The 225,619-nt window shown below is 41.3% G+C and overlaps 1 protein-coding gene and 2 long non-coding RNA genes across 5 annotated transcripts; all 3 read left to right on the top strand.

Annotated features, from left to right (window-relative positions):
- Positions 1-354: 354 nt before the first annotated feature.
- On the top strand, positions 355-156,221 carry BMPER (BMP binding endothelial regulator). Of its 2 annotated transcripts, XM_075057031.1 has the most exons (15): positions 355-696; positions 1,582-1,667; positions 25,071-25,170; positions 36,606-36,688; positions 38,232-38,322; positions 39,137-39,219; positions 77,218-77,317; positions 80,662-80,771; positions 81,397-81,537; positions 83,801-83,905; positions 89,395-89,440; positions 98,404-98,733; positions 104,591-104,927; positions 142,294-142,424; positions 148,639-156,221. In XM_075057031.1, the coding sequence occupies exons 1-15, from the start codon at positions 585-587 to the stop codon at positions 148,818-148,820; spliced, it is 2,037 nt and encodes a 678-aa protein (XP_074913132.1). In that variant the 5' UTR covers positions 355-584; the 3' UTR covers positions 148,821-156,221. The 2 variants fall into 2 exon arrangements, with proteins under 2 accessions (XP_074913132.1, XP_074913141.1); XM_075057040.1 differs by lacking the exon at positions 89,395-89,440 and having other exon boundaries at positions 98,532-98,733.
- Positions 156,222-164,460: 8,239 nt separating this feature from the next.
- On the top strand, positions 164,461-176,127 carry LOC142044478 (uncharacterized). Of its 2 annotated transcripts, XR_012654344.1 has the most exons (5): positions 164,461-164,583; positions 167,487-167,568; positions 170,223-171,042; positions 171,681-171,869; positions 173,991-176,127. It is a non-coding gene; the product is annotated as an uncharacterized LOC142044478 (long non-coding RNA). The 2 variants fall into 2 exon arrangements; XR_012654341.1 differs by having other exon boundaries at positions 170,223-171,869.
- Positions 176,128-188,480: 12,353 nt separating this feature from the next.
- On the top strand, positions 188,481-195,767 carry LOC142044482 (uncharacterized). Its single transcript, XR_012654345.1, has 3 exons — positions 188,481-189,041; positions 189,513-189,556; positions 194,612-195,767. It is a non-coding gene; the product is annotated as an uncharacterized LOC142044482 (long non-coding RNA).
- The last annotated feature ends 29,852 nt before the right edge of the window (positions 195,768-225,619 follow it).

Genomic DNA, 225,619 nt, shown 5'->3' with positions numbered 1-225,619 from the left:
TTTTCTTCTTTCCTCCTCTTCTCCTCGACCCTCTCCCTTGCTCCCCGCCCCCCGCCGAGCGGCCGCGGGCGCAGCCCCCCGACGCCGCGGCCGGCCCGGGCGGTGCTCGGCAGGGCCGGGGGAGGGAGTGGTCGGGCATCTCCCCGCAGGGAGACGGGGTCTGGGGCTGGCAGCCTGTCTGTGCGTGTGTGCGCCGGGGGGGTGGGGGGGAGGGAGGCATGGAGCCATGGGGGCCGGGGGGTGCCGGAGGAGGGACTATGGGGAGAGGAAGGAAGGTATAAGAAGGGATGCAGGCAGGGGAGGGGGTGATGGAAGAGGGGGTGCGGGGCCGAGGGGCAGGCGCTGACAGCTGCTTTCCCTGCACCCGCAGTCCCCTCCTCCGGTGCCGCCGTGGGGTGGGACTCCCCGGCGGGCCACTGTCTCCCGTCCTGCTCCCCTTCCACCCCTACTACCCCGTCGCCGCTGCTGCCCGGCGCCGGGGGTCCGTGCTGAGGTGGGCGTACGGGGGGCGGCCGGGCTCCGCCACTCGACGGCGCGTCCCGTCCGCTGCCCCGCAGCCGGCGGGCAGCGGCAGCCCCGGGACGATGCCCCAGCTCGGCGGGGGCTGGCCGGGGACGCCGCGCTTCGTCCCGGCCGCCGCCGTCCTGCTGGGAGCCCTCTGCCTCCCCGGGGCGCTGGCCTCCTCCCTGCTCACAGGTACGGGGGCGCGGGGCGGGGGGAAGGGGCCGCTGGCGCGCGGGCTGTGCGGTGCCCACCTGCCGCCGGGACCCGCCGTCGAGCGCGGGGGCTGCCCGGCGTTTCGGGGAAGGGCGGAGGGCTGGAGGTGTAACTGCGTGGTTTGGGGCAGGTGATCACAGGAACTACGGTGTCATCCCCCGCCCCCCCCCCCTTTTTTTAATTTTCTTTTTTTTCCCCCTTTTTTCCCCCACTTCCCCTTGAGGGTTATATTTTCCTGCTCTCTGGGGCATGGAGGGAAACGCTGAATCAACTTCTAGTGCAAGTGAGGAGCTATTAGGTTTCAAGAAGTGATTCCAACATGACACAATGCCGGCTAAGCAGCGCTAGGGCCATAAAGGGATTTCTAATTTGATTCCGTTTGACAGTCAGCCTGCTAATTTTGACTCATTTGCCACTTGGCTGTCATGCATTGAAAGGATGCTTGGTTTAGGGCTCACGCTGTACTCCCCATCCAAGTCCCTGGAGTGTAACAGACAGCTTTCTACTGATTTCAGTGAGCTCTGGATCCATCGTTATAGAAGTATCCTGCTTTGCGTGGAGTACTCATTATTCTCCACACATCATCCGGGAAGAGAAAAAGCGTCCTTCTTTGCTATAACTGTGGCACAAAGAAAGTCTAGGTTTGTGCGGCAACAAAAGGCCAGTCATTTCACAGTTGCCTTTGGAATCTTACAGAAACTCTGAACATCCCTGCTTGCTTAAAACGGGCAAATTAAGGCAAGTTTTAAATCGAAGGCTAGGAACGGGGCAGGGGTTAAACGTGAGTGGGACAAGGACGGTTTCCAAAACCAGCTGGGGGAATTTACATATGTCAGTATTTTAATTTTTTTATTTCTATTTCAGGATCCGTTGCAAAATGTGAAAATGAAGGGGAAATTCTGCAGATACCATTTATCACAGACAACCCTTGTATAATGTGTGTTTGCCTGGTAAGTTTGGATTTCAGATAGTAAGAATATTCAGGCCTGTACTAAAAGTAACTGCACAGAGAGGGGAATATTTCACATAATCAAATCTTGGGTGCCTCTGTCGCCTTTATGTAACACAAGGTTATCTCAGAGCTGAGCTAATGGAAAGTAATCCAATCCATGATCTGGCAATCATTTCTTTGACTTTAAAACTCTCAGGCACAAAGTTGTAGTTGACTTTAATGTGACATTGTGAAACCGCATTTACCATGTGAATTTGGAGGCAGAACTGTTTTCGCAAAGTCAGGGGTACACACAAAAGTCTTTGTGCATAGCTCAGCAGAGAGTGCGAAAGGTAAGGTTTGGAAATGCTGCTGCTTCGAGCTCCCGTGTGCTTAGTTTCACACGCCAGTGGCTGAGGAGCTGCACAAGGGTGCAAGGTGAAGGCTGCAATGTGACTATACGTGGTGTGGTAAGATGATAGCGAAAACACAAGTGATGCTTTCATTGGAGTGCTTTGTTCCAAGGATGACACTGCCTGCTGTGCTGGGAATTCAGTGGTTAATAACGTCACTAGCTGATACGCATTTTGGGGAGAAATGTTCCTTTTGCTTGTAACTCTGCTTCAGAGTTAAGCGTTTTTGGGAGCAATTCAGCTGGACAAGCCAAGGCTTAGGAGATATTGAAAAACAGTTGTTCTAAATAAAACTTCCTACAGTATATTTAAAAGAAAGCCATAAACCTTAATTTGCTGTTGAATGCAAAGAAAAGTATAGACCAGAAAGCACTGTGTTTTACATTTTGGAAGTTATAGAGTAGCTGAAGGTACAGAATGCGTTCTACTTCAGGACTGAAATATCCGGACACCCTCTCCCCCCCTTCTATTATTGCTATTAATATTATTAGCATTAGCCAGCATTATTATAAGTCTATAAAAGACTTGACGAATTGTTTCAGACTGCCTTTTAGAAGGCAATTTTGGCAACTGTAGGACCCTGATCTTGAGCCCCCTGAGATTGATGTATATCGCTGCACTGAGTTCAAAAGATTTTAAGTGAGGCTCAGTGATAACTTCTTAGCTAGTAGTGATAAAGAGTAAGTTAAGTTATTGATTCTTCTGAGTAGAGGGGATGGGAAAAGGAGGAGTGTGGGATGTGGTGAGTGAAGAAATCAAAGGGAAAAACAAAAAAAGAGACGAAGCTGTGTTTTATCATGGATCACCTTCCCAAATATGTCTGCCACCACTCTTGCTAATGGAAGCTGGTGTTAACCAGTGAGGAAGCAATTTATCTGTGAAAGAGCAGAAGTTCAGTCTTGGGCATCAGGGCAATAATGCATCAGGGTAAAATACTTGTATTTATAGATCTCTCTAGACCTTGGCTTTATTAAATCAATGAGCACCCTTTTAGCGTATGAACATGAAGAACTGCAGAAAACATTGGATGTAAGAACTCTAAATCTCTGCGGTTTGTAGGGCTTACTTTAGTGAAATGGCAGCTGAGGGCATTTGGCTCCCTGCTATGCAAGGAGGACACTACGTTTTATTAAGAATACAGATGTCTAGCGAGTTAGTGAAGTTACCTGCACTGGATACACTCTGTTTTATTTCTGTCAAAGCATAGATGTGATCTCTGTTTCTTGAGTTGGAAGCTGGCAGACCTGGTTGAGGAGAAGGAAACCAGTCTGGAGATACTGACTTTAGTGCTGTGCAGCATCCAAAGCAATGACTTATTGGACAGCCTGTTGCTGAAATCTATGTTCAGGCCTGCCACAAGGGAAAAGATCAATTTTAAGAGGTCTGGGGAGAGCAGAAACAGAAGAAATGATGTGGTGATTTGTGACCAGGAGGGAAGAGAGAACCAGGTTTCCTTACATCCAACTAGAAATATTGATTGTTTAATAGTGATTCAGTGAGGAACTTTCTCTGGAAGACTGATCATACTCTTCAAGGGCAAACCTGATGGATGTTCATATTGTAAGAAGTAAGCAACTAAAAAGAGAGCTTAATCAGCTGTTCCAGGAAGGAAGCAATTGCTGTCCAGGAGAGGACAGAAAATTCAACAGAAGGCACTTGTGTTAAAAACACCAGTAAAGCGAGTAACTGAAATACTGGATTGGATTATGGCAGGTCTCCCCTAGCAGTGACACATGTCCATGACTGCAAGCTGCCGTAAATAACCGCACAAGTTACAGAAATCTGAATGGCTCTGGGAAGAAGAGGAATGTCTAAATAACGCCCTTCCAGGAGTTCTCCCATCTCACAAATGAGAGGAGACAGAACTGAAATGCAGGAACCGAATCATCGAGTGTTTGACAGAACTGACTCTGCAGGTTGTGTCCTGCGGAGCAGGGGGATGCATCCCAGGAAGGGGGAAAGAGGGAGGCAGCATAAGCAAAGTGGTGTCCAGCTTTCTCTTAACAGGCTCAATCAGTTGGGAGGGCAAAGTGACAGGTAGTACCAGAAGAGCAAATGTGGTAAAAACTGGAAATTCATAGGTTATGAGTAAATTGAAATAATGCGACAAAGACTGCAAAGAGCAATTACAAATGCAATTCCTTATACACCGCTGAAAAGTCTTGGTAGGAAGACCAAAACCAACAGTTGTCTTTCCTCATTGATTAGCGGAGACAGGGCAGAGTGATTTTCATGACAGGAACATGAGCAGGAACAAGGCAGATAGAGCAGACACAGGCTTCTGGGGGCACTGCTTCAATAAAGCTTCTAGCTCTTGTTTTAGAGTTACTGGTAACACAAACCCCTGAATCTTGAATACAAAAGGGACACTGGTGGGGATCTCCTAGAGACAGCCAAGTCTGGCTACCAAACAAGATGAGTTCATTCTGGAGCATCTGCTGTAACATGTGGAAAGAGAAGTTGTGGTGTTACGGGAATTCAGACTGGGCGACATGTGCTGGAGATTTCGTATATGGTACATAGTGAGTCACTCACTTCTAAAGTGTAGGTAATGCTTTTCTAATAAAAAGGCACTGCACCCACCATGGGATAACTCTATTTTAGACTTCCCTACTTGTTGAAATGAAATCTGGTGGAGTGCACAGAACAGCACTGTTGCTTGCCCTTAATATAAGGGAACAGGTAAGACTAAGAGTGTTTATGTGTGTGTGTAAATGTACACATGTACAAATGTACAAATGTAGCTCTGTATGCAAGAACTACCAGCCAAACAAGCCACTATGGCTAAAATCTAAAGTTCCCTGATTTGTAATTTATACGTCTCTACTTTATGGTCTTAATAATACCCATATAAATGGTCATTTTTAACATCTGTAAGACAATAGTTTTAATGGGAGCTTTTACAATTACACTTCAGCAATGGTATATTGCTGTCCAACTAATCATCTCTAAGCACTCAGTAAACACGGATGAATATGATCTCCAAAGAACTGGTCATTATTATGGCTGACTGCAAGAAGTGGCTTTTTTTTTTTTTTTTTTTTTTTTTAGAGAGAAAAACATGAAAGTCAAAGAAAGACTGTGGTTTATCCACAAGGAATTTCTTGTAGGGCTGTGATGAAAGCCCAGGTCACCTAACTCCTGGTCTAATGGTTTGACTACAAAGCCATCCCTTCTCACTTCATGCACTTCCACTTTACAAGTGGATGTGGGTGTTATAGTCACAGTATGAACACACTCATTTTCTTTTTTGTCTTTGTGACAATGGGCAGGCTGCACATATGCCAGGTTTTTGGTGTGTCTGCTCTCCTGAGCTTGTTCTGAGGCATGGATGGGCAAAGGCAAATTAAAGCTGACTTCATGATCCAGAGGTTTTGAGAACTATGATTTATGACTTGCTGTTGCTATCTGCAAGATGCTGTTAGAGCTAATGTGCTTTGGTCTTCTGCTCCCTTCCACTTCAAATGTCTGTGGTTCCGTATCTCTGAGGAGATACGCTATCTCTGGAAAACTATCATGCCACCTGGCTTTCCATAGGGTTTGAGATACTGGAATAACGCAAAGCAGGCTGAAGGCAATTGAAAGTACCTGCTTTCTTGTGCATTCACCTTACATGCTGTTAAACACAGAAACTGGAGAAAGCACTGGCATCCTTAGTACTTAGAGCCAATGGGTAAAACAGATATAGAGAAGTTGCACTGGAAAATTGTTTTTATTGAAGCTAGGTCACGTAAAAAGTGCAGAATGGCCTACTTGTGAAGTGCCATGGCTGAGCATCCCATTGCAACCATGTTTATGGCTAAAGACTTTTCTGATGAAAGGATGCAAAATGCTCTAAGCTGACGCAAGCTCTGTATCAGGGGAAGGTGAACAACTGCAAGGAAATGCTGGATGTGATGGGCAGTAACAAGGACTAAGTCAACCAACTCTGTGAAGAAAAAATATTGTTGTCAAAAAAGGGGAAACTATTATTTCAGATAATGATGTGGCCCATGGCAGTACAAAAAACCCCATATGTTAGAGAACATATGACTGTGAAATTATTTTCTCCTTAGTGGTCAATAGTAAGAAAATCTCATGTCCTGCTGGCTTCTGAAAATCAAAGTATTGAAATGATGGGTTATCAAGTCAACTGAAAAAGGTTTGCCTTTTAAAGAACTTGTCTGAATTGGCAATTATGGTTATAGGTAAAAATATATAATCTTGATGGTATTCATAATGGAATTATATCAATTCAGTCTGAGAAATTGATTCTTTTATTCCAGTTATTAAATGCTTTAAGACTGCAAGCGGTTATAACTACAGTACCTAATGCAAAAATGCTTTTCTAAAAATATTCTCCCACATCTGTGGAAAAAATGAGTCTATTTCAATTCATGGGAGCATTTCACACGCCTTGCGCAGTTTGAGGAACACAAACATGTCATGTATGACAGCTTCAGATCTTTATATTTCACATGTGAAAGTTTTGGGCTGAGGGTAGTGGAGGCATGAGTAAATTTCTGTTAGTAGAAACAAAACTTCATCAATATGAAAAATTACCAAGTTTGGGACTTTTTGTATATTGAGGATTTGAAAATGTTAGGGGGAAATGCTATTAACAGAATATTGGGGGAACTTTTGATTAGATTTCTTTTACATGGGTGTCAGCATATAAAATAAGCATTATATTTAAGTTCAAGTCTGGTACAAGTATGGTAAATGATCAAGTAAAGCAGAGTTTTCATTGGTAGAGCTTTTTGGCTGGAAGGTATCTAAAACTCAAAATAGAAGTAGGCTCACACCTGATATTATGGCATTTGCTTTCAAGAAATATATACTTCAACATATGCGTGGAAAAGACATAAAAATGCTACAGTCCGTTGGAAATAGGTGAAATGAGAACCTGTGTATAATTATAGGACGAGAATGTAAAAACACCACAGAATTAACTTAGCCTGAATTAAACTTCCGAGTGCTGAGTTTTTTGAAGGTGAGATGAGCTCAGCAGTGACAATGATGACAGGTGGTGGTGCCTGTGGTGGTGAGGAGAGCCATGTCATTTCATGCTCGTTTATCATCATCTGTGTGGACCCCAAACACCTTGCCAGAAGCAAGCAGAGATCCAAGAATAACCTATCCATTGGCCAGTGGTGTATGTAGTTTTAAAATGAATGTACCAAAAATGCCAGCTGAAGGGGACAGGTGAGAAGCCAGGAACTGCAAGGAAACAGATAAGTATACCTCAGCTAACAGTGGCCTTCACATTGCAACAGCTTTTTTTTTATTATTTTTTCAAGAGAATGAAAGGTTTTATTTTCAGTGTGGTTTTTTTGTGGGGAGAAAAGGTCTTTTATTATTTTTTTTATTTTTCCAAAATACTTTAGAACAAAGTGACTTGTGTCAAGAAACAGCTGATAAAAGCCAGCAGTGATCTTGACAAACCACATCTAAACCAGTGCCATTTCCCCCACCTTTTTTCCTCCCCCCTTCCCTCATGCCTGCGCCTCAAACTTGCCAACTGCACCTGAGGAGTGGTAATCATATGTCTCAACCTTTTATCACCTAAATCCAGAACAGAAGGAAGTAAATGTGAGCCAGAAAGTGTAACCAAGTGTTGGAAACCTGAGAAAAGTTTGGAGACAGGAGCTCAGGAAACTAGAAATCAGAGCTTTGCTTGGCATAAGTTTTATTCAGCATGAAACATCATTCTGTAGGTTAAATTTCTGCTTTTAAATCCAAATGTGCAATGTAGAATTTGACCTTTGCTCATAAAATTACGTTGAATTTGTCATTATAAGACCTAGTGTTCTACCTAGCTTGAACCGACAGAGTAGTGAAACTAAGTGAAAGCAAACCAAAAAATTGGTGAAATAACCTCAACCCATAGTCCTCCCTGCACCCCCCCCCCCCAATCTCCTCATTGCAGACTAAAGCAAGACAGCTACTAGATTTGCTGGGGTTCTTTACCTGTAGCACAGCTGATTTCTGTGGCATAATACACAAACTGAAAGTGCATAGCTAGCCTGAGAGCAAGTGTTTGACACATGTTCTGTGAAGATGGGAGTGTTTTAGTACATCAGGATTCAATTGTTGTTGCGTCAAGGTATAATGTGGCCCAGATGATTTTCAGTGGAGTAGTGCATATTAAAAAAAATAAAATCAAATCATCAAACAATTCTTTCATACCTATTTTATTTAATTTAATTTCAATAGTTTACATACATCAACTACAGAATCTACCAAGACTGCATCTTCTTTCAATTTAAATATTCTTGGTCTTTATTACTATATAATATAATCAGCTTTCTCTTCACCCACAAAAATAGCAAACAAAGAGACAGAAAAGCCTATGGGACAGTAGGGTACTGGTAGTTTTCATCCCCATATTACTGCAAAAGAGAATGTTGTTTTGATCGGTGTATGAAGGGTTCCTGGAACACGAACATGCTCCAACATGATGAAAGCTTTATTAGTTTTTATCTAATTTAAAAAAGATACAGATGTATATGCCGTCTCTTAAATGAAAAAAAACCCAACACCCCACACCCCTAAAACAAACCCCCAAACCAAAAACCAGTCATAACTCCATGTCTGGTGCAGCTGGGTGTCCCATATGTGCTTTGTCATGGAGAGCAAAGAACAATAGGTGTGTCTATGAAGATGGTTTTGCAAGTGAGAAGTGAATTGAATGAAGAGCCCAGAGCTGGTTAATTACCTGTTGTGGAGGTGATTGCTTTGGTAGGCTCTCCTGAAGGATGATTCAGGTAGGCTCAGTTGTACTTGTTGTTAATTCATGCAACATCCATAAGACAAGACTTTGGCCTGTCTGAGAATGAAACACAAACTACCTATGGTAGAAGTTGGTTACTCTAGCTTCATTCTCTAAGTTTTTAACAGCGGTGTTGAGGCAATGTTCAAGTCAGTTTAGTCCCATAAACAGATATGGCCACCCTGGTGAAGTAGTACCACGTGCAACATCTCATCTAATTTTCTCCTGTGAGGAATGACCATGATTGTATAGCTGGGTGTTGTGTCTGTGCCATCTGTGGACCTTTTGAAGTCCACTTTCTGCACTTTGCTTCACATCCCAGAGCTGCCTCAGAGTGTGGCACACCCCTACGCAGGTATCTTTGCCTTCAGTTTGCTATGCTTCATCATGACAGTTAGTTTGGAGACATGGTGCACAGGCATAATGGCAGCTTATGGTGAAGCCTTTCTGGAAATCTGCAGGTTTGAAGAAGCTATTTCATGTTCTCAGACCACATGGGATAGTGAAGAGTTCACTACTTGCACATTTCTAACATAGAATTAGCTGTATGGAGCAAACATACATATGCACATAATGCTGAACTGATTATAGGTCTTGGCAAAACCCTCCTGGAAGAGAGCTGGTGATATGTCACTGTAACAGTGATGAAGATCCAATCCATCAGGTATGGAAATGAGATTCTCTTTGGCATAATTAAAGGATCGGAGAACTCAAATACAAAAGAACATATTTAAAATGTATAAATAATATGTGGAAAAATATGAGGGGCACAAAAATGCCATAAACTAAATGGAAAAATGTAATATAAGTTTCAAATGTTTTTGGAATGTGTCTACAATAAGTGCAAAATGGATCAGTCTAAGTTAAGGCAGTTTTCTATTGCCAATAAGAAAAACATTTTTAAAGAGCTGGTCCAATATCAAAATGGCATTTTAAAAGCATACGGTTACCTGTATATAGTTTTTATTAGCTTTCAAGTTTCTTCCATTGAGTTGTTAATGGTCTTTTTAAGAATTATGGTCCTGTAAGTGAATGGCTCACAGTGTCAGTACTTCTGCTGTTCTGCTTTGTGCTGCTGTATAAAAATAGATATTTTTTCCCCACCAAATATCTGGTTTTATTTCCCCATCATGTTTTAATAGAAATTTTTGAGGGAAGAAAAATATTAAGCAACAATCAAAAAATCAAATGAAAATGCAACCTTTTTACATTGAGCTTATGGTCAAATAAAAGGCCATTGTGAAGAAAAAACACTATTGTATAAAAGCTTTTACCTGTAATACTACTATTAAAGTGACTATCATACCGGTACTTGCTCATATTGTACCTAATAACTGCTGTAATTACTTCCTCTGAGGTCTCTTGGCCTCTTCATCTTATGCAATTAAGCTGCAGCTAAAAAATTCCTAGTCCGACCATTTGTCCGACTGAGCTCTGTGCAGGGTTTTGCATCCAGCTGAATCAAGTGCTGTGCATGGTCTGGGTCCAAGTACAGCATGGACCCCATCGCTTGTCATCCCCAGGCGCTGACCTTGTGTGCCGAGATCTGGATTTCATATACTTTTTGTCTGTCTCTCCCATTTCTTTATTAGACTTTTTTCCTGCTTTTTTTCCCATTTTCCTTGTGTCTGGAATCCACTTGCTCTAGATAGTGGTCCGAAATGGGCTGTTAAACTAGGACCGTGTCCACCACCTCACTGAAAAAATAACATGTCTTCATGCATCGTCTGTGATCTGCATCCTCTTTACTTGTTTCCTCATCCATTCTACACATCAACCTCCTGGCTGTAGTTTTCATTTTCTGTATTGTAGATTTTTCAGAGAGGCAAGCATTGTATGTTTGTGCTGTAAAGTGCTACAGCAAAAGGCAGTACTATGAAATAGCAGTAGAGTTGGAGATCTATTTGTTCGTGTGAGCACAAAAGATGGAAATGTGGTAAAATGCCATTTAGAAAAATGATGCAAAAGATCTGATGTTTTCCCTGACAAATTGAAGTCCTGTTTTTTCTGAGTCTCTGTTTTAAGTAAACCTTTTTGCAAAGCTTCAATGTTAAAGATTGAATCAAGTCTTCTTTAACTCTGCCTTAGAGCTATGCTTGCATGGTTACACTGCATTTGCTCCTGAGCAGGCCTAGTTCACATAGGGCATCTGCAGTCGGTCGCATGGTAGCAATGCTGCCTTATGTATGCGTAAACCCCAACCTGCCGTGTTGAAGCTTCCTGTAAATCTGATATTTAGGGCAAATTCCTCAACCACATAGACACTTGCATTTCAGTTTTAAATTTCTCCATGCCGAGCACTGTGTTGGTTTCAATGTCCGGAGCTGCGCCAGACTTGAGAAGTTGAAGACTGCCATTTCTACTACTTCATACCAAAAAACAGGTAGTGCTCAGCCCTGGGCTGCTAAGGTGCTCAGCCAGTAACCCTAGGCTCCCCTGTTGGCTGCAGGGCCAGCTGTTGCTTTCTCCAGATGGCCATGGTACGGCTCACCTCCTCTTTCATGGCTAAAGATCTCACTTGAGGCATGGAAGCAGAAGCTCTGCACTCCTCCTTACCCGGGGGGATGCAAGCCAATGTGTTGTAGAGCCCTGGCCAGGAAAATCAGATTTCTGACAGCTCATAGGCTAAAAGTTGTGTGTTTTGGGTTTTGTTTTCTTGTTTCGTTTTTTTTTTAGCTGCTCCTGACATCTTTATATTCAATTATATTAAGTGGCTTCAATGGGAATTGGATCTTCCCTAAGGTTTGGAACCATCGAAATGTATTCTGATGGCCAGCTAGAGTCATACATTTGCATCTGTTTTTCTGGTTTGTCTTATGATTTATTAGTGGCTGAAGAATAACAGACCTTTATTGTCCTGAGGTTGTCTCCTCCTTTTTTCTGTCTGGGTGGTGATGTGCAGTTGAGGCATGGTTTGGGAGAGATGGGGAAGAGCTGATAAACAACTGCTCTAAGGCTACGTAGTGGTTACAATCTGATTGTGCCAGTTAGTGAAACACCTCCAGGTTGTGCTGCTTGGAAATCGTTGGGGTGGGAAGGAGCCAGGCAGGGTGGCTGGGCTTGAGATAAGGCTATTAGCTGAAGGATTGCCTGTGGGACCTAAAATACTGATAAGAGCAGCAGGCTCTCCTATGACAGGGAGACTATTGATTATTTGCTTGTAACAGAGAATATTTTTTTTCTGTACGTGGCAGTGCACAGCTGATCATATTTAGCACTTAACACACATGCACACCCCTCCCCCCCCCCAGCCCCAAATACTCAGTTCTGGGGTGAGGTGGAGCATTTAACTAGGTTAGGTGGATTGGTGATTCAATCTGGCAAATGCTTTTGATTAAAATACATGAAAGAAATTATGCTGGCAGACAGAATGCAAAGCATACAAGCTTTTTAGCCTGTAAACCAAGGGTTGGTGGATGGGTTGTTTGTAAATGCAGTGGATAAAAAATTCTGGACAATTAAAATCATTTCCATTAAAATGTTGATGGTGCAGTAGTGCTAGAAACCTGTTTAACAGATGCATGCTTGAGGCATAGTTTGTCTATGATCTAAATGCATTAAGTATTTCTGGAGAAACTTGCTGATGTGGACATTTAACATGCAAAATAGTGCACTGACACTGAACCAGAGCTTGTGCAACATGAAAATGTGGGGGAAACAGAAGCAGCATGCAATTTGTATAGCTTCTGGAAAAATGTATATGTCTGATTTAACTTGGCAAGGTTTCCAATCCTCAAGCAAAACTATTTGACCCCCAAATCAATCTGAAGCAGAAATTTAAAAAATATCTAGAACTCTAGGCCATGATAGTAAGAAATTTGAGTGATTTTATGTACTTCTTGTTACATGAAGGGTACATATTTGGTGACTGGAACTGTATATAATCATTTTAGTATAAAATTAGTATCTTTGATGTCATCAGGTTTCTCTGCATAATTAAACCAGTGCGCATATGGAAACATACAAAGGTGGGAGCCAAAAAGGGAAAAAGGAAGCAAATCACCTACAACAAAAGGGAGGTTTGCTGGAAGGCAGCCATCTGGAGAGATGAGTAGGCAGCTCCAGCCTGTTCACTGGGCATTAGCTCTTACATATAAGACAGCACAAAAACTACTGGTGAGACAGAGCTTTAGTTGAGAGGATGTGGATGTGATGTGACTCCAGAAAAACTATATATGACTGTGGAACCAGAGGTCTGAAAGGATTTTAAGCATCTTCTAGAGACTTAATATTACTGCTGTGTGTTTGTGGATAACTTGTGACTGTGGCCATAAGGTACTGTTACCATCAAAGGATTTAGGTTAACCCACTGAATAGTGCTTATGTTGGGCTGTCGGCCCAAGTAGCCCATGCTAACTATCTCATCTCCTCCATGGAGAGGACAACACAGAACAGGGATTTCTTACAGCTGACATGCTGAGCAGAGAGCCGAGAGGAGTTGCTGAGTACGAGGCCTTACCCTAAACCCCTCTCTCTGTTTTGGGGCTGAGTACCTCATGCTGTGCCATTCAGGGTTCACTGCTCTGACCTGGGTGACAGGAGCATCTCCTCTTACGTCATATAGCTTAGTATGGAGGCTGTGGGAGAAAAGCAGTTTACTGTCAAGTATATCAAGAGTCATTGATGCAGAGATTAATGATCTCATCTTGGTCAGGAAATCTCCCGCTCTCCTCTAGGCTAAAGAAGTGTGTTTCAATTGCCCATGTCAAACACAGCAGTGTGGACTGGCTGGATGGAACATTGTTCCTCTTCCAGCCCAGATCGGACTGTGACTTGGCAATGAGGGCATTCTCTAATTGCAGAGGAAGGTACAGTTAATAAAAAAATAAAGTTTCCAAGACCTCAAGTGGATACTTTTTAGTTTTCTTCAGTTCAACCCTAGGTTCTTATTTTTACATGGCACTTGAGTCTCTCATCATAAAGAGCCCTTCTTATGCTAAAGGTGTGAAACCTTTGGATTTCAGACCATCTTTCTCCCTCCCCCGTGTTTTCCCCCCTCGGCTGCCTGTGTAGTAGCATTGCTGCCTGATTTCTTGCTCTTCAAAGAGAACAGTGCTGTCCCACACAATGAAATCATCTCTGGCTGCCTCGTGAGTGCTGTGGACTTCGAGCCAGGCATAATCCCTTTTCTGACATTTGAGTCTCATTAATTGGGTTAACAAGATGCTATCTGCACTCGATACTTACGTAAATATAACCTGCTTGCAAAGGTCTCAATGGCACCTGATATATCACACTGCCTTTACATCTATCAAAAGGTACCACTGCAGGAGTCACTTCCAAAAGCAGGTTGTGTTCTCAGTCCCATGGGTCCCTTTATAAGCCGTAAGAAATGCTGGTGGTCAAGGCCAACCATTCAGATGTCTTTAAAGTGTCCCACTGGTGACCGAAAATCACTTTGTCAAGATGACAAATGGCTTGTGCATACCCTGTTCACCTTAAAGCTTCACTCTAATGTCAGCTCCATTTACTTGTCAGAAACAGGTATTTTTTTTACTTCCAGCAGTGCAAATAGGGCAGGGGAAAAGAAGGAGGGAAGGGAACATAGGCGGAGGAAAAATCTGCTTGTATGGCTTCTATCCAATGTATTATTATAGTTGAGATTTGCAAGCTTTGGACATAACAGAATCTGTTTGTTTTTACATGTGCAAAACAGAAAGAAGGGAATTTGCTTTTCAGAAGTGAGAACTGTCCCTGCAGGGCTATGATTATGCAAAAATATGTTTTAACCACTGGATTTTTCAAGCAGAAAGTGGTTGTGCAATGTTATTTTCTTATTTTGGACAGCAAACTTCTTTCCAGAGCAACATTCAAAAATAACAGTTTAATTAACTGTGGGTCTACCCAGTACATAGGGCATTGTACATGTGTCTGCGCTGAAGAGCTCAGCTCAAACCTCTGAACTCATGTGGGTGGTTTCATTGACTGCAGTGGTATTGTCATGTGGCTAAGTGATCACTGCTATGAATGAGGGCTGCTACATCTCACCCAAAAGCAGTGAGAGCCAGGCCACAAAATATGGTCAAAGTCAGCTCAAGGACTGTGAAAGTGACTTTGACAGCTTTGGCTTTTAGTTTTCTCTCAATGACTTCCACATCGCTTTTGCTTAGTTCACAAGTCAAAATACGCTTTTTCTCCTAGTAGCTACAGTGTTGGCTGAAGTTTTGAAAGTCACAATCTAACTTAATTTGCCGGTTGATCGCAACAAAGGAAAGCTTATTCCACCTTCCCTTCCTTCTTTGCATTTGATGGAAGCTTTGCATCCATCAGAAGTTTGAGCAGATATGAAGTATAAACACATAGAAATGAGATGTGTCAAATAAAACATCATTGTGGCATAGTTTTTTCTGACTAAATTCTCCCGTGACCTTGAGCCTTCTCTTGCTGGCACCAGCTGGATGAAGCCTGCTTGACGATGACTGCTGCCACAAGCTGTCCATCAGCTAGGATTCTTGGCTGCCCCTCCAAGATTTTACTAGCATGGAGCAGTTGCAGCAAAAAGAAGTGAGCCCCTGTGAGTTGAAGGTGGCATTAAAAGACCTCGAAAGTTCTTGCCCCCTTCAAGGAGTCCTGCGTGAAATGCTCTTGGTCCTTGCCTCTTCCTAATCTTCTCTATAGAAACTGACAAGCTGGGGGCTGCCCCTTCCCTCTGCAGACCGCCATGAATAACCTCCTCTTTTTTTACTAATACCACTGTGTAGCATAGGCAAGATCATGTAAGAAAACACACGTGGGGTCAGTGCTCAGTTTTCTTGCAAGTTCATTAAAACAGCAGTGTCTGGAGGCCTCTTGCCTAAATAATTTTATAATAGAAAACAAACTCTTGTTGCTCTCTTTTGGGCTACTATTTTTATTTGGTTGTTGTTCCTCAAGTGTTTTGGTCCTATCTCAAAACTTGCTCCAATTAAATGAAGAGGGGATTTTTTTTGGTGCTTTCCAGTTTAAAAGCTGTGCTACTACTGCAAAAGTTCTAGGACACCTCTGGATTATGAAAACTAGGATTGACAGGGATTTTTCTGATGAAATAACATTAAAAAAAACAGTGTGTAGATTAAAAATTTGGAAGAAAATAGAAAACCCTCCCCCTTCCCTCCCCTAGCTGAGCTCTCCTGTTGCTGCTTCTGGCATGCATCACATCTTTGAGGATACAGTATCATGAGAAAACTGTCACTTGGTGATGTATTAGGGTAATATATCATGAGAGCATCGTTTCTTTAGAGGATATGGGCATTAAAAGACATGATTCTGGCCAGACAGAGCAGCAGGGGACCTTGCTTTTTTTTCTTCCCTTTTCTTTAATCTAGCCCTGTTTTTGTGTTGTACAGAAGTGAGTTTCTTCATGGGATATGACTTGTTGCAGAGTAAGTTAGGAGGCCCATTGGGCTTTTTAAACTCTTTAAGAAGTACATGGCCTCAAGGGCTGCTTTGTTCAAAGTTTTTAGAACAGGCTCAAGCCCAAAAGTCGAGCATTTGTCACTGCCTAAATCTCTAGTGTAAGGGTTGATTAAGCAGACTTCAGACAGAAAAGGCAATAAAGATGCAATGACAGGTAACTATTGTTTGGATAATATATTTGTAGATTTAGCCTATCAAAATGTGATGAAATTATATTTATAAAGAAACAGTCAATGCACCTCTTTTAAGTAAATGTCAAATGAAGTTTTAATTCACATCAGTAGAAGAAAAATTGCTATTGGTCAGTATTCAGTCTGTAATAGAAGATATAGTTATCTCATCCAAAAATAAGGTTTCTGAACTATGGACTCTGGTTTTGATGTACTCTTTTTTATTGTTTTCATGGTTTTGTTTTTCTCTCATTGGCAATGTCTGCCGGGAAGTAAGCTGAACACAGTCTATAGGACCGGAATGGCAGTAGTTAAGAAACAAAAATAGAGTATTTTTAGGACACTTTTTTTGATGGGACTGAGTTAATTTTTGCGATGGGACAGAATGTGACACCGTGGCTTGATCTAAAACTTGTTGTATTCAAATGATTAATAATTTATTTTAAACCTTTGGCACAATCTGCTTTACCCTCTATGAAATCATCTTCATAATTCATCAGTGCCATCTTCAATGGTTTTTTGGGCTAGAATTTACTTACAGAGTTTTCAGACTAATTTGGCTTGGGGATGATATGAGCAAACTTCTACTTCTCCAGGCCATCCTATGGCACTTAAGGGGAGTCAGCAGAGCAGCATGCTCCAAGAGCTAATACACCTGGGACAGTGATGCTGTCTTCATCTGCTGACTTCAGCTGTGTGCGGGTGGCCTCTGGATCAAACTAAGGCAGTGGAAGATTTTAGGGCTCTTAGCTGCTCATCTGTTCTCTGGGAGAATGAACTTTGCTGCATCAGCTTCAGTCAGGGTAAACCAGGCTAGGCTGGATCACGCTTTTAAGGTCACTCAATTAGCTCAAAATGAGTTGGGCAGTGATCATCTGAAAAGTTTTGCTGGCTGATCTGAGTGACTGGGAACATCCAGCAAGGGGTAGATCGTAAGCTCATAGGGTTGGGTCAGTGAGCTGTAACCTTTTCCAGCAGCACAGATACAGGTTTGCACCCTGAGCTTCAAATTGACAGGTATTGCCTGTCACTACTGTTTTCTTAGGTATTGGCATCAGATTTAGGTGACTGATAGTTAATACTAATTCTTTATTGACACGTAGAAAAAACATTAATTGTTTGTTTAAAAACATATTTAAAATTCACAGAAAAAGCTGCAAATTTTAAATGCACACGTCTTGTGAAATGCAAAGGTGTGGTCTCCCACAAGAAGCCCAGTGCAAACCCCTTCTCTGAAACCTGGCTCCTAGATTACTAACGGTAGTTTTTTGGACTACAGTACAAACTGGTGGGAACCTGTGAAGACTGTGTCTCTTATTGCTAGAAGACCATCACGCTATTCTGTTGACAGGTAAAGAGTTTTGCCTTTAACAGCTGAAGAACTGTAATCCCAAGTAGCACTTGGAGGTTGAGATGGAGGCAGGGAGACTGAGAGCTAAGCGGTCTGGATCCTGCTCTGGCTTTCCCGCTGACTTAATCTGCAATTATGGTCATTTTGTCTGGCTGTGTCTACTTTGTCGATAAGCTCACTGGTGCAGGCATGTACTCCTTGCATGTGCTTACACGACATCTGATGTAATGGGACCCTGATCTCAGCTGCAGCTTTAGCAGTTGCATTAATGCAAACAAATACAAGAGGAAGAGAGCACTTTCTTTTCACCATATAATAGTGCAGTGGGCTGCTGTCAGGGAGTGTCGGGATTGCAGTGGGCCACCGAGGTCACTTTCCTCATGCTGGTGAACGTCATTAAGCACAGTGGAAAAAAAATAAATCAGTTCAGTCTATAATGGGTTGTGAGTGATGTGTCCTGAATGACTTGCACATACTCACGTCTTCCTTACAGCAGTGGGGAATACCCAATTGCTGTGAAATTCAGTGTCATCTTTCAGCAGCGTTGTTGTTTTAATCATCTTTCCTAGGAAGTGGGGAGAGCTTGAATCATGAAGGGGGTGGTTGATGCTGGCTGAGCACCACTGCAGGGAGACCTGCAGCCGCCTCCCTGCTTGCCCTCAGAATGGCCAGAGAAGCTAAAGAGATTACAAGGATGAGAAGATAAATTGGAGGCTACTGAGTGCTCTGCTCAAAAAAAGGAAAGAGAGACTCTGTGGACTGAACTGGCATATTTTGTTCCTCACGAAATACCATCATTTGCATCTAATGCAATTCATGCTGAACTCGCAGTCACGTTGTGCCATGGGCAAGGACCTAATGCTGAAAGTACCGAAGCATATGTTTCACTCCAGTGAGCTGTCCCATTGAAATTGAAGACACTCTTAAAATAATAGGACTTTTCTCTCTGTGGGGTGAAGCATATGCCTTGGTGTTTGTAGGTGTATGTGGGTAAACAGAGAGAACTGTATCATTTTGCAGAGAACAGACATTGTTTCACAGGGAAATATTTTTTCCACGAAATCGTTTTTGTTATTGTACCCACAAAATTTATTTTTGCAAAGGGAAAAAAACCCAACAGATAATTGGAGGGGAACAAGGGAAATGAGACCTTTCTCTCATCTCCCTTGACAGTGGTTCAAAATGCCTGCAAACATCTCTCCTTGGGGAGTGGTGTATCCTCCCTGAAGCCAAATTGTGCAGCTCTTGCTCAGGCAGAGGAATGTTCATGGAAGACAGCAGTCCCACAGTATTAGCAAGGATTGCTTGCTTGTATCAACTCCGCCAGTTAAAGGGAAGTTTGTAAATCGGACCTGAGACAGCAAGTTCCAGGCAGGAGTGCCAAAGAAGCAAGGGTACTATTTTCAGAAAGCGCCTCAGGATTTGTCTAGACCATGAGTTATGCACGTGTCTGAGCCTGTTCTCAAGTACAAGTTGGCCCAACATCGGGGTTGTCTGCACGTAACCCTAGGTGCAGGCACATGCTTGGGAGCCAGTTGCTCCCAAGCTTTGCTGAGGGACAGAGCCTTTGGCCAGTGCTGGCCCAAACCTTTGCTCCTGTGGCCTGCGTGGTCTGAGTGAGGCTCCGTGCACTTGAGTGCACTTGTTTCATTAATTTTAAATGGCTTTTTCTTCTCCTAAGGTCATATCTACATATTTGAAAGCTGCATCCCAAATTCCCCAGGGGTAACTTTTGCCATTGTTTGAAAATTGTTGTTGTTTTGGTGGATGATCCCACAAGCTTCTCCTGGCAGAAACTTAAGGACACTCTGAACTACTTGGTGAGGAGTCCTATCAGAGTTACTAGTGGGACTGTGATGAAGAATGGTAAAAAATGAATGTTTTCAGGATTAGCCATTAATGGTAGTTCATATTTCTACCTAATCTGTCTCTGTTGCCTTTTTTTTTTTCTCTCCACAGCCTTTTTTGGTTAAAGGAAAGTTTAAGCTACATTTTTCCTATTCGATATAAATAGTTAATAACCTCAGGATATCAGAAATGCAATGCGAGCCTCCTAAAAGCATTTTCAATACATAAAAAGGCAAAAAAAAAAAAAAAAGAAAAAAACAACAGACTCTCACCATGGAAATCTAGCCCCCTGAGAACCCGCATCTGCAAGGACTTCAGCAGCCAGCTGTGACAGCACAACAGTGGGCTCAGGGTACCACTGATGGAGGCACGCCTTGGTACAGCCCTGAAGAAATGAAGTGGACTCAGAGGTTTTTTGTCCTCTTCCAAGCTAAATCTAGGTTGAAAAGAGCCATCCTCCTGGTGGCTGCTGTGAGCCGGCAGGAGCCCAGTGGGGAACCCTGTAGAAAGTTGGCTGCGGCTTCCAAGCTGTGGTTTGGCACACATCCTCTCCAAGACCTCTGCCAAATATTCAGATTTCTTTTTAGTGTTTTTTTTTTTTCTTTTTCTTTTCATGTTGGCATTTTATTTAACTGTACCACATGAGTTTAAGGCCATTAGTTTGATATACTTTGTCACCAGAATGGGCTATTTTGTGTGGAGTTCTTTGATGGAAGGTAAAAATACGAGGTGTATGTAGAAGGTGAACAAATTGTGTTGAGAGGGGGTTGTAATAAAGGTAACATGAAGCAGTAACACTGGTATTAGGTCTGGTTAGTGTATCTCTCCTGTATGGGAATTTGACATCACCTTTGCATGCCAAGTTAAAGAGACCTTTGGGTTCCACTGGCAAAGCATGGGAGAGGGGAGAAACGTGGGCACCCAACAAAACTTTCTGATCTTTCCCCAAAAGCATTAAAACATGCATTCTGCAGGAGTCGGGCTTGGTGAGCACAGGAGAGGAGTCTGGGATGATCCTCCAGCACTTCTCTAAATTTTCCTTTCCGAGGGAGTCTGGGATTCCAGTGTGAACCCTTTGCCGAGCTGAGCGCTGACTGGGGAGTTGCGTCAGCTCTGGCAGCATTGTTCTGGATCAGCCTGACCTCTTTTAAAAAAATATGTATTTTTCCAACACTAACAAAAACCTTAGCTGAAGTCCTCTCCCTTTCTGTGTGTGTGCCTGAGCACTAAATTAGGAAAAAAAAAAAAAATTCCAGATGTGAATCTATAAACCGTCTGTTTAAAATAACTATTGTTCAGGACTATAATTAAAAGTTATTTATTATGAATCTTGGGATCCTATTATGGATTTGACTGACTCCCAGGTTTCTGATTTAGCAAACGGTTTATGTATTTATGAGCCATGTGTCTCTTCCATACTTCTCGGTGCCAGAGTGCATGTCCTTTAAACAAAAGGAAAAAAATCCCCTACTCTCCCATAACTGTTGGCTTCTGAATGTTGCCGTCTAAGAAGTTTTCTCTTAATAACAGCAAAAATCAAAGTATCTGAGAGCTTTCAACAACTCCAGAGACACTCTTGACAACACAGATGGAGGTTTGGTTATACAGCTCTCTTGCATGCAGCTACTTAGCGACTTTTTAAATGTATAGCTGGGACAAGTAATGAAATGTTATGATTACTGGGGGTAGAAGGGGACATATTTGGAAGGAAAGGATTTGTTGCTGAAGTCCATTTGCTCTCATCCTCCGCTTTGTCCTTGTGAAATGGAAGGGAAGGAGGCAGCAGAATTGAAAGAAGCGGATGAACAGTAGACATTAAGAGCAGTGTTTTGGGCGACAGGGTGAAGTAAAAAAAAAAGCTCCCAATGACAATTGCTCTTTATCTTTGTACTTTTACACCCAGTGGGCCTAGGAGATCTGCACTGGATAATGCCTGACTGCAGTAGACTAAACAATGATTTACCAGCCCTGTTTTATCTGCCGCTGTCCTATGATTGATCAGCATGGTACATTAACCCTTTCCTCCACATCTGCTGGCCTAGTTTTCCACAAGATGCAGCACTGAGATAAAACAACAGGATTTTTGGAAGAATGTTGGGATTAAATCCAGTCCTAGAAGCAGCAAGAGGCACTTGGATGCACTTCCCCAGAGCTATGCTCATCTCTTTGTAGTACAAGAGGGATTTTGCTGTGAAGACTACGCCAGGGCAGTGTGTTGCAATTGTGGCTCTACCATAAGTTTGTTCAGCAAAAAGCCCCTAAAGGACTGGTGGGGGCTGCAGCCCTGAGCGATGCTGTACCTCGCACCCTGGAAGAGCGGCCCAGCCCCGATGGCAGGGAGTTAGGCACCTCGGGGTGGCATCTGAAACAGCCACTTTCTGAGCCATCTGGGGCTTGCCTGTAGTACCAGCTAGAGAGGAGGAACATGAGCTTTGCAAATCCCACCCCACTTAAGTGCTTAGCTGTCCTTCTCGTGCTGGCAAAGATTGGCTCTATTTACCTGGGATACACAGACCTGTCCCTGCAGGCAGGAGAATGCAGCTTGTCCTCCAAGGGACAGAGCTGTTCTTGCTCTTTTCTTTAAAAAAAAAAAAAAAGGCAGGGGGATGGTGGTGAATGTGGCACCTCCTGCCCACCTTTTAGCCCCATGCTGTAACAACTCATCTTTGAGATGGTGATCCAGGGTCAGTGCCCTCCACGTCCAGAGGCAATTCAAAGATTCATCTCCTGCTTTCCCCACAAGCATCTTCACTGTCAGGACTGGTGGCTTTTGGGAGCACAAGGAACAAGCCCCTCTTCTGCTCAAGCTGGGACACTGAGCAGCAAGTAGTTCAAGGTCTACTGGGTTAGAAAAAGGAAACATGAATCTGTAGCCTACTGCTTACGACACCCTCCAAGGGGGAAGGACCTTTCAGTTCCCCTCGCTGCACTGTGGGCAGCTAATGTTCTTTACGTGGAACATCTGCTTAACGTAAAACAGCCCTTGGCACCAGGACATGAACTCCAAAATCTTCCCTCCCAGAAAACCTCCTGCTGATAAAATGTACACCCTGGCTCAGTTTTGCTTTCTCTTTCCAGTTACTTCCATCCTCGCCTGTAATGCAGGTCCTGAGTTTGGGGTTGACCCACTAGCATTGCTGGTGATAAGGGAAGAAGAGCAAGATCCAAATTTGGCAGCCCCCCCGGGTTGGCTCAATGGTACCAAACTCATCACCGGCAGGGAAGATTTCTGATTTAAGTGGTGTGGGGCAAACAGGAGGCTTTTACTTGTGAACAGTAACTAGCAAGTATCTCCTGTTTGAAATATGTGTGTTGGGGTCATCCTTAGGAACATTTTGCATTGCCAACAAGAAACAACCACGTCAGGATGTACCTGAGGGCAGAGGGAGGCAGCCGGTGCTCAGGGGAGAGGGCGAGAAGCTGCCTGGGGAAGCTGGGCTGCATGAGACATTTTTCCCCAGGAGTCCCCTGGGAATCAGGGAACAAAAAAACATACAGAGCTGTGTTTTACTTCTCATCCGTCTTGCTACCATCCGTGATAATAATCTCTTCCTTTGAAGAGGGAGTCCGATGGGTAGGTGCCTGCCAGACCCCCTGATGTGTGACAGCATGCAGGAGAAATATTCCATTTGTAGCCCCCTGATGTGGGTCCAGCCCAGCTCGGTTGTCCCAGAAGGGCACCATGCATCTCGTAGAGGTCCACGATGCATGCTACAGCTGGGTAAATGATGATCTCCAAAGGAACGTACTCTAAACTGGATCTTGCCCTTCCTTCAAACCCACTTTCCTACAGATAAAGGTAATGGGGCCACTAGGCTTATTAAATCTTCCCTTGAGCAAACTCTCATTAAAGAGAATCAGATCTTAGCAGAACCCTTTAAAATACAGACTGTTTGTAGCTGATTTGATAATCTTGATTCTGCTGCCTTTCAACAGGCTTTATGGAGGCAAAGTCAGGGAGCACTATGTTCACGTAAAGGGAACCAAGATTTCACCCTGCGTTCTAAAAAGAAGCTGTTGAGCCAGCGGCACTGCTGTGCCATGGCTGCTTTGTGCCAGTCCAGAGCTACAGACCTGCCATAAGTTCAGTTTAACTTGCCAGTTAAATTGCATTTATGGCTGCTTTGCACTGCTGGAGTGATGCAAAGCAGCCAGCACGTAGCAGTGACTAGTGGTGGGTGACATGGCTTTTTACAGTAGTTGTTTGTGTCACTGCAGCTGGGTTTTAGGGCCTGATTCTCATTTGCTGATTTCACACTGGCTTGGTGAGAGTGAGTCCTCATTTACACTGATAAGATTGAAGTGCCTTTATAGTTCCCATCAGATCAGGCAGTGACTTTGAAGAAAATAAACCTCTGATTATAGACAAAGAGCTGGAGTGTAATAAAAGTTGTGTGTTATCCTTCACAGGCACCTTGAATAACACCACAAGGAGCAAAAGGGAAAGACTGGCAAGCACAGCTTCTTTTCCTTAAGTTTTATGATTTACATTTTTCTAGCCCTTTGATTTTTTGGTCTCTAATTAAGTCATAAGATTGGGTGAGGTGGGTCCTTGCATCTACGAGATGGCCACCTGTGTCACTTAATGAACTGAGCTACTAATTATAGGTGGAGATGACTTCAGAGGGCTACTTTCAGTCAGGAATTTCAAGTAGCAAAATTTTACTGAAAGAAACGCCCAAAGTATTTGTTTTCTGCCCTTTTTTAAAGGCAGGGATAACCAGAAGGTTGACACCACAGGGGCAAGGCAGGCTATAAATAGAATATTTCTCCTGTCTGCTGTCACACATCCTCTATTGACATTCCTTAATGTGATCAATGTGCTCTTTGGCCTTGGCCATTGCTGGCTTTTTGCCATAGAAAGATGACACTATAATGTACAGTGATTCCACCTGCTTGTGGTGTTTCATTGATTCTCAACATCTTGAGGAGAAAGATGAATTACAGTAGTCTCTTTTCCAGTATAGTACATAGTAAACTCTTTTGAAGGACCTCTAGGTAGCTAGGTAATACCGCTAGCTAAAAATTACTTTCAGCAGTGGCAGAGAGTTTTGTTTTCTCTGAGGTCACCACCTCTTCCTCAGCCGTCTGTCCTTTTGTCACCATGAGAAATGATTCCTGAGCTGTGCGGTTCATGGGGCAGCACCTCAAGACCCCGAGGATATTTTAACAAGCGTGTCGTGTAACTACTTGTTCATTTAAGTGGATTTCTTCAGTGGGGCACATTTTCTGTACTATGGTGGGTAGCAGTCATGAATTGCCACCTAAGTGGAGTTTAAACACCATTTACTTGGACTCCTGGATAATTCAGAGACTGTTTTCTACTGTGTTCCTTCAAGGGGAAAAAGATGTTTTGAATCACAAAGACCTCTCCTGAAGCGAAAAAGCAGATTGCTAGCCTCACATTTTATTTTCTGAATTGCAAGAAATGGTAGTCATGGATTTGGCTTGCTTGCAATAGCTTTTGTCTAATATTTTTTTTTCTTTTTTCCAGAATAAGGAAGTGACCTGCAAAAGGGAGAAGTGTCCGATGCTCTCCAAGGACTGTGCTCTCGTCATTAAACAGAGAGGAGCTTGCTGTGAGCGTTGCAAAGGTGCGGTTCCCTTCCTGTTGTTTCCCTCTTTTTAAAATGTTATCAGTTCACATTTATGTTGCCAGAGATAAGACAAAGTTGGGAGCTTCTCAGGTGGGACTTGGCTGTCACCAGAGGCTAGAAAAGGGTAGTAACCATAATTGAAATAAATACATTTACAAAGCTGGTGAAGATGCAAAAATTCACATACTCATCTTGTAATTATTAGTTCTTGTGCAGTGACAGTCCTTTAGAAATACACATTTATTGTACTTCATTGGTATGTTGTCAGTCTTTTGAGAGGTATCTCCTGTTATAACTTTATCAGAAATATTTTGGGTCACCATCAATCGGCTAGTAGTCACCAGTCAATAGGAATTCCTTAAACTTTTTATGTGGTTGGACAGAATACGAATAATGCTTCTGAGTAATAAAGAGCAGAGTAATTATCCATGACTACTTCTACTTCTTCTCACAGTAGAAACAAACCAATCAAATTCTATTCATTTTACTAAATATTTCCTGATTTAAATAACAATATTGTGGATGTTTTTATTAATGCCAAAATGGGCAACAATCTGAACATTATACATTTATTTATTGACCAACACAGCTTCCAAGGTCTTTAGAATGAGATAATTATCAAATATAAAAAAATTAATAAATGAATTGTATAAGCATGCATGGCATATTACTACCATGCTTATCCACATGAAAAATGTGTAAGTAGATGAGGTTGAAAACTAGTCTTTTTTTTTGTATCAATGCAGTAAGTAATATGCTTTAAACCACTAATTTTGCTGAGGGACTGCTGATGCAATCGATGAGGTGGAGAATGTCAGATTCAGACAGCTTTACTTTTCTTTATTTTTCGCTGTTGTTTAATTCCCCAGTGGTAATAGAGTGGTTTTGAGAGGGAGATAGGATAGGATAAATTGTTGGGAAATGTAAATATTATTGCTGTCCCAGAGGAAATACAAATGCAGGAAAAAGGATTATGCTTGAATTCAGATGGAGGAGACATATGATGGATATGTGTTTTTCCTAGATGGTTGCAGAGGTGTGTTAGCTGCTGTGCTCATGATTTGCTTCTGCGCTGCAACTTTGGAATAGGTTTGGCAAGCCCCAATTCAAAGATTTATCTAGAAGTCTGACACTTAAAAGAAAAGGAAATGAACTGGAAAAAAAAATTAAAGCATTACTAAACCAGTAAGAATTTGTAGTTACAGATTTTACATAAATTAAATGTAATTTATTTCTTTTGTCAAATTGTGTTTAGTGTCAGCTTTATAGCAAAAGATTCCTAAGTGTTGGTTTGATTAGGCTGGAGGTTGATTTTTCATTTCCTTAATGGGATGTGTCATTGGTCAATGGTTTGAAAATTTTATATACATATATATGCATATACGCATGCATGCATACAAAATGATTCTACACTAAAAGAAAATTAATGTTTCAAAGTTGAGGATACAGATATTATTTTAATATGTTATTTTAATTCAGACTCCTTGTAAGTTTTTCAGTTTATCCTGAACTGGGGTGAGCACCTACAGAACATTATTAATAGGATTGAGCCTGGCATCTGCAAATTGGTATGCCTGACATCTCTAATGGGAAAATTAATAGAAATGGTTCAAAAATAGAATTAGGAGGCACATGGATATTTGCAATATAAGGGGGAAGAGTTACGTCTTACAAAGATGTTAGAGTCCTTTGAATATATCAATAAGTATATGGACAGAGAGATCCAACTAATAGGCATCCAACAAGATCCCTCACCAAAAGCTACTGAAGAAACTAAGCAGCCCTGAGTTTGTAGAGAAACTCTTCTCATCAACAAATAACTAACAGGTGGTGACAATGAATGGTTATTTTTGTAATGGAAAAAGGTTACCAGCAGATCCTTGCAAATATCTTAGACTTGTCAACATGCTCAGAAATGATCTAGAAAAGGGGTGAACAGGGATAGAAAGTTTGCTGATGATAAACTGATCTCTTTAGCATAGTAAAGGAGGAAGGCTGCCTGCAAGCAGTTGCAGGAGGTTCTTAGGACACCGAACAACTGATGACAAAATGGCAAAGGAAGTTAACGTGGATGGGAGTAAAAGGGTGCACAAGGGACAAAACAGTCCTAACTTTACAAATATAATACTGGGCTCTGCGTTGACAATTACGGATTAACAACTGTTTCTCGGTGTTACAAAAGATACCTCTGTGGCAGGATCAGCTCAAACCCCAGTAGGTCTCCAAAGGGAAAACTGGATGTTGGGTTTATTAGGAGAGGAGCAGGGTACAACCCAAAATGTCCAGTTATCCCTCTGTGTGAGTCTGTGGTGTGCTCACTGTGGGAATACCAGGTAGGCTGCTTAATCTTGCTCCTCTGGAGGCTAAAGTATAGCTGTGGAGTTTGCCCTGTGTTTTTTACTTTCCTCTGGGTGTCTGTTATTGGCTGCTATCAGAGATAGGATACTTGGCTGGAAGGATGTTTGATCTGATCTAAGATGGCATTTTCTATGCGCTTAAGATGCAAGAAGAGCTTTAAATTTCAGAATTTTTTTTAAAAAAAGGCTCTTGAGGGCTTAATTTTCAAAGTAAATGTGAAATTTCTGAGTAAGTTTTTCTGCTCTTTCTGAAAGGTAAATCAAAATATACACCCATATAACTATAGCAGTCCCGACACCACACATTGTCACCAGGTTGTTCTAGTGCCATGGGAAGAGAGGCTGGTGGAGCCATCTCTGACCCTGGGGAGGCTGCTTGTTCTCCTGCTGCTGTGAATGCTGCTGAAGCTCCTGCTCTGTTCTATTCAAAATCTGAAGTGAGTGTCCCATGTGCAGTATTTGGGGAATCAAGGGTGCGAACACCAGCCTGGCCGCGTAGCACTTCAGCTGCTCCCTTTGGTGTCCCAGCAGCTCCCCAGCACTCCCTGCGTGGAGTTCAGCTGCAGCCAGGACTTGGCCCTGCAGTGCTTGTTCTCAGTTACTATTTTGTCAAGCTGCCAGAGTGCCCATAGGGAATGCAAGCAGGAAAAGGAAAACAGGGATTTTTAAATATTTTTTTTTTACTGGTTGCATTTCATCTAAACATGAACAAAATGTTACAAAGAAAAGACATCAGAACCTGGTGGCTTTTTTCTTGGCTTCATTCCCAAAGCCTAGAAAAAGCTTAATCAGGCCTTACGGGCTCTTGCCAGCTCTCTTGATAGCTTCACATCCTCCCATTATCTTGTGAAGAAATGAATGAATGAATGGATGAATGGCTGCTGTCATTTGAGTCATCAGGCGGATAACATCAAGACCAGAGGGTATGTTTCCAGAACTGGCTTGTGTATGAAGGAAAGTACCACTCATGAGTCATTTGTGACATTGCTGCCAGGATATTTTATTCTATTATGAGGAGTGCACAAGGACTGGGTATGTAGGCTCAGTATCCCTGACAGCAAAGAAATAGTCTGAAATGAAGAAATACTATATGCCTGCAACAGTGCATCCAGCTGAACTCCCATGTTTAGAGCTTTGCATATAGGAGAAATGGAATTGTTGGTAGAGAATTTTTCCTGCAAATGGTTGTGTGCTGAGCATAACTCCCTTGCTTCCATTTGGGTATTTGTATGCTACGTAGATAATTTCTAGCACTTTTAAAATTTTTCTTAATAAATAAAAAAGTAAGAAACAGCAGCAACAGCTTTTGCCATCAGAAAATTTACTGTGGTGGAAACAATACGTTATCCCTCACATATTAAAAGATTTGGCTTTACTTAAGATTTTAATACTCCAGACTAGCAATGTGTTTTAACACTATTCTTGACTTTAGGCCCTTAGGACCTTGGATAGTAAAGTCGGTGGGGCAAGGCTGTCTCTTGCTGTGTGTTTGTGCAAAGTCTAGAACAGAGAAATGTGGGCCCATAATTATGGCCCCCTGCTGCAAGGAGAATGCAAACAAGTAAGTATAATACTGAAAATTTTCAGTGAGATTATTCTTCTGGCAGATACTTACTGTAGTTTATAAAACATACTATATTCCTTTAGCATACTATTCACTTTGAAAATATTAAAAAATTAAGCCCTCTTATTACTTTAGTATAGGATAAATAGGCCACTTTTCATCTCTCATTTTATTTAATACTTTTAATGAAAACATATGAGATGACTGAGATTATAGAAATAGATTTGGCAGCATTTTCTTATTTAGTTGGATGGAGACCTGTCACTTGGATATAGAGCTCTCTACACCTCTAATAATAAGTTATTTGCTCTCTGAAGAGGTGGTATTACTGGCTCAGGGCTGCATAAAGTTTGCATTTCTAAAATTGTGCACCACAGTCTACTCTCTTATCCTAAGAATCTGAATTTTCTATGGATGTGCAAAGACAAAATTAGTGGGTATTTGTTACAACAGATAAGATTTGTTCTGAAGTTTCTTTCACTTTTGTTCTGAAGTTTCTTTCACTTGCCATGTGCAATTTTGCTTTTTCTGCCCTTGTTAACTTTTGAGAGTTACTGTGGAGTTTTTTGTTGTGTGTTTGGTTTTTTTTTAATTAATTAATGATCTTAGAGGTTCATGTGCTATGCTCCACTGATCTGGAGTCTACCAGAGAATAGAATCACAGCCCAGGCAACAGCAGTGCTAGTTCCTCTGAATATTGACTATCCAAAGCTATCGTAGTTAATTGCGCATTTCTTGGAAAGGATATAAAATATTATGGTTGAGGATTGCAGCCAATTTCAACTATTAGGGCTGGCTTGGAAAGGAAGTTAGAGGGAGGTTATGAGTTTATCAGTGTTTGGCTACTCTACTAACGCCCTGCAGGAGCCATACATACACATGGAACTTTGTTCGCGTGTGGACACCCCTAGTATGAGATACCCGATACCAGTTTGGTGCCCTGCTGTAAGACAGATCGGGGGGCCTTTGTGTGGGGCCCTGATGGGGCACTGTGACTTGCAGCCCATCCTCACATGCTCTAAGGCAAGCTTTCAGACACAAGGGTGCAACCTAATACATGGATGGAGGAGGATGGGTTGGGAAGATAATTATGTATCTTCCTACTAAAACCTCTTTCACCTTCATCTGCATTATCTAGTCCTGGCATCTATCAGAGACTGGTTATGGAAAGAGATGGTTTGGGGACATAATCAAGTTTAACTTTTCTCTTGGCCTTTCAGTCTCTTCATAATGTGCTCCAGCTCTGAACCAGGAGGCCTGTTTCTTGAGGCTGGAGGTACAGGTTTGTCTCAACATTCATTCAGTTTCTAGCTTTGTATTTCAAGTAAAGGCAGGGATTTTGAAGCAGTAACATATCCGCTAAGGACAGTGTCATCCAGCATCATCATGGTGCCAGCTTTGATTACTTCTGGTTATGCCTAAGAAAAGGTCTTTGTCTCTCCATCCTTCCTTTGAGTTAAATCTCTTACAAAGGTCTTAGCACATACATTTCATCCTTTGAATATCTGGTGTATACTGTCGTGTACAGTAGCACCTCAAATTTCAGATTTTCTTATTACCTTGGTTAATATAATTTTCCATTTATGTAAGAAGCTTTTAATGAACTGTCTTGTCATGTTGTCATAAATACTTTTGCCATGTCAAACATTCAGTTACCCAGACTTTTACAATCACAGAGAAGTTGTTCAAGACACTTGTATTAGAAAATAGCACGAGACTTCCGTGGTGATACGTGGATGCCTTTGTACCTTGTGTGTGGACATTGTGTCCGTGCAGCAAAGTAAAAGGAAACTGAAGACCGGGATAGAGGCTTCCCACAACATGATAAACATCTTAGGACACTTAATACTGGAATAAGAATTTCTTTTACTGTTTAACTTTCAAGCTGTAAGCTGTACTGATCATGAATGATTTTGCTGGTGTGAAGAAAATGGGTATACATGGCAAGTAATTGTGTCACCAAGCAACATCATTCATGACACTGCTCCTAACCACGAGACGTCACAGTTCTCCAGCTGCCAGGCTTGGCAAGCACATCAAGTATGAGCTCAAGATTCAATGGTAGCTCTAACTGTATGGCATTTTGGATCACGAGGTTCTTATGGACCCTGCAGAGAGACTTTTTCCCCCCTATATATATATTTGTGAAACACAAGGCATTTGGGAAGGTGAAATTCCATTCCAGTAAGGCGCAGGGGGCAAAAAACAGCACTGGGAGGAGTTGATGTCTTTGTTTCTGCTGCTGTTTGCTCAGTGACTATAAGATGCTTTGCATCATATGCCTGTGAACTTGCAGTCCCAGCACAGCTCACCCCCATGGCCACTTCACTCTGCTGTGTTGTATGCCCTTTAGACGGCCCCTGCGCCTTGCATCCCTTGGGTATTGTAATTGCAATGGCTCAGCTGCAAATAGGTTTGATTGTACTCAGTTACAGAGGAGAGAGTTGGATTTTCACTGTTTAGAATTAGACTTAACAAGCATGGGAGATTTTGCATACATTTTCATGCTTCTGTGTTGACAAATGAAGACCAGGGTTACCCAATAGGAAGTTTAATTTTCCAGTAGCTGTCAATGGCTTTGCAATCATTAAGACATATGAAAATATATTTATAATAGGTGTATGTGTGATTCACAGTTCTTTTATTTTGGCCAACAGATTTCATGCCAGGGAAATACTGCAGCATGTGCAAGTTATTGTTTGGGTTTTTTTTTTTTTGAAGGTGGGGGTGGGGGTTTTTTTGGCTAGAACTGGTATTTAGTGTTAGCATGCCTGGATACCCCCCTGAGGATTAATTTATCAAACACTAAATAAAACATGTCTTCTGACTGTTTTCTTTTTCCTAATGTTTATTTTCAATGCCAATAGAGAGGTTACTTTTTTAAAATAGAAAATGAAGGGAAAGCAAAAAAAAAGACTTAATAGGAGAAGAAAGATGCTGAAGAAATGAGGGATGGGGAGCCAGTCTGTTGTGCACCAATCTATCACTTTCTCTTGGGAGAATAAGGAAATGACTTGTCTATAAAATTCTCATTATCCTAAAAATAAGCAAAAATCTCTTCTGGAATCTTATTAGGCAATGTCAATTTGAGTAATAAAGGCTTCTTTTTAATGAACTCCTGAGGACACTGGTTGAGCTTTAGCACTACTAAACTGTCTCTTACAGTCAATTTCCCTGTCTTCATGATACTGTTCTGTGCTGGGATGTCTGGGGAAGAAAAAAAGGAATGTTACTGGATTTGGAAAGACAACTGGCTTCCTGATTGTCAACTTGTCCACATGCCAATAACAAAATCTGCTATAATTTGCCTCTTTTGTTATTCCAGTCCAATTCCATGTGAGGATGCTTGTTTTGGAATTAAATTGCTCTCTTTCAAATTAAATCAGCCAAAAGTTGGTTTATTATGTTTGAAACTAAGGTGCTCAAGTAAGGCATGCACAACATTGAAAAAAAGTAGCTAAATTAGTAAATTAGAAGTGATTTAACTATTTTATCATAATTTTTTATGCAGAATGACTGAAGTCTAGAGGACCATTTTGCCTTGATGAGGTGACTAGAAGGTAATTAGCAGTTTCCACTGCATATACAACAATTGACCAACTTCAAAGTATTTAGTGGTTTGGTTTGATTCAGATAAGCAACTTTCAGTTTCCATATTTATCCAGGACTTATCTGAACTATTTGGGTTGAAGTAGGTAGTAGGAACAAAACCTACAACTAACTGAAAGTTAATATTTTACATTAATAAAACACCAGCTATTCTTAAAGGAAGAAGCAGGAAGAACTAAAAAATTAGGACGCACTCCTTGACTGATATGAATCACCTTAGCTCCATTACAATTGGAATAGACCACTGATAGTTAACTTTTGTATGTGGAATCCTAAAGCTTTTCCTTATGGGGTATATGTCACGGGATCAAATTTACCTATTAATGTTGAATATGTTACTTTTCATGTACTCAGAACATTCTCAGGTTTTTCAGGTTCCCCTCTTGAAAGCTTCCTCCGTAGCCTTTTCTTTTTAAGTTTTGTTTTAAGTATGTATTCAGGCAGAATTAAGTGGCTGGCATTTAAAGTGATTGTGCTAAGTTCTGATCTTTCTTGATTTATTCTTTTCTCCTGCTCTCCCTTTCAAATAGTGGATGGAGACAGTAAGTTAATGTAATAATATTTCCAAAGGGAATTAAAATGGCTTTTAGGAACTTGAAGTATGTTCCGCTGTACTCTATTGTAGAAGTTGACATCAGGGACTTTGCTGATGCCTTTGGACATGAGATACTCAACAACTGCTACTTTCCAAGCCAAATATGGTGGACCTTTGACTATGGGCAAGCTAGAACGGCTTGACTGAGTTGGCACATGGAGCAAGGCAGGTTTCACTAAGTTGAATATGGGTTAGGCTCATAAACTCCCATGCTACGAGCAGGTGGGCTAGGAAAGTCCGGGTGTGTGTTTGCAGGTGTCAGCTGAAAGATTTGTACATTAAAAGTGAGGTTCAGAAAAACTAGCTGGTATGTCGGCTTTGTTTCTTTTTTCTTTTGAAGAATGAGTGGTGGGTGCAGCTCTGGGGTGTCCAATGGCCAGAGTGTCAGGGCACGCCTCCAGGCAGAGATAGGTTAAAATTTCACCTGGAGATTATAAAGCACTTCCTTTCTTGCCCTCTTCAGTTTGCCTGACATTCAGCCTTCCCCCAGCTCTCACCAAGTCTGCTTGTGTTACTGGCTAACTCTGCCTTCCTTTGTGCACTTTTCTTCAACTGAGCATCTGCTGAAATCCAGCTCCCACCGTGCCTCACGTTGGTGCTTGCATGGTGCTTCTCGGTCTCCCTTATGCAATCTGCTGGCCTGTGCCAAAGCTCAAGAGCAGTCTTCCTGCCTCCAGTGCTTCAGCGGACTTTTCCATCCTGGTCTCCATTTCTAAATTTCCTTTTTGCTGCCTGCAGGCTCTCTCTGACATGGTTACTTCTGGTGTGCCATCCCCCAGTGCTGACAGCACCACGTATCAGCGATGGGCATGGCTTGCAGGCAGGTGGAGTTTGGCTCCCCCCTTCTTTCCTCAGGGACAATGGCTGGTGCTGCAGGGCAGAGGATTTTGTAGTGTAGCTTGGATATGCACTTCAAGCGAGAGCAGTGGTGCATGGATGCACCACCTTCATGCTTTCTCGATCAGACTAATCCTTGAACTGAAAATTTCAGTTTAAGATGCACATCTGTACGTGCAGATTACCCCAGGGTCATTAGCTTTCTTACAGAGGAAACATTTTAAATTAAAAAACATAGCTGGTGAGCAAATATGCAAGGTATTTTGCAGTTGCTAGTTTCCAGCCTGGCCCTTGATTATGCATAGTGCTGAAGATACCAGACCCATCTGGTAAAACACGCACACAGATATTTAACAGCACAGCTCAGTCCATCTTGACTGTCCAGCACATGTGTAAACTCTTTCTTGGACTGGGACCAGTATGCCAGTATGGCCTGAGCTTCTGCAACTTCAGGATGCTAAAACACATTGAGCAGGCTCTGTTATTCATCAGTGTTTGCAGTGAGCAGTAAGTGAGACTGTGCTACAAGATTAGCTCTGTGTTTTTCAGAATGGGACTTCAAAATGCATAAGAGGAATATGGGGCTTCATGATCCTCTCAACATGTTGGTCTGCATGTGTGAGAGCTCACACAGAACTGTATCTAAGACGCTGAGAATCTGAGCTTTCCATTATTATTCAAAATTGCTTCACAGGGGCTTTGCTACATAAAAAAATGTAAGATTCAGATGTATACTTTGTACCTTTCAATATTTGTCAAAGATTAAATTATCACAGCCAGCTCTTAGACTACTGATCAAGTCTTTCAAAAACATACCTGAAAAACATACCCAGCTAGGTAAGTGAAATAGCCATAGCATCTGCAAATTTCTCCTGTGTTGCTCTGTATTTAGCCTCGAAAAAATCTCTGAATACTGCAAATTCTGAAATACAAGTCTTTTGTTGTTTAAGATCTGAACTGGAGGCAGTTAACACATTTGTAAATGATCTTTATATATCAGGTTTCCTTTAACTTTTGGGTTGAATTCAAAATGATTTTGTGGGGATTTTAAGTTCCTCAGCAGTTCAGAACTGTCACCCTCAAGTTTTCTTATACAGTGGGCTCAAAAATTTGCTGGTGTAGGGCTGATAACTTGCCTTTATTTTTAGAAGGCCATAAAATGTAGCCCAAAGCAGTTCAGGATAGTGCACCCTACACAGCAGAGAATGACTTAGAGTAGCTGCTGAGCTAGGGTGTGGAAAGAGAATGGTGCCGTGGGCATTGTTTGACTGATTGTAATTTTGTGCTTGGTGACTCTATGTATATGTCTGTGTTTTGGAGTCTCTGGCAAGACTCCTGTTGGTTTCATGGGCTCTTTGATCAAGCTCATTTTGAATAAAATAGACTAGGAAAAAACCCTTAGAGCAGTAAATGGAAAATGGGCATTTTTTCCTGCAGAACATGGGGTATGTGTTGCTTCTAAAGTTTTTTTTCAGAAACACTTTAGCTCTCGAAAGAATTAATTTTTTTAATTGAAACAATTTGGTATTAATAGATTAACTCTTTTAAAACAAATATTTTATTTCCACTTAGTATGTCTTTTCTAGTTTTGTTTTTCTGGTGAGTTATTTTATTCTTTTCTTTGTGTTCCTTTTTGGTTTTACCTTTTGCAAAATACCAGAAAACAGTGAAAGAGTGGGAAGGGAAACTAGTAGGAACATGTAATAAAAAATGTGAAAATTAATGTTTGGGGTTTTTTTCCAAATGGCTCAATGAAACTTCATTTTGCACAAAAAATGCGTGCTGATCCTGTGCATGGTCAAACCAACCTATTTTCTGTTAACAAAGTTGTCATATAACACACAAAGACATATGAAGCCAAACCCTGTGGGACTTCAAAATGTCCCCAACTCAGAGATTCCCCACCCCTACAGAAGAGCTTGATGGCTTTTAGTTTATGTGGATGTTGATCCCTTCTGTCATGAAAGTGGAAAGATATAAAGGAGGAGCAGCTCTGCCGATGTCAGTTCATCCATGCTGAGCTGTGCTGGCTGAAGAGCTTTCCCGGGGGTTTTGGTTAATGGATGAGGATAGCATGGCCAGGCTGAATAATGAGTATTTCCAGCTCTTCTCTTACCCTCTCTCCTCTCTTTCCCCTTTCCAGTGCATGAGTGGCTGAGCAGCTCCTGAATGGACTGCAGAATAAGCACTGACATCCATTTTTAGGTAAATTGTCACAGACTTTGGTTTGTCTTGAATGGTTGTAGTTTGGCCAGTCCCGCATGAGCAGCAGATGTCCAGGGCAGTGGTGCTGCCAGCCCTCCCAGGACACGATCCTTCTTGTCAGTCCCAGCTCTCAGCTCTACCTCTTCTGTTAACCCAAGAGAGAGGATGGGTCACATTTAGGACGCTGCTCTGTGGTCCTCAGCAGCAGCCTCCCACGAGATCATTGCGTTCAGCTGAACTGACCTGTTTCTGTCTCTTCCTCTAGATTGCAGTTTTGGAGGAAATACGTACAACAGCTCTATGAAGTGGCACCTCGCTAGCAATCCCTGTGTTACATACCAGTGCCAGGTAAGGATGTCATCAGCATTGTACTACTTGAGTTGTGGGCTTTTCCCATGAAATTCTGAGCCTTTTTTTATCCAATCCAAATCACCTGAATTATTCTATACCCAAAGTACAATACGGACTTTGCATTTAACGTAGTTTAAACCCACTCAGATGTGGCCAGCGATAACCAAGCATCCAGAAGGATAGGTTTTATATGACTTGAGTACCATGATACCCAAACATTGCTGAAGGAGAGGTATGCAGCCATGCCATTTCCCGCTGTCTTGACCTTAAAATAAATCCTCTTTATTTCAGCATGCTAAGCCTTTTGTGAGATACAAATTATTATTTTAGTAATTGGACACTTTTGTGTGTATGTGTCCATGGGTTTTACCTGGGATGTTCTTTAAGAGAAAGCCACAACCAAATTTTCTTTTCCTGGGCTCTTGCACTGTTAACACAGTGGTATTTTTGGTAGCTTGCCTATCTGCATCCACAACATTTGCAAGATTGTCCATTTTCAGGCACAAACCAAGTAATTACGTAGGGAATTTTAGTTTCTGTCTGTGAACAGGTCTGCCATTTTTGCTGACAATTTGATCTGGTTTTAATAATAACACTCAGGCAGCTATTAAGAATTGCAACTGTTGGAAAGAGGAGAGATGAATGAGTATGAAGAGCTTCTACAAGCAGGAGAAGAGAGTTTCAAGACTTTTCTCTTTTTCTGTGATACTTCTGCTCTATGAAACCCGCCCACATTTTTAAAGACAAGTACACTGAGAAGAATGAAGCTGCAGCAGCAGTATTCTGTATCCTTGCACTTAATGAAAAGATATTCATGATCTGAATTTAGATACTCTTATCACTACTGGCTACATGAAATGAGCAATTCTTTATTGCCTGTTTCATTGTCTAAATGCAAAACTGGTAGATCCTGTTTACCCTAGATCCAGCCATTTAAAAACCAGGTTTCCCTTGCTTCCAACTGCAAAGCCGCAAGCGACAAAAAAAGTAGCAGCCTTTTGTGCAGAGATCCTCACACCCAGATTTGTTCAGGAGGGCTCTTGACTTCTCCAACAAGAAGCACAGGAAATGTTAATTTACTAATACTTATCAGGCAAAGTATCAAAGATAAGCGTCTCCCCTCTACAGAACAAGATGCTTTTATCTGCTTTCTAAGTCTTTTTTCCTCCAAGGGGAAAGGGATGATGAGATTGCCTTGTGTCTGGCCTGTTTTCACCAGAGCTGCATGGCAGATTCCTGAGGCTAAGGATTCCTGATAAAGCAGGATTTCTTTTCCTAAGAAGGTGCTTGGTTTCTTACCTGATGCATTTTAAGGCAAATCCTGTGTCTGGAGTCAGGGAGACTCAAGTAGATCTTTTGACTGTGGATTAACCTGAATCCTGATACCAGGCAGCAGGTGCAGAAAGAAAAGAGGTTTTGAAATCCAGTGCTCTGCAGCATGTGCGGGGCTTTAATTGTACCACTAGTAATTGTGGGTTTTTGCTTGTTAAAGCAACCACAATGCTAAGAATGAACATGTCTGATCTGCTTCTTTTTTCAGGAAGGAGTGATAGTAGAGTCAGAGGTACAGTGTGTTGTTCACTGCAAAAACCCTTCCAAACTCATGGGAATGTGTTGTCCTGTGTGTCCAGGTGAGATTTCATGGGAAGATGCTGTTCGACACGTGCAACTGTATTTCTAATGATAACCATCGTTACCTGGGAGGTTGCCTCTAACTTCTGCGTTATACTTGACAAGTTACTAAAATGTGGGCCAGTGGCTGGCAATGCACTAAATGACACAAGAAGAACATGCTTAATATTTTTCAGTAGAGGACATGCAGACTGGGGGATGCATAGGCAATAGCCTGTGGCAATATCTACAGATGTATTTATGTCATTTTTCAGAGGGTCTGTCAGCTGGGTTTGCCTGGCTGATGATTGGGATTTTGTTAGGAGGGGAAGTATAAAAGTAACCCTAAAAAAGGAGACTCACTTTTTGAAGGGGAGTGGGAATGGGTTGCCTTTGTGAAGCACAGTGACAAATTGACAAGGTTTTATAGGCTGATTAGATTTTAACAGAGGTCTTGTAGGTAAGCACTGCTCCAGTTGTGATATATTATATTCTAATTAGTTATAATTTCTGTCAACATCTAAGATAAACTCAGGGAGTAAGAATGAGTAGTAAAAAGCAAACAGCCTAGAAAAATGTTTCAAAGCCACTTTTAACGGAAGACCTGACTTAGCCTCGACTTCATTGGTACCAATTTATCTGTTGTAGAAGGATGCTTTCTTTCCCCCAAAAGATATCTGGGGGTTCTCAAGGCCTTTGTAAAGGCTTCTGAAATGATTTCTATCAGAGAGGATGGTACGATTTACTCTTCATGTTGTCCTGTGATGGGGGTGTGTTATAGAGAAAAGGCAGCGTGCTATCCTGAGCTAAACTTATTCAAATGATGTTTTCCAGGTTGTATATTTGAAGGGAGACTTTACAATGAAGGAGAAGAATTTAGGCCTAAAGGAAATAAATGTACCAAGTGCTCTTGTATTGTAAGTATTTGCCTTTTGGCATTGTATCTCCCTGTATGAACTTCAAAAGGCACATTATTATTGCCATAACAAAGCAAAAAATATAAGGAATTCAACACTATTATGCATTCTTCTCTTGGAATTCAGGTTTCTATTGAAGATTTTACTGCACTAATACATTGTATCACTCATATTCCGAGTTCATCATCTCTTTGGGGACCTTACACTATATGCAGATTGAGCTGGATATTTGGGAGAGAGTAAATGTGTCAAATTGGTGATGCTTTTTTTGTGATGGGATCATGCAGGAGGAGACAGAAAGCTTTTTGGGTTTCATCTATTGATCAATATTTATTAGAAGTTTCCTTAAACTGATCTTTTGCAAGGATTCCTTTCAGCTGTATGCGACATGGGCCTTTGCTCTGAATTACTGAGTGAAAGGATGCGGGTAGCCTCCTTAGGCTGTCCCAGGTGGATTTTGGCTTGACGCTTAATGAAAAAGTCATATTCTGGATTTTATCCTTGACTAGCAAGAATATAGAGAGGAAGTAATAATTGCATCCTTTGGGTAATGAGCACAGGCTTCTCTTTCACCTCCATTGAGTTAAAAGATAATGTTGTATGAGTTGGGGCGGATAACTTTGACTTCATTGGTGTGATCTGTGAGACCAGGAAAATGCAAAGTTCAAATCACTGCTTTTGTTGCAATTGATGGGCTGGTTAGCAGCAGAAAGTGCAAGGCCACAGAACTTTACATTACAGTAGAATGCCATGAGTTTTGTCAGTACCAGACACAGCTCTCCTGCATCATGAAAATAAAATAAAAAATGGAGGAGAGAAGGATAGAATTCAAAAATTATTATGTATTTATACACAGATACACACACATTTAATGAAGCTGCTGCAGAGAAATTGGATTGTTTTGTGGGAAAAAAGTCCTGGTAATCTGCAAAATTAATTTACACTAAATCATTACTGCCTCTGTGGAGAATTAAGCTGCTCAGGTAATTTTGTTTGGTTTGTTTTGGTTTTTTTTAAAGTTTTAATCCTGTAATAATGAAAATATGCCATCACACATGTCACAGTGACATATGCCCTGGGCTCCTGTTCTGCTGAACGCCTCCTGTCCCAGGCTGAGGAACATTGCTTTCTCTGTACTCAGTGGGTCCCCGTCTCACTTCAGCTTCAGCTGTAAAGCAGTAGCTTTACACTCAGGCTTTCCTTAGTCATGTTACTCAGGGAAAAGCAGGTCCGAATGGTTGAGAAATCTGTGGAGACATGCTTGAGTCTTTTCTGGCTGTGCTTTGCTCTTTTGTAAGTACTGTACAGATATTGCCTATTGCCCAGTTGTTGGTGTGCCAATATCTCCTTGATCAACTTCCCTTTGTTCCCTAAATAACAAAAGCAACTGTGCTGGGAAGAGCATGGGTGGTGGGAGTTATTTAGGGAGAGCAATATAAAGAAATATAAGAATATAGGGTCAGACCTGAGGGTCTTTCCTTGACAGTTATCAGTTTCAGCTATGTTAGAGAAGGAAACACATCAGCTACTGATAGTAAGACATTTAAAGCCTCAAGCAAGAGGCTTAATGATCCCTTCTGAGAAAGACGGTATGACAGTTTTGGATGTTAATGACATCTGTATAAAATCTCCAGCTCTAATTCTGAATCTTACTGACAGCAAAAGAAATGCTATCTATGTGTAAGCTCCATCTGACCTCCCTTCCTCTCTGCAATGCCTTTTTTTACCGTCTTGCCTGTTTCCTTCAGAACTTGGGCCCATGCTAATTCCTATGTAATTTCAATTTGAAGCAAATAATGGGGGCATCCTCAGGGCTGTGATAGGGGTTTGCTACCTTCTTTACATCCATTCTCTTTTGGGAATGGGTCCCCAGTGAATCTCATATCTAAGCAGTTGGTGGATGTCTTATTTAAACATACCTATCTAGTCATGCGATGTGATTGGAACAGGCTTGTGTGTGATGTGCTGTAACTTGTGCAGGCTTTAACAGATGAAAGGTAGCTCCTCAGCCCAAATAAGATTTCTTCTGGGATTTCAGATTGTAACTATTCAATGAGTCTTTTGTGGAAATGGGGCAGAGGAAGTGGTACAAATTGTTCCCAAGGTATTTGGGAGGGGGTGATGTAAGGATTCAAGCCACTCTTACTTGAGGGTGAATTCTGCCTTTTACTTGGGAGCAAGCTTTTCTAACAGTGGATTATTCTGGACTCCATAGGCCATCAGTGTCCCAGGGATGGTACTGCAGGCAGCGTTGAACAGAAAGAAAGTAAAGAGGGATGGCTGTGGTTTGTTTTCCTGGAGAGATATAAGGTTGTCCTGCACTCACTAAATGTATTAAAATGAGGAATTACTTAAAAAAAAGGAATTTTGCTGTTGCGAAATGATGCACTCAAAAGTCATTGTACATCAGCAGGCCTGGACTGTGGGGCTCAGTCTTTGGAAAGCTCTTTGGTAGTTCAAATTTGTGGTATTTTCAGCTCAAAGTGGTGCCTACTAAATACTACTGAGCTCCTAAAGAATGCAAAATGGTTATTAAGATGGTTTGTTGTTATTGTTTTTAACATGCATTGCTTGTGCAAATGAGGACAAAATGGGATCTTAGGAGTTGGGGATCCCTGTCTTGGTAGAGCAGGCTGGCTGACTGGCAGGGCTTCCCTTGCGCTCCCCAGCCCCAAAGGGTCTACGTATGGGTGATTCACTTGGTCCTTAGCCGCCGTGTGCTCCACTCATTACTATGGTTTCTCTTTAACACCACTTGTGGTTCTAGTTATTGTCTGCTGAAAACCAGACCAAACCCACCAAACGCATTTCATGAAGGTCACCAAAACAACCCATTAGGAAATAACTTTTGGGTTGCTACTGAGCCAGGGTGTGCTCACGGCGGTGAGATGGAGATGAAAGGCCCTGTATTCCGTTACTGCTCTCCTAAGCGAGCCGCTCCTTGGGGTAACTATTTCTTGCTGAAAATGAAAATATATCACCTCTCACTCAATACATATTGCCTGTCAGGAGCAAGCAAGCTGGCTTTTAATGACTCAGTTTCTCTGGGGATAGGCATTTGTGTAAAAAAAGTGGACAGGATAATAGGGATCTCCTCCCGCCCCGGCTGAAACCCAGCTGTCTCACAATAATTCATCTGTCTGGCCTGTTCCTGCTTTTCGTGATAGGCCAGCAGCCTGTTCTAGAGAAACCTTGGATATTTTCCCTACCATAAGCACCTACTTAAATGAAGGACTGGCTGCTTTAATCGAGTGTTATTTCTCAGATACTACTTTTATGAGGTCAAGAGTGTGTTTCTGCTTGCACAGTGAGAGCACTTGGCTTACATGTTTCCTTTCCTACAGCCTGCATTAAAATAGTCAGACTGTGATTATCTTAAATGTTTTCATTTTCTCTTTTGATGTAGCACATTTAGGGGAAAAAAAAATAGTGGAGGGGGAAGGAGAGAGAGACAGGGAGGGAGGAGAAGACATTTGGCAGGAAAGTGACCTTGCGTGAGAGCAGTAACCATGGAGAAGCTCATCTTTAAATGGTAGTATCCAAACTCATAACTAGCCTCTTTTGGCTCACACTGCTGTTACCCAGACCATGGGCACTGTGCGTTTCAGCATCTGAGGCATGCGGTGGTACGAGGTACCACCATGCTGAGAGCGTGCAGCACTATGGAGGTGCTGCAGCCTGGGACCCATCTTCCTCCACACCCCGATGGGGAGAAGGGGAGTGGATCCACTCAGGAAATGGTTGGAGGCTGGATTACGGCATTGCTGGGATGGCCAAGGGCTGGGATTGGGAAGGGTTGCACCATCTGTCTGTCCTGCAGGGAGGCATGTCACTGCGCTGACCACCGGCAGGGTGGGCACGCATGTTTGGTCCCCCAGTGGCATCATTTCACAAAAGCAATGTTGGCTTCTTAGCTGCTCTTCCAAAATGATTCAAAGCAAGTGAAACCCTAATGGCTGGAAGCAGAGCATGGGGATTTGGGGCCCTTGGAGAGCTGAATTTAAAAGCAGCCTCTGCTCAATGTCCTTTGCATCATTGGGGGCTTTTACACTGCTGCTCAGGCATGCTCACAGGGACTCAAGACGCACACAGCTCCTGGTCTGCAGGTGTACTTGTGGATCTGTGCAGGAAATGTCTTGTCACTCATGTTCCTGAGTGCTAGGGTGCAAAACCTGCATAATGAAAGTTTTGCACAAAGAAAAGGAAATCGCACCAAGAAAATCTGTTTCTAAATCAATGTGTAACAGGTGTTGCAACTGTGATAAGTAATGAGAAACTACATATGTTAGTGTTTTGGACACTATTTAGAAGTAATGTGTTTGGTCTGAACTACTTATCTGGGCTCCTCTTCAGTTAATGGAGAGAGAGGTGGGATGGATTACTCTCTACAGATGCCTATCTTCCTCCACTAACTACAGGGGGAAGCCTACCTGGCTCCCTGGCCTCTGAGATGGCTGAAGATAGCTCAGATGGATCCCGCCCTTGCGGTCAGCTGGGTGATAAAGCACCCTGATACTGCTTTAAAGGCTTGGCTTTAACAGATACTGGGAGCTGCTGAAATACATTCCCACTGCAGTGGACTGTGGGGGAGGTACTCCAGTCTACCAGGAAACTCAGGAGAACTCACAATTAAATGTATCCTTGGTGAATGCTGGTAGCAGAAGCTATGTCCAACTTCAAATTTTGATCCTCAGGGCAGTGCCAAATGCTGATCTTCCCAAATTTCCATGTACTCCAGCTGCTTTGATTCAGCTCCAAACTCCAGCAGACACTCTCTTCCCCCACTTTGGGGGCTAAGAAATGGAAAGAAAGAGTTGTAGTCATGGGTGGAAAAGCGAAGAGTTGGTCTTTTGGTAGGAGGAGCGTTCACTTTCTCAAAGCTAGTGACATAAGCAGAAGTGGTTGGCTTACGGGTGGATGCAAAAGGAGAGCAGTAAGCATTCAGAAATGGGATATGGAGGGGTGCTCACTGTGTCTCTCTGGGAACCCCCCATAAGTTTGCAGATTTTTTGTGAGGCTAGAAAGTTTGGTTTTCTGACTAGCCTAATAAAAGACTAGCCTAATAAAAACATAATCTTCCAGCTAGGTGAAGAAGTATGGCTGTGCAGGTAGGTGTGGAAGAGCAAGAACTTGGTATGTGATGAACCCAAGAAAAGTAATGCGGCATAGAGACATAGACAGTGTCCTGTTATTTATTCTTTCTTTATCAGGTTTTCTTCAGACTTCAGAAAGCATACCCACTTCCCTATGGATTGTATACTACATGAGCCATGTCTGAAATATTAAATTCCTTTGATTTTGGAAATATCAAAATTAAAAAAATAATAGTTTGGACATTTAAGAAAAATATTGGTTAGAAAACAATGTGAGGTTTTTTCTTTTCTCTCATTGACATGTAGCCATTTTTAATCTTTCTTTTAATTTCTCTCAAAAAAATTCTCAAAAAATGTGTCTTTGAGAAAAAAGTTAAAAATCATTTTAATAAAAGTCATGGAGTAAAGTTAAAAATAAAATTAATCACAGTTTTTTCTGAAATACAGTAGTATCTGGAATAGCAATGCAAATGGGCATAATTCAGCATAATTATTCCCTGTAAATGATTCGTATTCATAATCACTTCAAATCTCAGATTTTAGAAAGAGTCTTTCTGTAGCAAGGTCTCATTTCCTCCCCCTGTGGATATTTGAATTTTGTCCTGCACCTCTCCTACCTGCAGAACTTCCTAGCTCACCTAGTCTGAGTGTGTTCCCAGCTCAGGCTGCAGAAACCTTTCATCATACTTTTAATTTCGGTCAGGATCAAAGGGGTCTTCCTGTGCAGCGAGAGACTGTGCCCAGTTTAGGCACATTTCTAGGGGAGCAGAGGTATTGAGCAGCTCCGTGAAGGTCTAGGTGACTCTTGAAGGATTGTGAGCCTGGAACATGCAGCATCTTTCTCATATCCCTTCCTTCCTCAGAGTTCTTTGCTTGCCCCTCCTGCCCTTCAGGATTCAGTTCAAATTTACCTTCCATGCTTCAGCATGGTCCATGCTCCTCAGGCTGTGCAGTCAGAGGGGTCTACCTGTATCTGTTCTTCTACATTCTTCTCCATCATTTTACATAGGTAGCACTACCCAGATGTTATTTCTGAGATGGCATCTAAGGCCACCAGTCAAAGATGAGTGCCCATTGTGCTTTATATCATAAGGACGTGCATTCCTGTCCCCAAGAGAAGAGAGTGTGGAAGAAGAATGTGAAGAAAGATGAAAGGGTGATTTGGCCGATTTCTCTGGGGAATTTTTCCTGCTGAAAAAGAAGGGTGGAAATGCTGAGGAGTTGGAGGAAGTAGTTCTGCCTTTATAAGGCTCTTGTTTAGACAAAGACCATCTTTCCAGTTTGATTATCTGAGATGGTACCGCAATAATTAATGAATTAAGAGATACTAGAAGCCATAAAAGACTTAAAAATTTGTGGGTACCTGAAGGGCCTAAGTAGATGCTGATTAACAACCCCTCCGCATCTGTGCATTGCATGAACAACCTTTTGCAGTACAGAGAAAAAGTGTCCAGGACTTCTTATCATGTAAAGGAAATGAATGCACAGAGGAGGATGGATTTTTGCACTCCTAAAGTATATAAAGAAAAAAATAATGCAGGTTGACCACTTTTAAATGGTGATAATAAAGGCTTATACCTCAAGTGTAGGTTGCTGTAGTTCTTGAGACCAAAGGAACAGAGCATATACTGTCAGGTGTCTGTCCCCTTTCTTGTTAAACTTTTCCTAATTAACAGGCTGAGATTGATTGTTCTTATTGACAAAGAAGAATTAAGTACACAGAGCTTTAACAATAAAGAAGACCTGTTAACAGGCAGTCTCTGATAAGGGGACTTTTTTATTGGCATTGGGCTGCAATGAAGCCTGCAAACATCTCTGCTGTAACCCACTCCATGCAAAGGTAAAGAACGATCTTGGAGGGAAAACAGAGCAGTAAGACGGCAGAAAACAAAGAACCTGGTTAAAGTAAGCAAACAAACAAACAAAGAACCTGCTGGCCAGCAGGGGATGAAAGGGTTGCATGTGGTTTCAGAAGAGCCTGGTGAAGACAAAGGTTTTATGTGAGATGGCTGTAGCACTTCTTGTAAGCGGCTTCAAATAGGAATGCGTGTGGCATCTCGTGGGAATGCTTGTGTGCAGAATTGATTTGGGTCTAAAAGATTCCCACAAGTTGTGGTAGGAAGCAGTAAAAGCAATAGCTTGTTAATTAACAGGGCCTTTGTTTGCCAAACATTTTATGAAGAGTCCAAGACCCTTCTGGCTGGTGTTACAATGAAGGAAAGGCTGAGAAGAGTAGGAGTGGTTGGCTTTCATGTTTGTCACCCTTTCAGTTTAAATAAACTTGGATGTGACAGGTTTGTGGGTTGTTACAGGATAACAATAGTTAATGATTTTAAACTTGCACACAGCCCTCTGTGTCCCGAGACAAGGTGTCTTAATATGCACAATACTGCTAAATGAATTTACACAAGAGATCTTAACTAACTGCGTAACAACTACTTGTTTTCCTTTGTCCGATTTTCAAAAGCAAAGCAAAGAAAAAAATTAAAGATCAGAGGCAATACATTGCTACATGTAGGGCTTCAGGTTTTAGTTTTTTCCCCTCTCTCAAGTCCGACCTCTGCATCACTGTGGGTACCATATTTTTTTTACTGAATCATGCGGTAGCCATTGACTTTGTTCATATTTGAGGTCTTTTGTAGAAGATGTGAAGTGAAAATTGGGATCATTAAGTTTGAATTGCTGTTGAGATCTAGTGTGATTGCCAAATTCCGTCTTGACTTGCTATTAGTTTGCCTAAATTCTCCTTCCTCTTTCCACTGCCTCCTACAGCATTACTTTTGTTTTCTGCCCTGGAAGCATTTTGTTTTGATAAAGGAGCAAGTTTCCAAACCTACCTGATAAACTATTCTCCAGCTGGGATATGTGATAAATTAACATTTCTTACAAAAAGCCAGTCATATAGAAAGACTCCTTGGATTCCATCAGCTTTTTTAATGTTCATGAACATATTTATTACTTTTGTTGCCTTATTTAATCATAAGACACAGACACACTGGGTAGTCAAGGGGAGGAAAATGATACCCAGAGAATTATTTTCAGGATTGTGACAAGCTGTAACTTTTTTATACAACTCATCCTCTCAGGCTGAGAGTAGGATAGGCAGAATTAATTTATTGGCTGTCAAAATATATATGGGAAAGAGAAAGGGAAAAAAAAGTGCTTTGAGACGTGCCAGTGGTTTACTTGTTCTGCCTTTAACCTGTCAGAAATAAAATTTGACTAGGAGCCAAACTATCATAACATCTTTGGCACTCTGCTGTGGGTACATCCATCTGAAGGAAAGATGCAGAAATCCTTGCAGGAGGTGCAGAGTTAGAGTCAGCAGTGGGATGTAAGCTCCCAGCTTCCACTGTAGGTGCTTGAATACAAAAGGTGAGACCTTAAAAATGCTTTCTAACTCTAGTAATAGAAATTGCCTGGATGTCTTAACTTTCTTCCACGAAGTTGCACTCCAATGGTACCTAAACTTCGTCCCAAACATAACTAGAACACTATTAAACTTGACAATCCCAAGCTTCATTGAAAACCGAAGAAGTTTTCAGCTCTCTGCCAGAAGCTTCATAATGAAGCATTGAGATTTTCCACAGAAAGCAGCTGTGTGGGGTTTTTTTTGTTGTTGTTTGGTTTCTGGTTTTTTTGTTTGTTTGTTGGTTGGGTTTTTTTGTTTGGTTTTTTTTGTGGTTTTTTTTTTTTTTTTTTTTTAAACTGGAGTTTAGCAGTATTACTCAATATTTTGTGCTAAAATCATTGAAATGGAAATTTCTTTATGTCCCCTGGTTGGGTGTCAGAGCCAATGCAATTGAAAGTGCAAAGTCCAGATATCCAGCAGGCTCAGATCTGATGTTTGAGGCATCTAAGCCCAAAATTATTTGAGTAGCTTGCATGCTTTGTGTGGTTTCTTCTCCCTTTTTTCTTTTCTTTCTCCAGAACACAGCAGCAGGAGTAGGAGAGTAGGACAGAAGCTAATATGCCCTTGCCAATACTATCTTTCTTCACAGGAAAAAGCAGAGTTGGCCTCAGCTCTGAGAGCATAACAATGAGGAGAGTCTTGTTCCTTCTACCATCCTCTGCCTTGCACCCAAATATTCAACATGCTGAACAAAAATTTGAAAATGAGACAATGTATGTGAAAATAATTAATTTCAAGAAGTCTAAGGATTTTGTGCTTTTCAGCACTCAGTCTCTTTTTTGCCCCCTCTCCTAGTTGCAGCATAACAACTTTCCTTCTGGATGCAGCTGAATAGCAATTCTTCCTAGCAATCTCAGTTGCTGATGCACTTTTTATTCTTTCAGCAGCCTGCTGAACTCCACTGCTTTCTGTCTTTTGAGGTCAGTTTTTTAATTCTCCAAGGTTACTGCAATTACCCTACCCCCCATCTAGTTTTTTTAGTGCTGCACTTAAGCAAGTGTGGGTATGTACATGTCTGGGACCATGCAGGGAGAGAAAATCCTATGTTTATTATATCTTCTACTATGCACTGCTCTTTGTAGTTGACATGCACATGTAAAATCTCTTATCAGTAGTACTTGCACAGCATTTGCTACTACAACTTTGTCTTTTTTGACTGTGAACCTGATTCTAACACAGTGAACGTTTTATAAAGTAGCTAAATGGGAATAGGACCCATAAAAGTTTACACCTGGTGGAAACCAAGCCAGGGAGGCATTTTCTTTCCCCATGGTGTTGTTACATTCCTCGTGGTCAGCAGTAATAGGTCTGCCTCCTGAAGTATGGGCTGTGGGGTTTTACTCCGTGTTCAAATGGGCATCACTTGAAGCTTTAGCATTTATGGTATTTGGAAGACACATTCTTGCTTCCTGAGTATTCAGTGCAGCAGAGGTAACAGCAAGCAATTATATAGAATGAGGAGTAAGTTACAGGCTAATTTGAGGGCCGAGGGGCCTGGAGGAGAAGAAACATGCTTGTACATCAACAGAAAGATCATCAACCTGTGTAGCATGTTTGCTGCTGTTCCCCTCAGACTGTTTTTGTAGTATTTCTCTGAGTCAGGTAAGAAGCTAATAAGGACACTATTAATATATCTAATGACCAAAAGTACTTTTTGCAGTTTTCATACTGAGTGCCTGTATTTCTATTTCTAAGTATCTTATCGGGCTGCCTCTCATTGCTGTCAGTCTCCGGGAAATCCTTTATCTCAGGCTTTCTTCAAGCTTACAGAAAGAGAAGGTGGCAAAGTTCCCAAAGTAGACTTGGATTTTTCTTGCTTGTTCCCTGGTAACTGCTCTTCAGACTTCAGTGAGTAGCCTGGTATACTGTGATTATAATACATTTTTGATTCCTGTCTGATTTTTCATGTAGGGCAATGGGTTTCGAACAGAGAGGATGTTCCCTTCTCAGGATGTGGCAAGGTTTAGTGGAGGGTAGCCAAGTCATGCTTAGGGAATAATTTTTTCCTTCATGATGTAGTGGTTGCAAAACAATGTGTAAAGCGCACAGTGCTCCAAGGGGAGCAAGCAGGGCTCAAACTCACTGGGACCCTGGAGTTAACTACAGCAAGGGAAGGTGCCAACTTGCCAACGAAAACCCAGGAGTATGCAGATGTTACAGAGATAAAAATCTGCAATTTCCAGCTCTCCACAAATTCCTTCATCTCTCATTCATTTTGAACTCTATCTTTTTCTAAATACTTATGTTTATTAAAGTGGGGAAGCCTGCATAAGTTATGTCCTGGAAGTGGGCAGATGAAAGCAAAGGCAAAAAAAGAATTCATAATTTCTGGTGTACAGGATTTATACAGTATTTGTGCTCCTGCAAACAAAGTAAACCAGTCATACTGGGAGTACGAGCTTTAAGTCTGTATCACAAAAATAATTTCTAAAATCTCATTTGAAATTCATATCAACTTTTATCAGATGGAAGACTTTCTCTTAGGGATGACGCTTGCCCACGGAAGGAAAAATAAAATAAAATGTAGCATACCGCACATGCCCAGTCAGAAAAGCCTGAAATATTCATATCTAGAATGCCCAAAAGCATATTTGTGGTTCAACTACAGAATAAATAACAATTTAATATTATTAATTAAAAATGATTTAAGCACACACAATCTCTGGGTAGTGTATAATATCGAATATATCAAACTCTGATTCCCCATTTCCCCAGTGCTGAACAGTAATTTGGATAAAATTTAGTTTTCTATAATAGCCTGCAAAATTACTGGTTTAATAAATCAGAAGCAATACTTTGAAAATGGGTAGGAGTGTGACAATTTGTCTTCAACAGCCAGAACACCAGCATGAGGACATCAGCCCTATGTAATATTATCAAGATGTTTCTCTCCAGTCTATTGAGAGAAATAATTTTTTTTTTTTTTTTGAGGACTCAGTGTTTCAACATTTCAATGCAGAAAGGAAAGCACTGGAAAGAAGCAGGTTGGAAATTTTCAAACATGGTAGATGATGATTGTTCTTTTAGTTTTGGCTTTCGGTTCCAAAAATCCTAACAGCCTCAAATGAGACAGTACTGAATACCACACCTCATACTCCAGTGAGAAACTCTTAACAGCACTGGCTTTGAAACCCTGGCCCTAAGGAAGAAGTTTGTTGTAGCCCTTTTAAATCTGATTTCATTTAGACTTGATATCTCCTCCTTTTATCTGAATTAAACAATGCTGAACTTAAAAGGTTACAAATATTAAAATGAATGTGGTTTTCTATGATAAAATTGAGATAACTGTGTTCATAAAAATGGAATCCAGGAGCTGGGTTGCGTAGTATAAAAATGAGAAACTAGTTATGTCCACTGCATAATTTTATCACCTGTCGCTAGAGCACTGTCAAAACAGCAGACTGCTCTCTTTGGAGATTGCTATGCGCTATCTCTAAATTTTGAAAAACAAAGCTGTTTTTCATATAATCCCATACAACCCATGATTTCCTGGTTTAATTAGGTTCATTTCAGTGGTGTTGACTCAGGGATAGCTTGAGTCCTGTGTTTGTAACTTACTGTTTTGATACTCAAGAGCAAATACTGGCAAACTTTACCATAACACCTTGCATAATGGCTTGGAGGCTGAATGGAAAATTTAGTCTAAAGGGATTGTTTTGCTGTATTGCAAAAAAGTAATATGATGGGGGGGATGACAGACGGCTTTTTTTTTTTTTTTTAATTTAAACTGGAACATCCCCGGTGAAATGGAAGATGGCGAGTGTGCGTGGGTACCCCTGCACGCGTGCGCACGAGCGTCGCGCATGCGTAGGAGGCTGCGTGTGCAAGTGGCCGTATTTGTGCGCGAGCGCTTCTGCCCGTGCGCGTGCTCGCTTGTGTCTGTGTGTGTGCGCGTCTGCGCATGCGTGTGCGTGTGTCCACGTCCCGGTGCCCTCGCCTGCCCGGCTCTGTATTCATGTCCCCCCATGTCCACCCAACCCCCCGTGTCCCCTGCGCGCCCCCACCCCGCCGCGGGGCGGCGCTGCTGGGCGCGGCCCCGCCGGGCGCGCGGCAGCTCCGCGCTGTTGCCCAGCGCCACCTGGCGGCTGCGGGGGGAGGAGCACTCCCGCGGCGAGGTGGGGGTGAAGGCGCCCTGCCGCGTTGCCGCGGCCCTTTTTAAGTGGTCACCTTAAAAACAGTGTGGAAATACGTTTGTAGTTCCGGTTTTTTGTTTTTTTTTTTAAATACCGGGAGCCATAAAGCGAGAAGGCAGTCAGACAGCTAAAACTTCTTAAGTGAAGAACGAATTGTTAAAATGGCTGACCTTCTTAACGTCGGGATCTGGGGGCTTACCTCAGCCTTGCCTTGCAGGGCTCAGTCCTAGTCAGGCCTTACGAGGAGAACTGTTGCATCACGGCATGCAAAAGGTCCATCACCAAAAAGCAGGTAGGCAGGCGGCGGGGGAAACGGCTGCCAAATTATCCCCGGGGCCTGTGGAGCCACTGGCAGGGCAACACTGGGCTCTGTGGGGAGCAGAGAGGTTTACCCTTGCCGGCCATCAAGCCTGGCCAAAGGCAGTTTGCTTGCCTGTTTCCAGCAGCATGTGGGGCTGCAGAAAGTGAAATTTAATTCAGAGTGATAAAAAAGAAGTTAAGTAAGTTACCCCATGTGGTGATAACTTACCAGTAGAAAGGTGCTGTGAAGTGCTACAAGCAGCCTGACAGGCTGTCCCCAAGTTCAGAAACTCCTAAGCAGAGAAATGGCCAACTATGACTAACTGGACAATTAATCTTAATAACAGACATTTAATAAGAGCCACATTTGGAGATTCCAGCAGCTCCATCTCTGCATGCAGTGAAGACCTAGTTTAAATACAGTTCCCTAGAATCTGAAAGTACTTGACCTTTTTTTTGTGTTTGAGCTGACTTCCTAGCTGGTGGCATTACCATGTATGTGTTTGTATGAATTTGCTTGAGTGAGGCCTTTTACTCCTGCTCCTGTTCTCTGCTTCCACCTCTTCCCATAATAATTTCTCTGGTAATGAAGTTTGGGTCAGCAGGGTAAAATGGTTGGATTTGATTTCTGGTGACAGTGCAGTTTTTGAAATAAACTTTTGCATATATAGATTGATAAAAATTTGCAATACTGGAATGACAAGCGTTAATATAAGGCTTTTGGGTTTCTGCCTAATTAAAATGATAAGAGAATACAAAGGAAGGAAATCTAAACAGTTACAGTCTGCTGAGGAGTTAAAAAAGGCGGCATTGAGTCGGAGTCTGGTCAGCTGCAAGTGCTAAGTTCGAGTTGTTATTTATTATCAGAATGAAGATAAATGAAATCACCAGTCATTAGTGCACAATGTGTAAAGAGCTCTGAAATATCTTTGCACACACGGCAGACTCCCAAGCGGCCACTGCAGCTAGCACTGCTTAGTGCAGCCTCTGTTAACTTGCAGCAGTTAACAGGATGCAGTGGCTTTGCTGCAGGGTTATCCACACTCAACTTGCCTTCTCTTCAGCTAATTTGATGTGGAAGGCATACCCACGCAGTGAAGCAAGCTGACAACAGCATGGGATGAGTGCTTTACTTAGGAGGTGGTGGCTGGTCAGTAGCCACAGTCCTGCGTGGGTTAGCTAGTCAGTGTTCATATTGCCACAGCATGTAGGGGACAACTCTGAACTTGCTAACACCCTTTTGCAAGGCTGTGAAGGATGTAAGGGACTGGGGATGTTTGTAACCACCCCAGTAAACAGAAAATAGGTTCTCGGGTGATGGGGCTTCCTCTTTTAGACCTAAGGGGCAGCAGGGCCGGTAGGTATCTACACCCCATGTTCTTCTAGGCTAGCTAGCAGGAGGATCCACCCCATGAAGTAAATAACTAGGAGGGCCTGTGTGAAGTACTATTATAATTTAGAAGGAGAAGTAGTCTATGCCCTAGTAATTCCCATTCACATTTTATTTCTCTCATCTCTGAAGGGAAGGGCCTGGGGATGGTGTAGTAGACATGTAGAATAAAATGTAGACATTTTATTCCATTTTCCCTTTTCTTTCTCTCCTTTTCCCTCTAGCAGAGAATGACTTTCCCTCTAGCAGAGAATGACTTGCTAATCCTGGGAAGAAGCTACCTGCCTGAGTTTCTGTTGGGGCAACCCTGGCTTCTGTGTGCTTGACTTCTCATAGGGAGACAAGAAGATTGTTTTCTTTGAGTCTTCACTGATTCATTCACAACTGACTATTTACAAAGAAATATCTTGGGCTACTTAATCAGTGTCTTTGTGTTCACTGAGACTCTTACAGACGCCTTTCCATTGTGCATGTTGCTACATTAACCTGTTCCAGTGCTTTGTATATCTGAATCCTCTGTTTGCTTGTTCAGACATAAGGATCCGCAGACTGAGGCAGAAGAAAGGTTCATCTGGCCAAGTGGCTTGTTTCCAGCAGTTGCTATAAGGAGATGTTAATTTAATATTCCTCCTAATACAATATATAAAGTTTTACCACAATTTCTTCAGATCACTGTAAGAGATGCTGAGGCCAGGAATGTGCTAATTAAAAACCATAGAAGAAATATCAACTATAAAACCTTGGGTAGGCCAGATTGACTTAATCCCTGCAGCATTATGCAGAGCCTCATGAGGCAGTTACAAGAAGTCAGAGGGTCGAAGGTGTTTTGGATGTAGTTAGAAGTGTCACAGGTTTTGCTCTAGGCCTTCCTGCTCCTCTGAGAGGGCACAGTGGAAGGCGGAGAGATGGAAGCCAGTGCTGTCTCAGGCAGCAGAAGCTACAGAGTCTGTCTTCAGGATGCAGAGGGAGACTGGCTTAATTTAGGAGAAGCGGAAGGTGCCTGAGATGTTCAGGCAGCTGAGGGGGATTGTTTGGTATTTAGTAAAAGCTTAATCATGTATTAGGGTTGTTTTTTTGTATCTTTACTTCACTACTGCTAGTCTGTGCTTTTAAGTAAACCTACTCTCTTAACCTTTGTTTTCTCTTGCTAATCAGGCTGGTTCTGAGTGACGTGGCACACATTTACTGTACAGCAGGGGATCCTTTAACTGGGATAATGGGATGCTCTCAGTAAGTGCCACCTCTCCAATGACCTACTGCAGGGTAGCCGGAGCATGGCAGTGTTTGCCTCCACAGTACCTTCTTGGGTCACTTACAGAGATGATGTTCCCAAAACTAGGAGAGCAAGAAATGTCTCCCAGTGACTAGCAATAACTGAGAAAACTCTGGCATGTGGCAGGCTTTGAAAAGCACTTATGGTTTTAAGGAGAGAATGTGACATACAGATGTTGGGCTAGCATTAAATAGCTACAAATGAAAACTGGACAAACATGACAAGTTCTGGGAGTTTGCATCCTGTGAGCAGAGCATTGCCTCACATTGCAGGAAATGTCCTAGCAGATACACCAGTTGCAAGAGGAACAGGATTAAAAATTATATCTGAATTTTCTTGAGTTTAACTGTGGATGGTGGAACACATTATTTGTGGCTGTTAAAAATGAAATAAATGTTTTTGTGTTACTTTAGTGATAGCCCTAATGAAGAAGAATTTTAGGAAGTAGGGAAAGGTCCATATGACTTCAACGACAGCTATATCCCTGGACTGGTAACACCTTCTCTGAAGAAAATAGGCATGTGGCCAGCCAAGCTTAAGTATGAGCTCACCTTCCACTGGGACTGCCTGTCCTGCTTTCTTGAAAAGCATCTGCACGCAGGGCTTATTTGCAGTGCTCTTTCCTTTGCTGTGGCTTGTCCTGTTGGAGACAGAAGAGGAAGCTTGATCTGGCTTCACACCTTATCCTTTCTCCCCACTTGAAGGCAGGCAAAGAGCCAGCAGGAGAGCAGCGAAATACATTTCATGCTGGAACACTTCATCTCTACGGATTTTCCCAGGGATCGTGGCTTTTCTCTTTTCTTGCACGGTATTTTCATGATACTGAACGTTGTCCATTAATCTGATATCCTTGAGAACTGTCAAAAATAGAACACTCATGTGAGTTGCAGGATTTATTTACCTTCCCCTAAAACTCGGAAAATTCTCAAAACACAGGAAATGTATTAGAAGAACAAATCATTATACTGAGGAATTTGGTAAAAGAATGGTTACTTTTTTCCCTGCTGCTTCTCCTGCAATGCAGACCCTCAGGAGCAATAGCAGAGCTGTATTTAGCCAAGCATGGAAGAAAACAGAGCACAGATGTGTTTATCTTTCTCTGTTGGTAGAAAGCACATCATTTCTGTGTAGTTTGCAACAGTGGAAAGGAAACCGAGAGATGCCCTGAGCTATGCCATACTGAGCTGGAGGGGAGGCAGAACAGGCAGGAGGTGAACAAGCAGAAGTGCATTTGCTTGAGAAGCTGATCAGGATTTGATAGAAATAGTAGTGAAGCAGCCAGAAAGAGAAGTGGCTTCATGTGTTCTCAGGCAGGAATTCCCCCTCCAGACACAGTTCTTTGAAAACTCGTTGGCTAATTAGAGCAAGACAGTCTCTCGTTGATGTCATGAGAATACGAGAGTCTAAAGACATCACCAGTAGGAATGTGCGAGTTGGAGTAAAATACGAATTGATTGCACCTTGGAGTGAAATAAACTACTGTGAGAGACAGGCAGTGTTAGCAGTGATTTCATGCTGGGTGAAGCCAGCAGTGCCTGGGAGGCATGAGAACAGGATATTTCCAGACCAGAAAGATTCCTGATAAACACTGGGTGGTAAGTGTTTCCCTCCTGCCTGACACTGCTCTTGCTGTAGCAACACTGTAACGTGGTTTGCATTTTTGGGTGGGATTGGCATGAGACTTAAGATCTGCTCTGGGGCTCTGAATTTCCTAAATCTGGAATTCTCTGTGTCTTAACAAACGCCTTTCGACTGTGGTAGCATTTCCTTCTGCATGATGCATGGGTCAGTGCAGATGGGGTGTACGTGACACTGTTAGCCAGGTCTAAGAGGCTTGCCAAATCCTTAACGGTGCTTCAGAGTGGGCCCCAGACAGTACATAAACAGTGGCTTTGCCTGCATATGGGAGAACTGCTTGACAACTTACTTAATTACTAGGTGGAAAAAAGTTTAAACATTAGGAACCGACCCATGTGTCATGTACTTTAGGAAAGAAAGTAGTCTGAGGGAATCGCATCATTATTATTCAACATATATGTAGTACTGGTCTCGCTAAGAAGTAATAGACAATATTCTCGGTGCTGTTTCGTCTCAGTTTTATGTGGCTCGTTTACATGAAAACATGTAAAAAAGTTAGGTGTGCTTGATGCTGCAATATACTCAAGTTAGCTTTGATATTCAAAGCAATCTAGCTGCGGCAACACAGACCATTGCATGGGCTAATTTACACTGTAGACAGACTTAACCACGGACAAGGTACTTTCTTAGTGAGGGAGCAGATATTTGTATTGTCTGCAGATGAGCCTGTGGGAGAGAGCATTTTCCTTTGTGAAAGGAGACCTGGGCAACAGACAGATGTTCACTTTGCTGGCAGCTGTGCTTGTTAAGATGTTACCATCCCCAGATGTTCAATACTCCCATCTTGCATACATTCCTGTCTCCTGAGCTCTGCCAGTGGAAGGAAGCCAGGAAGCACTTGCTAAATGGGCTTCAGGCAAAGTCAGCTGCATAAGCTTGAGCAGCTGGTACAGGTGGCTTGAGATAACCTGACTGCCTTTGCCTGAAGCTCATGCAACCCTTCTTGGGAAATGTCTGAGTGTGGGATAGCCTCCGGTTGGCAATGCTAAGATCTGGAAGGCAACCATCAGCTGGTGGTCTTAGAGTCACAACTGCCGCCCTTATTCATGCTTATCCATTCCCCTGTGTTGGTCAGGAATGAGGTAGATGTTTTAAGCCATCTTTAAGGTCCTTATGGTTTTGAATTGCTGGAGGCCTTGTTCTGGTAACGAATCTCACTCAGGGCTTCTCTAACTTATTTCCTGTTTCTTACGCCCCTCTGTAAGATTAAAATTAGGTTCTTGTTTGTTCCCTACTTCCAGCACTCAAAGCACACCTGGCCTGGAAACCCTAAGCTGGCCCAGCACTGAGTGTGGAGGGCCTTGTTGTAGTGGTGGGCTCTTTGAAGGGGCTGGGTTTGCTTGCAGTGTTTGATGTTGTGAATTCTCCACCTGAGTGATGCATGATCCAAACTTGCCTACACTCAGCCTCCCCTTGAGTGGAGTAGGTACCTGCCTCCTGGAAAAGACTGGGCAGAAGGTTACCAGATTGTGGCTCATCACTGTAGGCATTTGGAGGTTTCCAGCAGAAATCTCCTGTGTACAGGGATTTTTTTTCTAATTAAACCTACAGATTTCACCCACCTTTGTGAAGCTGTCTAGCCATCTTGTCTAATTTAGCTCCTGGGGATCAAGCAGCTGAGTGAAAGAACACAGAGGTCCGGTGCGGCATCACGGTGGGAGAACTGGGCTGGGGCTGGCTCACAAAGCTGCACATGGCTCAGTTCTCAGCCATCTCTTGCTGAGGAAAGCTCCAGTGAACCCACTGGCGAGAGCCCCGTGGTGATACCGCTGCCAGACATGATACTGCTGCAGGTCGTTCGGGCTCACTGATGGATGAACAGCTTCATAGTGTGTGATGCAACTGCGGGGGGGCAGGGGGGGAGGCAAGCCAAGCAAGGAGGTTGGTTCTGTGACATGACATTAAAATGGCAATCTGCAGAAGAAAAATATTTCTGTGAAAAACATTTCTGTGAAAAACACTGGTCCCCAAAGATGATGATGAGGAGAGAAAATACTCAGATACTGAGTGAGGGAAAAGGAGAGAATCACAGCATTGTAGTTGGTGTTGAAGTCATGTCATCTTGATGAATCTCAGCTTTTAAGTGTCCACGCAGTGCTAGCACAGCCCTGTGTTCCTGCTTGGATGGTTGTTCTTTACCAGCAGACGTGACCTGTGTGAGCTTTCTGTGAGCCGTGTTCTCAGGACTGTGTACAGGAGGCAAAATTTCTCCTTCCAGGTTTGCAGTGGTGAGGGGTGTTTATGGCCTTTGGATTTCCAAGAGGGATCAGAGAAACAGAAAGGTTGATTAGAAATTCTCTTCTCAACTAACAGAAAAGCAGCAAGGATGAATCAGAGAGGAATTTTTGCCAGTGCTGGAGATTCCTAACAATGAAGTACCACACAGGCTGTTCCGCAACAGATTCCCAACAGCGTGTCTCAATTCAACTCTTAATTTTTAAATTTCAAGTCCAAATAAACATTATTTAGAGAAGAGTTTACTCAGGGTTTTCCATCCTTTCCATTCCATTTATTTCACTTCCATCTGATTATATGCTCCATATAAAAGAAGTATTTTTTAAAGTCTTGGTGGATTAGAAACATGGAGAAGTGGAAGCTGCAGATTTCTTTTTGAGCATTACGGGTGGGAGCAAGAAAAGGGAGGAACTGCTGCTTTTCCTTTGAAATTTCACAAGCAAAGTGTTGCTTTAAAAATACGTTAACCGTTGATTTTATGGTGCTCTTGGTTCTTCTGATTTTTGATGGAGAGAAGCTTTAGTAATTCTCTTCATCATATACTGCAGGCAAATTTTTTTTCTTTATTTTGCTGCATTTAAAAATAGCTACAAATACTGGATTTCTATTTCATTATACGTCACTCTAATACCACTCTGAAACCCTGCTTGTAATTAAAAGTTTCACTTAGGGAGGGGTGTGTGTGTGTGTGCTTTTTCTTCCTCTCTTTTAATGAATTTGCAAATGGGACAAATGCATGGTGCAATCTCCAAAGAATTTACACCAAAATAAAAGAATGCCTCTTTATGAGTGTCTGACATCTGTACAGGTTTTTTTCTCCCTCCCTCTCTTTCACTCTTTAAGAGTGAATAATTACTTCAGAAAAAGAATCCATTAAAATCACTTCTGTCAAATTCAGCTTTGGTATAAGGCACTGCCATTTCACTGTGTTCTAACTGCCTTTACTAGAGTGGCATTACCTTATGTTGTGTGTGCATTTGGCTGTAAAACCTTACCTGACTACTCTGGAAAGCTCCTGGACCTTTCTTGAGAAATCCTTGCATTAGGAAATATCCTGTCCATAGTCTTACTTACACAGGGTCCATTGTATCTGCAGAAGAGTTCCAGTGCTTTTGAAAATCTAACTTAAATTTTTCTGAGCTTTGCAGTAAAGCTGGAAAAAAGGAAGAAAAAAGAAACATAATTCAGACCTGTCTTGACTTAATGAGATTATTATGGAATAGACCGATTCCTTTAGGATTTGCCAGAAAAAAAAGGAAAAAAAAAGCTACAGGAAAAAAAAAGAAACCCCAAATATAGAGTCTATCAATTTAGTAGTGTGTATAAAAGTTACACAAGGAGTCCAGAGTTTGCCTCAGATGCAGTAGTTGCCTCATACTCTAGAGTGACAACGTGACTGATCATACTTCCTTGCTTCCTCTTAGAAAGAGGGGGAGAAAAAGAAAGAGCAGTAATATATCTTCTGTTGCTAATGCTGATATGTGATCTAAAGGGATTTGAGCCAACTTGGAGAGCTCTTTGAAACCAGCAGTAAAATTAATTAAGAAAGTTTGAGAGGGCTATGGATGGAAGGGATAATACAGAGAAGATTTCATTTAGCTTTGAAGAGGAGCCCTTCCTAAGCAAGTGTTTCACATTTGGGAGGAGGGCTGGAGGAGGATGAAATTGCAAAATAATCCCTTTTTCTTTACATTTACTTTGTTTGCTCCAGATCGTTTAAAACAGAAGTGAGTTGAAGGGGAAGGTCTCACACACACACACACACAAATCATAGTGTTGTTATCTAGAGAGTGATGCATTTTCTTCAGTGTCTTCACTTAAAAGACAATTCTCACTTGCTTCTGGTACATGCACTTTCTTACAAGACATGGGAAGAGTACGCAGTATTTTGAGGGGTGCTTCCAGTAGGAATTTCTATTCAGCCTTATTTTGCTGCTTCTGTTTCATTTATGTCTAAGAAATAAACTGTGTCAGGCCTGGGCCAACTCAGTAGCCCTATGCTGCCTCTCCTAGGACACCTCTCTTGCTAATGCCACCTGGAGAACACCTGGCACACAGAATTTGGTGGCCATCTTCAACCACTGAAAATGTTTGCTAAACGTTCCTTCCTTGAAAAAAAGAGTGGACTTCTAAGTAGATTTGATTTGTTTTTCCCTTTGCGTAAGTCCTAATTAGTTCTGGGGAAGACAGTTTGCACTTGCAGATTACCATCTGGACAACCTTATTGCATGATTTTTACAGAGGTCTTGGGAAAAATGGAAGTCTCGAAGTCAAAAATAACCTTTTTGTCTCATCTTCTCAAAATACAATGTTTTGCAAATCCTAAACAGGACTTAAAAGTGTACAGGATTTGGCAGAGTTGTGCTCATACTTGCTAAAAATTAAAACCCACCTTTTTTCTGTAAGCTGAAAATGCATGAGGGAAAAAACATTTTCTCCTAAAGAAATCATAAAATTATTTTGAAAATAAAGTCCCTGTAGAGTCTTTGAACTACAAAGAAAATGGAGTTGCCAATCAGACTCCCCTGGTGTTATTGAAAAAATACCAGCTTAATGTCAGTCAAAAGAACTTTGTTTTTAAATTAAATGCTTGATCGATCCTAAAAATTAAGCGTTCAGGAATATTAAGCATAGCCAATAACAGAAGTGCTTATCACCCACAGAAAAGAGAAAAATAGAAAGCCCTTAGCAATGGCTACTCTAATATCAATATAACTTGGACGCAGAATTGCAGAGACCTCATGCAGGCTCACTTGGCAACACTTACCTTCTTTGGTCCTCTGTTTCTATCATCCATTGCTATTTTTAGCCCCATCTGTAAAAATATGTTTTTGCCAAGGAGCAAAGGCAGGATAAATTGCAGAAAGCGTGTAAGCAAACAAAGAAATTGCAAAGCTTACAGGACAGTCACAGTTGCAGTTTTGTTAAGCTGCTTCCCATTCATTCCTTGTCTTTGTGTTACCTATTTAGATCATACAGCTGCCCAGGCAAGAACTTGGTCTTTTGGCTTTTTTGTTTATGCTTAAAGCCCGCAGCACATTGTTTGTACCTATGTAAATACATTACTTACTCTTACAGGATGAGATCTGTACTGCCCCACTCCAAGGAAAACTGGGAAAATTTTGTTAAGTCATTCAGTGATAGTGCTTCATACAAGCACCTCTAATGGATGTGAGCAGCTTCAAGTTCTTAGCTCATGGTCTGCCTTTTCTGGGATGTATTACCTAGGTACAGGTACAGCCATGCTAAGAGGTTGCTGTGGCCTGCAGGCAAGCCAGGAGTGATGTCTTATCTCTGGCCAGCTCAAAACACTGAATAAGGAGATTTGTAAGCACTTTTCTGTGCAGCCATGCTGGAGAGATCTTACTGTAACTAAAACATCTAGGGTAACAACCTGAGCATAGTCTGAAGTGAAGATAACCGTCTGTGGAGAACAGCTACTATTTGGGGTAGGACAGCTTTTGGTTATTCAACACGAGCATTTTTGTGCTGTTGAGTAGCGCACTTTGCTGCTCGCTCTTGTGCCAGGAAGGTATGGATCTCCAGTGGTAAATCCTTTATCATGTCTACCAGTGCTATGGAAAAGTCTTGGATAGTCACTGGGTCTGAGGTGGCACAGGCTAGTGACATGTACGCAAATTTTGCCCAGAGGGACTTCTTTAGTTGGTGTGGTCCATTCTTACAGCTCTAATTTGCTCTTGCTGGTCACTGATTGGAAGATGGTTTGTCTTGACTTGCTGATGGGTAGCAGCCACCTTCTAATTACCATTTGTTCATATGTCTGTTCATGGTTTGATTGTACATAATTATCCTTGAGTGATGTTTTCTTTTGGCACGCATTTCTCTTGGAGGCAATGTGAGTACTGCAGAGGTCCTCTGTGATGTAGTGCACAGATGTAGGAGGTGTTCTTTGCGTGTATGTAGTGAGTAAGATATAGGGCTTCATCTGCTGTATCTTCTAACAGTACTATGTACATGATGAAAAGAACAACAACTACTATACTAAATACATGAAAATGTGTTACAGCATGCTAGCTGTGTGAGCCAGGAGGCTGGACTCGTCTTGAATTTGGTAGAAAATTTTGCTTTATGTTTTTTTTTAATCTCTCTCTCTCCAGTAACCCCAGGAACTACATACAGCACTTTTGTATGGCATCTTGCAACTTCAGCAAATACCAATTCACAAAAATAGAACAGTCAGGTGGAAAATTCCTGTCAGGGAAGTACAAGCCTTCCTCATCCCATGAGGAGTGGGGCGTGGAAACCGGCCATCTCTATGTCTGATCAGACCTAACACATGTAGCACCAGTGACATGCTAATAAAACTGTCAAGCCCTCAGGACCAGTAATTTACACCCATGTTTGTAGATTCTCTCTATGAAAGAAGAAACTCTCCTTGTGGATGAAAAATGATGTGTGAATCTGTAAGGCTAGACTGAAAAGAAGCAGATGCTGACATTTCTAGAGTTAATATTTTTGCCTTAAAAACACATCTGTCATCAGCCTCCACTTACAAGAATGGAGGAGCACTTATCTAAATAAACATGGCAGCTGTTTTATATGATGGGTCGGTTTTTTAAATAGTAAAAAATATTGTGTAATTTTGAAAAGTATAGCTGCCATAAGTGTTAACTTACAATAATAGGTTGGAGTGTGTAGCTGTTCTCTGCTTTATAATAATTTAAAATGACACTTTCTCACATTATCAGAGAACCTCCCTGCAAGGCCAGCATGAGTAGAGGGAAGGTCAATAACTGGAAGTGCATGCAGCTGAGAACACTGCAAATGCTGAAAACTTGCTGAGGAGAGAGTTCTGGATTGTAATCTCAGGAGCATGTTAAAAAAAAATGAAGAGTAGGGAAAAAAAGACAAGAAATTTTGCAGAATTATCAAAGTTCTCTGCCTTTGGGATGAGGGTTACAATATAAATAATTCACATTTTTTCAAATGTCTTTGCTCTGCTAATTATCTTCTTCCCAGTAGTTCAACAAATCCTATGCACAAAAATGTATGATTCTGTTTCCTACGGGAATCTTTAATGAGTCATTTTACACTGATTTTAAGACCATTTTACATCATTAGACAGGTACAAAGGAGACTTAACAGGGCCAAGGAGAGACCTCCACTTGCAACCAAAACCAAATTTTATTTGCTGGCTTATTATTTCTCTTAGGGACTACTAATGGCTTTTGATGATGAGGCAGTAAGCCAAATATAAGAATGCATTGTAATTTGCATTTCCAGTTGCGTGTGGTGTGACCCCCATTCTTAGTCAATATGATGTTATTTTCTGAAATGTAAAATGCAGAATGATCTTCCTGTGTGAGAAGTCCCAGAATGTGAAAAATTCCTCCTTTGGCGTATGTGCCCTCTTCATTAGGCCCTAGAAACATAATCCTTCTTTCTAGACAACCTAATAGTTTGTCATGGGTTTGTGTGGCGTGGTTTTTTTTTTTGTAGTGGGGGAGGGGGCCACAGGAGTGGCTCCTGTGAGAAGCTGCTAGAAGCTTCCACGGCTCCAAGTTGGACCTGCCACTGGCCAAGGCTGAGCCCATCAGGGTCGGTGGTAGTGCCTCTGGGAGAACAGATTTAAGAAGGGGAACTGGCAGTGAGTAGTGGGATGGGAATGTGAGAGGAACACCGATGCAGATACCGAGGTCAGTGAAGAAGGAGGGGGAGGACAGAGGAGGTGGATGCCCTTGCAGCCCATGGTGAGACGGCGGGCTGTGCCCCCCCAGCCCATGGAGGGGAGCAGGGGAGCAGAGGCCCCCGAAGATGGCCATGACTCCATGGGACAGCCCAGGTTGGAGCAGTTTGTGACTGAAGATCGGCCCGCAGAAAGGACCCACGTTGGAGACGTTCGTGGAGGACTGTTTCCCGTGGGAGGGACCCCACGGTGGAGCAGGGGACGGGTGAGGAGTCCTCCCCCTGAGGAGGAAGGAGCGGCAGAGACAAGGTGTGTCGAGCTGACCCCAACCCCCGTCCCCTGTTCCCCTGCGCCGCCGTGGGGAGGAGGTGGAGAGAACCAGGAGTGGGGTTGAGGTGGGAAGGAGGGAGGGCTGGGGGAAGGTGTTCTAAGGTTGGGGTTCACTTCCTAATATCCTTGTTTTGTTTTGACTTGTAGTAAGTTAAATTGATTTTGTTTTCTTCACCAAGTTGAGCCTGTCTTTTGCCTGTGACCATAAGTGGTGAGTGATCCCTCCCAGTCCTTATCTGGACCCACAAGCCTTCCTTTATATTTTCTCCTCATCCCACCATGGCTGGGAGTGGGTGGAGGAGTGAGCGAGTGGCTGCATGGTGCTTTGTTACCGGCTGGGCTGAAACCATGACATGGTTTCATATGGATCTTTTCATTTTTGACTGCCCGGTGGTGTTGCTTTATCAAGAGGACAATGGAGTGCCTTTGCCTCAGGGTGCGCCTCTATTCTGAAATGCTTTGGTTAGCAGGATGTTACTGGAAAAGTAGATACGAGTATTTCCAACTCCTCTGGCAGTCTTTTTGAATGAAGTTGGCCATATGCTGTGGCCTGAATGTGGCCTATGTATATGGCCTTGTTTTAGGGTGGTTTCGAGGATTCCTGAGAAGGCAAACACACACACACTGACTATAAGGGGAAAAAGCAAGCATTTATTAACTACAGATGTGCGTTGTGCTACGGGTATCTTGTAAAGCAAGTTAACATACCGACCCGAGGACTGTAAGGAAGATGGACCATCCGTACATTCTTGTGCCATCTTGTGCTGTGAGCTCAGCCTAGCAATCGGTAGGTGCCAGCTTTACGTGGGCCTTGCCGTACACCAGCCCAATGCTCTTTGGAAAAATCCCGGTATTTATACATTTGCAGAGGAACAGGTTTCGGCACACGTGGCCAGTGGGTGCCAAAACACACCTCGATTGTAACACAGGGAGCCTATGACGCATGTGCTCGCTGGCCAGCGTGCTGCACGAGCCATAGCCACCCTGTCTATTGGTTCATGGGCTTTGTACATGCGTCGTATTGTCATCATCCAGCAGTCATGCGCCAATCATGCACACAGCTGTGCTGTGCAACAGCCTGCTGCCCGTCCTCCCCCAGTATTGCTCAGCTCTCTTATCTCCGTGGTCAGCATTCCAAGCAACAGGCAACAAACCATCCATTTTCTGTGCTGACTGCATTTTCCTCGGCTATCTACCTCTCCCCCAGTGCTCATCCATGGACCAAAATCCTATCTTTTAACCCATCCGTATACAGGTCTCGCAAAGAATTCAGATATAAGACTATCCAGTTTGTGAATGTCACATGAGCTTAGCTTGGAGATAAGTACCAAGCTGGTTGGCTTGCTGTAAAGGTGCTGATCCAGAGCAAGAACAAAAGCAGGCCTTGAGGCAAGTGCCAGAAGAGCTGTCCTGGCCAAAATATAGCCAGCTGTGGTGTGCTATAGGTGCATAAATGTTTAAACCCACATTTCTGTAGGTTCTACATCATGCCGAAGCTGTCCCTGAGGAACCTATGATCTTTATAGATCTGGGCATCAGCCTTTTACAGATGCATTCCTGCCAAAGAGAAGCCGGTAATTAGCAACAGGATCCCACCCATAAATTAACAGCAATAGCTAGATATTAACTTTATTGGGAAAAAAAATGGAAGAAAAGACAGGGGAGACCTGAGTGTATGTAATGTTCCATGCAGGGGTGTGAAGGAGGAATGGACTTCTTAGGTTTCATTCACCTTCTCCCCATGCATGTGTAGATGGTTTGCAAGCTAGGAAGGAGGGAAAAAAAATGAGATTCCCCTAACAGTCTTGCTAGCCAGGAGTGGGAAATGTCAGAATTTGCTGCTGATGCTTCTGTAAGTCATTACCGCTGGAGGAAGAAGGAAGTGGTAGAGGAACCATGACTTGTAAATGATTCCTAATCAAAGTTCTTCCCAAGGCTATTCCCGGAGAGCTGCAGATTCCTCAGCACCCCTTGCTCAGGCTTGTGTCTAAGACTAAAATGTGTTACTTTGCCTTGATCACAAGCTGGAGTGTGCCCTACCCTGGAGTAAAGCCAAGCCATATCTCCGGGGAGGGACAGCTCAAGGTAGTACAAAGTGGTGGAATTGTGCACTGTGGTATTTGGCATGTTACTATAGATGAGTACCGTTGGCCTACAGTGAGTCTAATCCTACACCACTTCAGGTAGACTGAAGCTACCCCTGTGGCTGTTTCACTGTAGGAACAGTTTCATAACCTACTGGTTTCATAAAGGTAGCCTAGTTTCCCTAAAACTTTATTTCCAAGAAATCCTCTGAATGAGCTGCAGTTTAGTGCTTTCTTTTGCTGAAGTCCGCATAGGACTTTAAAGTGTATTTTTAACTCTCTTTGCTAACTGCTTAGGACAAACAGGATCTCCTGTTAACGAAAATCTTTGATGGATGCATTAAGGAAGCAGAGTGTATGTAATCCTATATTTCCTGAGGTTACCTCAGCAGTATACATGGAGCATAACATTTAAGGAGGGTATGTGCACGTATAAAGGTCTTGTAAAAAGCTAGAAGTAGTGTCCTTACTACTACAACGACAGTATGATTTATTTTACTGTGGTTGTTCTACAGGTATCAGTGTGCTTTATCATCAAACCTTCAGGCAAGGGCATCCATAAATTGTAGAAACAGCTGCTGAAGGACTGTCTCAACCTCTCCAATATATCATTGCCCTGAATCACTGAAGGAGATTTGTTCTCTTTGCTTGTGAATGGAACAGTGACTTGGTGTGGGCTATTCTGGCAGGTTTTGACCTAGTAACAACTTTTCCAGATTCAGGTGTGTAGGCACCTTCTTTTAAATTGTGTGCTTTTTCCCTCTTCCAAGAACAACCCTAGTTGCTTGTATTCATGACCTTGTTTACACATTTGCACCTCCAAGAAATGAAGCTTCAAACCATGCGATGAAATGAAGTTCATATTGTCTACAAAAAAGTACCCGCACCACTGAAAATAAAGCCGCCCTTTTGTATCTAAATGCCAGATATCAGAATCTGGGCATTTGGAGATTTAATTCACTTGAGTCTTGCAATTTAGTCCTGCAGATAACTTAAGGCAAATTATTTAAAACTAATGCTCTAAGGCAAAGCTGTACGGATACATCTGTAGAGTTTCTTGTCGTGACCAAGTATTTTAAAGAATGATGATGAAGTGAGAGTCAGAATTGTCACCTTTCTCAGGACCACAATGGTACTAGTATTCTGTGTGCGCAAGAAACATGCTGGGGACATGGGAGGGATTTAATAACTCTGTATCTCTGCAAATGGACTGTTCAGAAGGAAAAACTGTTCTCAGAAGGGAGGTCAGTATTGCACTGTAATGTGGGAATTGGAAGTGGGGGTGAAGGTAGTTGCTGATAGCTGCCAAAGTGTGGGGTTTTGAGGAGTACCGTTTACTGTAGAACATAGCAAGAAAAGCTTGTAAGGTAGTATCACAAAGCTTATGCTACAGAAAAAGGAAAAAAAAAAAGGAAAACCTTTGTGCAAGTTCATCTTATGAAAAGCAAGTGCTATTTATATAAATAGATTGTGGCAGGGACTATCATTTTGCAAGCATTGGGTTAGGACTTTGAAACGTTAAGCAAATGCACTGGTGGTGTATACGCAACTGTACACCCACTGGACTGTGCTTCATGTGTTCTTGATGCCAATGAAAACAAAGCAGCCTCCAACTGATTCAGGGGAAAAGTCATGGCTGCAAGAAGACAGGACCTGCTTTACAGAGCTACTGCTCTGCTTCTAATAACTGAAGTTAGGAAAGTCCCTTGGATTTAACCCTAACTTTCTTATTATCTGGGATGGGACATGAATAAGCTGAAGAAGCTTGTTAGTGGTTCTTAATAGTTTTTCTGGCCACAGACACTTTCCAGCATAACATGTTTTATTGCTATTTTTCATAGAAACAGTTCTTTTTAGAAGAGAAATAAATAATCATGTGGCTCATGGCAAAGCTTCCATAGTCACTGGAGACCTCTTCTGTAACAGCTAAATTAATCACAAATAGCTGAACTCTCCTGCAGTGGCATGACAGAATTGTTTCCTTGCCAATGTCTTTGCTTCCCTTCTGCTGTCCCCATGAAGCTTCAGCTCTTTACCCCCAAGGTGGTGGAGAACCCTGCCCTTTTCTGTCCTCCTGGCCCATTCCTGCTTATGTGGTTGTCTTAGCTCATTTTTCACCATTGCAACTTCTGGGACTTTTGTTCAAAATGCTGTCATCCAAAGCAGACTGAAAATCAATATAAAGACTCCCACTGATTTGTATGACCTCTGATGCAGTCCTTGCCTACATCCTGCCTTAAAATCTGCCTGTTCCACCAGGTGTATGTCTTCTAACCTCCAGCATTATAGAAAGGCATTGTGCTATAGTGAGTGCTGTACGGTGCTAGATCCCTATCCCTGTTTTTCCTAACAGCATTCAGAGAGATGGCTTGGCACTGTTTAAGTGTGCCCTGTTCTGCAACTGGCAGGGAGATTAGAGGGGGAAGCATAGCCTACAGAAGGATGTCTGGTTTATAGGAAACACCAAGACGTGTGGAGGGTACACGCAGTGGTACCTGTGGTTGCAGAATTTTTGTTAAGTAACTCTCTACTAATAAAGAGCTAGTTTAAATTTCAGAAATCTGAAGCCTTTTGATACTACTACCCAGCATGGACTATATAAGGTGCAGTGGCAGCAATCAGTTTAATGAGACCTGCAGCTAGGAAGAGAGTTTGATTAGTAAGAGTGTGAAATGGCGGCAAGTGATGGCAGTGATGTGAAAGGATTCAGACTAGAGGAAAAGCTGAATCTGAGATGCTGGCCAATGATCTCCATGCTGAAAGCAAGAACTAACCTGCTATGTAGCATTGAGCATTGTTGGTAAAGTTGAGAAAGTGAAGATAATGTTTTAGATACTCTCTTGATGAGAAAAAAATTCTGAGAAGTAAGTGATGCTCTGTTGCTGGGAGTAGTGCCTGGGATAAGTAAACAGCCCACAAAGGTGTTTGAGGTGCAGTGTGAATCCAGACATCTCTGAGCTGTAGAGAGAATCTGTTGATTTTTTTAACTATCAACTAGCAGAAGAAGGAATAGGCACTTACATTACAAAGTTGAAAGCTCTGCCTTCTGCATATGACTTCAGAGACATTAAAGAGTACCTAATGAAAGACAGTAATTTGTGGGATACATTATTTCAGCTTGCAGGAGAGATTCGTTGAGACAAACAGTCTACCCCTGGAAAAAGCCCGAGTTATTGAACTGTCCAGGAGAAGGATCAATAACAGCTCCCAAAGCAGAGCAAGTATGTGGGCTCCAGCTGAAAGCATCCAGCACTCAGCGTAGTTGCAGGCCAGTCTGGAACACAGGTATCATGAATCCATGTAGGTACTGGGGGAAAAAAAAAAAAAACCACGGGAAAGACAGGAAGAAAAATGCCTCATCTCATGGGAATGGTGCAATAGGTATGGGACACACACCTGTCTTATGTCCCATTGCCCCTGCTAACCTAGGTATAGAGATACTGTTCCAGAAGCAGCAGCAGTAACAAAGCTCTGTTTCTAAGATGTGTGGCCCTTGCTCCTTTATGTGCCCTAACTGTGATAATCTGAGCTTTCCTCCAGCACCTCCAGGACACAAGCACCAAGCAAAAGGCAGGAGGTCTGGGAGATGCTGTCTGGATGGCCAGCTGCTGCCTAACACTGTGGGATGCTTTCTGGTATCCCTTCTGGGAAAGAAACTGCAGGCTTTCTACTCTCTGCAGCAGTCTGGTTTTGGCAAAACATGTAGGAACTTAATGGCCTTGAGATCTTAATGTCATTTTGATTTTTGCTATTTTATCTCTATACACCTTTTTAGAGGTGTCCCTTGATCATTTGTAGCTAGAGCTGATTAAGGATTCATAAGCTACAGGTGTGCCTGGTTTGTGCCTGCATAAGCCTTCTTTCCTTAGGAAATCAGCCTGAAAGGGGAAAAGTACACACTGCTATTAAACCTTTCAAGGCTTCCAAGTGAAGAGGGGCTATTTACAACATCATTTTGAACAGAGCCAAGAGCTCAGTGCGTAAGCCCCGGAGGGGAGAGAACTGCTGGCTGTATAGCTGCTAGACTCTGCAGCTAGGCTGTTGGGTCAGTGAGTGATTTGATTTCAGCCAGATTGTGAAGCCAGATGCAATATAATCCCAGCAACACTTCTGCACAGCACTATTAGACTGGAGAAATATGACCAAGTGCTGGTTGCGCTGAGTCCCCCAGCTGAGAGCAGAGTGCCACATGACCTTCCCCGAGGAGCCCTTCTGCAGTTCCAGCAACTGTGAAATTTTAGGAGCAGTGTCTCTGCCTGTACATACTTAAAGAAAGCTACTGTGCAACCCAAGATTTCATTTTCCAGAATGTTCCTTTTCACCCAAGGCAATAAATACCCTGGTCCTCCACCTCCTCCCACAGGAGAGTTGGTGCAAATCATGTTTCAAAACTTGAAAGAACCAGGACCAGCAGCTCCCCAGCAGCCTGATTTCAAATTGGAGAGCTATACCCTAGAACAGCGTACTTCACTCTGTAGGAGGATGCTGTGATATTTCCGCAAATAAACACAGCACGCCACTTCCCTCTGAAAAACAGAAAATTTCTTTCCTTCATCTAAGCAATCCCAGGAAACGTGGCTCTCGAGAAGTGGAATAGATGGCAAGACTGGGTTGGCTTGGCACTTAACACAAGTCACTTTGTACACATGGTATTTGGTTGATGGAAAGCATGACAGTATTTAAAGGCTTCATCCTACCCTAAATTACTAACTAATGGATAATTTAGTTAATTCCTCAGCAGCTGGATACAACCACATACAGATTAACTTCCAAAAGAGGGAGGCTTTTTGGTTCCCGGTTTTGGGTCAAGATGTTCTAACTCTGTGACACTTTGCAACTGCACTTATAATTTGCTAAGAGCTGGGGGACAGGAATTTACATTAAGTGGAGACAACTAATTGAACTTTCTTGTTAATACATATTGTTGATGACACAAACACTGCACCTAACTACTTGTATCATAAGGGTGCACATGGAGGGAGAGGTGGTAGAGTCAAACTCTTACCTGCTAGAAATTTATGGAGTTCTTTAGGCTTCTGTTGACTGTGTAAAGGAATGCTTTTACATCAGACTGAGCGAAAACAGTGGGAAAGGATAGTTTAAGAATTGTGCCTTTACTTTGCCCTAGAGTTTGCTCTAGAAATTTATTTGTAAGAGTCTTTCAGGTTACCATTTCTAATCTGTATAGATTTTAGGTAATTTTTAAGGCATTTAACACAATAATTTATATCCACACTTACCTGCATGATCTGGTATTAAAACGAAGGTGACCTCTTTAGAGCCTTTGCTGCACATACAGTTCTTAAGGACACCACTTTAAACTGTCACTAGGACCACTTTCTATAGCCTTCCTATAGCAGTGATATCTCAGCAAATAGGGTTTGAGATCTAGATCCAGAGTTTAAAAATCTAGCACACACAAGGCAGTGTAAATACCTGCTGTTTTGAACTGAAGTTCAAGACCCGCCTATTCTGAATTTTATCCAATACTTTCTAAAGAGGCATTTTTAAAATCCTAGTCTAGACAATAGATCAGGCTGCAGGGATGTGGGAAGCTGTGGCTTGTCTGTCTGTCTGTTTGCTGAACTGATTGATGTGCTGTTTGCTTTTATGCTGAGAACTGTTTTGCTACTTTGTGCATTTCCTACAAACCTTCTCCCTCCCATGACCCTTCCAGGCAACTCTCACTGTGCATGACACGGCTGTTTCAGGGACCCTGAAATACTGTGTAAGGATGAAGTTACTCCCAGAGGCTGTCTGCCATATACTGCACCAGCATTCTTATAAGAACCAGAGTGTCTTTCATCTGATTTGGGAGAGAACACCTATTTTACTTCCAGATTAAAACCACACTCTAAATACGGTATCTTCTCACTTCTGTGCCTGAAGTCTACTTAGATGACACATCAGGGACTGTACATCTGATTGTAAACTCAAGGTATGGGTTTACGAGCATGTGATTCCAGGGGCGTTTTGAAGATGTTTGCATAGTACATGTTGCTGACCTGTTTTATGTATTTAGTACACATTTGGGAGGTAGTGGAAGTCTTTACTATCACACAGTAGTTAATACGTCAGACAGAGCTCGTGGTGACCAACGAGTGTATGCAAGCCAATATGCTATCCAATTCACATAGGAAGCCTTATACACATCAGCAAATGTCATGTAGTGAAAAGGAGTCCTGGTATGCCCTAATCTTTTTTTTCCAGAATGGTAATACTCATCATTATCTGAATCTCAAATGATATGTCTATCTCTTTATCAGCAGATTTCTATTCATTGCCTTTATGCCATTGCTGTCACAAAAATGATAATGTCTCAATATGTTCACAGTGGCTGTAGTCACCTGCACTGTGCTAGAGCGGTTGAAGACAAACAGTCATACAGTTGTGTGTTTGTTTGGCTTCTCTTGCCACTGGCATGGGGCAGACTTGCCCAGTAGTGACCCTGTTGAACTTTCAAAGGTATTTTTCATGCTGCTGGCATAAAATCTTTATTCATAGCTGGAGACAACCTTGAACATCTGTCTTGGTTCTTACAGCAACCCCTGCTGAGGCTACAGTGTGTGTCTGACCTTGCTCTAAATGTCTGGAATATGTATCCTGGAGTTGAGTGAAATGTAATTTTGATATTTCCTTATAATTTTTTTTTCCCTGTAAGGATAGCCTCACTGGTAGCAAATGAAACCTTTCACACTTCTTCTAGAATGAAATTTAAAAATAAATGCCTACAATCCACTATGGGCTGAATCCTAATGCCAGCACTTAAGACAAAATATTCTGCAAAAATCAGTGGAAATTTTACTTCTGTTGGAGTATTAGCAGAGTCTTTCAAGCACAACGTGAACATAGGGCAAAACTAGGGAGGAATCTTTTTTAGATGATTCATAGCTTCACTAAAGCACAGAGATAAAGCCTAAAAGTGAAATAAAAAATGAGATGCCCGTAAGAAACATGGTTCTTGATAATACTGAAGTTAACCTTTAACATTAAATAACATGTATATAAAATATTATTAAGTTTAGACATGCTGGTTATCAGTAGCAAACAAATTGGGAGTATGGAAACCTCTGTCCTCCTGAGATTTCATGAGTGCTTTCAAAATCTGCTTATGTCAAGGGCAGCTCTGCTGGTGGTGGTCACTGTTCTCACCCTCAAGGTAGATGAAGCCCAAGGCTCTTGGAGATTAATTGCAGCAGGCTCTCAACCTTTGGGGAGGTTTTGGACAGACAGTTTTTTCTGCAGACATTTTTCTCTCCATCTGTCCTAGCACACAGGCAGCACACATGCAGTGCACCAGGCATGTGGGTAGCCTGCCCAGAAACTGCACTCTATCTTTCATCCAGTGTCTCCAGCAAAGTCGGCTGCAGCCTGGATGGGTACATCTCTCAAGTCTGCCAAGTTTCTTGTGTCCTTATTGAACAGTGAAGTATCATAGTCGAGGTAGGAGCTTAGCAGAAATGGATGGATGGGTAGCTAGACTAGCTCCATGCTTTCGTTTTAGGAAAGCCTCATTGTCTGTCTTTCTCAAAGATGCACCTGTTGTGGGAGAGTTAGAAAGTGCTATTTCATCTTCCCCTCTCTTCTGTCTTTTGAGAAAGCTGCTGAGACCAGACGGTACCTCAGTCCATACCTCCCTCTGAGCCGATGGCAGGGAGCCTCTTGCTTTGTTTTGCAGATACGAGGTGGCAGCAGGAGTTATAGTGGTTTTGTCTGTCTCTGAGGTGGAAAGTGACTCTTTTCATTGTAGACTGTAGTTTTCTTACAAAATCTGTTACCTCCAGAGGACTGTGGACTGCAGCAGCATCTCCTGATTAAGGCTTCACATAACTATTGCTCAAGGATTTATTTGCCTAGCTCTTGAATAGCATTTCTCACAGGAAGCAGATGTCGCTTGCACTTTATTGGTCTGTGCTGGCTTCCAGTTCAGGTTTGGTTTTACTGGAAGGTTTTGCTTCAGACCTGGAATATTCTGGCTGCCTGGGAGATGTTATGCTTAACAGGGAAATGTGAGCTAAAAGCTTTAGATGTAACTGGGAGGTGGAGGAGGCAAGGTGTTTACTGTGCAGTTCCCATCCAGGCTTAGGCCATCTAGGGCCAATCTTTTTGCTCTCTGGAGTTATTTTTCCCCTTGATTTTTTTGTTGAACTTTTGTTGTACTGTTCTTTCTACGTGGCTCTATTCCATGCAATTTAAAGCAATGGCAGTACTAGCTAATACTGCTTTGAAAGTTGGTATTCTGAGTGCTTCATGAGTTTTGAATTGTGATGACTGAGGCTTTTAAGAAAATAGAAATATTGTGTAGGTTTTGTCATTTCCTTATAGTGCCCAATGAGCTTTCTCTAAGCTCTGTAGGGCAAGTAGAATTATTCTTACTTTAAATGGTACAGGTTGATTTGTTTCAGACTGTTTTTGAACTTGCACCCTAGCATGATATTCAAGCCTGGAAGAGCCTATCTGGGACAGCAGCATTTAGAAAATAGTGTGGTGTTAAAAAGCAGCATTACAGCTGGAAACAGGAGTAGCAGTGGGGTAAAGAGAGAGATGCAACTGGACTTCGTTTTGTGCAGAGGGGCCAGCACAAAAGATAAAAAAGGAGTTATAAACAAAAGGCTGAAATGAAGAAATATTTCATATTATCCATAGCATTTTGTATTTAAAAAAAAATCTATACAACAGGCTGCAAAGGCAATGTCTCAATAATGTGCTAAGCCTGAGCTTTGATTCAATCTTGCAGAGAAGCAAGACTCAAGAGCAGTTCTGCAGGGGCATAGGATATGTGAGTATTAAATACAGAAGCAAGGTTGTAAGGAAGGACCTGTGCTCACCATGTGTTGTAGCATTGCTTTATCTTCCATGGATGTATCCCTGATCCTGTCACCAGGCTGGCTGAGGTCTCCATGCCCTACTTTCCCATCTGCTGAATTGCCACCAAAGTTTGAACTTTGTCTTCTCTTAGCCTTTTTCCCTGGGCTGAATGATGGCACTGCTTCAGAGAGCCCTTCTTTGGTATTTTCTTTTTCATTCTGCACCTGTGTCTCTTCTCACAGAGCTATTCCCTGAACATCATAAGGAACATCAGTGAAGAATTCATTTCGTTTTGTCAAGTTTCTGGTCTGACCCTTAATTTAAAGCAGTCATTTCAGCCTACAATAAACTCTGTGTTCCTGCATGCTGCAGTGAAAGAATTACGAGCAGTCCTTTGCCATGTGCATTCAGGATGCTTTGGTAGCCCCATGGGACACGTAGACTTCAGTGCCTGAAAACTTATTATAGAACGGGAGTACAGTCAGAATGTTATTTTCTGTATAATAGTGTGTATGTGGGTCTGCCTGGATGTAAAAGCTTTTACATGATTCACTGAGGCCATTAGAAGTGGAATGGCATACCATCATTTCAGGCACAGAGCTTTTCAAAATGAACAGCTTTTTCCATCTTTCCCCAGGGGGGCCTGAGAGGCATCCAGCATGTAGGTGGAAGGAGACTCTTCATAAGTCTTCCATCACAGCATCCAGGAACACAAAGCTTATTGTTGGGATGAGCCTGCAGCTCTGAGTGATAAATAAGGCAGGGCAGTTTGATGAAAAGGGCTGACTTCTCTTGCTAAGACAAAGGTGGACTGATTTTTAAAGTTTAACAACCTGGACCTCTCATGAGCGTACGGAGCACATGTTGGTAGAGGGTCCGGTATTCTATAAGCATGGTGAAGTAATCAGGCAACAGCAGAATGAGAACAAAGATCTCTTTTGACTGACTTAATCTTAGACATATATTCTGTGCTTTTGTCTTTGCTGTGCTTTTTGCCTCTCTCTGATACTCATTGATACACCAGGATATATCCGGTCCAGGTTGGGGGGAGGGGAGGCGTGCGTGCTACATTCATTCTCAAAATTTCATATACCCTCTTGGTTTTCAGTCCTCTGAAGAAAACATAGTTGGACTCAGAGACTAACAAGAATGTGCTTTCTTAAGTGATTTTGGCTTATTTGGTTTCTGAGGTCATGGACATAGTGGAGGAACACCTGCTCTCATCTTGCTTCAGCCCTTAATCCCTGTCCCAGACAAGCCTAGAAGGGCATGGCACAGGAGGTGAAGAATAATATAAAAAATTGCACAATAACTTTTTTGAACATCCAGAAAGGTTCATGGGTAATGATTTTATTCTCCCTGGTTTTCTCATATCCACACCAAGAAATAAGATAGAAAGACAGTTTCTTCAACTATTACATTCATTGCTTGAGAGAATGAAAAAATACAAATATTCCGAGGTCTCTGCAAGCAATATAGAAAGTGTTGGACAGCTGTACATGTTCCTTGTATGCCATATGCAAGCAGAAATTTCTGTTGGCAAATACTGCTTTGGCTAAGGCTTTTCAAGACTTGTTACCAGTCTGTGTGGGTGTGTGCATGTCTACTTGACATTTTGCTTTATTTTTTTTCTAACTGATCCTATTTTCCTTCAGGATGGCAGGACACAGTGCATCCAAGAAGTCTGCCCCATTCTCTCATGTCCCCAGCACCTCAGTCGTGTTCCTGCTGGACAGTGTTGCCCCAAATGCTTAGGTGAGTGGTTTTTTTCCTTGGAATTTTGTAATTAATATGATACATTTCTGCATAGCATCTTTTATACCAGTATTTCACGATACTGGTAAAATCTAGGAGGTGGAAGAGACAGTATTGCTCAGTGGAGTTTATAATCTACAGGTTTAAACAAGTACTCAGGGTCAGTGTGTAGTGTTGTCATGGGTGGTACTAAGCAAGCAGCCGCAGAAGAGCATTTAAGCATAGACCAGTTGGCTTGCTTAGAGAGACAAATATAGAGATGTTTCCCACCTTCATTACACATGTTTTACAAAGGAGGTTAAGACAGGAGGAAATGGTTCGTTGGACTTTGCCACAAGAAAAAGACCTCACCCTCTCATATTTTTATTCAAGTGTGCATTTGCATTTTTGGTTTTGAGGAAATGCAGGTCAGAGGAAACTTCTGGACTGAAATTGCATTCTTAGAAGCTGTTGTCAGAGAGGCCAGGGACCCAGGAGTCTGCCTCATGGTTGCCTTCTTAAGGTGGAATCACAGTTTCAGCCAGCAATATTTTCAATTACGTCTTTCCAACACATTTTAAAGGAGTAAGTCAGAGGCCTCTAAAAAGGGCTAGTTCTTCCAAGTTGTGCCAAGGAAGGCAGTGACTTTTGAGAGTCCATATTTTGCTCTTACCATGTCCACAAATCCCACAGGTTAACATTCCTCAGCACATGTCCCTCTATCTCTTAAACAAGGAGCACTTACATCCTACCAAGTAAATTAGCTTTAATTTGGTCTATGAGTTTATAACTAGTTTTGGAAAATTTTCTGAGCTGATAACTCCTGGTTCTGTAACGGCAACTTTTTGTCATTTCAACTGTATCTTTAACTGCTATCCAAAGTCTGTTTCCAAGGCTAGGTTAGGGGTACAGAGAGGTGAGGCCTTGGAGGCAGCAAGCCATAGGAAGTTCCAGCTTCTCATAATACTTAACATTTTTGACTGCTTGAAACAAACTATGATTTATTTATTTATTTATTTGCTAATTGAGAAGTGCTACAGATAAATATCTGCCTGGAACATTTAACTGCAGCACCACAGAGTAATACAGTAGAGGAGTGAAATGGAGAGGAGAACAGTCCAAATGCTGAGCTTCTGTCTTGGCTTAGGACATTTTTCCTTTGCTTCTGTAAACTCCCCTAGTCTTCTCCACCCTATGCTTTTCCCAACTGAACCTTCCCCTCCTTCATCTAGGCATTCAAAATGAAGCTTTAATTTTTGACTGCTTCATAGGGATTTTTCTACAGATTCTTTTTTCCCTCTTAGAAATGTCTATAAATGAGTTCACTAATAATAATAATTTTTCATTTTGTCTGGTCTTTGCTCTAAAGCATGTCATATACCTGAATAAATACCATCTATTCACAGGGAAGTGTTGAAAGTTTTGGAGCAAGGTAGATCCAAGGGATGTGTAGCACACTGCATGGCAGTTGGGAAAGAGAAACGTTTTCAGGGATGCTGAGGCATGGTTTTTCAAGTATCGTGTGGAGGACCTCCCTGCAATTGAATTCCTGATACTCAGCGTATATAGCTTAGAAGAATGCTATGGACTCTACTGGGACTTGAATTATTAGTTTAACTGGTGGTTATGAGCCAGAACAGCCAACCATTAAGCCAGTATCTTCACCACCACATCTTTTAAAGTGGTAGTTCCTTTGTCAGTGGTTTTTTACCAACTATTTGAACTAGGTTGGCCACCCGGAATTGCACTGGGTGGTTTGCAAGGCATGGAAAAAGGGTGTGAGAGAGAACTGGACTTTTGTTCACTTGTTGACATAAGTTATGCGATTGAAGTCCTGGCCCCACATAGAGCAGTAGAAGTATTGTTACAGGCAGGGCTGTAATAGGCCTTTGTGCTTAAGTTGTGCATGGATGCAGAGCAGTTCCTTTCAGGGCTACTGAGCATCCTCAAATGATTTCATATGTCAGTCCTGCAAGAGACATTAAGCCTTTTCAGAAAGACACACACTCAGTAAATGGAAGGCTGGTTATGCAAGCACAGATTAGTCCAAGGCAGCTAATTTGCAAGACAGAGATGTTTAAATTGTGTCTAAGTGAGCAATAGCAATTATTTCTTAACTTTCATTTAATAGTTATTTTAACATTAGATTTGTAAAACCTCAAGGCTAATCCAATGAATTTTTCTGTGTGCTTATCCTTTTTTTCACTTATATCTCGGAGGAAAATGGAACTTTTTTCTTTTAAGTTGCTGTACATTTATCAAGAATTATTGAAAAGGAAAGGAATTACAGTGTGCCAAGACCTGGTGGTTCGAGAGCTAAAGTATTGGCCTAGTACTTAGTGCATTCTTGTATGTAGTTATAGTGGCCATTCCCTACCTCGGAATTGATGCCTGTTTAACATCAGACCTCTGAAATGATAAGCTGGGAGTATGGCAGCCACTCATAAAAGAACTTATTAGTTGGCTGCCACCAAAAGTAAACAGGGGAAGATACTCAAAACCAGGAAGGTAAGTATAGTGTTTTTGTAAAGAGCTCATATTTATATATCATAATCGTCACTTGTTTAAAATGACCTACTAGGAAAGAAGCTGAAGAATAAGAGAAGCTTGCAGAACTGCAAGTTACAAGTTGTGGTTGCAACTTGGATCTGAAAGTTCTTGCAGGGTTGTAGGACTTCCAGAAAGATTTAATATTGATGCTGCCTTCCCTGTATAGTGCTCTAAAACTTGCCTTGCTCTCATGACACCCAAATATTTTATGGGTTATGGAAACTAAATATCTTGTGTTGCCCTCATTCTGCTCATGAACAATGTAAATACCTGTATTTCTTGCAACCTTGTCTAAATATGGTACACCAAGCTATCTTAATGAGACTGGACAACACCTACGGTTTTTTTGCATCACTGTCACTGAGTTGATTTAGTTTGGCTGCTGTGAACCCCTGAGGTAGATATGCTAAAACCAGTTAAGGCTGCTTTATTTGATATGTTATTGCATTAAGTTAAAGACTGTTTGAACTAGTTTAAGTGTATCTACCCGAACAGTTTGCAGTGCTTACTTTTTATTCCTTTAGCTGCACTGTGCACTTTATGATGAGAAGGAGAAGAAAGATTTTTCCAATATAAACATGACATGAATCATATTTATATTCCCTCCCATGGTCGAATTTGTACAGATGAATGTGTGCTAGAAGAACAGTGAACTGTTAAAAGTACATATTTTTTTCACACCAAAATGGAAACACATAGCAAATGACACATTGCACATGAATTTGGTCTGGTGACAATAAGCCCTACTATTTTTGTTGACAATATGGCATCTTTTCAACTACATTCTGTTTCTATTACTGTTTATTTATATTCAGGGCAGAGGAAAGTGTTTGACCTCCCATTTGGAAGCTGCCTCTTTCACAGCAATGTGTATGATAATGGGTCCTCATTTATTTATGACAACTGCACAATGTGTACATGCAAGGTAAGTCCACAGTGCTTTGGTATGGTGTGCTGCTTGTTGTCTGGCTTAGCAGTAATTTGTAGGGCTGAAAGCCCTGATACTGTTCTTCCTTGGCATCTTATGTGGTCCCCAAGAATCTGATCTGAAGAGCACTTGCAGTTGTGATAGGAAAGTTTAGAAAGTTACTGCCTCAGCTGAGACATGACGTCTGACTCCGTGTGATGCAAAATGAAGTTACTCAGATGATGTGATCCCCTTTAAGTTTGCATTACAGTGGAAGAGGAGTTTCTACATGATGAATTACCACATCTCTGCTGAAGGGCAGGGATTTTTTTTTAGTTCCTCTAACATGACTGTGACCACTTGCACTTTTGCACCTAGGCAAAAAAAATGAAAGTGTCATGAAATCAGTAAGATTTTGTAGGCCAACAGAAGTACAAGCTGGGCTTTAGCTTCACAGACCATGAAAGATTCCCTTAATCCAGTAAATAATTTTTATTTTCTCTGAGCTGACCTATTCAAAGCAGTTGGGCTGTAGCTTGGGTGGATGCAATGACTGAGCAAGCAGAAATGTTATAGTAAGGACAAACAGGAGCACAAACATCTTGGTGATGATTTCATGATTTCCTTTTGTCCTTTTACCTAGGATTCAACAGTGATATGTAAGAAGAGGTGTTTACTTCCTGGTGCATGCAATAAAAACAAAGACCACTGCTGCAAGGAGTGTGTCTCATATATCTCTCCTGAGGAAGTAAAAGTGTGCAAGTTTGGCAATAAGATCTTCCAGGTAAGGTTTCAGGTGTGGCTCAAGAATAGATGCCATTGTAACAGCTGAAACAGCATGAGTTTACTGTAAATTAGTATTGTGGCTTGTTTTTTAGCAGAATCCTCACTATCCTGGTTAATGATGGAACAACTCAGAGGCAAAGCTTTGCAAAATTTGCCATTGCTATTTTCTGTTTTGAGTTTGTGTCAATTCTGCTGATACACAGCAGTTAAAGATAAGTTCCCCCTTGATGTGACATGTTGTTTCCCTCTCCGTACGCAGAGATTCAAGCTGATGTTTCATGACAAGTAATGCATTTTTAGTAAGAGATCATAATGCTCTGCTTTCCCAGACAAACACTGATATTCATGGAGAAGATATTCTGAGTGGTATGTAGGCTTTATCTGCTGAGCTAAAGAGTCTCTTCCATAGCTGAGCCAACAGGAGCTTTGCAAAGTTCGTCTTGGCTGAAAGTTACTCATCTTGATTTACTACATTTCATGTCCCTGCTAAGGACAGCACCCCTGACATTTTATATTGGGATAGCCATGTAATAGCTGTTACCTACTGCACTTTCACCCAATGTTTTCAAATCACAAGGGATTCCCTGCAGAACACTTCTGCTATTGCTGAGACCCTGTTTGTTTTTCCAAGTGGTGTGGCTTTTTTCACACTGTGTCAGAAAAAGATTCTGTCACCTCATGGGCCATCTGTGAAGTAAGAGACCCTTGAATCAGATCAAATGTTAAATCCTTTGTGAATACTTGGTTTGCTCAGCCAGAACTACTTCCCATTTATTCCATCTTTTGTGTACATAGCTGAAGTGTTTATTCTGGAAATTACATGTGAACCTACTGTACGCTGAGACTATATTCCATCTGATTGGCACTTTCACACTGGTGCTATTGTGCTTCAGGAACAAATGCCTGCTTCTTAGGCACCCAACTAAAATATTCTGCTTCTTGTGAAGATTTTATTATATTACTAAGTATTATATGGAGTAAGAAAAAATAATGAGACAGTACACCCATTTCTGGCCTCATGTGCAAAAAGGTAAATCCAGTGTCGCTCTGTTGAAGTTAATGGTCTAACACAGGTAGAATGGGCCCAGCAAATGTGGTTTTGCACTCCTGTGCAAAAACAGCTGCGAGACAAAAAATCAGGGTAGCTGCCTGCAGTCAGCTGTGATATATTCTGGTACCTTAGCAGATGTTTGGAGAACATGTGCTTTACCAGGAACACCAGGCAATCGTAACATGGACTGGAAACAAAAGATAGGGGAGAGATAGCTTTTGGGTAAGCATGCTGCACTGAATAAGTTAGGCTCCTTGGCGTTCGAGATTTAGTGTGTTTTTCTCTCTGGTCAGAACATCATGTTGAGGTGGGCACATAATTGTTCACAGCTGTCTGTTTGGACTGCCTGTTCCTGTCAGGTCTATCCTCACCCTTCCTTCACAGCAGCCCTGTAAACAGAAAACACGCACATTTTGGCTCTAAGCAGGCGAGCTCAAGACTGTAAGTGGTTGAGACAGAATGTTTTAGGAACCACACTTGGCAAATGCATCACTATGTAAAAAGGAGCCAGGGCAGTTCCACAAGCAATCTTTCCCAAGTAAGTGGGGACAAGACCATGAGGCATATTATGCTCTGCACCTAATACTTTAAGAGCCATACATAGACTGTCTTACCTACTCTGCATTTGAGAAGTGCAGCATTGTATCTCTTCTAAACATTTTCAGATGTTTAGCAGATCAAGTATCTGTGAAAGTGCTGTAAGTAATCTGAATTAGAATACATTATTCAACCATTCCTGCCCTAAGTCAAAATGATGCTGCATCTGGGAATAAATTCACTATATGCTGACATCTTAATCAAATACTTTCACGTGCAACAACTTAAAGACGTCACTCAACCCAATGAATCATGTTTTTCTAATTATGTGAGCTTAAATGAAAATTTGTGGTAGGTGTGTGATCACATCTCAGACACATACTGGAGAGAAAACAATTCAGATAATCAGGACACTGATGAAAAATGCAAATGTGATTTGGTTAGCCTTGATAAAATGAATTTCTGACCTAGAGGGCCAAAGGGAAGAAAACCCTGCTGAATTTGATCTTTGTCTTTAATCCTACTGGCCATGGACAGACACCTCAAAATAATTTAGACTAAACAATGACACAATGCCAACAGGGAAAGTCATGCTTTCTTGTGCAATGATACATTGCTGAAATAGCTTCCTGTTGCCACCCCAGCTGATACTATATCATATTCCCTCTTGCAGGAAGGAGAGATGTGGTCCTCTGTGAACTGCACCATCTGTGCTTGTGTGAAAGGCAAGACAGAGTGTCGCAAGAAACAATGCATTCCAGTCAGCAGCTGTCCTCATGTGAGTTTTTTAAAAGCACAGAGCTTTCTTCTCTTTTTTTCTCCACCATTGTCTTTTTCAGTGTTTCTTGGAAGCGTGTGCATGGCAGTGGGACGTGCAGATTGGAAAGAAGGGATCCTCTGGCATATTAATTTAGGCTGGTGTTCCCCAAGTGTGCTACTGCTACCCTGAATATGGGCTTCCCACCTCTGTCCTTGCTCTGAAGACTCTGTGCTCTGTTTCTCCTCCTCCCTTTAACTTTCTCTGTCCCAAGTATCTGCACTGGAACATCTCTTTCACATATATTTAACAGCTTTATAGAGTGGTGAGATGACTATGTTAGTATTTCAAGAGCATGCTTATTGTTAAGGCAAGCCACAGGAGGAGGTTGTTCTACTTGCATTTCTCAGTGCATATGACGCTTAATACTTGGTTGAAAATGTAAATTAGACAAAGCAAAGCAAATTATTTAAATCAAGCCATGCCTCTTTCTCTAAGGTTGCAGCCTGAGTACTTTTTATTTGAAAGTCTGAAGTGAACCCGAAGAGTAGTGTAACTGTAACTTTACTTAATTGCCTCAAAAATTAGCATTACTTGAAACCTCAAGCTAAAGTCAGCTTTTGTTTCTTGGATTTCTATCACTGACAAATTATTTTGTTTTAATGGCCCAGGCTTTCAGAAGAGGGAGCTCTAAATAGCACCTCATGTAGGGGCAGATCTTCGAACAGAACTGCAGAAGAGAGAGCCAAATCGTTAGCATTACACCTTCTCAGTGTTTCCTTCTCCATCCTGGAAGCCAGTGGGGAAAATATGAGTCACAGACACCTAGGTATAAAATTTTAAATGACAAACTCTAGTTTGTAAAATTTTATATGTGTAAACTTTTGACAGCCAAAAGCAGCAGTAGAATAGAAAGCCTGTACCTTGGTGCTCCCTGTTCTGCTGTGACAGTGGGCTGCAAGAGTGATGCCTTCATCCTCAGAAGAGGGGACATCCTTTTCCTGTCACTCTGGCACTCACTGCAGAGGGAAGTTCTCCTGTTAACGGGCCTCTCATGAGATGTTGCATACATCTTAGGAAGTGTGAACAAACGGAGCTGCTCTTCTGGGAATGTGATGTGGCTCATGGCAATCAGGTTTGCTCCCTTCAGGCCATTCACAGGATAAGCAGGAGGTGAGAGCTTGGACTCAACAGGTCTCTTCAAATTCTTTGTTGGCCAAGAACCTGTCACACGCTGCATCTCATTTATATTTTCCCTATGCTGATGCTTTTCAAATGTTTAAGATGCTTCTGAGATCAAATAACTAATATGGCTTAATATAAATCTTAAGTGAAATACACCACTTCAGCAGTACCCATATATAAATTTGAGCATTGAGATGATCAGTTGAAGTGGCTTCTAAAATGAAAATAGCAGTGGGTAGAAATTCACCATCTGCAGTCCTGCGGCAGCATAACTGACTGACTGATGAACTTGTTCGGTGCTGCTACACAATCTGCTCCAAGGTTAACGTGAAGTCCTAAACTGCCTTAGACCTCTGTGTTGAGTCCTCGGACAAGGGCCAGTTCCTTAGGGCTGAAAAGACCAGCTTTGTTACCCTGCAGCACCATTCCCTCCAGTATCTAACCAGTCAGCCTGCTCCCCACCTTAAAATGGAGTCTACAGCAAGCTGCATTCAAACTCACCCTCCTCCACAGGTACATGTTACATTTCTGCTCTTCTAAGCGAAATTGGAGGGACAAGTAGTAGAAAGAATGTAAACTCTAGAGTGAGATTTATTTTGCTATTCCAAGTGGGTACCAAGTAATTTTAAAGCAAATAATGTATGCTAATGGATTTAAGTCTTCTACTTTTTATCTGTGCTCCACTCTCTTTGATGAGATATTCTGTCACGAATCTATAAACATTAATTAAAAACACCACATTATTAAAGATAAAGATATATCAGTGATTCTGATACTGGAAGTCTGGATATCATTCATAGAGTTATGCTGCTGTCTCTGCAGACTGTAGGGGTGTGAACTCCATTTCTTTTCTCTTTTCACAATATTTCTGGCCGTAAGCAGTCTCTACTGACTACTGAAGACTGCCGTGGAATAAAATGCTGTTTAGTGTCCCTTAGGGTGTCAGGCCACATAAAGTTATCTCATTAAAACTGTGTTATTATACACACAACTGAGTGTGAAAGGATTGAAGATTCACAAGGAACTTACAATATTATTCCTTGACTTAAATGATTTACCATGCAGTCTTAATACTCTTTGCATGATGCTGTGGGGTTTTTTGGTGATGGAATATTATTTAATTTATCAACATAGATTTCAGCCAATTATTTCTTGAAAGGATGGGTTTCAATGTGATAATTCTGCAGAATTTCCAATACCGTGCAACCATTTGTATTATTCAATGTATTGGTGGCAGACTGACATATTTTTGAAGACTGTTTCTGCCATTTCTTGCATTTTCTTAATAAGGCTAGGCACGTTTTTCTGTTTCTTTTATTCTTTTCTTTTTGGAGCATTTAATCCTGTATCAGTAATTACAGGAAGTGTCTTTCTTAGCTTCTTTTCATCTGCAGTGGAGGCAATACATCCTGCAAATTCAATCCTTCCTGTCACATTTATAGTAAAATCAGTCCTCCTTGGGCTTCTAGTGATCCTTGTGGCTTGTGGTTTCTGTTTCTTACCTTCTGACCGCTGACTCCACATAGATATTCCCTCTCTCAGTTACCTGGAGTGTCAGCCTGCAAGGTGCGGTACACACTTGCCCCCATCCAGCAAGCTATTAAACATGTGTCCAGTACTGCTGAAGTTAGTAGGCCCTCCATGTGTGCTTAAATTTAAACACATGCTTAAATACTTTATAGAAAGGGAGTAATCGCCACACTTGGCAAGACTGAGTTTCAGAGATCCTTTAGACCTTTTCTCACCTAATTTGTTATTCACTTGCCCTAGCCCTTCTCCAGCCTCTTTCTTGCCTTGTGCCATCTCCTTTCCAATTACCCATCCTTATCATTTTCTGCCTCACCTCCTCTCCTTACGCCTTTGCATTCCTCACTAACAGTGTAAGCCTGTGGTAATGGTCAGTGGTCATGGACATGTCTCTGTACTGGTGAAGGAGAGCCTGGTGAATTTTACAGCATGCAGCCTTTTCTGAGCTCCAAGGCTGTGCAAAAGTTAATAGAATTAAATTCACGGCATGTGAAGACATTTGCAGAGTTCGATTCTGTGGGTAAATTTTGAACCCGTGAACTTCAAGTGAGTTGAAAATTTATTCAGAACACGTTCTCCCATCTCTAGCACAGACTGCTTTTAATGTTATACACATCTGTTATTATTACAAACAAAAAGTTGCTGGTTTTACTCTAGTGCCAAATGAGGCACAAAAACCCAACAGCTGTTGCTATTGCACAACCAAACAAACCCCTTCCCCCCCACAATTAGTCTTGCCTTAAAAAAATAGAAAATAAAAACCTCAGACATAAAATTGAAAACCTCATAAAAAGGAAGAAAAATCCCAGAAAATAAATAGACTCAAATGTGGTCTGCTTATAAATATTCATAGGGAAAGATGGGATCATATCACTTAGCCCACTCCTAAGGGAACCCTCAATGCTAACGAACTCTTGCAGCACATGTTAGCAATAATGGGTTTCCTTATTCTACAAGACAAAAACAGGATCTTGGGCCAACATGGTGGCTCAAGTAACCAGCCTCAGCAGGCTGCCTTGGAGATTCCAATTTCACTTGAATTCTTGCCACTTCCAGCTCGGCTGATGATTTCAACTCTTTTATTGAAATGGAGAGGTAAGGCTGTGCAGTGTGTGGCATTCAGCTGCACGTCTTCCGTTCGTACAAAGAAGTGTTGCCAAGCTCCCTATTTCTGCACAGTTTTAACGGTTCCTCCTTTAAGGGATTTCATCCTAGCAGGTGCTTGGTAGGTCTCCCTGTTGCAGCCTGGTCCTCAGCTATTCTCTTTGCTCTGGGGCCTGGTCACACAGACATCTAAGCATTGCCCACACTGCCAGTGAAACTCTGATCCAACCATTTTCTCAGGTCCAGATGTGCCTCAAGTTTGTTCACATGCAGTTGCACATTCAAAGACAAGCTTACACTGAACTTTTATGCCCTGTGGATGATAAGCCCATGCGCACTCATCACTGAGCTCATTCATGCCATCTGGGTACATCAACCACAAGCAGGACAGAGTGTGCTCCACTCCAGTCTGCCAACATAATTGGGAGTTCATTTCTGCTCATGCACCTTGTCAAATCTTGGCAGCGCTGTAGGCAGAAAGCAAGGCAGACAGCAATAGGGCTTGCTGCCTGTGCCCACTTCCCCACTCTCTCCATAAACCTGCTACCTATTTCTTGTCTGTTTTCACAAGCTTTTCTGCACTGTTGAGTGGGCAGAACGGCACAGCTCCATTTGCTCGCTCTTGCTGGCCACCCATTGCTCACTTGCTTGGTGGGGAACAGGAGCAGTTGTCCCACAAAGGACTTTCTCTGTGTTCAACCATTGTTGGAGCAAAGGGTCAGTGCTGGGGAGTAGCACAGCCCCATATGCCTCTTCATTCCCTGTATGGGAATGCGGGTGAGCTCCAATATCACCATAAGTTCTGTTATAACCCATGCCAGTTTTTGCTTGGAAAACACATCATTCAGTCTGAAATTTTCCAGGCTTATCCTGTAGCTTGACGGTTAGCTTTAGAGAATTTAAGTAAAATCAGATAGAACATCTTTTAATTCGATGAAGACTGAAAAGGAACATGAGTATATGTACACGGAGTCATGCTTCTAGCCAGCCTTGTATAAGACACAACCATAAATAAAATTGACCTGGGCAGAGTGGTAAATAAAGACTCAAACCTTTTGTCCACATTACTATGACTAGACCAAATTGTTTGCTTTTAGAAGTTGCACATCCTTGGATGCATGCCCATTTACTTCACTGGGGAGATTGGTCCATGGTTGGTAATATGATTTGGTGAGATATACCACAAGACTTAGCCATGAAAGAAATCTAGATCTTTATCAATGCCTCCTTCCTTCCTTCATTTTTGTAGGAAAAATGGATGATTTGGGGAGACTGTGGGGGTGGGTGTGGAGCAGATTGCCTCTCTATGGTGGGTGACTAAAAGGGTGTGCATAGGAAATGTATTGTGTATATTTTGGGAGGTGGGGGAAAAGGTAGCGATCTTGTTAAACCAATGACTAGTCTGCTTTAGATATCTGTGAATACATGAGTCCAAGATTCTCTCACACTCTCTATAAAGAGAAGAGTGGTGACAGAGAAAGAACCCTTTTAGTATTTCATTTCTTATAAGACTGCCAGGAAGCTCTTTGAATAGTTCTGTCTGTTTTTAGCACCTGATATTTGAAGCTGTAAGCAGGGCATTGAGTTCAAACACAACTTGAACTATTTTCAAAGGCTTATCCAGCCTTACAACATAACACAGTCATTGCTCCAAAAACTCTTCCATTAAATCAGCCTGTCTTTCTCCCAATTAGGGTAAAATCCTGAACAGAAAAGGATGCTGTCCTATTTGCACTGAAAGTAAGTTCTGTCTTCACATTACTTAAATTCTTTTTTATTCTTTCAGAGAAAATAAATATAGAAGAATATTTGCTTTTCTGCTTTCTTTTTAGAGGTGGCTAAAGGACAGGTGATTATTGCTGGCCACAGATTTTGCCTCCTATCAAAATGCCTGGGTATTTTATTTTTATTTTATTTTAATTTTGCCAAATGACACAATTTTTGTCAAATCTGAAGTGCTGCTTTTTGAAGGGTATAGTTGGCCTGTGAAATTCGTAGGTAATAAAATAAGCAAATGAATAGAACTGTAACTTTTAGGACTGGGTACCTTTTATACCTGTAAATAAGAGCCTGGCTATGTGTATATATAATCCAACACCTTTGCAGATGATTTGTGAGAGTTAAAAAAAGGTGTGTAGAAATCTGAGACACAGCCTGGGGCAGCAGTGGAAAATACAGTAGAAAGCTATCCTTCTGTCTGTATGATGTTTAGCTCAACCATCACCTTTTTATCCCTTTACTCTTCACTTCAGGAATGATCATCTTATGATATCACTTGTGTTCTCTCCTAGCCAGAAAGCACTTACACAAATACTTATCTTTAAGCTATTTAAGTCAACAGGGAGACCTGTCTTCACTGAAGTTAACAGGATACAGTTACGTATTTCCTTCAGGACATGTTTAAGTATTTTACCAGATAGGGACAGACTGCTAAAATGGGGTTTTATGATTTATAGGAAGGCTTCTGAAAGAAGGAACAGGTTTTTAAGGAGAGTGTTTCCTATTCTTTTGTCTAAAATCAAATTGGTTTTGCTGATCAACTCAATTCTGGGTGCTCTTGGTTTGCACAAATTCCATATGCTAAATACCTGTTTTTCCACTCTGCAGCTCAATTATTTTGAAACATGTAACTTGTGATAAAATAAATCTAGCTCGCAAGTCTTCAGTATCAAAATGAAATTAAAAACAAGTGGTAATCTCAGAAACACTTGAAATAATACTGAACAGAGGGAGAAATGAAAGAGGATTCAACTGAGCAGCAGTTGATTTTATGTTAGCTCAGTTTCAAGGGAGAAATCTGCATAGACCTCTGCTTGATCATGACGTCATTAGTGTCATGAATTTATCAATCTCTATCTTGCCTCTGTTCTTATGTTTCAGTCTCATTTAACCTTTCTCATGTGTTCTTTTGTAACATGAAAGGGGGAGGAAAATAACGGGGCCAGACATTCCCTCAAAGCACTAGAGACCTTTTACTGTAAGGGGTTAAAAAGAAGACAGTACAGTGACTCCTTCAGAAATGCTGCCAGAGAATGATGATAATTGTCTCATGGGAGAAAGGGGGCAAAAAATAGATTTCTTCAAAGTAAAAATAACTCATCTAGGAACTTTTAGGTTACCTAAAAAGTCAGAACTTCTTGGTGATATAAGAAGGGAATGGTCATGACTGTAAGACATGTAAAATTAAGAGCAGATGATTGTTGCTTGTCCTCCTGCCATGCAGATCTGTAAAGACCCTGGCTCCATCTTCCCAGTAACCTCCTGCCAGATACTGGCAGACTGCTCTTAGGTCTCCACAAAGCCTTCAGGATAAATGACCTTATTCCCTTAGCCTCTTCTTATGGGTCCTGTCTGCATTGCACTGGGTGTATGTGAGGCTGGGAGGCTTGTTGCACTGTCCTGCAGTAGCATGGTCCTCTTGCACATGAAACAGAGGCGTCCTTTTTTTGGAGAGGTGTCTTACTGTGGACCCATTTAGTATTTGGAGGAGAGCTGATGCTGAGCTGATTCTAAGCTTTTACGATTAAAAGGCCATTCCCAGCTTTTATCAGGTAATGTAATCAAAGAGCTTAAATACCCACTGTTGTACAGCAGTGGTGGCTACCACTAGCTGTTTTAACATTAGCATTTTAACAGTTGCCATTTGGAAGGAACTAATTCCACCTTTGCGCCAGAAGTGCTGTAAATCTCATCATGACATAAGATAGGCAAAAGGCATAAGGATTTCAGTGATGATCACTATCTCAGATAGTAATTAGAAACTTTGCTAATTCAGCCAATTTCTGATGAGATAAGATGTACATGCACAGCCCTTTCCCTCACCCACCCACTCATGTTGATCCTCTCTCCACATATTAACACACCAGACATTTCTGGCAGTCCAGCAGATATTAATTTTCCAAAGTAAAAACAACTTAGGAGGTACAAGAACATACTGTACACAGGAGAGCTTTGAGTACAGTTTAAATGCAGCCAACTTCTATGAAGTGAGTCAAAACCAGTCACGTTGTTAAAGGATAAACTTTAAACTGGAAAAAAAAAAATCAAAGGATTATTTTCAAAGCATTTTGTTGCAGAGAGAAAGAGTACTTCATCTCCTAAAGGACTGGAGAGTCTCTTTTGTCTGCTGTTGCTGAAGTTAACTATGGTTAGTTTTGGCATGTTGCTGTTTAAGCTCCATGGCTGGCGTTCAGTTATCACTAATTAAACACAGTGGTCATACCAGTGGAAAATTCAACAGTTTAGTTTATGCTGCTGTAAAAATGTAATGAAATGTACTCTTTTGGGCTTGATTTAGAAAAATCACCACTGACGTCAATTCCATAAATTAGTAATCCTATGTTAGACCAAGGTCATTTTCTTATTAAAAAAAGAAAACACTAAACCTGAGTTCAAATAACATTAACAGACTGCTCTCAACTCCAGACAAAGATAGGAATTTGCAGTGGAGGTTGAATCTCTGTTCTTGACAAAGAAGAATTGATAGGCCTTGCTGAAATTACAGCATGCAGTATGAAAGCTTCCTACTGCAACCATGTAGATGTATTTTAATCATGATCAATAATCCTAACACAGTCTTACCCAAGTCATTGTGAGGCTTTATGGATGAAGTTTTTTCAAAGTGGACTGCAGTCATCTAGGTCTAGCAATACACATGATTAATTTTGCAGTAAAAGCCCTTTTTGGGGCAGAAAATTTCATTCATCACAAATCATTCTGCAGCTTTTTTAATTGACAAAATGACCAATGAAGCTAAACCAAACTCAGGGGCATTTGGACCCAGACTTAGGGGTAAAAGGTTGGTACCTTCATCTGGTCCTACATACTTTTTATAAGTTTTTATAGACATACTGAAAAAAGTGCTGATTCTTCAAAGCATAAAAAAAAAAAAAGAGAGAAAAAAGGTGGGGTTATGCATTGTAGGTACCTGTGAGAGCAGGGATTGGGACTAAAGGATGACATAGGCCCCTGCTGGTCCTGCTTCTTGTGTTATTTCCTTGCCATGGAGAAATACATCAACAAAAAGACTGCAATTGTTTATTCATACTGGAATGCTGTTCATGATTTACCTCCTCAGCTGTCTCAGCCATGATGGTCTACTGTATAAATATGTATTTGGACAAATTAGAATAGCTATTTTATTTATGAAATAGACCATAAAGACTCCTGTGGAGTTTTTGACACCACACCTTGTAATGTGTATTATATCAAGCTGCACTATGCAGCAGTTATGAGGAAAGTACTCTATGGCTATGCATATTTACAGAAAAGCTAATGAAATTCTATTATGCTTGTTCTGTATCTAGTTTTCAGAAGTTAATGATGTGTTCTGTTTGATTTAGGGCTTAATTCAGCATATGGGCTAATTGCCTTCAAAGTTTCATTTTATTTTTAAAAAGCTGAGATCTTTTTGAATTACAGATGTGCAACCAGAACACCCTTAACTGGTAAACTTGTATTTTGTCCTCCCTCTCCTTACTTCGAAAGTGTCCAAACCAATTTTAGTTATAATTTAAAGTATATTTTTCTTGGCCACTCTTAACTAGCTCAAAGCCCAGAAGAGTGTGACCAGACATCTGGACATCTTGGACTTCAATTGACTGCTCTGATCTCCTGAAAAAAATACAACAAGCTATTCCATGAGCACCAGAGCTAACAGAGCCTGGTTTCCTATGGTTTTGTGTCCCATTTCCTTTATATCCCAACAAGTAATAAACCCAGCTAGAGACAATATATCCTGTGGCTGCTCTGGAGCTACAAGTGTGCTAATTGCCCAGCCAATACGCTCGTGCTCTCTGGCTGGTCAGGATGTGTGTGCTGACTCACTGGCCTCCACCAAGCAGTATATGTATCTTGACTTTCTAGAAAGGCTAAATACTGTCTGGGGGAGTGGGAGCATTGGGTGGAAGGCAGAAAGGTACTTTTTGGCAACCACTTATTTCAATAAGTGGTTGTTGCCTTTACTCAGCATACTACTTACTAGAAGTGAGTTGTCTTTCAGACTTTTATCCCTCTGTATAGGCCCAAACAGGTTGTGATTTCATAAACTTTTTTTTTTCCTTATGAGAGTGTGTTAAAACTTGGGGAATGCTAAAATGTTTTTTACCTTGCTGTTGCTTTTTCAGCTTCCTCTTTTTGTACTGATAAATGTGTTTTCAAAACCCATGCTCCTTGCCCACAGTTACCTTCCCTGTTACCTTTTCTAATGAAAGTCACTATTTCGTTTGAATTGGGCGCATGATTTGTAAATACAAGGAAAGCGTGCCAAGAGTTCTATAGTATTCACTTTAGCCCCTAAATACTATTATTACTAGTTTGCAAGTAAGCTGTAGAGTCTTAGGTGGGAGCGGAGCGAACTGCATGAATCACACATGTAGTTTAAGATTGTCAAATGTAAACGCATGAAGTCCATTTTTAGTTGCTTAAAAAACAAATGTGAAGACTGCTGAGCTCCCAGAAGCTTTTATGAAAGCCAGAAGTTTTGAATACTGATTTGGGAGCCTAAATGCAGGATTTCCAAAAGAGGCTTAGAAGTGTTTGCAGCCAGCTCCCAGTAACGTTTAATCAGAGTTGAGTGCCTAAAGCGCTTTGAAAATCACAGCCTCCTGAACATAGGTCTGGGGCCCTCCTTTGAAAAATCTGTGTTTTTCAGGGACAGAGAGGGAATGGGTATATTTGACTTCATGTGCATGTGTAGGTGAGCAAAAGAAGACATCAAAGATCATGAATGACAGGTTCAAAACAAGCAAGAGGCAGTGGTTCGTCATGCACTTTGCCCAAGGATGTTGTGGATGCTAAAAACATTTTTGGGCTCAGGAGGAGACAGGAAAAATTCACAGAAAGGAAGTCTATCAGATAAAGAGAAACCATGTCTAGCTCAGAAAGTCCCTAAGCTGAAAATAGTGGGAGGCTGATGGAGCGTTAGGGGGAAGTATAGCATATACTTGCCCTTTTCTAACTCTACCCTAGACAACTGATAGAGACAAGAAGTGTCCACAATAAGCTGGGAACAACTTACTGTAGGAAAAAAAGGGAAGGATCTTCACCCATGACCCTATGCCTTGTTAGCACAAGGTAGCAAAATTCATACTTCAGCATTGGAGAATGTAGCTTTGGTGATGCGGCAATGCTTCTCTATCTGTTATGTCCCAACAGAAGAGCAAGTCACACATGATCCAAACTAGAGAACCAGTGCTTCCAATAGATTTCAAAAACAGCCAGAGAGACTGGTTTGTTTCAGAAGGGGGAAAAAAAAGCAGCAAACCATAAAGCATGATGTGATTGAAACTCTCCCAAAAGGAAATAAACAACAGCCCAAAACCTAAAAATGGCAGGAACTCTTGCCTGTCTTTTGCAGTCTTGTTACACCCGGTATTTAAGGTTTGTTTCTAGGCCAACCAGTTCTTCTTACTGGCAGTGCCTGAGTTATTGCACACACTCTTGCAGGGTGTGGAATTTTTTTTTTTAACGCACAATTTTAGCAAACCTTTCAAGAATGTTTTACACAGTGATATCAGAGAATCAATTATTTAGGCTGTTTTTAGGTAGATTTTTCCCTCCCCCATTTCCTTGGTTATTAAAGAAAACAGCAAAATTTGGACCAGACATTCAGCTATCCAGTCCAAAATACATTCTTTTTTATTTTAACTGCACTGCATCAAGTTGACATATGACGTGACACGATGTAACATAACATAAAACAACAGTACTCTGCATAACACATTAGAAATTAAAAGTAAATATTTCCTTTGGATCCCATTGGTACTACCAATTTTACTTGTACATCTCTAAATTATGTTTGTTCCTCTCATGTCTTGCCTCTTAGCCACTTGCTTAGGTGAAGAATCAGCCTCCCTCTCCCAATATGTTAGTTAATAACATGTATAACATGTCCACGTTCTTGGCCTCTAGAAACACAGACAAAAACCAGTTCTCTCCTCTGAAATCTTCACTGATGTTTGGGCTGATTTCTTTGTTGATAGTTTCTTTGTTTTCATAATAGTTGTCATTATGTTTAAAGAAAAATTACAGCCTGAAAAAATTAAATGGAATCTGAGCAGGTAATAAAATGTATCTTAATATTCATCATGCAGATAATTAGATGAGTATATAAGGAAATCAGAAGCATGTTAGTAGGATTTAGTAACGGTAAAGTCAGATGGTGTCCATATAAAATCTATGGATATTTTTCTCATTGGTAAAAATGATACTGGTGATTAAAAACTGTATGGTTCCTGCGAATCAATTAATCTTTTTATGGACTTATTGATATCCTTATTGCTATCAGTGAGGAAAATGAGACTCACAGAAGTGCACGTTTTTAAAAGCACTCTCTTATCTAAGTGTCTTGGTTTTCAGGCTCTGCTTAAAGTCTGTCAGGCTTGATTTCCAGAGGTGTTGATCAAATGTGGTTCATTTTGACTTCTAATGGCAGTGTCAATATGATCTCCTTGAGAAATCAGAACTTTTGGTGCCTAGTTACCAGACATGGTAAAGAGGCATAATAATGAATCCAAGACTAGTTATTGGCTTAGCTAAAGAAGCATGCATGTGTCAAGTTAGGGATGAAGTACAAACCTCCCATGTACCAGCTCTGTGATGGCACTGCACCACGTGGTGCGGGAGACTGAGGTTAGACTTTAGGAAGATCTCACTTGCAGTAAGGGCAGTGGAGCACTGCAACAGGTTGCTGGAGGCAGCTGTGGAGTTGCTGTTACTACTGCTTTTTAAGAGCAGGTTAGAAAAACGTCTGTCAGGAATAACATAGGTACAGGTGATTCTGCATTACAGCTGGAGAAGGAAAAGGTAATGTCTCCTGGGGTCCCCTTCAGCCCCATTTTCTGTGTCTCCATGTAGGTATCCTTGGACACTATTTAACTACAGCTAGGAAAACACCAGAAACATTATAGCTACTTTAGCACAGCACTCTGCCTAGGCTGAAAAACCCTGCTGAGAAAGGTGTGTTGCATAGTCAGAGCTGCATTGCACTCCACTAAAGGAATTCCCTGCCCCTTCTCCATAACACCCATGTATCCTTCTTTTTTGTAGGTTTGAATTTGCCTTTTTTTAGCTACCTTTTCAGGTGAGTCATTGTTAGTTGGATAGGGTTTTTGTCAGTGAATAACTTGTATTCCTTATTATTGTCCCCTCCTTTGTAGAGTTTTGGGGTTGTTTTTTTTTTTTGATTGATGCTGTTCATAGCTCTCTGATTACTGAGTCAAATTTTGTTACTGCATCAAGCCCTCCCCCTAAAACAGGCATCATCTTTCAAAAGCAGCCTCAGCCCATGGGTATCCAGCTGGCAGTAGCAGTGTGTGTTTCTCTGCCTTGAGACTTCTTCCAGGAACAGCAGCAATGAGATGTGGTTAGGACCTATTGTTTTGCCAGGAGGCTGCAATGCAAATAAATTTGCTGCTCTCCTTGATTGCGAGGCAATTCAATCAATTGCTGGGTAACTGCAGGGTAACTCAGCATCATTGATATGAGTGTGGAAACGTTCTGCCTTTGAGCTGCATCTTCTCTGACCAGTGTATGGCTGCAAACATCAATAAGAAATCTCCCTCCGTTTGTAATGATGCAAATGATTGGTAGAGGTACCATGCCATTAGATAGTCATTGCGTCATGTTTCTCACATAGTACTAACTTTTAGTTGGTAGCATGACAACAATAACTACTACAAGTCAGTTGTGTATAAACAACAAATATGATAGCTTGTAATACTGAATAAAGATGCTGGTTCTACAGATAATTTGGAAAAAAAACCCCATAAATATACATAGTTTCTAAATGTACAATATTTATAAGTGTGCCTATGTAAAATACAGACAGAACCAGGTCCTGCTAAAGTGGTCTGATGGCTTTTAATTTCAGGGGATCACCCCTGCCTAACTGGGGACATTAAAATTAGCCTCAAAAATACACATATGATGTTTTGAATTCTGCTTCTGTTAGTGGATTAGGCTTTGCTCCCACAACACAACTTAAGGGTGGGAGCTCATCCCCAGGGAACTTGACTGTCTGAGAGGAATGCCTGTAGTCTTAGATACTTGTTTGCACTCCCAGAGCTGGCAGCAGAGAAACAGTCTCCTCCAGAGAGTAATTCCCCATGTATTAAAAGAGATGTCTAAAACTGGTGAGATGAAACACTTTCTAGTCATGTCTGTTTCTCTCTGTCAGTGAGAGGGAGACTAAATGAATTCATAAGACTAGACATTTCATGTTTGGAAAGTTGAAGCTGGGTAGGAAGGCTCCCGTCGCATCTCCAGAGACATGTGGGCTCTGCAAGCCCCGGGTTCTCCCTGCTCTGATATCATGAGTTGGGCTTGTATTTTCTGGAAATGAAATAATTTGAAAAATTTCACAGGCATTGTAATAACCTAAACTGTTCAGGTGGAACATTATGTTTAAGGGACAAACATATAGGTTGGAAGATGTGTCTTTGGTTCCTAGCTACAGGTTAGCCTTCCTATGCTGCCCCAAGGATCAGTTGGCTTTTGATTCCCACCCACTTTGGGAAAGACTTCCACTAAAGCCATGAAGCTTCAGCTTTTCAAAAGTATATATTCCTAGTGGGTATCAGCCAAATCTGCCCTGTAGGGTGGATAGATTAGGTGAGAGCAGTGTACTCTGTGTTCTTATCAACTGCTTTTTTCAAACTTTGATTGATCCTGATATGGCGCTTTTGTTTCTCACTCACCTGCAGAGCCTGGAGTTTGCACTGTATTTGGAGATCCTCACTACAACACTTTTGATGGACGGACATTTAACTTTCAGGGAACATGTCAGTACGTTTTGACGAAAGACTGCTCCTCCTCTGCCTCGCCCTTTCAGGTGCTGGTAAAAAATGATGCCCGTCGGACCCGTTCTTTCTCCTGGACAAAGTCAGTGGACATTGTGTTGGGCAGAAGCACTATCAGCCTCCAGCAGCACCTCACAGTGAAGTGGAATGGGACCCGCATCTCACTACCTTGCGAGACACCGCAATTTCAGATCGATTTGGATGGTTATTTGCTGAAAGTGACAACCAAAGCAGGTGGGGCGCGGGCGTGTTTGTGTGTGTGAGTGATCTCCCTGAAGAACTTCTCGAGTACAACATGAACAGCAGTCAGTAAAAAAGCATGAAAGCAGTAATAAATGTAGTTATAACTCTTTAGAGATCTGAGAAACCCAAAGTGCTTTCAAAAATCCCTGCAGCCTACAAGCAGTCAGAGATCTCAGCTATGAGTTTGAAGTCTTTGCAGAACGTTTGCTAAGCTATGTTTCATTCTGCAGCTGACAATTAACTGCCTGCATAGATGAATGTGCCATGACTTTCACTTCCAGTAACTTAAGAGTGGCTTATGCAGGGTCATCATTTTGATGCTTACAGATAAGAACAGAGAGATCAGTTTTTAAACATAACATTCAGGTTTTTTCCCAGTTGCAGCAACATACTGTACAGTCTAAGTCATCAATTATATAAAATCATAGTTACTAGTGGCTGGAATGAGTTTAAGTTGTCAAATTATGGAAACATTTCACTGGGGCTACCCAGCAAAATAGAGATCCTGGTTTGAAAACCAAGGCCTAATTTGCTGTTCAGTGCCATCTTGTTGGGCTTGCTTTGTGCCCAAGTAAGAGTTTGTCTCCGAAGAACAGAGAGTCCAGAGCACCAGAAGCAAAAGGAAATCAAAAACTTCAGAGAATCTGGTACCTTATTTGTAGAAAGAGGGAAGGGAGATAGCAGACTCTCAGGTCTTTGGAGTCCTAGAAAATACATTAATTGTCAAAAAGCTAAACCAGAGGACTTATATTTGTTTTGATAAACTGTTCTGAAACATAGTATCCTTGCATAGATAAATACTGAGGGGAAGTTTAAAACTTTCTCATTAGCATGTGTTAGGTACTACTGTAGTCCTGAGAGATTTCACTTACACAGTGAAGTACTGTTTCAGTGAGAATACTATTTACTGTTAATTCAATTAAATGCCATGTGAAAGCAGTGAAACCAATCTTTCTTATGGAGTGATATGGTCACAGGCATGATGCATAGTCATACTCATTATCTAGCATCATTTTTTTTCAAGGGCGACACTAGCACCCACTGTTGAGCTGAGAATTTAGACACCTGTTCATATAGCCCCTGGAAATGTAAGTCTGCATAATGTGGATCCCAGCTCCGGGCTCATTCCTCAAAGTGGCAATGCAGATTTTTGTGGCTGTCTGTAAAATGCACACAAGTTGACCATTATTCACAACTTCTAATTAAAAGCATCTTGAGAGTTTCTCTTTGCAGCCAGCTGAATGCTATGAATTCTGGCGATGTGGATTTCATTAGCCAACCACAGGCCAAGGAAAGGTTTTCAACTGAAGATGAATGACAGCTAATCCTGCTGCTATTCCATTTGTCCCTGGTGCAAGCCTAATAAATGACTACACACATCTTTGTCCATGTGTTGGCAGAGGGAGTGCAAACATGGCATATGACAACATACCAAACAGTGTGTAATCACTGCAAATTATAGCCTAAATAATTCCTCCCCGTAATGTAGCAGGATCAGGTTTCTCTCACTGAACGCAGCACGATGGGCCAAGTCCTCCTTTCCTAGGCACATAAGGCCTGGAAAGCAGCAGAACGGCATGGCTCCATTTTGCTGGGAGAGGACAAACAGCAGACAGGCTGGAGAGAAAAGGAATGTGTTGAGTAGAACTGGTTGAAAGACAAACCTTTTGTTCCACAGGAAATTCCAAGTTCTGGGGGAAAAATCAGAGAATTTTCTCTGTTTCAGAATGAAATATAGATTTTTTTAAAAATATATGCTTTCCCAGTGTAGGATGAAAACAGAAGGGGAGGGAGGAAGTAATGAAAAATGCTGCACTAGAAGCAAAATTCAAAGTAAAATTGGACTGGGAAATGCAGGGTCTGCTGCTTACAGCTTAGCCAGCATTCCCACGGCTTTTGGTTTTCCTTTTGCAGAGCTGGGAGCTGAGCCCTGGATAAAACAGGGGAGCCCAAAGCTTCGGGAAGCCTTGTGCTCCCTGGTTTCTGGGCAATCTGCATGGCAGGGCTGTCCTGGAGTTGCATACCCTGAGAGTCCAGGCTTCCAGGCAGCCCACCAGGCAAGCTGGCAGGAAACCAGCTTGGAGCCTTGCCTGTGCTGTGTTGGAAGTTCATTGAATCTGATATGTCTCCCTGAAGCATTTCAGTTCTGATGAATTGGCATTTTTCAGTGAAAACCTGTTTTGTTGCTAAATTCCTCACCAGCTGTACCCCTGAATGCCATGCAGCAGCAATTCTGGCACCCTGCACTTTCAGGTACTTCATCATGGGTGTGGTTGGGATGGTGTTGAGTCCTTGTCTAAAATTTGTGTGTTAAAAAGACAAGAGAGCAGAAGGTCACAGGGCTGGTGTTACTTACCTGTCCTTCTAGTGCAGGAGCATTTTTTGTTGTTGTTTCTGTGCTGATCTTTGGCACAAAGCTGCTTTGCTGAGGTTTTCTGTACCACTTTGGCACTAAATCTTTAGGGAAGAGTGGTCTGCCAGTTCTTGAGGATGCCTTTACCATGAAAAATCACACAGAACAATTGATGGGAGTTCCCAGTGTGGGGAACTCAGTATGTGATATGCATAAATCCAGAAGGAATTTTTTAAAATGCAGCAGAGCACATAGTGTGCCAGGTTAAGAAATCAAGTAATCAGTTGGATAAGCATTCTTCAAAGAAAGGGGAAGATTGGAAAACCCTAAAAAGTAACTCAGAATATTCGTTTTCTGCACATCCACAGATGGGACAGATGCTGCACCCTTTGGCTTCACATCTCTTGGATTCTGATTCTTGTCCAAGTGAATGGGAAACTCATCCATTGGCGGGGGGGGGGGGGGAGGAAAAGGGGGTATAGGCACCAAGAAACTCTTCCAAACAATTTCTGTCTGTGAAGGAGACCATTTCAAACATTGGTCAGTAGCATAATCCCGTCTGTCACAGCTCTCATTGGTTTACAGAAACCAACTGAATTTTCTGCTTGTGAAGAAACAAAAAGGCACACACTGCACAGTGTGATCAGGCTCTGACAAAATTATCATGCATGTAGGAGTAAGTACCCTTCCTCATTACCCCAAAAGGGAGTAAGCTCCGTTTTGGACAGAAACCTTTAGGCTGTTCATCAAAGCTAGAAATTACCCTTCCACCTGAGCAATTACAGCAGAATATAGTGTAATTAAACAATACCCAGCTAGAGGAAAGTACATCCTTTTGTGGTAGTTAAACTGTGAGTCTCTTGAATCAAATCCAGTAATCAAAGCAGGACTCTCTGCATTTAAAAATGTGCATTTTTATATGCTGAGATGAAAACTCATAATTTTATGTTGTTCTTACCTGCATACCTAGAGTTCACAGAGCAACACGTAGCAAGTAGATTAACTTCACTCTCACAAAGTACACACAAATATTCAGGATAATTTTAGAGTTAACCTTTTGTAATGAATGTGACTGGTTTCACTGAAAGTCAGTAAGTCTTGGCTTGAGACAAAAAGCTGTAAAAGGAAAATTAAGATAGAATAATTAGCCAGTCTGTTGTGACTCTGCTTTAAGTCAGCAGCTTCTGAGGGAGCTCGTTTGGGGAAGAAGTTGAACACTGCCTTAAAAAATGGAATTATTGTCTGAAGAGAACTGTCTGAGAATTTGGATCTTGATGCTTCAAGCTTTGAGAAAGTTTATATGATTCTCAAGTCTGAAGAAATCTTAGTTTATAAATTAATGGCAACGTTTTTCTAAATGCCAGCACGGCAGTATTAATCTGGTGTCTGCAAATCAAGCTGTGTTTTGTTTTGTTCAGCGTTGTCAGAAGCAGAGACAGCTGGAATTTGAATTTGTCCAGCAATGATAATGTATGAAGCAGCTTAAAAGGCAGCTTTCCCCCCTTGCCACTGTGCTGGCCTCGTTAACAATTGTAGTCTTGCACAATTTCTCAGTTGGCTGGGTGTAAAGTGCCTTTGGAGGAGGACATAGTGGCTCTGTCCCCGCTGGGTTTTTTAGATAATTTGAAACTGCTTTCAGGCATAGCCAGCTCAGGACATATTTGTGCTATCATTGCTAACCTGTAGTGATAAGAAAACATGATGCAATAGACTGTAGTGACCAGTGATGCAGAATTGTCAGTACAACCTTGCTGGGTAAATTGTTCCCCAAACTCTTGGTGACATGGTGTAAACCACATTAGCACCAGGACAGTACGTACAGATGACAAAACACCCTTTCTATAGCCATAATTGCTGTTTGAGCCTCATCCTGTTTCTCTGCAGTGCGGATAGGAGTTGTCATAGGAGACAATGGGATGTGTTGCTAAAGGAAGGGTTCCAGCTTTGAACTGAGTCACTGGTATGTTAATTACTTACATGAGGATAGGGCAGGATTTGGATCACATAGTGACAAGCACTGATTTACAAGAGGAAAGGGTGGTGCTAAGCCAGCCCACATAGCAAATGCAGAAAGCTGGAGCAAAGTCCTGGTCCTGCACCGCAGAGTGATGCTGTTTGGTATTCTTGGCCAGGTAGGGAGAAGAGAGTAAAATCTGAATTATCCTGTTTAAAAGCAGGTTCCTGTGTTTATCCTTAACTAACTGCTGCACACAGGTACTTTATGGGAATAAACTAACATCAGCAAAATTATTTGTGATCTTCAGATGCAGGGTTACTGCAGAGATGTGAAGTAGTAGCACTCATCAGAAGTGGATGGTTAGAAGTTAAGCAGCAGTGATTCTTGGTGTTATTTTTATGCCATATGATACCAAAATTCCTTTCTCTTATGAAATACATTTTTACTCCTCGAAGGATGGAATTAATTTAATTTGCAATCACCCAGGTAAAGACTAGAAGTTTAGTCTCCACCTGATCTCTGGGCCCTCTAGAGTATCACTGGAAACAGAAAGGCATTCAGAAAGTTGTTTATTCCCTCTGCATTAGACACCCGTTCTGTGACCGAGAGCTGCCTATTTCTCTCCATCAAAGAGAGGGCACAGACAGCTGACTTAAGCTAGACACCTAGTTTTTAGATGGGTACAGAGATAAAATGGACTTCATCCACAGAAAGCAATTTTGATTTTGATGTACCAGAAGTGCAAAACCTTACTGTAGAACAGATTGTAGCAGAGCACTTACATCCCAGCCACTAGATGAAGGTTAGGTGTTTACCATCAATTCCTCAGTGTTGCTGCCATATGAAGACAACTTCAAAAGGTTGGTAATTAACACCTTTTGAATGATCAGTTTGAATCCAGTTCAGAATGCCTTCCTACAACAGTTTTACCCATCTGACATATATTTGAGGTCATCTTTTTAACTCTCTTTACCTGCACAAAATAAGGTACTTATATTGGAACTGTTATATTCACCCAAATGAGTTATCAGTATCAGCTTTGCAGGCAAGAAAAGGATGTTTTTCCATACGGTGGTCACTGGTGGAGTCTCATGGGGCATGAACACCTTTGTATGCCCTTGACCTGTTCAATGGGTGACAATGGCTGAAATTCTGGGCCACCTGCAGAACCAGCTAGAAATTTGCCCCAGCAAATTCAATTTGCAGAATTTTGCAAGTGCCCTCTTTCGATGTTGAGAGTAGTTCTGCCTTGGCTCCAGATTTCTTAGGATAACCCCATTCATTAGCAAGGAGGAACAAAAATAAACAGAGACAGGCATGAGTGTATTGTAATTGACTGTGATTTAGGAAACACTATGCTTGTCAGAGGCACTTAATGGGAGGTATATAGAAATCTAACAACATTATCAGAATGAAGCCAATGGCTTTGTTTAGGTTCCCATGAACACTGTTTCACAAACATAAGGCACAGTTTGTTATCCTCGATTTCTTCTTCTCTTTTTTTTTGTGTGTGAGTTTTTGTCTCTTCTCTTTATTAGGCTTGGAAATCTCATGGGATGGAGACAGTTTTGTGGAAGTCATGGCTGCGCCACATCTGAAAAGCAAACTTTGTGGTCTGTGTGGCAATTACAATGGGCACAAGCGAGATGACCTGATTGGGGGGGACGGGAATTTTAAGTTTGATGTGGACGACTTTGCCGAATCCTGGCGCGTGGAGTCCAACGAGTTCTGCAGCCGCCCACAGAGAAAACCTGTGCCTGAGCTCTGTCATGGGACGGTCAGGGTGAAACTCCGAGCTCACCGGGAATGCCAGAAACTCAAAGCATGGGAGTTTCGGAGCTGTCATTCAAGGGTGGATTATACCACATTTTACCGGTAAGCATGGCTTGCTGTGGAGGGAGAGAGTAAGTTACTGTGCGAGGGGAAAAACCACACAGCCCAATTTCAGTAACATTTGAGCACATGCTTTGAGCTTCTTTTGCTAATAATTAATATACAGAGTTACATTATGATGAGCTTTTCTGAGTCAGGATCAGAAGAAGATGGACCTGAGCTAATAAAGACCTGAGCAGCCAACAGTGAGAAAGGCAGGCAGGCAGGCTTGTGATCACCTAGAGAAAAAGTACTTTTGGAGACTGAGGAGAGAGGGGGAAGAGCCTTCAAAACATTTTGGTAGGATCTTTCTGATTTCAAAGTCAGCTGTAAAGTTGAGGCTGACTAATTGCTATTGCTTGTGGTCCAGAGAAGTGTGTCTTCCCAGAAGCATTTTGAAAATTACTTTATTAAAGCAGGGATATTAAATATTACTAGTGCCTCTTGGATGGTGTAGTTTGTGGGTTGAGAGTTTGAAAGGAGGGAGTTAAGAAAAAGTTCAGTGCATGCCCATCCTGCCCTGGGAGCAAAGGAAGACAGACGAGGATTAGAAGCCTTGTCTGAGTGAATTATTTAAGATTTTTTATCTTTAAAATGCTTCCAGTCTAAACCACAGAGACATCATTTCTGTTCTTTAATTGGCATGAGTTTATTTGCCCCTCACTCAGTAAATAAAATTGGCTTTTCTTTTGATTGCCTGACATAAAAGATAAAAGCAAGCCGAGTCACAGTTGTATGATGGCGGATGGAGCTGCCTGATCTCTGTGCTCCCAGCTTTCCCCACTTGCACACATCTGCTGAACTATTGGGCTTATTAGGAAAAGGTTTCTAAAATGACTCCATTTCCCTTATGAATTGCCCTTCCTTTTCTTTTATGAGACAGAAAGACTTTTATCTACCCCAGCAGAATACGTCTGGGACTGGGAAATGCTAGAAGACACGCAGCTTGGCTTGTAGTCTGTGTGCTTCTGCATTTAGTTTGCTATAGTGTATCCCTGTGCTAGGAGCCTGGCAAAGAGTGAAGATCATGTTGTGTGCAGGTTATAATACTTGGTCTTTTCCAATGGCTGGAGGCACAGCAGAGAGCACTAGGGATGCTAACACACACACATAGGGTCTGTTGAATGCATTTTAGCAACATTCCCATCTCACTTCCATGGTCCTTTAAAGGTAAGTGATGACAATGCAAATGGAAAACAGGCACAGAGAGTTTTGTTTCATTTTGCAGTGGATTTTTAGTCCCTTTTTTAAAGTAGCTCGTGATTAATTTAGTGCAATATACTTCCTGACACCACAGCGGAAAATGATTTATATTTTGGCTACAGCAGCCAGAAAAAAAAGCTCTATGTGCTTGCACACAAGAATTACCGTAGAGCATTTCTGTTCCTTTAAAATGATGTCTTCTGTTTGTCCTGGAAAGACAATGAAACCAAGCAAGTGTTTTACTTGATTAGGTCCTTTTGTAGAAAAGTTTATTTTTCACTAAGGAAACTTTATTTTGAAATGACTGTTATATTGTGTCAGAAGTAGCTGTTCGTTTGCTTCCATTTAGATGTTGCTAGCTGTTAGAATGCTCAGCTACAGGAATCAAAGATAAAATATAAATTAAAATTAAATAATGGCGTTTAGTAGAGGCTACGTCTTGTTAGAAACTGACAATGTTGTAACAAGCAATTTATTCAATGACCATGGCCATTTTTCATACTAGGAAATTCCCGCAAGGAGGTAATGATTATGGGACATACATTCAAGAAAGTTCTGGGAACCCTTCTAACATAAATCTTTGTACATATAAATACATGTGTGTGTGTGTGTACATAAGTATAAATACGAGTACTTAAGAGATTTGTATTTTTCTTTTTTTTTTTCAAAGAACCCATTGCTGGTGGTGTACTTCTGTGGAAAATTCAAATTACTATTAAAAGAAATTTAAATTAACATTTACAGCTTTTTACTGAGGTCTTTTAGAAAAGAATATTTAGTCAATGTTTTCTAATTTCAGGCTAGGTTTAACTAAAATTTTTCCAATTCTGCTTTTCTAACTATGAACAAGTTTCTAGCATTAAGAGAAGTGAAGAGGCAGAATGGTAGAGTCAGGTTCTTTAATTTTTCTATTAATTTCCTCTTTGAATTGACTAGCTTCTCAGTTTTTACCCTCCAACATTATGTATTATGGAATTTTTCCATTTGAAATACTCCATTCTCAAGAGTTAAGCTTTCTTGGTCATTCTTGCCTGTATTATCAACATTGCCTCATTTTCATTATGCTGCTCTGGTAGTGACCTGCTGTTAATAAGAATTCTCAGAAATAGAAATAAACTCAGCAGGAACATTACGAATTAGGGTGTGTTTTCTCCAAATACCAAAAAAGGCAGCAAACAATGCATTAGAAACCTTTGTCTGACATTGTGTTACTGAGATTTCTGTGAAGACGTCTCAAATTAATTTTAAGTCTCATTCTTTTTACAGCTGTAGTTTCTCCTTTTGTTAGCCATCCAAAAAACATATACATACAGCAAGATTGTCATGATTGTTAGGTGAAAAGGATATGGTTAATGTTTTAAAGAGCAGAGATCTAGCTGCGTGGTTGTGGGGTGCAGAACAGCTAACTCCTGAGCTTCACATTGATAGATCTGTGACACCTTGGGAGAAATGGTTGTGCACCTTGCCCTTAACCCTTTTTTTGATGTTGTGACTTTGGTGACTTGTGTTTCTCTGCAAAGCGTATGGTAGAAGAAAGCACAATATAAGCGAACAAGAAAGCATTTTGAAATAGTCCAGACTGCAAACTAACAATTTTAGCATCTAATTTTACACCAGCCTTATAATTCTTTGTTTTGTAACTAGACACATTTTATGGGCTTTTAATTGTGGTTTGTTTTGTTTAGTTTTGGGTTGGTATTTTTTGTTTGTCTTTAATGCATTGCTAGTTGTTCAGTACTCATGAGTAATACTCTAAAAATAAACCTTAGGATTGAACTTTAGGGAGGCAAGTTCATTACGCAGGGAAACAATTTTGAATTTCCATGAGATTTTGGTGAAGTCTGGGTGAAGAAGAGATTTATCAGTGACAGTCATCACCATTGACACTTGTCTATTTTGATATTTTAATATGGCCAAGCATCCTGGATTAGTCCTTGCCAAAAAAAGAAAAAGTTATCAAGGTTATTCAGTAGCAGGTTTTTAGAGGGGATACTTTGACCATGTATGAAATAAACCTTGCACTCAGACTCCTGAAGCTGCTCTTGAATATAAGCAGCACTAAAGATAGGTGATACCATCTGAATTTCTCCTGCTGCTATTACCAGAAAAAGCTCTATCACATTATCAAGAAATATTATGGTACTATTTAAGCTCCTGGATGAGGATTTGGGGAGCTTAGGGGACTTGAGGGAAGAAAAGGACTTTCTGTGCTCACCAAGCCCTACCTCATGGCTGATCTCGTATATCTTTGAGCTGTGCTGGAGCAGGGGCCTGGAGGCAACTCCAGCCCTGGTGAGGCCAGGGAGCAACGTGGCATGGGGGGCAGGTCCCCAGTGTGCCCCCATGCCTGCTTTGTTTGGCCATGGCTGACGCCTCCTAGGAGCCTCCTTGGGAGGCACAGGAGCAGGCAGCCCCAAACAGGGGTGTGGGGACTGCAGTGAGAGAGGCATAGCAGCGCTGCTCCATACAGGGACAAGTTGGGCTACAGGAGACACCATAAAGGAAGGCACAGGACTAATACTCCTAGTAACACCTGCCCTCATTAGCATCTCTGGCTTTCTAGTAGGTTTTTTTTTGATAGTTTGGTATCACCAACTGTATTGGGTCTGGCTGAGATGGAGTTAATACTCCCCACAGCAGCCCTCATAGCACTGTGCCCTGCATCAGTAGCTAGAAAGGTGTTGATAGCACACCAGTGTTTTGGCTACTGCTGAGCAGTGCTGGCACAGCATCAAGGCTGTCTCCCCAACATTTTTGCCCTCCCCTCAATGGCAGGCTGGGGCAGGGCAAGATCTTGGGAGGGGACACAATCAGGACAGCTGACCTAAACTAACCAAACAGATATTCCATACCATATGACATCAGCTCAGATATAAAAGCTAAGTAAAGGGAGACAGAGGGGGGGCATTTTGTCTTCCGGAGCAACCACTACGCGTACTGAAGCCCTGCTTCCCGAGAAGTGACTAGACATCGCCTGCTGATGGGAAGTAGAGAATAACATCATTTGGTTTTTTTTCTTTGCTTTCGCACGCGCAACCTTTGCTATCACTGTATTAAACTGTCCTTATCTTGACCCACGAGCCTTTTGTTATATTTTCTTCCCCCCCAGCTGAGGAGGGGGAGTGATAGAGCGGCTTTGGTGGGCACCTGGCATCCAACCAGGGTCAACCCACCACACCAACAGATTTGGAACATGTCATCAATGTGATATCAGTATATCACCCATCTCTAATACACCTACACAGCAGCTGAGTTCATAAATGACTAGTTAGACATTGCTCAAGACACTTACTACTGCCATAACTTTGGAAAAATATTCAATGCCTTGTTTTTGCCATGCAGTAGATTTCCCCATTTGAGATTGGGAAGTTTGTGCTCGTAACTCTTGAGACAAATATTTTTATTGTTATTACTCTTTCTATTATTATAATTATAATTATTATTATTATAATATATTTTTGTTATTGTTGCTATTATTATTATTATTACTACGACATTTTTAACAGACAACAGCATACCAAATGATTAGTTACTCTTTTTCTCTTTTGTAATTGTCCTAAGAGGTATGTTTTTCTCTCGAACACTCAAATTTAATTATATTTAGTATTTCATGGCAAGCAGTAATTAATGTAGTAATAGCCTCATCTGTTAATCAAATATGATCAGAAATTGCAAATCTATTGCAATTCTTGTCTCAAATGTTCCTTGTGACTGTGCTGACATTCCTCCATCTTAGCTCCCAGTTAATCAGTTAATGAGTTTCTGTTTCAGTTAACCAATTAACTTTATGCAGTTAACTGCTGCCGCCTTGCAGTTTTTCCACTTAACTAGAGAAAATATTATTGTTTAGAGTAAGAGCATAAATCACAATGTTGTGTAGTCCATCAGCTCCCTGTTAAGTTTGACAGATAGGCCATGAATACTGCAGAGACCATGTGAGCTGTAGCATTGCTAAGTTAATTAAGAGCTCTATATAAAAGATGGGGACCAAGGGCTTGTGACTTTGAAGCAGAAGGTTTGAAGGTTTTTTTCCCTGTTAACAATGATGTCCTACAGCTGTAAAATTCATCTAGTTATGTCCCTATGTTCACTCAGCAGGATGGTGCAAAAGAAATAGGGTAGGAAGGCTCTACAGAGGGATCTGGACAGGCTGGATGGACGGGCTGAGGCCAATTGCATGAGGTTCAACAAGGCCAAGTGCCGCGTCCTGCACTTCTGTCACGGCGACCCCATGCAGCGCTACAGGCTTGGGGGGAAGAGTGGCTGGAAAGCTGCCCGGCAGAGAAAGACCTGGGGGTGCTGGTTGACAGCCGGCTGAATATGAGCCAGCAGTGTGCCCAGGTGGCCAAGAAGGCCAACGGCATCCTGGCCTGTATCAGAAATAGTGTGGCCAGCAGGAGCAGGGAGGTGACTGTTCCCCTGTACTCGGCACTGGTGAGGCCGCACCTCGAGTCCTGTGTTCAGTTTTGGGCCCCTCACTACAGGAAAGACATTGAGGTGCTGGAGCGTGTCCAGAGAAGGGCAACCAAGTTGGTGAGGGACCTGGAGCACAAGTCTTATGAGGAGCGGCTGAGGGAACTGGGGCTGTTTAACCTGGAGAAAAGGAGGCTGAGGGGAGACCTTATCGCTCTCTACAACTACCTGAAGGGGGGTTGTAGTGAGGTGGGTGCTGGTCTCTTCTGTCAGGTGGCTGGAGATAGGACGAGAGGACATGGCCTCAAGTTGCGGCAAGGGAGGTTTAGGTTGGATATTAGGAAAAATTTCTTTACTGAAGGGGTTGTCAGGCATTGGAACAGGCTGCCCAGGGAAGTGGTTGAATCACCATGACTGGAGGTGTTTAAAAAGCGCATAGACAAGGCACTTCAGGACACAGTTTAGTTGGCATGGTTGACAGTTGGACTCGATGATCTTGAAAGTCTTTTCCAACCTAAATGATTCTATGGTTCTATGGAATGTAGGCTGAAGACTGACTTCAGAAAAGCCCCTTTCAAGAGTTAAAAGGGTGGGTGGAACTGGGATCTCTGAAGCCCTCTGTTTGCCGCCAAGGGTGCGTATTGCAAAATTCTCACTGCAAGGTTTTCTGGTCCTGGCTGTGCATGTGGGTGCGGCAGTTGTCTGCGCTGCTCCAGCTGAGGCTTAGCTGCTCCAGGGCTTGTCTGTGGTGTAGCCGAAGGGTGGCTGTAGCTCTGACTGCTCACCAGGGTGACTCCAGCTGTCCCAGCTCCTGCTCCTACACCAACCTCCACATCTGTCTTTCCACCCACCCCAGGGCAGAGTTTGTCTGTCCCCCAGACAGTGCCAGTGGTGTTGGCTGGAGAAAAGGACTGATGGCATAAAGCCATGGCTGGTCCCCTTGCAGACCTGGCACAGAGCAGGGGCCATTGCTCCCACTTGCCCTTATGCTAAGGTAGGGATGTTCCTGTGCCTGTCAGACTGCCAGTCTGAAGCTGGCCCTGAGTCTGGGTACTAGCAGCAGTGTAACCACAACAGAGAGGTGCTCAGGTTGAAACAATTTACTCAGCTTCTTGGGCAAATTGTCACTGAGCAGCTGTACAACCCAGGGAGCTTCTGGTTAGAAAGGAATTAAAAAATATTTGAAATAATAATTGTATTTTTTTAAGCAAATTTGCACTGGGACTTGAATTTCCTATGAGCTAGATGCTCCACTTTCCAGTCTGCTCTGTTCAGCAGCTTTGAGTCTTCCATCCATTTGAAGTTACCACTGGAGCTTTAGTTGCTTGCATTGTTATGTGCTGCTTAATTCAGGCTTTCTGTCCAGAAATACTCTGTTTTATATCATTCTACTTATACAAGGTGATTCTTTGCAGATTTGCATTGGAGAAATGTGCCTAAATGCATAAGCACTGGGGGAGCTGGTGTTCCCAACACTTACAAGAGCACTGGTGCTTGGGAACACATTCTCCACACATATCTGGCCAGGCTGCCTGCTGCCTATACTTTATGCCCCTATACAAATTGACATGATTCCCCAAACCACTTCTAAATGTCAGCCTGTGCATCTTGTGTAAGGCTGTGATGAACTCACTGACATAACAGGTAAGAGGCACCGTGACTTATGCTGCTAGTGACTGACAGTGCTAACAAATGAGAGAAAATGGACTTTGTAGTCTCTGATGCACTTTGGGATTTCTAGCAGCAAGCATCAAACTTTGCTACCTATATGCTGATGGTAAGGAGTACTGCAAAAATGCCACATGTATATAAGTCTATAGATCACCACTGTTTTAAGCCTTTTCCCTGAAGTGTTTTTCATCTGATGTAGCCAAGAGTGAGTGCAAGCTGCCAGAAGAATACTGCTTAGATTTAAGGATTAGAAGTTTGGATTTGGACAAATAGATTGAGTAGTCAGAAAAGGTAAATCTGAACCCATGCTGAGCTCAATTTTCTGCAGAACATGATTCCTCGTCATCTTTCCCCACACCCCTGCCCCTGGTGGGGTATTTTTCATGTAACCAAGCCCCATACACTTGTGTCTGTTTAGAAAAGTACCTCAGGAATTTGGGGCTAGAAAACATTCTTCTCTTTGTATCAGTGGTTATTACAGCTGTAAAACATTGAAGCAGTGCCAGAGGATTCACAGATGTCTCCTTTCCTGTTGAGGTATTGGGAATGGGGGGATAAGGGTGGGGAGGGCTCCAGAATCTGACAAGACAATGGTGTTGGACAGACACCATTCACCTGGGACTGTCCGTGGCTTGCTTCTAGCCGAGAAGCGCATGCCTCCCCAATGACCCACTTTGTGCTTCCCTATATGGAAAGTTAATGATTTTTTTTTAACAAGGAAAGATTTTTTGGTAGGAAAACCAGATGAAGCAACATACTACTCTGTGATTAAAACCCAGGGAAGTTTCCTTTCCTTCAAAGGATGGCATGTCTGGAATGTGTTTGTTTTGCTTACCTAATCACAAGCCTACCTGACGCTGTCCTTATACACTGAATGAAATGTTATTTCCTAGTGGTTGCAAGTGCAATATGAGGCTTCTTTTGTCTTTTCTAGGAAAGAACTTAGTTTGTGATTATCATGCGTGCAGGTATATAGAGACTTATTACAAAAACCTGCTTCTGCCTAGTGAAACTTAATTTCTTTCTGGTTTATTACCTGGCTCAATGAAATTCAAGTCAGGTGTTTCATAACCAAATACTGTCTTCCTCATTGCCCAGTGCCTGACAGATGTGAGACTCTGCATATGAAAATGTAAGGTCAGTTTGACTGAGACAAAAATGATCCTGAAGGATGGTAGGAACTATGGGGAAGGGAGGAGAGGGGAAACATCTAACAGAAAAGCAGGGTACCATAAATGCCTTTCGCATTTATCAATATGGACTGCATTCTTAGAACTTGTTGTTCCTGGACTACCTTTAACAGAGGTTTGGTAGGGTGGTTTGGTTTGTTTTTCTACAGTGCCTTGGAGTCACGGGATAAAATCCTGATTAACTGAAGTCGATGGGAATTTTGCTATATTTGGGTGACAGTTTTTCATCATTGTGACTGTTCCTGTCCCATGCAGGTTTATTATGCTAATCTCTCACATCAGTTAGTAATCCTTGCTTAGCCTTCCCACTATTTGCTGTACCACAGACAATTTAAGAAAGCTTCAGCTGGTTCAGAGACAGTGGTTCCATTCTTTACTGGGGTAGACAAAATGAAACGCATTCAGATTGGTGCTCCCAGATCCTGTCTGCTTGCCACGTTTTTTCCTAGGGGAAATCTAAGGAGTGGCTTTCCAAGGCAGAAGACCTAATTTGGCCACAGAAAACTGAGAGATCCTTTCTGTGTTTTGCTACCTTGAGTTCACTCATGGTTCTTTCTTCTTGGCTGCAAAAAATTTGTAGAAAAAACTTGCAATGCTATGTCTGCTGTCCCTCACATTTTTCAAAGCTTATCTGATAGGCTTTTAAACATGCCCTAGGCATAACTTCTTTCATATAGAGTCCCCCATCTCAAATATCCTTATTAAAGCTGCAGTCTTAAAATGCCACTATTTCACAGTAAGCATGAGTGTGCCCTAGGACTTTTATGGCAAAATACAATCACATCACTGTTGCATACACTAATATGTATTTTTGGAAAGGGCCCTTTCACATTCTGGAAAACACCCCTAATGTTTCAGTAATATAATACAATGCAGGATTGTTAAAAAGGAGAGCAGGTGTGAGGAGGAACTGGTAGAAAAGCAGAGTGATATCCTCCCTTGTGGAAATGTTTTAAAAGATGCCACCCGCTATTTGGTGCAGCTTGACCTATTGCCAAAGCAAAAATATTTGCAACACTGAAGTATTCTTTTTAGCTGTGAAAACAAATCCCATTTTTTGGAGAGATGCTATTCAGAAAAGTTGTCAGCATCATCAGAGGAAACCACCCTATGTCTCTGTCAGGTACTGCAGAATTTTAACTACAGCTGCTACAAAATCCAAGACCTCTGTTCAATCTCTTTTTAAGTAACCTCTAAGACATGTTCACAGCAGGGCTTTCTTTGCTAGTTTGTTTTAATTTAATTTTAGCTTCTTATGTTTTAAACTTTATTGCAGTATTGATTTTAAATAAAATCCAGAGATACTTAGCTGATGGTAATATGTCTATTTCTGTGAATAAATAATGCAAGAAACCAACCCATTGGATCTCACATTCTGCCTTAGGCAGAGGCTATTAAGTGTTGCAAGGAAGAGGAAACCCACCCATACTGTAGCTGGCCAACTGTGCCATGTCATACATGGTGGAGAAATCGCTTTCAGGCCTCTGAGATGATCAGTTTACATCTCATAGCATGAAATTTTAATTACCTTTCCTTTAACATGCATAACTGCAAAGCTACTATATTTCAGCTCCTTTTTAAAGCCACCTGCAGTATATCCTGCCTAATTAGACACACAGCAAAGATGAACGAGGGTGTTTATAAGCAGGCAAATGAGACGAATTTGTGGGAAACGTTTTAAAAATAAGCTTAACCTAATCCTCCTGTTATTCTTATGAGTTCATTTATGCTTCTGGCAGGATAACCAGACAAAGCAGGACATGAGCTGTGACCAGCACAAAAAACTTTTCTGTAGAAAGTTTGCCTTAGGAAGGTTTTGACAGCTCCAAGCAGCTTATTGAGCTTGCTCACGCTGTCATTCGGAGAGCTGACTTGCTGAATGTGAGGGGTCCTTTCTAGAAGCTTTATATAGGTTAGATTTAACTGAAAGCTTTCTTGTGGGTGTTTTTAATAGCTGAAGGTTTGTCCTCCAGTTTTGCTGTTGTTTCCTAAATCTCACAGGGCATCCAAAAATTCTGGGGTGTTCCCAGTCTTTGAGACCTCTGGGGACCTTTGCATTCCATCAGCTTTTTAGTAGCTCTCTGTGGTATAAGGTAGCAATCTGGTGTAAAGGCAAATCTACTCGTCTCCTGTCTATCCCTGCAAGAGCTTGCTGTATCGATAGGCATGTGAAGGTCCTGTACTCCACACTTGCTCTCTCAAGTGTGCAAAGTGCTAGCGTGTAAAGCAATTAACTTCTGTTAATTACTCAAGCCTCATTTTTCCTTTAGTCTTCACAACATGTGAAGGAATCAGCACCTCACATTACTGGTGATTTACACAGCCTCACAAATAAGTGCAGCATAAGCTGTTTTGGGAGGCCTCTACTGCTGCTGTTCAACCTGCAAAAGGTTTGCTCCTTGGGCAGTGGAGCACCAAGAGCAAGAGCAGATCGAGCACCAGGCACCACCAGCATGATGAGAGGCAGGAGCAGCCCTCATTTAACTGCAAGCACACAGGTCCTACACAGCTGTATGTGGCAGGGCCAGTGCTGTTGAGGGCTTGGGGCATGACAGCAAAAGCTCATGACCCCTCATGGCAAATCTTGGCACTGAGGATTATTGTACCCTAGGGCATCACAACACTACAGCAAAGAGCAGACTTGTGGGAAGTAAGAATAGGTGGAGGTACTTGTGCTTATACAGGAATATATATTTATCTATCTCAAATATTTACCATCACAATACCTAACCTTGAGTAAGATACGTGGCACAGGCTGGATGCATGGGTATGTGTGTCAGGTTCACCCACCCTTTAAACAGTTGAGATGCCACTTAGAAACACACCTGAGTGGCTCTGCTCTCATAATTAACTCTGTCTCTGGTGGACTCGTCAGAGCAGGTGTAGACTTATGATAACATGGTGATATCTCAAAACTGGAGATTGCCAGTGCCATCTTGGAGCAGGGGTAGAATTAAAATGCCACTGGATCCAAAATGCACCATAAACAGTCCCTTCCTCACCCAAAGGGAGTGGTAGGGTTATATTTCACCTAGATGGAGGGTTCTGCGTATGTGAAGCAGGTGCTGTGATTTCACCTCTTCATCATGATATGCAGAAGGTGAGGCCATTTAAGTCTCTCCCTGACTCCCTCACTTAAGCCAGTTGAAATTAAAATTGGTGGGGAATGTGCTGGGAATACTGAAGGGAGTTGGAGCCATATGTTTTCTTGCATTCCTGGGTACTCCTATAACTAATATTCTGTTTATATAATATTCCTGAAACATAAAAGCTAAAATAAATCCAGCATGTGAAAATTAATAAGTCATTTCTCTTATGATCAGTCCAGAGGAAGTTGTTGTAAGTGTTAAGGTATTCAGACAGCTGATTTTTGTACATCAGCTCTCAAGTGAGGTATGTAGTTTACAGAGAGTGCTTAAGGTTATGTAGTCTATGAGTACATGAAGTAAGAGGCTGTTGAGGATGATGGATACCATGGCAGCAAAGAAAAAGTTTACAAAGTTCACTTCCTAAGTGCTCCTTCTTAGCACTTTACATTTTCAAATTGCAGTGTAAACATTTAATTCTCACTGCACCCTGGTTTAAATTTGTTGAAATGAAGAAAGGGTTCTTTGCTGTTCAGGAAGCCAAGAGCAGATTTGAGATTAAAATGTGAAAGTGCCTGGTTCCTGGCCTCAAGCTCAAGTCCTTCTGATGGGATTTAAGAGGTTTCACATGCACAAGAAGTGTATTGTCTTAGTCTTATCAAAGCACAAATTATTCTCAAACTTTCAGAAGAAAGTATTGCTAGTCTTTTTAAGAAGGTACTAAATGTTCTTTGCTCCTGTAAGGCCCAGTTAGATGACAACCTCATTAATACTCCATCCAGCAATGTGTCATTGGCAAGTAAGAACCTTAAAACAAGTCAAAACCTAGTAATAGATTGAGGTATGGATTTTAAAAGACTTGCTTTTGGAGCAGGAGGAGTCAATATGCAAGAAAAAACCCATACTCTGTTTTCAGATATCAAGGATTTGGCTGAGATTTGAAAGCCCATTTTTGTTGTTTTGCTCATCTATCTATGTGGTTCTTCTCTGTTGTACTGATTTGTCAGCGCATCATTCATGAAAAAAGTTCCCATACTCTCTGGACAGATATTTTTCATCATGGCAAGGTGATGACATAGATCATAGATGTCCTAGAGGTCCTCAAATGGTGACATAAACTTTCAATGATTTCAAGATTTTCTGTGGGTACAGAAAACTTTTTCAAAAAAGGCTTATAAACTACATGGCATGAGGAATAGACTTGGCCTTGTTTCCAAAGGCAAAGATGATTTGTTGACAATATAGAGAAGGATCACCAAGATACACCTGAAGGGGTTGAAGGTTGTTTTGTAATCAGAGAACCACACAGATCCCACAAACGAGTGGCTATTTTATCTGCCACTGAGGTTGTTAACATGCCCTCAGACTCTATACATTAATTAGGCTGTGTTTTGTCACCATCTGAAATACGTAGTTCCCACTATTTGCATCGCGATTCCTCACTTTACAGAAGACCCAGATCTTCACTGCAATCATTAGCAGCAAAGATCTGATTTCAAAAATACCCATGAGCACAAAATCGAAATACAGTACACAGATATTTCAGCCCATTAGTAAGGGATATTTGGTTCATCTTCCAGCTCTCCTTTAACTCACCTGTGCTGATCTCCAGATAGTGTGTCTCTCTGGTTAGCTTGATCTCTAGACAGTCATTTCAAACTGGTGTCCATCCATTCCCTTCAGATGAAGAACACAGTTAGCAGGCACCTGTGAAAAGCGTACTCGGCACAGCCAGGTGAGATCACACAAAACACGGTGACAGAGAGGCAATGAGGGAACAAACTTCTCTGGCAGGGTATTCTCTCATGAGCCTGTGCTTTCTCCCAACATGTCTAGACTGCTGCCTGACTTGACATAATCTATTCCATAGCCATAGCCTGTGTTAACAGAGTAGCCAGGCAATATCCCTGTCCAGGATTCCCATCTGGTTTTTGAGGCAAGAAATTCGCACTGCGTGGTTCTGTTTATCAGCCACGTGCAAACTGTGTGCTGTCTCGTAGCCCCCAGAATTTCCTTCACCTGTCTCTTTTACTTCTCTTTGTCTCTCCGTGCTGTTCATATTTCTTTCCAAATGATAAAGTACTTGGCCAGGAACGCTATTTAATTATGGAATACCACAGGGATTTTTGTCAACATTCCCCATCTATGGAAGTTACAGTTTTATATGGGCAAAGGAAATTTAACTGTGGCACTGGAAATAATAACTCTTGTGACATAAAAAGATGCTATTTGTTATCTGTACCGTCCTTGCAGCAGATGCAGGCACTGGGTTCAAATTCCAAGGTTGCATGACCTTGTACATTCTTAGAGACTTGTTGGTGGAGTATGTTTGAGTTCCATAATCGTGATGGGCCTGATCGACAGTGGTCTATGCAGAATGTTTAAAAGCTTTTCCGTATGACTAGGAAGTCAGGACTTGACACATTTCCTCGGTGTTTATAATTAAAACCCAGAAGAAGATATTAAATAGTTACTGGTTTCTATGTTGTGGTCAATATTGAGATTTATTGACTTGAGAACCAATATTGACTGAGGGGAAACTAAGCTTGATTTTTCCCCTAAGGCCTACCAAGTCTGGATGTTGACTGAAAACAGAAGGTTGCATGGTATAGACATCCAATAGCAACCTTTTCCATGGATAGGAACTTGTTTCTTTGACTTTCAGAATGACACTGAAGTTTGTTATGTTTGTTACAATGCTTTGCAGAAATTCGCATTGCAGTGTTGCTTTAAAGAGCCTTTTAATTGTGGATATGCCCCTTTGACATACAGTTGTTGGGGTTATTAGAGTGCATGAAAATGCTGGATTGGTAGCCTAAGGGAGGGAGCATTGTGTGTTGAGTGAGTACAACATGAACAGCAGCAACAGGAGCTTCTTGCAGTGTCCTACCATTATGTTTCCATCTCAGGCTGTGACAGCATCACTTGCTGAAGTCCACAGTTGGTATCATCCCTGTATCTATCCAGTCCTTGACTGTCTTAGAATTACTGCAAACAATCTGGTGACTTTTGCGACATAGACTGCTGCTTCCTGGGAAGCAAGAAAATGCAGCTGAACTCATTCCAACTCACCACGACTCTTGCTTTTGTGTTCGAAGTTTTATCATCTAAAAACATCAGATGCCTGAAAGAGGAGAGTTTGAGCCAGGAAAGTCAGAGATCGGAGCCTGAGCTCATAAACCAACATATTATGTGACTATCACTCCTACACATACAGCATATGTATTTTTGCCTGCTTCTGACTGTTGCCTGAATTATATACATTGCTGAAGATCAGAACACTGCTATTTTTTTAACAGTCTCTATGAAATTAATCTCTTGCAGATGCTGGCTCGAGGCTGGCAGCATCCTTCATTTTCAAGCTTAAGGTACTAATAAAATTCTTAAGTCTGCTTTCCGTTCAGATGTGAGAAAGCCTTCTACTTTGACATGAACCAACTCTTTGATTCATTTTTTGTCAGGGGCAAGAGTGGGGCTAGTTCAGCTGTCAGGGCTCTAGACAGAATTGTATTTCACAAAGTAGCCCAATAACCCACTCAACAGTTAGACCCAGAGAAGTAGTTTACCCAGGAGTTTTGTATGCCTCCTTGGCAGCTTGGAGCCTGTCAAATGACACAGTCAGACTGAATTCAGGCTTCTTGGTGGCTCAGCAAAAGGATTGTATTGTGAGCTGAGTGTGGAATGACCAAGAGAGGATTACTATGCTTATATGCAATAGGAACAGAAACAATTTTTGTAATATTGGGTGTCAGCTGCAAGAAAACTAGCTTTATCTTAAGATCAATGGTATTTCTGAAAGCTGGCAAAAAGACACATGATTTAGTTTTCAAGGCTTGTATTGGTTTTGTCCTCCTCTCTTGTAGTGTCCACTGCCTGCTTTGAATGGCAACGTTCTGCAAGCACAGTGATGCCTTACTTGTGCTTTTGGCTCAGGAAAATGCATTATGTCCTAGTAGCTGGTGTTTTCAGAAAACAGTAATAACTTCTTACAGAGTCTACCAGCAGACAGTTGCCTCAATGTTAAAAATTTTTAGTGTTCCCTTATATATCTTGAAAACATGAATGCAGTCTTCTGTGCAGTAATCCAAATGGAAGTGTGAAAGAATACCTTTTTTTTTTTTTTTTTTACCCTTTGTTTTCCCCTTTTGCAGTTTAGGTGTGACAGTGATGGAGGAACACGTTTACAGGTCTGTGGGGCTGCTGGAAAAAAGATCCCTCCCAGGGCTGTTCACAAAGTGAATCATTAGCCTGACTGTAACAATAAATATCGCCAGAGAACATGCAAGGATTTATCCAAAGGTCACATTCACCCAGAAGGTTTCTCCACTGCAAGAAGCTCGCAGCTGTGTTAAGATTAAAGAGTGTCAGAGAACCATAATGTGTGTGATTTTTTCACTCCGGGTAAAATATGAGCTGTTTGTTTAACAGCCCCAGCTGAGGGATGCTAGTGTCAGACTGCCTTGGGGCTGTCATATATATTTCCAGTGGTTTTTTAGCGTTCAGGAATAATCTCCTCTTTGATGCATTTATCTGACACATCCTAAGCTCCTGCAATGCCTGGGAGGAGATCTTCCTCCTGCTACTCTGAGAACTTTGATAGTCACTCAGAAAAGGGAAGCATAATGGGAACAGCTCAGACAAATGGCTGAGGTCAAAGTCGTGTCCCAAAAATGGAAGTAACCCAAACGAATCACTTGCCTTCTCACTTGAATGTGCTTCACATGCGGTGGGCCAGGCTGCCATGTGATAAACATTTTATCTGCAGCAACACAAAGCTGCTTGGGTGAATAGTCACTGATGGGCTTCAGTGAAAACCCTTGTGTCAGTTTTTATGCATGCGTGTAAGGACGCAGTCATGTAGTTCAGTGTGTGGCAACATCTCTACGGCTAATCTTGTTAACCTGCTTCTCCTTTCATTGATAATATTTTTAAGTCAGGAATAGTGTCATGAGTTTAATACTGATTTAATCAGAGAAGCAAGAGTTTTGTTTTTAGTGGCATAGGGTGCACTGTAGCCTATGGTTGCACGATGTCTCTCTTGGTCTGTTTCTAGCAGATACCATGGGTTTTCTCCTCCCCTACCAATAGTGGGCCTGGCTCTTTGAGCTCAGGCAGGGTGCCCTGTGCTTTCAGGACCATGCGCTGACGTTCTCAGCGGTGGCAGTCCCCAGTAGATGCTGTGGAAAAATGCTGTGGTGGCAGAGAGGGACCTGGAGTGTTGCTGTACTGAATGTTCCTCGGGATGCAATTGTGGTTATCGTTGCATCTGTGGACAGTAAACAAATTAATCGTCTGACATTTGTGTTGCAGAAAACACCAGAGAAAAGCCATGAGGAAGTTTAATATAATTTTAATTGCCCTTTGTCATTTCCTACCCACGAGTTATTTAATTCTTTATCAGAGGACTCCACACTGGAGGTGTACATGTGCTGGGCATGAGGGAGCAATCTGCTGGTGTCTCCTCCTGGGTTTCCATTTTGAGTTGATTTTTCTGAAAACACTCAATGGCATGTTTTTGCTCTGTATTTTAGAGAAGCTTCAAGTGATCACTCGTGAGAAGTGGACCCTACTGCAGACTACACAGCAGATTATAGGCAAATATTTTGACAGCCCAGCAAGAACTCTTTAGCAGCCAGTTTGCAGATTAATGTATTTAGAACCAGTGGGATTAGTAGCGACCTTCAGACTGACAGCTCTCTCAGCAGTGTAGCCATGCTGGTTGTTTGGATCATCTCTGAACCTGCTTTCTGTCTCTGTCCACATGGTTTTTATGTTGGCTTGATCTGGAGAGTCACAGAAATGATTGTGGGTTGTTAGAAGAGACGGGTTCCCATGTGTGATAGCCTTCATATATGGAAAGCTGCCATAAAACAGAACATTAGGAGAGAGGAAAACACCTGGCTGAACTGGTGTCATGTTTCTATTTTACATCCGAAAAACTTGTCTAAAGCCAAACTGCACAAGATAAAATACCTTAAATCTGTTGTCTTAACTTGTGCAGAGCTCCTGGAGGACCTTAGTCAAAGCAGAGCACGCAGCTTTTGGCAGAAAACCCAGAGGTTCTTGTTGTTGGGGTTTTTTTCCCTGTTTAATACAAAGGTGATCCAGTCCTAATGAAGGAGAGCGGTACCCACTTTAATGTAATATTTCTCTGTGTTATTATGACACTAAATAGAAAACCTGCAAGCAGTGTGGTGATACACTCAGCTGTAGCCCAGCTAGACATAAGAGAAGACCAGGGTCCCATTGCAAGGAAGTAATACCTTTTCTTCAGGTAGCCAAGGGCTTTCATTTTGAATCTCCAAAGTTTTTTTGTAAGCATAAATTTTTTTTGACACCTTCAGGAGGTGGCTGGCATTTTGGAGCTGGGTGAATGGGATGTGTGAGGTCTGGTCCCAGCTCTGCCCTGTGTCACATATGAACCCACCCAGGGATACCTCAGTCAAAGTCTTAATATGTGAGTATGCAAGATAAAGCCTCCAAATTCAGAGAGAACCTTTTAAATGGTTGTCAGGTGCTACTGTAGAGTCTATCCAACTCCACTGACCTTATGGTGCAGGTGGGTTATCAGCTGTGCAGAATGTGGGCAGCCATTTAAACCACTTCCATGCCCATCAGTCCAGAGTTTTGCAGATGCAGACATTGTACCAAAGGCTGAAAACATGTGCCTGAACCACCCAGGCAAAAAGTACTTTAAAATTTATTTTGCATCTTTTTTACACATCCATCCTTCTTCTCTATCTCTCTCTGGTGCTCTAGCTCTGTTGATGCATGCTTGCAAAAGAAAAACCATAACAAAATCTCTCTTTAGAAAGAGATTTTGAAGCAGTGACCTTCTTCTGAACTTTACATCATGGTTTCCGTCGGCTGTCATGCTTGGAGTAGTTTGAAATTTCCTGGCAGCTTATCCATTGGCTCAGCGCTGGGGTTTTCACTTTGTCTTTGTTGCCCAATTAGTGGGCAGAAAGCAGAAATGTGCTTGTGGAGGGGCTTGCTCTGCTGTGTTTAGGTCTCCAATGAACCCAACAGCTTTGCTAACATCAATATTCTCTGTTGAGCTTATGGCAGCGTTGCTGGATAGTGTGTTTTATGGAAGACAAGTTGAAGAGGCAGTCTGTAGAGGTTAGATTTGGTGCCTTTTTCAGTTTGATGACTGGAGTGGTGAGGTTAGCACCAGATTGCAGAGTCCCTATGAGCTGGGGAGAGAGTCCAGTGCTGAGGGCAGCAGCTGGGTGCTTGATCTGCAACTCACAAGTGAAAGGTATCTGCCACTTAGCTGATCTCTGGTGTCTGCATTTTCTGATTTGCATCAGAATCAGATGGTTGGAAACAGCAATAAAAGTAGATTTAGAATGAAAAGGTTCAGTTCTCCCATGTGGTCCTTTAGAGTGCCATGGGTTTTCCTACATAGGTTTCTGGGAAAATGGCTGCTTCAGAGGCCAGAGGTGTTAGCTTCATGTCATAGGAATTTGCACTCCAACCAGAATATGAAGCGGTTGGAAGTTCCCTGGAGATAAGACCATGAGTGTGACTGACAGTGCAAATGAGATATCTAAATGGAGAAATTTATCTTGACTGTTGCTATGTAAATGGATGTCTTTACAGGGACTGTCCCTTTGTGGTGCAGTACATGCAGAGAGCTAGGACCACGTATTGCTGGTTGTTACTGGCTCCAGGGGATGCTCTCAGTCCAAGCTGTGGCATGGCAATTTCTATAGCTCTCCTCCACTTTACATCAGCTCAGGGTCAGACCTTAATGGCCCAGTTTTCATCTGTCTCACTGCAGGTGAGATGATTTTCTTGAGGCCACCCCAGGAAATTGTACGTGCAGGTTCACGTGTCTATTCAGGATTAATACAGAAGTGTGTTTTAAGCCTGCCATAGAGTGCTGTGCAACTGCTTGCAATGAATCATAGGGCCTGTGACTTCTGCTGCATAAAACAATAGAGCTATTTTGTTTGGTAATACAGTAATATTAACAATAATTATAAATAATTATAACAGTAAAGAAGCATTGCTCCTAGCCTAGTTTTTCTTTTCAGCCTTTAACCTGACATTTCCCCATTTGTTTCATGAATGGAAAAACGTCTCTGGGTCACTTTATTGCACAGAAAACAGGAAAAAGAAAATACATGCTGGGATTGTCATCATGACTGATGGAGTCTACTCAGTTTAACAGATTTTTCACAAAGTTGCTGGAAAACTGCTGCTGTTTTATTTTGGATTATAATATGGGACAGCACTTGTTTCTTCTGTTGTCAAAACAAATTCTCCATTTTGAATGTCACCCCTCATGACCCCATTTTTGACCTGGATAGCTCAGGCCTGATTAATCTAAAATGATGCAGCCAAGACCTTGTGCCAGGAGAGTGTATGTCTAGAAAATATAGTAAATACTAGACAAGTAATATGATAATAGCGATGAGGCGGGGGCATCTTCCACCTCTGCAGATATTCCCCACTGCATTTGTAAGTCAGATGCAGCAGACTGTGTGCTACACTTGCCCTTGCAGAGGGTTCGGATTTGGAAAGGCCAGATAGATAGCACATGTCTGTGGCGCTCCAGGCAGCATCAGAGGAAGCCCTAGGAAGCATGTGTATCCCAGAAACATGATTTATATATCACTCTGTGGTCACAGGGTGTGATCTCTACATTTTGTTCATCCTCAGGAACGCACTGGAAGTAAAAATAAAAAATGAGAAAGAGGCTCTGCGTACCATGCAGAGATGGTCTAATAAGTAGGCTTGATAGTGATGAAGCACCTTGTGAGGCAGGGTGATGGGGAGGATGGCAGATGGGGTCAGAGCCAGCTCTGCCATTCTACCCCTGCTGAAGACATGACTTGGGTGTTATGTGGGACAAATCACTTCCCAAATTATCGCCATTCCTTTGCCTCCCCATAACTGGGTCCCTAAGGGGAAGGTAGAGGTTCCTTGGTTGGATCTGCCTATTGCTTTGATTTTGCAAAGAACAAACTTAAGACTTGTCATCATTTCTCTCTTCCATCCCCGCAGATGTGAGATCTGACCATCAATGCAAATAATTTAACAACTGCCTCTGGTTTGAGTCGAGCCTGGGGCTGAAAGCTGTTTGCATTCAGTGAGCAGTACACAAGTTGTATTAAATGAGATAGTGACTTCCCTCTGTTATCAGACATTTACATAAATAATTAACAGCAAAGCAGTATCCTCAGCAGAAGCTATGTAAAGATGCTGGAGTCTTTCCCCACCTGTACAGCAGGATCATTGTCAATACTCTGTGGAAATACATTGCTTCACTTCATTTCTAGTTAAATAGGAGACTTTAATGCCAGGGCTCTCACCCTGCCAGTGTTTTGTAAATACAAAATCTAGGATTTTTCACAAGTTAAAAAGCACACAAGCTGCACAAGCTTAGCAGGAAACATACGGGGGAAATGGCATTTCAAGCTACTTTGACTTTAAGAATATTTATTGTATTAGCACATTAATGTAGTTATACTTTGCAGCAGTAAATATTTTTTACAGTGCATTGACTTGTGCTATACATTCACTTTCAAGGCTCCAAATTGCCCATGTACTTGTGTGTGAAATGAAGTATGAAAACAGACCATGGGAAAATGAAATGCTTCTGAGGCTTACCTGCTGATCTCAGGCATTCAGGGCTGCTTGCTATCGTTGCAGCTTCTGATTGGCCTAAAAACCATCAAGTGGTAAGTTGGCTGTTACCCTCGTGGAGTTCATGGTGCAAAACAGCAACATGTTTGTGGGTGACCAGCTCCCTCCCTGCCTTGCAGTTTGCAATCTTTGGAGCACATTCAGCAATGTATTTCTGATTTCTTCAACTTTTGAAAATTCTATCTGAATGTAATGAAAAGGGAGAAGAGCACTTTCTGAGGTGGGAAGGGGCAGCTGAGGCAAAAAGGGGGCAGGGGGACTCCTTTATCTGGCATCACCACAAAAGCAGTCGAGTCGTGGCCTGAGGATAGTTAACTATGAGACCACCATGGCTCCCTGTTGAGCCTCCCAAACCGACCAACCAGCTGCCTAATTGGAAGATGCTTCAACCCCCGCTCCTTGGTGCTGCTGGGCCAAGCTGCTCCACAGCTGGGCTGCAAGGGACTGAGTCCAGGCACGTGTTCAGGCAGGCTCATGGGCTCCTGTGTCCCCAGAGCAGAGGTTCCACCTTGCTGTCCTTCACAGTTCTTGTTCCTCTTGCTACCATATTTCTAAAATGGTGGGGTTCAAAGCAGAGTTGGGAAAAGGCATGGTTTTCATTCATGTGATTTCTGAAGATGGATGCAAGCTTTGTGAAGGACCAGATGTAGGATGGTTAGGGGGAACAATCTCATAAATTGTCACTGGTGAGACTATGATCATATGTAATATCATTCCACTGCTGAAAACAAATATAATATATTAGTGCAGAGACAGATTTGGGGCTAGGAAAGTTGGGTAGAAATCCTTGCCTGGGGCTCTCTGTGAATCTCTGCTTTCTCTAGCAAGACTGGACTGATTTATGGTTGTGTCTGGAAACTAGAAGTGGCCCAACATGGATCCAGATCCAGAGGCAAATGTCCTTAAAATTGAGTGTTCCATTGTGCATATGGGGTGGGGGGGCTGGGGGGGGGGTGGTGGTGAATGGAAAAATGAGTTTAGTTTGTTACTAAATTGGAACAGATGTCGGATCTGGAATTGGAGATTTTGGTTCTTCTCCTTGTCTTGTGGAAACAATGCAATGCTATCATTTCAACTGGAGAGTTGGAGCTGGTGTGTGGCTTAGGTCTCAGCTTTGTTACCCTCCAAGCTCTGAGGTTTATCGGAACTGAAACACAAAATACAATTCAAATGTTATGATCTCAGAAAACCAAAATGGAAATAGATTTTGGTAATAAATGTTGATACTCCTATGGACAGAAACCTTTCAAAGTCCCTTACACTTTACTGCTGTTGTTCTAAATGGGTCAGACTGTGTGGGCAGCTCAAGGTCACATATCAAAAAGTAGATGAACTGCTTATCCTACATGTGATAGAATTGAAAATGACATTATTTTTTTTAAGACTTAATCTTCCTATCCACTATTTTGAAATATGGCTAAGGAAAATCCTATATGAAACAAACAGACAAAACCAGCATAGGAGAGAAAAACTAATGAACGTACATACTGAAAGGGAACATTTTATTCTCCTCAAGTAATTCATGCCATTTTATGGTTTATTTGAAATGAAGTAGTCAGTCCTGGCGGGATAGTAAGCAACTTGGCACATGTGTTCGGTTGCATCCATGGAGAAAAGAAACAGCTCTTTCTGGAGAAAAGTCAGTATGTGAGTATGAGAGAACGTTTTCAGAGCTGGTCGTGTAGGATGAGACGTCAAAAGCAGCTGGTGCTGGCCAACCATACCTGGCATTACAGACAAACAGAATTTTACCCTGGGCTTCAAGAAGGATGGAGTTATACCAACACCAAGTGTTTCTGGAAAATCTTAACCATGAAAGAGCCTTCTTTTCTCAAGCCAGGCTGTGTCCTCCTGTAACCAGCTTTTCAGGAGAAGAGAGGAGTTGGCCTAAGGTTAACCACCACATGCCCAGCTGAGACCAGCTCAGGGATGGTGAATGTAGAAATGCTTAAAATGAACTCCTTAGCCAAAGCTAGAGTTATTTGCTTAATATCCAAACACCCTTAACAATTTCTTAGAAATACAATTAGCCATTTCCAAGTCCTAGCTACTCTTTTTATTTAACCATAACATCAAAAAGCCTTACTCACAGGTGAAGATCCTAGGGTGCTATTATCAAGCACAGATCAGAAACTCATTGCTGCCCTCAGAAAGTTTCAGTTTTAAAAATGTATGTTTATCTAGCTTTGAAGAGATCAGGACAGTCTGTCCCATACAGTATTATATATTGTTCTGCCAGTACTAAACTTCATTTGACAAAGAACCAGCCTGCTTCGCTGCTACAGCTTCCCCATCAAACTGCTTCCTCCAGTAACATTTCAATGGGATTGAAAAGTGAGTGTATTAAGAAGCAGAGAGAGGAAATCATAATGGGGTGTCTGCAGTATTTCCTATCTTCAAGTGTCATGTTCTCCAGCCTTTCTCCTTGCTCTTGAGAAACATACAGACAGATCTTACTAACACAGTACAGTCAGATCAGAATGCTGCTTACATGGAGTACCCCGTGGGGTTGAAAGTGCACACAGCAAGAAGTTTGTTTTAGGACTTACTAGATGGCATGCTGACTTGGAAGGCAGTGCTGTAGTATAATCATCAGGATGCCTTATAAAAACAGATCTGAAGGACTACAAAGGAAAGCTATTTGCAATGCACAGCAATACATTTTATTGAGCATACACAACCAAGAAGGGTATTTTTTCTGTACTTCTGAGCATGTCTGTAGACACCCCTACAAGTATATACCTGAGGAAGTTCTCCCTTCCCAATGTGAAATAAAGACCAAAGAGTAACAGCATGTGGGCATAAAAATTAATGTGGCAGTTTGCAGAAAAAGTAAAGGGGGGGGTAATACTCTGTATTTCTGAGTTTCATTTCTAAACATTTAATTCTGACCACCTCAAGTCTTCCTGCACTTTAACTTAACTACACCATTTTTGTCATTTCCCATCATGAAAATTGTACATTTCTGTGAGATGATAAACAGGTGTTACTTTTCATTCTGGCAGCAATGGCATTTTGATGCAGGATGAAATAATCCTACTATTAAATAAGAAGCTCACAGTGGTGTTGTGAAGCTTAATTTGTTTGGAAAATGGTTTGCAGTATTCAGATGAAAGGCACTCTGGATATTCAAAGTATTATTACTGCACAGCTGGTGGTCTACACACTGCAGATGTTTCTTCCATGCTGTTGCACGGTTACTTAAGTGGCTTCTTAGTGCAGATGTTCACGAGTGAGCATGCACAACCTCCTCTGCCTATGTTTTTTGACACGGATTTTATTGCTGCTTGACTTTTGATCTTGAAAAGAATATTCCTCTACCGGTGAGGCTGGTTTTTTTTTTCTCTTTTTTTTTTAAGGCTAGTAGGTGCTATGTGAGTGTGTGAGTATGTCCCTGTTGGTTCAGCCCCCATTGCAAATGACAGCATCTGCAGATATTTACTGTGGGCCTTTCTCTTTAGCCTCTATTTCCTTCTGTGGCTTTTACTCATTCCCACAGTGTTTGACTCTGGGGACTCTGCCTCTTCTGTTAATACTCCATCACCATCACTCTCTTCATGCAGATGTGACGATTCCCTTTGTACTCTTTACCCAGATGGGATCAAGAACTTCATTGCCTCTTGATTCTTTCTTTCCATGGCTGCTGCTACTGTTACATAAACGGATCTCTAAGAACTGCTGGGCTTGCCATTCACAATAATATAATCTCTCTGAGAAGATTTCAAGATAAGACAAAACTCTAATTTCTGCATTTATGGTGCTATTCTTTCCTTGTAAGTGGAGAGAGGTAAGGTCTGATTGCAGCTGAAATTCATGTGGGGTGTGCTGAACATGTGCAAATCTCCATGGAGGTACTATATGATTTCATCAACCTATTTGGTGAGGGAACTAATGTTAAAATTTAAGTTCCTCTTGTTTTGCTGTAATTCCAGCAAATGGCAAGATATCCAGTGCAATACAAGACTTTTGTCTAACCTGAAGTCCAATGCATAGCCTACTGCATTATTGACCTAGGAGCAGAAAAGGAGCAAATCTGTATATACACACGCACACACACACAGAAGGAGGAAAGTACAGCAGAATGGTACCTGTTCTGGTTAACATAGATCTTATTTACAAGATTCACATGGAAGACAGGGAGAAGATTTAGTCCAATATACTGGAGTGTTTCTTCTGAAGTGTTTTGAAGAATAGATCTCTCTTGACAGCTTATTCAAGACCCACTGTCTTTCAACTCAGAGGAATCAGCCCTGGCTACATACCTCTGGGAGATACTGTGAGAAAGCAGAGGCTTAAAGCTGACTGCATCCAGACAAATAACTTCAGAAAGAAAGGATATATCACATCACTTTCTGTAGCACTTTCTGCAGAATTCATCATGAATCAAAGCAGAAGGCTCAGTCTTTACCCAAGAAAGTTAGATCTGAATGTGAGACACCTTGAGAAGACTACAAGGCTACATTGTGAGGTGAATTGCATCTTAAAGACTTGGTCATTTCCCCTGATTTTTAAGTGTGTAACAATTAGTCAGTGCTCATGAAATCTTCTAAATGACATCCCTGGAGACCATAGCTACTTTTAATATGCAGAACTGATACAGCTCATGCAGATATATACAAGTTTCTTTATACTCCTGTGATCCTACTGAAGTGTCTCATCCTTTCTCTGGGTTCATCTTGGTAGGCGTAGCTTTCATTCTGCCTCCCTAATGTCTCCGAACTGTAATAATTGCTACAGGTATGTGTAACGGGATTTACTCTAACTTACTTCCCACCATTGCCTGCTCCAAGGGGACAAACTTATGGTACTACCACTTGTCCAGATCCCCATCTTTTTTTCTCCTGCACTGCTGGTACTGCGGTCATTCCTCTTCTTTCAGTGCAGCTATTTCTAATATTCATGTGGCCTGCATCACTGAAATGGCAGAGGGAGCAGGAAGGGAAGGGAATAAGGAAGGAGGGAGGGAAGGAAGAGCTTCTAATATTCTTTCATTAGTCCATTCATCTCCCCTGATTAATGACCAATACCTCCTCCCCTCTTCTGATGTATTCCTTTGCTCATTCTAGTTAGGTATCTCAGCTGAAATGTAGTCATTATATGGGTAACATTTGGATGCATATCATCTCATTCATTATGATGTGATCATTTGTGATTTACTATTGTTTGGTAACAGAAGTTTCTTTTGCACTTGATAAAAATTGCACTAAATCACTGGCCCCAGAATAGTGGCTGAAAATCAATCAAGAGGGGCTTTTACTCCTGCCACTTTGGCTTGAGATTGAAATGTTTCATCAGTAGCTCTGCTAGGAGTAAGCTTGGCTTCCTTACGAATGTAATAAAACGCAGACCATCCTAAGGGGATGTGGGAGTTGCATTCCAAAACTTGCACTGCAGGCGACCAAAGTTTAATGGAAAACTTTGAAAAGATTCTATTAAAAACTAATTTTCCTTCTATATATCATATGCTCGATTTTATGCTTTCTCTTCTCCCTCCTTTTTTTCCTTACTGGCACAAAAACAGGATTGTTGTTTTGACAGAGCTAATCCACTCATGCTTTCATACAGGCCCTTGGGCTCCCCACCTGTGGAAAGATCCATGGGAGCAGAAAAACTACTGAGTGGGTGCCACATGCTCACCTCAAAGGGAAGAAATCAGTGGCCTCCCAGAGGTACGGAGTGTAAACATTGTGGTTCCCGAGGACCCATGGAGAACATGAACTATGAATCCTGCATAACCTCCAGCAACAGCTTTTCCTTCTGTATTGCCTTCTGGGATTTCTCTCTCCTGTCATCTGGGCTTCTTCAGGAGACGTGCTGTATGGGCTGCTTCGCTGCAGCTGTGCCGCCTGCTCTTCCTGAAGACTGAAAGGCACACTCTGCGCTGACAATTTCTACCCGCAAACTTCGCTGGTGAGAAAGGTTTAAAGTAGCTTGCAACCACTGCCAAGTTTGACAGCAAGCTTCATAACAAACTGGTACAGCTCTGAGATCTCTCCACTGCTTCTGTAGGGACGCCGAGGAAGATTTTATGGAGTGAAAAGTGATGGAGAGAGAATGAATGGCTTTATGGCTCCATCAGGCAGTGCACTCAAGGTGGCCAACATGGGGCACTGATCTGCTCCATAGAGTCTCTGCCTAGCCAACAAAAAGATGCAAAGTCAAATTCAGATGTTTAGGATTTTGTCTACAAGATGACACCCAGAATTTATCTTAGCATCTTTGCCACTGGGCATCACCCACAGATGAGGAGGACAATAACCCATGATCATGATCGTTCTGTGATAAGTAGGGTTTGCTCATGCTTGTGGCCAGCATTTCTCTTTAGACACTGCTGATTCACATCAGCTGTCTTTGTATCTAGCTGAGTAAATGACTGTGCCCAAAACAACATGCTGAAAGGTAAGTTTGTCATGAAGAACAAACCTTGGCTCCATCTGCTCATATCATCTCAACAGACCTCACCCAGAATTAGGTCATTCTGACTTTACAACATCCATGTGGGTTCCAGTGGCTCCCAGGCCAGGCTGATATGTCGTGGAGTCACTATGTCTAGTACAGAAAATTTTAATTCATGGCATTTTAATTCAGGAACCTTGAATTTAATGTTTAGTTGTGTTCTGAAAGAGTCTGGATCCTTCAAAGCCTTGAAGTACAGAACTGCAGAAAAAGGCTGATGACAGTTCTGAGTCTTGGCTCCTGTGTTGCCAGTAGGAAAATCCTCATCCATTTTACTGGAGCCAGTGTTTCACCCACTGTATTTTCAGGCTCTGTACAGTGTTTTGCAATTGAGGTCTTGCACTCAGGAAAGTTAAAGAGCCATGGTAGTACACAGAGCATCTTTTATCCGAAGCTTTCTGCATATGAAGTAGCAGGCTAAGTCAAACTGACCACAGACCAGAAACCAGGTCTCTGCCTCCTGGCTGAGTCCTGTATTACTATCAAACTGTTACACTCACCCTCTCCCCCTTGTCTATTGAATTGTGAATGGGACCACAGCAGCACTGCCGCTGTTTTAAGACAGCCCTCCTCAGTGGGCAGGAGGACCTCACTGTCAGGGTGCCAATCAGGCTTATGCCCACCAGTGCCCACATGGTCTTGAGAACATGCAGAGCAAAAAACCAGAATTGCCTGAGGAAATGTAAAGGAAGGAACTAAGTATCAAGCATGAAAAGGCCAGCCTCATGGGGTTCAGGGCAACAAAGCCAAGACTGCAGTTTTGCATTCGGGTGTTTGAATCCTGCCTAAATCATGCTTTACGTGCCTATGTCTGTATGGGTCTGGGCCAGGACCACACAGGAAGCCATAAAAGAAGGAACAGAGTGGTTTTTTGAATTTTTCAATTCAGGTAAGCTGGCTCTTACACTACTTCTTGCAAGTCCTAGTTTTAGCAGTTATCTTTGATGAAGAGCAAACAGGGAGACCTCTGAGATGAAATGCACTGTGAGCATGTGACAGGCTGGAAGGTGGCATGCTCAGTGAGCCTGACTTTGCTGAAATGAGATTTTGGCTTTTGGTTTGTAAAGGGAGCAAGATAAGCAAGAAAGCTGTTTTCTAAGTAGCGGTCTCCTATCTGCTCTTTCCTTGCTCTCTTTTTTCCATATTCCATCTGGAGCCAGCAACTTTTAAAATGCTCTGCAGCCACCTAGAGGAAAAATATGCTTGATTGGAGTTATTTTTATATGGGTTAAGCCAAGGATTGGGCTCTGCAGATTTTAAGAATGTGAGTTTCTAAACTAGCCAGCCTGTTTATTATTATATCACAAGACCTCCTTGGAAATATATACAGTGAATCATCATCAAAAGCTGAAGATAACTTCAGCTTATGTTTACACTTCAGAAATATTTCCTGCTTCATGTTTTCATTGTGCTTGTTATTGGATATGACATATTTTTATGACATAGCATAGCAGGGCCACAATATATTTTGTCAGTAGACAGAAGGAGATGATCTGTTTTTATTTTAGAAGATTTAAATCTTGTATTATTTTATAGGTCTATCTCATGACTATGGCAATATGCTATTGGTATATCTACATGGTTTATGTTTCTGTAGGGCCATGACTTCAAAACTTCTCAATAATTTTTGAAGTTCTATCTAGGATATTTATAAGCTCCTGAAAAACCTCTCGCTTTTCTTAGATGAGGACTATCACACAGAATACACTAATGGGCTCTCAGTCTACTAGAGTGGAAGTTGATGCAGTTATATTCGATTCATTTAGTCTATGCCATGTTAATTTGCACTGTATGAAACATAATAACAAACTTTATTGATTGAAAGTACCTCTTGAAGGGTAAAAGTTAGATATTAAAACATGTCTGTCTTTTTGAAATTGAATTGAAATGACAGGTTTTTCCTCTCTCTAAATAAGATATGACAATTCAGTCTCCACTTGTGCCTGAAGAAGTGGAGACTGGGTGGACTCTTCTTTAAAAATCAAGTCTAGACATGGAGAAAAAGATAAAATTTTATGTCAATTACATAACACAAAGCTCAAAATAATGATGGATTTTTCCATAGTAGCTATGCCAGAGGACACTGAAAATTCCATTACGATGGAGTGTCTCTGTCATAAGGCAAATTCACATTAGCAGTGTAAGTGCTAAGCTAAGTGTGTGGATGCAGTGAATGGAAATGTAGAATCCTAGTGTGGATATTAAGAATTTCCACTAAGACATCCTCCATTTCTTTTCCTCTTATAAGAAAGACTTGGTATACACACTTGATGCGGTCTGTTGAAGTAGCTTGAATACTGCTGCATTATGTCAGAACAGGATCTGTAATAAGGAATCTTATTGGCTTAAGAAATTCAAAACAGGAAGTTCTGAAATTTAGGAATTTTTCTAGATTGTGGCTTCTGAGGGGAAATGATGGGCTTCTGGAGACACAAAGTAGGTCAGTTTGGCCAAAACACTCTGCCATAGGAAATCAGTGATGAGCACATAGGCTGTAGAACTCAGACCACTGGGCCTATGAAAGATGGGATTTTTGGTAGAAGATCCCTTAGGAGGCCACTTTTTTCTGAATATTAAACCCATAGAGATCTTCCAGGGATGTGGGTGGCGTTTCCATATTCCATTGGAGTTTCTTGAGCAAAAATACACTCTCTCTAAAGGTGCCAGGTCAGCTGCTCAACTGTACTGTAACCTTCAGCTCTAGGAAATATTCTGAGTCATACCAGATGCTTCTTGGACCCCAGCATGGGGCTTCATTGTCTTCCTCAATCATAGTTCAGCTATTTCCCCAGGGAGGGATTTTAGCCAACCTTTCCATTCTCAGGACCAGAAAGAACATTTAAAGCCACAGATGCCTGTAAGGATCCAAGCACAAGATACAAAAAGCTTACTCGGCAGATTAGTAGGAGAATTATCATGGAAGGAAGAAGTAGGGAAGGTTGCTGTGCTGTTTCATTCTTTATTTGGTTCTTCCTCCTTCCCTCCTTTTAAATGCCTTTACCACTGCTACCACATACTCTGAGAGATTATAAATAGGTGTCAGGGTAGTGTAGTGCTGTCCCGAGAACTTTAATTTTATGCAGTTTTAGAAAATGTTCCAGAATGTTTCATTGTTCATTTTACCATATTCTTGTGGGTAATGTTGGTTAAGGCAGTAAAACGCAATTCTGGCACAGTGTGTTCTTTATATAAAGGTTAAAAATACACATAGAACACTCTTTTTGGCTTTATCCAAAAGCTTTGGGATAATACTTTTAGCAGTACGTAGTATAGGCTTATGGTGATATTGTGCAGCACAGTATGCTTTTTCAGAGGTCTATGCGGACCTTCATTTATTCAGTGTCTGGAAAATAACATTTTTGCTTACCCTTTGTGAGGAAAGTATGGGTTCTGACTTTTTTAAAAGGAGCTGGATATGCAAAGAAATCAAAATTGAATTGCTGTCTGTCTGCTATTTTGGAAATTACCAACAATAATTACCACTTGTATTTAAAGTATCATTTTCCCAAGTTGACTGAACTCTAAACAACTGCTTTGGAAGGGTGCCTTGGCAAAGCAGGGATGGATGTGGATATCTTGTAAGATTCTGTTTAATTATCTCTGAGTGCCAAGTCAATATCTGGAGTGGGAACAATGGCACTCACAGTTGAATTAGGATTCTTCAATGTGCATGTAACGTGACTGCTATGCCCTAGAAATCTTAGATCACATCCAGCTCTTGCCCTTTGGTGGAGTTGCATATTTTATCATTTCTTTCTGCTTGACTCCATGTGGCAATACAGTCCATGGTTGACTCAAAGATGCACAAAAATTAGGGATCAGGGTGAAATTTGAACGCATGATTCAAATGCCTACTACTGCAAACTCCTCTTCTGCAATCTGCCAAAACCAACTGTGATATTCTCAAGCATTATGGCCAATGCTTTCTTTATAGGAACAAGATTTCCCCATGGAAAGCATATGCCTGCAGTAGATTTGCTATGCACTGCTCACCGAAGATGAGCTGTGAGTTCCCTTTCTGCTCCCACATTTTTAGCGTTTTTTTTTGGAGCGAGTTCAGCAGTGTGGGAGTTCTTGTACCATGGGGGAGTCTCCATACAAAGTGCATGTATGCTGCCTGCCACTTTTTCTGGGCATTTTCCCACTTACCAGAAAAACGGGTCAGGGCACTAATGATTTAACTTTGTTATGGATGCCTTTACCAGACCCCTAGTTTAAGGCAATATTACCATTGTTATAATGTGTGGGAAGAGCACAGAGAGAGTACAGATAAAGTTACCTGTTCTTGGAAGAAATGATCCTTGAAAATGACTGCCTTTGCTGCATGAGACAGTCTGTTCCCCAGGCAAGTGCTTTGAACAAATATGCAATAGATGTAAGGGCTTCTGTGTTTTCAGCAGCCTCCAAAATTACCTTCCTCCTGAGTTATTTGCTGCTTTTGCATTAATACTAGTAAATTCTGGAGAAAGAGAGAATGATCTCAAGCCTCAAAGCCATAAAAAAGTCTCCAGCTCTACATACCATGCTTCAATACTTAAGTAAGATTAAACATGCATATACAGACAAGAGAGAGCTTGCAAAATAGCAACAGCATGAGCCTTTCCATTATACATTGGAATATGGCTCATCTTCTCACCTTGTGAAATGACTTCTCTAGCTGGGGCCATAAATAATGGCAAGTCATTGAAACTTTGTAGGAAAAACAGCCGAAACAAACTTTCCTGTAACGTTATAAATACTGACAAAAGCCATTGGCTTTTATTTTTCCTGTAAAGGAAGAGAAAGGAGGTCTAATTTTGGATCAGGAAAACTGAATTAGGCCAAGCTTGTACAAAAACTCTGATTTGGCATACCCAAGAAGAAGTTACCCCAAGAAGTCTGCCTCACAGGATGATGGAGCTGGAAATTAAGCCTCCTCTCTAGGCAGATGATCCTTCAGACTTTGCAGTTTGCAAGTGTACAGCTTATCCCAGGTATAGAAGACAAACCCCTTCACCACCTTATGCCTCTTCACATACATAAAATGGATGTAGTGATGCAGTATCTCTAATTTCTTTTGTAAAGTCTGTTGAGACTTACTGGTGGAAAGAGAAAGATGTTAGTGTTTTCCATCAGCATAGAGCAACTTCTTGAAAGTACCAAAAGGTTTAAAAAATGCACTGTATAACACTCCTATTTTGAAATATGAAGAAGAAAAAAGGCAAAAAGAAATAGTCCTTCCTGAAATGGCTGGTTCTGGTTTTGGATTTGTGTGAGCTGCAAAGGAAAAGGAACTGTTCATGTTCAGCAAGTGAACATCTGCAATTTTAATCCTGTGTGGCACGGACTAAGGCTGTAGGCTTTGTTACTGTGATCTTTTCTTCTTCTTTTTAATAGTGCATGTAGCACAGGACTCAGTTCTTTGCCCTTTGTGGGACTTGGAGACTTTCCATGGTTTAATGTGAAAAAGGGCAGTTGCCGAAGGAGTGTACTCATAGAGTTCGCTTTGAAGATGTGGCAACAGAGTATGTGTGTGTGTCTCCTTCAAGGGTGTGTCCCACAGCTGCCTGATGCCTTCACTTTCATGGATTTCCCCTTGCAACAGTTTGTGATTATACACACCCAATTAGTGCCATCTCTGATACACACCCTCCAGGCAGCATAAGACAGCGCCAGAAGGAATCACAGTGAGGCACTTGATACCAGTTGAGGACTGAGAGGTTGGCTGTGCTCGGAGCAGAGACTCCAGATAAAGGGCACCATCATAGCCAGGTATTTTTTAGAAATGTAAATATGTCCTTAAAAGAAATGTAATTTTCTTTTGGACCACAACATCATTGCATCTCTATATGATTTCACTAAGGGCAGAACAACAGGCTGCCTGAAGTATCTTGTATTTCCATAGCTGGTAAAATGGCTTCATTTTATAAGTAACTTTCACTGCAGTTTTCCTGTGGGAGTATTTATATATTACTGTAATGTTTTGGTGTTTAAGCTTCTGATATGTTTTTACTTCAGTTAAGCAAATGTTTTGGTCTTGGTAGGGTCACAATACCTTGGAAGACCTGAAGTCTCTGTTAGTGTGCAGTATGGTAACTTGTCAGTATGGTTTCATTATCGGTGTAACTCCAAAGTTTTACTAAAAGTATATTTTTCTGTTGCTTGAACAGTCCAGTCAGATTAGACTACAGGTAAGCCTCTGCATACAGGCAGTTAGTGCCACCGAATCTATTTATCAGATTCAAAGGAGGAATGAAAAGGAGGCAGAATCAGGTAGCACAGAGTAATTTTTGAAATGTATCAATCACTGGAAAAGGTTAAAAAAACCCCAAAATGCTATGGGCATACCAAAGATTTTTGCAAGGGGAAAGGATTAGGACAGCACACAAGAATCAGTTTTTAAATTTACCTAGTGAAGCATCCTGTAATAGCCCTCTCATACAACTGTAACAACAATAACTGTAAGAAATGTAATTAAATGCAAGAAGTAAACAGTTCTGAAAAAAATACAGACCCAAAGTCAAAGCTTGCCCATGGGCCATGGGCAGCTTCTCCTCACTAGCCAGCCCCCAGAGGACAAACAGTTTTGCTTCCACATCCTTTCCCAGAACTGCGCTTTGACTCCTGCAGTGGCTAACAAACCAACCGCATACCTGCTCCCTGCTGATTTCAGAAGTGATATAAAATAATCCCCCTCCCCCAACTGCCAATCCATCTAACTACAATTAAAATTAATGCCTTAAACTTGCCAGCAAGGAATTTCATTACGAAAAAAAAGAAGGTTTTATTTTGATTGACTAGGCTTGGCAGATGTGGATATAGTTTCCTTTACACTCATCTTTCATTTAACCTTAATTAATTAATTAATTTAACCTTACAAACAATTAGCAATTGTAATTCATTAATAAAACCACTCCAGTCTGATGATTGGTCCTCAGCCAAGCCTAGGGCTTGAGCCCAGCAGCTGTCACCAGGATTAAACACTTCAGGAAAATAAAAATTACACAAGCAATTAGGTGTGTAATGAATCAGAGGATTGTTTGTGTTGTACGTAGCATGCTACCTTCCTTATTGGACACCCATGCTGAACACTGTTGCAAATAGTGCTGATCCCAGCCAAAGTGGGGATGTTTCACTGTGGAGCCTGTCTGGATGTCCAAGGCCATTTCAATGCCCAGGGTTAATGGCATAGTGTCGCTCATGTGTATGTAGGGGCTAAACTCTCTGCACCCTCAAAGAGCATTGCTGCCCTCTTGTAGGCTGGGAATGGTGCCCTGGCCTCCTTAATCTCCCAGATCATGCCCAGGCTTTGTCAGAGTGAGTGCTAGCCTTGCCACGAACATGTTAATGATTAAAAAGGCTGGGTGATTGACAGTGAGCCTGGAGATTTCCTGACCTGATGCAAGAACCTGAGGTAGCTGTAGGTGCGTTGACTCAGTGCAGGAGGTGGCGTCCCCCTCTGAGTAGTGGTAAAAAAATGTATTTATGCTCTAAAAAGCAGAGGAAGTACCTCAGGTTTAGGATTTTGTAATTTCTAAGGCAGGAAGTCAGTGAACATGTAGCCAACCTGGCACTGGCAAGCATCCCTAAACACTGCAGGCATTAATAATAACGAAATCTCAGTGGAGAGCAGTAAAATGTGATTGATGAAGGAGGCTAGCACAGAAACAAAAAGATGATGAAATGGTATCTTGATAATGGACTCTATCTGTGGAGACTATTACAGACTCTGTTTGTGATAATAATTTGCTGCAGCAGCAAACAAGCATCTACTTCACTGTAAAATGAGACACACACCTCCTGAACAGTGTGGGGTATATGGAGCAATGCCTGTTGCAGGGATGCTAGCAAGAGATCACAAACATGTTGTGGCCAAAGGAAACAGTATAAAGTTATTGAGCGTGTTACGTAAAAAGGTGACCCTTTGTGCTTATACAAGGTGTTTTATCAGCTAACAACATCAAACAATGCCAAGGATGTTGTGCTAATCTGTTCCTTGCAGCATATCAGCTGTGATACCCATACAGCAACATCTGTTACTGGGAAAGATGTAAAAGGACCAACCGCAGAACTAAAGTGAAATAAAATTACATTATCCCTAGAAAGTAAACTTATTTCAGATGAAAACCACTGGTCTGTAAATATGAACATATTATATATTTGATCCAAAGCAACTCTGTTTATCCACAGTACATATATATTGGTAAATGCAGGACAGGTAACCTTTTTACATTAGCACTTAGGTTGCTTATTTGTCACAGTGAATTTTTAGGTAATTTCATGTTGCGGGTCCACTGGTGGATATGCAAAAACCAAGCTTGTCTGTGTTTGAAGGATCACTAATCCTCTCTCCTAGTTTTGAATAAAGGGTTCCCAGTGACTCTAAAGCATTGTATGGACATTAGGGCTCCTGATTACTTTGACTAAGGTGCTTACACTTTTTCCAAGCTGTTACCTATTCAGCTATGGGGAAAGTTTCTGAAAAATTAAGCCTATATCCATCCTTTACCTATAGACAATTGAATTTTTGGCCCACAGCAAGAGCAGTTAACATGGAGAGCTCATTTTTTACTTCAGCCCTTGGTCTTTCTGGAGGATTTATGCCTCTCACAAAAGTTGCCTTGTCCTCTCAGGAACGGAGAAGTCCCTGAATGTGCGTGGAGCAGGGGGGCCATTGACACTCAAGGTGCATGCACAGAGCACCCTCAGTGGAAAGCAGAGGAACTGAGGGCATGATTTTCAGAGGGTCGAGTATGTCTTCCCCGGTCCTTTGTCCCTGCCTTCTAATGATTCCACTCAGAGCAGTAGATACTTGGCATTTCTGAATTTGCATTGCTGCATTTGCAGAAGCCTCTAAGCACTTTGCATATGCAGAATCTGCCAAATGCAGATCCACCAGCTCTTGCCAGTTATATTTTAGGTCTGTGCCAAATGGGCACACGTTCTGGATGAGCTAACTTGAAATACAGTGGTGACATATGCAGTAGCAGTTTCACTTAGGGCCATGTTAGCAGCTTTGCTCCCTGCCATGTTTTGCGGTGATTCCGTCTTATGCAATGGAAGAATATGGTGGTATGAACAAGCACCTGGGGGATTTCCTAGCATGAGAATTGCTCAGTTATGCTGCATCACCCTTGCTCCTTTGGAGTCTCTTACAGTCTGGTATTTAGTAGTGATGCTGCTGAGAAAACAGGCATATAGCTATTTTGGGGCCTTCAAAGTGGGGAGACGCTGGAGGTAACCTGGAGAGAAGGCACCATTTCTCATCCATTGCATGGAAGGTCATGTGCTCATTACCTGCAGAAGTCATCCACTTAACACTGCTGCTATTATTATTGGTAAAATTACTAAATTATTACTTTCCAGGGAATAAGAAAGAAGTGTTCACACAAAATCATTGCAAAAATGGAGTTTGCCTTCTCCTGCTGTGGTCTTGGTCCTCTCTGCCTGATGTTTCTTTGGTCTTTTCACCTCCCTATTTCTGCATGGTTCTCTCCCTGGTGCTCTTGAGACTTCTCTGCATCAGAGCAGCACATCAAAAAAGAGATGAGTCCTTGGGATGTGACAGCAGAGACATGTTTAACTTTCTTGCTGTTTAGCACAAGTTGCTGTGGTATTGAACTCCATGTGACCGGAAAGTAGACAAGTCTAAACCTTGGACAGATATCTGCCAAAGCTTTCCTTACTTATTTGTTTTGGGGCTTTGTTCTGCAGGTCCTGTGTGACAGACATGTGCGAGTGCCCAGTCCATAAAAACTGCTACTGCGAGTCATTCCTGGCATACGCCCGAGCCTGTCAGAGGGAAGGGCTTAAAGTCCAGTGGGTACCGGAGCAGAACTGTGCAGGTAAAGTGTTTTGGGACTGCTTTTTGTAAGCCAGTGCATAGGCTAATAGTCTAGTATCCTTTTACTGGCGGCGGAGAATCAAAAATGAACTGCCCAGAAAGGACTGGGATTGCACCAGCAGGGAAGTGGCATTCCGAGTTACAGAGAAAGACCTTACCAGGGAAGATTTTCAACCATCAAATATTAGAAATGTTTATTTCACTGCGAAACTTTTCACCTCTAATGACGCCTATCTTAATTTTATGTACTTCCAGGAAGAAGTAAATGTGTTTTTCTTTCAGGATATGTAAACAGTTGATTACAGATAACATTTAAACTCCTTTGACCTCCTGTTAAAGCACAGTTTTATTTCCAGAGGCAACATGCATATATAACTGCAGTAGGTTCAACAAGGGAAGAAGAGACAATGTATTTAAAGGGAATATTAAAATGCAAACCTGCATTAATTTTGGTACTTGGACTAGATTCCCTGTGTGATTAGGACTGCATTAATTGCAAGTAATTGTGAGTAATTGTTTCCATGAGAAGTGGTGGCCTGTGGTCATGGGCACTTGAAATAAAATGCAATATTGCAGATGAATATTTCCCCTGATGATGGTCTCATTAATTTAGGACATTCTATAATGGCATCGGTTTGCCTGGAAATGTATTCAGATTTATGTAAAGCAATTGACAGTAGTTGGAAAAAAAAAATGAGAGAAGGATACTCAGTGCTGGTCAAAGAGCTATTAGTCTGTGGTCCATTTCGGTGATTGCGTGTGGCTCAGGGTCTGCTCTCTCAACTTCAATTTCCTTTTCTGTTGAAGGCACAATAGCAGAGATGGGTGAATGACAGAGCAAATTGCATTTGATTGACTGTTCCCGAAAGGCTCATTTTTTTTCTTATAAAGGAACAGAACAATCCAAACAGGGTGTCACTAAGTGAAAGCCCTATTCAAGGATGTGGTCTCAGACAGCACTAATAATGTATGTAATTTTAATCTATTGAGCTGGTGGCAGATCCATGCAGAACCTGAAACAAGCATCCTAACTTTTTTTTTTTTTTGACCAAAGCACTTCAGACTGAGACCTCACTGTGGCAGATGCTGTAAAAAGAATAAAAACTCCAATCCCTGCTTTAAGGAGTTTATACTTGGCATATCACGACTTAGCCAACTGAGGCTTTTCACAATTTTTTCTGGCATTTTACCAAAGACAAGAAAAGTTTCTAAGGCAAAACCAGTCATTGACAGAACATTACGAAGGAATTTAAACATATATCCTCCATTAAAGCTAATGAAAAGTGTTTAAATCCACATGAGTTTTTAATCTCAGTGCAGACTTCTAAAGGGAAAGGGGAAATCTTGTTAAGCAGAAAATATAGATAAGCTGTATATGGTCTAGTAGCCTCAAAACACTTACTTTAGCATCCAATGTCAAACAAGTAGCACTGTCTTCTACTGTAAATTGTACAGTAAGCATTAAAGTGCATCCACTGCAAGGTTACCAGTAGCCAGCATCAAGATTTTAATCTTTAGCTTACTTTTTTGTCCCCCAAACTTGTAGTTACAATTATTGTGTCCTAATTAGTGATGAAAGTTCCTGGGTATGAAACAATTTATCTGTAATAAAACTTCAGTGTTCTGTAACTTTCATTTCCTGCTTGACATTTCATAGCTGGTGGAATACTTGGAAGAGCTGTGTTCTGATGAAAATGAAGTATCCTTATTAGTAAAGTCAGGTTTTAATTATTCTTTTGTCTGTTATAAAACCAGATCTTGTGTGGTTACTAGTTCCTCTACTCTGATTGCTATACACTTTTAGTTAATTTTTATAATCTTTAGAAAGATTGTGTTGTGTGGAGACCCAGCCAAACAAGATGCTCAGGAGGCTGAATTACATGTTGTGTTCCCTACATGGTCTTCCTCCTCCCCCAGTGCGGCAGCGTACCCTCCTCTTAAGTCCTCTGTGAAATACTTCTGCTCAAGGTTTGCTGTCTTTTGAGGATGGCTTGGTAAGGGGGATGTCAGCTGTCATTTAACTGGAGGGGTGAAGAGAAGAAGCTAATGAATAAATAAAATGGTTAGGGTAGGAAAGGGTTGGTGAGATCTGCACCAAAACTGAGAAGGTTTGGAAAGGAATATGGGTTTCCATGGGAAGTAGTGGGGAGTGAGACCTGTTAGGATGGGCACAGGAAGAAATATCATGCGTGAAGGAGAAGAAAAAAAAAACCAGGAGAGACAGTGTGAGGGAAAGAAGAAATAGGAAAAAGTGATACATGCAAGAGAGAAATGAAAGGATACAAATGGAAAGAAGAGGTTTGAAAAGGAAAGGAGATGATAGAAAAAAGATTTTTTTCTTAGCCCAAGAAAGGTTAAGCAAGCAGTTTATAAAATGAAATTAAGTAAACTGAAGTGGTGAAAGGCCTTGGGCCATAGTAATTTAACACTGAATTTCTGAGGGCACTGAGAGAAAGAAGACTCAAGGATGGCAGAGGGCAATAACTCCCTTCTATGGGCATGACTACACAGGCAAGAAGAAAAAGCAGATATGGACTATAATAAAGTGCAAAGTGCACATGGTAGCACTGATGTGCTGACATGCTCCAGCAGCCTCATAACAATTTTATCTTTTTGCTACGTGATCAGTTGAACTAGAGGAGGATGAGTGTATATCTGATTTTGATTCTTCTCTCCTGCATACCCTTTTCTCTGCTGTAGAATTGTTTGGCCAAAGTCACTCTTTTTCCCTGTTATATGCTGCTTTCCTTTAATTGCTTTATTCCATGTGAGTATGTATCAGAAGGCTATTCTGACTTTTCTGTGGAAACTCATTAAAAATTGAAAGTTGAAAAGATTAACACAAGTGTATCATTAGAAGGTCAGTGCCCATAACTATTGCCTTCTGCTGTGCTAGACAGAGATGTTTTGAATTGCAAGCACCATGAGTGACATTCAGTTTGAAAGTCCTACAGAACACCTCAAAAGCCCAAATGGTGCAACACCATCAGAAGCAGCAGGATGATTCATTGATGCACAAATATTAGCTCAGAAATTTCTGTGGAATCAGATTTACCAGATATCATTCACCAAGGGAATCCTTCAGCAGTTCCATGCTAGGTATTTCGGCTTTTGTATTGGGGAACACAAATTCCTCCTAAATAATTACAGCCATGTCTACAAAGACAGGAGCAGACAGATACAAGCCTTCTCTGTGAAACTGCCAAACTGGCTAGAATAAACCAGCTCTGGTCTGAAAACTGTATAGCCTTATTAGGCAGGGTTTATTAACTCAGGCACAGTGCTGTATTTATGTGACTATATGGCTTCTGGACTGGAGCTGGCTATCATCCTGCCAGCTCAGAAAGCGGTCTGAGGAAGCTCACATCTGTCATGCCAAACACATGTTCTAGAAGAAGAGTGGAAAAATCCTGTTGGGACTGGTAACATTGCAAAATGCAGTATTATTAGTAACTTTTGTACTTTGGGGTTAGGTTTTGGATTTTTTTTGGTAGTGCACTAAGGAAGTTATTACTAACAGAGCTCAGTTCTTTAAGAGAGGAATTTGCCTTAAAAGACGGGTGCAAAGGCATCACTTCGTTTTCCATGTTTACATGGTACTGATTCATTTCAGCAGTCCCTAGGAAGCCTGCTGCAGAATGTCTTTATTTTTATTTTTTAAACTGTTGATGAAGTGGAATGTTCTGGATCAATCACACCACATGTTAACAACTGAAGCACTCAACAATAAAAGCCATCCAAGGAACTTAAACAGCAACCATTGTACTCTTCTAATTTTTCCCTTGACAGCAAATTAATAATGCCATTATAGACTGCCTACAGCAGAAAATAAAAGTCGTCATATCTTCTACATGGCATCATCTGAAGGAGAAGGAGGTGTTTTGACATACTACATCCATGTGTGATAGAGCAGAGCTGGGGAGTACTTACAGATGCCACGGCTGCCGAGGGCAGGCTGTAATATATTCTCATTTGCTCTGGGGCAGAGATGAGGAAGTGGAAAGGAGACCTTGGCCAACTTTCCTCAAACCCACTGACTGAGGCACCAAACAGAGCTCACGTGGAACAAACAGGCCAGCTATTACTGCAGTAAAGCTTTGTGGGATGAAACCTGTGCAGCCTAAAAACTGAAGCTTGCAGACCTTTCTATGTGGAAACTGCATGTACTGAAGCCTAGTGTTTCAGTTTGTGGTTGGTCAATTAGAGATCCTTTTAAGGGAAACTCATTCTCACAGAAGAGGGACAAAAGCTACTAGTAAACAGCCCCCTCAAGGTAATTCACTCTGTGTGTGGACAGTCACTATCCGTCTTTGAACATCTTGGTCTACTTTTCTAGACAGTTAATACATTGTTTGCAAAGCTCCTGGGAGCTCTGCACATTTTCATTTCCCCTCTTACAGAGATTCAATTTCTATTCTTAACACACGACATAAGTGCAGAGCTTGTTGTGAATCTAACATTTTACTGTACACTCAATATTGCTTGCATGTTTTTCCCACCTTCTAAATTTCCTGTTTAATTTAAATTTCATTTTAGTTATTCGTTTTGTTTGTTCCTTCTTCAATGTGCATGAAAGTTATGATGCCGAGCAAGATAGAAATGTGAAGCTGAAAAAAAGTTCTCGAAAGATCTATACCCACAAGCTGAATAAGACTATCTTGAACATTGCTGAAAGATGTTTTTTCAAACCTATTCTAAAATGATGTTCGGTAAAAGATGTCTCACAGAGTTTTTAGGTAGTTTGCTCTGGTGCTTTCTCATGCTTAAACTAGAAAGCTTTTTATTCTCCTAATATCTAATATCTATCTAATACTCAGCTGTTGATTCTCTGTAACTCCAGGGTCATTTTCTGCTGTACTACCCAATTTTTTGTTTGCTTATTTAATATCTGTGTCCTGAGAACTTTGTATGCATTCTTGCCAGACTTCTTTCTTCAGGGCTACTTTTCACATACATATAAATGTGATAAAATGCATAAGAAGTAAAACTTGCAAGAAGCTGATGCTGTTTTGAAGATCACTTTGTTACTGGTGTGGAGGAACCCCTTAAATTTATGATGCCTTAGCACTAAGACTTCCATCCTCTGTGATGCACTCTTATAAATATTTAATCAATTTATTTCTGCCTATTTTCTCTTTATGAATACTAACAGTACTGTAATGGCACTCTAAGGCAATCCTCACAACAAAACAGCATTTTTCCATCCATAACAGAACTGTTCCTTAAAAAATCTGGACCTTCAATCTCTCTCGAAATGGAAGAAACCTTCTCAATGCAACCACCTTTCTGTAAATAGCAAGAGATGATTCTGGATGCTTGAGAGTCCCTTACCATCTATAAACTATTTTATCAGTACTTGTTTTTACAATCAGCACAGACGTTAGAAAGAATAACAGACTTTCATTCGCTATCAAACCATATATTATTCTCCATACTAAAAAGGCAGGATATAAAATGTGAAGAGTTTAAATATTGATCTGGAGGGGTTATAGTGCTTTTAGCTGAGGCCTCAGTGGTCTCTTGTGTTGGAAATACATTGAACTGTCAACTACATAAATCAATGAATAGATACTGGAATCATTAAGTGCAAGAATCCTCATTTTCAGTGATCCCTTGGTAAAAATAGCATAAAGCATTGAAATAATTGATTTTTTAAAAAAAATTTTGCTTTTGAAATGGTGCTACTGAATTAACAGCATTGTTTTGATTTGCTGCAATATTTAATGTATAATCTTAAGAATAGGAAGTCTGATGTGGTGAATGACTCTTCTTTCTCCTCTTCTTTTTGTAGGAGTGGGACTGATAATAACTGTCTGTCCTTGTAAATGTTTCAGGAATCTTTGATAAAAGGCATTGTAACAAATACATAAACAAAGTTAAGCCTTAAATATAAAGTATAGATCTGTTTGTAGATAGAAACCTTGCCAAAGCCTTATATACCATCAGCTGTGTTAAAATTCTCAAAAAGTTCAAGACTGCTAGGAACTTGATGCCTTTTTTATTAGAAATTTTGCTACCTTTATATTTGTGATGTAAAGTAGTGTTGCATTTAATATAGTGGAATCTCTTTACAAGTCATTTTTTCCTCTAAATGAGCATCATACCAAAATGTGCTTTTTCGATATTTGCAGTAGAAACCAAGCAAACAGATACATAACTTTCCTTGTGTGACTCTGTCTAATATGCATATTTTTTTCCTTTTAACTGCCTTTCAGCAACCCAGTGTAAACATGGTGCAGTTTATGATACCTGTGGTCCAGGATGTGTCAAAACATGTGACAACTGGAATGAGATTGGCCCATGCAACAAGCCCTGCGTTGCAGGGTGCCACTGTCCAGCAAATTTAGTTCTTCACAAAGGAAGATGCATCAAGCCAGTCCTGTGCCCACAGCGATGACATTAGTTCTCTTTCTGCGGACATTGATGTGGGTGGTCACTGACCCCTTTGATGCTCACAGCCAGCGAAGGACTCCAGCTGTTTGTGTGCTGATTCTGCAAAGTACACATCTACTCACAGAGTGTAAATATACTCCTGTGTGTGTATTTATGTGTGTTTATGTATACACACATGGCACCTAGAAAGATATATAAATGTATACTGTGTGTATGTAGATACACATGTCTATACACAAGTGCCCTAAACGTAAGTACAACCCATATATTTATATATATGTACACACACACAAATATACATCATTTCTATATATCATAGAAGGATGAATTATTATATGTATATTTTTTGCTATAAAGTTTATGTATTATTATTTCTAGGTCCCAGATCTGTAAGTCATTGTATAAATAAACCAGGTGTTTTTAATATAATATAGTGGCATGAAAAGATTGGATGACTTTGCCATTGCATAAGTTTGTTGTTTCTGAGGAAACTTTTCTAGGGCCATAGCACTGCCAGACTGGATTAGTTTCAACACAGAACCTGGATTTACAGTTGTACAGGAAACACATTTCTCTGGAGATGGAGGATTTATCTAGGAATATTTCATGCATACCTTGGAGCTGCATAGTGATTGGTGACAGTGCTTAATCAGGCAGAGAAAGCTGAGGATCAGCTTTTATGCTTTACTGAAATAACTGTGCAAAACGATTTCGAAAGCTGGTTGGCCAACTGCCAACGTAGAGATATTTCTTTCTGGAACAGCACCAAAGAGTCAGGGGCCAGATTTTCAAAAGTGTTTGGCACCCAGCAGCTCACTTTGAAAATTTGACCACTTCCCATTTCATATCCTAATGCCCTGTCTCTGTTGTTGTGTTTGGCAGAAGCTGTGAATACACAATAAGGAGCTTGAAGAAAATATTCATGTACATATTAGCCCCTTTAACATGTTGGAAACTGCTGGGTTTGTTTCATATTTCCCCCAAATATTATGCAGAAAACAAATCCCATTGTGAATTGGACTGTTTGATTTCAATATGCCTTAAAACATGAAATAATGCCGGGTTTAGTAACTCATTTAATTTATCAGCATGGTTTAAAAGAAAGACAAATTCACCCAGCAAAAACCAGTAGAGAATGTCAAATGCTAATTGGAGAACTGCAATTTATTTCCTTACTGCTCTTTTGCTTGAGGTTTACGAACATGTGGGCTCTGTGAAGTTTGCATGACTTTTGAAGTCTCCCAGGGGAGAAGCAATAATATGGAATTGCATTAGAAACTGTTAAAAAAGCCTGTTAAAAACCTTCTCAAGCCTGAAGGGAGGGGGGAGCTATTTTTCTTCCACTGGAAAACCTCTTGTAAAGCCTGATGGAACGGTCTCTGGAGATGACAGAAATCTTTGGGCATCTGATTTAGGTTTGTAATGAAGTAATATCCTCCCACATGGCTACATCCATTATGCCTTGCATTGAAATTGCACATTGTAATGCTTTGAACAATTTTCTCCTTTAATTCTTCATTCTCCAGGAAGTTTTGCAGGGTCTGAGTTTACAGTGAGTTTACAGTGAGTGAGTGGGTGCAACACACTTGGGTTATACAACCTCTCTGCAATCCTGTCCTGGACGAAGATGCTGAGTGAGCCTGGTTAGCTTAGGCATCACACTATCCAAAATGCTGTACCACCACAGCGCTAAAAAGAGCTGGGCAAATAATGCCAGAGTGTTCCATGGATGTTTATCCAAATCTTAAATAAATTCAGCCTGATCTTTTTATGTCCCCTTTGTGTTCGTTTTCTTGGAACAATCAAATAATTCGGTTTTACTGGCAGAGAGGGTTTGAAAGCTGCACACACAAGTTCACTGGGAAGCAGAATTGCAAATGTGCAGATCCCATCAGAGCAGGAAACTGGAAGAGTTTTATGTGGCTCATGTGATAATTGAATGGCGAAGCTGAAATTTAGAACAATTTTGCAATTGGTCCAAGGAGTTAAAATATAAAATGGCAGTCATTAAAGTAATTTAAAGCATCAGTTAGACTGAAGAACATTTCAGCCTGTGAGCTTTCAATGCTGATATACGGGGTCTAAACCATTAAAAAGGTTATTTGCCTAGCTCTAGTTTAGGATAGATTTTCGTTACTGATAGGTTTTCATTACTTACTGCTCAGAGTTTCCAAAATAAAAATACAGGCAAAGTCAATTGCATACATGAACCGTGTATAGAACTGTCCTTCCCTTTTCTTCTCCTGACTGATAAAGGTGAGTGAAAGGTGAAGGGAGAGCCCTCCAGATCTCTCAGTCTACTGATCGCATTCAAGCAATGCTTAACTGATGCCAGGTGAAGAAGTGACTCAGCCTATCTGTAGGACAGACTCTATTTTCAAATCTTAAAATGGTTCAGTTTGAAACCTGACCTACAGGTCATCTCAAAATGAGGACTTGTTCCTCAGTTTAGCTTTTTCACATCTGCCTAATTAAGGGTAGCCCCCTGCTTTTTGCTTTAGTGATGTAGACTGAGGAAGAGAGGAAAGTGGTTTTATCTCTAAGCTGTCTGATTGTGCCCTTTTGGTGCTGCAGAGCTTTTTCCTCCAAACTCCGCAGTTTTCAAGGCATCAGTAAGGGCTATCATCTGCTCAGTTCACATGTGCAGTCTAAGGTAAAGGATTTCTGCTTTTCTAGAAATTGCCCCCAAGTTTCAACTTGGCACAGGTTTTATATCTGTATCTGTGGTTACCCTGTGCCCAACTGAGCTATTCAGACCAGATCAGTCCCAGCTGGGGCTGTCTCACTCCACTCTCCTGTTTGCCTCTCTACTTTCAGGTTATTCAAAAGTTGAAAGTCTAGCCCAATGACATCAATAACAGCATTATCAGTGGCCTCATACAGTTTGGGTTCCAGCCCATCTTCCTCTTTAGTGCAGCATTCTCTCTAATTCTGCTGTCTTGGCTCATGAAATATTATCCCTAGGATGCTAGAGCTCATGAAATATTATCCCTAGGATGCTAGACCTGGAAACTTCCTGCGTATCACTGGGGATTTATTTTTGACAAAATTCACTGATAATCCAATTTTAGTATGCTAAATGTGTTTAGTATGCAGTAATGTGTTTTTAATAATAGCATAAGGTTGATAATACATATAGTATATTCACCATGCAAAACAGATGGTTGTCTAAGTTTTGGTCTTGATTATGCTTATGTCAATTGGTGCATATAACTTTGTGCCAATTTGTAAGGTGAAATATATTTGAAGGAGCAGAGGTTCCAACCAAAGAATGATCCAAAAGGAAAGTCTAAGAAACAGCTCTGTAATGCAGGATGGGATCAAGGAAAGACTTGGATCAATAGCTTTACCATTAACCTGCTATGTGTTCCCTGGCAAGTCATTTAATATTCTATACTTCACTGGGCAAATGAGGCTCTGGGTTTATGCACCTTTTTTAAGTTTACGGATTGAAAATGCTCTAAAATGCCATGCATCACCAGGGGAATGTCAGCTGGTATTTTACCAACCTACTCAGGTCTGCTTTGCATCCGGTTGTCCCATATCTCCCATACCATCATTGCTTCAAAGTCAGCTTTTAGTTGGCATATGTGGAGGTCAAATACATTTACTTCCTCCTCATTTACTTTCAATTGTGTCTATTTTTGTCATATATATTGAATTTTATAAACCATGGAGACAAGCCATAGCCAAGCAGAGCAATTTGAGTTGTAGCCCAAGACTCTGTAGGCACTCCCACATTTTCCAAGAACACCTTTCTTCTATAGAGTAAGGTATGATGCACTTGGAGCAAAAAATGAAAAGATTCTTAATATCCTACCCAAATGTGACCCCATCCTTGAATCACGTAAGCAGTTTCCAGTAGATAACCTAAAATACATAAGTTCTTCTCATCAGAGGCTTTCTGCTTTTTTTGAACATAGGATTCAAATACAGTTTGACACTGCTTGTCTTCCCCCTGACAGAACCTGACATTTGCAATAGCTGGACTGATCTTGAATGACTGTACAGAGATACTTTTTTTTTGCCTTCATTAAAAGCAGACAAGGTTATATCAGAACTAACGGATATGAGAATAACAGCCCATGCATTTGCAGCTGGACAGACTGGAAAGAGAGGCAAATAGCATTTAGCACTGAAGTGGTGAGATGTTTCAGGTATTTCAGGAACAGTCCCGAATAAAGGGGCATTATGCCAAGGTCTCAGTATCTGACAAACAGCAACTTTACATAACGCTGATCTAATGCTTGTTCTGCTATCCCTGATTTTACCATTGTAGAAAGCCCTGTGGCAATATAGATGTTTCTGCTTCCTTACAGAAAAATTTCTAGTCCGAGCCTGAAAATTTTTCAGGACAAAGGCCTAACTGTGCTGCCATTACAGAATTCCTTCTCTCTCTGCGTAAAGGTGGTTGCACAGCTTAGGATTTCTAGTGCAATAATCACCATGATATCTGAGCACCAAAGTCTATAACAACAAAATAAGGTTCTCCTATGAACATGACGTAGCTCTTGATCTGTCAGATGGCCATGGCATGGTGTTTGAATGAAGGTGGTACAATGATGTGAGGAAATAAGGAGGCAGGATGACAGAATAAGGGGAAGAGGCAAATGAGAAAGAAGAAAGTAGTAATAGGACTTTTTTCTCTGTGGATATTTTCCCTTCAAATGGTAAGAACTAAACTGAAACTGTTCTCTGACAAAGGCAAAGTACATCCATGAGCAAAAAACACCCCCACCAGCCACCCCAAAACCCCAAACCAACCACAGCAGAATTGTATGTTGAGATCTGAATAGAAAGGTGTATATTGGTAGGTATAGAAATCCATAATTAAAATAAAGTTATGAGCCTATATTCCTACTTCTCTCATAACCCTTAAATCACAGTAGAAGAAGTCACCAAAGTTAAGGCAAGGGATCTTATTTCCTGGGCTGAGATGAGGCAAACATCTGCAGAATTTGGTTCTCGTGCTTCCACTAGCACAACAAACCTGTTTGGTTTCCTCCAGGATATATGTTTTAGTGAACACACATCATTTCCCAGTCTACAACTGTCAGAACAAAGGCTACAAATGTACTTTTATAACTAGTCTTATTGCTGGCTTTGAGATAAAATTGCAAGTTCTACCTACCTACTACTAGGAGGGCACAAGTTTTCTTTTTGACACTGCTTTTACCAGGCAGCAACGTTGCTCAGCATCAAGCAGCATCTTAGAAACACAAAGCAATGTTAAATATGACATGCAGCATTGGCTATTTGCATGACTTTACCCTTTTCATTGCAAGTTATGAGTTAATGCTAGCCCTGCACACAGGAGGAAGTTGGCTCTAATGGAGTGTGTATGTGTGGTGGGAGGGGGGTGGCATTGCATAATTACCATTATCATTGATAGTGCTTCGTATTTCCCTAAGTGATGCTTATACCTGGGCATCAATATAATTTGGTTTTGCACATGAAAGTGAAATGATGGGAATGTAGGCATTTCCTGCCCAGACAGACCCACATTTTTTTCTTATCCAGTGGAGAAGAAATGCTTCAAAGCATGCTTCAAAGAGTGGTATGTAAGCCTCGTAATGGACAGCTATGCAACAACCTGTTCACAGTGGTAATTTAGCCTTATACTCTCGCAGTCAGTGGTTGGTACTTTAATGACCCAATTGTTCAAAGCACTTAACTATGTGCTTAAACTTTGAATAACTTCGTTTGCTTCAATGGGGCAACATACACGCTGACTTCCAATCACATGCTTAAATGGTTTGCTGGGTCAGGGCCAGGGAGTTCAGCATCTGGCAGGATCAAATATTAAACCTCATGATATTTCCTATTTCTTCATGATTTCTATACATAGATCTATTTTATGATCATGCTGCTATCTACTGCTAGAACATCATAGAAGTCAAGGCTTTTTGAAGCTTTCTTTTTTAAGACTTTAGAAGATTGGAGAAATTTTTTCTATTGATTTCCAATGTCAACATAATAATTTCTTACATTATTTTGTAATTTCCTACCCTATTTTGTTTCTTGTTATTGTTAAAAGAAAGGGACATATCAGACTTGATTTTTTTTTCTTTTGCACTGGTAAAAGTAGGGAACAATTTCAGTGAGTTAACGGTTGCTAGCTATACTAGTTTTAAACTGGTTTGAGATCATACTAGCACCTTCCTGGCTTTATAGTTGTGGAAGTAATCCACAGTCTTGGTGTGGCTACCCTCAGTTATAGACTTCTAATTGCTTCCACCTATAGTTCATTACAAAACTCTGATAACACTGTATTAGAATAAAAGCATCTGCAGCCCAAATCTGTATAAATAATTTGTGACAAGAGATCACAGTTTATAAATGAAGAGGAAAAAAAAAAAAGTAATTTGTTGTACTTAATTTCACAATAATTTTTATAAATGGTATTAATAAGGAAAAAGGAAGAGTGAATATAGAAACTGATGAAGAATAGAGAATTTAGAAACTAGAGATTTTTTTTTAATATTCACTGCAAGTATTCAGCTTCTTTAATGAGTATCATTGAGTGGCATTTAAAACCCATAGAAAAAACTTGACTGGGTTCTACAGAATATGGATCAAAACCCAGAAGTGAGTATGTGCTGATGCAGTTCTATAGTTAAAATTTCACTGTGTTTTGAAGGGAGTGAAATAAATGAGTAGCGTTTGGAGGAAAGTATTTCTCCCATCTTAGGCACCTGAATGTTTGTTTGCTAGTTTGGGGTGTAAATATGCAGGTGTTTGAACCCCCCCATGACTGATATGGAGCCCTGATCATCTTCATGTTGGTGTGCATCAAGAATAACTCTATAGGAGCCCATAGAATAATACTTATGTCAAATGACAAGATGTGCTTTTTTTTTTTTTTTTAATTTCTTGTTCATTATAATTGACTGCTACCCTGCAAATGATAAAGGGGAAGCGAAGCTGCAGGGAAAATTACAGTGTGTATCACATATATTAGATGTTTGAAGCCATTAATGTATGGATGGGTCACTTGAAATATTTTATATGCAATTTGTTGAGAATGCTCTGTAGTTTCAAGAGCATCACTGCAGAATGTTTACATTTGAATGTTTAGAATTGCTTTGCTTACTCATGCTAAATTTTAGACAGATTTCACCTGAGGTGCATTCATGTAAATATGGAATCTATTTTAAATTTTACTAAATTTCTGTCTTCAGTATGTCTCAATTTATACCTTTGTTGAATTTAAAATTATTATGTAGTCTAATGTATCTCACAGAACTGCAAAACTGTGCAGTAACTTTGACATGGCTTGTCTTCGAGTGTCTATACAGTTTTTGCAAGAATATTGTACTAATATAATTTTGTAAAAGTAGGATTGTGATGAGTATGTTTGTAAAGACATTATTTATTCCCTTATAAACTTAATATTTATCATCTTTATGCAGATAAATATTGATGCCTGATTATTTCATAGCTATCAGTGAAAACTGCTGTTCTGATTTGCAAGGTCTGAATCAGAAAAGCAGTGTCTCCCAACACAATGATTGATACTGTATTCTCCAAAGAACTGATGTTAAATACTGTTATTTCTTGGGAGAGGAGGGAGAAGCCATGCAAGTTTTCCTTTACTTCTACCTGTGATTTGGGATCAGGGAGTTTGGGACCCTTTGTTCAGCTAGTGGCTCGTTTATGTGGTATCACTTGGCCAAGTAACTTCACTGCTATTGGCTGTAGTTTTCCCACTGATGGAACAGAAATGATAATGCTTTACAAAAATCACAGAAATTTTAGGAACAATGAATTTGTTAGAAATCCACTGATCTGTGTTTGGGCAAGGTTCCTGTTAATGTCCGTTGGGCTCAGGCCTCACAACTGCCAAGTACTTACATTTGTTTGCAAAGAGGAACCTGCCCTACTTCTGAGAGGGTAAGCAGATCATGAACCCAAAAGGCCAGGGCTGAGAGCAGGCCTTGCTCTGTGCTGAGGGAGAAGACCTTGTCTGGTGGATCTGTCCCTCCTGGACAGAGATGATGAGACCACAGAAGGTAAGAGATTCAGGACTTTGTGTGCTTTAAATTCATAGGACTACTGCTGCTGCATGCTCTGTAGCTGTGAGACTCCTTGTTTGGTCTGTACTAAGTATATTGATATGAAGCCCCAGTGACAGGCTGCTTCGGTATCGTGAGACACTAAATGTTCATTTTGGGGAGGGCAGGCTCGTCTCACCAGTCTTTGTTCCATTGCTGAGACGTGAGGGCATGGCAGAGGTGGCAAGGTCTGTAGTTCAAAGGCTGGGTGATCGCACCCTGCATGCTAGTGTACCTGGTGACTACTTACATGGTCACAGGTAACTTTTACCCCAAATAACCACTCGGTGGTCACAATTATTCCGCATTATTTTTCCTACGCATTTTGGATGCAGCCTTGTCACCAAGAATGCTGCAATATTCATTCTCCTCCAAAGCAGGGTGCAGTTATGGACTTTCCCCTCACTCCTCTCTTGCCAGACTTCACTTGGCCTTTGGTAAGATTAAGCCGCAAAACAGTCAACCTTTTGTCTGCCCAACATAAGGGCTTTACAGACTGACCTTTTTCAGAGCACTTGCACTGTTCCTGGAGGCACAGTATAGGTCCCATTGGCACCTCTAGACCTAGTGTAGGTCCCACGGGCACCTCTAGCAGAGCACTTGGGGTGCTCTGACCCCAAATGTCTAGGATGTAGTACCAAAGGGTGAACAACACAAATAATGAAGATGTCCAGCTTTACAGAGGAAGCCTCTGGAAAAGACCAGGCTACAATCCACAGCTTCAGGATGGCATTCAGCCCCAATCCCTGAAACACCATGTCCTGCAGTCCCTCCCTCACCTGCTGGCCCCTTCAACATGTGGTTTATGGGTCCTGCTTGTGACGGCCTCCAACCTATGAGGCTCACATTCACTGCTGGGTAGATCCAGCTGGGCAATAAATGCCCCAAGATGGAAGCAGAGGTACAAAATGAGAAACTCTCTTAAGGCATGATGGGCAGACGGGCTGCAAGGGCAATGAGGAAGGGGACAGGGAGGATAGGAAAAGAGGACAAGGAGCTCCAGCAGAGCACCTCTGAGGCTCAGGCTCCTCTGCTTCTGCTGTCTTGTTCATTTGGGCAGACTGTGACTTGCACATCACAGCAGCAATCCTTCCCTCCCTGCTCCTGTGCAACCCATTCTAAGCTGGACAGCTTCTGACACTCATTTTTTTCATTAAAATGCTCAAAGAGAAAAATCTTCATTAAGAAAAATATGGAAGGAAGGCCTTAGATGGAGGCTGAGAAAAAAGTCTGATGGCTATTTTTCATTTAAACAGTCTCTAGGTTTATTTATGCCTTTTGGGCTATTCACTTAATTCAGGCTAATTGGAGTACTCTTCTTCGCTTAAAGTTCACCATCAACAGAGTTGTGATGTTTTGGAGTATTGGTAATAATTGTTCTGCTAATTAAACCATACTGAAAAGCTAATAATGACCTTTTAGGATTTTGAACTGATGCACAGCTTCTGTTTTTATCATCGTGTCCTGTGGTTACCACACATTAAATTTGCCCTTGAAAGACAATGATTTGTCTTCAGTTGTACTCATCCTGTTTTATTTAGTACATCTGGAAATCAGGCTCAACATTGCTCTTATTTCCCCATCTCCTTCAACTGTCCTGTTGTAGGACATAGTGTTTTGTAACGCAGTTTCTCCCCCAAGTGTCTGTTGCAGTCTGTGATCTGTATGTAACTGTACATAGATAATGCAATTGGAGGACTATATAAATGCAATTTTAACATTCCAGAGCTGAAATAATGTATTTGGTAGTAGACAGAATTTAAATAATTTTAATTTGATTTAAAAGCTGGAAAGAGAATAGCAATTTTGATTGCTATTTTCTGAATGTACAGCAGATGGTGCTTAACAAATGTGCGTTACAAGCAATGTCTGAAAACAGCAAAGCCTGGCAATTTGGATTTTAATCATGCTTCCTGGTCTTTTCTAATTGAAAAAACAGAAATTTGAATGGACAGCCCCCAACAGGATTGACTTACTTCAACATACACAACGTGCACAATGTTTGAAGGATGGGGATACAACAACAGTTCTTTGAAAACAGGAACTATACATTTGGAAAGGAATTAGGCATTAGCAGGATTGTTTCTCTCTTGATTGTTGCCCTTCCCTCCAGAGTCATCATGGTTCACTTAACTAACGGGAAAGATCCAAGCTCCCAAGTACTACTTTCCACATGGACAAAAGAATATGAAGAAAATTACGTGATGAGACCTTGTCTGATGTTCCCGAACTCCCATTTGTATACCTGTCAGTGCAAGAAGTTTTTTTTCTGCTGGCACCAAGAGATAAGCCTGTGCCGTGGCTCCAGGCAATCCTTTTCCAGCGTGGGTGGGACCTGTCTCGGGACTAAACCAGAACTTGCATCACTGTTTCCCCTTTTGGTATCTTATTAGCGAGATAAGAAAGGTGCTGTGACTCCAAGGTGCTATTTACATTTTGCAGTGTCAAAACCTCAAGATTTATCTGTAATAAGGCAGCTGTCATTATATAGAAGCATAAGCTACTGTGAGCCAAGAGAAAAATATGAAGGGGGACAATGAGTCAGAAAGCTAAAGAGAATTTACTGACATGCTTAGTAAAGTTTTAAGTAAGCTTTATTCCTTTTGAGGCTTGTTTTTTTTTCCAAAAAACATAATTTCTTTTTATATAAAAGTGCATTTTTTTCATTACTGATGAAAGGGCTCACAATGAACATCTCAGAGAGGGAAATTCCTCCTGTACAAACATTGATAAGGTATAAACAGTGGGAACACAAACATTTACACCAGTCTTCAGTAGTGGTGTATCAACCCCAACCTTGTTGGATCTCTTCTTAACCCTGAAGGGTACTTAGCTGCAGACTGTAAGCTGTAGTGATGGCCATGCAGGACCCACTGAGAAGACCTTTCATGCTCACATAATTGGCCTAAAAACTCTGGAGTTGCACTGATGTAAAAGAACAGAGCATTTTTAGATGCTCTACTTGCCTGCTAAATAGCCAGTCATGCCACAGTGCTGCCCCAATTTCTCTAATTTAGAGTCAAAACTTGATTCCCTATTAGAACTGAGACAACTGGTCATCCATGGCATGGGATGGGGAACACATACAACTTAAGGGTGGCTGTGGGCGATGCAGTCCTCATCCTTGCCTGCAGCAATTTTAAAGGCAAGCCAGCCTTTAAGTCAAGTTAATGCAGCTGCAGGCCTAGTGCTGGTGTTAAGACTCCTTTAAGACCTTGAACACATGAATTGGATGCTTTTCCACCACATCTGCACAGGGATGCACATGATGACCTGCCAGTTGGACTTGGATACAGAAGTCTCACATCTGCAGTACATTTACTAGGATTCAAAAACAGAGTGATTTCAAATACGGGCCTGATCAGATTAACTTTGAAAATACATGGTGCCATGAGATGTAATGAATCATACCTACTAGTCAAGATAGGCAAAAAAAACACATCAGCTTTGCTGACTAAACCAAGCCAAAGTCCAGGTTTTAGAGCAAAGGTGAGCAGTCCATTAATGACTCAGAGCCCCTGAGACCTGAGTGGAAAACCTGCCACTAATTCAGCAAAGAGGCTGAAGATCTACCAGGACCTTACACATGCTAGCTGTGTGAAGAGGCCCTTGTTCCTTGCTCTGGAGCTGAAAAGGGAATAAGAATGCTCTCTCTGGCATATGACGGCATGATTGTTTATGGGCAATGGGAAATGATGTGAATTTATCTGAGGTGTAGCCGAACAGAAATGGCCAAATCCTCTCTGAAACCATTATAACAACAGACAATTAAAGGACCCTCTGTTTAATGATCCTAAGAACATTTTGAGGAATATGCAATTACAGCCAAGATTGTTGGGAGCCTGTGTGCAGCTGAGTGTCTGTTTAAACACCATCTGCAGCTGCTGGCCCACCTTCTCCCTTTGTTTAAATTTCTATTCTCCACAGGCCGCTGTGAGCAGATCACAGCGCTGCTGATGCAATAATCAATACTGCTCTCATTTTAACTCGCTTGCCACTGAGAAAGCCAAGTTTAATCTTGAAGTTTGCCTGTGTTGTTTAAGTTGCAACTTCATTACAATTATAAAGCTGTAGGAAAAAGATTCATTGATATATTAATCTGTCACAAATGTATAGCATCCACTCCCCTTTCATCAGTCCCACTTTGCAGAGTACTGGGCAAATGCCAAAGCAGACTGAAAAAACCCATCTTTTATGGGATGCAGTAAGAAAGCATGATTTACCCCGTCCTGAAAGGGGTGTGCTCTTGGGCATGGAGTCAGGTGTGTGCGCGCACATGTGTGTATGCAGGTGTGATGGGGGGAAGGCACAAAAGAAGGAGGATCACTATGACTGTATCATATGACGCAGAATGCATTGTCCATTTTAATGGTGAAGGCAATTTCTCCTTTCCTCCCCAAATCAGAATATCCCTTGGAGAATGACAGTGTTTCTCCACCTTGAGTCTTCCCAAGGTAATCAGGAGAGAGTCACACCTTGAGCCAAAGTCCTCCTGCCCACTTCTGTCCCTACCACAGTCAGCAATGTCTTACTGCGAGCTGAACAGAAATGCAGCTCTGGCCCTCCACAGACCTGCTTCAAGGGATGGTTAAGACTCAAATAACATTAGAAGAAACACTGAGCAAATCCCTGATGAAGCTGAAAGGAGTAAATTTTACTGCTCTATCTACCAGTAGCTGATCAGAACTTGTGCTCTAAAATTGCATATTTAGGAAATTTCAAAGCTGCCATCCATCTAAAGGGACGTGTGTTCAGTGCCACAGTTTTCAGTGAAAAAGATGAAAAATTGAAAATGAAACCAAACTAGGTTGCAGCGTCACTTTCACTCTAAAACTTGTCCCCTTAGCCAGGGAAAGGTATGTTCAGACACTGTGAGAGGGGAAACTGCTTGGCTGCAGGTGAAATTTAGAAAGGAGGTATAAAAGGGGTTTTGTTATTTAGAAGATAGGTCTCCATTATGCTTGCCTAAATATAGCTAGATTTCACAAGTTCACCCTCTTTTCTCAAAAGTGTAAATGGTAACTTGGAGTTGGGTACAATAAGGCTGCCCCTAGGAGCAGAAGGTATTGTGCTATATCGTTTAAAGACTTAAGTGTTGCTGATTTTTGCCTTTGGGTTTACCTCTACCACTGTGAACTGCACCAATCAAACTGAAAGAAAGAAACTTACATCAGTGAAGTTAAGCATGCATTAGCTCCAGCTGGCTTGGAGACATAATATAGAAATAAATTCTTACATCTACTGCTTTGAACACCGAACTATCTCTTGAGGTGTCCTGTAAGGCTGTGGGTGGTTGCCATTCAATCTACATCCAAGCTTGGCTCCCACTGACCCTAACAGGTATGCCATGTCCTTCTTATTCAGAGAAAACAGAAAGGCAATTACACGTCTTTGTGTAATGTCAATTGGATCAACAGAAATCACCGTCCCAAGGCATGGAGCGGCATGATTAAGGTCTGAGCAGGAACGCTGCTGTGGGTCCTTGTAAACTGGCAGCAAACACAGGGGCTGGGGCACTGGTTTCATTGCAGTTGTGTGTGACAGGAATCCCAAAGTGAGTGAACAGCAAGCGAAGACAGTGTGAGAGTGAGACTGAAGAGGGGTAAGAAAAGCTTGTGGTGCTCAGGGACTTCTTGGAGGACTTTATCCATGTTAATTGTGTTTAGAAAAACTACTTTCTGTTGTCTTTGTGTGTAAATAGGACTACAGTATCAAAGCCAGTAACTCCTTACTCCAGCTGGACAAACATGACCTACACAACCACTTCTAAGAAGCAAAGCTTCTTGTTGTGTCTAACATCTTAAGGACTAATAGATAAAATAAAAAAGCAGATATAAATTTCAAACAGCTGAGCCAGACCTGGACACCAGTCTGATGAGAACTTAATGGAAAAATCCAGCTTATATTGCTGTGGAACTGACTCCATACAGTTTCTATAGGCTGCTCTGAATCAATATCAGGAAGTTTACATCCAGATCCGAAGCCACTCTCTTAATGCGTCCAATTTGCTTTTTAATACCCTGCTGCTATACCACGGACAAGCAAAGCACAAACCCCAGATTCTTGGTAAAGCTGAGCTCTTTATTAAAAATATTAACTTACTAGCCATAAAAAATACATTCTACAGGAAGTTCGTTCATTCTTGTATTGCAGTACGTCCCAGCAGCCACACTCAGCTATTTTAACTCCAGAAAGTGGAGTTCTAGATGGTCTAAAAAATCAGCCCCTACTGAAAGAAGGGACAAAAGGCTTTTCATAATTCTGGGTAAATCCATGAGAAGAGATTTCTCAAGTTTATTACAAGCAATGATGAAAAACTAAGACAATGCTGAATGTTCATCTCCATAGTGGAATGAATAATGAGTATGTTATCAGAGTGATGTGAAATATTGGCTACAAACACCTTATAAATGTATTTCCTCCTGTAATTGTATGGGCAAGTTTAACTGAAACTCTACACAGCAGCTATGGTTTTTGTAAGAATTTGTAACCATGCTCTATGGAACTTTTAATAAATTACCTATACTAGTGGAAAATAAACCAGAACAATTCTTACTTGGACTGTAAGACACCAATAGCGCATTTCTAAAAAGCTGTATATATTTATAGCATTTAAAACAAAAATTAAAGGGGTTTTGCTTATTTTGGAGACAAGTAACAACTTTGCAAATTACTCTTCGCAAATTGTTTTCATTAGCTGTGAACAAGTCACATCATACATAGAATTTCAAACCCATGCATTTAGTTGTACAGAAAGTTTGACTAGAGTAGGGTAAAAGTGCATCTTTAGAACACAGTTCCTCCATGAATTCAGTTTTAAGGATTCCTCTACTCACTAGATAGAAAAAATAACCAAAATAAAATTTTAGATGGGTAACACTGAAGACTGTATCTATGCAAACTGCCTTTAACAGCTGTAAAATTCTATCAGAGATAGACTACTACAAAGCAATTTAAATTCTTCACAAACCAGTTAGTTCTCAACAAATGGTAACAGTCAAGGGGGGTAAATTGTAATACCTGCTCACAGAGTTCTAAGGCCTAAACTTGTGTGGGGTTTTTTTGTGTGAATGTCTTCATTCACAAGAGTTGAATACATAAAAGGATTTTGCTTTGACAGTAGTAAGCTGAGGGCATCTATTCTGAACTTTGTATCCTCAGCTATTCCATTTTGAAGTTTGTATCCTCAGCTACACACCAAGTGTCCAAGCTTTTTGTCTTCGAGGACTGTCGGGCAAAGACGGCCACGTCTGGAGGTGCAGCAGCTCTCGGTTCCGCATTTCCCCTCAGGCATTTCTTCCAGCAGGAGAAGGGATGCTTCGCGCAGCACGCCAAGCCTGCTGAAGGGATGCTGGATGCTACGCCCAGCACAGCAAGTCAGAAACACCCTCCTCAGCCGTGCTCTTAACGTGGGGGCTATCAGGGGAGAAGCCCGTTGTGGAGCAGGGTGTTCGCCTCTCCGCCGTCCCGGGCGAGGTGCAGACGTCTCCCCCGTTAGACGGAACCGGTGATGGCGTTCGGCCGCGTGCCACGGCAATAGCCTTCCCTCCGCGGCGCTGCGAGGCCCGGGCCCGCCGCGCGGAGGGCTCCGGTCGGCTCAGCCCGGACGGCCGCCGCCGCGGAAGGGGTGGGCAGAGGCGGCGGAGGCGGCGGGGCCGCGCCCCACAGCCACCGCGGAGACTCGTCGAGGGGCGGACGCGGCGCCCGCAGCTGGTAACCCTCCGCCGTGGCATCTTTCCACCGCGGGGAGCCGGGCGACGAGCCCTCACGCCGCCCGCGGGGCCGGGGCCGGGGCCGGGGCCGGGGCCGGGGCGGTCGGGCCCTGCCCGCCGGGCCGCGGCCGTTGGGGGAATGCTGGCTGGGCCGGGGAGGCGGCGGGGGCGGGGGCAGGGGCAGGGTGCGTGGGGGGTCTCTGAGGCGGCGGCCAGCGCGGCCGACAGAAACATCCACCCGGAGAAACAACGGGGGCTGGTTTTACCGGTTATCTCCGTAGAAAGGAGTTTGTGTTTCCGCTGTCTCTTCGTACTGAGCTGCTCCTTCCTGCTGTGCTAACGCTTTTCTTTTTTTTCCCCACCTGTCCTCAGAGCCAAAATCCATCATTTTCTCTTTTAATGATTGCGATCTGCTTTGCTGCGATCTCCATCAGGGCGTGCAGAATAATTACCGGGCTCATTTTCACCTGCTGGTCTGAAAATACAAGCAGTTTCTCCCAGCTTGCTTAGGATTCCTCTGTCATGTTGAGCTCAACCGTTTTTATTTGAAGGCCCTGGCAAGAAATTAACAAAACCTCCTTCTTTCAGCTGGAGTGAATATTTTAAAAATTCTGATTATGTTGAATAAAACTCTGTCTTTTCTCTTGGTCAATAAGATTTTATTTCCCCATGTATTCAGAGGCCTCATGGTCTGCTTTTCCAGCTGTCTCTGACGGTTTCTACTGCTGCTAAGGTTTGAAATATGGCGCTTGAGCAGACGCCTCACAGGGGAGAAGACTGAGCTGAACCTCTTTCTAGACAGACAATATACTTGCAATTTTAGTTTTGGGGACTTTTGACCAGCAGTTGTAAAGCTACCAGCTACGGCGCGTGTTTATTTTCTTTCACCTTGGGGTCACTGTGAATATGTGTCGCAATGCGAGTTGCTGAATGTTCTCTTTAAGGGCAAAAAGAAAAGGTTGTGGTATACAGATGGACAGATTTTACCTAAGTGCTTCCGTAGAGGTGGAGGGATGTTACAGCATTTCAATGTGACTGATTTTATTTTCAGTCAAAAGCCTCCAGTGGGGTGGGCTGCTATGAACAGCAAAATGTCTGAAGTAAAAGAAAAAAATGGTTTCCAGAATGAAATGGGTACCATGTATGGATATATTTTTATGTATTTATTTATTTTGCAAATGGATGTGCATAAAGATAGTGGGATGGCTTCTCTAAACTGTGTTTTCAGTTAATGATTTCTTACTGCCTTGCTACACTTTTCTTCAGCTGTAACGGTGCTTGTGGCAAAGTCTCCTATGTAGCTAACCTAGGTTTTCTCTGGTTTAGCAGCATGATGACCCTCCTCACCAGCGGAGAAAAGTGGTATCGCAGAAACTATAGCTTTAAGTGGCAATTAAGCACATGAAGAATAACTAAAATAACTTGTCAGTGGTAACTAGTTAAACTTTGCTGTGGTTATTTAGCTTGGTCTTTCAAGTCTTGGCTGACTTGCTCACAGTTGTAAATAAAACACCGCATATAAAGTGTTCCTGTTTGATATAATGCTGTTGGAATATGTACAGTAGGTGTGCACATACATAGTACATAGGAAAACATAACAAGCGTTCCCACTAGAGTGCCTAAATATTAAATCACTCATCGCTGTTACAAGAACACAAGAAATTCACAATCTGGAATTACCGTTTATTCTATTTGCGATCATTTTGATACAGGAAGTTATCTTTTGTTTTAAAAAAAATCCCTAAACATTAAACTTTTTTTTAAACCCACAGTAGTCTAGCTTTTACAGCAAAAAGCACAAAGCATTTAGAAATACAAGTTTAAAGGGTTTAATTTTACCTGTTATTAAACTGGATAATTCTTTCACAATATATGCGTATATGCTGGTTATACTGGAGTGTCTTCATCCAGTACTAAAAGTATAAGTGAGTGTATATATATGTGTGTACGCATAGCTGTATGTAGGTATTTTCTACCTATTCAGTGTAAGTGGCAGATCATGATATTCTTTCCTTTAGTGAATCAGGTTTTCAGTCCTGAGTTTACTACTCAGACCTTTTATTTAAGACAATTTCATACTGATTTCACTGGTTTTTTTTCACAGAGTTTTGCTCAGTTACAATCTGAATTGGAAATGACTGGTGTCTTCACATTTTGGTGTAGAGTTAATTCTGAGTGACTGTGACTTGTTTCTTGTGGGCTTCAGAGACCTGGATACCCACACGTTGTCTCACAATTCTTGATATCCAGCAGTCTTTTTGTCCTGTTTGTTGGGAAACCCTTCCAAATCATCTTTTTTCAGATGTCAGCATACAGTCAGATCGTACGTCGCTGTGAATTCCTGGATCATTAAGAAGAATTAAAAAAAATAATTCAGAGACCTGATGGAGACTGTGCCCTGCTTCTGTTTTGTTTGTTTAATTATTTTTTTCAGTCTTGAATCTGCTTTAACGGCATAGGTGTCTTTAAAAGGTCAGAAGAATGGCCATTTGGAAAGGTAAAAAACTGTATTTAGGCTGTATCTGTTTAGTTTGTTTTCTGTGACCAAAGGCCTCAAATTTGTCTTAGCATTTCCCACACTTAGCTTCAGCAAAGAGCCCCATGGCCTGTAATTAATGAGATATGCTATAAATGCCACCACTTTGCTCATGAAACAGTTCTGGTTTTACTTGATTCTTGACATTCAGATGTGCTAGCATGCTGACGTATGTTTTACAACATTTCACTAACTTAGCATCTCAACTGTGCATGCTTAAATGGCAAATACCTTTTCGCAGCTTGGACAAATACGGCTTAGAAAAAGATTCTCAATGGTCTATCACATTTTCTTTGTCAGTAGGTTACTGGGGCTTTTTTAGTCAGTTTGACTGGAAGTTTAAATAAATCATTCTTCTGGTGTTGCAGTTGCTGGAACTCCATGATGGCGATCAGACCAGTTCTTCTCTCCAGTTTCAGACGTGGGCACAGTTGTGCCTTCCTCATGCAGGTGAGAGGTGCAGCAGGCCGTGTAGCCTCTGGAGAGAGAGAACCACGCCAGAACTAAAAAGTCTGGTTTTCAAAACCTTTGATTTTCTTGTTCTTAGCTCAACATATGCAGGTACCTGTATAACAGAATTTGAGAAGCACTTGTACAAAAGGGTAGTAGTTTTCATGTCTTTCAGCATCGAATTGTTGTTCTTGAAAATTAATTAAAAGATCTAGGTATTATGGTAATGGTCCAATGACTAATGAAGGATGAATGCTTAGATAATTGGGATAATTAAAGAGTGAAAGGCCCTGGATCTGATTTTAGAAATCATTCACATTCAAAATAATTCATTCCTATGTTTTTTTTCCTTCTGTTTACTTACTTGGTTTCTCTCTTAAGGGTTTTAATCTCCTGTTTTGCCATTTTACCTCCAATTTATATAACATATAAACAAACACAGCAGTTTTCTTCAACAGTTCGTGGTAGATCTTCCCTTCCTCTTGTATGCCTGACTATTTGCTGTGTAGGCTCATCAGCTTTCTAAAGCAAAGGTTTTTAGTTTTACATTTTAATTTTGGTGTCCTCCCATTTTACATGGTCAGATAAACTGTGCTGGTTTTTTCCTTAGGGTGTGCTGGAAGAGAAAGATACTACGTTTATATTTGAAATTGTGGCTGAAGCAGCCATGTTAGCAGCTCATCTAGAATGAAGATAATATCTGTATTGGTAGTTCTGTCATCTCATTTTTAGAAAAAGGAAGTGTGAGGGAGGTTCCAGTACCAGTGCCCTCCTAGGGTCTTATCTGTAATGGGCCTGTGGCTGTGCAAACCATGCTATTAAATAAAGAGTCCTTAGAGGTGAGCAGATGGGTGCAAGGTAAACAAAAAAGAGACTAGTAGCAGCCCAGAGAAAACAAGGTTGTTTCCTCATCAGTAAATGCAGAGATTTTTTTCCCCAAAATTTTGAAAGGAATCTAAAGAAACTAACATCACACAAATATGTAAGCTTCTTGAACACACTGCTTTAGGTTTAAGTTGGTTTTCTATGATGAGATAATGCTTTGCGAGCCCTGAAATGTAGAACATGAGTATGTTCTTGCTACAGCTCTTTTAAAAAAGTAGCCTGTAATTTTTCCTATTCTAAAAGCATGTATTAAACCTCTGAAACTGAGCATCTTTTAGAGATGACATTTCAAACTATTCAATCAGCTGAAAAGATGTTTTCAGCAGAACTTTGGTCTAAGCCATAGTTTTACAAAACATGGGAAAAATGCAATGTATTCATAAATAATAGCTGCCATTGCTTCCTCTGGTAGGGATTTACATGCAGAAGGTCTCTGTTCATGGTGTGCTTTTCTAATTCTTTTCCTATTAGAGGAGGAAAAAGAAGCTAAATTTTGACTCAGCATATAAAATGATGACACAAATCAATACTGGGCTTCCAATTAGTGGTTCTAGTTTTGCATCACTTTCCTCATCATTGGCTCTTAACGAGAAAGTGAAGATATCAGTGAGAGTTTTACTATTTACTTTGGTCAGTTAAACCAGTCAGAATTTCATCCATGGACAGTAAATCTTGTCAAAGAATAGTGCCTGCTGTTCATCTGGGAGGTGGGAGAAGGTGATTTTTTTCCCTAAAATCTCCCACCTTCAGATTTTGGCACTGGGGGTCTTCAAATATTCTCCATCCTTCTGTTTGTTTTTCATGTTATGTCAGTAAAAGAGAAAATAAACCAAAAGGCAAGCCAAAGCATATGCTTCCTCCAGCCCAGCCTCTGGTGTTTGGGAGGGACCAAGGCAGGGAGGAGTGTGTGTCATGAGGGAGAGGAGCACTGATGGCTTTGTGAAGGGCTGTGCAGGGATGCAGGATGCACATCCAAAGGAAACCACTGTCTGCAAGTTCTGCTTCTTGCAGAACAGTGTTTTTCTCTATCTGGCTTGCTCCTACCAGTTCCAGGAAAAGTCTAGTATTGGTTGTTGCTGGCTCCCTGCAACTTCTACAGAAACAAAAAGTCCTGAGATACTCTGTAATGCCCTGTTTTCTCATAGCTGCAAATGCTTACGTGCTTAATTTCAGAGTAACTTTATTTTCTTCGGAAGTCATCAGGGAATATTTGCTTCACTTAGGACACCCACTAGAGGGAGTAGTGATAATGTTTTAACGTTGAAGATGCTAAACAAATTGCTTTACTAGCGTTCGTGTAAATCTGGGGCACTAAGAAAAGAGTTGGGTTCCTGCCTTTTCTGAAAGCCTTATTATGTACTAAATCAGTAATCAGAGGGTTTCTCAGTGCTTTGGAAATACTTCGGATAAAATGGTCTTGAAGAAAGGCTGATGCTTCCTTTCTAACTTACATAACTGCATTGTTGAAAGAATGTACTGAAGAGCACTTTCAGTGATAAAATGAGCTTTAGTTGCTCCCAGGAATGACTTAGGGATGGAATGTAAGGGGTTTTTTCTTCATGGGTAAGATTTGTATGTAAAAATGTTGTCCTGATCTTCAGAAGCAGTTTTTTTAAGCTGAACTTGGAATTAAAAATTATGTTGACAGTTAGATATTTATTTTTTTCTCTCTGGGCTTGAAATAATTTGTAGTTGGAAGGGAGAAAATGTATCTCAGGTGAAATAGTTCTTTTCAGTTGAATTGATTTTTTTTTTATTTTTTTTTTTAGCAAACAGATCAATATTACTATGCAGCTTCTGAAGAGTGCCTGGACTGATGAAGAGACTTAGGCGTTGCAGTGCCTAAGTATTTATGATGGTTATGTGTGCCTCCAGCCCTATGGTAGAACTGACAATCTGGTGGGGGAGAAGAAGTGATGCATTCAAACAGTATCTGTAAAAATTCAGGCACTGAATAGGAACCATTTAGTGCATGTAGTCATCTGGGCAGTGCTGGTGGGAAGGCATAGGAGTAGCTGTCACAATACTTTTTTCACTTGGTTGAAAACCTCATAGTAGACATATTTGGGAAGAGTTATTTTTGCACACCAATTTTTATTTCACTCCTCCACTTCTTTCCCCTCCCTCCATCTTTTGGTAGTTGTGTGAAGTGTGAATCTTACATACCCACAGCTATAATGCTAATTTGAGTGTTTTCTGTTCTTCCTTTTTCTCTTTATAATCCCAACCCTCTGAAATATGATTTTATTAGTGTATTTATCAGTGTAATGCTGAGCCTGAGTAATAGCAATGAATGATTTCACAGGACAAACTTCTGTACTTTCTTTGGCCGCTCTTCTACAGTTAGCAGACAGGGGGAACTGTGTAACTAGTGATTTACCAGTATGGAACTCTCTCTTTAACCTGTTTAAGTGACCTCCCCAGCTTCTCTTTCTCTCTTAGGATTTCTGTCTCTGGTGGTGTGCAGGCAAGCTGAAGGGGATGTGGTGCTACTCGTGCAATGCTCAGCAAATGCTGTACCCAACACTGGTTTCAGAACAATCCCAAACCCCTGACATTTGAAGGTAGCAGTCACGGAAGTAGAAGCAGGTAAGACACAGATTTTCACAGGCAGTGAAAGGGGGAAAGTGGGAAAGTGCTTGTCCTAATGGCTTTTGTACTTAAATTCATAAAATGTTTTATTCTGAGATATGGGCCAACTTCTAAATAGTTACTGGTCTATTTCTAACCCTGTATCACAAGTTACTGGTGCTGAATGCCATAGATAGCAACTGTAAGTATTTCATCATACCAAGGAGCTTCACCTTCCTGGTTAGAGGTGGGAGCAGCATCTTCTTGCTTTTGATAGTTGTTTCTTTGCAGAGTTTTAATCCCTCAAGTTTGCTTCTCTCAGGGTTGAACATGGACCAGTCAGCATATCTGCACAGCACCGCAGAACCATATAAAAGTCCAGGTTGGCAGGGACCTCTGGAGATTGTATGGTCCAACCTTTTGTTGAAAGCAGGGCCTTAAATTGAGTTATCCAGGTCCCTGTCATGTCTTGATATTTCCAGCAAGGGAGATGCCAAAGGGCAACCTATTCCAATGTTTATTTTTTCTCATGGTGCAAATTTTTTCCGTATCCATACGGAATTTCTTCTAAAGCTGTTTGCACCCATTGCTTCTTTTCTGTCACTGTGCATCCTTGTGAAGGGAGTTCCTGCCTCTCCTCTGTAATTACATTTCAGGTATTGGTAAAGTGTGAATAGATCCCCCTGAGCATTCTCTAGGCTGAACAAACCCTGTTCCTTCAACCATTCTTCATCTGTCAAGTTCTCCAACCCTCTCATCATCTTGGTGACCCTTCAGTGGACCCTCTCCAATTTTTTAGTGTCTCCCTTGAACTGGGGAGACCAAACCTAGACTCAGTATTAGAGGTAAGCCCTAACAAGTGCTAAATGGACTGGAATAATCACAGACCTTGATTAGCTGGCTGTACTCTTGTTGATGCAGCCCATGACAAAGTTTGCCTTCATTGCTGCAAGGGTGCACTGCTGGAACGCATTCAGGTTGCCATCCATCAGGACCCCCCAGGCTGTGCCTCGGGCAGTCAGACATCCCTTCTACTGCTGTGTGGGATTCCAGCATCCCACGTGCGGGATTTAACATTTCTCTTCATTTAACCTCAGGCAGGTCTCTTTGGCCTGCTCTTTCAGGCTGCCGAGGTGGTTCTTTCCTCCGGCCGAACTGCCTCCTCTCCCAGTGTGGTGTCATTTGTGCACTTCACAACATATGAGTCTGGTATATGAATATATACCCTGGCAGGAGGGTGTCTGGGTTGCTCACAGGTAAAGGTTCAGTTGCCTGAGTGAACAGGCAATACCCAGTTGGGTCAGACAAGAGCTGTGTCAGGTGGTACTCAAGTGTGAGTTTAATGCTCAACTTCCATGAGAAATGGGAGAGGGAAGACAGCATTGTGATGGACGTATAAGTAGCCAAATAGATATTTTATTTTAAAATTTGATCTAAAATGACTCAGTTTTACAAAACCAAAACACTATTTGGTAATGCTGTCTTGGAGAATAAACTGTGTTTGTGTAGCTTTCAAAAAAGGTACGAATGGATGCCGTTTTCCAGGTGCCTTTCTAAATGTGTGTAACATCATTCCTATGTCAAAGACCTATAATCATAAAAGGAGAGAACATGATAGGTGGGGAAACCAGTACTTAGGCATAGTTATAATTTGAAGACATGGAAACAAAATCATTGACATAAATTGATTGTGTGCCCAGAATGGTCCTGATAAGTGAAAACTGAATTTAAAAAAAGATCCCATAACTGAGCATATGTTTTTGCAACTAGATCTAAATTGTGACACAAAAAGTGAAACGTTCTAGAATTAAATGGCATTATAGCATTAAAAGAAAAAGTGTTACTTTTCACACAGTTCTAGAAGGGAACAAGAGAAAATGAGTCTATATATTCAAGCCTGCTTGTGTCACTAATTGTTCCCTGATTGTAAACCAAATCTGAGCTGAAGGGACTGTAATCTGAGTGTCAGCTCTGTGTTTTGTCAGAATTACTGTATCTGTTTTCAGAAGTGGAATCCTTTTTGGAGTGTATCTGGTATGTCCTCACTACAGGCTGAGTATACCTTGTCAAGCTGAATGAATGGTCTGTGTACCAAAAACACAGTCTGCTGTTAATGTATGGCATCTTGAAATATCTACCATTTAAATTGCAGATAGAAAGCCTGGCTGTTCTCAGTTTGTTGCAGGCTCTTGTATTGCCAGATGGCATCTGACTCCCTCGTTTCTTATCAGTACAAGACGACTGTAACTTTGTTAGATGAAAACAACTGGTTAAAAAGAAAGACAATTATTATGTATTTGGAGAAATAAAAAAAGGTTAAATACAATGCAACCATGTCATAATTATTGAACTAACGATGCAATAAAATCTCTCTGAGAAATCTTTGGAGTGGGAGAAGAGGGAGTTCCTAGTACATGAGAAGTTTTAATATGGAATGAGAAACACTAATATATAGTAATTGTTCTGCAGCCATCTGTGCATAAGCTATATTTTTAAGCATGAATTTATTTGCTGTGGAGCTAGTCATGCACAAAAACACTCTTTCTCATCTATTTTCAGAACAAAGCCATGAGACTTACCAAATGTTTAACACTGATGCTTTGGGCTTAAACTAAAAATTCCTGCTGTTGTAGCTTTCTTCTTTCCCAGCAGATTTCATTACTGTTTTCCACTAATCCTTCTGGAGGAATGTTTTAAAAGTTTTTGGTTGCTTTAAGAGGCTTGCTATTCTAACAATAATTTGTTAGTCATGGTCTCCTTGAAGTCTTGAATGCTTTTGAATAAAAATGAATTTGAAGCTGGTATGAGATGAAAAACTCTTGTTAAAGGTAACTATTTTGATGAAGAAAAAATGCAGTCTGAACTATTGAGTGTATTAGTGAATGTCCAAACAGTCCAGCAGCTTGCAAAATTTTCTTTATTCATCCTCTCAGGCACACAAGTGACTGCTTTTTTTTCTCCCCCAGATTTCTCTGCAGCCCTTTATAAAGCTTCTCTTCATTGGCTGGTTCTTTGTAAAGACTTTCCAAAGTCTTCCTTCCAGAGCAGCCTCCTGCTCCGCTGGAGGACCTGTGCGGCACAGATGCACTGTGGCATCTCTGCTTGGAAACATGTGTAATGTGTTTGTCTTTATCACAAAAATAAGTTTTCCCTGATGCTGTAGTTTCTTTCTGGAGGAACCTCAGAGGCCTGCTTCTCGCCTCATACAAGTTAATACATTTAAAATAAACCTTTTAAGGCCACTGATATCTCTCTGTTATGCCATGAGACTGGAGTTTTCAGTTTATAGAATACATCAGTAAAATTCTGCCAAATACCAGTTGACATTTATCAGCCATCTTAATTTAAGAATAGATCATTTTTTAAGGCATAGTAAAATACCCCATAGACAGTAGTGAAAGGTATAAACTGCGCTGTGTGTGGTGATGAGACGGAGTAAATATGTCTTAGATACACGTTAGATCTTTTTCTCTATCTCCTTTTGTCTCCAACAGTACTTTAAATAATGGTAACAAAGTGACAAAAATGAATTTTCCCAGAGGAGTACTAAAAAAAATCTACAGATCTGTCAATTTACCATTGCCTTTCATACTGAAAGAAGAAATCAGGCTTAAGACTCCCGATTTATGTTGCTTCTGAATAACATTTCTTGTCTGACTTTGGATCTAAGAAGATAACCCTGAAGGATATGAAGAGGTACGCTGAATGAGCACATTTCTTAAGCACACATTCACACTGCTTTTCAAGCGGTTTCAGGTTCTTTTCCCTTGTTTCTGGTGGAGAAAGAGGGCAGTGGCAGGGGTGCTGGGTCTGTAAGTCTTGCATGGTAATGCAACTTTCACACGTGACTGATGACCTAAGCAACACTGGGAAGGCTATTCTTGCACAATGAGAGAAAAAGTACTGTCTAATCTCTCAGCCCTAATACAAGGAAAACGTTTATGCAGAAGAATGGATTTTCTACCAGAAAGGCTTTAATGATCATGCATTTATATTCTCAAATTCCCAGTCTCAAGAGGTAAAGTAATTATGATGTCATTTGTAATTGCGATTTTTTTTCTTTACTTGTGTAAATCTAACACCAATGAGATGAGGATTAGGTGTACTACAGTCTTTCTTTACTGCCTGATCCTCTTAAAATGATTAATAATATATAACACAGGGAACACATGCAGCTTTCCTCTGTGTTTACTGGCTATTGCTCTGTCCTTGCTGTGTTGTAGAACATTTACCAGAATAAAGGAAGTGCCTTACAAACTGGATATATGTCTGATCAGGTCTAGGTGTTTGTTGATTGTTTTCTTTTGGGGAGAGTAATAGGCCGACAAAGCACCCGAAAGGCAGTATAAATAACCATGCTGAAAGGAAAAAGGTCACTGATTTTTTTTTTACATGTACAAATAGGATTTTAATACAGGATGTTGCAGGGCACATGCTCCACAACTTGATATCTCCATACAATTTCAAAAGTTGAACACGAACACTTACCTTTTGCCTAACGCAAAGTTCGTGCATGTGCAACTTAAGTGGTTTTGGTGGTTACTCTTGACACGCATGAGTGCTAATTAGAGGATAGTTAATACAATAGATCTAGGGTTTCTATGAGCTAGTAGTATCAACTTGTGTGCAAATAGAAGTAAGTGGAAGCAGACTGTCTGGCTTTCTGCATTGCACTTAGAAGGGGTTTTGTCCATAGCACCAGCACGTCTGGCTCAAGCTCACTGCTTGTGGGGACTTGCGGTACAATTAGCACTGAGACCATAAGAAAGCACCATTGAATTGTGCTGCACAGCACTACCCCCAGCTCATACCTTTAGTTATCTGATTGATAACTTGGCTGCAAAACCAAATTCAGTTACCTAGGATGAGTTTGCTGGCAGTACTTGCGGCTAGATCAGCTTATGCCCGACGTGGAGGGTGCATAGTTTATTGTTCTGTTGGGACTGTGCTGGCTCATCATGGGACCAGAGGTAACTCAATCCTGCAACTTTGTTAATGAGCTCAGACTAAGAGGGGATGGAAAATGAAAATTTTTGATTTGTGTAGTTTCAGATGTTAAGTGCAGAGGAATTCTGGAGTCTGTCCAGAAGAGTAAACGGCTTACCAGAGGCTTAGTAGGCTACCTACAGTTAAACTGGGGTATTGCCATGTACTGGCTGGAAACATAAAAATCTTGTCTGTATTTGCTAAAGTCATCCATTATTGTCATCTTCCCCTAATAGTGTCTTGAATAAAAGTAATTGCTATTAAAGGAGGAAAAACAACTGATTACAGTATTACATCTCCCGTTTTCTGTTAGACACATTTGAGGAGGTAAAGATGTTAACAGTTAGGTAGATCAGAGGATGATTTATTTTAATATGGACCTTTGGCAATTAAAGGAGTGACATACCTCCTTTCATAGAAGGTGAAAACATGCCCCAGACTTACTTCCCTCTCCCCTGTCAGCTGAAGCTGGGGTTCCCATTACATGTCTGTTAAATGTCATAGTGAAGAGGTGCTGTGTCCTGCTGTATGGGAACACAGCTGTTTGTTCCCTATGTAGAAAATTGGGTGGGGATCAGAGAGCATGAGACCTGCTGGGCATGGAAGGAGAGTTCTCAGTGTGAGAGCCATCACTATCTAAGGGCTTTGTAGCTGCTAACATCTGAGGTTTATATTAGGAAGGAGTAAATGGTATTGTGATGGGAACTTTTTGACAGATTGGATAGCCCCCTTCACCACCTGAATGGTTAGCTCAACTTATCCATCAAACCATGGGGGAACCTCTCTCCAGAGCATGGTATGAATTTCCAGTCAACTTAGCTGATTCCTTATTAACAAAGCAGATCTGAAAAACTTTTTCTAAGGAGAGGGGCTGAAACTTGATCTATATTATCAAATCTTATTGAAAAAGTAAGGTAAAGTCTTTTTATAAAACATTGATAAAATGCCTACAGAAGACTTTTTTACCCTGTATTCAAAGGCATCATGAACATGATTTTTGGAGACATAAATTAACTGAAAGAGACCTTCAGTGAAAGCTGTGGCAGAGTCTATACTAATACTTCTAAAACTGCTGGTCATCTCTTCTAAGATCAATACCATCTAACCCAGAAGTTGCAGATTTATTTCATAATCAGACACTGATTATGCAGGAAGGAGGATGGTTACCAGTGCATAGTGCCAGGGATTAGTCCTGGGCACTGTAGATTGACTGTGGTACTATTAAATTCTTAGGAAGGTCCTTGACAGCTGTGGGTGGGAAATAGAGCTCTCCTAAACTGTTCCTGAGTGAGAGCCAGAGGCTAGCTTGGGCCACAGGCCACGCTCAGTAGGCAGTTTAGATGGGGCTACCTTGCTTTGGAGGGTAGGAGAGATCAAGAGTGTAAATACAGACTGCTCTGCATTAATTGACCTTATTGCCAGAGGGTGCTCCTGTGCACATTGATATAATACTATTTGAAAACAGCTGACTTTCTGCCAGTTTTCCTTGTGCAACACCATGGCTTCACTGGATTTTGCAGACCTTCTGGGAAGAGACAAGCATCTCTTCTGACAAGATGTTTGAGCCAAATGTATCTTCACTTTTATCTTGGATAATACTAATAATAACAACTGTTGTTATTATTATTAAGCAATATGAATAAACCATAATGTAAATTTTCATGATGTTATAATTCATTAAGTTTTTTCTCTTACACATAAGAAATGCTTCAAGAAATGCTATTTCTAACCACAAACCAGTCCATGTTCTTTTGCTCATTTCTTTGTTCTGGCACTGCAGTCTTTTGGGAGTTGCTTCCTCCCCTCAAGCAGCTTATTGAAATGCTGTGTTGTGGCTTCCAAAATATTGCAGTATTTGGGTAAAAAATATATCTTATCAGTAAATAGTTTTGCTACCAGTGAGTTGCAGGGGTTTATTGTCCCATTCACTGACAGCTGGTTTCACAGGGTTAAGCATTAACACTTCTCTGCATGAACAGATGTTGATTTTTTTTGTTAATAGAGATTATGCACATGATTTGACACACAAAAATTCTGAAGAAAAGCAAAGACTTTGCCTGCTTTTGCCCTTGACCTTTTTCACTATTTTTGTTCTTGACTTTGGTGCCAAAGCTTCATTTGGTGCTTCTGCAGACAAGAGATGTAAATCAGGTGCCCTTCCTGTAACCCTTGTGAATCATAGCAGATACTGGGTTTTTTTCTGGGTTTCATTCATCAGCTAAAGAGATTTGTTGAAAGAGGAAATCTAAATGTTCTGAAATACTGATCAGTTTAAGCTTCTCTTGGTTCTCTAGCTGTTAAAAGATTCTGTGTGTTTTGCTAAATTTTCAGTAGCCCAACTGTCTGTAATGTACCAACTTTTCATATCCAGAAATCAATTTAATAGGGGGCACTTACAAGAAAACTTATGTGGATTTCCTTTTGACTTTTGAGTGAATTCTTTATTCTTCCTGCAATTTCCTCACTCTTCAAGCAAAACTGGTTTTGTGTGTGTTTTCTTTTCTGGTGTTTGTGAAGATTAAATAGATTATAGGGCACCTTCATGATGAAAATACCTTGTGGATGGTTATTAATTGGCAGTTAAGATGGTGATAACTTCTCGTCTGCCTGACTAGACTAATATGCCTGACTGATGTTCTTTGGAGCCATGTATGATGTGAAAGTTTGTCTACATAGTGTCCATGTCTTTTCATTTTTGTGCAACCTGAAAGTTACCTGAGAGACAGAAAGAAATGATAATAATATCCAGGCGAAAAGGACGTATGCATTGAATGTGTCTTTTTAGGTAAGAAAATACTGCGTAGCAGAGCTGTAGCATTTTTACAGCAAGAGCATTTCTACCTACTTATTGTGAGAACTTGGTATAAAATTCCTTTTTTTGACTTTTCCTCTAATCCATAATCTCAGCTAAGCTCTCATGCCATCGCCAAAAATGCGTATATTCCTTCCTCTGTTGGTTCTGGGACATAGAAATGAGATCTCTGTCATACCCATAGTGTTACATGCCAAAGATCTGACACAGAGTACTGAAAGGGTACCATGCCAGAGATGATTAGCAAGGTCATTTCACTGCATGTCCATAAATACTTGAGGCCATTAGGCATAGATGAAATAGGCAGCTGCCTCAAAGCATCTCCCAGGCTGTGGGAGCAGAAAGCCCAGCAGCATCTGGCTCATATAGAAGTAGTATCCTTCAATCAGCTACTTGAGTGTTTTGTATTATTATCTATGGAGTGGGTGATCAGTGCATATAAACGTGTATTCTGAGTGGCATAACTGTAATGATAATTATTGCTTTCATAGATCTGTGATTTCTGTAATTGGATATTTCATCTGAAATATAAGAAACCCTGAACTGTAGAAAGTCTGTGCCTATTGCAGAGGCAGGCATTGGGAGAGGTGGAAGGATGCTGTAGCTGTTGAACTATATTTCATTCTCTTCTATTCAATAATATGGTAGGTTTTTTAAACAATATATAGAATTTTTAATTGAAAAAATAATTACATTGGGTGGATTTTTCACAACTGACAACAGTTGGCAGTTGACAGCATGCCAGCATTTTTAATTGATCTTCTAGCACCAGGTGCACAGCCTCCAGTTGACAAGTTGAATGGTTGCCAAGAAATACAGCTGGAAGGTACCTGCTGTTTCAGTGCTGCATGTGCAAAAACAGATGGGGACATGTGCTTTTGGAAATTACTGTCTCTGAGCCCCCTCGTTATTTACTGCTAGCCACTGCAGGCAACTTCTAGGTGGCATCTCGCTGTTGCCAAGTCTGGCTATTGCCAATTTCACTTTTTTCTTCTCTGTGGTAGTGTCTTGATTGTCTATTGCCTGTCAAATTCAAGAGGAGAGGAGTTAGGCTAACCCTTTTTAAGACTCAGGTTCTTGTCAGAATGGGACAGTTCTGAGAGAGAAAATGTCATCTATCTATGCTTCGCTATCATTTGACTTTTCCAGAAAGCCCCAAGGCATGTCCGCTTATCACCTGCAAAATCCTAATTATAAGGCTTTTAATACTTGGTGACTATTCTAACAGTTCACATTCACCAAACATTTAATTAGAACTGTTTTAGTGCAAGTCCTTTGCTCATAGAAAGAATTCTAATGATCCTTGGCAAATTAAAAAAACCCTATTACATATTGCAAATATGGCAACATGATTGAAGTCCCTTCTAGAAATGCAACAGGGAAGGCCCATGTATGTTTTCTTGTGGTATCTACATTTTAACACGTAGTATTGTTTTACCACCAAATTTTAACTTGAGAAACATTAATAGTATGAAGTTTTGGAGAATGTTAATTCCTGATGCTACCAAGCTTTGAAAACAATTATACGAAGTGCAAGTTTAGATCTTTCCATTCTACTGATCTCTGAAGACATCCAAAAACATTTTAGATGGCAGTTATGTATGCAAATGTTGGTTAACTACTACAGTCAGGGTCTGTGCTTTTTACTGTCATTATTGCCTTGTATTTATGGTGTTAAAGTGCCTGACACGCCAAACTGAGATTTTTGGGGATGGATGAGGAACTTCCTTGCTTTTCATGAAATTGCTCTGTGATGCTGTCATTAAACAATACAAAGTGATGCTACGCAGCTGTTCGATAAGTAGATCTGGGCTTGTGTAATTCAGCATTTCTTTAATTTGAACTGCGTGTGCCAGTTTGCTTGAGCTTCTATTTAATTTTATGTAGCTGTATCATTTTAATTGCCTTAATGGTCCAGTATGACATTCTGGACAGAAACATGCCTTGGATCTGTGTCTTGCATAGGTTTGCCAAACTTGGCACAGAACCATTTTTAATCAGACATGATCAAACTTTGATCAATCTTTTGTATAACTTTTTGTATTGGTTTCAACTGGAAAACCATAGGAAAAAGTTGGCAGCTGAAGGTGTTAGTGACTGAATAATTGATAATCTGTGATTCAGATTATGACTGAGATTCAAAATTAATTTACAAACATTAAGGGTTTAGGCCAATTTTGTAATAGAAATATGTCTATCTGTGTAAGTATACATGTATGTATATGCCTGTGTGTCAGTGTGGATACAGATACAGATATAGGTATCTCAGTACCTTGTCCTGATGTTAACTCTTGTGTTCCTACTATGGTACTGTCAAGTAAGTGTACGCTTCTCCATGCCTAGTTAGTGTGGGTCCTTCAGATAGCATGATGTCCCACCGGAATGTTCCACAGAGAGGGATCTTCTAAGACTATAAACCCACAAAGCAATGTCTCCCTCTAACCCACAGATGCAAAAGGACAAAAAGACATAGACACCAGCAGGAAGCAAGGTTAACAAGGAGAGGCTGCTTTTCTCACCTACCTCACATGGGGCCATGTAATAGTAACCTCCATTTGCACTCCAGATGGGGAAGGCGGTAAAATCCATAGACTTCTGCTATACCTCTTGATCACCCACTGACAGCTCTCTCTTTTGGTTAGTGTTGGTTTTCCTTGGGATTCACAGCTTCCAAAACAGACAGGTGTGAGGAAGGGTTGCATTGTGCAGGAGGCTGAGATATGGATTTAGTAGCGCAAAAAGGCCTGATACAGGTCTTAATACCTTTCTGCTGCAGTTTCCCATCTAAAAAAAAGGAGATTGTGTACTTCTTTTGCTTTTGCTCTTTTGTTTATTTGTTTGTTTTGGGGGGATTTGTATCCCCTTACAGAATTATGTGCCTGGTTTTTATTATTTGAGAAACACACAGCTACCTCCCTGCATGTAGTGGAGTTGGTTATATCACTCACAAGAAGCCCCTCAAGTCCCAGTTTTGGTGTTCCATGACTGCATTACACCTCACTGCCTTCACTGCCAGGGACTTCAAACCACATGGCAAATGGCCCCAGAATCTCCCGTGCTTTCTGTGTGGCTTCTGCCAGGCACATGGCAAGCATCTGATCTGGGGTAAAAAGGAAACGTGCCTCTGATCCTTGTGAAGCTGATGGACGCTGTGGGCACTTGGGAGTGCTGAGACATGGGTGGCATCAACTCAGATCCACTTTGTGAAGTGTATGGGAAAGAGACCAGCCCATCACAGCCTCTGTTCACATAATCTTCAGCTTTGCTGCAGATGGAGACCTAAGTTTGGGGTTTTTTTTCACTTTGAATTTCTTATTAGTTTCTAATTTCAGTTGAAAACTAGCACTTCAGGAGAAGCTCCCAACTTTCTCATGCCTTTGACATTGGCACAATAAACTGGCCTAGGCTCTGAGTCCTGCGGAGAGTCCGAGAGGAGATTCTGGACTGGCACACAGCCAAAAGATGTATGGACTGCCAGTCTGTGGATACAATTTTTGCACAGCAAGAATCAAAACACCACTGTTTAGAAATCAGGTGGGGAAGTCATTACCAGGTACTGTGATAATCATACTCCCTTTGGTAGTTTTCATCTAAGCTTTTAAATTTGTATGAAATTAGCGGGGGCCCTACTGTGTTGTTGGTGATGTTTAAAATACTTCTTTCATCTGCAGTCCTTGCCTGAGCCTGGTTCCTATGACTGTTCTATGGCTATTCCAGTTTGTGCAATGATATATGGGACTGGAATGCTGGGTTTGCAACACTTGCCAGTCAAATTCCCATTGCCACCATCACCTATAGTGACATCCCCTGTCAGTCCCTCTTTGTGCTGTTCTGTTGGCTCTGGTGTTCATCACAGAACACCCCATCAGTGCTCACTGGCACAGAATCAGAGTGATAAAATGATCGCTGCTGTTTGCAGCCAGACTGGCATATTCCATGTGCCGTGCCCTTGTAAAGCATACTGTTGTAAAGAGCTGAATTTGCTCCTGGAAGGGCCTGAGAAGTGGCAGAGCCGAGGCTGGGGAGGAAGTGGGTCTGTCTGGGCAGGCACAGGAGGTGATGAGCTGGAGCGCGGTAAAGGGGATGCAGCATCGTTCGCCGCTTTTGGCAGCAGGGAAACCCTGCCCTGGCTCTGCTGCCTGCCGAGCCCTGGCTTGGAGGGGTGCAGTGAGCCCCTGAACCACTGCAAGGGAGACAGGAGGGCTGCCTGGCCCAAGCAGGAAGCAAAGGCCCTTTCCAGCAGTGGTAAGTATCTGATGGCATTAATTCATTCAGCCGGTGGTCTGGAACTTCCCCCAAATTCTCCCTCAGACTATGTCATTATCTTAAATAAAACAGATGTGCAACAACTCTGAGCTCAACTCCAATGAGCAGCGCTTTCTCTGTTTTCTATAGCAGGAAATCTGTGTCCTTGGTTCCTAATATGTGTATGTACATAGCGTAGACATCTGTCAACTGCGTATTCATTATCTCACTGCATCACATCTGTCAGGCAGATTTAATTAAGTGAACGTGCTTTCAGCTCCAGCGACTTTCTGTGCATGCGAAATGCATCAAACCCCAAATGTGGGTTTGGTAATCAGAAAATTGAGCAGAATGAACTAGGGGGAAGGCAGGAGGTAAACAGTGTTTGTTAGTATTTCCAGGTTTGCTGCCCCAAAGGCTGTGTCTCCAGGTTTTTGGAAGTGCTTGCAAATACCAGGTTGTACAATGTCATGCAAAGAGAGGGTGCTGGAGACGATTTGGACAGTTAGGAACATTTTACTACTTATTATCTGTTATTTCCTTCTTCTGGTAATTCTTTAAAGAAATGCAGTTTAATCTTTGAAGTTTCCTCTATAAATTGTTAAACGCTCTCCATGTTTTTGAAGCCCGAAGTGCAGCCATGGTTTTGCATGCATGTGTGTGTTTACTTTTCACACTTCACAGCTCAGTGTTCTTACAAACCATCATTAACATACAAGGTCATGCTCAGTCTCCAGAAGCCTTTTCCAGATGGTGTGAAAGTGCAAACAGCCTTTGCTACCTCACAGGGAAATACATTGCAGGAATGAGCCCCCCTCCTCTGGGATCACCTTCGACTGAAAACGTGGTACGAGAAACTTCAGCTTCTGAGCGAGCAATAATCACTGGAGGATCACCTGGCAAGTGTGACGGAGACACACCAGCATGCATGTGTTGCATGTGACGGTCAGCGATGCAGAAGTGGCTCTCGGCACCTTTGACAAGCTCCCTGCTGCCAGGGGTGGCCAGTGGCACTTGCCCCTGGTGCAAGTCAGAGCAGCCTGGGACCACTGTAGCTTGTAGCAAGTAGGTAATGTAATGCCTTGATTTCTTACTAAATTAACTTCTGCCTTGAACTCTGAAAAGAAGGAAATGCAGCTCTGAATGTTTGAGGGAGCAAAAGAACTAACGAGTTGAATGCTCAGCTCCCAGGTGGATTTTACCTGCTTTGAATATCTGCCTGTGCTCAGCGTTACCGCTGTGAACCTTGAATCCTTGCAGTAAAGCAGTTCAGGGTAGCAGTCCCTGATAAGGAGTGACCCGGGCCTGTAGAGAATAGGAAGGCAGACACCAGACTGTTTATATTAGGAGCTTCTGGAAAGGAATTTGCGTTATCAATCACAGACTAATTTAACTCTGCTGAAGTCCAACAGTTTGCATAGGTGCAATAATATAACGGGAAGGATCAGTCCTAAACTGACTTGTAATCATGCTGATTTAAATACCTTCCTTGACTTAGCTTCTATATGAACAAGATAAAGGTGCCACATTTCATTAATTTTTACATTAAATTTATTTGAAATGCAGGAGGAGGGGATTTTGTGTTTTGAACAGTCTAACTCATAGATGTTCTGAAACTCTTTTGTAAAACTGGATTTAAGATCTAGAGCTGCCAGGAGTTTCTGAGTTCAGGAAAAAGGATTTCGTGACAGCTCATTATAATGCAATCTTAATGTCCTTCCTGGACTAGATAACAGAGTTTACCACAGGAACTTAATGAAACAGATTTTCCCAGTGGATCAGTCATGAAAAAGCTGCTTATGTCCAGCAGAGACATGTCTTTTGAAGAGGAAATTTCATCTGGCACATTCTTACCAAGAAACTTCTCATCTTGGCCAGGATTGGGGACTGAAGGGCAGAGGGGTCTCTTGATACAGCAGCAGTGCTGTGTACAGTGCTGCGTCAGGAACACAACCAATGTACCCTATGGCAAACTGACTTGGGTCTCCTTTTTAAAACCTTTAGTCTTGTGGTATTGGGTGTAGTATTTTGTTGTGTTATTTTTAAAGTTCTAGCAGCTGGGTGCAGGTTATTACATGAAAATCACAATTACAGATGAAGTAAAATGCCAATTTTAAAAATCATGATAAAATTCGAAGTCTGAAAATGAGACCAGGACCTGGAATCATTACCTGAACCAGAAATTAACAACTGCACTCCTTTTCTAGGTTTTACCATTTCCAAATGTTCCCACTTTCCAGACCTCTGTGAAGTTTTATGTCAAAAAACCCCATGATGAGTCTTGAAAAATAGAGTTTAGTAATACTACTGATTTTGTCTTGCCTAAATCACAGTGGGCAGAGTTCTGGCTCCCAAATGTATGTAGGGTTGGTGCTCCCCATCCTTGCCTTGTTTATTATGGCATAAAGATAATTCCACTGAAATGTCCACCTGACAAAAAGCTTACAAACATTGAACATCCAAAGGGAAACAAAACTGTGGAACAAGCCTGTCCGTGGCCCACCTGAGTCATGGTCCCTGGGAACTCCTGTCCTTCTCTTCCCTGTCTCTGCCTGCCACAAGGATTTTCTCAAAGTCCACAGGAGCTTTTAAAAACAGCTCACTGCTCCATGTACATCAGGAGAAGGAGATGACCCATCTTCAGCTGTCATTTTTAAGTATTCAGTGTATTGTTAGGTAATTTCAGAACAAATTGAACAGACGCTTGAAACCAATTTAAGTAGCTGCAACAATTTGAGCTAAGGTGTTTGATGTCTCTCTGTGCTGCTTGTGTGTCTTCACCAAGTTCAAAGGCTTAAAATATAAACCCCGAATATTTGTTTGTTGTAGGATAATGCATGTGTTGTACCTCCGCTCATGCTTTTATGTTTGCAGCTGTAGCCCTGTGTAAATTGCTGTTTCTTGAAGTCTCCCATTCATGGTCATGGTGGTACATTACACATTTCCTTTCTGGAGGGCTAATCAATGTCATCCAAATTCTGAACAGTTAATTTCTAGGTAGTCTTGAGGCAGCTGCACATCTGTAACCAAAGAAACACTCTTTACTTGAATAAATGGTCCCTACGCTCTTTTATATTTTATCAAGCTAACTTGGGAAAGGCAGATGTTTAACACTCGGATACTGTTTTCTCGAATGGGGTTCATCTGGTCCATGCTGAAGTCAAGAGGATTCTGCTCAATTTGCAAAAATGTGAGGTTAAAATCACAGGAGGAGGTAAGCGATCCAGTCAACCCAGTATTTTTTTGGTGGAGCTCTTCTCTGGTGGCGGTTGTTCTTGCTGTATGCATGGGGGGAAAGGAGTCATGCTGTCAGAGCAATTAAGGGATGGTGACAGCCTTTGTGGGCACCTGTAGTGTTTGGGCTTAGTGCTTGGGTCTCCATGGCCGCTTCAGACTAGGGAAGCAGACCCTTAATCAGGGACTTCAGCTAGACATCAGCTCTTCTTTTCTGATTTTAAACCTGCCTTTTGGGAGAGGGTTTCCATAGCCTGTTTCCTTTGGCAGATGATTTGCTTCAGTGGAGCAGCTGCATCCTTGTCGGTGAAAGAAAAGATTAACAGAAATGTGCACATATTTAATATTTAGATTTGAAGTTTTTAAAATGTGTATTTTTTCATGAACGCTGCTTGTCTGTCATCAGATTCCTCTCTTTGTTGCAGCTCACTCTCTTTATTTCATGCTCTCCTTTTGACAACAGTGAAATATCTGCTCGTTCTCTGGCTTAGCAGGCCACAGTATTTTTCTTTTCTCTCCCTTTATCAATATTGTCTCAGAATAAATACAAAACAAGGCAGCAGCCAAGCTGTCAAGTGGCCTTTCTTCTAGTAGGTAGTTTCACTCCTGTTTTTCCCAGCACTGCAGTGGAGAGATATGCCCAGTAGCTATTCATTTCTTTAGCTGTCCTGGCAGGAACGAGTTGCTGTGAATCCAAGGAACAGACTAATCTTCTTCAGTTCAGCATTTAAAAGCTGGATGTCCAGTTTGCATTGTCATCTAGACTCTCTCCCCTGGCTTGGCAGAGAAAGGCTATTTCAAGGGTGATCCACTGCATCCTAGAAGACAGGGAAAAATGTCTATAAAACTTCCTTTCTCTTTGCTCAAAACCAGCTGAATGACTGGTTTTCTTAGTCTAGAGGTTTCATTTCTTATCAGCCTAGAATTAAGCAGGATGAATGTTTGTTCTGCTCAGGAGCCAGCATCTCCTGGAAATGGAAATGTGACCCTATTTGGTTCCCGCAGTCCTCAAGTGAAGCCTTGTTAGGCTAGATCTGCCCTAGCTGAAATGAAAAGAGAAACAAGTGAGACTACCTTAGTAGTGGAAAAATAAGCATTACATCAAAGAGTGATAGAACAAAGGAATGTTCATGACTTTCAGTTCAAGTTTCTCTTGAACTTGCACCACTACCTTCATCAGTGCAATCAAAATAGGAGTTTGTATAAACTCATCAGCAACAGCATCACAAAAATCCCTGCAGGTCAGTGCTCTTAGCCTTGCCCTTTCCTTACCTAAATGGAGGTATTAGTATTCAATTATTACCACTGTTTTGGGGGATTAATACAGTTCAGCAAAGCTTGTACTTTCAAACACAGACTATTAGAGATGAGAAATCCACTGGGTTAAGATTTTCTTTTTTTTCCAGAAGTTTTCTTACTGTACAATAAAAACCATTTTAAGGTATTACTGATAAGTTAAAGTGCTAGTTTAATACAGTGTGAGGATTGGATTTCCTGACTGGGATATCTGCAAGAAAGTAGAAAGATTGATTGAGGCTGAGAAAATGTTAAAACAACAATACATAAGAGATGAAAACAGTAAATCTGATAGGCTGCTTTACGAAACTCTCGAGATAACGTCATCCTGACACACAAAGGCCTTCCTTGGCTGTGAAGACACAAAAATAAGTAGTTCAGTCAAATCATCAGACTTTCACATGGTGATGCAGGGCTATGAGACAGGAAAACAGGGATGGATTTAAAATACGGAACTGACATGGAAAGAGTGCTTATTCACCCCTCATGTCTCTGGCAGCTACATGGTGCTCTCTCCATGTGCTTTCATGCTGGAGGTTTGGGTCCAGGCCACCTCAGAGGTGAAGGAACAAATGCCAAGTTCAACTCTAGACTTAGTTTTCTTTCTGCAGTTCACTTTTGGGATCTCAATGTTTGGTTTCAGATCAAACTTTTTCTCCCAGTAGAAGACACTGTAATGATTAGTGGCTGCATTGCAGTCATGAAGGCCCTAAGAAAGGTTTGTATGAACAGATGAAGAGAAAAAAAAGTGGAAAGGACTTTTGGGCACACAAGCCCTTCTTTCACTCTCAAAGCCACAAATTTCAAGCTAAACTATTATAGAAGTTGCTTTGGGAATAATGTACTTCTGGCAGGAGAGCTGCAGACATACATGGCACTGGTGTAAAGCAGGTGTGTTAGCAGTGGAAGAGGGGAAGTCTCGAGGCCAGTGGAGTAAAAGAAGAGACTAAGAGTTTTTAAGCATAGATCTGTACAACCAGGAGATCTGTACAAGCAGAGGTGCAGATGTGCCATAGTGTAACGAGTAGTTGCATGGCACAATGACGGTTTTCATTTGGTTCCCTGATACACTGCACATTTCTATTGTGCAGCACAAGAATACTTAATCTGTCTGTATGTGGTGTCCCACTTGTGAAAGGGAGAGAGTTTATACAGCTCTCCAAGAGGTGTGAATTTGGATTTGCTGAAGGCTGTGAGCTATGTGCACCGGAATGTCTTGGATGGATGGTTTTTAAAAGCCAAGGTAAATGCAGAGGTAGTCAAGTAAGCTACTAAGTCTCTGAAAGGAAACATATGTTCATTTTATGTATTTGTTTTTCTGAATATGGTGAATTCATGCTTTGTTTTGCATTGCAGCTTACACTGTGGCATATGCTTTACTGATTACAGGAAGTTGAGCCTGCAGAATTCATTATCTAATCAGGGAAGGATATTTGCAGCAAAGGTAAGAAAACTAGGATGAAGGGATAGATACCAGGTTAGTTTTAAATTTATCTCACTGCAAGAAGATTAAATTGATTGGGAAGTTCAGAGAACAAATCTGAACCTACTTATTAATACACTTCCAACAGCTGAGATAAATAATTTTTTAGGAGTCCAGCCTCAAAGCTGTTTGATAGCTAGTGGAGCTGTGCAAATATTGGAGATACTTAATGCTTCCTAGGCACAACTCACTGGGCTGATCCTTTCCCAGCTAGACTATCCACAACAGTTGTGCAGTGAGAAGGCTAAGCTTTCACCTGGATATGTGCTTCTAACCACCACAGCAGCATATTGTTGGTAACAGTTCTGAAGTAGGAATATTGTGGCCATCTGTGTGAGGTGTTCTTGCATTTGCCAAGTTTTTGAGCCACATGGAATTGTTTGGTGCTGAAGTCTTTGCTTAGGAAAAATGCTAGTGTTCTCTTGATTTCAGGGATGGGGAGGAGAGTGATGACTTTTTGGCAACACGTCAGGAAGGTAAGTTGATGTTTTCCAATACCAACTGCCTAAAAAAATTACACTGCCACAGTATGGCATAGCCGGAGCTGTTGTGCAGAAGCAGTACAGCATGCTCTCAGAGCAGTAGCTGCCACGGGCAGCAGACATCTGCAAGCTGAGCTCTTGGCTCCTTCTTAAAGATTAAAAGTTTCTTCTCTTTCCTTCCTAAACAATGTGATTAACCTATTAGTATCAAAAAAACTATTAGTATTTCTTTCTCTTAAAGAATTTATACTCAGGGTCTTTTAAAATGAGGTAATATGAGCATTGTGCACTATTTGCGTGCTGCTGGGTCAACCTAGAAAGATGGGCCACTAGAAATTAGTATAGCCCTGGGGACAAGATGTGTTACCAACACTCAGCTGTTACAGGCAACCCTACTGAAACCTTATTGCAGCAAGGTATTTTTTGTTCATTAAATTAAATGCAAATCTGCTCCCCGAAAAAGATTTTCCTCTTCCTTTGTCAAGGCTATATGCTGGTGTAATTGAGCATAGGCAAATTAGAAGTAAACTACCTTTCTCAAATCATCCTTCTGTAATTTGATCAAAAAATGTGAAGGTATGTGCCAGTGCTGATAATTAGATACATAGGCACAATTAATAAGATTATCAGTGGAGTCCAGGCAGTCTGCCCTGCTTCAGACATTAGAAGTAGACCACCGGCAGGTTATAAGGCTGTGGGTTTGGGTTCAGATGACACCCCAGAATATTGCAGGGCTGCTTCAGGCAGGATAATGAGGCAGAGGGAAAGGTCTGATCTCTGTCGGCCGCCTTTGCTGATTACAGCATGCCCCGAGGGTATTGGGCTGGGCAAGCTTTCATTAGGCAAGTTTTTGGTGCTGCTCCATCCCACCTTCACAGCGCTAATTTAGAACTTGCTGTTCCTGGCATTTGGTCACTGAAAGGACTGGTGGGATCAACAGAAATAGCATCACTTTAATTAAAAATAAAAATGGTGCTTGGCAGAAAATGTGAATGACTTGTGTTCACTTCAGTCCAGATTTTAAAGGTACTTAGGTGCTTAAAGATACAGGTAGGTACTTGCAAGTTTTTTCCAAATTAGCTGTATGCTCAACTCCAATTATTTTTAATGAGACTTATGTGCCTTCTTATTTCAGAGATGCCTGATAGGAACATATGTGAGGCTTAAAGCACAGGAGGGTCTTTACAAATCTGCTACGATGTCACTATTGAAAGTGAGGCTTCATTATTTAAGCATTACAAGACTGATTTGACATTAAAATGATCCGTAGATTGTATTGATGCCTTTGACCTTTTAGTGTGCTTATGGCATTCGCATTGCATAGCCTATCTGGAAAAAATAGGGTTTTCTAGTTTATCCGAAGAATAATTATGTTGCAGATATGGGCTGGTATTATGCAACTGCATATGTGTGAGCGAGGAGGAAGGGAAGTGCATATTGTAGCATTTAACAACAAACACCAGAGTTCGTTCCGAGACCGCTGTGGGGAGCACCCGTGCTTTCATGCTGCTGTCAGAGGAAAAGTGGACCTCAGGTTTGAAGAGTCTCCTCTCCATGGCCTGAAGGCAACACTCTGTAATGTGGCCCAGCACATGGGGCACAGGACTTGGCACCAGGAGAACCAGGGCTCAGCCCCAGCACCTGAGCTGGCATAAGACTGCAGGCACCTTCCCCGTCTTTGCCAGTCCAACATCTTCTCCCTTGGAAGGTATTTTGAGATCTCCCAGTGCATGAAGCTACTAGCAAAGAGTCACCCTCACATGGTGAGCTGTGTGCCACAAATATATGGGCCCAGCTGTGTATGGGTCAGGAGCAAGAATAGGTAGTCTATAGAAAGAGACACATTGTCAGCCAAAGGGGGCAGAGAGGTATGGATGTCCCTGTAACCAGAGGCTGTGAGAAGTTTGTCTGTCCTCACCCATGTTCATGGTTCATTTTATGCTCACACACAGACACAGACACACACACATCCTTTTCTCTCCCCAGGGAGTTCCCTTGCATATGGTATTTCCGCTACTGCAGGAAGTAAAACAAATGTTGGGCTGTAAATATGAATTTTAATGCTAGCCAAAAAGCTGTGCTGATAATGATGCCAGTAAACGCTATGGCTTCTTAAAAGCATAAGTGTTTTTTCAAATGATAAATGATAAGCAGTTATGGAAGTGGGGAGGAAAGGTAGTTAAAAGCAAACTGTATTGAAAGAAGATTAAAGTGTGAGCATACATAGGAAATGATGTGCACTAGTTTGGTTTTAATTCTTTTGGAAGAAGGAGATGCAGAAAAAGAAAGTACTGAAAGCCAAAACTGAGACAAACATCACCATACAGTGGAATAATAACACAAATGGTTACAAACAGCATGTTGATAACTGTAATTAATGTGTTCGTAACCACAATGGTAATGATTTCTTTAATTACTTAATGTTCTGATCTGACTCTGAAGCCACCTGCCAGGTTTTGACCTCAAAATCTCCTTTTTCCCTAAAATAGAGAAGAGAGGGACTAAAATACAGTCATCACCATAGCTAATTACTTAGTTGCTTGGTTGCCATGGGTGCAAGATGTGCTCCCAAAGTGGTGGCAAGATCTGTTGTATTAGTGTGTTAGCACTGGATGTAACTGTATTGAGTTTGCTGAAAATTTGGGGACAAATAGCCTTTTCATTTTAAAAGCAATGTACTTTCCAGCTGGCTGAAAGAATTTGTGCAGAAGTCAATGAATAGTTTTAGCCATAAGCAAAAAGAAAACTGAAAGCAGAAGAATTGTGGATCTTTTTAAATCAAAGCATTGCAATACGTTGTTTTGAAATGACCTTCTTCTTCAAAGCCTGTCCTAGTGTGCACTTGAAAAATAGTACAAGCCCCCTCGTTGTTAGGGAAAAAAATTGTTTTTCTATAAAACAAAATATGAGTAATATTCATATATTTTTTACAGTTTTTTTCTTGACCAAAGCACAGAAATCTGGACTCTGTGTGCCATTGTGTGTGTGTGTATGCAATAGCTGAAATAAACCCAGATAATAGAGGAGCAGTTTTGAAAAGGAAGATAGCAAGACTAGAAGCTCATGATGGTTTAGCTGATGCCTTTTGTATTTTCATTCCTTTTTGACATATACTACAGACCAAAACTAGCAATTAGATATTCCTGGTTTGCTCTTTTTTGTCTGTTATTTCACAGGGACTGTCAATATATCCCTTTGAAATAGTACAATGCAGAAAATAATTTTCTACTTTTTCTGCTTGCTTTTTGTTTTCATATAATTGGCATTTGAAAGAAGTGCAAAAGATTTCCATAACAACAGTCCAGTGCATCTCCTTAATTCCAAGCAGAAGGGCACATCTCTTTCCATTTCCAAAGCAACACTGCAACAAATCATTAACAAAAGGTTGGTTTTTTATAAATATATATATAATAGTTAGTAGCTTTCCATATAGTTAAAACCTGAGAATCCGGGCATTTGAAAACAAGTGGGACACTGGAGATGAATTAAACTTCAGGCAGTATTGCTTGAACACACTGTGAGATACTGCAGATCACTGACCTATTACGTACCCACATTACCAGGAGGCTGGTCTAAAACTTAACAGATATATGGTAGTTTACAGTTTATAAGGAAAGGCATTTGCGTGTTCACAGGATAATAGCATCATACCCAGACAATAATCTCTGCTGCTTGGCAAGCCGGAGCAATAAACTGTGAGTTAAGAGATGTATATGCAAAATTAGAGTTGAGCCCATGATCATCTATCTATATGCCAAAGAAGGGTGCAGGCAATGACTTTTGAGATGTGGAGCCCTACTTCTGTATAATGCTGCTGCTTTGAGTGTCCTTAATGCTAATCCACACAGGATGCAAACCCACCACCCTTCTGCTGTGAAAGCAGAAAGTTTGTGTTTTTCTGCATGGGGGTGAATGGTCCCTCATGGCCTTTACTGACTTTGGGATTTGATGCAGTCCTTCTGGAACTGGGAGGGACTTTCTGGTGGTAGTTGAGCATTGTAGGCAGCAATGTCTAGCAATTTCCTCTAGAAAATGATTGAATTTCACCTGGAAATCTGTCTCCTGGGTTCTGCTGGAAACTAGTTCCACATTTCCAATTCCCTGATGATTATAAATCTCTTGTTTTTCCAGACTCTGTTTACTCGTTGCCATTTTGTGTCCTTTTGCTCTTGTCCCAGTGTCATCTTTTACTTTAAAAGCTCGTTCTGATGGAGAATTAGCTGTCCCTTTCCTCCAGTGTGATTACCAAAAGTAATCTTATTCCTTCCCAGCTGTGCCCTGACAGCCTTCAAATGCTTGAAATCAGGTGTGATTTTTCTATATAAAGCACAAACAATAGTCAGTGTAATAAATGACAAGAGAAAAATGTTGGACAGCTCAGTGGAAGAAAAGATACATGGTACTGTTACCTGTTTGATTAGTCCTTCAGTTCTTGGCAAGAAAGATTTTCAAGTTGGCCAGACTTCTAAGTGGATTCATCTTTTCTGTCCTCACTCTCCTCTATCTACCATTTCTCCCCTGTTTTACTGTGTGTCATGGACTAAAGCTGCATTTTGGTAGCAACAATTAAACGCTGTGGGTGCACTTAATGTTTTTGTTTGGATCAGAGTGCAGGTTTGAAGTGAACCTCCTGGTTGCCCACACTTACTGTGCTTCATTTTGTACCATGGAATGGTCTCAGAGCCCATGAGCTGCGTTGTTTTAGGAGGAAATTAAGGTGGAAGATACGCTGGAGTGCAGCACTTCAGCCACAAATGGGCATCCAGACCAGGAGGCCAGACTAGAAATAGTCTGAAAAAAACCCCTAAGCACAGTACAGTCTGGAAATTAGGTCCTCAGCACCAAGTGTTTCACTCTACAGGTCTACCCCCATGGTTCACATTACTTGCTATTATAGATGTAGGCTGTCTTCTGCCCCTGTTTCCTGGCTGTCTGAGGGGGTGGGATGGGTAGATCATACCTGCATAAAGCTTTTCTTTGCCCTTGTAATACCTCTGCATTCATCTGTATCACTTTTAATCTTCTACAGAGTGTTTATCCTACCTTTAGGGAAACAGATGAAACTACCCAGAGGAGAGCATATTCTCGCAGAAGCACATCACTGGTAATCAAGATTAGGAACCAACAATGCGTTCACCTCCTTGAAACAGATGCCTTTGGATGGTATCCCTTGGTTACCTACTGACTCATAAATACCAATTTGGGGATGAAGACTATTGTACTACTAAAACGTACACTGAGATAGGTGGATTAATATTTAAAGGCTTGAGTTAATACGGCAGATTTAAACCCTGCATTTGAGTATATTGACTTTTCTTTCCTTGGTGGTGTAAGCCTAAAGATTTGTCTTTAAATCTTGCTTATTAGCTTAAAAATGTTGTCTTGTATCAGAAGGAATAACATACAAACTCGTTAGCTGCCTTCTAGTCAGATATATTTACCAGAGATTGGAGAAGGAGCAGCTAACCTTTCTGATGGTTGTTCATCTCATTCAAGGTGAGCTTTGGTTGCAGTCCCTATGTTTGGAGAGGTGCAGAACAGGGCTCATCTGACTGCGGTGCTCCGGACCTGATCCTGCACTTGCCGTACTTGAGGTGCTCTGACTGGAGAAAGAAGGGCTACATTTTGAAGGAATAGGAAGAATGCTTCTATTAGCAGCTGATTAATTAGTCTTTACAGAAGCCATGGCCTGTGCCTCTAGTCCTGCAAGTTTTATCAGCTTGCTTTTCCTCTACCTGTCTGAAGGATTTGCGAGGCAGAATTTAAATGGAAATTTGAGATCTCGGTGCATGGGCAGGAGTTGGAGTTCCTGTAGCAATAATGGCAGGATTAATGGTGTTAATACAACAGTGAAGACAAGTCTGAAGCAATAACATTTTATATTTTGCTTAATCTAGTTTCATTGTGGAATGACCACCACTTCTGATGAAAATGAATCCAAAGAGCAGTACATTGTTGGTTGACTGCAAAGTTATATTATGCTGCACCAGTCCTTTTTTTCAGTTTATTAAGTTTATGGACTTGGTTATGAGAGGGGAATGAGTGATTATGGAGAATATGAACAAGGAAGGTGTATACCTCCATGTATACCCCTGTTCATGTAACTTCTGTAATTCATCCTTGCATGCAGAGAACATAAGCTGGATGATTGTATGGCTCTCTGTAAAGTATCTTAGTTACAATTACTGCCTAAGGTAACGTCACAGTGAATTTAGACTCTTATACAACTCTGTCCTTGGACAGAGTATGTTGTGTTTGGCACACTAAATCTTTGCAGATTTTATTTCAGTTTTAATGACACTTTGTATAGGAAGAGGAAATACTCTCACTCTCTTCTCCTGTTCATCGCGGGGGCTTACGACAAAGACTGATATATATATTTTTAAGAGCTCTCCTCAAAGTGGGTTTACAAAATAATGAATCAAGCACAGAGTGAGTCTGATTGGTAATCCCTGAGAGACTGTTTCTTTCCACTGCTTGAGCCAAAGCTTAGGTACAGAGTCTGTGGTATCCTACCTCGGGTAAGTGGTTTCACCTTCTGTAAACCCTGAATTATTTGTAAAATTTGATATGAATGTGAATGCCATAGGGACAGAATTCTTGCTTGACTGATGTACTTCTCCCCAAGCACCAGTTTGCACGCCTTGCCAACACCCAGAGCCCGCAGGACAGGCCCTGTAGGAAGGACAGTGCTGGCTGGTACTGTGCTTTGGGAGCTACGGCTCCTGGGCACAAGAGCAGTGGTACTTCCAAAGGGAAGGCAAGGGAAAGAGGGCACTGGTGTGACCGTGTTTGCTCCACATCCCCAGGGCAGGAGGGGGCCAGGCTGGTGGGTGCTGTGTAGGTTTCTCTTTACTCCCATGGGTTGGCTTGGAGGTTGGACAGGGATGAGGAGGGATGTGGGAAAAGAAATTTTTCTCCAGACACCTGTGCCTGGTCCTTATCCAGTTGGGAATGGCTTCACGGGAGCTGCACGGGGTTGTTAAAGCAGAGACTGGCATGCTTTCCTCAGGATACAGTTCTGGTTTAAGCTAACTTTCTCTCTTTCAGGTATGCTTTTTAGTGCAGACATTATTAATTTGGAGACAACTCTTTCATGAAATGTTTCTCCTCTTTCTGTTTAAAGACTCCTTTTCAGCTGCTGTAATCCTGCCAGATGCTGGCAGTTTAAGGGACATCTTATTTTCTTGCCTTCAGAATGGGCTGATGGATATATCCTTCAGGGATACTGCTAGGAACTCCCTGCGAAAAGCAGGAGGGGGGGCTGGGGGTGGAGGAGAAAGCCAAGTGACACGTCAAAGGTGGTATGTCCAGCAGATCCTAGCTGTCCATGGGCATTTGGCTGCCTCTGCGCTGACGTCACAGACGTGTCATGGGAAAAGCCCCCTTCTTTCTTTCACCTAAACATCATTGCTTTGATACTCAGCAGTTTAGAAATGTCTTCTCTTAAAGACCTACCTATAAATTTTTTTTCCTGATTACGTACACTAATTACGACAGCAGAATTATGAAGAGCATTGGCTAAATATAAATTTTGAGAGGGAATTAAATACAGGCTAGCTGGCCTTTGATTCCCAAAAAGTCTTTTAGTGTGTTCATCTGTTTCACCACTTACCGAACCTGATAATTTGATCCTAAGCTATATGTACTGCATCCTACTGCAGACTTTGTAGAAAGCTTTGCTTTATGGCAAAGCTTGTGTGCAGCATTCTGGCAGACATCCTTCCTTTTATTCAAAATAAATACAAATGGACAACCTTTACTGAGCCACCGTTTTAGTAGTGTTACTCAGTGACCCTACCTGTGTCTCACCAAGTCCTGGAACTACGCATCACCACTCATGTTACTAGTTGAAAAAAGATTAGGCATCCATAAAAAAAAAAATCTCTGAATTAATGGTTCTGCCATCCAGAGGGTAATTTTGCTTGCATCCCCTATGTGTTACTGTTCACAGATTAAAAGCCAGGATTTTCAGAATTGATGAGTGCTTTCTGAATGATGTGGGTTGCATTTAGGATGACATTTTAAAAGGACCTAATTCTCAACATTTGGCAGTGCTTCTTGGAGAATTAGGCTGTTCCCTGATAGCTCAGACTGAACAGGGAAAACAGAAGTATCCAGTTTCCTACAGGTTTCTCAGGCTGACATCCAAATTTTGTTTGTGGAAAGCTTTCCCCTCTGCCATGTCCTTACACAGTGGCTTCTAAGATGTGAAAGAGACATTTTTATTTTTTCAGTCTTTGGATACTTGTTTTCAGCTGGATGATATTTGGTTGGACCCAGTGCCTTGAATTTGACTTGTTATGTTTTTGTTTGCATTTTCAATGTTTTGTAAATAAATCCACACATTTATTTTTAGCACAGCTATTTTAAGAAAGTTTATCACATGCTGCACAAAGAGACACATGGCTCTGCTGTGCAAGTAATCTTGCAAAGATGTGTTAACAAATGCATTTATAGCAGCTGTATTCACGGAGGACCCTGAGAGGGAGCAGAAGTCACCCATATGAACCATCTGGAGCGAGTCCCTGACTGTGAGTGATGAGTGCTGGATGCAGCAGTGGTCCCAATATGCTGCCAGGGCTGCTGCTCACAGGGCTGGGGCATCACAGGGGGCTCCAGCCTTGGGCATCGGGCACGTCCCTGGGGATGGTGGTGGGCTGAGGCCAGGCTGGGACATCAGCCCACGGGTAGGGGACAGGATCAGCAGGTCCTGTGGCCAGGCAGGGGAGGGCTGTGGGGAGCTGGCGACTGGTACTGCTGCACACTGGGGCATGGGGTAAAATGGGGTCCTGGGCCATAGGCAGGTGTAGGGGTGTCCCCAGGAGAGGCCAGGCAAGGACACAAAGGGCTGTTCATGCCCTCACGGCCCTGTCAGCAGCTCTAATGTTAGCAAGACTCACAGAGCCATCAGTAGTTCAGGATTTCTGGATGTTTGTGGGTAACATACTGGCAATAAACGAGGTTGAAATTTGCTAAAGAAGTTGGCCACTATTAATAACTTCCCTTGATCAAATTAATGCATTTCAGGATGATAGCACATGGTAATCTCTCCTTGGAGACTCTTCTTGGCAGGGGATAGGTGCATGTAGCCATACTCTCTGTGTGTGTGTGTGTGTGTGACATGACAGGATGAAATAGTGGTGAGCTGCTTATTTGTGGTTATATTTGTATTCTCTTGCTTAAATGAATAAGCCCTTACTTTTTCTTTGAATTTGGCACATTGGTAGTATTAAAAGTGCCTTATAATGCTGCCTTTCTAAGTCTAAGGATTATCAGGCTGTACTGCTTGCTCCCTCCCAGCTGTTGCCTTTTGCTGTACACTACTAAGCTGCTGTACTGCTTCACCCCAGAAACTGCTGCTCATCGATCTTTGATAAAAGTGTCCCTGCCATGGTGTTACACCCACCAGACTGTACATTTATCCCGCTGAGCCTTGCGGTCCAAAAAGTGACAGCACAACCCAAAAGGATGCTCAGAGTTGTCCATAAGTGAATTGGCTGACTTAAATAGACACTGTCTTCTCGGCATTTGAAGACTTCAGGCTGATCTTTAGCAGTTCATGGCCATGTATTTTTCAGCTGGGGCCAGAATATGAACAGGCTTATGCATCTCTAACTTCACTGTGTATTATGATTCATTCTAGCGAAAGAGGCTCAGTTTAGTTGATTGAGGGATGTTAGTTATTTCTGGGTTATTGCTTTGTGTTTATTCCTTTTCCTCACTGATTTCCAGCCAGTCATGGAAGAAGAATTGCTCAAACTGCAGAAGAATCTGCATTATGTTCCCTCCAGCAGAAACACCACATTTCTGGCAAGTGAGAAAATACATATAATATTTTAGTCCCTTTTTGCTGCCTTAAGAGGCACAGATGCGTTTGAAGAAATATCCAGATGTTTTGAGGCATAGCTGAATTCCAGCCCTGAAACTTCTGAAAGTTCACAGCAATGAAACTAAGCAGCAGAAGGAGGTGCCTGAGAAGGATGACTTCTGGGTTGACCTGGGCTGTCCGCCTGCATCACTAAGTACAGTGGACCCGTAGGAGTGGATCTGTAGAGCAAAACAGCTGGCACTGAAGACCCAACAACCAAAATACACACATTTCAGGGGGATTTAGTTTGGATTAGTCTAGTTTGGTCCTGTGGAGTCCATGTCTGTCAGCGACTGGAGTGCCATAGGGGCGATCGTGGAAAGCTTCTCCCAGATAAGTTTCATTTGAAGGACATCCAGTTTGTGTTTTCTGGGACTGTTCTGCCATGTGAACCAAAACATGGTAAGTGGGTACAACTGGGAAGTTCACTTCAAAAGGGCAGTCTTGATCTGAACTAAAAGGCTAACATAGACGTCCCTGACATCTTTTCCAGTCTGTCCTGGATTTCTAGTAAGTAGTTCAGGAAACTGCTCCCCAAATCTGAAAGCTCTACAGAGGGCTCACATTTATTTCTTATCACAGTGCTGGCAAAGGTGGTATTTTTCCCAAGCTAGATGTCCAGTTACAGCTCAAGTAGTTTGTTTAACTGGTAATAAAACCCACTCTGTGTGTTGGGGATTTTAAAAAGGCCAATTTGCCACAGTCTAGCAGCCCACACAGAGAGGTTGCTTGAAAGCAAACTTACTGTTTTTATTCAAGTATCATTAAGGACATGTGAAAACTGAAAGAATTTCTTAAGACACATGGGGATGAGAATCTGCATTTAATGACGTTTGCCAGAGGAGGAAAATTATGGCCTATGTTTTCTATGGCCTTGTTTCTGGAATTAAATTGCCAAGGAGGTCTTACGGAACTGTGATCTGGAAGCAAATGGATCAGCTTTAGCTGTGTTTTCCTGTGGAGCAGAAGCACAAGCTCAAACACCTACTAGCATTTCTTGACTGAAGCTTTCATCTGTTTTATATTGGGGGGGGGGGGTTCCCCCAGCTGAAAGTGAATAGATGTGAAGAACAGTCTTTCAAAGGTGTAAGACCTGAGGGAGGTGAATGGGCTGCAAGGGTGAATGAATGTTTTTGTTCTGAGCTTGCTGGAATTTTGTGCATGATTACAGAAGTTGTGTTCCTTGTATGTCATGGTCTGGGTGGCGGGAGGAAGCTGAAGCCACCGATCAGGATTCAGAATGTGAAATAATTTCCCTACTGGAAGTTCAGGAGGGTTTTGCTAATGACATCCGTAAAGCCAGGATCTCATGCAGAAAATGTAGAGGGTTCAGTCACCCTATGGTGACTTGGAAAAAGGTCAAGTTAGCTGGGAAGAGAAGCAACTGAGTTAATCTAGTTTCAGTGATGGCTTTTCAACAAAGACAGGGAAGGAGCTTGGGTTGTGGAACAAGACCCTGTAAGACCTTATCTGGACAACTGTGTAAACTTCCAGTCTTTCCTCTTGAAAGACAAAGTCAGACTGGGACAGTCACAGAGGGATGATGAGGGGAGCCTAATGTCCATGTAGAGGATATTAAAAGAGCATGGTTTGGCTTGCCAAATGAAATAACTTCGTGGAACATGATGTCTGTAAATACTTGAGAGTGGTAACATCCCAGTCAGAAGGACAAATCTAAGTGAAGTGACAACAGTAGCACATGAACAAATGGATAGTAAAAAGCCATGAATAAACTTAATATGCAAATTGGATTTCCAAGCATCAGAAGCCTGAGGTTCTGGACTGGCTTTCTGATAATAGCAGGGGCAAAAAAAACGTGCCTAAGACAGAGCTGGATAATATTTCGTGAAAGGGGTAGTATCATTATGCTTGTGCGTGCAAGAGGAAGGGACAGGATACAGTGACCCTTTAGGATGTCCCTTCAAGTTCTATATTCTGATACAAGCTGTAGGAACACACTAAAGAAAACAAAGGGAAAATTCAATTCATGTGAAACCATATATTTGTATAAATAAATAAGTAAATCAATTCAGGTTCTTCCTTAGGATCATGTTGTAAATATCAGATACCATCAAAGTAAAGGCAGTGATGTATTCTTTACTGATAGAAGTGCATTATCCAATACAGAGGTCAAATGATTATGTTCTTGCCTGGGCATTAGGTTTGGATATATTACACCCATTTTTACTTGCCTGGAATTTTGCTTGAGATAAGTACATGCTGTAGCAATGCTATGCATGCCTGTAAACAGGAAAGCTAATTATTATAGCAATATGGATGAGGTAATGGTGCGTGACTGTCAGGAGTGCAACTGGTGAACAGGTAGACAACAAACTAACAGCCAAGATTTTGTAGCCTGTCAGAAAACCAAGAGGTCTATGCGAGATGCCTGCAGTATTGCGCGCTGGGGATGTGAAGGCTGGAAATGGCCAAATATAGCAATCAAAGACACATGGTTTAAGTTGAACACATGCCACTGGTAATGACTGAGGCTTGACCATGTGCTTAATGAAATGAGGCATTTTAACTAATGGGAAAGTACAAGATGCAGTGCTTGAAGATTTGATTAAATATGTGCAGGCAGGAGCTATGATCTGGTTTCTCTGTTGGGTAGCTACAGCTGGACCATCCTACATGCTCTTTGATCAACCAAGCATGCAAGATGTTGTGCAGACAAGGTCTTACAGGTGAAGATGATCTTGAGAGAAGACTGTCTTTAAAGGGGACTGAGGATGTAGGATCCCATGTCAGTGAGAGACAGATAATTAGTCTACTAATTGTAGCTAGTGGGTAAGTGCTTGTGGAACAGCCCCTGTTATGCAGCTTCTCTGGCTCCAAGGACTCCAGAGCAGCAAGAGACACAGTGGAAGAGACATATACATTAAAAAGGACATCTTAATACGTGTTTAGTTTAATAAGAGTAGATTATTGTAAAAGATGGCTTTCCTTGCCCCTCCAAGATATCAGCAGTATCTTGCACTCTTAGTGTTCTAAGAGAAGAGTAATTCAAACCATATATACAGTGCAGAGAAGCTTATACAATATTAATCTACACTGGAGAGGTCTTTCCATGATCAGTACCATGGAAAGAGTGAAAAAATAACTATTTGAAGCAGGATAATAGCCTTTACCTCTGACACTAGAAGAAATACAGTTTAGCATGTTACATTGCTCACAGATAAGACTTGAGTGATTTAAGCACAACACAAACCAACTCAGTAACCTTGTTAATGAAAGCACTCCTTTGATTAAAATTGCTCAGTAAAGTGATCATGTGGAAATTTTAATGGTCAGCATGGCTTGTAAAAAGCAAACAAAAAGATGCAAAGCTTTTGTCCAATATTAGTTTCAGATGAGTATAGTGCAGGACCTCAACAGGTACAAGTTTGAATGTGGTGGTGTCCCAGTAGAGCCAATGCAGCTGTTGGACTTTGACAATATTAGTGTTACACTGCAATGGTCTTTTGACTGGGGGACATTCCCTGAGGTGAGGGGCAGAAGTCACCTGAGGGAGTATATTCCCAGAAGGTTGCTGGAGGAGCCAGAGAGGGAGAAAAATCCAGCTGGGGAACAGGTCGGGGTGTACCAAGAGCCTCTGGGCCAGGAGGACCATTGCAGCAGAGCTGTCAAGTGCATCAACTGGGGGAGGCTTCTGCAAGCTGCCCCAACCACAGAAGGGCATGCTGGCTGCTTAGCCCGCTCTTCAGGCTTGCCAAGGGCAGGGGGACCGATGAGCGTGAGTGTTCGTGGGTCCTCAGCAGGGCAAAAGGGGAGTGCTGCCTCTTCCCATCCTGGGTGTTAGTGGGACCCCAGGTCCTTTTGGGGAATTGCTGTGCTGTAGAGCAATAGATAGCTCTGAGCAGGCTGTTGGAGTGCGTCTAGGCTGCCCTTTGAGGAATATGAAAATGAGGGCTGTTTAGGCAGCAAACCTGGATGCATACTACCAGCAGAGCAGATAAGATGCTGCATGGCTTAGTAAAGAGTGAGTTTGGAGTGCCGCAATTTAAAGTGGCACTGAGCAAGCTGCCTGCAGGGCTCCCACGTGCCTGGGCAGGTGGTGGTTGCTCACCTGAGATAACCTCGGTAAGGCTGCTGAAATTGAAACCAACCTTGTATCCAGGGCTCAGTGAGTCATGGCATTAGAAGTCATTATCAAATGCTCCTGAGCTTACTGTCCAGCAGGGGCTTAAAGCAGAAAATCTGTGGGAATGGATGCTTTTGTTTGAACCACAGCAGATCTACCAAATCCAAACCAGAAAGGAGCAGTGTGTGTGAGTGTGTAGGGAAGAACCTCTCAGACACATTGAAAAAAAATACTTGAAACTATTTTATGCTTGAAAGCATTTTTTTTGTACAGGTTTTGTTGTTGTTGTTGTTTGGATTTTTTTTTGTAATAACATCTAGTAAAGAGTGACTTATACAGCTATGTGAGGAGTGACAAATGGAATCACCCCCGCCCCTGGTGATGTAGAAAAGTACATAGCCACCCTTTGCCATCTGGGGGCTGGGAAGGGGATTTTTCTCTCAGTCCACTTCCTTGGCCATGCAAGAGTAGGAGAAGTCTTGTGTACAGCACTGGGTTTTGAAGTGGAAGGACCATGCATAGATCAAGACTGCTGTGCAGTGTCTCAGAGCTCTTACTGTTATTTTAAAAAAAAAGCATTAATTCAATTCTGGGAAAATGTAAGCAGACATCTCTCCTGCCTCTGGTTAATTCATAAAATGATACTTGCGGTGTATGTTATAGCAACAGCTGAGCTGCAGTCAAGGGGAGAATGGAATAAAAACATTCCCTGGGAATGCGCTTTGAGATATGACAGTGCTAAAGTAAAGAAGCAAATTCAATGGTTAAGTGAGGGAACCAGAGCAGCAGTCTGCCAGTGAGAGGACTCACTCAAATATGTGAACCTGAGAAACTTGCTGCACTTGCCTTGCTTTCAAATCCTAAGTAACTTCTTCCTTCAACAACACATTCGCGGTTAAATCCGTATCCAGGAAGGCTACTGCAACACAAGCTTTGTATTTTGTGGTCACTTCTTTGATTTCAGTCACTACTACAAAAAGGGCAGCAAATGACCTCCTATGTCCTCTCCTAAGGTCACTTAAGTGTTTACAAACCAGTATCCTGCAAAATAATTAGCCCTATACTGTTAGGACTTGAAACTTTGAGTAAATGCTGAAAATTTCTAGGACTTGAGATGTATAGGAATAGTGGCAACAGTCATTACCATCAAGAAAAATTAAGGGAAGACAGATTTTACTGCTTGAGCATTTTTACCTGAAGACCAGAAGGAATAAGGTGCCACAAATGGGTTGTTGCAGAACAGAATGTTCTCTGGACATTAAAAATTACACATTTAAGATAAGAGGGAGGTGTTTTTCCTTTATTTTTCAAAGTTAAAATTAGTGCAATCTCTCCTATAATTCTTAAGGCATGATATGTATGTCTCCTTAAAAAAAAATAATTGCAAAACACCATACTGTAATGGCTACAGTGTCTCCTATGTTCTTTTCTGTCTTTGTGCACCTTTGGCTGGACAGAAGGAACTATGTGCAATAGATTGTTCATGCATTTTAGTGGCTGTACCATGCATTTTGGTGGCTTCTGTATGTGCATGCCTGTATGTATATATAGGGTGGCCTGTTGTTGCCTGGGAAAATGGAAAATCACTCCAGCAGAAAAAAAGTATTCTTCTTTGTGGGTCCTCTGTGGTGACACCAGTGCTTTCTACAGCTGATGTTCATGAAGTTGTAGGAGCTTAATGTCTTGAACGTTGTCTTGTGCTCTGCCACATTTTACTGCAAGTGGCCAGTGGGCTCAAAAGTTAAGGGGAATCTGAAAGACAGACAGTGTGATTATGTAAGTTTTGTTATTTTAGAAAAGCAGTCTAAAAGTCTTAGTTTGTCCTACCGAATGACATTCAATTTAAAGTACGCATAAGGAACTCTTTGAGCCTGTGGATTTCTGCCACCACGTAAAACACCCAACTGCCACATAAAATGACCTGAAGTACTTATCCTGAAACAGAAATGAGCATGGGATGTCACTGAGGGAAAAACTGTAGTGCTGAAACCCACTAAGGCAACAACAAAGACTCTCCAATATGAGCTGTGCCATGGGGACCCTCATGGTATTTTATTAAAAGATCAGCTATAACCATTGGGTTGTTTCTTCTCCTGAAGCTTTATAAGTGCCATTGAAAAAAAGATGAAGAGCAAACACTGTATGAACATATGAACAGATGTGTATAGTGGTCAGAGATAGTAGTCCTACTCTCGAATTTGGGCAATGGTAGCATAAAGTTTTGTCTAATACACACATAAGTGGAGAGACATCCTTTGCTCAGAAAACAAAAATAATGACATGAGAGAATCCATGTTAAACATACCTGACCTTGAAAGTACAGATGAATTTCTTTCTTCCAATTTTAAGATTTCATGAACTCTACAGCGATCTGGATGGAGGAATGCTCTGAAGAAGAATCCAACTAATGCACTGCAGATGGACCAAGGCTCAATAAACAAGAAACCACACTAACTCTCTGGGGCCATCGCTGAAATGACATGTCTTGGCTGTATCAACTAGCAAAAATTGTTCTGTCTAGTCCAGCTATGTAAATACATGTTGCTGGTGTCTAGTGTTTCAGTCTTTCTGAGGTCTCAAACAACTGAACAAATAAAAAAATATGTTGTGTCAGGCTACTTAATTTATCTATGAATTTCTCAAATACATTTTTAGTTGCAAAAGTCTTGTAACTCATGAAATTGAAAAATAGTCAAAAGACCTCTAATATTTCCATTTTAAGTTCTGTCTGTCTTTGTTGCTGGGTTGAATGGGGACTGAACCTGAATCCATTAAATATGAATGAAGTAAAGCCTGAGTTGAACCTAAGTAAATAATAGTTGAACTCTTTCCTCCCTTCTGAGAGACTAAGACACATTTTATAAGCCCAGCCTCTGGATACCCTGGCTCAAGACATCCTGATATCTGTCATTCTCCAGTGGAAACTGTTTGCGTCATTGACTTCAGCAGAGGTAAGATGTTGCCTGCGGCTTGCTCTTATGTAGTGCCACCACACGAAGCTCTCGGAGCGCTTAGCAAACCTTGCATAACTTTCACAAAGGCCTTGCCTTGTCAGGGTGCATGGACATGTCTTTGTATTTTCACTGAAGCCAATGGGCCTTTGTGTGAGAATCCATATATGTAAGTCCTTTACTCAATCATATCCCAAACCCCTGTATGTGAAAGGGTCTTGTTTTTTCCATTTTTTAAATTATTTTTTTTTTTTATATCTGGGCTTGCTTATGGCCCTTAGGTTGGAAAGCTACAGAGCTCTGCAGTCCAGGAGGACATCCTGTCCTCTTCCCTCCAACTTCATTGTACGTTGTGAGCATGGAGACATTTTCTCTCTGAACACCTGAGACAAGTGACTCAAAACTTCACAGCCCCTAGATCATATAAGCACAACTGGTTGGGTAGACTGTGGCAGGAGAAGGAAGGACACTCTTGGAAGGCCTGACTCTGGGTTCTTCCAGCTAATTAGGGAGCAACATGCCAAAACATTGGACCAAGCTGTTGACTTAGTATTAAAGAAATGGTGACAGCCCAGCAAACGTTTTTGTCACACTCTTTTGCCCATAGTAGGGTGAGAGGAGGAAGAAATAGAGGGGAGAGAATAGGAGGAAAAAAGCAAAATTCCATTGTAGAGAAATGATGAAAACGTTGTGTTTTCATCTCAGCAACTTATTTCAAGATTGATGGCTAGCTGGAGGGGAGCTGTTGACTTATGGCAGTATTTGACTATTGCACTGAATTTATGTTACTTGGCAACAGTAACACATATTAACTAAGAGTGCAGCACACCTCCCAGCTGGTCCAGCCTGCATCCCTTCAATCATGCAGACCAATGTGTGAGGTAGAGGTCGAATCTGTGGCCTCTACCAAATTCCTTGTAAAATTTAAGTGCAGCTGCTTCTCACAAAATTAAATGTTATTTTAACTATATTTCTTTTCCAAAAATACTTGTCATAACACAGGGAGGACCCTTGCTTTTCTTTCAAGGCTATGAAATGCTTAGCACATCTGGTTTTATTATGCCTCTCTGCAGGGCACGAGGCACTGTGTTACACAAACTCTCAGGGTGGAGCTAGGATTTGATGTGCTCTTGCTGCCTTCCAGGAATTTGTCCTTTCCATCACAGGTGGGGAGCCAAATATTTCTCCTGATGTTAGGGGACACTTATATATGTATAAAGAAAGTCACAGAAAAATAAAAATAAAGAACGCTAACTAAGAATATCTGATTTTTACCAGTTTGTTCAAAAGGTTTGTTCAATTAACTTGTCCATTTGTGTTTCAGATCAATTTGCTTAGATTATATCTTTTTAAATTTGCTGTCTAAAGAAATGAACAGCAAACAAGCTAAGTTTTAAAAGACCCACCAGCACATTTACAGCTTTACCAGGGACCACTCAGCAAAAAGGAGAAAAAGAGCCCCTCACATCTCTAGATGACTCTCCAGGTAAAGCAGGATCCCTCTACCACCCCTCCACTCCTTTGTCTACATGTGGTGGGTTGACCTTGCCAGGCTGCCAGTTGTCACCAAGCCGCTCGCTTATTCCCCACCCTCAGCAGAACAGGAACACAAAATACAATGAAAAAGCTCATGGGTCGAGATAAGGAGAAGGAGATTACTTACCAATCACTGTCACAGGTAAAACAGACTTGACTTGGGGAGTAGTAATTTAATTTATTGACAGTAACGGAGGATAGTGAGAAATAAACTAGAACCACCTTCCCCCACTCCCCACCCCATTCTTCCCAGGGTCAACTTCACTCCCCACTCTTCTACCTCCCCCCAACTCCCCAAGTGTCACATGGGGATGGGGGTTGTGGTCAGTTGATAACCCTTCATCTCTGCTGCTCCTTCCTCCTCACGTTTCCCCTGCTCCAGCATGGGGTCCTACCCACGGGAGACAGTCCTTCACGAACAGTTCCAACGTGGGACCTTCACACAGGGTTCAGTTCTCCAGGAACAGGCTGCTCCAGTGTGGTGGGTCCCCCATGGGCTGCAAATCCTGCTGGAATACTCTCTGAGCAGAGTATTTAGAAACAGCCCTTGGAAAGCTGTTGGAACGATGCACCATTCTCTTTCTGCCATTGGTGGGAATGCGCTGCTTGAAAGGAAAATGAGTTACATCTGTCAATTCAGATTGGTTCAGTGTGGCATTTAGGGCTGTATTAAAAACAAGTCCCCTTGAATCAAAAAGGAGATAAAATTCAGGAACTTTAAGTGGTGACAGTTTCAGCAGCTGAGGGTGTCCATGTTAGAAGTTTAAAATGAGTGGGCAGAGGAAATAAATACCCTAAAAGCTTCCACGAGAGGAAGAGGAGGGCTACCTTGCCTCTCAGGCAATCCTCATTTGAAAACATTTGGGAAATATTTAGTAGAATTGTGAGCTAAAAGAGAACTGAAGTTGAAATGTAGCAAGGAGTGCAGAGCGTTAAGATTTCTCTCTCTTGTGCGTTTGCATGAACGTATAAATAAACTACCTACTGACTGATTAACTTATATCAGTGAATTTGAAGGAAATGGAAAAGGAGAGAACAATGACAAAGCATTTATTTTGCATTTGGTTTACAAAATGGGAAAACTATATAACAGTTAAATAAAATATTGTTTCAGTTATAACTAAGCTAAATTTGCATGACAACACAGTGCAACTTGAATGCTCTGCATATACCTTAACTATTTCATGAGAAGATCAACTTTTAAGCAGCTAAGGTCTAAAACTCTACAGCGACACTGAGCCAAAGTTACAATGCCATGGCTACTCAGTTAAAGTTTTCTGAATGTCATTCCTATTACTCATTCCTTAAAAAGCATTGTCTTTCATTAGAAGCAGGAACTAAGCAAAGCACTTAAGAAACCAGAAGTCTGGTGATTCAATCTGAGGGACTGAAGTCTCAGAATTTCCTGAGTTTTGCTTGGTTTACCCCAAGGTAATTTGGGTATGTCAGTTTAACTTAAAAAATTGCCCCCCCCCCTTTTTTTTTTTACAAAGAATAAATATTTGCAATAAACTTCTGGGTACTTGACTTGATGAAGATGCTCAGTAAATAAAATAATAGGAACAGGACAGTTGCTGTGACACACTAATTAAAAAAAAAAAAGTGTCCGTCCCCCCCCCCCCCCCCCGCCCCAAGTGAACCAGGAATCCAGTGAGAAAGAGAAAACAATGGGAAAATAAAATGCCTCCAAAACTAATGTAACAGTAAAAACCTGAAAGTAAAAGGTACTTCTTGAATATGTTCTTAACCCAACACAGCTGGTGGAGCAAGTCTTTGTTTGAAAAAAATACTGAAAATATAATGTGATTAGACAGAATCCATGTGGGTATTTTTTTGTTTCTTTGCTGCAAGAGGGTATTGCTATATAAGTTTACCTTAAAATTGATTTCCAGTTCTAAGCTTCTGAAGAAACTCATTAAAAAGAACTGGTCAGGAAGACGACTGAAAAGATAGTCCTTCATGATTTTAGGTTTAGATTAAATTTTAAAATTATGACTAAGTAGCTTTTAAATTAATGGCAGAAATGCAGTTCTATTTCTAAAAAATACACTGCCTTTTTCTGTCAATACTGTTTTCATTGTGCTCTTTCTTTCTCTCTGACTTTTCAGAAAGGAAAGAAGAACAAAATAGGAAAATGGAAGCTGAATAACAGTACATCTTGTTCTTTGGGAAAGGTAAGTGTGAAAAGTTACACACTGGCTACAAAGATAGGCAGAGAAAAATTGTCAGGAATGTGCAAAATCTATTGCAAAATAAAAACAATTTAAGAAATTCTATAAAAGTATTCAACTTTTTTTTCTTTTTTTTTTTTAATTGCCAATATGTGGTACTTTGTAACTGGATGATTGCCGATTATGATGGCAATTGTACACCAACTACTACATCACTACACAATATACTGGTGATGTAACAGTGTTGTTAGAGTTTCATGGCGAATAAGAGGTCTTTGATGAAGAGCTCTGCAGCTTACACAATTGACGTGAGTTCTGGGGAAACCAAAATGCTACCGAAGTAGTCTTTCCCCAGTCAAAAACCTATACCTGCCTCTTGTACTGCTCTCGTGGAAAACTGTCTTTCACCACTGGCAACTGATGTTATGGCAGGGCAAGGGTTAGAAGTTAGGACATTCTGATGTCCATGCCAAGATGTTTCAGTGTGGGATGTGCCCACACTAAGGATAATGGATGCCAATGCAGCAGTATACAAAGGTCTTTAAGGGGCTCCAGAGTATGTGATCACCCTTACAAAAAAAAAGTGAGGTAGCAGGCCAGTCAATAAGGATGCCTTCTACAGCTGTCCAAGTACAGAAAGATGGGATTCCCTGTATCATCAGAGAAGGTGTTATGTTATTACTTTGCAGTAACTGTACCAGGTGGAAGGAGAGGGAATTTGTGACATGCACAGTTGTTGCTGTAAACAGTACATTAACTAGTGTTAAATGGTGCTTCCAAATATTTTAGTGGTAGATTTTGTTTGGTTTCTGGCATGGGAGATTAATATTTCCCTGACCAGTGCCTGTTACTGTTTTAAGTTAAAATAGTAAAATAGTACATGGAGATGTGCAGAAGGATATGTATGTCTAAAACCTGGGACTACTAGCAAAACTGCTGGTCTTTGGAGGATGAAATTTTCACCCTACTGAATTTGGTCGGAGTTTTTCCATAGATTTCAGAAGGCCCTTTAAATTTTTTTGTTGTTAGAAGATAATTCATGTTTTTATTCTAGATCTCCCACAAGTTGCAGATAAGGAAGAGCAAAAAAAGCCCCCAAACCCTACTGATGAAAAGACCCAGAAGAAGGATGGGGCAGTTTACTTAAACAGAAAAGACCTACATGGTGCCATGGATTAAAATAGCTTTTTTTTTTTTTTTGAAAAGGAGGAAAGGAAGTGGTTATGAAGGTGATTTGCTATAGCATAAAACACAGATTGAAAGATGGAGGATTTAAGAGTAGAATTTATGGCTCGGATATAAACCTGGCGGTTTGTTCCATTTAGAGTCTGACCCAATATGTGAATGGAAAAGCTCTAAATTGAATAAATTTGAAGTGAATCCCTAAAGAGGGAAGAAGGGTTAGAAAAGCACGTCCCCTTCAGTGCAAGACAGAGAAATTCAATAAATAAGGATTAGTAGCCCATCATATTTTTGCTATATTAACATCATTCACTCTAAAAATGAAATAGTTCTGTAATGATCTTTAATATTTCTGTGCTGCTTCTGGGTGAAAAAAGTCAAATATGTACATAGGTTGTGACATTTAAATAAAATGGCACCACATATAAAATGTATCCTGAGATATAACTGGAGAAAATTATTATGACATTTTTCCTACTGGAAAATAAAACACTATTTATTAAACTAAAATTGGGATGCGTCAGGTATGCCCTACTTGCAGGGAGGTCAGCTGCTGAGAACAGTGTCGCTTCACCTAGATAATTTCAATCCTGTTAGGACTGCCAAGCACAGATCATTTTTACAGCTTGGAATAAATAATAAATGGGTGGTTAAAAGCCCCAGATGAGGATACAGCAAATCTTATTGTCTTCTCTTTGCAGTGTGTTGTTTTGTGCAGCTGTTCGGAGCATGTAAAAATAGCTACCGTGCAGTCCTGGCTGTGTTTTACATCACTTCTGTAGCATCGGTGTAATGGACTGATCAAAGCACCAACTGGTGGAGAGATAAAGTCGATACTTGAACTGTGGACTTTTCTGTTTGTTGCAAAAGCCCTTCTGAATGCTGTATTGGATTGTTTCCAGAGTTGCAGACAAGGTTCCAGGCATCAGTGGTGAAAATCCTGCACACTGAATTAAGCAAACTTTGCTGAAATAATTTTAAAATTGGCCTAGTTATAATTGCAGCTGGAATGAGTTAACTGGAGAAGTACCTAGCATAGAGCAGATGTGCAAAATTGGCCAGTGTTTATTGGTCTTTAGTTATTTGTTCACAGAAAACTGAAAACATGCTAAAACTGCAACTAGTTGGTCTTTATTCCTCATTAATATCAGTGTCATTGACTTCAGTTGATATTGGAACAGTCACCTAAAAACCTTCTGAAATTAATATAGTATGAAGACATTGGAAAAGCTGTCAACAGAAACCTTACTTGGAGCCTGTTTCTGCTCTGAATTCTTAACATCTTTTGGTGTCATGTCTTTGAGGGGAAAAGGTTGTTCATTTTAGATTATTTACACAAAGCAGGATGCACTTTCCTTAATTGCAACCAGAACAGCTAGGTAATTGCAAACATTTTCAGGCAGGCTTGCGAAGAACATCATTTTCATTCCCTGTTAAACTTCACTGGATTCAGGAAATTCACATATGCCTGTGTTTTTCAACTTCTAAGGGATCAGTGGGAGTACTAAGCAAAGCAAAGCTATCAGCAGAGGCTTAAATTCACTGAAGACAACACACAGCTTCACTGGAAAACTTTTATGGGATCTTCAAACTGAAAAAGACCAGCAACTTACATCAAAGACTAGAAAACAGTTTTTTCCTTCTGGCTATTTTTCGTTTGATTCATAAAGTTCTGCTTTATTTCTGTGCAAAGGAGGCTATATGCTCAGATTCATTGCATAACTAAGTTTGAAACTCATTTTATGACTCACACTTTGATGCTGACCTCTGCAGCTCCTCAGATTCTCAGTATTTAAAGAGAGAGTATGAGTCAAACAGATTTCATTGTGAAGACACTGTCGCATTATTACAGTCCCAAGCTGAAACTAATTTAATGAATGAAGATGCTCTCTGTTTGTATCAAAGATTGCTTCCCATGGACAGATATATTACCTTATATCACCAAAGACCAATAGCAGGAGCTAGTTTTGCTAAGCCAAAGCATGTACATACATGAAAATGGGAATGAAATCTATGGTGCCTCTTGAGCAAAGAGCAAACTTCCACTAAGAGAGAGCAGGTGCATTTGCATTTATCTTAATAAATGGGAATTACCTAGTGGCTCTAGACATCTGTTAAGTTGTCTGTGGGAAATATCTCAGCCTGTGCCAGCTCTGTATGGTGTTTTGTAGACTTTGGGGCATCTAGGCAGCTGATTCCTACTGCTGAGGTGATAAAAATGTATGAATCACAGAGGGGTACTGTGGGGAGCCACAGCTGTAAGAGAACAATGTAGCATATGACTTTTCAGTTTGGCATAGAGAAACTAGAATGATTTCTCCTCTGTTCTCCTTTTCTCTAATACTTTCTACTTAGCTTTTACCCTAGAATTAAAAAAAATACAGATGAACGCCATGTCAAGGGATCTGTCTACTACCCTCGTGGCAAGACAAATTTATTCCTAAACCCTTCTTGATGGATGTTTCATTAACGTAACTAGAACCCCCCCTGGGTTGGGCTTCCATTACATCCCCAGGCAATCTGTCTCAGAGATTTCCCTTGCCTTACAATTAGAGAATTTTTCTGTTCCTAATGTCCACCTTAAAATCCTTGCTGCAATTTGTGTCCATCATGTCTTGTCCCATCCCATGTTGATGGATTTGAAGACTGGCTCCATGTCTTTCTTCACTCATTTCCTCTCCTGATTAGTCAGTTCTTTCATGTCTTTGCATAGGCCACATACCCTAAGCTTTTGATCATTTTTACTGTAGCAAGTTTTTATTTAAAATTAGTGAAAAAGTAATTATTTGAATGAAATAGTTGTGCTAAATATTGGAAAGACCAAATCCTAATGGCTTGATGAACATCATTTTTTTTAATGAAAGTGCTGAATATGGAGATTTCTTTAGATAAAAGTTTAAATTGTTATTTAAGGTAATACATATGCAGGCACACTCACATATATATACATATTAAAGAATCCCACATAAATGAAAATCATAGGCAGTCTGCAAAGATAGAAACCAAAGATATGAATGCAGTGTTTCATTCCTGAGTTTCTTGAATTGTTGCGCTAGTGCTGCATGAAAATGATGGATAAAGAAGAAAGGTTTACCTGTAACAGCTCCTAGATGTATTTAAGCCTCCTAAAGCAGTTTTTCATGAGCAAAAGCACTTTAGTGGAAGGTGAAAAATGAACATTTACAGGAGTGGCACTAATTCAAACTGAAATGAATGCTAATAGAGTTTATTCTGTCAGTGATATTTGTTGTTATCGACTGAGATGTGCCTATGTGTTTGATGGCTTTATCAGTTTCCCTGAAAACATTGTTTATCTTGTAGACTTGGATGGAAATCATCATAAATGTCATCCTCCTTTAGATCCTGACTCAGCAAAGCAGTTAAGAACATACTTAATTCTGAATAAAATCTTCAGTTTCACTACTTCAGTAAGAAACAAATACGTGCTTAGCATTAAGCATATTTTAAAGGGTTTTTGCCAAATCACAATGTTATTTTCAGGTGGCTTCCTTTTCTTCAGCATTCAACAATTCAGTGCTGTCTGATTTATTGCTTGTTACAATGCATCTTTCATCACTACCTTTCGTGCTCCTTTCTTGTTCAGATATGCACTGCTGCTATAAATAATGCTGTTGTGTGAGTATGAAAGAACGGTTGCCTCCAGCAAATATCATTGTACGTTGTCAGTATGTTTGTGAAAGTTAAAGATTAATGCTTAAATAAGGTACTTAATAATGTTCATGTTATGTATCATATATCTTCTATTCACTGGCATTATTTGTTCCTCTTTTGCTAAGGTAAGAGGTGTTATTGAGTAAGAATGGCTGCAATAGCTATTTGAAAACACTGAAGAGGGCAGTTGCTTTATGGCTTCAAATGCTTCAGACTTTTAAAGTTTGGACCTTTTACTGAAGAGATGATGGGCTTGTCTTGCTTTGCTCCTCGCTATTACATAGCTTCTCTGGATGGAGAACCCACCTTGCTATATGGAAATGCTGTGATGCCTATCTACAGCTAAAGGAGGGGCTGTAAATTTTAAGTTTCTTGCAGCTGAGAATACTGAATTTGTAAATGTAGCTGGGGTTTAAGCAACACTGTGTTTCCTCTTAGTTAGCTCCAGTGTTCCCTCATTCTGCTTGTCGACTTTTAAGACCTTTGCTGTAAGCATCTAACTCTTCTGGCACATTATATATGGAACTTACCTGCCTAAATCAGTGCTATCTGCTCTACTATCTGGGTATCATATAGGGTGATGGAGAACAGCGGTGCAAAGCCTAAGCCCTCTTGTGAATTCATAATTGCGCTGACAAAGTTGGTTTATCACTGCACTGAGTAGGATCTATAGATGAGCGGATGTTACCAGTAAACCCCTGATTTAGGAGACACTGCCTTTTATGGTATTGAGATGTTATGGACAGTAAAGAGGATCATTACTGACTGAGAGGCAGAACTTGAAAAAGTGGCTGCTGATAAAGTAGGAGATAGGATTCTCTTTTATCAAAAGGCAGTGATTTATTTGAAGTATGGAAGTGTGGATCTCACACACGTCAGGCTTAGTGTGTTTTTTCTGAATCCCAGGCAGTTCCTGCAGAACAACACCAGAGCTTGCAGCATCTCTAAGTTTAGGAAACTGAAAGCTCATTAATTTTTGGCTCTCAACAGACAGCTGCTCAGAGAAGAGCTCTTTCACCTTTGGCTTGTCAATTTGTACAAAAGTTTGGAAAGTTGAAGTGGAAGAATAGGGATTGTGGGAGTGAAGGGGAGAAAGTTTCCATGAGCTAGAAATCCTGCCTTTTAACTTCCTCCATTTCAAGGTAGGGTAATGAAGTGTGTCTGTGCAGCAGCTGGGTATACTCCTGGATATGAGACAGTGTAAAATTCAATGGTACAGGGAAACTGCAGTAGTGTGACTAATACTGCGGTGAGCTTTATGTAATTTGTCGGTTGTGTCCTTCCAACTTTTTGCTGGAACTGTGTGGGCAGGAGCGCTGTGTCAGTCACCTGTAATTACCTTGAGAAACCCATCCTGTTGCCTCCTGCACCAGTAGGGAATTTTCTGCTGGTTCCAATGGGCAGTATGTGGGGCTCCTGCTGGGGATGCTGGGCTCTGGCTAGCCAAGTGTTGGTCCTGATTTTTACACATCGGCATAGTTAGTTTTCATTTCTCTTTTTCACGGGTTCCTGTGGTAAGAGTCATGGAGTATGAGCTCTTCCTCAAGATCCTCCCTGCAGTCACTGATGCTCTATCAAGCCCCTATTAATTTTGCAAGGCAACCCATAAAAATTTACCTGGGTTCCAAATGCTGGCTTTGTCCTCAAACTTCCACCTGCGTTTGGAAACAAGTGTGATGCCTCACACACAGGTAGCAGCTGATTCCTGCCTTTTAAAGTCTGGGCCCTGTACTGTGTGCTGTATTTTCAGAGAATGCGTGGTGTTAAAGTGGTCTTTGAAAAGCTATTTGGGGAAAAAAAGTGTCATGATACTGCAAAATGCTAGAATCTGGTCAGCCGCTTGCAAGCTGCCATATTCAAAGTTTCTTATACCTGATTGTGGCAGTGTGCTTCTGGGAAAGTCACTGGTTTTGGTAGCATTGATGTACCTTATGAAAAAGGCACACCACAGAACAGCTGTGCTATTGATTTTTTTAAATATAGTTATGGGACAACGATTGTGTGCAAATGAAATTTAGACTTGTCTCTTCAGGCTGGGGATCACACTGAGCTATCACTGTGACCTGGGGGAAAAAAAATTCATGTTTGCTTTGTTCTCCAGAAGAAAGTTAGGTGTCAAGGGGTGTGGTGCTTCATTTTAAAGTCACACAGTGCTACCTTTTCCTCACTGCACAGATACACGGGATGCACCAGGGCAAGCTTGGCAATTCACCTCCATAAGTGGATTTGGTTTGCTCGGACCCACAAGCAAGTTCCCCATCCCCAGAGTGTCTGCCCTGCTGCAACTGAAACCCTGTCAGCAGCAATCAAATGCGAATGTGTTCATTAATGAGGTGTCATTATGGCGGTAAGTCCATCATCAGGACGCGGCCACTTGGGCAGTGCGGTCACTTCATAAGCTGGCTGCTCTAGCATGTATTACCTTGTGGCCTTTGGGGTGCTCCATGCTGTGAAATTAACTGTTGCTCACCTCTTTCATTTTAATTGTTGGTGCTAAATTTTTGGGTTAACACTTCCATTTGAAAGGCAGAAGTACAGGTGCAGAAACCACAAATCGCCCAACAAATTATTTATCCACTTTATAGCATTCAGGAGGGACGTTCCAATGTGGTTTAATGGTCTATGCTGTAAAAAAAGCATTTAAAACCCCAGGCACTACACTTGTGCTGCAGATGGTGATCAAAGCCTTAACCTACCTGCCACTTGAACCACGTCCCTAACCCTACATGACTGTGTTCCCTAGGCTGGAAAACGTGACCCTGCCGGGGGACACCCAGGACTGGAGACGAGCCCTTTTACACTGTGAGCAAAGCAGCTGAGCCCAGGTGAGGGAGGCGGGAGCATGTTCTCCTTGCCGTTACCTGGCTTTTCTTACCCACCAGCTCGGCTGATACCAGGAACAGAGGGGAAGAGGAAAAATAGTCTGCCTCTGTCCTGAGCTGAAGGGTGGTGCTCCTGAACGATGCCACACAGCTAAGATCTGGGTTTGACTGCAGGCAAACCACTGAGAACCACTAGGAGGCCAGCGTAGTAAAGCCTTATGGCTTTTTGCCTTCACAAGTAGTGTTCAACTTAGCAGAGTGTCATCTGAAATAAAAGGTCAGAGAAATTACAACTTCAGCACTTTCCCCACAGAATATTTCATTTTCTTAATTTTGCAAGTCTTGAAACATTATAGCTTCATCTACACTTAATTAAACTAAAAAAAGTTACCTGACCTGAAGCAACAAAGGTGAAAATTTCTATTTTCATTTCAGTCTGTTAGTGAGCTCACACCTTCTCTCTTCATTGTTTATTAGCAGAGTTCCAAAAGGTAGCATAGAAGAAGAGGTATGAAAGGATATGTGTACCTAGTCTCAGCTAGACTAAGCTATGGGTACGCTATGACATTACACAGTCTCACGTTAATTTTGTACAGGGAACCCCAAAGATTTCACTATAACTTATTTAATGTAATTGCTGACCTAAGACTGAGTATCTAGAGAGTCTGGGATGAATTAATAAAACATACATTCTTCTTTTTTTTTCAATTACAAAAAATGGGATGAGAAATTGTACATATATATTATATGTATATATAATTTACTGTTCAGTCTTTGAGCTCTAATCTATTTGACAGCCTGGAACAGTGATTTTAAATTCACCTATTCCTAATTATTTGATCTGCTCCCTTGACTATCTTAACCTTCTTCAAACAGAAGAGATTTATCTTTGGATCATGTTAGGATTTGAACAGAACAAATTAGATGCTGACATGACTTTTTTTAAGCATAATTAAAATGCATGACCAAGTCACACTTCCATACCTTTAAAAAAGCATTTTACTACATTAAATATTTAATCTGGGACAGTTAATCCATATTTATCTTACAGGACCATGGCAGTGACTGTAAAATTGCAGGCCATCGATCCTTTCTTGAACTCCTTGGAAAAGATCTATAATAAAATTATGGGCTAAGATTGCCTTATAAAGTTCAGGCAAATACTCCTTGAAGTTGAGCAGTGTTTAAATCAGTAGACCAGATCATCCAATACTGTGCTCCACTCTGTGCCTGGTATGCTAACTATTTGGTAATTCCTCAGGTGTGCTCATCGGTAGGAATATTGCCTGCTTTTTTCTTCTTAGCTGTGCTGTGCTGCAGGACAGAGATTTTGGCCCCCTGAGCAAAAGACAGAGATGCTCATCAAAAAGGGTAGCAGAAGTTGACAAACCTTTGCCTTAGACATGCTGTGTTTTGGGACTGAAGAAATGAGCCAGATGCAAGGCATGAAAATCCAGTTGAGGTCCTGGGCTTTTATGGGGAGAGGCTGTACAGGAAAGTTTGTAAGGTTCGTCATTGGAGCCTTCATTCTTGATTGTTTCTTCAGATCTTACTCTAAGTTTGCCATTCATCACTGTTTACCCTGCTGGTATGGGATATGCATCAATTGCACAGAATTTTTTTTTTTTTTGTAAACTAACTGCTTTCCCATATCCATTTCTTGGGTTTCAAATGAATATGCAGGAAGCTCTGGAATTTGGCCTGAGCCATTTAAAATATCTACTCATTTTATGTATATATATGTATAATATAAATTTATGTATAAAAATTGCTAGATAATTCATCAAAAAAAGGGTACAATTTAAGGATTGCTGGTGTTGAACTCCTCATAAAAGGGAAGGTGTTACATGAGTAATCAAAAAGAATAATATTTACAAGCATAATAAAAAATTATTCTTGTAAAATACCTTTCACAAAAATGCTTGTTTGGTTTAACTAAAATTAATTAGTTTGTGATCAAATAATTTTGAAAAGAAGTTAAGAATTGGAATTTTTTGTCTTGATGATTTAAAATGGATAATTTTAGTTTTTTTAAAATGCCATTTGTTCAGTAAAATATCTGTTTCTTTTAGACTTTTGTATCAGTGCTGGAGGAATTCAGACGTGTGTGCTGGCATTTTTATCATGAAACAAATAATGGAGGATTTTAAATTCTCTTTTCTTCCTTTTTTTTTTCCCCCCCACATCAACTGTCATTGATTGCTGCTTTGGGGAGAGAGAGAATGGAGGGGGCCAGGCACGAGCAGGTTTCCTGTGAGATGGTCTAATTTATGTCATTCCTGACACAAGGTGGTAAAAGCCATTTCCAGACTTTCAGACCCTAAGGCAGGGCCAGATTAGTTGGATTTTCATCTGAGTTATTTAAAACACCAGCTGCTAAAGTCTGCAAATATAATTTCATATTCTTCTGTGACTTAGCATAGATCCTCAGATTTGCATCTTCATGTAAATTAAACAGAAGCTGATGAAAGGCATTTTACCTGAACAGATTTCACCAAAGTTCAGATGCTATTTGTAGCGCCTGCTGCTAACTGTGGTGACAGATAGCTGATAGCAAGATGACTGATAACAGGAAATGCATCTTAGAAAGCCATGTATTAAGATCTTTGGAATGGAAAATGTGGGTTAAGGAGAGAAAAATTCCCATATTATTTCCCTATTATTACTAAAAAGACTGATTTTCTTTCATTCTTTTGTTCATTCAGTCATTTAAACAGCAGCAGCATGGACAGCTGAAACTCTGCACAGAGGGGCAATGAGTAAACGCAGAAATAAATTCTTGCTTTTTTCTTCCATCAGTGTCACAAGAACAGTCAACAAATGCTAGAAATCAGTGCAAATTAGTAAGCACCTCCTCTCAGCAGCCTATCGATGTCTATCACTACTGTTTGCGTTCCTTTAAATTGTTAAGTATTTCAGGATAAGCATCCTTTGCGCATGCCTTCAGCTAACTGAAACATATTGAACACTTGCACATTGCAGCTGTGCATTCAGAGCAGCCACAGCAATTCATATAGAAGTGTTCCAGTTAACCTGTAAATGGGGTTATAATTCAGCTAGAGAGAGTGTGTAAACAGTACTTCACTAAGACAAATCCTACTGTGAAAATGAGAGGTGGATATGCTTCTTGTAATTGCTTGGGGCTTTGACTGATGGTAAATACGTTGTCATCACAGTTGAGTATCAATATGTGGACCAAATCCGAGCATCCGAAAATGGGCTCTAGCTATCTAGAATATCTGGCTTTGAGTGATCCTTCCAGGGTGTTTGCTTAAAAAATAAGCATAAAAACTTGTACTGTCAAACAAGGGAGATATCAGTTCACCTGTGAGCCATGCCTTAAAGCGGGCACTGATAATGTACCTGCATTTGGATAAAAGTTTCATTATTTTTTTGGTAAATGTTACAGTCCAAATATCAGGAGCTTCTGTTGTCTTCAGTTTGCTGCAGAGACAATAAAGGTACAGCACACATAAATGAGTTAAATAATGTTAGGCACTAATCTTGTTCCAGAGTTTATTAAATATAGGACATTGTTAATCCCATACATTATTGCAGGTGAAATGAAATCACAGCCATATCCAGAAAAACATCACATCATTCTTATATCATCATTCCAGATCAGATTCAGCAAATAATCTGATCTGGTAATAACAGCTGTACATTAACAATGGAACAATCCAAATTGCACTTGAGTCTGAAAGAATCCAACAGCAGATTCCTAGAATTAGCAAGTAAAAATGGACAAAAGAAAAAACCTACTGAAAATTATTTTGATGTAGCATTGGAATTTTTATGAGAACACATTTTTCATGGTAAATGCTTGCATTAGAAAAAAATTGCATCACAAAAGTCAAAACCTGAAAATTTTCACCAACAAAAAGACTGTGTGTGAGCACTCTTCATTTTTTTTAGAACAATCGAGGCCTTTCATGAAAAGAGTAGCAAAACTTTTCATGACACAATCATGGAAATGGGAAATGCAGTTAGGTCTATCAGCTAACCAATAGTCTTCCTAACCAATTTCACTGTTATGCATGGGAAAAAATTAAACAAAAGGATAGATTCTTAGTGATGTTTAGGCAGTATTTGCTTAGCTCCTAACAATAGATTTTCAAAGTTTTCTAAAGGAGAGTCCCATGATTCAATTTCTTGTGACATTTTGAAAGCATGTTAAAATCCCTTCAGCAACTCCTATGAAAAAATTTTAAAATGATTCCTTTTTTTAAAGAGAAATATATTAAATGAGAAATCATCATACACGTTTTATTTCTGTAGAGAAATAAATAAAAAACTCTGTGTACATATGAAATTGTTTTGCCCATCACCTTTACAAAGACAGACTTTAATTAATCCTTTCTCTGAGAAAGATAAATCCTCATCTAATCCCCAAGCAGCAGTTCATATAAAGTCTAGAATCATTTTGCATGTTCATAACCACAGAAAACATTATTTTCTCCTAAAGCAAATTGTGCTACAAAAAGTATGAATGCTTCAAGTGCAGAGATGTTTTGCTTTTCCTTCATTTAATCTCTCCCTGATTTGATACACATGTAGATGCATAACAATAATTTTTTTTCTCCCAATCTTTCTGTTCCAAAGAGGAAAACTAAGGAACTCTTCAACAATTTTGGTCTTTTAAAAAGTTCTGAAAACTTGGCTCTGGGCAGCAGGAGTGACAAATATCTCCCACACTGCTTTCAGATTTGTTTCTAATGACCCTAACAAATTAGGTATTTTATTTGCTATTTTATGTATTCCACCCACACCACTGTTATGCACTGGAAACCTTTTGCAGTCCTGTTTCCTAGATGATATTTATGATTTTATCCTGTATAGCTTTATTACAAGAACAATATGACCTGTTTCAGAGGTGTGTTTGGACAAGGACTGGAAATTTCTTGGCTATGGAGATGTTGTTCCATCTGTATAAACAGTAAATCAGCTCCGTTTATACATATAAGCATATAGTCACTAACATGAAGAACTCAATGACCTACTCCCAAGTGGAACCAGCAAGCCGGATCATCAACTCGCATGCTTGGGCACAGCCTGTGAGCTGAAGAAAGCTGAGCCCATTTATTTCCATGAAGATCTGGGACTGCCTGTCCATAACTTACTGCAAATAAGCAGTCATCTCTGGCTAGCTAGCAAAGGCTGCCTAGGTGTAATATGATCAGTGGGGTAATTATACCCATTATGAAAACAACAAACTATTTCACACTTCTCTGAGCATTTGTATCATAATACCCTTACAACGGTGAGCAAAGAATCATTAGCATAAGATAACCAAATCATTGTGCACATCTTATTGAAATGTCGGTGGTCAAAAAACCACAAAGTCTATTAAAACATGGGGACCTAAAAATACTGGACTAGGTTGATTTGCCTGGTTACAATTTGCTGCACATTCGGTCACTAGGGGATGTGAATGCTTACATCAAGTGTATCTAAAACCTTGTGTCAGTTGCTAAATTTTGTATTTTTCTTTAGACAGCCTTGTTTCTTTGAACTGTCCTTTCTGCTTCCAAATCAGCATGTGAAGCAGTCCTGTTTTACTCCTCTTTATTCATTGAATTGGAACCGTAATCAAATGGTTTTATTTGTGCAGAAATAGAAATTCAGTCCATTTCCTCACTTTTAATGAAACTAAATGTGATCGGCAACATTAATGTACTGCCTTTGATATTCTAAAGAATTCCAGATAATAACCAAAGAAGTATGCCTGAAAAATGTGTTAACAAAACAGTATGGTATTTTGGAAATGAAGTTTTGAATCACGCCAGACTGAGTAATTTCCACCTGTATTCTAGTCTGGGAATTCTATTCTAGGAAGAGCTGGCTTGCAGAAGACTATTCTTCTGTATTATTTGTGTAACACTAAAAAACAGTTGTATAGTATACCAGATCCAAATTGCTGTTGTGGCCAATGTATGTTATTAAACACATTGCTCGTGGCAGGATGCAGTGACACGTATCAGCATGAACAAAGGAATAATGACTTTATCCACACAAGCTCTCTGATGAAGCTGAGACAGTTTCTTTGGTGAGTATTTCTTCACTTCTCTCTGGTCCCTCTCCCTTTCCCCTGCTCTGCAATCCAGTGAATTCAAATTAAGTGCTGGCACAAAGCTGCTAGGATTTGAATAACTTATCCCTCTTACTGCCTGAAAATATTCATCATCCTACTTTAGGGAAATGACCTGGGACGCAATTACATATTATGGCCAATATTATCTTCTGACCCCCCACATACCAGTTCTGACCTGGGACACATTTCACCTGCTAACATTTTTTTTTTTTTTTTTCTGTCTGCACACTGCTTTTGGAAGGGAGGGCAGTGGGTGAAGTCTTTCTTTTTCTGGAGATCCTAAAAGACTGAGCTTCACTAATTGAGGAAGTTACACTTTTCAAACTGTTCTTCAGGTGCCTGTTAGTGGTAGCAGTGCAGTACATTTATTTTACTCTACTTTAGGCTTTATTAAAGGGAAATTAGGTGTAACTTGTTCCCCTTCAATACAGTGGCTTTTTTTATTTCTCTGTGTGTGTGTGTGTGTGTGTGTCCATGTGCAAGCAGTCAGAAGCAGGCCTGCTACTGCAGAGGATTTTTCCTCCAGCTCTGTATAATTTCTTGAGCCTTTTTGTAACTGGAATTAAGCCTAACAGCAGTTAGAATTCAACTGGCTGCTTCTATATTTAATAAATAATAACCCTGCCATGAAATTGTAATTGGCAATAAAAAGTTCTGCAATTCATCTAACGGCTTTCCACCTCCGTTGTAAATCTGTACTTCCACTCCACTGCTCACCGCCAAAAGACAGAGTGTATTCATTACTTCAGATACAACTTCTTCCATAGAAAGGAGAACTGGGGTGCAGGCATTTAAAATTCTTTCTTCCCACACTTTCTTTTATTCTCCTACCTCCCTGTGGGCACAGAGTTCCTCCATGTTTTTGACCGACATTGTGGTTTGTGCCAGTCTTTTCCAAAGCTTTTAGTGTTGATGGATTAGACTAATTTCTCTAGATCACCCTCTTCTCTCTCTGTAGCATCTGTAGTACTATTTAATTGGAGACTAATGCTCGCAATAGAGTCTTAAAACATGTTCTAATGTATTAATTATGGGGTTTTGCCATGTTTTGAACTTTAATTTTAAACTTTACCTAGAACTGTATTTTTTTAAATCTTCTGCCCAACAGAAATTCATAGCAAAAATTCAGCTTGCTGTGAAATGAACAGCTTGCTCACTGTGTGGGTTTGCCTACCCCTGCTTTGCAAAGGAGGGCCAGCACAGTCTTAGCTCACTGCTGATTTCATTGGTTCAGAATTGGCACTCAGGGACCATGGTGCTGCAAGGGTGCATCCTTCTTTAAACAGAGGGTTATGTCCCTGTTTATAGAGGCTCTGTCAAAAATTACAGTTGAACACTCAGCTGGATACTCTGTTCTGTGTGCCCAGAGTTGGGGATAACTATGCAGACAGCAGAGTCCAGGTGGATGAGAAACGACAGTCAGAAGGGTGTGAGTTTGTGTCACACCTTCATTGTAAAAAGGTCTTCCCTACGGGAAAGGAGATCGCTTGGCCAAGGTCAGAATGGGAATGTGCAGAGAGGCAAGGAACTTAATATCTTCCCTGAACTCCAAGCCTGTGTCTTAGTCATTGGATTATTCTTCATCCCCTGTGGAAGAAGAGAGAAGTTTATCAGCGCCAGGCATCGTCTGCACTCTAACAGGGAAGCAATTCCTAAATCAATGCAGGCTTGAATGGA

The sequence above is a fragment of the Buteo buteo genome, chromosome 2 (genome assembly GCF_964188355.1).
Source record: "Buteo buteo chromosome 2, bButBut1.hap1.1, whole genome shotgun sequence".
Taxonomy (NCBI): domain Eukaryota; kingdom Metazoa; phylum Chordata; class Aves; order Accipitriformes; family Accipitridae; genus Buteo; species Buteo buteo.
The sequence above is the reverse complement of the archived record's forward strand: the minus strand, read 5'-3'. Positions and strand labels throughout refer to the sequence as shown.

Bases quoted from the DNA above. Each gene is read 5' to 3' on its own strand.
- BMPER (XM_075057031.1), top strand. From the start codon at position 585: ATGCCCCAGCTCGGCGGGGGCTGGCCGGGGACGCCGCGCTTCGTCCCG. The intron at 25,171-36,605 runs GTGCGGTTCCCT...CTCTTCCTCTAG, and splicing joins TTGCTGTGAGCGTTGCAAAG to ATTGCAGTTTTGGAGGAAAT. The intron at 81,538-83,800 runs GTAAGGTTTCAG...TCCCTCTTGCAG, and splicing joins TTGGCAATAAGATCTTCCAG to GAAGGAGAGATGTGGTCCTC.